The following is a 288,358-nucleotide window of genomic DNA, read 5'->3' as shown; positions in this document are numbered from 1 at the left end:
CCTCTTGAGCAACACGCTTTGTGTATTCAGAATCAGGGTGTGTGGCCTTACAGTGAAGAAAGAGGATCAGAGAGGTGGAGTGATTCACAGAAAGTCTCACAGCAACTTAGTGACTGACCACCCTGAGACTGGAATGCCAATCTAGGGCTCGCTTTCTGCTCCCTAGGGTGGAAAAGCCCCTCTACATGACTATCTCCGTGTTCACGGGGGCTGTGCTAGACCTCGGACAAGGGAAAGGGCAGACGTCCTCAGGCCTGAGGGCAGACCTTCCTTGCCTGACTGCAACTCCAGAACTCCTCGTGAGCTCCACCATGACTCAGAGGCATGCCAAGTCACCTGCAGGATGAGCAGGGGCCACACCGAACCTTCTCGGGGCCTTCAGCAAACACAGGGGAAACAAATCTCAAATTACGGGAAAATTTGCCTGAGCATAGCTGTTTAGAAGGTGTATGTGTGTGTGGTCATCTCTGAAAAACTCCAGAAGAAGGAAGACCCCATTTAAATTAGAAAGAGATGCTCAGAGATAAATCACAGGGTAATTTTATCAGTCCTGTCCTTGGCAATGCACCTTAGAGAGACTCTCGAAATGACAGTTCAAGTAGGGTGATTTTCATTTCAAATTAGCTATTGGATCACTCACAACCCGAAGCTCAGTCTTCTAGCAGAACATCTGTTGCCAGAAGCAATGCATCATATTGTTAAATAAGAGCCAAGTAGGTTTCATTAGAAAAGAGAATGATCCAGGGGTCATAGTGGGCCACTACTGACGATGAGTCAGGATTGGGAGGCAGAGTGGAAAGAAAATCACCCCTAGAGTCCAAGTCCCTACTCTGCAACCAACCTTGAACAATCCCGTCTCACGTCTCCATTTTCTTTTCAGGCATAAAATGGCAGTTGAACAATACCCCTTCCGTCTTCCTCACAAGGTTGGTTTGGGTGCTCAAAAGAGAGAACACGGGTGACAGCATCTGGAAAACCTGAAGCAGCACACAGGCATCAGGGGTTCCTGCTGACACAGTGGTCTTGGGGACCAGCAGGGTTATACAGTTGACCCCTCTCAACATGACCTTTGACACTTGTTTTGAGAAGAAGCTTAAGAATATTCACAATGTTGAGGCGCCTGGGTGGCTCAGTTGGTTGAGCACCCGACTTCGGCTCAGGTCATGATCTCGCAGTTCGTGAGATCGAGCCCCGTGTCGGGCTCTGTGCCGACAGCTCAGAGCCTGGAGCCCGCTTTGGATTCTGTGTCTCCCTCTCTCTCTGCCCCTCCCCCACTCATGTTCTGTCTCTCTCTCTCTCTCTCTCTCTCTCTGTCAAAAATAAATAAACATTTAAAAAAAAAATATTCGCAATGTAGAAGGGCACCTGGATGGCTTAGTCGGTTAAGCACCTGGCTCTTGATTTCAGTTCAGGTCATGATCTCACAGGTCCTAGGACCGAGTCCCGGGTCAGGGTCCGTGCTGACAGCATGGAGGCTGCTTGGGACTCTCTGTCTCCCTCTCTCTCTGCCCCTCCCCCATTCAAGCTTGTGCGCTCTCTCTCTCTCAAAATAAATAAATAAACATTCTAAAAAAAGAATATCTGCAATGTGGAAGTTTTCCCTGTGTTCTGTCTTTTATCCTTTAAAACAGGAACTACACAAGTAACTGTGGTTTTCATCATAATAACAGCTATTACTGTTACCAGAGAGCTCACTCCCAGCCCACACACGGAGAGAGATGGCTTCTGCAGGTCAGCAGAAATTACAGGGTTGGATTAGAGGCCCAGCCACGGCAGAAGTGGAGAAGAGAGAGGGTCGGTGCGCACTGGTCTCTCGTCCTCTCAGACGCTGCAAGATGACGGCTCCCACAGAGGACAAGCGAGGTGCCCCTTGCTGACCACCGGACACACAAGCGAGGCCAACCCAGGCCATCAGCCGCCCGGAACCCTCCAGCTCGCTGCACACATGTGAGCAAGCCCAGCGGAAACCGCCAGGCCGGCCCAGGCAGTAGACTGCCCAGCACCCCGCAGAGCGGTGGTTTCTTTAGGGAACACGTTTGAGGTTGTTTGTTACGCAGGAGTAGCTGAGACACCGAACAACTGCATTGTGCAGATGAAGAGGCGGGAACAAAAAACCCTCCTGCTCTCCCCTGTGCAGCCTCAGCCCCTCTGACCCTCAGCCTCCAGGGCGACCGTTCCAAATGCAAACCTTGCCATGTCTTTGCCTCCCAGGGATGCTGCATGACTCTTCTGCATCCCAGAACTGGCCAAACTACTCCTCACCTGGGGGCCCGAAATTTCTGCCCCTGCCTCGCCAGATGAATTCTGCAGCAGGGGCGTTCCTCGGCCACTGTCAGTGGATCTCCAAAGACAAAGGCCCCCAAGCCTGGGGCTGTCCGAGGGGAGCAAATCTCCCAGAGAGACCAAAGCAGCTGTCCCCACTCTAGGCTGGCCACGGCCCTGTCCATTCCCCCCTGTCCCCTCCCACTGCTGCCTGTACTGTCGCTCACCATCTGCTCTGCCCTTGGAGTTCATTCCCCAGAGATCACGGCCTTATCCTCACCTTAGAACACCCCACACAGCCTGGCCCTGAGGTTCCAGGGGCACTGGTGAGAGTTTGTTGTGGCTGCTGGTGGTGTTCCTTACTAGCCCTACAGGTGTGAAGCAGCCAGGGCTGGGAACGTGTGACGAAGCGGAAAGAGCACTGGGTTCAAATCATGCCCCTTTTGCTCGCTACCCTGTGATCAAGGGGCAGGTTCCCTACGAGCTCAGACTCCCGTTTCTTCACTTGCAAAAGGGAGCTGATGAGTCTTGCAGGATCCACAGGGACACTGGGAGAGCTGAACGTAACAGCAGGTTCGTCTATACCACAGCCAGCCCGACCAGCTGAGCGTAGCATGCTCACTACAGCCATCGCTGAGTAACAGCACCGCCCGCCCTCCCCGCCCAGAGCCACCTCGGCCCCCGCCACGGTGCAACTTGCACTGCGCATGCCCGTGCGCCATCTTCCTCCCGCCCCTTCCCACAGGGAAAGGCCACCCCAGCGTCTTTGGTAGGGGGTAGGCACTATCTCTCTCTCTCTCTGCTTCTTTGATTTGATTTCAGGAATCTGCAGGACGCTGCCCCCCGAATGGAGGCGGCTTCTCTTACCCACCACATTTTGTGACGGCACCCTCTCCCCGACCCCCACCCCAAGCAGGGACTCTGGGGCAATCCAAGCTTCCACCAGCTCGACCCATTTCACAGATCTAAGTAGTCCTTAAAGCCACATCTCTGGTCCTTGGGAAGATGCATCTTAATCCCTAGAAAAAGGGAGGCCTACCATAGACCCGGCCCATCTGGGCAGCACAGATGACGACACTGCCTAGGACGCAGAGGTTCGAGGCAGACGCCCCCAGCCCCGCCTGCATCGCGCCCCTGTACCCAAGCTTCATTTCCTAGACCTTCGGCCACGTGCTCGGTGGTGTCACGGCGGCTGTGAGGCGCTGCCTTGGAAAATAGGAAATTCAATTGTCTGACCAATAAAAAGCATTCCTGTATGTAATCTCTGTAATAGATTCTTAAATTCTCGGCGCTGACACACTGTTATGTGTTCGCGGTTATTATCTGTCCACTTCCAAACCTTAAGAGGTTAGATTGTTTAAAGATTTGTTAGCTATGAACTGCTTAAAGAAGGCAAAGTATAAACTCCTGGCTAATTGAAAAATAGCATTTTATCAGATTCTCCTCTGATATGATATTGTTAATGGTCGTACTTAGAATCCTCTCGATACTTCAGTAAGTGGGGAAATTAAAAAAATAACATCTTCGGGGCTTTGTGGAAAATGTGGCTGTTACCGATTTATACTGCTTTTTTAACCGTTATTTTCGTATATTTCCCACAATGCCTCGGATCCGAAGCAAACAGAAACTGAGTGATTACCCCAAAGTGTGCTAGATGAACTGGAAAAAGTCTATTCAAACAAAGCTCATTAGTTCTGATACCTCCAGGGCTATGACAAATTAAGCGCTGGTGAGTGTGCTAGCAGACAAAAGGGTGGTGGGAAAAACTAGGGCTGAGCTAGGCACTGTGTCAATAAATTCCCCCGAAAAAGGTAAAAGTTACAATTGGAGCTAAAATGGAATCCCTTTAAGGAGCATGTACAAAATAGATCATCCCTTCTTTCTTAAGTACATCTGTGAGCCCGCCTGTGATGAATGATTGCAGCCGGGAAGTGGCCACACCAGAGGAACTGCCTGGCCAGGTGCATATCCCAGGCGCTGGCTGCTGCTTCCCCCGGCATCGCCCTCAGCCGCCAGCGCCGCTGAGACTTGGCCCTGCCCCCAGGAAAGTGGGCCCGGGCTCCAGGAGCAAGAACACGCACTCTCAGAGCCACGGGGCGGGGATCGGCTGGCTTGCCAGGCTCCAGGCCGGCAGACGCTGGGCCCCGAAGGGTTCCGCAACCTAAGGTAACCCTGTGTGCTCAGCCAAAAGAGGAGTGTGCAGTGTAACCACGGGCTTTCGCTTTCCCGGCTTGTGAATCCACTGATACGGAGAACCTTAGACAATTCCGAAAAGGAGTTGTGCTCACAAGGAATCTGGCACAAAGAGGCTTCGGTCATAGTTTGTTGAATAAATGAACAATTGGGGGTACCTGATAAGGGAGCAGGAGTGACCCCAGGTTCTCAAGACTGTCCTTGGGTTTTCTGGAGGATGCGGTGGCCACATATGCCCTTGACCTCACTGGCAACGTTTCTGTGCCACAGAGTATCCCGGCCTGACCGTAATTCCCAGGCCAACAGAGTGGGGAAAAGCCTCAGAGGGCGCCTAGTCCCCAGGCCACAAACGAGAAGAACCGGGAACAAATCTGACCCACAGACTTTTTGCCCCATTTTGTGTTGTTCCTCCTTTTCATTTGAAGTACTTGTCACTTAAAAATTCAGAGGGGCACCTGGGTGGCTCAGTCACTTAAACATCTGACTTCGGCTCAGGTTTACGGGCTCTTGCAATTTATGGGTTCAAGCCCCGCATCAGGCTCTGTGCTGACAGCTCAGAGCCTGGAACCTGCTTCAGATTCTGTGTCTCCCTCTCTCTCTCTGCCCCTCCCCAACTCATGCTTTCTCTCTCTCTCTCTCTCTCTCTCTCTCTCTCTCTCTCTGTCAAAAATAAATAAAAATAAGTAAAACTTCTGAGTTTTCTCACAAACGTTCAAATTCCTGGCTTCTCTAGAAAGTGGGAAGATAGGGCCAAACACAGTCCATATTACCACATGGCACAGATAGTCAGGACAGGATTGCAGGTGCCCCATTCATCAAGGAGGCACACTTCAGTTTGCTGGCCCCTCCCAGCACACTAAACCCAGGTATTTTACCAATCTGGCCCCTGAAGGCATCTGAGTCCACAGCCTCTGGTTTGGTCACTAGTCGACTTGCCAAAAATATGACCCAGAAACTGGGGGGTGGCTTTCCAGGCTCACAGAGTGTGTCCATGGCAGTGCCAGGGTTAGACCCCAAGCCTCCGTGTTCTCAGTGTCACATTTACGGGAACCACCTCCTGCCCCATCCCCAGAAGAGTGAATTCTTCCCTCCTTTGTTGTGACTTCTATGCCTCGTTCATATTCTCTCACTGCCCTAGCCAGCCCCCCACCTGCACAAGCTAGGAGCCAGCCTTTGGGCCAGATGCTCTCACGCAATCATCTGCGCACGGTCCTGTCTCCACCGCTGGGTGCTGAGCCACTCAAGGGCAGGAGGAGTGTGGACGTCCCTCTATCTGCAGGGCCTGGTGCACCGTACATCCCGTGTCCCTTTCATCACACGGTGTCATGGCATCCTTCAGGCTCTGGGTCCCAAATCTTGATGAATGCATGCAGTAACGAAGCCCAAGACCACCAGTCTCTTCTTCAACACCTGACTAATCATTTGTTTCAAGTCCCTCTTCTGACGCAGACCCCCACTCGGGGTTCCTTTAGGTCCACTGAGGCTACCAAGGGAAACACCTTGTGGTTCCCATCCAGGGAGGCAGGGAAGTTACTTCCTTCAGTGCTCCTCTTTATACTCCTTCTGCTTTGTGTGCACGTTACTTACATTTCCAGACCCAAAGACATGGAGGGGCAATTCTTCCCGAGCTGATGCATGCTGTCACCTGCACATGAACTTGCTATTGCCCTCTGCCTTAGCATGACGGGGCCGTGGCTTGGAGGCACGTGCTCGTGGGGCCTGAGGACCACGGGGAAAGCAAGGAGCGGGAGCTGTGGGCACCCGTGATGGCGAAACACCAGCACCAGGAAGGATAGACCTCTGTGTCCCCCCCACCCCCCGTACGACCTTCTGCTGCACAGGCAGCTCGGAGCAATGCAGCTGTTGTTAAAAACAAAAGCATGACGGAGTCAAATTTTTTACTCTTGTCTTTCAAACGTTGAGAAATAGGTGGGAAGAAATTAGGGGTAATGGGCAATCCAGGTGTTCCCATCACCGAGTCAAAACTGGTCTAGGGAAGAAGAAAGAGTCAGAGGGGACCAGAGTGCAGAGCACACGGCCCGTGTGAGCATCCAAGCAGGACCCCGGGTTCTACCGAGCCCAGCCCTTGTGCAGTCCACTATCCTGCATCGTTCCCTGCACCAACCAGGAAGGACGGGGCAGAGATGGGCACTTGGGGCTGAGGCAGGCAGGTGCCAGTCAGCCCCTCGCAGTTCCCAGAGGCTCCGGGCAGCACAGAAAGACCACCAACGTTTCCCACCCCCTGGAAAGGAGTGCGGTTAGCCGGAAGAAAAAGCATGTGGATCTGGAGCTCCCGGCTGCAGGACAAGGTGCTGGCAGGTGTGGACACATCAGGGGCCAATGGGCAGCTGCTGGGCAGCAGCACTGAGGGATGTGTGGCCGGCCCCACGCCTGCACGCCAGCCACCCCTCCATCCCGGGGATGTGGTGATGGCCAATCCCGGACTCAGCTGAGGAGCTCCCAGTCAGCTGTTTCCCCAGAATTTAGCAGACTCGGTTTCTACTGCTGGCACGATGTTTACAGAAACTGGAGTTACAGTATCACCCCCCCCTTTGTTATGTCTGACCCGGTGGGCGAGAACGCATCCACACCACCCACTGGTTCATCCACGTTCACTCTCCCGCCACCACAGAGTATACTGGAAAGCATGCCCGCCCCCCTGGGGGAAGACCCCCTGCTGCCTGGTGACACACGGCAAGCAGGGTGCGGGGACAAGAAGGCGTCGTGAGGGTGGGTCAGCGTGGGGCGCTGGGGGGAAGCGGGGAGCAGGTGCTCTCCAGCCCTTCTACAGGGGGGGCCAGGCTGGGAGCGCGGGTGCTGGGCCTGTGGCAGGGCTCTCTGCAGCCCGTCATGGAATCCCAGTATCCCTTCTTCCTGTGGCCGCAAACTCCACCTCTGTCCCTGGCCACAGACACCCAGGAGGAGGCCAGGCATGCCGGCCCAGCCTCCCGCTGTTGGCCAACATTCCCAAGGTGTCCCCCGATGCCATAGCAGGGAGGAGGACAAAGCTGTCACACACATGCTCTGTGGAGGGCAGCTCCACGCCACAGGAAGGAGCAGGCCCACTAGCACTCACTAGGGCCCTCCTGTCCTTTTGTCCACTCTTCTAAGGCTCCCCTCACCCCCTTTGTGGGGACCCCGTCTTCACCCTGCTCCTTCCCACCTCCCTGACAATCCCGGAGATTCTGACCGAGACCTTCCAGGCTTTCACGTGTCTATCTGTTCTCTTTCTTCAAAATGTTTATCATCATCCTGATCAATAAATGATCTGTGCAATAATTAATCTAACGTGTCCCTTCTCCCTGCTAGATGGCCAGCTTCACAGCAGCAGTGATGGCTGATCTCTTGTTTGCATGGCGCCTGTATATAATAGGCACTCAATAAGTGCTCCAAGGAGAGAGAGCCAGGTACATTTATTCATTCAAACATTTACTCAAGATAAGTGCTTGGTGAAAACCGGCCATGAGCAAATTGGGATTTTTGTCACATAGCCGTGTTTGTGATAAATTTGTACCAAGACCACCTACTTAGGAATCGCGCAGGCTAGACACAGGGCCCACGTTTTCTAGAAAGACAGCCCTGCCCTTCTTCAAGAAACGCAGTTAAGCCCTCCCCCTGCCAATCTCCACCCCCAAAATAGCCCACCAGGGGCCAAACTTCCCAATGCAATTTAAACTCTGGTCCTCCAAGCCCAGCACCAGCACCCCAGAGCTTGAGAATACCTGTGGGGTCCACACATACAGCAACCCCCTGGTGCCCGGCGTCCGCCCCAGCGTGGCCAGCACGGAGCACCTCTTCCGAAGCTGGTTCCGTTCTCTGACGGGCTCCTTCTCCGCACCAGCCATCCACACGACAGTATCTTGCAAATGTGGAGAGTTTTTTCATTGCACAAGTAATAGCTGCTCATCCTCGAGCATTGTGCACGAGTGGATGAGCAAGAGAAACCACCCATGATTCCACCATCCATCTGGACCACCAGCACTGTTGGCATTCCGGTGTGATCCTTCCAGGCTTCCATTGTCTGCTGCTCCTCAGTTGTCTCCTTCTCGGTAAGCTCTGTGTTTGGGGGTGCCTAGGGCTCAGACACTGGCTCTCATCTCCTCCCCGGTTACACTCACATGCTTGGTACTCCCTCCAGCCCCACGGCTTCCAGGACCAGCTTTCAACTGTCTGCTGCGAGGGGCACATCTCAGGTCCCACTGCCCAGTCATCACCCCCTGGATGTCCAGCTCGTGCCTCACATTTAACACGTCCACAGACGTCCCTCCACACCTCCAAAAGGCAGGACGCAACGCTGCACAAGTACCTTGCTCACTTCGCTTGAATCCCAACCCTTCCCGCTCTCGTCTTTATTTAAAATTTTGATATTTGGGGGGATGCCTGGGGGGCTCAGTCGGTTGAGCGTCCGACTCTTGATTTCGGCTCAGGTCATGATCTCACGGTTCATGAGGTCTGACAGCGCAGAGCCGGCTTGGGATTCTCTCGCTCCCTCTCTCTCTGCCTCTCCCCTACTCTCTCTCTCTCTCTCTCTCTCTCTCAAAATAAATCAATCGATATTAATAAAATAAAAAAATAAAATTTTGATATCTTGTTCATCATTTGTGCGTTAATGTTGGCTTTTTAAACATTGCGTTAAAATATGATTTAATTTGATCACAGAGTTTGTCGGCACTCCCTTGAGTTTTGCACCAGAGGTGAGTACCTCATTCTCTTGACCCTAGTCCCTGACCCCTCCCACTTGGATCAGCACTATGCATCCAGCAGCCGAGCCGCTGACCTCCTGTTTCTAGCATCTCTGGGCCCTTGCGGGTTTGCAGGAGGCACCTCACCTCTGGGCAGGAAGCTAGTGCTGTAAGAAGCTGTCAAAGGTTCAGGCTAGAAGCTGCAGGGCAGAAGTGTGGAGGAGATAACCACCCACGGGGTGAGCTCTGCCCGGTGGGAAGCAGGAGAAGGGGGGGAGCCAGGCGCACCAATCCCCTCTTCCCTCTCACCCACCAACTACTCGGAGACAGAGTTTCTGCGCACGGCCCATCTGGAGAAGACCACCAGCCAAGCTGAGCCACCTGCTGAGCCACCTGCTGTGTCTCCCTGTCCAGCTCTGCACCGTGCGTGGCTTCCCTTCCCTCCTTGCCTCGCTCCCCTCTCCCCCACTCTCTCTGCCCACAGTTTGCCCCTCCCAAATAAAGAGCCATTCCTTGCATCCCCGCCTCAAACTCTATTTTATTTTATTTTTTAGTGTTTATTTTAGTTCTGAGAGAGAGAGCGCACAGGCAGGGGAGGGGCAGAGAGAGAAGGGTACAGAGGATCCAAAGCAGACTCCATGCTGACAGCAGAAGAGCCCGACGTGGGGCTGGAACTCACAAACTACAGGATCATGACCTGAGCCGAAGTCAGTGCTTACCCGACTGAGCCGCCCAGGGGTCCCTCAAACTCTGTTTTCCAAAGAGCCAGAGCAGGTCTGCTTCTGGATTTGTATTTTGCTATCTTGATTTATTTTGTGGCTTTAAAAAGCATTTTAACATCTAATACAAATTCTCCATCTCACCTTCCCCCCCACAGGTCCTCCCAAAATTTCCGTGCCATTATTATTCATTTAATCATCCAAATGAACTTTCCCAGAAGTTAAATTCAGGGGACAGGGGGGGATTTTTCAAATCATCTTCACATTTATTGTCTTTTTCCAAGTCCTACCCAAATATTTATTAACAGCTTGGATGTAGGCACAGTCCTGGGCTCCATGTGACTCCAAGGGAAGTATAATCTTGCTGGGGAATGGAAAGAGTAATTAGCAACCTTTAAATAAGCCCCAGGGTGGGTGACAGCATCCACGGTTTGCACAGAGCTGGACCCAGAAGCTCCTTAACAACCTGAGAGAAGCAGGTGTGGGGACCCCCGATGGAGGTTGGAGCCCTGGTGTCCCTAGCCCCCGAGCCCCTCCTGTGTGCACTCAGCAGCCAGGAACAGTGATGACTGCAAAGGCAGGGAGCACCAGAGGGAGCAGGGGGTGTCAGGGAGGCTTCTCAAAGGACAGATAAGCTTTAAGGCAATGAGAAAGTGAAACATCATTCCAAGAAGGAAAGACAACATCTGTGGACATTTCCAAAAACAATTGGAACTAGATTCCAGAAAGGACCTTGGAGCATCCACACCCCAGTGGACAGGGAGAGCATACAGCAGGCACTCATAAGGGCAGCCATCAGCCATGGCTTCCTTGTCCTATAAATGCTCACTTGTGTCCCCTGCGAATTTCACTCCTGACTTCCCTACATGGCCCAGAGTTGACAGAGTCCTCCGCTTGTCCTACACGCTTTGTTCAGGGGCCTGTGTGTTCCTGCCGAAGGGTTCCAGGGAAATGGCCTCAGGCCGGGACAGGGATGTCCCACCCTTGTTTTGCAGGATTTTTAAATTATATTCAAATGCTCAATTTTCTTACACTTCTCAAAACAAAATTTGCCTTGGAAATAATACTTCTTAGGATGCTAGTGGTCTGCATGCTTTTTAAAAACTCCGCAATCAAAATCAATTCGGGTGACCATAATGGGTCATCTACTGAGTGGTACACACGAGAGACTCCTCGTGGCACCACCTTTGAGACCCAGGACCCATCCCCCGCTGGTGAGCAGGGCTGTTCTCCCTACATCCTGACCAGTTATCACAGTACCTGGAACATCCTGGACACTTGAATGAATGAATGAATGAATGAGTAAATTAACATGAACAACTAAGGAGACTCCGAGAAGTGGTGGCTGTGTGAACAGAGTGTCACGGAAATGCAGGAAGGGGAGCAGCCGCACAAGCATGTCACGTGGCTGAGGGGGAGAAGGGAAGAGCGATGTTGAAGCACCCGCCTCTCCACCCAGTTCCTCAGCTGCCAGGAGCCTGGGACCACCGCTCTGTCCAAGTAGCAGGGTAAAGGGACGAAACAGTGATTCCTCAGAAGACGAATGCCACCTTGTTGGGCAGGGAGAGGCCTTGGGGTGGGGGGAGAGGACAGGTTCTTGAAACAGGACTTTCAGAACCATCTAGAAGACCCCGATTTGGATATTTCCGGGAGTTGGGAAGGTCTCTGCAAAGCATGGGGCTAACGCCCTGGGTGTGCTTTTAGCCTGCAGAGTGGTCTGAGGTCAGTGGAGCCACTGACCACATAGGGTGGTCCCGGGAGGGGTAAGGGGAGCCAAGGAGGAAAGCCTGGGGGAAGAATGGACATCTTTGATAGCTGGCAGGGGGTGGGAGGGAGGCCTCTGAAGATCCTCTGAGTGCCCCCATGCTTTGCCCAAGGAAAAAGGCACAGCCACCAAATACTGACGGTGGGCTTTCTCCGGGCCGGGCGTTTCTCTCCAACAATGGGCCAGAGAGGAGGCACCTGCCTCGTGGGACTGACTCCGAACGGGACGAGCGAGCCTCCCGGCTGCAAGAGCTACAAAGAAATACGACTTGTGATGTGACAGAGCAACAGCAAGACCCATGGAAGCTGTGCCATCAGGAGACCAGGACCCGAATGACAAAACGCACTTTGCACACAAAGGCAACAAACAGCAAAGGCTGAGGCCCAAATGTCAGAGACCGAAAGGTCAGTGTTTCCCGAGCATCGGGAGACAGTGACCTGGGGTAGAGGTCAGGCTGGCCCCGCATCATGGAGGCCTTGGAGGCTGTGATGAGGGGTTAGGGGTTTGATCTAATACCGTGGGGAGCCACTGGACGGTTTCAGGCAGGGTCCAGCAAGAAGGTGGCTGTCGACAAGCCAAGAAGAGAGCTCCCATGGGAACCTGACCATGCGAACACCCTCACCTCGGCCTCCGGCCTCCAGAGCTGCAAGAAGACGAATTCCTGCTGTGGAAGCCGCTCATCCCGTGCTACTTTGTTATGGTAGCTCAAGCGGACTAGGACAGGGGTCCCACCTCTATATCACACCTGGCCCTGCCCGACCCTCTTCTTTAGCACGCCACACAGCATTGTGGGCCAGGGAAAGTTGAATGCTAAGAGAGTGTCAAACTCTGCAGAAGCCCACAGCCCCGGTCCACACTCTGCACCCCGTGCAGGGGACCTCCTCACCCTTCCCAGCTCCACGCCAGCTCGTTCATGGGTTTCATCACAATCCCCATCATTACCGTCACAAGGCACCAAAAGCTCCCACAAGCATCTTCTCTAAACAGAGAAGAAAGAAAGAAAGAAAACCACCTCCACCAAAGATCTCAGAGGAAGGTCGAAGTGGTGTCAGGCAGGGAGATATCAAGACCGCTAACTCTTGGGGCGCCCGGGTGGCTCAGTCGGTTGAGCGTCCGACTTCGGCTCAGGCCATGATCTCGCGGTCTGTGAGTTCGAGCCCCGCGTCGGGCTCCGTGCCGACAGCTCAGAGCTTGGAGCCTGCTTCAGAGTCTGTGTCTCCTCCTCTCTCTGTCTCTCCCTCCCATGCTCATACTCTGTCTGTCTCTCAATAATAAATAAATGTTAAAAAAATTAAAAAAAAAAAAGACCGCTAACTCTTAGGACTGTGCGTCATCACATGACCTGGCATTTACGGCACGCAGATTGCTGGGCTGTGTTTTGTGTCCTTCGATATGGCAACCCACCAACAATCATACTGTGTGTACAAAGCACATGGATAAAAGGTGAAAGCCATGCGGGAAAGCAAAGCCGCCTCAACGGAAGACTCTAAAAGGTGGTCCTACATCACCTGCTGTGACTCAGGCCAGCGTCACTATGTACTTGGGCCCTTGGGTCTCTGATAACTTCGTCCCAGCTGGGCACGTAGGGATGCCCCAGGATGTCTAATGAGGGACGGCTGACCGGCCGTCCCCAGGAAGCGACACCACTCCCCCTCTGTGTCTTTCCCAGCTCCTGAGAGCGACAGTCACCACGGACTCAGACACTGCCTTGCCTTTGCAGGCTTCTCCCAGTTATGCGAGAAGGACACATGACAAGGTGAAAACATGAGCACAACGTCTGGGGACACAAATGAAGAAATGATCAGAACACAAGAAGACCCCACGGAGGGGACAGAGTGCGCACTGGCTCTTGAAGATGACGCTGGGTTTCTGCAGGTGGAGGACTATCCTCTGTCCCTTTTCTCTGCCCCGTGTCTTCCCTCACTGCCTGCACGGCTCCTGGTCTGCCTGATGGAGAGTGGCTGTGGTCACTTGAACCCGTCACCTTCTCCACATTCGTCTCCACACACCTGCTCAGAGGTGTCCATGCCAGGCTCTCCCCACCAGGTCCACACAGAGCCCGGGGCGCCCTCTCTACACGTGAGACTGTGGTAAGTCCCTCTGTTCTTCCAGAACTAGGCCTCTCTCCTGCCCAGCTGACTCTTCAGCAGCTTTGAACACCAGCTTCATCCCCATCGTGGCCCTGGACTCTGGGTCCCCGTGTCCAGGCCAGCCACTTGTGAGGAGACACAGCAGAGAGAGAGAGAGAGAGAGAGAGGAAGAGGAGAATTCCCCCACACTGCCCAGTGGAGAGGACATCACTGGGCAGGGCAGGTGGATAGAGGTAAGTAGACGTAGCTGACATTTAAGTGGAACGCTCAGAATCCCAGAGCTTCGCAGACTTGGAGCCTCTGTGAAGCAGGTGCATTTTTATTTTCCCCATTTTACCGGGAGAAAACCATGGCTCAGAAGGACAACATAAATCCCCAGAGAGGTCACATGGCTGTTACATGTCTGTATTTAAGCTCCATGTGCTCTCAGGCATCTGGTGAGGAAGAAAGGTTGGATGGGCTCCGTGTGCAGATGCTGACGTTCACTCAGCACGTGTGCACTGGGCGCCCACCTCCTCCCGGGGCAGGTGGGGCGGGGGGGGGGGGGGGTGTGTGGGGACATGCCCTATCCTAGTCACATCCCCAGGAGTCGGGGTGAGCAGGGTGCTCGCTGCAGAGAACCAGGTTCCAACACAAGAAGACGAGCTGCTTCACAGACCATGGTCTCCAAAAGTGGCACCTGTCACCAACTTCCCACCAGGTGGAACAGTTATTGTGTGGGCTATAGAGCCTGACGGCCCAGCTCCAAATCCCAGCTCCACACATACTGACTCCGGGCTGGTAGCAGCCCAGGCTGTACCTTTGTGAGGTGAGGGAAGCAAGGGCCCCCCCCACCCCCTGGGAGACGACTTAGCTAACAGCGTCACCTGGCAACATGGTGGCTGGCCCGCTCTGCACATTCAGCGTGAGCACTACCGTGATTGGAGGGGCCGCAGTGATCACATCGTGTGCACGTCACGAGTTACATGCCGTGTTCTATGCAATGACGTCACGGTGTTGCATATGCAGGGGAGGCTGGGAAACGCATGAAGCATTTCATGCCCCTTTGGTCCAAGGGTGGCTGCCTCTTCCATGGGCTTGCTCCTCACTCTCAGACCACCCCTAGCCCTGTTCCGCATTTTACACGTTGACCGCCCCTCTGGCTCGGGGACCATGCCCAGGTTAGGGTGACCGGCCATCTGGTTTGCCAGGACTGAGGGGGTTCCCAGGATGTGGACTTTCAAAATGCCAGAACCAAGAAAGTCCTGGGCAAAGCGGGACGAGTTTGTCAATGTCTAAGGGCGCGGTAGAGGAGTAGCACGTCGTCTGAACCCGGGACCTCCAGGGCCGAGTGGAGCCTGCCTCACCCCGCCAGCCTCCGCTCCTGCCCACCACCTGGCGGGGGCGGCCAGCCCACCATTACAGCCAAGTGTGCCCTACAGACCTGATTTCTGGCCTCACGGGATTTCTCGGGCTCCTCAGGATTCCTCTGTGGCTGGAAAGTTGTTCAAATGGTCCAAAGGCTCACTTTTCAAATGGCCCCTGCTTGGAGCCACTGAGGTGGGTGGTGAGGACTCACAGAGAGGAACGGGCCACACCAGAAGAGAGGCAGGCGTGTATTGCCAGGCAGCCAGATTTCCTGCTCTCCTCCGAATCTTCAAAGGACAGATGCTGCAGCTCTGAGGGCTGAGGAAAAGGCATGACAGACCCCTGGGTCTGTTTGCTCTTGGAAACTCGAGCCCTGCCCGTGGGCAAGTGTCACTGACCACATAGTCTGGGTGGGCAGGTTCCGGGCCCTGCGTGGTATCATTTCAAAGCCAATGTTTGTCCTTCGCCAGCAAGTGACCGATCTAGCATGTCCCCAAGCCACTCGGCCTCCAGACGGAATGGCTTTTAGCATCAGCCTGGTCTTGCATGTGGCAACCTTTCTGAGAATCAGAAAAGGTTCTCTGAAGGAAATGACATTAACGGACCGGGAGAATGTCTCCTCAGGGAGACGGGAGACCCTTCCAGAGTTTGACTCCATTTTCCAGCTAAGGACCCCCAAAGTTTGCGTGATATACCCATGGTAATACACCAACGTGGCAGCTGAAGCCTCTTTGGGGGTAATGGTTACACTCCTCAGGCCGCCCCATCCCCACTGAGAGCCATGAGAGGGTCCCAGAAACCAGAGCACTGTCATTCATCCCCAAGATTGGCAGTCACACTGCATAACCCAACTCCAGAAACCCTCAGCAAAGGAACCCTCTAACACTTGTGCAGCAAAAATCCAATCTACCACATGGCCAGGGGACTTTCTGGAAAGCAATGATGTCCATCAGCTATATGCAAAGCAACATTTAACCTGACACTGCAAGATGCCACATCCCCACCACTACATATGCTACCCTCGGTTTAATTCAATTGGGCCCCAGGGGTGCCTGAGTGGCTCCATCGGCTGAGCAGCCAACTTCGGCTCAGGTCACGATCTCATGTGCATGGGTTTGAGCCCCGCATCAGGCTCTGTGCTAACAGCTCAGAGCCTGGAGCCTGCTTTGGATTCTGTGTGTGTGTGTGTGTGTCTCTCTCTCTGTCTGCCCCTCCCCTGCTCGTGCTCTGTCTCCCAAAAAATAAAATTAAACATTAAAAAATTTTTAATTCAAACTTCTTCTGGATAATAAGGTAATATTCGAAAAGCATACTGTTCCCTTAGTCAGACATTGGGGTAGCTGCCCACACCCCTGTCCTTGCATTTGCCATTTTTCTATTGATAAGAAAATTCTGTCCCTGCCTCCTTAAAACGTCAAGGCACCTGCTGGGGAGCAGAGACCGGGCCCTATAGAATGCCATGAGAGACAAAGTGAACTTGTGGGCGGCATGGTCTTCTCCAAAGGCCCAAGGATAAGCAGCAGCCCCAAGCCAGAGCTTCCTGGGCCACGTGGCGTCCTTGACCTTGTCTCCCCACTCCTGGATCTACAGATGTCCAAGAGAAGGAAAAGAGGCAGATCTTATGAGGCATGTCCTGCTGGGGCAACCACAGCAGCCAGCCCAGCTGACCCTCCTCAGTGGATGCAGCTCACTAGAAAATACTCCTGCCCTACTAGCCTCCTTCCAGAAAAGCCACAGCCATCTCTGCCCTTCCAGCCTCCCCACAGGCAGGGAGGCAGGTTGTAGGCAGAGTGTGAGACTATGCCCCCACTTTGCTCTCAATCAGCGGTCAGAAATCTGCAGCCCAATAACTTGGTCATCAGGATAAACCAAGTACACTCAGCATGTGAGCACAGAAGCGGGGATAGACAGCATAGACACTTCCTTTACGTGCGTCTACACCCTCAACACTGGGCCCTCCACAATCAGCAAGACACCAGAGGAAAGTTCTAAATGAGGAGGAGGGGGGCAAAATGCCGAAGGGGAGCGGGAGACACCCTAAATGAGCAACTCCAGCCAGGTGTAAGAACCACAACTGTGCAAATCAAAGTCTCTGGGGACAGCCCTTCATTGCAGGACTGGGCCAAAGTTCCGAGCGGCAGGGCCCACAGTGAACTACAGAGCACAGCCCCGTTTAAAAGGAGCAGCCCTCCTCGACACCCCAGTCATGGTCATGCAGGATTCTCCAGGTTTTTCCAAGAGAAGCTAGGACTTTGGATTTTTGCGTACAGTCTTTTGATATTTACGGGCTGGCATCCAATTTAAGTTTTATTAAAACAATGCATAGCATCCCCGCGCCAAAAAATTTCCCTGGGCCTGAAGATCTGGGCCTATGGAACATCTGTTTGCAACCTGCATAGCACCCAGGGAAAGCTGGCCTAGCTAAGGAGGCCCCACAGGCTGAGGACCCAGTGCAGACCCCGCCCAGCCCCCCACTCTGGTCTGTAGGTGATGCCAGGACCTACTCGAGGAGAACAATGGAGAGACCAGGGAGAGAGGGCCTTGTCCCGCAGGCCTGCCCGGGGCCCTTCCGCAGCAGCATCCGGCAGCCCCCTGCTGACACACTCCATGCAGTGGCCCCCCTGTCACCCCAATTGTAAAAGGCGTTTGAACAAATTAAACTCCATGAAAAAGTTCTGTTTCCCTGTCAAGTCAGCACCAATTTCCAAGTGTCTATGATTGACGTGACTTTTAATGTGCATTTTTAAACATGAGACCATTTTGTGTGCAAATATTGCAGAAACAAGAATTCCCTGGTCCAGTGATCCCAAGGCTTCCTGTCCTGGTTAGATGCCCAAGGATGAAATTGCCCTTGAATGTGATCCTGTTCCTCTATTATTTTTATCTCGGGTTCCAGAGCACAAAGGAAGCACTGGGGAAACACAATTCTGGGGCTGCTTCCGGGCACCTGCCAATGTGCTTGCCTCCCAGCTGATCCAGTGTCCTTCCCCATGGCCCTGCCAGCCTGCCGGGCCACAGCTGAGGTAAGATGACCCCACGCTGTCCCCAGGGGTACCCTAGGCTCCAACCTTGGATCTCTTGTCTCTGATGCTGGATAGGACCGGCTTCACGCACCTGGCATCTGTTCACCGCCCTGGTCCCTCACTCAGAAGGGCCCTGCCCTGGGTTTAAGGCTCTGCTACTGTATCCTGAAATCCTCTGCTAATTTTGTAACAAGTGGCCCTGCATTTCCACGTGACCCCAGGCTCCGCAAATCACCCAGCCAGCCTTGCCCTGGAGGGCTCCTACTTCGACAGCTACACCACACCGTTGTGGGTCTCAGCTCGTGAGGGAAAGCTCCTCCCCAGGAGACACCAGGTGAAGGCGCACTGCGTTGAACTTGGGGCCACCTTCCTTCCTCGCTGAAGACGGCTCATCCAAAGCTGCCTGCATGTGGTTGCAGAGTGCCCAGTCAGGGCCAGGAGGCTGATGGAAAGCCTGAGAGCCTGAAGAGGAAAGGAGGCACTCACGCAGAACCGGAAGAACAGCATAGGATGGGTGATGTTGGCTTCCTGGAGGAGGGGGCCCAGAACTGGAACTGAACAGGATGGAGAACCGGATAGGAAGCAGGGGCTGGAGAAGCCACAAGAATGGAAGGGGATGAAGTGGAACACAGGAAGCTGAAGTGGGGATCAGCAGGCTGGGGGTCCTTGACTGGAAGGATGGGGTCCCGGGGGCCCCCTTCCCTGGCCACCCCAGCCACTGAACAGGGACTTTACACAGCCTCCCAGGGTTACGGCACCTGCCGGCCTCCAGGCTCCCCCAGCCTCTCATCTCCCTGCACAAAGGCTGCTCTAATTCTCCCTGCAGCCTGGGTGAGAGGCAGTCAGGGAACAATGCTATCTGCGCGTGGTGGCGCCCAAAATACGACTGTCATTTATTTCGTTATATGAAATTAGAGCACGCCTTGTAGCCATAATGAATCATTCCCTTCTTGCCTCGGCCACGGTGTCAGGCAGGAGCTCGGCATCCCCCACTCAGGGCCTTTCACTTCATTGCAGGCTAATAATAACCCACGCGGGTGAGCCACATCTTCCCGACACAATGCAGGGCCTGGACGGGCATCATGGGCAGAAGAGCAGTGCCCGTGGGGGAGGGGGGAGTGCGCAGGGTGGGGGCCCAGATGGGCATCATGCTAGGAGAAAGACAATGCCTGTGGAGGGCAGGGGGACAGCACCAGGATGGGGCCTGGGTGGGAACCTGGGTCCCCCAGTGCCACCTGACGGGAGCCGAGAATAGGGCTCACTACTCCTCCGTCTACCAGGATTTTTTTTTTTCCAATCACTACCCTGGTCTAGCTCAGAAGTGTCCTTTGAAAGGAAACCGTATCCTGATTTGCTAGCCCTACTGGTGTCCTCACCCTCCATTCAAGGGTGAGCTTTCCAGGCACCGACTGTTTCTATAGCCTCATCCCAGAGCTGCCAACAGCTGGCTCCACCTCTCTTGCACCACATCTCTTTGCAGCACAGGCTCTGTAGCAGCAGGTGCTCAGTAGATGAGGAAATGCATCCTGAAGGAGCCACGCCCCCAGGTGCCTCCTACCAAGGCTTTGACCCGGAGCCCTGTCTCATCCTGAGCAGGAGCAGCCACACCTGCCCTCTAGAGTCTCCTTCACGAGGACAGTGCAAGGCCAGCTCAGGGGAGACTGTCTTCCCGGACCCCAAGATGACTGTTTGTCTCTTCCACTGACCGTAACTCAAGGGCTTTGACCGTCACATCCACAGGAGTAGGCACACAAACAATTTTGTTGACCGAAAGAAGAAATGAATGAGATCCAAAAGGCCATGTGCTCCATAGCATAGAACAAACCCCAAGGAAAGTGATCAGGGAAGGGGGCTGGCCCCAGAGGCGGTAAGAAAGAAAAAAAAAAGAAGGCAGTCTGGCTAGGACTTAAAATCCAAGAAATGACATAGTAGTCAGTTCCCTTGGTTTTCTTTTCGTTTCATATATGCTAGACTTGGAATTAAAGCAACCAGAAATCTGGAAACTACAATAGTCACAGAAAACAAACCCCAACAAAAGCCTGATCTCTCTAACCAAAGGACCAGGAGAGGGGCAGGCAAGTAAGACAGAAAACTTTTAGATAATGACCACTCTATTCTACTCCAGCCAAACAGTGCAATTAATTAATTAATTGCATTACATTAAAAAGTGGTCCCATTCACATCTACACCAGTAAAGGTCAAATGGGAAGTCTGGATCCATCTTCAGGAGGCTGTAACAAGGAACCCCAATATCCCCACTGGGGTAAGGGCCCTCTCTCCAAATTGTCCATAGAGACCATGGGGAGCCCGGACTTTACCTCTCACTTGGCAGTAACAAAATGTGCCTTCTATCTCTGATGGAGTCAGAGCAGGCCTAGCAGAAAAGCAAGACTTTCACCATCATCCAGCACTAACAAGATCACCCCCATCACCATGTCGGTGGTGCCTACATGGGAAGCTAGCACTCTTACCCACACCCAAAGTAGTAAGGATCCTACTCCCTCCAGTGTCAACAAAGGCAAGTGGGAAAGCTGGAGGTAGGTTATACTTATATCTGATAAAATAGACTAAAATAGAGCAAAGAAAATTACCAGAGACAGAGAGGGACATTATATAATAATAAGAGGGTTAATCCACCAAGAAGACACAGTCCTAAATGTGTGCACACCAAATAACAGCTGCAAAATATTCAAAGCCAAAACTGATAAGCAGCCCCACTCTCCTACTAGACTGGTGACAAAACCATCTAAAACTAAGGTTTAAGTAAGATGCAGAGTCTTAATGTAACACAAATTCTCAGGTGTCAACTTAAAAAATCATCATCCTACCACAAGAAACAAAGGTCTCAAATGGAATGAGAAAGACAATCAGATACCAACACCAATATGACAGAGATGTTATAATCATCTGACAAAGATTTTAAAGCATTCATCATTTTAAAAATGCTTCAGGGGCACCTGGGTGGCTCAGTCAGTTAAGCATCTGACTTCAGCCCAGGTCATGATCTCACAGTTCATGAGTTCGAGCCCTACGTCAGGCTCTGTGCTGACAGCTCAGAGTCTGGAGCCTGCTTCGGATTCTGTGTCTCCCTCTCTCCCTCTGCCCCTCCCCAGCTCATGCTCGCACTCTGTCTCTGTCAAAAATAAATAAACTTAAAAAAAAATGCGTCAGTGAGCAATTGCAAACACACTTAAAACAAATGAGAAAAAAGAGTCTCAAAAAAGAAATAAAAGATATAAAGAAGAACCAAATGGAAATTTTAGAACTGTAAAAGATAATAACCAAAGTAAAAGGCTAAGTCAATGAGCTTAAGAGGAGAATGGAGGGGAAGGAGGAAAGAGTCAGTGAACTGGAAGACAGAACAATTGACATCACCCAATCTGAACAACAGGGAGAAAAAAAAACAGGCTGAAAAAAATAATAGAGGCACAGAGACCTGTGGGATTATAACAAAAGAGCTAACATTCATTTCATCAGAGTCCTGGAAGGAAAGGAGAAAGAGGATGGAACTAGAAAGTACTGAAAGAAAAAAAATGGTTGAAAACTTGCCAGATTTGGGGCACCTGGGTGATTCAGTTGGTTAAGCATCCAACTTCGGCTCAGGTCATGATCTCACAGCCTGTGAGTTCGAGCCCTGCATCAGGCTCTGTGCTGACAGCTCAGAACCTGGAGCCTGCTTTGGATTCTGTGTCTCCTTCTCTCTCTCTCTCTCTCTCTCTCTCTCTCTCTCTCTCTCTCTCTCAAAAGTAAATAAACATTAAAAAAAAAAAGGAAAGAAAACTTGCCAGATTTGACAAAAGACATAAACCTACAGATTCAAGGAGCTAAGTTTGTATAAACACAAAATAATAGTAATAATAATAAAGATACATAATAATTAAACTTCTTATAACTAAAGATAAAAACAAAATATCAAAAACAACCAGAAAACAAATCATGTCAATATAGGAAGGGAAGCAATAGAATAACAGTAATTTCTCATCAGAAATTATGGAGGCCAGTAGAAGTGGCACAATGTTGTTCAAATGCTGAAAAGAAAAGAACTGCCTATCCAGAAATCTATACTCAGCAAAAATACCCGCCAGTATGTAAGGAGAAATCAAGACATTCTCCAATAGGGAAAAACTTAGAATTTGTTCGGGGCAAACCAACCCTAAAAAGAATGGCTAAGGGAAGTTCTTTAAGCAGAAATGTTGCTCTAAAAGAAAAAAACGTGGAACATCAAGAAGGAAGAGAGAATTCAACAAGCAAAAATGTGGGTAAATATATAGGCTTCCCTTCTTTTGAGTTTTCCAAATCACGTTTGATGGTTGAAGCAAAAATTATAACACTGTTTGATGTGATTCTAAACGTATGTAGAGAAAATATTTGAAAAAAATGGTATTGTAACTGGGGGAGATAAAGGTACTTAAAGGGCAGTAATATGTCTATGCTTCATTCATGCTGGTGAAATAATGATACCAGTAGACTATCTGTTGTGTTTTGCAGTGAATTCTCGTTGTATAACTTTTTTAGTGGTTGCTCTAGGTATTACATTCTTTACACATAACTATAACTCATCCAATATGAAAAAGATCATGTGAATAGCCCCATAATGATTAAGAAATTTGAATTTGTAATTTAAAAACTCCCAAAAAGGAAATCTCTAGCCCCAGATGGTGTCACTGGTGAATTTTATCAAATGTTTAAAGAGGAATTAACACCATTCTATGTAATCTCTTCTGGAAAATAAATAGAGGAACACTTCCCAATTCATATTATGACACTTGTATTGCCCTGATATGAAAACCAGACAAAGACTGTGAAAGCCAGGAAGGAAGGGAGGGAGAGAAGGAGGGAAAGAGAGGAGTGAGGAAGGGAAGGAGGAGAGAGGGAATATATGAATATAGATGCAAAATCCTTCACAAATATTAGCAAATAGAATTCAGCAATATAAAAAATACATTACACACAATAACAAATGGCTGTATTCCATTGATGCAAGTCTGTTTCAATATTAGAAAATCAACCAATGTAATCCACCATATTAACAGAATAAAAAATAAAAATTATATGATTATGTTAATTGATGCAGAAAGGGCATTTGACAAAATTCAACACATATTCATGATATTAAAAAAAGAAGAAGAAACTCTCAGAAAACTGGGAATAGTGGGGAAATTCCACAATTTGACAAAGTGCACCTACAAACAACTTACAGCTAACATTGCACCTAATGGTGAAAGACTGAATTATTTTCACCAGAGTTTAGGCAAGATGTCACCCTCACCACATTTATTCAACATGTTACTGGAAGTGTTAGCTGGTGCAATAACTTTTAAAAGGAAATGAAAGGCATACAAATGAGAAGAGAAGAAATGAAAATGTTTGTATTTGCAGATGACATGATTACCTATGTAGAAATCTAGTTTTAAAAAATCTCCTAGAACTATCAAGTGAATCCAGTAAGCTTGCAGGATACCAGATAAACATGCAAAAAATCCATTGTATTTCGATATACTAGCGGTAACCACATCAACATCAAAATTTTAAACAGAATACACTTACAGTTGTTTAGAAAAATAAAATACGAAGGTGTAAACCTAACAAAACATATGCAAGACATATACAGACAGCTACACTTGCTGATTAAAGAAATCAAAAAAGATCTAGGTAGCTCAGTCAGCTAAGCAAACAACTCTTGGTTTCAGCTCAAGTCAACATCTCACAGTTCATGAGATCAAGCTCCACACCAGGTTTCATGCTGACAGAACAGAGCCTACTTGGGATTCTTTCTCTCCCTCTTTCTCTGCCCCTACCCTGCTCACACACACACTTTCTCTCTCTCTCTCAAAATAAATAAATAAACTTAAAAAAAAAAGAAAGAAATCAAAGAAGATCTAAATAAATAAGGAGACATACCATGTTCATGGATAAGATGACTCAACATGCTAAAGAGATTACTTTTTCTCAAACTGATATACAGGTTTAATACAATTTCTTTCAAAATCACACACACACACACATATACATGTGTGTGTGTGTATATGTGTGTATATATATCTATATATCTATATCTATATCTATCTATCTATCTATATATATATATATATATATATATATATATATAAAACATTGAGTGAAAAAACCAATCCCCAAATGTTGTATACTGCATGATTCATTTATGTAACATTCTTTAAGTGATAAAAGTATAGAAAATGAAGAACAGATAAGTGGTTGCTAGGTTGAGAAGAAGGAAATGGATGTAGCTAAAACAAGTGCAACATGAAGTATTCTTATGAGACCTAGAACTGCTTTGTATGTTGCCTACATCAATGTCAATATCCTGATTGTGATAGTGCACTATAGTTTTACAGATTGTTACGATAGGGTTAACTGTGTAAAGGAGTTCATGGGATTTCTCTGAACTATTTCTTACAACTGCACATGAATTTATAATTATCTTATAATAAAAAGTTTCATTTTTTAAAGCCCCTAAAAATCAAGATAACCAAACAGTTGATGATAGGTACTTCTCCCTATTAAAAAGTTTTCCAGCTAATGAATTAAGATGCGAGGGTTACCTGGTTCAGTCAGTTGAGCAGCAGCTCTTGGTTTTAGCTCAGGTCATGATCCCAGGGTCATGGGATCGAGCCTTGTGTCAGGCTCCATGCTCAGCATGGAGCCTGCTTAAGATTCTCTCTCTCTCAGGGTGCCTGGGTGGCTCAGTCAGTTAAATGTCCAAATTCAGCTCAGGTCATGGTTGCACAGTTCATGAGTTTGAGCCCCATGTCAGGCTCTGTGCTGACAGCTCAGAGCCTGGAGCCTGCCTTCAGATTCTGTGTCTCCCTCTCCCCTGCCATTCCCCTGCTCTTACTCTGTCGCTGTCACTCTCTCAAGAATAAATAAACATTAAAAATTTAAATTGAAAAAAATAGATTCTCTCTCTCTCTCCCTCTGTGTCCTCCCCTGAGATCGATTCTCTCTCTCTCTCTCTCTCTCTCTCTCTCTCTCCTCTCTCTTTCACTAACAAAAAAAGAGAAGATGTCACAGAAATAGAATGTAACCATTTTGCAGCCTTAAAATAATGGAAGATTGGGGCATCTGAGTGGCTCAGTCAGTTAAGTGTCTGACTTGATTTCAGCTCAGGTCATGATTTCATGGTTCGTGAGATCAGTCTCCAGGTCAGGCTCTGCGCTGACAGTACAGAGCCTGCTTGAGATTCTCTCTCTCCTCTCTCTTCCCCTTCCCTGTTTTCAGTCTCTCTCTCTCTCTCTCTCTCTCTCTCTCTCTCAAAATAAATAAATAAACTTTACAAAATAATGGAAGATTTTACCTTTTGGGGTCATGGACCCCTCTGGTTTTTGGTAAAGAGGATACACCTCTTCTCAGAAAAATGAAATTTAATAAACTATATAGGTTAAAAACTATTGATTTATGGTTATCAAAATATTTTATAAAAAACCAAACCTGTGACATAATAATATATGTGGAATACTTGTTTACTTATCAAATAATAAGGTCTAGTGGAATATCCAATCATTTCAAAGTGGAGATGTGCATAAGTTGTATTTTGAGACACGGATATCTGCAATAGCTATAATGCTATAATTTCTATTGGGGACAAAGTCACAGAATATACAAGAGACAAAGGAACACGTCAAGTGACATGAAAACAAAGCAATCAGCAAAATCAAGTCTGTGGAAAACAGTACAATTCATCCAGTTCCTTCAATACATTCCAAAGGGAAGAGAGAGAGGAAATGTGAAAAAAGATGAGGCATGTGAACCAAATTGCAATGGATGGACCTTATCTGATTCAATGAAATTGTTTCAAAGAAAAAGGTTCTGAGACAAGCAGAGGAAGCTGACCATTGGCTGGATATTTGACAATATGAAGGAATTCGGGGTTATTTATTTATTTATTTATGAGAGAGAGAGAGAGAGAGAGAGAGAGAGAGAGCAGGGGAGTCAGGTGTGGGGGTGGGGGGCGGGAAGAGAGAGAATCTTAAACATCCTCCAAGCCCAGTCCAGAGCCTGATGTGGGGCTTGATCCCACAACCCTGGGATCACGACCTGAGCCGAAACCAAGAGTCAGATGCTCAACCGACTGAGCCACCCAGACGTCCCAATTTTGGTACTCTTAATGTAAGATAAAAACATTGTGCTTACGCTTTTTTGAGAAAGCCTTCCCTTTTAGAGATGCACTCTAAATGATCGGTGGGGGAAATAACATGGTATCTGGGATTTGCTTCAATAAACCAGGGGACAGGAAGGGGCCCAGGGGTGGCATCTGAAGAACAGGCACATGGGGTTCTGTTTTTCTGGAGATGCCACTTCTGTACATTTGTTACGTTGTCTGTAATAACAAGTCACAAATTACGCTGCAATAAATGCCACCCCACATGATTCTTTGTCTTCATCCCGGATTCTTCCCTGCAGACAATTCCTAGAAGTGGAATTTAGGACCTGAAGGGTGTGCACACTGTATGGGTTTTGAAATGTTTTGCTGGAGGAAAGTGGTGGGTCAGGAGAAAACCCGAGGAGCCCAGGACTGCCTGGCGGGGAATGGGAACATTTTTAGAGGTAGAGATTGCCCTCTCTGATTGCCACCCCTCCTCCTTCTGGCCCAGATAAGCTCTTCCTCCATGAAAGAAACCAAATTTTAGTAAGCACTCAAACCCTCGTTCTCATAGTTCAAAATTGCCTAGTTCTTGCTTGCACCCATCTGTGAGGGTAAAATCGTTTCTTCCCCTAATCTCAGCAGCTGGACATAGGTGCTCTGTCTCTTTTATTCAAGATGCTGAAACAACACACTTGTGGTAAATCACACCTTTGTTTTGTAATAATGTCCTCAGGACAAATTTCTAGAGGAGCCTCCACCGGTCAAAAGGAAAGGGACTTTGCTCTCCTGGAAACTGTCCGCTTTACTCCCACCAGCAGCCAGCAGTAAATTGGCTCCTTGCCTCTGGCCAGATACCATCACATTTGCAAACAAACACTGACCAATTTGATGGGTTAAAATAAGGTCACCTCCTATTAACATTAGCATCTTTTATTACTGGGAGGTTGAAAACTCCAGTGTGGTAAACTCAAGAGGCACAGGAGAAATTTAATTCCTTGGGCTCCCTAGGAAAATAAGGTCTAGCGTTTAACCTTACTCAGGAGAGTGAGTTTTCAGCTGCCGAGCCCTCCAGGGCCCAAGCCCACACCCTGAGCTGTGATTCCCAGTGTGGAGCCCCAGCCTCATGCCTGCCAATCGCCTAGAGTGGAGGTCCCAAGGAAAACCTCTAGAAGCAGTCTCTACGAGTGAAGACTGGGCATCACTGTGAAACTCTTATGAAGACCCAGATCTAGAGAGAAGTGTCCCAGTTCCTCATCCTTAAAAACTGGGCTGGGATACAGTTGGAGGTCCTGCCCAGGAGGCAACCATAAACATTAGCAATATGCAATAAAACGCTTCTTTGGAAGACGTACATCTGTATGTCTATTCAGGTCCTCTGCCCATTTTTAAATAAGATTATTTGTTTGGTTTGGTTTGGTTTGGTTTGGTTTGGTTTGGTTTGGTGTTGAGTTGCACAAACTATACATTATGTTGTTTTGTTTTAATGTTCATTTATTTATCTTGAGAGAGGGAGAGAGCGTGTGGGGAGGGGTGGGGCGGTGGACAGAGACAGAGGGAGAGAGGGAATCCCAAGCAGGCTGTGCAATGTCAGCACAGAGCCCGACGCAGGGCTCGATCTCAAGAACCACGAGATCATGAAGGGAGCCGAAATCAAGAGTTGGATGCTTCACGGACGGAGCCACCTAGACGTCCCAATTCTTTATATATAAGTGAAATAAGACAGAGAAAGACAAATACCATAGGATTTCATTCACACGTGGAATTTAAGAAACAAAACAAAGAAAGAAAGAGACCAAAAAAAAACAAAAACAAAAAAACCACAGACTCTCAAATACCAAGAACACACTGGTGGTGGGCAGAGGGGAGGTGGGTGGGGGTGAAACAGATAAAGGGATTAACAGCACACTTATCAAGATGAGCACTGAGTATTGTATAGAACTGTTGACTCACTATACCGTATACCTGAAGCTAATATAACACTGCATGTTAATTACACTTCAATATAAAAAATAATTTTAAAAACCACAAGAATAGATAAATAAGTGCCTAAGAGAAGTAAGGAAGTGTTCATCCCAAGCAGGGAGTCTGAGGATGTGACAAACACAGAAACCTACCCATCTGCTCCCTGCCTCCCCACCCAGCTCGCAGGCAGCCTTCTGGAGGGAGAGAAAGATCCCGTGGTCACCTTCCCGCGGCCGGCCAGAGACCGGCATGTGCACCCTGGGACAGGAGCCCCAAACAGCACCCATGCTGCTTCCAGACTCAAAAGAACAGAGTTTTTAATGCTTTCTACACATTTTTCAAAGAATTTTTTATGTGCCCTATACTACAAATCAAATAATTGTGGGGGGCGGTGCTCGCAACACCTGATATAAAATAATGCAAACTACCCAGTAAATGAGCACTTGTATTCTGAGTAAGCAGAGTTTATGTTCCAAATCTCCATCAGTGAACAGAGATCTGCATAGCTTAGGACCAAAAACCTCCTTTCTCCCTTCTCACTTCCCCTCACCTCCTCCTTCCACCTTTTCCTGTGTGTCTTCCTAAGAAGGGTTAGCATCCCAAGCAGCACTGGAGGGGGAGAAAGCCACTCAGCAACCCCCACAGCACCGTGACCCACTCCGCACAGTGTGGCCAACCCTCGCCCAGAAGAACAACCCCATGTCCAGGGTCTCCGACCAGCTGCACCAACAGCATGTTTTGGAGGTCTGCGCTGTCCAGCTTGCAAGCTGTGTCGTAACCCTGTCTTCAGCTTCTTCGGTGTCACACAGGCAACTGGGGTGGCACCAGACCCCAGACTCAGGAGACAGTGCCCAGTCGTGGGAGCTAATGTATGTCCCCAAGTCCAGTATTAGCCACTGGCCACAGGCAGGCAAGGGACACACGGGGGCAGTGCTCCATTTTCTCAGCAGCCCCTGGTTACAGGGTTTTCTCTCCACAGAAAGCCGAGGAATTACTCATTTGCATTACTCATTCCTAAAAACGTTCAGAAAAATTAGGGACCCAAAACTGATGCCGGTTTTCTCAAGGGGCTTCTTTAGCTCCTCTGCTAGGATTCCCCTCCTGTCCTACCAAAGCAGCTGGGGCCTCTGACCCCTGGCAAAGCAAGAAATGCCCAGCCGGTGCCTCGTTTCTATTTCAATAGTCTGAATACAACCTCCTTTCGGGTGCATCTTTTTCTAATTCTGTGGCAAAGAAATGGCTCTGGTTACACCTGCCCTTGTTTCCATCCCTGGAAGGGAGCCCGGGTGGTTAGGCTGAGGATCTCGCCCTCCGCCCCCAGGCTGCTCAGTGCCATCCAGGGGAGTTACACCTGTTCCAGGGCTCTTTCCTGCCAGCCGGTTCTGCTCCCTCACCTTCAGGGGACCCATCCGGGCACATTGCTCTTCAACAATGTGACTTCAACCTCTCGTCATAAAATGAAATGATTCTGCTGTTTACGCTGTTAGCTACATTTATCTTTAAGAGCAAGATGTTGAGTTTAGTTTTAATGATGAAAAAAGCCTTTCGAAGGATAACTCATTGGAACTCATTATGTACTATAAAGGCCACTATTTAAAGATTCAGTAATTCCAGTGATGATCTTTTTAAAGCAGATTTATAGCAGAAAATAGTTGGATTCTTTGACTTCGGTTATAATTTTCCATTTTGTAATTTAATACTCCTTTAGTTTATATTTGCACATTAAAAATATAGCATCTAAAAGTCCATCATTAAATACTTTTAATAAGTGCAATAAATAAGTTTTACAGTGTGCATAAATCTAAAAACAAAACCCAACATAAATTGTTAATCTTACACTTTTTCTCATTAATTGCAATACATAAACATATGTTTTATACAAAGATATTTGCTACAAAATAAGTATAATAAATACAGTTTACCACATGTATTAATCTTAATAGTTACAAGCTGTTAATCTTATATATTAGGTAATAATTTGCAATAAATAATTGTTTATTATCTTGATGTTTGCTTGTCTTGGGTTTTAGCAATATGCAATAAAGAAATGCAATTTTGAATAATTTCATTGTAAGACTGCTGGGGAAATACTGTGTGTTATAATTAGCTGAGAGAGGTTTCTGTTCACAAGAAGGACCATGAAGATGGGGAGAAATCACCAAACCATACGTTAGTGAGTCCATAAATAATTTTAGAAGTTAAGTTCAATTTCAAATAATACGTTTTCAAACTTAAATGCAAATGAAATTAGTGTAACATGTCCCATTCTTTTGTGCTTTTATCGTTACACATTCAAAGGAGACAAAGAGAGCTGGGAACCCTGCAGAAACCGCCCAGTTCCTGAGATGGCGAGCTGGCCACCTCGGGCAGAAAGAGTAGACTGTTTGCCCCATCGGCTGCGGGCTCCCCTCGGCCCGCAAGGGCAACCTCTAGAACAGCCAGCAGGAGCGTGCACGCACGCAGCACCCTCCACACCTGACCTCCCGCAGGCACCTACGAAATTCCGTGTGAAAACTGCAGGCTATTTTTCAGGGAGGGGTAGTCACCTTTACCGAACTTAATAAAAACTGTTAATCTTATATGTAAAGGTAATAATTTGTCATAAATAATTGTTCATTATCTGGGTATTTGCTTGTCTTGGAGTTTAGCAATATGCAATAAAGCAGTGCAATTTTGAGTAATTTGATTGTAAGACTGCTGGGGAAATGTGGTGGATCGTAATGAGCTGAGGGAGGGTCCTGTGGGCACGAGACACTGAGACAGAACCAGACCACCGTCTACCAGCGAGTGCGAACCCGGTGCCCTCGCTGGTGAAAACATGGGGTCTTTAAATATTCACTCAAAGGCGCAGAGCGAACCAGTTCTCCTACTGCTCCTGAGGGTGCAAACCTCACCTAGAGAAAACCAGCTCTGGCTGAATTAGAACTTGATCCCTGAGTGATGTTCAGGTACCCCGAGAGAAGCTCAGGTCCTACGTGTGGGCACTGGAAATGCCGCTGCAGGAGAGGGTCCTGGACAAGGCTCCATGGGGCCCTTGTACTGGCATCAAAGGCTCACCCGTGTGCCTCACACTTCTCACTGCAGCAGCCACACCCTGTCACATCCCTGCAGGCACAGAGCTAAGGCAGTCCTGGCCAAGATGAGACTGTGTCACCAAAGAGTGAGCACCCTGTGGGCTTTGTCTTCACGGGATCACAAGGGCACAGTCACTTTAGGAAAACCTCCCCCAGACAAGAAAAGAAAGGAGGGAGAGAGGGGGAAAGACAGGAGGGTGGAGGGAAGGAAGGAGGGAGGGAGGGAGGGAGGAAGGGAAGGAGGGAAGGAAGGAAGGAGGGAAGGAAGGAAGGAAGGAAGGAAGGAAGGAGGGAGGGAAGGAAGGAAGGAAGGAGGAAGGGAAGGAGGGAAGGAAGGAAGGAAGGAAGGAAGGAAGGAAGGAAGAAGGGAGGAAGGGGAGGAAGGAAGGAGGGAGTGAGGGAAGGAGGGAAGGAGGGAGGAAGGAAGGAAGGAAGGAAGGAAGGAAGGAAGGAAGGAAGAAAGGAAGGAAGGAGGAAGGGAAGGAGGGAAAGAGGGAAGGAAGGAAGGAAGGAAGGAAGGAAGGAAGGAAGGAAGGAAGAAGGGAGGAAGGGGAGGAAGGAAGGAGGGAGTGAGGGAAGGAGGGAAGGAGGGAGGAAGGAAGGGAAGGAGGGAAGGAAGGAAGGAAGGAAGGAAGGAAGGAGGGAAGGAAGGAAGGAAGGAAGGAAGGAAGAAGGGAAGGAGAGAAGGAAGGAAGGAAGGAAGGAAGGAAGGAAGGGAAGGAGGGAGGAAGGAAGGAAGGAAGGAAGGAAGGAAGGAAGGAAGGAAGGGAAGGAAGGAGGGAGGGAGGGAAGGAAGGAAGGAAGGAAGGAAGGATGGAGGGAGAGGGAGGAGGGAGGAAAATAGGAAGGAAGAAAAGGGAGGGAAGGAGGAAAGGAGAGAGGGAGGGAGAAAGAGGGAGGAAAATATGAAGGAAGGAAGGAAGGAAGGGAGGAAGGAAGGAAGGAAGGAAGGAAGGAAGGAAGAAGGAGAAAGAAACCAGGACAGAATCCCAGATCCATTATAACCCCAAACAACTTTTTCCACTGGAGACAATATTAGCACCCCCATAAAACACACACATACTGACATGCATCAAGTGATACAAAAGTCCCACATCGAAGCACACTAGCAATGCGTTCCTGTGGTTTTCACATCTCCTTCTATGCTTCTGGTACTCCAAGCCCCTGGTACAGCCAGCCTGGCTTCCTCTTTTTATACACAGCCCTCCAGCATCACCTAGAGCGTGAGCCGCTGGCACCTCTCCGCCCAGACTGAGCATGTCCCAGTCCACAACCTGGGAGGGGGCCGTTCATCAGGGCAACAGAACGGTTTGGTGCATGGGCAGTCCCACCTTGGGCTGGGCTTCAGGCAGAGCTGGTTCCAGGCTCCCAGGAGCAAGTTCCATGAGCCTGAGGTCTACAGGGTCTGAAGACTACACGGGTCCACTGGTTTGTCCTCTCCTGAATCACACAGTGAGCAGCTCCTGTCTTATCACACTGCCCTCTGCCAGGCTGAGAAAGCCAGGCTGGACAGGGATGTAAGCCACCACACACACACACACACACACACACACACACACACAAGCGTGCATATCGAACAAAGCCCTCAGCTCTCAGGTGTCCCTCTTTGCAGGCCCACCAACCCCCCAATCCTGGATGTGAGACAATCGGTCTCAGGATGCTGCTAGACCCCCCAGGAGGAGGGACTTGCCCACAAACCCCCACCACCCCCTAGATCATGATACTGAAGCTTCCTCCTGAGGTTCACGAGGGGTCAGCAGAACCCCACCTCAGCTCATTAAGGGAAAGAAATTTTTGGACACCCCTGGATAGTCAGGAAACCGTGGCTAATCCAGACTCCTGGTGGAGGGCCCAGCATGAAAGGGGGACCACTGTAATGTGAGAGCCCCAAAGGGGAGAACGTGCGCTTTTCTCAAGCTCAAGGGGAAGGGAAAGATGGCTGGAAAAGTCTGCTGTTCACAGGCAATTGCCACAAAAAGCCAGGAATGACGAACACTCAAGAGCCATTTGGGCAGATGGAAACGCGCCTTTCCCCTCGCCTGAAGACGCAAAAAGCAATCCGAGTCCCTGGGCGGCGTGGGGCAACTGCGGAAATCTCGCAGCCAGATGAAGCTCATAAATTTCCCCTATGAACAATTGTTTTCATTTCCCTCCCATGCCACTAGATATTATAAGTGGAAAGCAAAACACAAGTAAATATGTTCATTCCACTCTTGTGATCAGTGATAAACGAGAGACTGCGGAGGCTGACAAAGGTCAGCGGGCCGCCTGTGGCGGGTCTGCGAGCGGACACTGCCACCCTCCGGTCGCGCGCGGGACTGCACCGGCCGGGACGGCCTGACTCGCCCGCCAGCCCGGGCTCCAAGCACAGGGGGCGGGCTCACTTCCTACACGCTTCACTTCGCTCCAGTGAGGACATCAATGCATACAAATTGCAGAAAAGTGAGAAAGTACAGAGAACCCCACATTAAAAATAACCGTCATTCACTACCCCTCTCCCAAATATAACCACTCCTATTTACATTTTAGCACATTTTTCTGGTCTCATCCTATGATGCGTACAGAAACTAGACATACAAAATATAAAAAAGTGTTCACGCAATGCTCAATCATGATTTTCCATGTAACGTTTAAACTAAACTAATTTCCATGAATATATTTTTAAGGGCTGCATAATATTTCATCTTGTGACTATATCAAAAGTTACTTAACCATCCCCCAATCATTGTCCAAAGTGTTTCTAACGTTTGAATCATTGTAGATCATGTTGTAACTAAAATCTTCCTGCATGAAGTTCATGCATGTTGTAACTAAAATCTTCATGCATGTTCACATTGTTTAGATCACCAGAGATGGAATTACTAAGAAAATAAACATGTGTGAACCTCTTAACGGCATTCCTATTTTCTAGATGTGAAATGCTGTATGAAGACTATTATAAGAAATGATGGGTGGGCATAATAAATAATTAAAGAACATGCACTATTTCTTGGGCAGGAAGGCTCTGTACTCTCAACATGTCAGTCTTCCCCCATCTAATCTTTCAACCAAATGCAAGTCCAAAAACAATTCCATCAAAGCCTCTTTGATATTTTGTTACATTGATTTCAAATTTTATTTGAAAGCATAAATAAGTAAAAAATATCCAAGAGACATTTTTGTAAAAAAAAAAAAAGAGAGAGAGAAATGGGGTTTTGCTCAACCAGATATTAAAATGTATTGCAGAAAGCAACAATAATTAAAACCGTGAAGTTTTAAAAAGTTTAAAGGAAAATAACTGCAGAAACAAACACATACATTTACATTTTAACACAAAGGCATTTCATATCAATGGGGAAAGGATGGCTCATCGATAAAAATAGAAGTACAATCTGCCACTCATTGGGAAAACAAAATTAGTGCCCTGCTTCATACCACATATTAAAGCAAGCCCTGTAGGCATTCAAGATTTAAATTTTTAAGTGAAACTAAGAAGTACCATCCACATAAATTGCAATGGGGAAGGTTTTTCTAAATCCAATTCCAAAGGCAAAAACCAGAAAGAAAAAAAAAAGATAACTAATGTTGAATTATACAAATTTAAAATATCCACTTGTGTGGGCTCCTGGGTGGCTCAGTCGGTTAAGCGTCCAACTTGGGCTCAGGTCATGATCTCACAGTTCATGGGTTTGAGCCCCACATCAGGCTCTGTGCTGACACCTCAGAGCCTGGAGCCTGCTTGGGATTGTGTGTCTCCCTCTCTCTCTCTGCCCCTCCCCCACTCATGCTCTGTCTGTCTCTCTTTCTCAAAAATAAACTTTGAAAAATTAAAATAATAATAAAATAAAATAAAATAAAATAGCCACATGTGAAAAAAACAATTTTGCAATTGAAGGTAAACCAAAGCCAGGGGGAAAAGTTTTATACATATAACAGAAGGTTAATTCCCCTAATGCATAAAGCTTTCTTACAAATGTATAACAAAGAAATATTTTAACAGGAAAAACTGTATTGAGGACAGAAGTAGCAATTCACAAAAGAATAAACATAAATGATAAATAAGCATATAAAAGATGCTTGACCTTATTAGTAATCAAAGACACATGCATTTAAACAAAAATGAGTTCATTTGGGCCCTTATATTGGTAAAGATAGAAACAATGCTAATATAGGGGTGCCTGGCTGCAGAGTGAGCAACTCTTGATCTTAGGGTTGTGAGTTCGAACCCCACGTTGGGCATAGAGCCTACTTAAAAAAAGAAAAGAAAAGAAAAGAAACAATGATAATATATCATATAGGACTGTCAAGGACAAAGAAATGAACCCTTTCTACACTACTAGTAATAGGGTAAGCTGGGCAACCTTTATGAAGGATAATTTGATAATATTATCAAAAGCATTTAAAATGCATGACCCAAAGATTCTATTCCCAAAGGAATCAATCATGGATGTGTATAAAGATTTCACTTAAGTTGTTCATTGCTTTCGGGAACAAATCATAATGTCAACAACAGAAAAGTAAATATACATGAAGAGTAGATATGTATGTATATATGTATAAATTCTCCATACAATAGAGTCCCCAAAAGTAATGTTATAGAAATTTACTTATTAACATTTAAGGATTTATCATAATATTCTGTCAAGTAATAAAAAGCAAATTACAAACAGTGTAACTATGCTTTCTGCACGCATAGAAAAACTATAAGGGTTTACCTCCAAATAATAATAGTGTTCAAAGTTATAAGTAATATTTAATATTCTTTTTGCTGGTTGGTACTTTCTAGCTTTCTACCCTTAATGATTTCTAATCAGTTGTTAATGAGAAAAATAGTTTTTAGTGGTTTCCTAGAAATGTACTGATATACATTCCCACGAGCAGTGCATTTAGGTGTCTGTTCACAGATTCACAGAATATGCTCAGAACACAGACTAAGGCACATTCTAGAAGCAGAGCCACAGGCATAAACCCTCAAGGAGTTCCAAGTTAGAGAGACCAAGAACAAAGCAAGAAAGCAGCGCTGGGATGATACAGAGGAAGCGAGCGGATATTGAGAGGCTGGGGAAGGGAGCTATCCCAGGGACGAGCTTGGGGAGGGCCACTCTGCGAAGGTGAGGAAAGAGGAGAAACAGGAGTCTGGTGAGGAGCAGGTCCTTGCACATCTGGGCAAGTATTTCCTGCAGAGGCAACAGCAAGGTTTAGGGCAGAGTGTGTGGTGTATGTAGAAGGAGGCTCGTATAGCTGGAAGAGAAAAAGCAAAGGTGAGCTGGCAGAAGGTGGGGTCAGGGACATCGAGGGAGGGGATGAGTAGCAGCATCCTGGAGAACCTTCTGGGCCATCATAGGAAGTTCAGATTTTCTTCTGGGTGTAATTGTAATGGGACCCGGGGAGGATTTTGTGCAGAATGATGTGACCCAATTTCGTGTCCCCAGGATACCACTACTCTGGGTTGAGTCAGGAGGTCACTGCAGACACTGAGCCTGAACTGGAGTGGCCTCAAGAACCGGGCAGCACTGGCCGTCACACGTGCTAATTTTGTAAGCAGCCAGGACAGCATCTGGCGGTGGGGGGTATCTTAAATTTCTCAGGGCCCCTAGCTAACAAGGATGCTCAGGCAGTTCATCCCTCAGTAGATCTGGACATTTCTGAAAAACAGAAAACTAGGCTGAGAGGGTCAACCAAAGATACAACATCTGCCATCCCTCTCCAGTCCAGAAATCATCCTACAAATTGGCCTTGCACCCAACCTAAACGGTGACCAGTTAGTGGCTAAGCAAGGAAAGGAGAACATGAATCATTGGATCATTCAATCATCTACCTTTACTTTGTGTCCATCACCACATGGGCCAGCACAGAAGCCACACTTTCCACAAAACATGGATCAAAAGTTTTCCTGCATCCAATGCCCCATGTGATGGAAGGAAGGATATACATGATCTCACATCTTTTCTCAGGCCTGGGAGATCACTGATGGATTTCCATGACTTATTTCCTCCTGAGTTCCAATGTGAGCCCACTGTATTCATATGGGGGAAAGTTTCTATGTTTTTCCTACCAAATCTTTTAAAAGACATTATCATCACTTGTATGATACAAATTAATGAAAATTTTTTCTTAAAATTATTCTTCTGAACTGAGGGGTCTGTTCTAGACCTACACATCTAGTACCCCCCAATTACAGGAGGTCTCTGCCTCTCCTGGTGCCATATTCTCATTTCTCTGCACACTGCTTCCCCAGTTTCTGAAGAGGTCTGTTACCTTGCTTGGGAAAGTCATTCTTTTATACTCAGAAAGCCCTCTTGGGGTGTTGGGGGATAGGCAAAGTGGGAGAAGGGCCCTGGGGACAGTCTGGGGTTAGTCCCCTGCCTTCCTGGGAGTCAGACACCAGGGTCCATCGGCTCTGTGCAAATAGATCAGCCATGAATTTGTGACTTCCATCATCCTCACCCAAAGCTAGAGCTGGCTGCTCTGTGTGCACCTGGGGGACCATGTGCATGGGGGGATGGGGGATAGGGAGGTTCTTTTGTGCGAGACGACTCAGGAGCTCAGCCAGTGTCTGAATGCCTGGGGATAACCTGGTTGAGTAGATGTGAAGGCATCGGAGAGGGAGGTATCTGTGTGGCTATAGGTAGTAGCATTCCAGGTCGGGACCCTCTCAGCCAACTGAAAATCCATCTGTCCCAAGCCCTCCGGGCACAGTGCCACCGTAAAGGCTAACCCAGGACCCACGGCACTGGCTAGAAAAGTCACAGCACGTGATACACAAAGCTGTCTATGGATATCTTAGTGCCAGCTGACTCTGACGTGCCCCAGGCCCCCAAGGTATCACAGAAGCCACAGCCCAGCCTGAGACAACATCACGACACCGAGACAGCCCGGGCATGCAGTTGGCAGGCCTTACCTTTCCACTCTGACTGCTTCAACAAAGGGAAGAGTGGTAACACGCGTGGTGGCATGTGTGTGTGTGGTTCTGTGAGCATCTCACCTCTGGACTCATACTCCACTGCTCTGCCCTGGTCCTTAAGGTGATGCTGGGCACACGGTAGGCACCTAACAGTGTTTGCTAAATACAGAATACCACAGGGGAAAGTGGAAAGGACGTGTAGACACAATCCAAGGGCTCATTTCTCTACCTGTTTTCTATCCAAAGGCAGCACAGCAGAGCGCGTGCACGGTCATCAATTTCACACGAGTATCGCCGTAGGGGAGAAGGCCAGGCCCACAGCCCGGGTGGCTTGTACCGTCATAACGAATCACCTGCCGAAAGACACCGAGGTGTCCAAGTGCTGCTGAGGCAGGACACGGCAGAGTCAGAACTGCCCTCGGAGGCGGGCTGCAGAGCAGAGGCCGGCAGGCTGGAAGTTGAACACCACCACCGACTTGGCTACAGGGAAACTTGGACAACGCTGGATCTCTGTGTCCCTACGTGCGAGGCGATGCTAATTACCCAGACTTGTCCCAAGATTCTAATGACTTAATGAGCACAAAAGCTCCTTGTTAGCCAGGGGGCTAAAGGCATCACTGTGCCATGTTGAAGGGAAGCCGTGTTTGCTACTGGCCAGAGCAGGGAGGGGGTGGAAGGGGATGAACACACCTATCAGCGTCTGAGGCCAGAATTTTAGCCCTGGGGTGCCTGCCCCTCCCCGTGGGGGCCAGAACTGGAAGGATGAGTCCCTGTGGAGTGCAGAGCAAGGAGCAGCTGTAGACCTCCAGCAACGCACTGCCCTGGAGGAAGGGGAGGGTTCATGGTTGGGGAGACGGGGAAGGCAGCCCCACACTTAAGTGTCTGTGCTCCAAGTGACCTCCTTTCCCCCAGGGGGCACCTCCACACCTATCTCAAAATGGTTAAGGGATTCGGTGCCTGGGTGGCTCAGTTGGTTAAGCATCCAATCCATCTTGACTTTGGCTCAGGTCACGATCTCACGGTTCGCGGGTTTGAGCACCACGTCTGGCTCTATGCTGACAGCGTGGAGCCTGCTTGGGATTCTCTCGCTCCCTCTCTCTGCTCCTGCCCCGCTCACTCATGCTGTCTCTCAAAATAATTATTTTTTAATGGTTAAGAGATGAGAGGTGATATAAATTAGGAAATAGATAAGCACATATACTAAACATGGAGTTCTGTTGTGTTTTTTTTACCCCATTAGATTACTAAGCAGGCATTCAGCCATGCTTCCTCCACAAGAGTAGTGTAGAACGTACTAGAAACAAAGGGATCAGTTGCACTGACCCTGCTCTTTTCCCACCAGGCCACATGCCCTGGCAACAGTCTGTGTCAGGCTGTTTCCACGACCAGGAAAGGGTCCCCAAGCCGGAAAGGGAAGGATGAGAGCCCTTACCAACAGCAAACCCCACTTATCATAAAGGCAGAACTCCAGGAAGTTGGAGCCGTTTTTTGCACCCACTGGCATATTGGGGGGCTGACCCATCCCCTTCAGTGACCTTCACCACCCTCAGGCTCACCAAAGATACACAACATATTTTAATCCAGAATGCTCTCCCTCAAGCCGTTCCATGAAGGGACCCAGGGACAAAACAGCCAAGTTGGAGACTGGGAGGTGTCTCCTGACAGCCTGTCTCAGTCCCGCCACCCTTAGGCCTGAGGAGATCACCGGAAAAGGCAAAGACGCAGTTCCAGCCCAGGGAGCTCACGAGTGTGGAGGAAGAAGACCCAAGCTACAAGGGGATCCTGGGGGAGGAGGCGAGGCTGTCACTGCCCTGTGCCATGTGGCCCCACAGAGCCCGGCAGAGATCCATACAGGCTGGGCAGGCAGAGGCATGTCCTGGGGGAGTGGGCCGTGAGTTTCCAGCCTGTAGAGTGTGCTCTTTACCAAGCGGTGTTCCAGGTTCAAGAGAAATGTTCATCAAAGGCTCCCTGGTCTGCACTGTGCCCAGTGGCCGGGAGGAGCCAGCTTGGCCCCTCCAGGTCGCTCCTCAGAAAAGAGCATGAGAACCACAGAGCTGGCCTCATTCAGGGCAGGAGACATCAAGGGAGTGTAGGCCCTCAGACCAGCCAGCGTCCCTGCCGTGAGGCCACCCCTGCTGCCTGCCACATTCTACCCACCAGCCTCTGAAATCCACACATGGAAGTGACAGGGCACCCTGCTGGGAGGTCATTAGATCTGAAAGTTAACTACCCTGAAATACTGGGGTCTCACCCCCGTCCCCATCCCACATTGAATACACCAAGCCCTCCTCCTCATCTACAACTGTGTGCAACCCCTTCTTTCTGGACTTTTCTCCCTCATTAACCGACAGTCATGTATTCAGATGCAGATCAACCACCCCTCCCTTCCTCAGGGGCATTTTTTCCACCCACCCCACCTGGCCTCATCTCCTGATTCTTCAGGGTGGAAAAAGGAAATGCTCACCTCAAAATTTAAGGAGGTACCAAAACACTCAACAATCAAGGTTAAGTGCAATATTTTTAAAAATCACAACTGATGTGGAAAAAAAAATTCAGATGAGAAAAAATCTCAAAATTATATAAATAAAGACAGGGTCTGTCCTGGCACAGCACAGCCCTGCGTCAGCTGCCTGACCCCAAGGCCAGGCCCTGCCACTTCACACGGTCAGGGGCTAGTCCATATTCGTTGGGGTGATGTCTGGATTAGTCTCTGTCCCCACAAGGGCAAGGGCAAGGGCAGCGTGCTTCACCAGCCCTGGTGTGCCTGGCCTCCGGCTGAGAGCGTGGTGCACGGTAAAGAGATGCCCAGGGACCCCGGAATGATCACAGGTGGCAAACAGCCCTGAAAGCTGTGCTGTGAGCGGTTCTTGTCCGCTCAGATGCATGACAGCCTCGAGGCTCCAGCTCCTGCCCCGGGGGACCCCCTGCAGGACCAGCCACTGCTACGCAACCAGCCCCCTCTTCTCAAAGGTAGGAGCCTGAGCTGGGCTCTGATGAGCCCTTTGCCGTCATTTGTGAGACAATATATTAAGTACAGAACTGACAGGATGGATGCAGTGAAGATGAGAAAAACAATCAGGCAGACCCAGAGAAAAAGTGGGACCAATTTCCTGGGGCTCCTGCGACTTTTCTCCCCCTTTCCCGAGGACTACAGCCAAGCGGCCGTGGGAAGGCATGTCCTGCCCCAGCAGGCGCCTGGGTGCCTGGGCTCCTGCTGCTGGGGAACCAGGCTGGATCCATATTCCAAGGCGGTCACTCTCTGTCCACCTCTTCACAGAGAACATTTCTATTTTGAGGAAGTGTCATCTGAGGCTGGTCTGGAATCACAGTGTACAGGTTTGCCTGAAACATGCCCAAATTCTGACAACTGCTCAATAAAAATCCCCAAATAACCATGCTCTATTTTTGCGTTTTTACAAGTTCTTTGAAAGAAAAAAGAAAAAAAAGAGAGAGAGAGAGATGAAGAAATACAGAATTTTTCCACTCTCTTACCTGATGTCCCAGTTGCAAGAGAAACAGGAAGGAGGGGAGGACACGAGCACGGGGGGGATCGCCACACGGGCAGTCTGCGCATGCCGGCTGCCCCTGCCCTCTGACACACTCCCGCACTGCAGGTGGGCATTGCCCCAGCCTCTGCGTGCACCTGCCTTTTCCCTCCGGTCTGGAGAAGCAGCTGTGCTTCTCTGCTGATGAAAAGGGGGAGAAGTGCCCCAATCTCCACCATTCACTCCCCTGGCTCCTGGAAAGATGCCAGCCAGAGAGGGTGCCCATGCACAGCCCCTGATGCCACAGCCCAGCGCTGCTGGCTCCTGAGGACCCAGGCCACGCCAGAAACCAGCCTGGCTCATTGTTGAGCGGGGACGGCTGCAGAGGGGGAAAGCAACACGCTGTTGTGATTCTTTGTTGAAGACTCACAAGCCCTGCCGAAGGGTCAGTCTCCCTTTCAGAAAGGACATTAGGTGCCATTTTCCTCCTGGAAGCCCCATAAATCCCCACATCTCCTCGATATACAATTCAAAAAAGGCCTCAAAATTGCCATTGCTGTCATGCTAAGCACTGGAAAGTTCTGCTTGACCTTTATTAACATTTTTCTAAACCAATATGTTTTTTTTTTTGCTACAAGCACCCTGAGGAATTATGAAAAATACTTTTTTCTGTAGTTTATCCCATATGCACTTAATAGGCTCACAAATATAATACCATTATAAAAAAGAAAAACTGCCAACTCTGCTAAAAAAATTGTCATAACACTAAATTATTATATAAATATAAAAGGAGTGTGTCTGTAAAATATTCACTCAATGAACATCCCAAGGTGATGGTTTTGCTATGTTGTTTTTATTCCTGAGAGATCCATAATGCATTTGGATATGCCACATGTCACCACATGAATCAGGCAGTTAATGCATGTGCTTTTTAGAAGCAGGGATGTCTTCCCAATAGAATGTGCTATAAAAAAATGTAGAGATCCGGCTGCTTTGTCTGATAGGCATAATTTAATGTCTTGCTTATAATACTGCATCTTAAGGAAAAATACACACTGTCCTATGTAGTTATTTACAATATATTGCTAAGTCTATGCAAATATGTTTCCCCGAGCCTGGGATTATATAACAAAGGTCAACAATGTTTGAAATATTTTGAAGCATATTCCCAATATGCTTAGTGTATGGTGCTAATGTCCAATATATGCACATATATCTTAATATATTTCCAGATATTTCTGTTCATTGTTCCCTCCATAGCTTCCCACAGAATACTATTAGAGGAATGTTTTCTTCGGAAGAAAGCCAAACATTGCCTATCCATCTTGGAAAAATTTATTAAGGTGGCTAATTATGTAGTCCTTAATATTGCTTTCGTATGGAGGTTGCTCAGTGGAAACTGTGGAAGAGAGAAGGATAGAAGCCAGTTCAATAACACCGAAATAGGGATACAACCTACACAAAAAGCCAACACACACCTATGTGATCTTATTTCTCTGTCACGGATTTCCAAAGCAGGCAATTAAACTTAGGCATTACATGTGTGCGTGCACACACACACACACACACACACACACACACACACGGGTTTGTGATTTGGCCTACGTAAAAACAAAGATTACAAGCCACACATTTTATTCTCACCTCTAAATATTGCAAATTCTGTCCTTATTTTTCTGAGGCGACTTCTGTGGTCACATGCACATTTCATTCAGGTCACTTTTCTTAAGAAAAGAAGATTGAGCTAGCTACACAAGATGAGGGAAAGGGTCTAAAAACCAGACCCCCAGCATCCAAGCTGTGCCCAGAAGAGAATGTAAGAGAGATTGTTTGCATCAAGGGTATCTGAGATCTGAGTGCCCAGTGTCATCTTTTATCCCAAATCGTTCCATTCCCTTATCGTTCTCCACTCATTGGGTTGGACCAAATTGAAGAAGCCTACACAGTCACCCAGATGCCAATACAAAGCAGCCGATGCTGTTAAGAAGAGGTTCCTTTCCAGAAAAAGATGGTCATCCCCAGCATGTGGACCAAACTGAACAGGTCAGCCAGCTTTTCATTTCTGGGCTGTTGTAACTCTGTGTAGCCATCACGAACTCTAGGCCACATTACTCCAGAGGTCACTCTGCTGGCTTCAGGCCCCCCGGCCTTCAGGGTCCTCAAAAACCCCTAGGCAATACTCTTCCAACCAATCCACTTTTAAAACACTACAAATATCACCCACTTTTAAGGACTATGAAGTATGTCTACATGTCTAGATCAGGACCTTTTATTACAATCCTTTTCGATATTGTCAATCCAGCCAACCACATGGCCCACCCGATGAGGCCTCTGAAAAAAGGGCCAAAGCTCTGAAATAAGCTTTTTTTCCCCTCCTAATGCTTTGCATCCCCATCACTGGCAGAAATGACTGACCCAGAGCTACCCTGAACAGAGACTTCTCACAGGAGGGCAGACACAGAATGCAGGTCTTCTCAGGGAAAGGCATACTCTCTTTTTTTCTGCAGAAGGGAACTTCACTAACACGCTTTGTTCCAGAGGACTTTTTTATTTGTCCTTGGGGGTCCTCTGAACCCCAGTAATGATCCCACATGTGTGGGGGTGTTGGGAAGACGTGGGCACTGAAGGCAGGCCCTACTTCCTGCTAAACTGTACACCAGCTTTCATGGAACATTCCAGAAGGTTTTAAGGAAGGGTTTTCACGAAGGAAGGCCCAGAGAGCCATGAGCATCTTTGTTCTCCCACTGGAAATTCAACCGTATATAAGGAAGAGCAAATGTTAAATCATTTAAAGAGAGTTATTTTTCATAGTTTCCAGTACATAAATGTGTTTCAGTACATGTTATTGTAAAATAGTGTTTCTACTTACGTTCTTATACATCTGTTGTTATGTTTACTCATCCTCTAGTTCTGACTTTTAGAAATAGCAATAAATCTATTTTTTAATTCCCTCTCCTGATGACTGATTATTCATCACTAAAAGGGATGGAGGGAGGTCCACGTGAGGAGTGACCCACTCTGTGGAGCAAGCTCCAGTTTCACAAGATAAACAGGGTCCAGGGAGATTCCTCTTCTGTCCTGGGTAGTTTATGCAAACGAAATAAGAGTTGGTGGCAGCTCAAATAAATATAAATTACCCTCCAGTGGAAACTCCAACCACTTGTTACAGTCAATTTCAGCGAGGAGGAGCCATTGGTGACATCTACACAAACAATACAATTCATTTTCATACCACATCCCTAACACCAAGATCATAAATGGCTTCGTGGAGTCAGTCATCACTGAGCTAAACCCAAGAGGATGGGACGTCAACCAGGTAGAAGGAGGAGGACAAGGAGCCTCTACTTCTGGGCCCTGGAAAGAGGGGAGGGGTTGCCAAAGCAACTGCTTTTAGACGGATATGTAGGCCAGGACAGGACGGGCTTGGGCAACTGTAACAAACAACCCCAGAACCTCCATAGCTTAGCACAGCGAGGTTACTTTCCCAGCTTCACAAAACCCCCTGAGGGTCTGGGAGGTTCATAGGACAGCTGTGCTACATACCATGTGACTCAGTGACCCAGGCTGCTTTGATCTTAAGGCTCCTACATCTCAACATAGGCCCTTATGCGCAGAGGAAGCCAGAAAAAGCCATGATAAGCCACACACAGGCTAGTCTGTGCTTTTACCCAGAAGCAGCCCTTTGGCCAGCAGAAGGCACACTCTCTGTGTTTGCAAGGAAGCTGGGAAATTTGGGAGAACAGAAGGGAATGTTTGATGGACATCGCCATCTCCACCACTGGTAACAAACCATTTCACAGAGAGTCAATCATGATAGAAGGAAGGCAGGTCCTAAGCAGAACACCTAATGAAGCACATTCCAAGCGCTTTTTCTAAAACACTATTTCTCCTTTCGTGTCAACTAAACTGGGCTTTGTTTAACTGGACTCCTTAGGCTACGAGATCAAGGCAATGTCATTTCCTCGTCTATAAAACGGGGGTCACAATACCAGTCTAACAGGCTACCATAAAGATCTAAGACTTCATGAATTTCAAACCATATAGGTTTGCACACATATAGGCTAGTAGAAATAACATCCATAGCCATATGGCCAGTGCATTTCAGCATGTTGGGACGTGCCCTGCTTCAATGGCCTGAACCATGGCATCCAGAGTGGTCAACAAATGGTGACACGCATTCAGTTCTATCTGATGTTTAGCTGGTTGCTTTGGAAACCACATTGCTTTTAATGCCCTTCATAGTCCCATTGTTTTAACATCTCTTCCCCACCACCACCACCCCCTATCTTTTGTATACAAGTTCTTACTGAGTTTCAGAAATTCTGGGTTCCATCTACTTGATCCCACAGTGGAATGCCTAGATTATTGGCCCAAATTTTGTTTTTTAAATGAATTCCAACACTATCCTGGGGTATCTTGCAGCTCAGACTCCCTATCTGGTTCTTAGATTTGCACTTAGCACATGGTTAATTTTGTTGGTTTGCCCACACTGGAAAGTTCGTTCTAAAGGGTATGTGTGGGCATGAGGTCCAGCCATTTTTCCAATGATCTAATGCTGATTTTCTCACTGGGTTTTTGGGGGGTTTCTGTGTGTTTGGTGTTTTTGGTTATCCATGTATTGCGAACTGTTATTCCTAAAAGCTTCTAGACGCCTCATCTCTAGGCCCCATCAGAAATGACCAATTACAAACTAAACTACCTTTGAGACACGACAAAAGGAAAAAGATGAGCTGGAACCTTTCTCACTAGTTCAGTGGGAGAGCGGAAGAATCTTGACTTTGACCTTGAGTTCCAATCTTAACTCTGCCATTTGCTAACTTGGCCTTGAGCAGATGGCATCCTCTCTTTGGCCTCTCCCGGCAGGAGAGGAGGACAATATAGGGAAGATTCCATGGACAACATGCCAAAGACCGCGGCTTGGTGAGTATGGAGTGCTCCGTGAAGGGTAGTTCTCTTACTCAAACCTCTGGTGACACGCTCACCTCTGGACGTCCAAAGTGCCATAAGACCGTGGCCCCATGTAAGTGTCACGGGCACACTGATTCAGAGCATGCATGTGAATCATCTCCTTTTTATACCTCCTATTGGTAAAATGGAGCCCCTTTCAGAAAGCTGCCCTCGTGGCTTGAACTCTGACTCCTGGAAGCACCCAACACCAGGGCCATCCCATCCAACCGTGGGCTTTCCTGCCTGACACCCACAGTCGGAGTCTGGCCCTTGCTGTTACTGCCTCCTCCAACATCACAGATGTGAACTGTTATCGATTTCATGGGTCCATTCTCAGATTATACCAACCTGTGCCTAATTCAGCTTCCTTAACCAGTCTATCGGGTCCTTCAACCAAATTACCAAAAACGCAAAGACAGAATAATCAGAAATGCTAATTCGTCACCGGAAATCTGGCAAGCAGGGCCTATATTTTGCAAGCGGTTTAAATATTACACTTTTGTGCTTTCCTAAACTAATTTAGCCTACTAATTTTCTATAATTACCTGAATGCTCTTAGCTTCCGCTGGTCAGATGAGTTCTCAGACACTCATATAACCAGCATTAAAAAGATGCATTTAGCAGCTTGGGTTGTTAAAGTAACAAAGCCTATAGAATCCAGAGGTTATTGTATTCTCCCAAAAGTACTTAAATAATAGCCTAAAATCTGAAGAATTACTTTAATACTTCAATAAAAATAACCCAATTCAAAACATTTTCAAGGAAACAGAGTTCTTTGCTCTAGGCTACCAAGTAATGGCTGAGAGAAAGTATATAGCCTGTCACTTCTGATTAGAGAACTGTGCCTCTGTGCTTTGAACGAGGGGCATGTCTGGTAATAGGAAGTGCAGATATTAAAGTTAATAAAATAATGTGGAATACGATATATATGAAACTTGACCAAGTATAGCACAGAATATAACATACATTACCCTGTTCAGTCAACTCCTGTGGCCCGGCATCTAATGACAAGCTTAATTTCTGTTTCCAATGAGGGTACAGCTAAAAATACAATTTCCAGATTAGACAAATATTTTATCCGACTCCCTAACAAATGTAACCAGGAATGGCTGACATGTCTCCACAGACGCCCAGCGACCATGAGAGGGAATTACTAGGATTGCAAACTGCTCAGCCTGAAAAGTCCATGAAACCTCATCATCTTTGAGGTCATTATAAATAATTAGTTGCAAACACGGCGACGTGGCGGCTTCACCACTGGAAAAGGACAGGGGCGCCTCCATTTCTCTCCCGCCCTGAGAGGCTCTCGGCTCCCTCTCGACACAATTAGGTCTCCCCAAACAACTGGGCATCCAGGGCTCTGCACACCCATTATTGCATCTTTAATCTGAAACCCCAGCGCCAACTGTAATGGTTTTGTTTTGCGATACATTAACCTTCAACTTGTGTTGTCACTGTTAAACAACCAGCCTGAGAACCTCCTGGAATTTTTTTCTTCCCAGTCACCTACAGGAAGCCATTCGGTACCCATGATGTGACCCTCTTAAGGGATTTGAAAGCAATTCAATGAGCTAATCTCAGTAAACCCAGAATTAAAGTTCTTGTTTCCATATTTCACTTTCAAAATATTTAGAACTTTGACAGATACGACATTACGTTTTCATTAAAACAGCTGATTTCAAAGTGCTGCACTGTGCAGAAACGCCATAAACAGTTTATGATGAACTGCCACGCTCTTAATTAAAACAATAAATCCAGCAAACAATATTTGCGCAGCCTTCGGTCTGACCTTTGCCTCTTGCTATCCACCACCAAGCCGCGGCTGCGTTCCCAACGCCAGACGCGGAAGGTTTTAAAACATGATCTGAAAGGCACTAAAGATAAAATAAGAGAAAACGTACCATTAGTCTTTGCAGTTATGATTAATTCAGTTCATATTTTACAATCTGGTTATGGAGTAAAACTGCAGACTTTACGTCAAGTATTTGCCATGCACTATACCTAATGTATAAAAATGCTTGATATTTTAGAAAATGGCACCGAGCTAATTCACCACAACCCCGTTGAAGGACAGGAATTGAAATCATAAACACGGAGAGCGATGAGCTATCCGTCTGAAGTGACGGACGGAACTCACTCGTTGGACGGTCAGCCTCGGACGATAAATATGCCGGTTGCAGCCCAGTCTACCATGCCACTCTTATCTCCGTGCTGCTAGATTTCAGATTAAAATATTCCCTTAAATCTCTCACATCTGCTGCTGGAGCAGGCAGCAAGGGCGTTAATTACCGAGCAGGAATAAACGGGAAATTTGCTGCACTGGCCCCGGGGGGGGGGGGGCCGCAAGTTAACTTCGGGCCCCACCCGCTCCCAGGGTGGAAACCGTTCTGAACTGGGTCTCAGAGCACCCCATACTGAGAGGGCAGCAGGATGACTGGGGGAGCCTATTCTGCAGCTCGGATTCCGCGGGACAGACACCCGGTCGGCAACTTGGCTGCAGAAGAAAATAGCGCCACCCACAGGAGGAGCGGGGACTTCCGGCAGGAAGGGGAGGGCGTGTCCAGCTCCTGGGGGAGGCGGGGGGGGGGGGGGGGGGGGGGTTGCGGGGACAAAACCACACTGATGCCTGCAGCGGGCTGGTGCCCAAACACTTCCTAGCCACACCTGACCTGAGCGTACGCGTGCAGCCCTTCCCCCCAGGCCTTCGTCCCCGGACCCCCACCCCACCCTGTGCATATTGATGAGACAAGCACAAGCCCCTGGCACTGGACACATTCAGAGCTGAACCCTGCAAAGCCTCGGAGGCTGGGGAACCAGAGGGTGACAAAGAACTGGACCCCCACCCCCCTGCAGGTCCTTGTTGGAGCTGCAGGTAGAACCCACCAGAGTTCTAAAAAGACGGAGAAGGAAGCCACGCTGGCCAGAGGAGACCACGCAAGGTCTCAGTCCAGGACCTACATCTATTCCGTCCACGTTGAGATGAGTGGAGTACCAGGTGAGCCACCTCCTGTTGTGAGGGCAAGACCCCACCTTAGCCTAGCGGGCTCTGGCTTGCACCCACCTCCACAGCCTCATCTTGCCTGCCCCCTCCCTTCTCCAGACGCCTGACTTCCCACCAAAGGCCCCTCCCGGCCCATGCTGGAGTGTGGACTCACAGCTCTGGCCTGTGCCCCAGCGCCGGAGGGGACCTAAGCTATTAGCCCTGCTCATGGAGTCTCCAAAGGTCACCGCCAGGGAGACATGCCTAGCTACTCCCTGGGCCTTCTTCAGCCCTTGTTTGGTTGGGGAATTCTGTCCCAGGTGTCCTAGCAGGTGAAAGGCCCTACAGAAAGGCTGGGCTCTGTTGGGGGAAGGTGGGCGGGGGGGGGGGGGGGGGGGAGTGTCTCTGAGTACCAGGCAGGATTCCTGTGCCCTGTCCCCCAGCCCTGACTCAGGACTAGCCTGGCCCTCTATAGGAGCCATCACTCAGTGCCCTTGTCCTTTGAGTCAAACATCATAGTAGGGGTGGTTCCCATTTACCCCTCCCTTTTTACCAAAGAGGGTTCCCCAACAGGAGTCAACCCCCTGCACGCCCCAACCACCCCCCACACCTAGACCTTGGGACTAGGAAGATCTGCCCCAGACACTGGGCACCTATAGGCCCCTCCACCATCCAGGTATGCAGCCCACCCTGGCTGACGAAGGTCACACTACAGGTGTCCTTATGGTCAACTTTGACCCCCCCCCCCACCATCTTATAAATACCACCATTTTTCAGAAGACTGAGGTCCAGAGGAATGAAGTCTCTATCTTAAAGTCACCCAGCTAGTGAATAGCACCACAGAATTAAAATCCACCTTCTCTGACTTTGGGGCTAGTACTCCTTCAGGGAGCACCTCCGTCCTCCTTTGGACAGACTCTGACTCTCAAAACTGAGGCCCATGTATATATCCTCAGGGGGTCCACTGCTTTTGGCAGTTTTTTTTTTTTGTTTTTTTTTTTTTTAGTATTTTTACATTGGTGAAAATCCATCTAAAAGACACAATGAGTATAAACATTCTGGACCGCATAGGTAACCATTCCCATGCTAGGTTTTGTGTTTTCCGTCCTGTAGATGTCAAAGCACACTTTTGTCATCATCAAAGACTAAAGGGGTGGGGACTGAGTGTGCACTGGGGCTGATGGAAGGAGCAATAAAATTCTAGGTGCCTGGAGGCACCTGGGTGGCTCAGTCGGTTGAGCGTCCAACTTTGGCTGAGGTCATGATCTCACAGTTCATGAGTTCGGGCCCTATGTCGGGCTCTGTGCTGACAGCTTGGAGCCTGGAGCCTGCTTCCATTTCTGTGTCTCCCTCTCTCTCTGCCCCTACCCTGCTTGTATGCTCTCTCACTCTCTCTCTCTCAAAAATAAATACATTTTTTTCTTAATTCCAGAATTCTGTTCATGGCAGTGTGAGCCCTGAGTTACTCCAACCTCGGTGTGGAAAAAGGGGGCATGTACTGTGACAGACTGACCCAGGATCCATCAGGATAATGCAGAGGATAGCATATAACATGCCCCTGCTTTTCTCCTCTGAGTCATCTCTCAGTCCACACAGAGTCCCCCAGGTGGACACCTGGTATCTTCACTCTCTGGTCGCTCTTGTCTCCTCCAGCTCTCTTGGTTTCTTTGCATCCTACGCCTTCCCTCTGGATCCACATCCCACACTGGAGGGGCAGGGTCAGATTTTCCAGATGCCGTATTACTTTGAGATTTTAGATAGCTCGGATTCTTCAGACTGTCTCAATGAACGTTTCTTCCTAATCTTGACAGGTCTTAGAGTGTAACTTTCATGTGTTGTTATGCCATTCACGTACCTTCTCTCCATTGGTTCTTTGGCAAGGAATGAGGAAGGTAAGAGAAGAAGGGGTCAAGAAAAGAAGGAATGCCTGTCCTGTCACCAGTGATAGTTCAAACAGAAGAAAAATGGTAGAAAAGTTGAGTCCGCCCTCCTCCCACCCCACCCCACCCCCAACACATGCAATCTTACCAATCTGGAAAGAACCTGGCTTGTCTTTGCCAGTTCCAGATTCATCCTGTGAGTTGTGATTTAGGGTCAGCAAAACAACATCATCCTTTCCGTTAAATGAAAGTTGCTATTTTAAATTTCATTGGTTTTATCATTTTGTCTGTATTTAATTTGTACATGAGGCCTGGTTTTACAGTTGTCTACAAGTTATAAGCATAAGGAGTTTAACCTACTTTTGTAATATTGCAGTCAAGAACATTATTATATTCATTCATTGAGTGGTTATAAGAATTAAAGGAAATCATGGGGCACTTGGATAGCTCAGTCAGTTAAGAATCTGACTCTTGATTTCAGCTCAGGTCATGATCTCGCAGTTCATGGGTTCGAGCCCCCATCAGGCTCCATGCTGGCAGTGTGGAGCCTGCTTGGGATTCTCTCTCCCTCTCTCTGTGCTCCTCCCCCACTCATGCTGCCTCTGTCTCTCTCAAGATAAATAAATAAACTTAACAAAAAAGAATTAAGTGAAATCATTCAGGGATAGTGGTTAGCACCATGTCTGGCACATGGGAAGTACTCAATAAATGTTACTGAATCTTATTTATTTTATAGTAATAAATATTGTAGCAAAAAATATTCCAAGTTACTAGTGAGGATCTGCAGTGGTTTATTTTTTTCTCAATAAGCTACACCAATCAAACTTGAGGAATTCTGGGCTGAATTAAATGCCCCCAAAATTCAGATGTTGGTGTCCTAGCCCCCAGGACCTCACAGTGTGACCATATTTGGAGATGGGGTCTTTAAAGAGGTAATTAAGTTATAATGAGCTCTTTATGGTGGGTCCTAATCCAATATGACTGTTGTCCTTATAAGAAAAGATTAGGGGCGCCTGGGTGGCGCAGTTGGTTAAGCGTCCGACTTCAGCCAGGTCACGATCTCGCGGTCTGTGAGTTCGAGCCCCGCGTCAGGCTCTGGGCTGATGGCTCGGAGCCTGGAGCCTGTTTCCGATTCTGTGTCTCCCTCTCTCTCTGCCCCTCCCCCGTTCATGCTCTGTCTCTCTCTGTCCCAAAAATAAATAAAAAACGTTGAAAAAAAAAATTAAAAAAAAAAAAAAAAAAAAAGAAAAGATTAGGGTGCACCTGGGTGGCTCAGTCGGTTAAGCATCCGCCCCTTGATTTTGACGGTTCGTGAGTTCAAGCCCCGCACTGGGCTCTGAGCTAACAGCTCAGAGCCTACTTGGGATTCTCTCTCTCTCCTTCTCTCTCTGCCCCTCCCATGCATGCACACTCACTCATTCTCATAAATACATAAATAAATGTTTTAAAAGAGAAAAGACTAGGACACAAAGGGAAGACCATGTGAGGACACAGTGAGAAGGTGTCCATGTACACACCAGAGAGGGAGAGAGGCGTCAGAAGAAGCCATCCTGCCGACCCCTCGGTCCCGGACTTATGCCTCCAGGACTGCAAAAAAACAGACTTCTGATGGTGAACCCCCCCAGTCTGTGATATTTTGTTATGGCAGCCTGGGTGAACCGGCACACCTCTGAACCCCAAGAGGGGGGAAGCGACTTGCAGTTTCCTGTGTTCTGCCACTCCATCCCTCCCACAAGGTGCACCCTGCCCACACGGTCATCATGGAAGAGAAGGTAGAAGAGAAGACCGACACGAGGGCTTCAGCCCACATCCCAGCCACCGTCCCATCCACTGGGCTTGCTCACTGGACCACGACCCCTGAGCTGAGCCTTGTCTTTTCCACCTGGTCTGTCCCCTGGTGCCCAGTGAACAGCCCCCACACATCTGCACCTCTTGGCAGTTGTGCCTCCTGGGTGAGAGGTGGAGGACACAGAGCGATGCGAGGGGCTGGCCCCTAGGTGGGTGCTCAGCCCGGGCTCTGGAGCCCCAGAGCAGCCTGCGTGCTCCCGACGGCTACACATCCATCCTGGGGACACCGGTGCCCGGGCCAGGTGCCCACTACGGTGCCTGGCCCTCTTCCGGGCGCTAGGGCCAGAGGCAGAAGCAGGCTGACAGGGGATCCCAGGGCTCGGCTCGGCTTTACAAGGGGACAAATGGACCGTTTCATTTCCCAAAACAGCCTTCCAGGAACACTCCCATACGGGGCCATAAAAGAAGGTTAGAACCAAGAACTTTTACAGGGGTTTTTATCTCTGTGAGTGTCTATTGAATTTTATACCCCTTCAGGGTATCCGTCGGCTGTGGGCAGAGGAAGAAAAGGCCTTTCATTAAATGCAGGAGACAGGAACAGCCAGAAATGAGTCGGACTCTTCACCCTCTGGTTTAAGGTAATGCTTTTAGAACCCCTGAGTTCCCACCTGCGAGCGGCCAGCAGACGGAAGGGTGAGGCTGTCTGGCAGCTGATAGCCGTCTAAGCTCTAGCCTGAGACGCAGCAGAAGTGTTAAGCCCCCTAGCTGGGTGTGCAGGCCTCGAGGGCCAGAGAGGCAGGGACGGTGAGGGACAGCTGATGGCCCATGTCCCATGGGACCTATGTCTCGTGTCCAACGGGCTCCGGAGCAGAGGGACCACAAGCTGCACGCTGTGCTGGGGAGGCCCCAGGGCTCCCTGCTTCTCACCGTGTGCCTCAGGACACCTCGCCCTGCCCTTGGACTCTCACACCCTATGGGCTCTGGGTTAGGAAGCGAGACAAGGCTTACAGGGGCAAGGGCAGGCCAAGGAGTCACCGGGTCTTCAGGCCATGCACGGGCCCCTGTCAGAGCAAGGCGCGGTGAGTAGTATGTTACCAGCAACACGGGCCTGGGACGTCTTACTCCCGCTCTGGCACTGCTGGCTTACTGGATCGAAGCCTGCACAATTGAGATAATCGCAGAACTTGCTGGAAGAGCGAATGACACCCTGCATAAAAGTGCAGAGCACCATGCCTGTCCCTGGCGTGAAATGTAAACCATCTTTCCCACCATCGCGGCCATTCCTTTCTTCCTGACGCTGCATCTATCCTACCCAATATAAACAACGGCCCAGAGACCCACAAAGGGCCCAAACTTTCCCCAGAGCCATATTTTGCACCAACAGGCAAAAACACTGGCCCAGGATTGCCTACATCTTCCCCACCCCCAGGACTCAAGCAGCATCAGACGCTGGCCCCGGCTGGCCCCCATCTGCCCGTGAGTCATACCCGGTTCTTTTCCTCACCCTGAAGCCCCTGCTATGCAGCTTCACCGTCAGAGGATTGTGGAGGCCAACAGCCAGAGCTGAGCTCGAGGAATCATTCAGTGGTGACTAGGAAGGACATTGGCATCCCCAAGTCTATTTCCATCTCGAGACTCAAACATTCTGCAGACACCCTTCCCTCTGCTGTGAAGGCGGGTCCCTGCCAGTACTGCACCCACACCTACTGCTCCCCAAACCCTGCATCCAGAGCGCTCAGCAAACACGGGTTGTATCTTGAAAGCAAGAAAAGCAGGAAGCGGAACATTGCTAATTCTCACGGCAGCATTAACTCATTCGCTTGCACATATGGGGTATTTGGACCCCAGTGGGTCTTCTATATATATAACTTATCGTACAGCAGGTGCAACTTGGGAGAATTAATGTTGCTATAGGAACATTCAGATCAAGGCTGGCTTCCAGAGTGAAGAGAGAAAAAATAAGTTTTCCTCCTCAGTGTACTTCTCTGTTTTGAGTCTCAAAGAAGAAGCAATGTAATCGAGTCAAATGAGGCAAGGAGGGGCTTCCCCTAGTGGTTTGGGAAAGGTGAGAATTCCTGGAAGCAGCTTCCTGGGGAGAGAGGAGGGAAGCTCAGAGTCTGATCCTCATGTCCATGTGGACAAGAGGGCTGGAGAAAGGGGCCAGGGGTGGCAAACCCCTGTCCGGGCCAGGAGTAGGTCTTGGGTGCCAACGCTGGAGGGTTGCCTTGGGTGTTTCCAGAATGTTCCCTGAGGTCAGCTTGAAGATCCCATGAACTCCAGAATATGCGCTCACCTCCCGCAGCCCCGGAGTGCTGGCCCCCAGCCCCGCATTGCTGTGTCTTATTCTTACAACTTTTCATCCTTCCCAGGAATGGCATCAAGGAAAAGGGGAGATCAAGAGTGAGTTTAGAGGGCTGCCTTGGTCCCTGATAGACCCATGGATCCCTGGGGACCCATCTCTGGCTGAGGGACTAGAGCAGGAGGCATGTTGGAAGTTTGCTTCAACCTCTGGTATTATAACTAACTCAGCTCTCATTGGGAGCAATCGCTGTGCCCATCTGTGAATACCCTATCTAGACTAAACTCTTCTGTCAAAGATCTGAGCATTTGGCTCACCCATCAGAGGTTTTCCTGACTAGTAAACCAGGATACACATTGGATCCCCCATGTGTTTGGAAATGCAGAAGGCTACTGCCTCCTTTCAGGAGAGGCAGGAACCCTAAGTCTCCCTTCCCACCAACCTTCCTACCATATCTGGGGTGCTCAACAGGCCACATCTGCTGAGTGGTCACAGACAGCCAGACATCCTACCCATGGTGAGGATACCCCAAGACACACACCGGGTCCACCACATGACTTAGCCCTAGCATCTGACGATGTGCTCAGAATGGGTTGGCCAAAGAAGCAGATGTTGAGTCCAAGATGACAGCAGAGCAAAGAGGGAAAGAAGAAAGGTCAGCATTCCTAACACCATTTCCAACTCAGGGTTCTCCAGGCACTCACGTGGTGCTAGGTGCTCTATTTTGCCCAAGGGATACATAGGTAAATAAGACATTTCCTCTGCCCTCAACATGCTCACAGCCCACCTCGGGGAGGGGAAAGGAGAGGCACGGAAATAAATAAAGGAGAACCGTGTCTTACTTCTGGTCTCCCCAGGAACCCATGCTAGGCAGGTGCAGAAGAGGTGCCTACAAATGCCCGTGGAATGAACGTGGATGATAGAGGGGCGGGGACCTGCCCAAGGAGAAACATCAAGCATCCGAAGCAGCACAGAATAGGAAGAAATTTACTACGGACAAGGAGTCATGGCCCCATGTTCCAGCTCAGCTAATGAAAGGAAACTCTCCAAGTCCACCTGGGGACTCATACCTCCCGTCCCATCGGGTATTTTAGACATGTCCCAGATACCATGACAGGGAAAGGGGCTGCCGCTAGCTACCCAGAGCTGCTGTTTTGCATTTCACTTGAGGCTGTGTCTACTTGCAAAAGATATACATAATAGTAAAGTGGCCTAGCTAAATGCTTCCCAGTTCACTCTGCTTGGAGCTGCGTGCTGAACATCTAACCACAGGCAGGGGACCAAGTCCTAGAGACACTGAGGGAAGAGAAGCACGTCCCTCCTAGGGGAGGGCAGGCAGACAGGGTATCAGCATGCTTCGCTTTCCCACCCTCTCAGATCTTACCGTTGAAATAAAGGTGGATCTGTAGCATCCTTGGGACAACAATTCACCACATTTCACATGACAGACGAGCAAGGGGAAAGCTGAGTCAGAGAACCCACGGTCACCGGTCATTCTGAGATGGCGGTGGGCAGGTGGCGAAGGGTTACCTGTTTTGTCTGATAGGCTTCCTGAGCATCGCCGAGATAGACCCTCTTCTAGGGCTCCCGGGTCCCTCCTACACATGGCCACTCCGCTCTGTGTCAAAAATTCCTCTCTTTCTTCCTTTGGCTTTACTTTAACTCAAGTGCGGTGTTTTCAATTCTGTCTGTGACGTGGCTTTGAAATTAAGCAGTGTGTGTGCTGACAGCTGGTGTTACAACCGGCCTACTCCCTTCCGCCCCCACAGAGAAGCCAACTTAGTGGGTGGATGGCGTCAGCGGGGCTCGCACATGTTCCAGTAGCCACCTTCTCCTCGGGGAGGGGGCGGGGGCTGCAGAAGCGGGTGAGGATGCTGTGGGGGCCTCGCCCAGCCCTGGAGATGTCCTGGGGCAGCACAGGAACCATCCCTAAAATATTTATCCCCTACTTTCCAGCACACGCCTTTGGGGACACTGTCAGGGTCCAAAACACACTCTATGCCATGAGAATGCCTTCGTCACCTCATAGGTCAGGCCACAGGCCCCGAGGGAAGGGCCAGTGCCACTAAGGAGTAGTCACACAGGACATGTGTGTCCCACTGGCATGACAAATGAGAATTCTGGACACACCGTATGCCTTGAGAGCACTTTTTGTTTTTTAAGATTTTATTTTTAAGTAATCTCTACACCCAACACGGGGCTCAAACGTACAACCCCAAGATCAAGAGTCATTCACTCCACCAACTGAGCCAGCCAGGTGCCCCTTGAGAGCCCTGTATATTCTTCAATCTTGTCCTTTGTCTCAACACAGCCTTAAGACTGTGGGTTAGCCTGGCAACCCTACATGCGTGAGGGCGATCCATTTCCCAGGGAGTGAGCGTCCCCAGAATTTTGCTGAGTCCACGGTGCTAAGAAATGGTCCCTAAACACAGAAGCAAATGTGAGAAGGTGACCCCACAAAGACCCAACAACATGTGCACTTCCAAGCCTCATCCGTGCCAATCAGTCGGCCACAGCCAGGCCCCACCCCACCTGGTGAGTAGCCAACAGAAGTGGCCCAATCCCCAGGTCGTACGCCCACCAAACCTCAGGTCTCTGGCAATCCTTAATGTCTTCTAACTTACCTGAGCATGCCAGAGCTGTTTTCATTCTGCTTTGGGCATGTGTATCTCCCTCATAATTTATAGGCTATTTTCATATCCTAGACGTAACGTGGAAGTTCCTAAGATGATTTTTTTTTAACTGCATTGGATTCTAGACCTCAGGATCTGTAAATAGGTTAACAACTAATCTCAGCATCTAACTGCTTATTCACACGAATGCAGCTTTGAGATTTCTGTAGAACAAAGAATATGACTTTGCTCTCCCAAAGTTCAGTAAATGGCTCACAAGGGCCTGCAACCCATGCAACCTCTCCCTGCTCTCATTAGTCTCGGGATCAAGTCCCAACTCCCGCCAGGGCCTATGGGGTGCACCTGCTTGGTCTGCCTCCCAATGGGCATGTCTGCCAGGTCCCCCGCCCCAGGTCTTCCCATGCTCAAACATGCCAATCTCCCTCTGGTTCAAGGCCAGGCCCTGGGTCTGCTCCTCTGTCTCCATTTGGCCAACTTTTCCTCATTCTCTTCATTCCACACACATGATGCTTCTTCAGGCAAGGGTCTCTGCCATCTATTTCACCCTCTTGGAACACCTCCCCCTTCCCCTGGAGACATTTTTCGCCAGTAAAGTTACATAGTTACTGTATATTAAATAATATATGCTAAAAATATATATTGTATATAATAGTATTGTATTAATACTATAAATAATATACTATATATTAAGTTAGATATACTACTATATATTAAAATTTATATTTTTACTACCTGTCTAGCTCTATATGGGCAAGAATAGTACATTTTTCTCAGCATGGTATCTCCCACCCCAGACAAGTACTTGGGGCTTAGTAGGTCCTTGGGAAATACATAGTTTTAATGGAGCATTGATTCTTATTAGCAAGTCATGCATACAGTTAGGCTTAAAAGAAAAGTACGTGAACTTACAAATTGGCCTCATCAAAATTAAAATTTTGGCCCTGCAAAAGCCATGTGAAGAGCAGAAAATAGTTGCAAACCACACATCCAACAAAGAGCTAGTACCTAGAATATATAAAGGACCTTCAAACTCAACAGCTAACAGAACACAAACAGTCCAATTACAAAGTGGGCAAAAAACATTAAAAGACACTTGACTGACAAGGATGTACAGATGGCAAATAATCACACGAAAAGGAAAAATGGACGTGTCAACACTCTGAAAGGCCCATATTTTTATGTCCAGAGATTCTACTTGTAGGGATTTCTCTGAAGGAAACAGAAATGTGCAAAAAATATGTCAGGATCCAGCATGTTGATTGAAGCATTATTTACATACAACAACAACAACAACAACAACAACAACAACAAAAGGAAGCTTCTATGTCTCCAACCACAAGGGATTGGTTAAGCGATTGCATTCCATCCAAATGTACCTAGATTGTCACTTCCAGGCTGGGGTCTTTGTCTGGGCATCAGTGTATCCCCAAGGCCTAGAAAGAGCTTCAATTAATAGTATCAGATTAATTTGAACTCAGCGATAAAACACTAAGCACCACAGAAAAATTGTGATGCAGGAAAACATTCACAATACCGTAAGTGAAAAGAGAGAAACAGATTGCAAGACTATGTGCATCGTAACCACAGTTCTGTTTAAAGAAGGAAAAATGTATGTATGTTTGCATATTAAGAGACCGAAGGAAAACAAGGCAAGACATTAGCAATGGCTGTCTCTGGTGAATGGGATCTTAGGGGATTATTCCTTTCCTTCTTTTCCCTTCTTTTGTGTCCTCTGTATGTGTGTGGGTTTTCTAGATATTCCAAATTCTCTACAAAGAACATCTATTCCTTTTTAAACAGACAGTAAGACCGTGGTATTTTTAAAGTACTTTGGAATCTGTGCTGAGTTACTGTGATTTCTGGAACAATGATGGAGTCCAGGAGGAGCAGCCTTGCCCTCTTGCTTCCAGGGCCTCACAGCAAAGGGGAGGTCACCTAGACTGCAGCCCTCTCTTCTCAGGGCACCCTCAGAATTTCCCCCACAAACTGGAACCACTTATACTCTTGTTTACTTAATGTTATCCTTTTTTTTAATGTTTTTAATTTTTTTAATGTGTATTTACTTTTGAAGGAGTGAGAGAGAGAGACAAAGCATGAGCGGGGGAGGGGCAGAGAGAGAGAGAGACACAGAATCCAAAGCGGGGCTCCAGGCTCTGAGCCGTCAGTACAGAGCCTGATGCAGGGGTCTAACCCATGAGCCATGAGATCATGACCTGAACTGAAGTCAGATGCTCAACCGACTGAACCACTCAGGTGCCCCTTCTTTTTAAATTTTTTTTAAAGTTTATTTATTTATTTTGAAATAGAGAGAAAGCATGAGGGGCAGAGAGAGAGGGAGAGAGAGAGAATCCCAAGCAGGCTCCACACTGGCAGCACAGAGCCTGATGCGGGGCTTGAACTCACAACCTAGAGATGAAGACCTAAGCTGAGATCAGGAGTCGGATGCTTGACCAACTTAGCCACCCATACTTCCCTACTTAATATTATTCTTAAATTGACTCTTTTTATTTAAAAAAAAAAATGTGTTTAGAGGGAATTGTTATCACTACCATAAAGGAAATCAGTATCATTTGTCACTAATAAAATGTAACTATAAAATAAACACCATGTTTTTAAAGTGGCATTTTTTTTGGTTCTACCTAGACACTGTCTCCAAAGAAGGTTGTGAGTCCAAGGCCATCTCTCCTGTTTTTAATAAAGGGAGATTTACCAGATGTTAGAGAGGCAAGTGTTAAAGATATATTTGCACCAAATAAGCCCTTCTCTTAGATGTAATGAGAAGGCTTAAAAGTGGATTCAAGGAAGACTGACGTTTGATTCAATGGCGTTCATTGCCATGTCCCTGCAGCACCCACAAGCATTTACAGGCCACGAGCACTACACATCCCATGCTCCTGAGGTCACCGGGCTTTGGGGACGAGCCCAAGGGAAACCCCGGATTAGACCGACGCCTGCTGCTCCTTTGAGCTCCAAGCCAGCCCTCCCCGGTGGGGGACAGCACAGAGGGGGGCAGTAGGAGGCCCAGTGAGTGAGGAGGGACCCTGACCTTTGTTAGGCCATGGGGGACTCAGCAGGTCACCCTTAGACCTTTGGGGGTTGTCTTCTCCCAGGTACAGAGTCGTGGGGCAGGGAAGGGGAACAGCTGGCCCCTCTCTCTAGCTCAGTAAAGGTGTGGGATGCACTCTTTGGGATGCTGGACAGGAAGAACCGGAGTGAGTGATTTGCAGTCATGTTTGCTAGTTACAGAACGGGGAAAAATGATCCTCTCCTGCCTAGAGCATCATCAAGTGAGCTGCACCAGCTACATTAACGTTGGAAGCACCTATACGAGATTATGGGATGTATGATGGCTTTGTCTGGGAAACTGTTCGTTTCTGATCGGAAGTTCTATTACACATGAATTTAATTCTAAACAGTGTTACCAACAGATCCAAATGATTTACATTTTAAGCAATCTTCTTTCATTATCTCGTACCTTGTCGGGTAGCAAAAGATGGATTTTTATGGCTTCTGTGATGAGAAATGATTAATGCCCCTCAATGGGAGGCTCTCCCTACTCCAGCTGTTCGGGCGTGGGGGTCCCATCCCTCAGTCTTGCTTCAGTGGGCACATCTGAGAGCTGAGATCAGAGAAAGGGCACATGGAAAGAGCATTTCAAACTTTTTTTAAGTTGGATCTAAACAGAGGAAATGTTTCCAGGTAGGACACTGAACACCATTTGGTACCAAACATTCTCATCCATCCAGAGAGACAGAGAAAGAGGGAAAGAGGGTTCCCCACTTATGAAGCCAAAAGCTGTACAAAAGCTTCAAAAACATATAAGAGAAATGACTTGGTTTTCCCCTGCCAAGACACAGCTATGCAAGTGGGGAAACTGGACATTGGTCCCCAAACAGAAATAAATCTGGAATCTTGAACCCCCTTGGTGCTTTAAAGGGTCATCTCAAAGCTAGGAGCAGGGACACCTGGGTGGCTCAGTGGGTTGAGCATCCGACTTTGGCTCAGGTCATGATCTCACAGTTTGGGAGTTCGAGCCCCTCATCGGGCTTGCTGATGTCCGCTTTGGATCCTCTGGCCCCCTCTCTGTGCCCCTCCCCCACTTGCACTCTCTCAAAAATAAATAAAAATAGTTTTTAAAAGCTAGGGGTAAATGAGGCAGGCTGGGTCTCTCACTTGCTTTGCATTTGCCTTCGGTTCATTCTTTCCAAGGGAGGCCAGACAACCAATCCACAGACACCATGAAGACAAGGTGGTTGGTTCCACCGGTAAGAGGATACTTTTCTGGAAATCTCTGCCCACACTCCAGGTTCAGGTGAGACATTCCTTGAAGGGCAGATTCTCCTGCCCAACTTCCTGCAGTTAAGACCTTCCCCACCTTTGGTCAAAGGAAGGGCGGTGGGGGGGGGGGGGGGTTGCGGGGAGGGTTTTCTGGTTCAGAATGGCTTGAGCCAGCCCTTTGGGTTGAACGGATGAGTGAGAGGCCAAGGCACCAGAGGTGTGTCCAGGGGCTGTCCCCACAGACACGTGGCAAACTTCAGATCTTCCCTAAATCGTAGCACACGTTCCCAACTCAGAAGCTAAGAGAGTAAACAAAATGAAAGGCGAGCAACTCAAGTGTTCTGATATCCAACTTTTCCGAAATATGCAGGTACAGCCTCAGAGAAACCATGTTCACAGCACCGGGACTGCCATGATCTGGACAGCCCTGGAGGCACCCCCCCCCCCCCCGCCGAAGAATCAGCCGCAAGCAGAGGAACAGGAAAGTAAATTGTGCCAGAGTATACCAACCGCCCTCCACTCGGGGAAGGGAGGTCATGTCCTTGAAGCAGGGCCCACGGTTACCCTGAGCCCCCTAGAAAGCCTCTCCCTCCCCCTACCGTTCATGGTATCTTTAGAATCAAGGCTACAAACTGCATGAATAGCGAGTAATTCAATTAACTCTATAGTCTGAGATGAAAAAAGGGCCATTTTGCTAGCTCGAGTGGAGCACTAGTTTAACCCTGGTGCTCAGGAAATTCCCAGGCCAGACAGCATATTAAACCAGCTCTTCAACTTAAGAACAATTACTGTCATTTATCAGCCTGAATAGCAATAATGCACAAATCGACAGCTTTCAGGAGGCAAAAAGCTAGCTAGGTGTAATGATATGCAAAGCCCCAGCACTCTACATTCGGAACTGTCTCAATCCCATCAATACATCTCCTACCACCTACAATTTATCAATACAAATGTGGTGCCCAATGAAGGCAAGACCGAGAAGATAAATATGAACGGGGTGAGGGGAAAAAAGGCTCAGGAATGTTTGAATTTTAAAATGATGAAGTGCAGATCACATTCTTAAAGCATTTTACATGCAATGACCCGATCACATCAAGTCCTATTCTGAAAGAGGAAACAGAATAAGGGATTTTTCTACTCCAAGGTTGCAGGTAGACGCAGCTTTCATTTCTTTTTCTGTTCCCAGATCATGTCTTTCACAGAAGTATGTGATCATTCTGAGCCTGAATAAAAGTAATAACCATAATGCTAATCACAGTGATGGATTTGCATAGACCCTTTCTCCTGATTACTTTCACATCCATGATCTCATTTCAACTTCATAAGGCCTGCAAGAGATAAAAAGGTAAAATATTATTGTGCCCATTTTGAAAGAAGGGGAAACTGAGGCATAGTGTGAGTTTGAGATTACTCTCCTTATCAGTCAGGGCTGGAACCCAGGTCTGGATTCTCTCACCACCCTATCAAAGTCACAGCACACCCAGGACAAGACTGAGCCGCCCAGAAGTGCTGGGGAGGGTTCGAGAACTCCAGTATACAAAAGGAAGAAGTACCAGTGGAAGTAGGAGTTGGGGCAGGATGGAGACAAACAGAACTCCAAATTTCAAAATCAGACAAATGGAATTCTGGGGCTGCAGCGCAGGGTGACTGAGCCCCTCCTGAGCGCCAGGCGCTGGAAGAGGTGAGACAATGCCCCTTGCTGACCCGAGCCCTGCTTGTGGTCCCCGATGCCCACACACCCACCACGCTAAGCAGCATCGCTTAACCGATCAAATGCATTTACTTGCTGTCGAGAGAAGCCTGGGAGGGTGGTATCCAAGGTGGAAAATATTCCTGCAAGGGCAATGGGGACCGTATCCTGGGGAGCTCCTGGTGCAAGTCAGGCACACAAAAACCACCCAGCCCAGTGCCCGGGATTTCGGGGAGCTGTTGCCCCAGTAGCCATGTTGGTTCTTCACCCCCCAACTCCTTCTACAGACCCATCCCAGCCACTGAGAACTGCCATCTCAGGTGCTTGCCCCCTTAGCCCACATTTAGCAATAGCCTCAAGCTCTGGCATGCAAACTCTTGGCCTTCAGGTACCAGTTTTAACCAATTTAAAAGGGAAAATAATGGTTGGCGAGAAGATTTAGGGGATTTGTTTGCTTGGCTGCTTGTTTGTAAGGCTGGGTTGTGTTTTTTTTTTTTTTTTTATTCTGCTTATCTTTATTTCGTAATACAATGTCTACCTAATTTAAAATCACATATGCACAATAAAAGGATCAGATCTTATAAAACACTGAGATAACCATTTGGTGAAACGACACCCAATGTCTTAATTTTTAAATGGGTAGGGAAAAGGCTTGCACAGTGTCTTATTTTCTGACATCACATAAGAAGGCGGTGTATTTCCCTCCCTTCATAAGAAATTACACCTTGCTCTTACTATTAAGTTAGAATATCCTCTCTTCTCTCTGAAATTTGGCTGCTTTACAGTAAATACATAAATCGAAGAGGCATGGGATCCAGACGCCAATTGGCAGACGACACTATGAAATAAGCACCAGGACACTGGCGTGCGGAAGTGTTACAACCTGTTCCCATCTGCTCCCTGTTCTCCCTCATAACAAAAGAGGAAGAGAGTCCAAACCCTCCTACACACACACACACACACACACACACACACACGCGCGCGCGCGTGCGCGCACGCCCACACACGCACACGCCCACACATGCACGCGCCCACACACGCATACACACGCCCACACATGCACGTGCCCACGCATGCATGCACCTACACACACACGTGCGTGCGCACACACACACACACACACACACACACAGAGCAAAGTTTGAGAGGCTTCAGCACAGCTAAAGCTGCTAAGAAAAGCCACCCAACTGCTCAGGACCTGGGTGTCTCACTGTTACCGCTGAGCTGCAATTATTTGCCACATCTTGCCAACAGAAGATGGTGTGAACTCGCCACACAATGGCTGAGAAGTTTGGAAAAGCCTGGGGTTTTGCCAGTATTGTTATCCTCGTCATCACTGTCGTCAGGCCAAAGAAATTTTCCAGGCACGTGTCCTTATGATTTTTCTCAAGAGCCATGAGAGAGTGGTCATTAGAATTACTTCCATCAGAAGAAAGAAAAAAAGAAAGAGAGAGAAAGAGAAAGGATAGAAGGAAGGAAGGAAGGAAGGAAGGAAGGAAGGAAGGAAGGAAGGAAAGGAAGGAAGGGAGGGAGGGGAAAAAAGAACTATCTCCATCACTCATGTGGAAAAACAGATCCAGAGACACAAGTGAGGCAGAGAATAAGTAAGTGTAACAATTAGGACACTTTTGGTTGCCAGTGACAGAAAACCCAAGCAAAAAAGCTCAAGGTGAAAGAGTATACGTATTGGCTCACATAAATGAAGGTTCCAAAGGGTGAGCTGGCTTAGGGAAGAAATGAATCAGAGACCTACCGCTGTCAACCACAGCCTCTGCTTCCTGGGGTAATCCTCTTCCACAGCTTGGTGGGGAGACCTGGTAGCCTGGGGTTCGTGTCTATAAATAAACACTTAGGCCAGAGGAAGAGGAGTCCAAACTAGAGCTCAGAACTGAAACCGATTGGCCCAAACTGCATTTGACTTGGGTCATGTGCACATGCCTGTGCCAATCACTGCAGCCAGAGAGATAGAGTGCACTGCTTGGCTGAGACTAGATCTCGTGCATCTCCCTGGGCAAAAGCTTGGCCAAAACATGCAGGCTCAGAGAAGTGAAGTGTAAGCCCCACCCAGTAAAATTAGGAGGAATGGATGGTGGAAGTAAAAATGCAACAAATGCCCACTTCAATGCATCGCAAGACCCAATCTTCGGTTGGACCAAAAATCTCCAATTTCCATTGGCCAAGGTAGCTTGCCCAGAGTTTACTCACAGTCTGAGTAGTGAATATAGCCACTTACTTGTGTGGAATGTCCCGTAGCTGTCAGCATCCAGATTGCATGGGGCCCCTGCCATCTCCAGAATCTGATGGGTTCACAGAAATGATTCCTGGAAGTGAACTTTGCAATCACTAGTGTTCAGAATTTGAATAGCTGCCACTCTCAAGTTATAAAGCTTACACCAAATGATTAAAAAGTCCCTGTTCAATAAGTAGAGCAATAAGGTGAACTGTAGGACCAAGTCACTTGTGCTTTATATAGTTTCTAAAATTTTAATTAAGATTACAAGTCAGATTAAGTAATTGCTTTCTAGAAGATAGATAAACCTGGAAAGACAGCTACACCAAGATTTTTTTTTTAAAGAAACCACTTAGTTTCAACTTTGATAGCTTCTTTTTTTGCACTCATTGAACTTTGCTTGTTGAAATACAACACACGGATGAACAAATGCACAAGTCATATCCCGATTCATTATATTTCGTATAATATTCATAATATCTCAATTCATTATCCCAAAGTAAACACATTCGAGTAACTACTATTGAGGTAGCCAGAAAGCCCCAGGAGTCTTTTTGGATCCCCTACCAATCATTGCCCTAATTCTTCCACACAAAGTTAACAACTATCTGACTTCTAACAACATAGATGAAGCTTGCTTATCTTTTGAACTTCATAAAATGGAATCATACAGTATATACTCTTTTGTGTGGGGATTCTTTTTTCAAAAGAGATTCACTCAGCTGTCCCATGTAGTGGTAGTTCATTTGTTTTCGTTGCTGCTTAACATTCATATCCTGTAATCTGATGGTGCCTGGGTGGGTGACTCAGTCAGTTAAGTGTCCAACTCTTGGTTTTGGCTCAGGTCATAATCTCGCAGTTTCATGAGATCAGCCCCTGTGCTGGCAGCGTGGAGCCTGCTTGGGATTCTCTCTCTCTCCTTCTCTCTGCTCCTCCCCCACTTGTGCTGTCTCTGTCTCTCTCAAAATAAACTTTTTAAAAATAATTTTAATGTTTTACTTTTATTTTTGAGAGAGAGAAAGACAGAGAGTGAGTTGGGGAGGGGCAGAGAGAGAGGGAGACACAGAATCTGAAGCAGGCTCCAGGCTCTGAGCTGTCAGCACAGAGCCTGTCACAGGGCTCAAACCCACAAACCATGAGATCATGACCTGAGCCAAAATCAGACACTTAACCAACTGAGCCACCCAGGTGCCCCAAATAAACTTTAAAAAAAAAAGATAGATAGATAGATAGATAGATCCTGTAATCTGTATGCAATGGACTGAATGTTTATGTACCCTCAAAATTCACATGTTGAAATCTTAAACCCCAGTGAGATGGCATTAGGAGGTGAGGCCTCTGGGAGATAATTAGGTCATGGGGATGAAGCCCTCATGCATGAAATTAGTGACCTTATATAAGGACCACAGAGCACTCTCTCATCCTCCTGCATCACTTAAGGATACAGGAAGTCGGCAGTCTGCAACCCAGAAGAGGGCCCACCAGAACCTGCCCATGCTGGCACCCTAATCTCAGACTTCCAGCCTCCACAACCATGAGAGAGAAATTTCTGTTGTTTATAAGCTACCCAATCTATAGTTTGTTATAGTAGCCTCAAAGGACTAAGACACAATGTAAGCAATCTATTGGTGATCATTATTTTTGGTTACCATCATGAATATTTTTATACATATGCAGATATGAGAAACCATTGGGTTTGGGGCTTATCTTTAGTAGATCAAGGCAAACAGTCTTCTCAAGGGGATGTACCAATTTATGCTCCCAGCAGCAGTAATACTACCCTGAACCCCTTCAACCACTAGCGGTCACCTCCTTGAACAGCTCAGCTCTGCTCCTAACCATGACCCAACTAAAGTGACCACGTGTAGAGCCTGCAAGGCAGCCAGAGCTCAGTAGAAAACCTGGCTTCACCACCTGCCTAAGCCGTGAGTGTTTCTTTGGAGAATTTCATGTAACCTCAGACTCTTGATCTGTGAAGAGACCATAATCATAATGTTCTTGTAAGAATCAAATTGGATTTTATACACAAAAGTGCTTTGCAAACTGTAAAACTATATACGTATATTAGGGATTAGAAAGAAACTGTGGGTCTTATTGGCTAATATTACAGTCGCCTGGTATTAAGATAGAAATCTCCCCATATATTAGGAATGCAGCGAATAGCACGTTAGAAAAGCCTGGGTTAAAGTCCTGTCCACAGCACTTACTACGTGGCCTTTGAGGAGTTGCCAAATCTCCTTGATCCTCAAGTTTTTTCATCTTTGAAATAAGAATAGTAAGACTCCTCTGATAGTTGTTGTAAGAAAAAAATGGCATAATGTATGAAAAAAGAGTAAGAGTGACAGCAGAGTTGGGAGAAAGAGAGAATCTCAGTACCTGGAACACACCAGGTACTCAAAAAATGACTACCTTCGTTAGTAAAGGTCTAGAAAAGATGGGACACACCTGGTTCCATGAATCCTTTTCACTGATACTCTTATCTTTCATAATTAAGGCTATGCAAAATTGCCAATTGATAAAATTTAGTTTTTGTGCCTCAAGATGCCCCTTTTTTGTTTTCTGCCTCTTTCAACCATTCAGGGGCCCAACCTACCCAGCATCTCTGCCAACCACCTGTCTAAGAAAAGTTTGCTGCCAGCAAAGAGTGAAATGTCAAATTCAATATGACAATTCCAGAATGTCAAAGCTAGAAGGGACCTGAGGGCATACAACTCATTCAATTCATTTTACATATAGTGAAGCTGAGGCCAGAAATCTAAGGTAACACCACTGGTTAGTGGCAGACCCAGGGCTAAGGCTCAGTTGTCCTAACAACCAGCCCAAGGTTCATTTTTTAGCAGCTTAGTGTAAATGTTAATCTGTATCTCCAACTGTAAATAAAAGAGTTGGTTCTTTCAAATAGCAGAGAAAAAATTAAATCACATCTAATCCATCCATACATTAAATGGGTCCTGCTAAAATTTAAAGCACTGACATAGACAAAAACCAGCAGCATGTATATTTTAATAACATACTCTCTTTTAAAAAATTGGAGAACTCTGCTTCTAGCCATGACAAAATAACTGATAAGAGGCATGCCCTCCTGCCAGAAACAACTATAAAACTGGATGACTATATGAGGCAACTGTTTCCAGACAGTGAAAAACACGATGCAGGACTGTAATTTTGAAAGAAGGCATACATGTGGTGTGGACCCCATTATTTCTATCCAAATCCAGTAGTTGTACTAAGCTAAAGAGGTAGAGATCAGAGTTTTAGGCTGTTGAAGCGGCTGAATTTGGTGGAGCAGATTAACGACAACAAAAAAAGAACTTCACAAAGAGAGGCCCTGTACATCTAGTTAGGGATTCACCATGGTACCTTGACCAAGGGCTGGGATGTGCATGCACAGAGTCAGATTCCAGGAAGCCCAGTAGACACCTCCCATGGAGCTGAGAGTGGTATGGTGATACCAGAGGTTATGGCACGGTTAGAAGACCTCAAAGTTTCAGCCAAGTCAAAGTAGAGAAGCTTCACTGAAAGCTCAGTGTCCAGTTGAGATCTCAGAAGGCCATGTCTTCAGATTAAGAACCATAGTCCAAAGTGAAGACAAACTCAAAATTAAAATAGATCTTAACAAATTAAACCAACCCTAACAGGACAGAAAGTCTCCACTAGTAATATCACTGTCTGACAGAACAAAAGTTAAACTCTTTGGAGAAAAATAACATAATCTGGAATCCCCACAGAGCATCATCATTGACAATGTCTATTAGCCACTCAAAAATTACTAGACATGAAAAGAAACATGAAAATCTGATCCATAATGATAATAATAATAATTCAATAAAAACTGACCCTAACATGACCCACATGTTGAAATTATCAAGGAAAGGTCTTTCAAACAGCTTTATAAATATGTATGCAATCAAGGACTTAAAAGAAAAGGCAATCATGAGTGACAGCAGGGATATCCAAAAAAATGATACACACACACACACACACACACACACATATGCAAAAAGAACCAAATGGAAATTCTGGATATTAAAAATGCAATGCCTGAAATGAAAGCTCTGTATACATAGCTTTAACAGAAAATTGGGGGCTGAACACAAAAGTTAATGAATTTGAAGACACATCAACAGAAATTATTCAATCTGAAAAACAGAGAGAAAAATATTAGACAAAAAATGAACAGGGCTTCAGAGACTTGTGAGGCAAAAAAATAAGTTGAACATACATGTGATTAGAGTCCAGGATGGAAAGGAAAGAGAGAAAATAGAGAGAAAATTATGTGACAGAATAACAAGCAGCTTTTTTAGAAATTTTGTGGAACACATGAACTTATAGATCCAAGAAGCTCAGTGAATCCCAAAGAACATAAATCTCCTTGTGGAGAACCACACCTAGATCACATCATAGCCAAACTGATGACAGCTAAATATAAAGAAACAATATTAAAAGGAGCCACTCAATAAAGGCTCACAACATACAGGGGCACCTAGGTGGTTCAGTCAGTTAATGTCCAACTTCAACTCAGGTCAAGATCTCACGGTTCATGAGTTCAAGCCCCACATCAGGGTCTGTGCTGACAGCTCAGGGCCAGAAGCCTGCTTTGGATTCTGGGTCTCCCTCTTCTTCTGATCCTCCCCCACTCGCTCGCTCTCTCTCTCTCTAAAAAAATAAACATTTTAAAAAAATTTTTTAAGACTCACAACATACAGAGGAGCAATAATATGAATGACAGCTGATTTCTCATCAGATTGGAATTCAGATCTACAAAAAAAAAATGAAAAACATCAGAACAGAAAATGTGGGTAAAAATGAAAAAATTTTGTTCCTCCCTTAATTTATTTTTAAGACAATTGTGTAAGCAAAAAATAGCAACACAGTGTTGTAGGGCTTATTAAGTACTATTAAAAATATGACACCAATAGCTCAAAGGATGGTAAAGTAAAAGGACGTTACTATTGTAATGCTCTTACTCTTTATGTGAAGTACAATATTAACTAAAATAGATGGTGATGAGTTTAAAATGAACATTGGAATGCCTAGCATGATCAACTTTAAAAAAATACTGATCAGTAGAATTCTTTGTATTAAAAAGAATTAAAATGGAATGCTAAAAAATAGTACAATAATGCAAAAGTCTTCAGGAAAGGAAGGACAAATAAAAATCAAATGGAAAACTAGAAAACTGCAGCTGGTAGACTTGTAGACACCAATTATTAAATATATGGGACATTACAAATATAATGCACGAAACTCTCCAATCGAAAAGCATAGATAGTCAGATGGGATTCAACTATATGCTGCCTACAAGAAACATTTTAAATGAAAATAAATAGCTAGTTTAAATTTAAAAGAGTGGAAAAAATACAATAAGTAAATAGGAAAGCTAGCTTGAGTTTATTAATATCAGCCAAACAGACTTTACAACCAAGAGTATGAATGTATATAAAGAAGGACATTTCATAGTGATAAATAGGCAATTAATCAGGAAGACATAAAAATCCAAACTATGTGCACAGAGCTTCAAAATACATGAAGCAAAACTCAACCAAACCCAAAAGAGAGTAGGTAAATCAACAACTGTTGAAGATTTTAACATCCATGCCTTGTTAATTGATAAAACAACTAGACAAGAAAATCAATAAATATATAGAATATTTTAAGAACACTTTTCAGTGAACTTAACCTAATTGATATTTTTAGAACACTGCACCCAACAGTAAAAGGCACATTGTTTCCAAGTGCACCTAGAATGTTCACCAAGTTAAATCTTATACTGGGCCAAATTCAAGTGTCAATAAATTTCAAAATATTGGACGTTTAAACAATGTGTTTTCTGACCACAATGGAAAAACTGCAAATATTTGGAAATTCACAACACACATCTAAATAACCCATGGGTCAAAGAAGAAAGCCCTGAGGTGCCTTGGTGGCTCGGTCAGTTGAGCATGTGACTCTTGATTTTGGCTCAGGTCATGATCCCAGGGTCATGGGATCGAGCCCCATGTTGGGCTTTGTGCTGAGTGTGGAGCCTGCTTAAGATTCTGTCTCACATTCTCTCTCTCTAAAATAAAAAATATAAATGAATGAATGAATGAATGAATGAATAAATAACCCATGGGTCCAAGAAGAAATCACAAAGTAAATTGCAAAATATTTTAAACTGAATGATAATTAAAACACAACATATCAAAATTAGGAGGATGCAACTAGAGCAGTAATTAGAGTGAATGTATAGCTTTTAATGGGTATAGCTTTTCTAGCTTTTTATGCTAGAAAAGGAGAGATTTAAAGTCAATGATTCAATGGGGCGCCTGGGTTGCTCAGTCGGTTAAGCGGCCGACTTCGGCTCAGGTCACGATCTCGTGGTCCGTGAGTTCGAGCCTGGCGTTGGGCTCTGTGCCGACGGCTCAGAGCCTGGAGCCTGCTTCTGATTCTGTGTCTCCCTCTCTCTCTGCCCCTCCCCCGTTCATGCTCTGTCTCTCTCTGTCTCAAAAATAAATAAAAACGTTAAAAAAAAAAATTTTTTTTTTTTAAAAAGTCAATGATTCAAGTGTCCATCTTAGCAAACTGGAAAAAAAATCAGATTTAACCTAATGTAAGTATAAGGAAGGCAGTAATAAAGAAGAGAAATTGATAAAATAAAAAGCAAACACATAATCAAGAAAATCAACAAAACCAAAATTTGAATTTACAATATTAACAAAATTGATGTAGAAAGGCTAAGAAAAAAAAAAGGAGTAAACCCAAACTATTCATATCAGAAATGAAAAAAGAAACATCATTACAGATTCTATAGACACGAAAAGGGAAAAAAGGCAATATTATGAACAACTTTATTGCCAGTAAATTTAACAGCTTATGTGAAATGGACAAATTCCTTGAAGATTTCAACTTACCAAAACTGGTATTAGAGGAAATAGAAAATCTGAAAAGTCTTAATTCCATTAAAGGAATTGAATTCATAAACAAAAACAAACTTGAGGCCTAAATGGTTCTACTGGTGGATTCTATCAAATATTTAAGAACAATACCAGCATTACATAAACTCTCAAAGAAAACAGAGGATGAGGAAACACTCCTCAGCCAGTTGTATAAAGCCAAGAGAACACTGTTTCCAAACCTGACAAAGAAATTACAACGAAGGATAATTACCAATAAATATACTTCTGTATTAACATAGGCACAAAATGGCTCATAAAATATTAGCAAATAAATCTAATATATAAAAAGAATAATACATCATGATCAAGTAGAGCTTATCACAGAATGCAATTGGTTTAACAATCATAAATTAGTGTAATGAACTATATTAACAGAAAAAGGGAATGAAAATATCATCTGACTACATACCAAAAAAACTTTATTGAGATGTCACACCCATTCATAGAAGAAAAAATGCAAACTAAGAGTAAAAAGAAACTGCATCAATCTGATAAAAGCCTTCTATGATAAATCTACAGATAGCATCACACTTACTGATAAAATGTTAACTTCTTTCCCCTGAGATTGGAAATAAGGCAAAAGAAAGTTCTCTCTCACCATCTCTATTCAACATTGTCCTGAGATCTTAGCCAATGCAATAAGAAAAAATAAAAAGACCAGGATTAAAAAAGAAGAAATAAAATTGAATTCATTTACAGAGAATATGATGATTTATCCAGAAAATCCTAAGGTATCTACAGAGAACTTGCAAAAACATAAGTAAATTTAGCATGGTTGCAAATAAGTCAGTATGCAAAAAATGAACGGTACTCCTATACAATGGCAGCAGAAAGAAAGAAAGAAAGAAAGAAAGAAAGAAAGAAAGAGGAAAGGAAAGGAAAGGAAAGGAAAGGAAAGGAAAGGAAAGGAAATTTTAAAACAGTGCCATTTATAATAGCCTCAAAAATATAAAATATTTAGAGGGGTGTCTGGGTGGCTCAATCAGTTGAGTGTCCGACTCTTGACTTGATCAGGTCACGATCTCGCAGTTCGTGAGTTTGAGCCCCAAATTGGGCTCATGCTGGCAGTGCAGAGCCTTCTTGGGATTCTGTCTCTCTCTCCCTCCCTCCTTCTCTCTCTCTCCCTCTCTCTCTTTCTCTGTCCTTCCCTGTTTGCTTTCTCTCTCTCTCAAATAAACTTTAAACAAAAAAATTAATATATATGTATAAAATATTTAGAAATACATTAACAAAGAAAGATCATTCTCTGAAAATATCAGTAGGAGAAATTAAAGAAGACCTAAGTATATGGAAAAAATATATCGTGTTCGTGGTTTGGAAGACATAACATTGGGGCATTTGGTTCAGTAGGTTAAGCATTTGGAAGACACAACATTGATTGATATTCTAATTAGCCTTCTGATACTAGAAGACTTGATATGGAAGAGTCAATAATGATCAAAGCAATCCCAATGGAGTTTGTAAGAATTTATAAATAAGCTCTAAAATTTTTATGGGAATGAAAAGAACTTATAAAAAGACAAAACCATAATGAAAAAGAATAGTAATTTGGGGCTCCTGAGTGGCTCAGTCAGTTAAGCATCCAACTCTTGTTCTCAGCTCAGGTCTTGATCTCAGGTCGTGAGTTCAGGCCCCACGAGGGGCTCCACACTAGGCATGAAGAAAGAAAGAAAGAAAGAAAGAAAGAAAGAAAGAAAGAAAGAAAGAAAAAGAAAGAAAGAAAAAGAAAGAAGAAAGAGAGAAAAGAGAGGGAGGGAGGGACAGAGGGAGGAAGAAAGGAAGGAAGGAAGGAAAGAAAGAAAGAGAGGGAGGAAGAACAATTTGATAGACTTATGTTACCTAATTAATCACTAATAGTCATTGAGACAATATGGTATTAGGATTAGAACAGATGAATACATCAATAAAACCAAACAGAGAATCCAGAAACAGACCCACATGTCCTGACTTTCAGCAAAGGTACCAAGGTACCTCCCAATGGGGGAAATAAAAGCCTTTTCAGCAAATGGCATTGGAAGAACTGAATAAACATATGGGGGAAAATGAACCTCAACTCCTACCTCAGGAATACACAAAAAATTAACTTGATAGTTAGATCATAGACTAACTAGAAAATTCAATACTATAAAGTTTCTAGAAGAAAACACAAGAAAATATCTTAATGACCCTTGGTAGGAAAAGTTCTCTTAGAGAAGATACAAAAAGCACCCACTTTAAAAGAAAAATGATTGATAAATTGGACTTCATCAAGGCTAACATTTTCCACTCATCAAAAGCCACTTTAAGAAGACAAAAAAGCAAGCCACAAACGGGCAGAAAATACTCACAATTCAAATACCTGGCAATATAAAGAACGTACACTGATCAATACGAAAAGCTAAACAATTCAATTTTTGTAATGAACTAAAGACTTGAACAAACTTTTCACAAAAGATACACAAATGGCTGGGGCACCTGGGTGGCATCTGACTCTTGATCATGGTCTTGATCTCTGGTCATGATCTCACAGTTCGTGGGATGGAGCCCTCATCAGGTTCTGCGCTAAGAGCACATAGCCTGCTTGGGATTCTCTCTCTCCTCTCTCTCTGCCCGCATGCTCTCTCTCTCTCTCAAAATAAATAAATAAACATTAAAATATCTATCTATTGTTAGGAAAGAAAGAAAGGTATAGATATATATATATGAATGGCCAATGAGCACATGAGAGGTGTTCAACATCATTAATCCTCTAGGAACTACAATTTTTTTTAATGTTTATTTACTTTTGAGAGAGAGAGAGAGAGAGAGCACAAGCAGGGGAGGGGCAGAGAGAGAGAGGGAGTCACAGAATCCAAAGCAGGTTCCAGGCTCTGAGCTGTCAGCACAGAGCCCAACATGGGGCTCGAACCCAGGAACCGTGAAATCGTGACCTAAGACGAAGTCGGACACTTAACCAACTGAGCCACCCAGACACCCCTAGGAACTATAAATTAAAATCACAATGAAACACCACTTTGCAACAACTAGAATGGCTAAGATTGAAAAGACTAACACCACCAAATGTGGACAAGGTTAAAAAAACAACTGGAACTCTTATACATTGCTAGTGAGGGTTAAAAAGGTACAATCACTTCTGAAAAGCAGCAGTTTCTTAGAAATTTAAACCTACATGTATTATATGACCCAGCAAGTGTACGTTTAGGTATGCACCGGAGAGAAATGAAAATGTATGCACACATAGGACTTGTCCACAGATGTTTATAAGACCTTTTTTTAAACATTTTTGATGTTTATTTTTGAGAGACAGAGACAGAGCATGAGCGGGAGAGGTGCAGACACACACACACACACACACACACACACACACACACAGAATCTGAAGCAGGCTCCAAGCACTAAGCTGTCAGCACAGAGCCCGACGCGGGGCCCGAACTTGTGAACCACAAGATCATGACCCGAGCCGAAGTCAGACGTCCAACCGACTGAGCCACCCAGGTGCCCCTTAAGAGCTTGCCCCTTAGGCAAAAACTAAGAACCATCCCAAATGTCCACGAAGAGAAGAAGGGACCAACAAACGGGTATGTGTTCATACAGTGGAACACAGCTCAGCTGATCCATGCAATAACATGGACAAATCTCTAAAACATGTTGAATGAAAGTGGCCAGACACAGAACGTACATGCTATGTAATCTTATTTTATTGAAGTTCAGCACAGATCAAACTATCTATAGGGATAGAAATCAGAGCAGCAGTTGGCTATGGGTGGTACGCATTCACTGGAATGGGAATTTTCTGGGATGATGGACGTTTTCTATATCTGGATCGTGGTGTTGGTTTTAGTTGTATACTGTTGTCAAAACTTATGGAATTGTGGGGCGCCTGGGTGGCTCAGTCGGTTGGGCGACCGACTTCGGCTCAGGTCATGATCTCACAGCTTGTGAGTTTGAGCCCCACGTCAGGCTCCATGCTGACAGCTCGGAGCCTGGAGCTTGCTTCGGGTTCTGTGTCTCCCTCTCTCTGTCCCTCCCCTGCTCACATACTGTCTCTCTCTGTCTCTCTCAAAAATAAACATTAAAAAAAAATTTTTTTTTAATGGAATGGTATGAGGCACCTGGGTGGCTCAGTTGGTTAAGTGTCTGACTGTTGATTTCAGCTCAGGTCACAATCTCACAGTTGGTGAGACTGAGCCCCGTGTCAGGTTCTGTGCCGACAGTGTGGAACCTGCTTAGGATTCTCTCTCTCCTCTCTCTGCCCCTCCCCTGAGCTCTCACGCTCTCTCTCTCTCTCAAAATAAATAAATAAACTTAAAATAAAAACTAATGGAATCGTACTTTTAAGATGAGAATTTTGTTGTACACAAATGTTACCCGATTTTCAAAAATATAAAGGCATATACTATTTTCACCGAGTCTTGCTAATGTGGGACGTCTGCCCACCAATATCCGGAGTTCCCACGAAACACTGCTTCATCGCAGCTGCTGACCGTCATTGGGATTCCCGCAGGCTCCAGGGCACCCCCTCCCCCACCGCAAGCATCCCTGCCTTTCCTAGCTTGGCTCTCCTCCCCACCTCTGCAGTCTCCCTCTGTGCTGGGTGCCCACACACTGCCCTGGCCCCTCGAGCTGGGAAGCTGCGTAGTTATCCTATGCAGTAAGGCCTCACTAGAAGGCTCCTAAGCCAGCCCTGCCAGGGACAGCTGCCACAATGTCCTATCAGCTTTCTTTGTTGTTGGGTCCAGACATTTTGCTGTTATTAGTGTTGTTTTTCCGAAAAATCATTCTTTCAGGTTTGGCTTAGGTCCACCTTCTTCCCTAGGAAATGTGGGAGCTAGACCAGAATCAGATCTGTGCTGGAGACAAGCTGCTGTCCCTAGGGGATCGCATTCCCCTCTGGGACAGAGACTACACAGCTTTGTTCTCCCCCTTCCAAGGCCTTTCCTGCACGACGCTCTCCGAGCCCTGTCTCCTCTCAGGAGAAGATGGGCAATCCCAGATCTCCCCCTTCTCCCACATAGGTGTGTGGATACGCGGGGAGAGCCGGTGTGTTCTTCCCTGGTGCTTGCTGCCTTTCCCACGGACCACTGCCATCAGCTTCTCTGTTCTTGCCTTAAAAAATCTTATATTCCCTCCCATTAGCCCCAGTTTTGAGTAAAAGTTTCTTAAGTTCAGGTTCATAGGGCTTTGGGAAATGAGGGAGGGCTGGAGCCCTCCCCTTCCAGTCCACCTTGCCCTGTGTGTGAACTTTTAAAAGGAAAAGGAACATTTTACCACTGGATGCCACCAGACCTCTTGATTCCACCACCATGCCTTCCTCCAGGGGTTCCTGGCTCCCAGGCTGATGATGCACTGGACTGCCAGGACTCTCTGGAATCCTCTCTCTCCCTGGACCCATGTAGATCTGCCCAGAGGCATCAGAAAGTGTCAGAACAAAACAGAAACCAGTTAATGCCGCAATGTCAATCCACTTAACATGACTGCAGCCCCAGAGCCAAAGCAGATTATTGGAGCTAGACTCTCAGTTAGAAACGTGGGGTTTGGTTTCCAGAACTGGGATGGATCCTTGGGTTTCTGCTTACCAGCTGGGTGACCTGGAACAGGTGACCTCTCTATGCCTTGTTTTCCTCATCTGAAAAATAGAGACAATAACAGGACATACCTCTTGGGGTGATGTGTGAGGATTAAATGAGTTACTACGTGGAAAGGGCTTAAGAGAGTGCCTGGAACAGAGTAAGTGCCGTTTAAACGTTTGTTACGTCAATTATAAACATTACATAAAATTGTCCTCATCGACTTCAAAAGGAGGACCTTATCTAGAGGGTGAAAATTAGCTGAAGAAGCCCAAACCTGGCCACTTCCTTGTAATACACCAGTGTGTGAACATTTTTAATACAGTGGAGGGAGAGACTATATACATACATACACAAGGCTGCTTTTAGCTTAGTCAACATGAGCAGGAACTCCAACATGCCAACATAAAATAACATCAGAGGCAATGATGGAGGAAAGGTGAATGGGGAAATTGGGGTCAAGCAGTCTTAAATTGAGGGCAATATCTTGGCTCTACTTTCCCATAGAGTAACAAATACAGTGGAAGGAACACATGGAAGGACATGGGCCCGAGAGCTGCCTGAGTGGTCCGAGCAAAGAGTCACCAAGGCTGGCTTGGGGGCAGCTGCTCTATGCTCTGAACTGGGAAGGGCAGGGGAAGGACCTTCCTGAGCGGCATCCTATGAGGCAGAGGAGACCAGACTATCCATCAGAGCATCATAATGCTTAAGCAGCATGAAGTCGTAAAGCCAGCTGCTGCTGCCAGCATCCTTCTCTCCACTTCCCCCAACCCCTCCCCAGCCTGAGGGCAGAGGCAGGAGGCCCTGACTCTCCCCAGCCTGATGGCCGGGGCAGGAGGCCCTGACTCATCAGCTGTGTCACTGGCAGGAGAAAGCTTCTGAGGATGAACCCTCTGTCCTGCCTGCCTGCCAGGCAAGGTTACAAGGGCCTAGGGAAAGCAGTATTCTCTCCTCTTCTATTCATTCATTTGGTAAATATTTATTGAGTGCCTACCATGTGCCAGGCCCTACCCTAGGCACTGCAGACATAGAGAATCAAACCAGGAAATTTCTCTGCCTCAGGGATGCTTCTTTTCCAGTGAAGGGAGTCAGACAACAGCAATAGCATAATAAATAATTACATGCGATGGTAGGCTAGCAGAGGCCGAGTGCTTTGGAAAACATAGAGGAGAGGAAGGCGAAGGGGCTCATTGGGTAGGGGAGAGAGTGGGCTGCAGAAATAAAAAGGGTGATGGGAAAGCAGGGCAGGGACCAGGGTGAGGAAAGTGAGCAGGTGTTCAGGGTGCCACGGGTAAGGAGGCCCTCCCTCTCAGGGTCGTGCAAGCACAGGGCCCGCCCTGAATGAGCCCCTCCTGATGTTTCATGCCCCAGGCACCTCTAGAACCTCCCCCTAGCTCAGGCCCTGAGTGCAGGCCTATTCGAGAGAGTGAGATTTGGGCCAAACTGGAAAAAGAAGAACAAAGCTGGAGGTCTCATATTTCCTGATTTCAAAACTTAGTACAAAATCTATAGTAAACAAAAGAGAGTGATAAAGACATCATGACAGTACCATATAGACTGATGGACCTACACACCAATGGAATAGAGAGCCCAGAAATAACATCCCACATAGAGAGTCAAATGATTTTCAACAAAGATGCCAAGACCACTCCACGGGGAAAGGACAGTCTTTTCCACAAATGGTGCTGGGAAAATTGGAAGACCACATGCAAAAGAATGAAGTTGGACCCTTACCTCACAGCATATACAAAAATTAACTCAAATAGATCAAATGCTTAAACATAAGACCTAAAACTATATAAAAAAAAAAATCTTAGAAGAAAATAAAGTTTCATGACATTAGATTTGGCAATGACTTATTGGATATTGAGAAAAAATAGATCAATTAGTGTCAGAATTTGAAACTTCAATTAATCAAGGGACACAATAGAATGAAAAGGCAACCAACAGAATGGGAGAAAAGATTCACAAATCATATACCTGATACAGGGTCAATATCTAGAATAAACCAAAAACTCCTGCAACTCAACAACAAAAAAACAAACAATCCAATTTTAAGAGGGGCAAAGGCGCCTGGGTGCCTCAGTCGGTTAAGTTTCTGACTGACTCAGGTCATGATCTCACAGTTCGTGAGTTCGAGCCCAGCATCAGACTTCGCGCTGACAGCTCAGAGCCTGGAGTCTGTATCAGATTCTATGTCTCTCTCTCTCTCTCTCTCCCAAAAATAAATAAGCATTAAAACAAATTTAAAGGGACAGAGGACTTGAACAGGGCATTTTTCCAAAGAAGATATACAAGGAAAACGTACAAATGGCCAATAAGCACGTGAAAAGATGTTCAACAACACTGACCATTAGGGAAATACAAGTCAAAACCACAGTGAGATGCCACCTCATACCCCTTAGGATGACTACGATAAAAAACAAAATAAAATAAATACAGAAAACAACAAGTGTCGGCAAGCATATGGAGAAATGGAACCCGTGTGTGCTGTCCGTGAGAACGTACAATGGTACAACCATTATAGAAAACAATATGGAGGTTCCTCCAAACGTTAAAAATAAACTTATCGTAGGATCCAGCAATTCCACATGTGTGATTCCCACTTGTGTGAAATACCTAGAGTAGTCAAATGCTCGGTGTGGCTGGATCACAGCCTCTGCCCAGACCTCAAGCCCACGGGCAATGGTGCACGTGGGCGGAGGTCTTAGACCCTCAGTTCCTCACACACAAGCCTCAATCTGCTACCTACTTGCTTAAGCCCCCACCGGTCGGGTTTTGAGGAATAAGCATCTTGTAAAGCACATTCTTCTGGGCAGCACACGTGTCTGCAGATGACATCGTAGATTAACAGGCCCCACTCGAGGTGCCCCAGGAGTGCCGTGCAGGCCCCGGATGGAGGCACCCACAGCTGCTCACTGGTAGCACTGTGCTAGAGACAAGAGCACAAGGAGAGGGAGAGAGAACACACTTCATGCTCCACAAAGGAATAAGGTCCTTGAGATATAAGGCCCTGGAGGCTTAATGGGCTATGTTGACTCACCAGCTTTGGTGATAAATAAATTTCATCATTCCCCAGTCTGCTGATAATGAGCTCTCAGACAAATCAGTGATCAAACTTAAAAAGATGGTCTGTGAACCACTAATCTCACAGAACAATTGCACAAAAGTTTACTGTAGCCATATGAAGGGAATTTTTATGAACCTTTTAAATCTGCTGATATACTTGGGGAGCGAGCGCATCAGTGGTGCATTTAAAAGTCTATGTGGAAGTAAACATTTTACTGCATGTTTGGGAAGCAGGGAAAAGTTAGCCAAGATTCATATTTTTCTAGGGCAAACGAGGTCATGCACTGGTTTGCGGCTGGTTTTCCCTTCCACGGGGTCCTGTAAAGATTCGGGAGGGCCCCCCAAACACTGCTGTTTTGTTATTCCTGGAGATTTATGGGGTTTCAGTGAAAGGCAACAGTAAGCGTTCTCCCCAAGACAGACCAGGAGGCAACAGCTGCAAGATGGCAGCATTGCTCTGCAAGTGGGAACAGCAGCGCCTGCCCACAGCCTCCCACAGCCTGCGGCCCGGGGACCTAGGAAACGCTACAGGCATGTCCAGGCCTCGCAGGAGGGCACTCTTCCTGCTCCCCAGACCTATCTGGAGCTCAGAGCAGGGGCACAGCAGGGTACCAGGGGGACTGTGCTCCCATGACGTCTCAGCGGGGATGGGGCCCTCGTCTGAGGGCATGTTGGCCACTTGTGGCCACTCGACATCTAGTGCCTCTTTTTCCCAGGTCCCAGTGCTCTTTGAAGGACTTCTCCCCACCACCACCACCCCCGCCCCAAGCCAAGAGGCGGCCTGCTGTCCTGTTGGCCAATCAGGCTGCTTAACTCGGGCCCTGAATTTTAAGGAAGGAAGCCCTTCACTCTAGCCTTGGTGCCTGGTCTTGCAGAAGCCATCACACCACCTGAGGGTCTTGGGCCACCTCGCTTCCGCCCCTTTTTCTGAGCCCAGTTCTGGAGCCATCTGGGGCCTTCCAGTAAATTCCCAATGTACTGATATTTGCAAGAGTTCATTTCAGCCGCTGATGAGTACAGATGGGCATCGTCCCTGGATGTGCTACCAGAACAACCAAGGAAGTGCTCACATGTCATATCTTGAAGCAAACATTGTGTCACCAGAGACTGTATCTTAGCAGGACAAATGCACCTCTCTGGGGCTCAAATAAAGGCCCAAGGCACTGCTTGCAATTGATAGGCAGTCTTCGTGGAGGCAGGCAGAGACTCACCCTCTCAAGGACCCCTTCCTAAACAGGATTCTCAGGTTGGAAGAGTCAGGAGTCATCACAAACCAAGATGCCACAGTGAAGAATCCTGAGTTTACTTGGTTTTATCGCGGTAAAATATACGTAACATGAAATACACCACTTTTGCCATTTTTAAGAGCTCAGTTCTGTGGCATTAAGTACATTCACACCTTTGTGCATCTGCCTCCAGAACCTCTGGGTCCTCTCCAACTCACACTCTGTACCCATTAAATCAGAACTTCCCATTCCCTCCTCCCCCCACACCCCCACCCCCAGCCCTTGGAAACCACCCTGCTACGCTAGGCACCTTATGTAAGTGGAATCATACAGCACTTATCTTTTTGTGACGGGCTCATTTCACTTAGCATAAGCATAATGTCCTCGAGGTTTACCCATGTTGTAGCACCTGTCAGAATTTCTGTCCTTCTTAAGGCTGAATAATATTCCACGGTGAGTATATACCACGTTTTGTTTATCCGTGCCTCCATTGACGGACACTTGGGCTGCCTCCACTTTTTGGCTGTTGTGAACAATGCTGCTATGAACACAGGTGTACAAATATCTGTTCAAGTCCCTGCTTTCCACTTTTTTGGCTGAATTTACTTTTGAAGGCTGCCAAATACGGGTTGGTTGCATGGCCTTGTCTTTTTATACAGGTGATTTACATGAATAATGTCTTTCTGAGCACTTGCTACGTGCAAGATGTTATACCAGATTCGAGGGATACAAAGATGGATAAGTTAGGGCCCTCCTCCGGCGCCCACCAGGAGGGGAAGAGGCTCCGGCACAGACATAGCAGGAATAATGGCTGCATCACTCCCACGAGGCCCAGACAGGAGTGCCATCGACTCCTCTAGCGTGCGCTGGTGGGGCGCCGGGGGATGGGCGGGTGCCAGCAGGGATCACTGTTGCCGGGACCACCCATCTTCGGGCCCCATTAGACAAGGTCCAAGACAGGCCTTTCAGGACCCTCCTCACCTAGGGTGGCAAGACGCCCACCCCACCCCCACACGGCAGGGACTTCCCATGCATTCCCAGAGGACGGCAGTGAGCCTCCCAGTGCATGCGATCTCGTGTAAGTTTTCTATCGCAGCCTAAGTTACCCGAGCCTGTATTACCTCATCTGGAAACGCATCAAGCTCTTGTGAGAGCTAAATGCAATCAGCCAAGTCAACACGCAGCCCAGTCCCTGGCCATGGAAACGCACTCACGGTCTCAGCGACTTCTCCCTGACCCGTCAGCTCCCTCTGAGCGGGAAGTGGGCTTCACTCATCACTGCGGCTCCAGGGCCCAGCAGAGTGCCTGACACTGACCAGGCGCACAGTGCATATTTGTTGAATTTTCTAATCTTCACATTTTCGGCCACAAAGACAAAACGAGTCAGGCCTAGGTGAACACAGAGCCTAGTAGGTACCGCCTCTCGGCGAAAGTCACCCCCCTAGCACCGGGGCTGGACCCCAGCAAGCCATCGTGTGCACGTTCCTGTGCTAGCTGGCTGGCTCGGGTGAGGTTCCAGAAAGCACTGGAAGAAAAGTGGGAGGCAAGAGGAAGCGAGAAGCCATTTTCCCAGCTTCTGCGTCTCTTCCAACAGAGGTACCAGCAATAGTGGAAGAAGGCCAGCAGGGACGGGGACGGTGGCCTGGCCGGCAGCAGTGGTGGCAGCAGAGGGCCAGAAGGCGCAGGCCTGGCTTCCTGCTCAATCGCTTGTTCCCAGCTCCAGCAGTGGCACCAAACTCTGGGTGCTGGCTGACACCGTTTTCCCGATCGTTCCTCAAGTCCGGAGGTGGTAGCAACTTCCTGCAGCTGTCGATCATGCGCCAACTTTACCTCAGCTCTTTCTCTGCCTCCACTCTTCCTATACCTCTGTGAGCAATTCCCTGTGCTCAATTCCCTGTCTTGAAATCCCCAGGAGTGTTTGAGTGATTGGATACCAACTAACACAGTTAACGTCCTGGAAGCAATGTCTAGGAGGCTTAAGGTGGCCCTTCCACAAGGGCCACTCAAGATGTGGGGCCACCTCTTCATCTCTGCCTAGCAAAAGCTGTTAGGAGGAAGCTCCACGGTCTTCCCAGTACCACCTGGGGCACAGGCCACTTTGTACAGTTGTGCTGGTTGTTCACTGCACAAAAGTGCCCTACTTTTTCTAAATTAAATGTGGGCTGGCAATAGTCCCGCTGAAATACTTCCAGGCCCAAACCCGGGTGGGGGCAAACTCCTTCCCAAAAAGCTCAAAGCCCCCACCTTCCTCCCAAGAAGCCCCCGACACTGTTTTCTAGGCTGACTGGGGCATTTCAGAGGAAAAGCATTTTGGTCAGAATTGATTGTCATTTCTAGTCAGGTAGAGGCGAGGCAAGGCCAGAACAGAACAGATTCAGGACTCAGCAGAAGTTCCCCTGAAGCGGGTCTTCCATTGCTCAACACATCCCCAGGCCTCCATCCCATTTTATGTGGCCCTGAGCGAGGCGCAGAGAGAAAACACGAAGCTGACCCCTCCCCGCCTCCATGGAGCTCCTGGATGTGGAGAGCCTCACAAGCCACAAACCTTTCTCCGTGCCTCCTCTCCCTGCAGGAAGAACCCAGAAGGCTGCTGGGAGTCCTCCCCGAATCCCATGTTCCTCGGGCCAGGCCTTGGTGCCACCAATGCTTTCCGGGCATCTGTAACAACACTGCATTTGTGAAGGGTTTCAGGTACTCGGATGAATGCAATTAAATGAAGCGAGCCAGCCTCACTGGGCTCCCTAATGCGTGCAGAGTTCACCATTCCCTTCTCTGTTGTTCAGGAGAAGCAGGGGAGTCCGAGAGACCACACCGCCCACCGAGTTCACAGCAACCGAGGCATCCCTATTCCTGCGTGAGTGTGCGCGTCTACGCTTGAAACCCTTAAACAACCCCTCGCCATATGTGTCGTTTTTAAATGGAAACCAAACGGGACAGGATTCTGACGACAGTCTGTCACTGAAAGCAGTACTTCCCCCGGTTAATTTATGTCTTCCGTAATCAAGCTGATGCTTTTTAAAAGGCTCCACCTGGGATGGCACTTTTTTGCCCATACGCTCACATTCAAAGGTTCCCCAGCCTGTGAGCTAATAGTCATTTTAAGACACTGCACCCTGGTAGCACTTTATCTTCCTCGCTCTTTACCTGTATTAATTAATTAGTGCTATAAATACAACCAGCACATGACTATTCTAGAGCTAATCAGTCACTGACTCAGCTCTGTACCTGGAGGGAAATTAGGAAAATTGAATCTTTCAAGAGTTGGGCCCATACGAGGTAACTTAGTCGATTTTATCCTGAGGGTCAGTGAGGACTAGTTGATTTGGGCTCCAACTGGGTAGAAAAGTAATTTCCTTAACAGCAAGCCAGCAACCCTGGGTAAGGGGATACTGACCTCTTCCAAGCAAACCACAGACGATGTTTTCTTGCAGATTGAGTGTACTGGCATTTACTGAAGGCACGGACTGGATGCCTCATCCTGGGCTATGTGATAAATGTCAGGCCCTTTCTACTAAATCGTTTTGGTGGGGATAAACAAACCCAGCATACAGTCCAGGGTCAGAAACATCAACCCCCAACATCAAGCAAAAGAAATCAGGGGTCTGGGAGTTGATATAAAATATTATGAACTCAGAGTCATTCAAAAAAAAAAAAAATACTAATGGAGCTTCTACTGTGTTGCATGCCAGAAAAAGACCTGGTCTCCGCCAGGAATACCAGGAGTAAGATTTGGTCTCCACTCTTGAAGGGCTTACTGCCACCGAGGAAGACAGACATGAAAACTACAATTTCATACAGAGGATTCCATGGTGCCCACAATCCAAGTGGGGAAATTACCACAGGGCATTCTAAATCCACTGGGTCCCAGACATGTCCAGAAAGAAGGCTGAGAAAGGAGAGTTCTGCTCATTCGGGCATGGGCCTCAAGGATTGTCCTCACTGCTGATGCAAAGCTACTTCTGTTTCGTTTGGACCTTATCTCTGAGTTTCTAGGTCCAAATTTGCTTCCGATTCCAGGTTTGGCAGCACTGGTCCTGGACCCTGCGCCTCAGCCCCGTCCTGGCCTGCAGGCCTCTGCCCTGGGATTGGCCTCCGTCTGGGTCACAGGTAAATAAGGGCCCCACGGGGTGAGGTGAGGGAGAGGCACGCTGAATCCCGATGGCCGGCCCAGACCATCACTTCTCCGGCAGCTCAGTTTTCTTCCATTAACTGCAGACTGAAGACCTTGTCCCCTCCAGGTCTTTCCCTGAGTCAGGAGCTGCCGGCTGGTATCTTTATTTGTGGGCGGAAGCGTTTGCTTCTGTCTCTTGTCCCCATTGCCGATTAATCCTGGTAGTGCCCTTACACAGGGGTTCTGGGCGGGGCGCTGAGGGATTCAGGATGCAAGAAGCCTGACGTAGGGGACTTCGCTGGGAGCTCAGGCCCCAGGCGGGGTGGGGAGGATGTGTGGACAAGCAGCAGTGCTGAGCTCACAAGAAGCCCTGAAGGCGCAGGGTGGAAGCGCTGGACTCTGCCGGTTCCGGCTGGGTGGGGAGTGGAGGAGGTGGGTTGGAGGCCTGCTGGAACAGGGCTCCTCCCTACAGGGAGGGTTAAGCAGCGAGGGGCGTGGCTGGGATGGGGGCGGAGCATTACAGGGCAGAGAAGATGGTGGGCAAGGCAGGGCATGCGGGAGAGTGAAGCTTGGGAGCCCTCCTTGAACATTCATGCTGAAAATGCTCTGGGACCGCCACACCTTGTAGATTTCATTTCCTCTTTCAGTGACCCAATCCCTCACTCCCCCACAGCAGGCATCTTCTGACAGCAGCGAAAGCAGGCCTGTGGGGAAATGATCTCCTGTATCTCCCGTGCCCCCCCACCCCCTTCCACAACACCATAGTCCAGCTCTTTGTTGAGGCAGCCCCTCTACAGGGAAAGAGGTGGTTTTTCTTCTTGCTTCCTTGAAGCAACAAACCATCCCCAGATGTTTTGTTTCTGCTCCTCTTTGCAGAGCCCAAAAGGTCCAAACACAGATGCTTCGCCTGCCCACATAGAATGGGAAAGTCCTGTGACTGGACAGGCATTCTGGGCAGCTACAGGTTGAAGACTGTGAAACTGATGGAGAAAAGCACCGATCCCCACTTTCTTAAGGTTTTCACTCAATGGCCACAATGAACTCCAGGGCTGAAGGGGGCTCTGGACACCATCTGGAGCCCATGAGAGACTCATACCGATGCTGTCCAGGAATAGACGCCACTACCTGCCAATGGACACTTCCCCAAATTTTTACCTGCATGCTGGGAGCCATAGTTTTGTGGGCGCTTGGCCAGGGCCACCTCTGCTTTCAGGAAGGTGACTCTCTGTGTCAGGGATCTTCAGGAGCACTAAGCCACTGCCCTACACCAGGCAAGGAACTCCACATCTTCCAACAGATGGAAGTCCTACCACCTCGTAGCCACTTTCCTTTCCTCTCCAGTGGCCTCCAGGGGTGCATCTCAAGGCCACCCACTCATGCCATCAGTGCCCTTCTCTGAACTCCCCACAATGGAGGGGCTTCCCCAAGATTACCCATGCAGTAGTGTTGGAACCCATCTCTTGAAATGAACAAATGGGTGAATGAATGAATGTATGAGTGAATGAATGAATGAATGAATCATTACACTATACTTCACCCTGTGCTCTCAGAATAGAAAACCTAGAAGAATAATAGAAACACAAGATTTAAGCTCAGGATCCTGTACCACTTCGGTAGCATTCAGATCTTCCAACTTAGGAAAGCTAATTATCTGCACCCACTCTTGCATGAAACAGCAACATTCAAAAAGAACAGAGCAGCTCATCTCCAAAGATGTGTAAGCAGAGGTGCAAGGATTATCTGTTCTGAACCAGAGATATTCTGGCTTTGTGCTACTACAGTGTGGCCCAGGAACCAGCTGCATCAGTCCTGAGACCTGTTAGAAATGCAGTACCTCTTTAGAAACACCCACCCCAGATCTACTAGCTCTGATCCTGTCATTTATTGAGATTTGCAAGTGATTCATGCCCACATTAAAGTTTGGGAAGTGTTGGTCCCCAGCCCCAGCTGCATATTAGAAGCAACAGGGCAAGTTTAGTTTTTAAATACCAATGCCCAGACCCCTCTGTAGACAACTGAATCAGAACCTCTGGGGGTGGGGCCCAGACATTTGTTATGTTTTAAAGTTCTGCAAGGGAGTCTCATGTGGCGTGAGTGGGAACTGCGGCCCCCAGAGATTCCTGCACTTCATATCCGGCTGAACTTGAGATATTTGCTTTCTCTTCCCTGTTGTTATTTTTGAAATACATCGCTTTTTAAAAGTCCAAGAATACAAGCTAGTATACAGTGAAAAGCAAGTATCTCTCCATCCCTAACCTTCCAGGTTCCAATTTTCCTCTCCAAATGCAATCACTACTACCAGAATTTTAGGTCTTTCCGGAGTTATTCTCTGCATGGCCAAACACATCTGCATCCATACAGCCTTCTTTACATGCAGTGGTTTAAACTACACATGCTGTCCTCTAGCTTGCTCTTTCCACATAACAGTATATCTTAGAGAGTGTTCCATAGCAGTAAACATGATCCTGTCTCTTTCCTTTTGTCAACTACATAATATTCTATTGCACGAATGTAACATAATTTCTTAACCGGTCTCCAGTTGATGGACACTCAGGTTGTTTCCAATTTTCTGCAACTACAAACTATCTGTAATGAATAACACATACAACCACACCCACTTCTGCTACTCTTGCCTCTTTTTCTCCTTTTTTTTTTTTTTTTTTTCCGGTAGCACTTACCAGCACCACATCAGAATGACCATATAATTTGTTGTGCAGACTGGGACAGTTCTGAGAACAGAAGGGGGCGCTATTAACAGTTCTAACTAGGACATAAATGTGACTGTCCCAGGCAACCGGGCTGCATGGCCACCCTACCTGAACTTGCTATGTATGTATTCATTGTCTGTATTTGTTTCTCGCCTACTTGCCCTCTAGAATACAAGCTCCTGGAAGGGTAAGAACCAGTCTGGTTTGTTCACTACTCTTCCTCCAGTACCTAGAACAGTGCTGGAGTGCATCAGCAGCTCATTAAATATTTGATAAATGAATTAATAACGAATGTCTTTGAATATCCATCATTGGCACATGTATGAGTATAGCTGTAGGATATAAATTCCTAAAAGTTGAATGGCTGCATCAAAGAGTATGTGTATCTTATAACTTCATAGATGTGACTGTGTTATACTCCATGGAGTATGTATTCCCACTGACAATAAGAGTGGAATTTCTGCCCTCTCTTAGTCCTCTGAATCCTCATGGTTGCACGTGTGTGTGTGCACATAAATATGTCCATGTGCACACATCCAAACTCAATGTGCCCCCCACACAAAGACCCACTGGCACAGCCCTGCCGTGACCAAGTATCGAACCTTCTGACCTCCCAGGGGCACATGTTTCAGTGCAGGCATAGGTGAGGAAAAGACCTTCCTCACATGGCTGACTGGGGAGTTTAGTGTATCCCCTCTTCTCCCCAGTCCCCTTCCCGGGCAGGATCAACACTTGCCTTCCAGGCCCCTGACTGTCAGACACAGCATGCCAGCACCTAGTGTGGGCCTGGCTCAATAAGTGCTTAATTAATTAATCAATCAAGCCAAATCAAAGATTAGGTTGATTATCCAGATCGTTTCATCTATACAACACTAGGCAACTGGTTAATTGCTTTTTCTTTTTTTAAGTTTTGTACCGAAATGACAATATGTTTTAGAATTACATAGATACACCCTCAGAGGTCAAAAACCTGATAAGTAGGAAATATTCCCAGGGTGTCCTTAAGAGCAGATTGCTGCAGAAGCAATAGTCATTATCCTAGAAGTCAATGCCTTAATGTTACCATAATGCTGAGGTATATAATACCCTGGCTTATGATAGGATAACTAAAATCCCCAAATATGAGCTACAAAAATAAAAAACCAAACTCAGAGAACCTACATCAGCACTATTTTCCCCACTGTGGATGTCCATACATATGCTGATCATAAGGACAAAGGAATGTGTTATTGTATAAGAGTCTTAATTGTGCCTCTCCCTGTGGGATTCTGTCAGAATCTCAGCATGGCGTAGCTCTGTAAGAAAATATTATGTTAGGTAAAATGTAGAAAAGTGAAAACCTGGTAATCAAATAACCACAGTGAAGAGAAATGCTGTGTGGTTCCTGTGTTTAATAAACTTCCTATGGATAGTGGAGATTTCCAGGAAACCCCATCCAATAGGCTCATGGAGCCCCGTGTTGGGTTCATACATTCACTTAACATTCATCAACTACCTGCCTTAGTCTCACTCAAGGATCACAAGATGCTGAGATTTTTGCACTATTTATTTTTAGCCATAAATATTAGACTAGGCCTTTCTGGATATCAGTCTGATAGGAACTGTGGTATGTTTGGGGCAGAATAAGGTCATGGCATCCCAAGGCCCTTCTCTGTGCATGCTACAATCGTGCACCCAGGGCAGACACATCCAGAACCTGCCACTTGTTTGTCACTGGCAGCAGCTTGGCCCAAACAGGCCTAGGACCTCAGCAAGGTGCAGTACACAGACCAAGCCATCTTAGCAGGTTGAATCCCAGTGGAAATTTCGGGTAACTTCCAGGAGCTGAAAACAATGATTCACAAAAGCATCTTCTCCTTCCTTTCTAAAGATTTGCCTTTGATTTTTAAAAAGCTCTTTTGGGTTGAGTTAGAGCACTCACTCACACATCCGTCTGGGAGCCGTGATCTGGCAGCAGCCCATGCCTCAGAGACTGCCAGGAGGACTCCGGGGGCTCGTTGGGGCCTCTGATTCCCAGCAGCCCGAGCCCGAGCTCAGAGACGCGTGATCCCGACCAGAAGCGCTGCCTTCACAGGCTGTCGGAGAGTGTGAACCTGGGACAGCAGAGCTGGCTGTCGGCCCCACAGTAGCCACTTCCTTCTCCACCCGCAGTGATGCAAACACTCAGAAAGATCAATGGCTGTCGCTTCAGAACTTTCCCCTTTGCAACGTTTTTAACACATGTTCAGCCACACACTGCAATTATGTAATTCCATAAACACACACACACACACCAACACACACATTTGTCACATGTCGATCTTCATGGTCAACGCAGCACCTTTAAATGGCACAAGACACTCCCCAGGAGTGGCAAACTCGGGTCTGGCTGAAGACTGATGCCAACTGGCCCCCAAGGGATCCAAGGTCCAATCGAAGTCTGCCAAGGATTTGGGCACTATGGTCTGGGGACCTTGCAACCACGCACGGACATTTGTGCCTTCCTCAAGCCTGGGTTTCCCGTGAGGGGACCTATGTCCAGGGTCTGAGTAATGGATCAGGTATCAGAAAGCACAAGGGTGCCTGGGTGGCTCAGTCAGTTAACCGTCTGACTCTTGATTCAGTTCAGGCCATGACCTCACCATCGTAGATCGAGCCCCACACAGGGCATTGCGCTGGGCTTGGAGCCTGCTTGAGATTCTCTCTCTTCCTCTCCCTCTGCCCCTCCCCCACTCACGTGTGTGTGTGTGTGTGTGTGTGTGTGTGTGTGTGCACGCGCGCGCTTGCTCTCTCTCTCTGTCTAAAAAAAGAAAGAAAGAGGAGGAGCCAAGATGGCGGAACAGCATGGAAGTTTTTTGTGTGTCTCACGTCCATGAAATACAGCCAGACCAACACTAAACCATCCTCCACACCTAGAAAACTGATTGGAGGATTAGCACAATGATCTGCACAACCTGAACCACAGAACTCAGCAGGTACGCGGCGCAGAGAGGTGAACTTGGGGAGAGAGAAGCCGGCGGCAGGCAGGGAGCCACCTTTGTTAGCGGAGAAAGGATGGAGACTGGGGTGGGGGAGAATACGGGAAAAGCACCCCTCCCCAAAAGCAGCAGGAGAGAAAGTGGAAAATTGGAAACAGCCACTAAAAAAGGGAGAAAGGAGAAAGGAGAGGGTTTAAATTCCATTAAGACTGTAAACAGAGGGAGTGCAGAGTCTGAAACTCCGCAGCTCCATACCTGGCGGTGCTCTGGTGAGAAGGCTCTCCCAGGAGCAGAGTGGAGTCCGGGGGTCTTCAGGCCACACGGGGAGAGGCGGTTCCCCTGCTGGGAGGACACCTGGTAGAGGCTGTGTGGGTCCCCCAAAGGCAAGGCCCCAGTGGACCCCAGAGAACGGCCACATTCGCTGGTACTGGAACAAGGTCGTTAAAGGGGAAGCCTGGTGCCAGAGGTGTGTTGTGATTTTCCATAATCCCTGAAACACTGCTGCCCCACTATCTCGCGAACTTTTTCTGGGGCGGGCTGGCACCCGGCTGCAGCCTCTGGGCGTCAGCAGCAGCATGACTCACGAACGTCCCTGGGTGCGGCCGGCACCTGGCCATTGCTCCGCGAGACCCTCTGCAGAGGGGAGGAGCGGGTCAGAGCCGCAGTCCCTCAGAAGTAAGGGGTCGGGGAAAAAAGCCGCATCTGAGACAAAACTCAGGAGGGAGGTGCTGCCTGGGGCTCGGTCACAAACTGTGTAAAAGCAGTGAGCAGATGGAAGCCGAAGATGACGGGTGCACAATTGCTGATCCGGGAGAACAGAGTTCGGATATTAGAGACTGGATAGCTGGGTGACGCCATTTTCACCGCTCCCGCGCATGCGCATACGCACCTATAAGCGCCACAACAATCCACCACGATAAGCTAAGCAGCGCCATCTAGTGGAAACCAGAGCCATTACACTAAGCCCCGCCCAACTGGGCCAACCTCGCTCTTCAGAAACACAAGCAGTCTCTCCGCCTGCTTAGTTTATGGGCTATAAACTTCATAGTTTGACTTTTAGGGGAAAATGAAGTAATTTCAGACATATTTCAGTCAGTTCACTGGTCCATCTATTCAATTTTCTTTCCCTTTTTTTTCTTTTTTTGTTTTTCTCTTTTTTGTTTCTTTTCTTTTTCTTGAATACAGAAAGAGAAAAAAATCATTTTTATTTTCAATTTTTATTAAAAATATTTTCTTTAATTTTTTTCTACTATATTGTTTTACTTTTGTGTAAATTTTTTCAAATTCTATTTTACTTCCATCATTTCATTTTAGTCTAGTGTATTCATTTTTTCAAATTTTCAAATGATTTCCTTTTTTTTTCTTTTCCTTCCCCTTTTTTCTCTAATCTATCAAGGCCCTTTCAACACCCAGACCAAAACACACCTAACATCTAGCATCATTTATTCAATTTTGTGTGTGTGTCTGTGTGTGTGTTTGTTTTTTTTTTTTTTAATTTTAATTTTTAATTTTTTTACCGCATTAATTCCTTTTCTCCCTTCAAAATGACGAAATGAAGGAATTCACCCCAAAAGAAAGAGCACGAAGAAATGACAGCCAGAGACTTAACCAACACAGATACAAGCAATATGTCTGAACCAGAATTTAAAATCACGATAATAAGAATACTAGCTACAGTCAAAAATAGATTAGAATCCCTTTCTGCATAGATAAAAGAAGTAAAAGCTAGTCAGGATGAAATAAAAAATGCTATAACTGAGCTGCAATCTAGAATGGATGCCATGGCAGCAAGAATGCATGAGGCAGAACAGAGAATCAGCGATATAGAGGACAAACTTGTGGAGAATAATGAAACAGAAAAAAAGAGGGAGATTAAAGCCAAAGAGCGCGATTTGAGAATTAGAGAAGTCAATGACTCATTAAAACGAATAACATCAGAATCATAGGGGTCCCAGAAAAGGCAGTGAGAGAAATAGGGGTAGAAGGGTTATATGAGCAAATCATAACAGAAAACTTTCCTAACCTGGGGAAAGACACAGACATCAAAATTCAGGAAGCACAGAGGACTCCCATTAGATTCAACAAAAAACAACCATCAACAAGGCAGATCATAGTCAAATTCACAAAATACTCGGGCAAGGAGAGAATCATGAAAGCAGCAAGGGAAAAACAGTCCTTAGCCTACAAGGGAAGACAGATCAGAAGACCTTGCAGAAGACCTATCCACAGAAACTTGGCAGGCCAGAAAGGAGAGGCAGGATATATTCAATGTGCTGAATCAGATAAATATGCAGCCAAGAATTCTTTATCCAGCAAGGCTGTCATTCAAAATAGAAGGAGAGGTAAAAAGTTTCCCAGACAAACAAAAATTAAAGGAGTTTGTGACCACTAAACCATCCCTGCAAGAAATTTTAAGGGGGACTCTCTGAGGGGAGAAAAGATGAAAATAAGTAAATAAATAAATAAATAAATACCAAAAGCAACAAAGACTAGAAAGGACCAGAGAACACCACCAGAAACTCCAACTCTACAAGCAACATAATGGCAATAAATTCATATCTTTCAGTGCTCACTCTCAATGTCAATGGACTAAATGCTCCAATCAAAATAGGGTAACAGAATGGATGAGAAAACAAGATCCATCTATATGCTGTTTACAAGATATCCACTTTAGACCTAAGGACACCTTCAGATTGAAAGTAAGGAGATGGAGAACTATCTATCGTGCTAATGGTCAACAAAAGAAAGCTGGAGTAGCCATACTTATATTAGACAATCTAGACTTTCAAATAAAGACTGTATCAAATGATGAAGAAGGGCATTATACCATAATTAAGGGGTCTATCCACCAAGAAGACCTAACAATTGTAAACATTGATGTGCCAAATGTGGTAGCACCCAAAAATATAAACCAATTAATCACAAAGATAAAGAAACTGATTGATAGTAATACCATAATAGTAGGGGACTTCAACACTCCACTCACAGCAATGAACAGAGCATCTAATCAAAAAATCAATAAAGAAACAATGGCTTTGAGTGACACACTGGACCAGATGGACTTAACAGATATATTCAGAACATTTCATCCTAAAGCAGCAGAATATACATTCTTCTACAGTGCGCATGGAACATTCTCCAGAATAGACCACATACTGGGACACAAATCAGCACTCAAAAAGTACAAAAAGATCGAGATCATACCGTGCATATTTTCAGACCACAACACTATGAAACTCAAAATCAACCACAAGAAAAAATTTGGAAAGATAACAAATACTTGGAGAATAAAGAACATCCTACTAAAGAATGAATGGGCTAACAAAGAAGTTAAAGAAGAAATAAAAAGTTCATGGAAGCCAGTGAAAATGATAACACCACAACCCAAAACCTCTGGGATGCAGGAAAGGCGGTCATACTAGGAAAGTATATAGCAATCCAGGCCTTCCTAAAGAAGGAAGAAAGATCTCAGATACACAACCTAACCTTACACCTTAAAGAACTTGAAAAGGAACAGCAAATAAAACCCAAAACCAGCAGAAGACAGAAAATAATAAAGATTAGAGCAGAAATTAATGCTATCAAAACCAAACAAACAGTAGAACAGATCAATGAAACCAGAAGCTGGTTCTCTGAAAGAATTAACAAAATTGATAAACCACTAGCCAGTTCGATCAAAAAGGAAAAGAAAAGAACCCAAACAAATAAAATCAAGAATGAAAGAAGAGAGATCACAACCAACACAGCAGAAATAAAAACAATAATAAGAGAATATTATGAGCAATTATATGCCAATAAAATGGGCAATCTGGAAGAAATGGACAAATTCCTAGAGACATATACACTACTAAAACTGAAACAGGAAGAAATAGAAAATTTGAACAGACCCATAACGAGTAAAGAAATTGAATTAGTAATCAAAAATCTCCCAAAATACAAGAGTCCAGGGCCAGATGGCTTACCAGGGGAATTCTACCAAACATTTAAGGAAGGGTTAACACCTATTCTCTTGAAGCTGTTCCAAAAAATAGAAATGGAAGGAAAACTTCCAAACTCTTTCTATGAGGCCAGCATTACCTTGATTCCAAAACCAGACTGAGACCCCACTAAAAGGGAGAACTACAGACCAATTGCCCTGATGAACATGGATGCAAAAATCCTCAACAAGATATTAGCCAACCGGATCCAACAATACATTAAAAAAATTATTCACCACGACCAACTGGGATTTATACGTGGGATGCAGGGCTGGTTCAGTATCTGCAAAAACAATTAATGTGATTCATCACATCAATAAAAGAAAGGACAAGAACCATATGATCCTCTCAATAGACGCAGAGAAAGCATTTGACAAAATACAACATCCTTTCTTGATAAAAACCCTCAAGAAAGCAGGGATAGAAGGATCATACCTTGAGATCATAAAAGCCACATATGAATGACCCAAAGCTAATATCATCCTCAATGGGGAAAAACTGAGAACTTTCCCCCTAAGGTCAGGAACAAGACAGGGATGTCCACTCTTGCCACTGTTATTCAACATAGTATGGGAAGTCTTAGCCTCCACAATCAGACAACACAAAGAAATAAAAAGCATCCAAATCAGCCAGGACGAGGTCAAACTTTCACTCTTTGCAGATGACATGATACTCTATATGGAAAACCCAAAAGATTCCACCAAAAAACTTCTAGAACTAATTCATGAATTCAGCAAAGTTTCAGGATATATAAAATCAATGCACAGAAATTGGTTGCATTCCTATTCACCAACAATGAAGCAACAGAAAGAGAAATCAAGGAATCTATCCCATTTACAATTGCACCAAAAGCATAAAATACCTAGGAATAAATGTAACCAAAGAGGTGAAAAATCTATATACTGAAAACTATAGAAAGCTTATGAAAGAAACTGAAAAAGACACACAAAAAAGGAAAAATATTCCATGCTCCTGGATAGGAAGAACAAATATTGTTAAAATGTTGGTACTACCCAAAGCAATCTACATATTCAATGCAATCCCTATCAAAATAACACCAGCATTCTTCACAGAGCTAGAACAAATAATCCTAAAATTTGTGTGGAAGCAGAAAAGACCCTGAATGGCCAAAGCAATCTTGAAAAAGAAAACCAAAGCAGGAGGCATCACAATCCTGGACTTCAAGCTACACTACAAAGCTGTAATCATCAAGACAGTATGGTACTGGCACAAGAACAGACACTCGGATCAATGGAACAGAATAGAGAACCCTGCAATTGACCCACAAACCTATGGCTAACTAATCTTTGACAAAAGAGGAAAGAACATCCAATGGAATAAAAAGACACCCTCTTCAGCAAGTGGTGTTGGGAAAACTGGACAGCGACATGCAGAAGAATGAACCTGGACCACTTTCTTACACCATACACAAAAATAAACTCAAAATGGATGAAAGACCTCAATGTAAGACAGGAAGCCATCAATATCCTCAAGGAGAAAGCAGGCAAAAACCTCTTTGACCTTGGCCGCAGCAACTTCTTACTCAACATGTCTCCAGAGGTAAGGAAAACAAAAGCAAAAATGAACTACTGGGACCTCATCAAAATAAAAAGCTTCTGCACAGTGAAGGAAACCATCAGCAAAACTAAAAGGCAACTGACAGAATGGGAGAAGATATTTGCAAATGACATATCAGATAAAGGGTTAGTATCCAAAATCTATAAAGAACTTATCAAACTCAACACCCAAAAAACAAATAATCCAGTGAAGAAATGGGCAAAAGACATGAACAGACACTTCTCCAAAGAAGACATCCAGATGGCCAACCGACACATGAAAAAATACTCAACATCGCTCATCATCAGGGAAATACAAATCAAAACCACAATGAGATACCAACTCAACCTGTCAGAATGGCTAACATTAACAACTCAGGCATTGGTAAGGATGTGGAGAAAGAGCATCTCTTTTGCATTGCTGGTGGGAATGCAAACTGGTGCAGCCACTCTGGAAAACAGTATGGAGGTTCCTCAAAAATTTAAAAATAGAAGTACCCTACGACCCAGCAATTGCACTACTAGGTATTTATCCAAGGGATACAGGTATGCTGTTTCAAAGGGACACATGCACCCCCATGTTTATAGCAGCACTATCAACAATAGCCAAAGTATGGAAAGAGCCCAAATGTCCATTGGTGGATGAATGGATAAAGAAGATGTGGTATAGATATACAATGGAGTATTACTCGGCAATCAAAAACAATGAAATCTTGCCATTTGCAACTACGTGGATGGAACTATAGAGTATTATGCTAAGCAAAATTAGTCAGTCAGAGAAAGACAAATATCATATGACTTCACTCGTATGAAGACTTCAAGATACAAAACAGATGAACGTAAGGGAAGGGAAGCAAAAATAATATAAAAACAGGGAGGGGGACAAAACATAAGAGATTCTTAAATATGGAGAACAAACTGAGGGTTGCTGGAGGGGTTGTGGGAGGGGGGGTGGGCTAAATGTGTAAGAGGCGTTAAGGAATTTACTCCTGAAATCATTGTTGCACTGTATGCTAATTCGGATGTAAATTAAAAAAAAATAAAATTAAAAAATATATATAAAAAAGAAAGGAAGGAAGGAAGGAAAAAGAGAAAAACAAAAAGAAAAAAGAAAAGAAAACACAGACCTGGTCTCTAGAGGGGCAGCGCCTTGAGGCGTGAATCCCAGAGCTGACACTGCTTCTCCAGGGGGACCCACATTTTCACCCATTTCATCTTCCATCAAGTGCCACGGCAGGACCTCTACCAGATGGCAGCTCTGGAACTGTTTCAGGTCACCTGTGTCTGTCTGTTTTTAAAAGGAGAGGAAGAGGAGCAGCTGAGTGGCTCAGTCAGTTAACGACTGACTTTGGCTCCAGTCATGATCTCTCAGTTAGTGAGTTCAAGCCCCGCATCAGGCTCTGTGCTGACAGCTCAGAGCCTGGAGCGTGCTTCAGATTCCGTGACTCCCTCTCTCTCTGCCCCCTGCCCCGCTCATGCGCTCGCTCTCTCTCTCTCGCTCTCTCTCTCTCATAAATAAACATTAAAAAAAATTTAATTAAAAAAAAGGAGAAGAAGAGCTGTCTTTCCTGGGGACTCTTACTGAGACCAGGGCAAGGTGTTGTAGAAAAAATGTAACTTTGGCAACGCACAGGGGTTGGGTTCAACCTCTTCCTCCACCACCTCACTGGGTGACCTCAAGTAGGTTTCAGAACCTCTCAGATTTTGATTTCTTTTTTTTTTAAGTTTATTTATTTATTTTTGAAAGAAAGAGCAAAAGTGGGAGAGGGGCAGAGAGAGAGAGAGACAGGGAGAGAGAGGGAGACAGAATCCGAAGCAGACTCCAAGCTCTGAGCTGTCAGCACAGAACCCAACGTGCGGCTCAAACTCACGAACCATGAGGTCATGACCTGAGCCAATGTTGGGTGTCTAACCAACTGAGCTACCCAGATGCCCCGTGATTTCCTAATCTTTAAATTGGGGATGATAGCATCTGCTTCGTCCAGTGTGTTGTGAGGATTAAAGACAATGTATATAAAACACTTAGTATCCAATAGGAGTGTAGCACATGGAAGGGGAGGAAAAAACTAATGGTCACCCATTGAGTAAGAAAACAATCTACTTGTGGTCTTTCCTCTGCTGCAGGGTAACCTTCACCAGGACCCTCCAGGAAGCAGAGATCAGACCAGTGTGCTTCTCTAAAGGATCATAGCCTTGGGATTGACCATGGAAAGGAAGAGTCAGGGTCATATGAAGTGGGACCAGGTGATAAAGTTGTGTGGGGCAAGAATCAGAGGCTTGGGTTGAGGGAAAAAGGAGGAAAGCCCTATGCTAAGCATGCCCATCACAAACCCCCAGCTAGAAAAGAGAGGAATTGATGGCGACCACCACGACAGATGGTATTGAGGCACCCAGGAGACTCAGAGGACAGAGTCCTCACCGGCAGGTCTCCACCCCTCAATCTTCACATGGTGGGCCTTCAGCAGCAGAAGTCACCAAGAGGGTGGGGACCAGCCCACACATACGCCCAGTCACCAAGAGGGTGGGAACCAGCCCTTTGCAAGTCTCCAGCAAGCTCCCCCTAAAGAACAAGTTCTTTAGACTTCTATAAGTATCTGTAGTATCTTCTATAAGTATCTTCTAAGACTACTATAAAACCAAAGGGGACCCCTGGACACCTAAGAATGGTCATAGGGAGGAGTCCCAACCCTGAGTGGGGACAAGCTTAGAGGACATTGGTGTCCCAAGGTGGAACATTCACATAGGCAGTTGGAAATGTTGACTATCATTATCAATCGTTCTGGTTCAGGAGGTCGGATTGAACACACAATGGGGAAGTTGCCAGTAAGATTTCAGAGCAGAAAAGAGAATTGAAAGTGACCTCTGGAAGCCACTTCAAGAATCTACATGATGTGATGGGAATATAGGACAAGAGGGAAATTTTTCACTTCAGATTTCCTCCTGGAGAAAAATTGTATCTATGTAAAGGAAATACTTGATAAGCTGCCTGTGGTTTGAGGGTAAAACTCCAGGAGCATTCTCAAGTAATAAAAATGGCAAGCAAACTGCCTACTAAAGAGTATCTTGTTAACTGGAGGATGCTTTGTGTCATTGGATTTGGGTTAGGGAGTTTGAGGGTAGGACTGAGAAAAGACCTGAGCAGTTTGGCATAGAGAGGAGGGAGATTTTGCATCCTGGCACTATGAAGAGCCAGGTGGCTGCGCACTGCATAAAGGGAAGTTGCAAATGACCAGTAGTTGTCATTGGTAAGCAGAAATTCCTACTGAGGATGCTAGAAGGTCTTTGTGTTACGATCCTCTCTGCCATCCCAATGCTTATGAGTGCCTTCATGGGTGAAGATTTTGGAGTGTAAAGGCAATGCCTAAGTTGACTTGTAAGCAAAACACATACAGCATGCCTAGACACAGGAGCCAGCGGATGAAGGCAGAGCTGATATCTGGGCTGGAGAAAGAGCACAGAGCAGGAGACAGAAGTTTGGGTGCAGGACAAGCTCTGCAACCAATGATTTTTGAGACCATGGAAAAACTCCCCACAGTGGGCTTTATTTGCTCAACCTTAAAATGGGCTCATAGCCTTCCAACCCTAACATTCTACGACTCTGATTTTAGTTCCACACTTTCCACAACACAACGTGGGATAGTGGTGGTTATTAGCAGAGCATTTGTGCATTCATATGGAATGTGTTTGCTGCCACAACAGGATAATGAATTTTCTCACAAATTACATGTGCAAAGAACTGCTTAGATTGAACTGTAAGATCACTGCAGACGCACTATTGATTTTCATTATTTTCGTTTTCTCCATCCCTGAGTTCCTTGCAACCATCCCCCAACTTGATTTTACCCAGCAGAACAATGTGCCTCTTCTTCCTAGCACTCAGTTCATAAAATCTCAGAACTTTGGAGTCAGAAGTAGACTGGTTTGGATAGAATTTTTTTTTTCCTTCCAGAGAGATGATGGTTTCTGACCTCCAGGAGCCAACAGAAATTTCTCCAGCTAGAGCATTAGGTGTCCAATGGCAATGTAAAGAACCAATCATGCATGAATACTCACTGCTCTTACATACTAAGGAAAGTAACTTCTTTATGAAAAATTATCTTGCTAAAGCACGAATGCTTTTTGCCTCTACCATGGCTGCCCACTGGGGAGTGCTGAGCAGCCCTTCTCCATGGAGACTCTTCCAGTACCCACTATCTCACCAATTTTGCCCTTTTGACCATGTTTCTTTGCAGTAACTGGAATGTGCAGTTTCTAGGTGGTACCAGTTCTCCAGAAGGGCAGACAAGGTGGTTTTCCAACAAAGGAGGCTTCTCTTGACTTTGCCAGGGCTGTCCAGGTGACCGAGATCCCTTTTCAGCATTTTGCTTCTGATTCATTATCATCCCTGGGCACATTAGCTCGAAATACAAACACTAGGAAATTAACATTGGACACCACTCTGACTCTGACATTAGGGAACTGTTGCTGTGGCTTTGCATGGAATGACTTCCATGACAGAGCAAACAGGTATACAACTCCAAGGCTATTTTTTTATAGGAACGAAAAGTAAAACTGGAAGGACAGGCTCATCTAAAAACTTTCAAGAGAGCAAGAAATAAGTCCAGGAACCATAGTGGGGGTTCCTTGTTGGGGGGGACACAAAGAAGATTCAACAGCTTGATATATTGGCATAGTGGTTTGGGATGACTCAGTCATTGGTGGCACAAAGGACTGGGAGCTGTCCTAGGTGCTGAATCCCCACATAACGGAGAAAGACCAACAAGGTCCCTGCTCCTCTGGCACTTTCTGGTAAGGGGAGACCAACAATTAAGGTGTCAACATATCACAGACATGACGACTCAGAAAACTGTAAATACTATGAAGAAAATAAAACAGGATTGAGAGACATCAGTAGGGTTGGAGAGGCCTCTAGAATAGTCTGGGTGGTCAGAGAAGGCCTCAGGAGACTTATAAATGGAGATGTGCAGGCTTAGACAAAGCCAGCCATGCAAAGATCAAGGAAAGAGCATTCCAAGTATCCATCACAGCTCGTGCAAAGGCCCATCGGTGACTTCAAGTGCAGAAAAAATGTCCGTGTGGATAAAGCACAGGGGAGAAGGATACCAGATGAGATTAGTAAGAGGTAGGAGACTTGGCAAAAAGTTTGGATTTTATTCTAAGGGCATCAGGAAGCCCTGAGGTGTTTCAAGCACAACAGTGACATGATCTGACTTTATGCTTTTTAAAGATGGTTCTGGCCACTGTCTGAAGAGTGTTTGCAGGGGGCAGGTGTGGCAGTAGAGACACCAGGGAGGAGGTTCTCATGGGTGCTAGGTAACTGATGATGCTGGCCTGGGATGATGGCAGTGAAGGTGGAAAGAAGTAACTGGACGTGGGTTTGTTTGCTTTTTGTTTTTGTTTTTTGTTTTTTGTTTTTTTTTTTTAGATGGGAGCCAACATGTCCTGTTAATGGGTGAAGTGGGATGTCAAGAAAGAAACTCAGGGTGACTCCTGGAGTTTTTTTCCTTGACCAATTCTTTGATGGAATTTGAGTTATTAGTATGTCAGGATTAATGATAAACCCTTTCCCATATCCTTGGGAGGGAGACTGGGGGTTTGTTTGTTTGTTTTTGTTGTTTTAGGAAGTTAGGCACTAACTCATAAGAAATATAAGTGTGGTTACATTCAACTCTGCAACATGAGAAATGTTTTAGCTTTTGTTTGCATATGATGATTTTTCCCCTACTTCTTCAGAAAAACAAATGCTGAGCAGAGGTTAGGAACAAATCTTGGCATAAATGTAAACATCCACTCTGTGAAGACTCCACCAAAGGCAGGTCCTTTCTCTGCCAGAAAAGTGTTTGTTTCTAATCTGTAAAGTGCAGGAGAGGCCTCAAGTCAAGTCTTTGGGGGAGGGGAGAATTCAGACTTTACCCTTATCCTAGTGGGTCTGGAAGCCAACTTAATGGAGGATTTTAGTGTGTTCGGGGGAGGTAAGTGGGCAAAATCAAACTGAGGATGCAGGGGAGGGATGAGATTTTAGAAGAGGCAGAATATCAAAGAAGAGAAACTGCAAACAGATTCAAGAGGATCGATTGGCTGCCCAGCAGCAAATATCACTTCTGTGGTTCCTGTGACAGAATCACATGACTATTTCCAAGTGCATTTGCTTGCTGCGTGGATGGCCTCTAATGAGACACAGTTTCTAGCTAGTTGGATTTCACATTGCTCAGTGCCAGCATGGCGATTTGTTTTGCATTAAGCACTGCAGCCTGTTAACCTGGTGAGTTATGGTTCTGGGTGGACAGCCAGAATCCCTTACAGCACTTCAAACACTTTTTGCCTAAAATTAAAAGAAGGTGAAGGTGATGGTGATGGTGATGATGATGGTAGCGAAGATGATAAAGAAAGTGAGTTTGATCAGGTTACCGTCTTGAAATCTTGAACTCATCGAACTAAAATGACCCAGATAATAGGCCTTTTTTTAATCTTTTCTGGATCATTCCAGGCAAGAGCTCAATCTATTTTTCAACCTTTCTCTGCTCTCTGTTCTTGTTGAGAGAAGTAGACCTCTTCATTTCTTTCTTTTCGGGCTCAAGATCATTTAGAGCCCGAGAGTGAGGAGGACATGTGGGAGCCTGGCTTGGGGCACACTGAGCCAGAGACGGTGGCGTAGAGAGTAACGAGTAAAAATTCAGGAACAAAGACATCAGACTGCATTAATCCTGATTATAGAAGAAAAGTCATCCTGTGACTAGTGAAAGCACTAGGAAAGTAGGAATTTTCTTGTGTAGGAGACAGAGAAAGCACCATCCCCAGCAGTAGTCTGCTCACAGACTCTCTCACGTTGGTCCGAACGAACTTAAAACCAAGCCAAGAGTGAGCCTGAGCGTGTTCCCTGAAGCTCCATCAGAGCATGCCACTTACCTTAAAAGGTCTGTGGTTTTCCTCCCCACATTCCTCCCACCCCTTTCCAAAAAAGGGAAAAGCACACATTAGCTTTGATATCAACAAGCGCTCAGTAATGGGCGTCCCCGCTCCTTTTGCAATGGGAAACTTACTGCATAAAATAGCTCACCTTCGAACCTCCTCGCCACAAGGTCAGGGCAAGGAAATGGGTGATCACAGTCTCTCTGAAAGATGAATCTTGGTGTTCTGAGTGTCAGCTGCAATGCTACTTCAGTGAGAACTGCATAGAGCTAATCAGAACCACTGGACTGCTCAGAGGAGATGATAAAAGCAACACTCCATCCATGGGTGAAATTCAGTGCCCATAATAAAAGGTTTGGGTGGCAATAACAAGTGTTTCTGGCTTATGATGCAAACTAAAGGCCTTCTTAGCTTGGAGAAGACAGGAAAAACGTGTGTGCACCCATACACACGTGTTTGAGAGGGTTATATGCGTAAGTGTACATGGGTGTGTGTGTGTGTGTGTGTGTGTGTGTGTGTGTGTGTGACACCCGCAAAGTATCAGAGTTCAAACCATCCGTTGATTTTCTGACAAGATACATGGTCCCTTTCAACTACCAAAAACAGAAAGATGACCACGAGCTAGATGTTGGGAGGAAGCTCAGGAAGTGCACACCGGGCCTCCCCAAGTGCCTGATTAAACTCACATTGGCAATTGATCACAGTGAAATTTCTGATCCCGGGACAGCAAGACAATCCTCCCAATCACTGTGGCCCCTTAGGCCGAGCCCAGAAGTTGCAGAGCTCATTGGTTTTACACCAACATGTGCATATGGAAAAGTTGTGCCCTGGAGAGCCATGAATTGTTTTTACGTGTTTTGTGATCTAATATCTCTGGTCTAATATTTCAGGCAAACAAAGTCACTTTCCAAAAGACGATATTTCCCTTTTTCCCCTCTCAAAGAACCCAGTATTAGCAAGCCATTTGGGACTTATCTTTTGTTTGGTGATGTGTTTGTGAGATGGTTCCATAACATATAAAATAAACTTTATCAGGTCAATATGTGGCTTTGTGAAAATTGACAGACAAGGGCTGCCCTGGAGTCCAATACAAATAGGACTGGGTTATGGCCAGACTCCCAGCTCCCAGAGCATCCAGGGGGCAGGTCAATCCTGAAATTTATAAATACATACCATTGTCACTGCAATTCAAAGAACTTGTCTTGTTAGACCATTTCACACAAATATTTTCCAACATCTTCAATCAGCCCCCTCAAATTGATGCTGTCACCAAAATCAAATCAATACTTCTTGTGAAAGATGAATAAGTATCTTATCTAATAATCAACTTATTTGAGATTCACGATGCTGGTTGCCATTACCAAAAGGCATTTCTCAATTATTTACATTAACTATACATTACTTTGATCTTTGTCTCAGCTGCATTTGGATAAAATTTGAGCTTCTAATTTAATTTTGGTTTGGATTTCCTCTGACATATCTATTTATGCCAACTGCCCAAGAGGAAAAGACCATCAGTAATAACAATAGTTATGGAAAACACTTATTGAGCACTTCTAACATGCCAGACTCTGGGCTTGAGCCATCGCTAGGATTGTCCACTTTAATTTTCAGACAAGTCTACACGGAAGCCCTGATTGGTATCCCCATTGTAGGGATGATGAACTGGGTCCGAGACATTAAGTGACTTATCCCCAGGATCTGACCCAGCCAGTCTGACTTGCGAGCCCTGTTTCTAACCACTACTTGGCTCCACTTGTAAGCGACACGAGTAATTCCGAGAAGAGAGGTCTCTAAGCTTCCATTCCGCTCTGAGTTAGCCAATAACCAGAGGGTCATGCTAGAATGGACCTAACAGATGACCCAGTCCCCAGATAAGGCCAAAGTGACTCCTGTTTACTGTTCTCAGTGCTTCAGTTTCCCTCTGTCTAGGATGTTTGCCCCTTCTCTAGGAGTGCTGTATAATACATGAGGCAGCCGTCCATCATATTCTTTAGACAAAGGGCATTTTCTGAGCGAGAATATAAGGGAAGGAACATGCGCATGTGTATGGCACGTGGATGAGGAGTGCCTGTGTATAACCCCCAGCTCATCATTTATGCACTTTGTGTCCCTGATAAGGTTGAATCCTCTGTACCTCAGTTTTTTTCACCTGTAATATGAGGATGGTCATAATTCCTCTGCAACACGGGTAAGGGAGGGGGTTCTAAGAAATAACACATGTAAAGCACTCACCAAGCACCTGATATAGAGTACGTGCTCAGTTCTGTTATATGAGCCATGATCACCCACTGAGACCCCCATCACCACACCCTGCATGACACCTGCTATGAGGCTTTGTTTATACACTTTGCTCCTCTACCGTCACAGCCTGGGTTGTGTCTCATTCATCTCACGATCCACATCCCCCAACAATTCCCAACCCACCACTGGCACTCATGAATGTCTGTTGAGCGAATGAATAGTTGCATATATGCACTTATTCCAATGCCTGCTCACGATACAAACGAAGTAACTGAAGTTCAGAGAGGCCAAGCTACTAACTAAGGCTATGAAACAGGATGGTGCAGAGCTGGAAGGGGGAATCCAAGCCTCTGGACTTCCAGCCCAGGGTCTGCCCACTGCAGCAGAGGACCTCAACTTTGCCTTTGCTTAAAAAAGGTTTAATCAAAGACCAAGACCAGCATCATTAATGTTATCAACTAGGAACACATTCAGATGTTTCCAACTTCCTATAACTTATATGTCAGTAACCCATGGCATAAAATGCAAAACAAAAGGGGGGGGGAGAGAGAGAAAAAAAGAAAGAAAAAGAAGAAGTTGCAAAAACATAGGCCTAAACATTCTTAGTGCCTTGCATCTTCAGTAATTACACCGTAATACTATGATAATCTAATAGCAATTGACAAGACAAAAATGCATAGCAATCATGTATTGTACCTGATATAAGCAATAGTACATCACCTAATATCCTGCCTTTTACACAACTATTTCATTACTGGGAAGCTCCCTGGTAATGAATATGCTATTAAGCAGCTTTTTTTAATTTGCATGTTTCTCTTATAGTGATTCTTCAATAAATTTTTCTGACTTCCTTCATAAATAAGTTTCATTATTCCTCATTATTTAAAAAAACAACCACATTCTCCTCTCCTGAAAGGATACCATATATTAGATGACCTTCCTATATAAAATCATAAATGAAAAAGGGCCAGACAACCTGCAGGAAAATAAGTAATCAGACAATAGGGCACTAAATACAGCTGGGCAGACATAAGGCATCACGGTATAGTAAAAGCCTGAAAAAGAATATTTTACAATTCAAGGAATCAAGAGAGAATTTAGTTTTACCAGAACAGGAGACAAATTCCAGCTTTTGCAGAATTTATCACCGATTTCTTCATTTTGTTGTTTTAAACATGCTTTTAAGACATACTGGATGACTAGTAAAAATTGTATACAATGCAAATGACATTTCAGATAAGTTTTATTGACTTAATGCTCCGATAATAAAATTATAACAATCAGTATTATTCTGATTTATTGCCATTTTTACTTTCACTTTGTAATGGACTTGGTGCATCACAGAATGGAATGGAATGTTGCTGCCACCTCAAGGTCACTCACTGAAAACGAGGTGGCTCACTTCGTCTAATGCACTAATGCAAGTAAGTAACTGAGGGCTTTATGGAGGAAAATATCACATTGTGGTCACGTCACAGTAAATCTAAACTTTTATTTGCAATGAAACAATGGGTTTTATATGCAATTTGCAACGGAAACATCCTCCAGCCATGGGAGGATGGCATTGTGAGTACCAGGTCTGCGAGAGGGAAGGCTCTTCTATCACAGTCCAGGGGAAGAAATGTCAATTCATCAAATTGAAGAGCCATCTGTGCATAACTGGCATATTGACAGGGCATAATCTAGACACAGTGGTTTCTTTAGAAAAAAGAAACAGTCCTTGAGTTTATTTCTCTTCCAAAAGCTCACGTGGCTCTTTTCCGCTCCTTCTTAAATCTTTCCCAGTTGGTGACCTCTGTGAACCTGAGTCTCTTCCAAGTGGATTTATCAAAACTACCCTTAACATGAACAAACAGTTTACAGAGAAGGAAATGCCAATGAGCCGACTCACTCAGAGAGATACATGTTTTGCCTAACAGATTGTCAAAGATCAACTTTTGATCACACTGGTTTGGCAAGGTGGTATGTAAATTAGAAGAGAGGGAAATGTGGTGACATTTCCCAAATTTTAAAATGCATATACCCTCTGACCAGCAATCCCCTTTCTACAAATTTATTTTTCGTATATATACATACACGGACACAAAGATGTCTGTACGAGGGAATTTATTACAGCAGAAGATTGGAAACAAACTAAATGTCCATCAACAGAAGACTTGTAAAGTAAATTATAGTAAATCCATAAAATAGAATGCTGTGCAGTCTTTGAGATCAACAAGGCGCTCTATACATACCAATATGGCATGATTTCCAACATCATATGGTTGAGTAGGGGAAAAAAACCATGTGCAAAATTGTATGTACCGTATGCTTTGTGTGTGTGTGTGTGTATTTGCCTAGAATCTCTTTGTAAAAAAATACAATAAACCATTAACAATGGCTCCCTCGTGGGAGAATTTGGGGGGGGGGGCTAATAACAGGAGCAGGGGAGACAATTCTCACTTTGTACCCATTTTTGTCTTGAATTTTATACTGTATCTATGTATTAACTACTTGAAATGTGTAAATAGAAATAAAATGTTTTAAAAACTGCTTTAGACTGCACTTCAAAAGGAAAGCCAAAACTAGGAGGAAAAGACAAAGGAGGCCCCCAGGGTGAGGAGAGAGGGAGAAAGGGAACCAGAAGGAAAGGGTGGTTAAGGGAAGGTGTACTGGGGCCAGGGGCTTGCTGGAGGCACTGCTTCCCCCTTATTGATCCCTGCTCTGATCCAGCCCAAACCTGCCATCTTCCCTGGTCTCCTCATTCCTTTCATTCTCCTCTGACTCTTCTAGACAATTCTCATTTCAATTGCTCTGTGATTCCTGTCTCTTTCTAGGGATCCTCTCCCCCCCTTAGTCCCCCATGGTCCCCGACATGAGGAGGATGAGAGCCAGCCCTCTCCTTCCCGGTGCCAGTACATGACTGGGCTTGCCAGGTCCATGCTGTGTGCACTCAAGGTACACAGGGTGAAGAAGCAGCATTGCGGTGAATGGCCCCAGAGGCCATCTGCCCTCTACTGGAACTCAAAGTTTGGCAGAGAATTGTGGGCATTTAGCTCCTTCCCTACGCCCAGGTACCGCAACAATGAACACTCTATCAGCCCATTAAACAGCCCTGGCCAGGATGCAGAGGAAACACATTTGGGACAGAGTCTGGAAACCTGGAGCTATTTCACAGCTTGGGAGAAGGCAATGGGGTGGGGCGTCCACCTGCTATCTCGCGGATACGGACTGGGGTTGCCCTGTGCTAACTGGCTGGCCGTGTCGATACCTCGGTTGATTGAGTGTGGAGCCCTCAGCTTAGAGAAAAGAGAGGCAAAGAAAGGAAGTGGGTGCCTCCAACGTTGAGCTTCATGGGTTTATTGGATTTAATTTGCCTTCCCTTTTCCTTCTTTTATGAAAACAAACCTCTTGCTATTTTTACAACTCCTTTCAATGACACATCATTAACAGGGAAGCCAGAATTCTATTTGACATTGTTTAATCACTCAAATTTCATCAAACATCCATCAAAACACTAAGCCACGGAGTGGCAGCATTTTAAAAGCATGCACATTTCCCATCCAGAGCCACTTGTGGGCGGGTTAGCTTTCTTTTGGTAATAATTCGAAATGTTCAGGAGATTAGGGGTGTTCCTGCACGAACGCAGCAAGTCTTGCAAACATCACCCATTTTTAAAAGACACCATCATTTTTATTATATTCGGAGGTTATGGAAAAGCTATAGGCCAAATGATAAGCAGGGGGTATATAAAAAGGGATGCCATATGGAAATCCCTCTCCCTTGTCCTCACAGAGACACACGGAGAGAGGGTGAACACGCTGAGCCTGCCGTGTGAGAGGGAGCCCCCCAGGAAGGAAGGCGGGGCAGGACCTGTGCAGAGCCTCACATCTGCTCTGTGAGCCCCCACGGTGGCCCCACCTCCCTGCCCTTCAGGTCTCTGAGGCCCTTCAGCTCTAAAAGTCTCTAGCATTCACTCTGAGATAAATAGTGAAGGCAGGGGAGGAAGCAAACGTGGAAAGAAATGGAAACAAGAGTTTGGAAAGCTTAAGCCAAGCCTTGGGCCCAGCCAGAGTCAGGAAAGAAGGTTCCGTTGTTTTCTCCCCCCTTCCCCCAGGGATTTTACACAGATATAAATGAAGCGAGACCCTTTTACGGAGTGTTTCTGTTTCCAGATCCCTTCTTGCATCTTCTATGTAATTACCTGCAATCAACTCAGATATAAAAATAGGCACATTTAAAAATACCCCCACCGCATCAGGTGCTCCCAACTTGGTTTCGAGATGGCATTCTAGAAAGTCGAGATCTCCTGAGGACATGAGGTGTGTCATGAGTTGAGGAGGAAAAGGAGCAGATCTGGTTTCTGAAGTAACAGCTGGAGTCTCAGGAATCCGAGCCCTTAACCAATGAGCCAGCCTGGTGGCTGCAGAATAACGGCCCATGGGAGAAGTCAAAGGCTCCTGAAGACAGAACTTGGGGTTGGGGGAAGGAATTCTCTAGAAGGGAAGAAGTGAAGTCAAGGACTCCATGGTGAAGCACTGACCTCGTCAGCCAGGGAATCTGAGGTGAGGCCTGCCACAAATAACACTAGTGATCACAGATCTGACGTGTGGTCCCCCTGCTGACTACATCCCGTCATTGTACAAAAGTGGATTGGACAGGATTAATTACTACAACTGTTGACGGTATGGGGCTTCGAAGACTTTTATTCAGCATTTAAGACATTTACAGGAAATCTCCAGGCAGTTAAGGCGAGGGGCTGAGCTTGTCTTTCAGCTGGCTCAAAGCCAATCATTTGGAGGGTAACTTTAATTCCTGGGATATGGAGTCATACAGTCAGGAAGCAGGCCTGACCCCAGTAAGGTCAGTGTCGTGGCCAACTACCCTGGGCTCAATTTAGAGACATAACTATGGCAACGACTGTGCCCAATCGGTTATTAGAGAAGATTTATTGACGGATATGCTTGAATAGCAGAACCATTAATTGCAATTACCAGACAAGACACTTTGTTCATCTCGGGGAACTGGATGCCAAAACCCCCTAACAACTTTAAAATCCCATTTGCTCCTGGGCTCTCGGCTGGCGTCACCGCACCTGCTTCAGCCTCCCGCTACTGAGAGGGAGAAGAGCAGGGGTTTAGCTTGACATGGCACTGGCTGCAGAAAATGGCAAGTGCCAGGGCATGAGCAGTAGACACCTTATGCGGTCCCCACCACGCCCTTCACGAAAGGGAGGGTGCACTCAATAAGCAGACCTGCTCCACCTGAAGGCCCCTCCTCTGGGTCCTACCCAGAGGGGGGTGAACGCCTTCCTCCTTCGCTCTGCCAATCCATGCCCTTCATTTTCTTCCAGACTCTCTGGGTTGCCTCTCGGCCTTCCTGAGCTGGATGTAGCTCGGCCTGGGCTCTTTCACCTTGTGGTCCCCCAATTCCTGGATTTTATCCTTCTCGCCTTCCGCCAGGCAGCCTCTCCTAAATACCCCATTTCTCTAAAGCAGTGACTGACTCCCACCCTCCATACCTTCTGCCCACCGCCCCCCCTCACCGCTCTGGTTCCTTCCTAGCACAGCCATGCTACCTACCGGTCTGCCTGATTACCTGTCTGCTTCCGTCTCCCTCACTCAGTTCTAAGGTCCACAGGGCCAGAGACCTGGTCTACCCTTCCCACCGCCATATTCCTGGTGCCTAGCAGAGTAGGTGCCCAAGAAGTATTCGCTGAATGAATGAATCAAGTCGGTACATTCTGCAGTTGTGGTTAGAGGGCCCTCTTCTCCTCAACTAGATCATAACATCCCCAAATGCAGGGATGCTTCCCATGGCATCTTATTCAGCACTGAGTACACCTTAGGTGCTTTAGAACTTGCACAAGTGGATGAGAGAGGTTGCAAGCCACAAATCCAATCCCTGCCTTGGAAAAGGCAAAAGCATATCTCCTACCACTTTTCAAGGAATAATCATAGCTAGCATTGAAATAGTGCTTTCTGCAGGGGCACTATTCAAACGACCCTCCAGGGTATTCATCCATAAAACCCACACGATAGGCCTGTGGGTCTGGAACGTTATTCTTTGCCTGTTAGCGACCAAGAATTAGGACACAGAGAGGTAAAGTGATAAGCCCAAGGTCACACAGCTAAGTAAGTGAGGGAGCCAGGAAAGAGACACAGAGTCCAGCCCAGAATCTGTGCTCCATGTTCTGCTATTTCTCTTGACTTTGGAATCTAGGATAAGTACAAAAAATAATTAGAAAAATACCTCGAGAGAGGTCTCTGGACACTAACACTAGGTCTCCTTGAGTTGATTCCTATTTTTCATTCAAACTAGATTACAAATTACAAACCTCTGCTCCAAATCAAGATGTCACTTGATAATCTTTCCCTTATAGATTAAACATCAAGACTATACTTTACCTGAGGATAGTGAGGCAAATGATTCAGAAAATTCCTTCTGTGGGAGAGTGGAATACAGTTCCTGCCTAGAGCTGAGAAGGGCAACCCCATTCTGGGGCTCTGCCTGGGTTTGGATTATAAGAGCCTACAGCTAACACAGACGAACTCCTCCATCAGTGCAAAATGGGCCACACCAGGGGCCCTTTCATTCTACATCATTTCAGTGTTAATGTGCAGGAGGACCTTTGACTAATGAGACTACTCAAAGAACTGGAACTTTCTATACTCAACACTAGGGCCCAGTAATGTAACTGGAAGTATTCGTCTAAATCAAAATCTCCTCAGTAGGTCCTAGAACCCACAGAAATGTAACCCATGTTGTCTGTCATCTACACAGATGACACAATCAGACACAATGCTACAAACCGAACGTCATGTTACCCCCCAAATTCATATGCTGACACTTAGCCTCGAGATGATGGTATTAAGAGGTAGGATTTGGGGGAGGTCATGAGGTCATCAGGGTGGAGCCCTCATGAACGAGATTAGTGCCCTTACAGAAGAGACGCCAGGGAGCTCCCTCGCCCCTTCTACCATGCGAAGACACAGCAAGAAGACAACTGTCTACGAACCAGGAAGCAGGCCCTCACCAGACACTGAACCCGCCAGCGCCTTATCTGGAACGTCCCAGACTCCAGACACGTGAGAAATAAACGTCTGATGCTTATAAGCCTCCTAGTCTATGGTTTCTGTTACAGCAGCCTGAACCACTAAGTCACAGAGTGATTTGATCTCAGTCACCTAAGACAAACCCCACTATATTTATCACTCACTCACTCACTCATTCATCCATCCACTGTCTGTTTCCTCATCGGCATCTACCAGCACCAGGCACCTCGCTGACCCCACGCATCAGCTGACCTCACAGAATGTGCCATTCATGGAAGGGGGTTGGCGTTGATGCAATGACCACGCAGATACCCTGTAGCCATGGTAGGAGCTGTAGCCAGAGGGCACAAGTCAGCAAAGGGAGGGCAAAGGCATTTCACTTGGTCACGGAGGTCAGGGAAGGCTTGCCTGAGAAAATGGCTCTCTGCGGAGACCAAGAGAGGCCTGGGAAGAGGGAGGAGGACACCAGGCTTGGTGCAACTGGGAAACCGAAAAGCACCCCCAGGAATGGGGGGGGGGGGGGGGGGGGAGGGGCTGAGGCTGGGGCTGCGACCAGGAATGCAGGAATGTCAGGCTGGACCACAGAGGCTGGTGGTCTTTGCTAGAAGACTTTGGACACCACCAGAAAGGGAAAGATCCAAGAACTGTTCAGAAGGTGACACTGACAGCCTGGCGACGCATTACTTCTGTTCAGTCTGCTGGCTAAGGCAGGAAACTGGGCAGACATGCTAAGGAGAGAAAAGGAAAGGACAACAGCAGGGGTGGAAACTAAAAGGATTTCCTGGCTCATCTTAAGATGATCAGAAAGTTAAATGGTGGGGCGTTTGTCCCCAGAGGGGTACCGTTAGGTCTCACTACCCTCAGGCCACTCTGTACAATCCTGCAAACCAGAAATGACCCTTACAGCTTGGTAACATTGAGGGTCAACTGGTACCCATGCAAATAATAGGTTCTATTTGCATTACTTTCAGTCGAACATAAAAAAAAGAAAAAAAAAAACTATAATTCTTGTGCTGACACCAACATTATTATGCATCAGTATAACAGGGTACTAATTTTGATCTGCACAAAAATCACAGAAATTTCATGCTGAAAGGAACTTTAAATATCATCTGAATATTTGTGAATTTTTCCAGTATGTTCATAGATGTTTTCATGTATAATTTATCTCCTATTAACATGTATGTTTGGTGTCCTCTAAATAAATTGCTTTTCATGGGCTTAAACCTATGTATATTGCCTTACATTTCCCTCTCATTCCCACCTGAACCCCAGTGGGGTGCACACACACACACACACACACACACACACACACACACACAAGACCGTACCCAGAAGGTGCTCAATCAACAGCATTAGTTTACTGACTGACTGACTGACTGGCTGACAACAGACAAAAGGCTGCCTCTGAATCTGACAGTCAAAGCCATAGTCAAGAGAATGATGTAGCCCTCATTTAAAAGAATCTGGTAAAAACATAAGGTAGAGATGAGGTGAACTGTCAAAAATTCCTTCCACTGGCTCATCAACGAAAGGAAATGGAAAAAACTGGAAGGAGCTAGAACCTGAGACCCCAGCCCCTCTCCATGCAAGGAAGGCAATTCTGTCATCCACAGAAAGAGTGGAATATGGCATATTTCTGGTGAAAAGGTCGGGGGGGGGGGGGCGGGGAGGGAAATGAATATATAGATGAGTATATTAAGCAAAATGAGAGGTTTTGCAATTTTAGAAGGAAAGTAGCTTTCTTAGATGACAGCAGAAACCACTTCCAGATTTTTCTTTTCTCTGATCCATCAATGTTGCCCTAGCCCTCAACCAAGTTCACACAGTCCAGACATTTTGGATTGAATCAACATGTTAGCACCCTTATTTTTTCAAAATGCAGAGGATAGATATCTAAGATTAAACCTGTAGAAACCAACCCCTAGATGTCATTGTTGCTGCTAAAATATCAAATCTTTGAGTCTTTGAAATTTTAAATCTGAAGAGATAGCAGTGTTAATCTGAATAAGCCATTTAAATAATGCAAATTCAATTCACTTTCAATTTTTCAAAGCCAAGTCCAAAGTCTTCTGGACTTCTTAACCAAAATGTAACTAAAACTTAGGGTGTTAGCACGCATTCAGTTGCCAAGAAAATCCGCGTTTAGGAAAAATAGGCTTAAAACCCACGTAGTCATATGTGACATGACTAACTGGGCTCACATCAACTTCCACAACTGATGAGCTGATTTTAGAGTAGCTGGATGATTCTGGCCTCATCTTTTCCGTGTGTCCCCTGACTTCTGTGCTTGCCTCTGTCATTGGTATTGGAGCCAAGAGCTGTCTGTGCCTCCCATCGAGGGCACACTGAATGAACAGAGATGCTCGCGGGCCCTCCCCTTCGCACCCTGTTTCCAATTAGCCTCACAAGCTACATGTTCTTAGCTCAGTGTCCCTGTCTCCCTCTCTCCCTTCCATTTTGTACCATTCCAATCTGAACCTTTGCGATAATAATATTTCTCGCTGGGCGCGTGGATGGCTCAGTCGGTTGAGCATCCAACGTCGGCTCAGGTGATGATCTCACAGTTCATGAGTTCGAGCCCCACATCAGGCTCTGTGCTGACAGCTCAGAGCCTGCAGCCTGCTTCAGATTCTGTGTGTGTTCTGATTGTGTGTGTATGTGTGTGTGTGTCTCAAAAGTAAATAAACATAAATAAATAAAAATAAACTTAAAAAATAATAAATAAGCAAATAAATAAACAATATGTATCGTCTGTTAATCATTTACTATGGGTCAAGTGTATCAGTGCTTCATATACATCATGCGCCTTAAACTTTTCAACAGCCCTAGGAGATCGGTGTCTTTACCCCCATTTTACAGATGAAGTCACAGAGGCACAGAGAGGCTAAGTAACTTGCCTTAACACACACAGCTAGTGAACACTAACGGGTTTTGAAGCTTGGGGTGAAACCCAGGCTACAGCCTGGATTCCTAGGGCTTCTCTGAGGCCAGCTCTCAGGTCCTTAACTGGATGCCATCTTTCTTCTATCTCCTAGCCTTCAGTTCTCAATCTGATGTTGCATCTTCCCAAAAGACTGCTTTCAAGCTCCTTAAATAAAGTCCACGCCTAGAAGTGTGTCTGCTGAGTGAAATCGCTTTTTCATCCCATCAATGAATACTTATTCAGTGTACCTATATTCCCAGCCCTATTCTAGGCCGGGGGGAATATCAGTGAACAAGACTAACAAGATCCCTGGGCTCTTGGAACTCATTCTCCACCAACCTAGACAGATGGTAAGGCAGGGATTACATATGTAATTAATGACCAGAGAGCTAAGTCCACAAAGATGTGCGAAATAAGACAAGCAGAGCCCATAACACAGGGCCCTGCACCAGGAGGGCCCTCCATAGATGCCTGATGCCTGTCTCTGCCTGGGCAAGCCCTAGTCCCGCTCACACCACAGTCCCAGTCCCACCCCCACCACAGTCCCAGTCCCAGCCCCACCCCCAGTCCCACCCCCACCCCACCCCAGCCCCACCCTCACCCCTACCCCAGCCCCACCTCCACCCTAGCCCCAGCCCCACCCCTACTCCAGCCCCAGTCCCAGCCCCACCCCCACTCCAGTCCCACCCTAGCCCCACCCCCACCCCAGCCCCAGCCCAGCCCCACCCCTACTCCAGCCCCAGTCCCAGCCCCACCCCCACCCCAGTCCCACCCTAGCCCCACCCCCACCCCAGCCCCAGCCCAGTCCCACCCCAGCCCTAGCCCTAGCCCCAGCCCCAGCCCCAGCCCCAGCCCCGGCCCCAGCCTGCCTTTCTGGCCAAAGCTCTCCCTGCCCCTCAATGGCCAGGCCTCCATGCCAGGCAGGGTTGTCTCCATGACCCAGACAGATGCCTAGTGCCCACTCTCACTCCACACGTCCATCCATGTCGGTCCATCTCCTTCCACATACCAAGCTGATCCATTCATAGACTTAGCTCAAGCTTCCACAACCCCCCCCCCCCACCCCATTCAGGCAGTCGTTGGGATCTCCTTCCTTGTGTGGCCCAGACCTGTGAGCTGAGGGAGAGGTGCCTGTGAGAGAGGGATGGAGCTGGCACGTGCACTGAAGCCCCACTCGTGCCTGATTCTGGATGTGTCGCTTCGAACTCACAACAGATTTCCACCGGGCCCTCCCAACCTTATGACTTGCTGGAGGGTTGTGGCCAGAAAGGGCACGAGAACTGCAGCGTAGACCATCCCCGGGTGCCACGTGCATCTTCGGTTTCCCGCTCATGTTGCTTCATCGATGAAAGAAACATCCCAGGAGATCAAAAACTAAACAATGTTTTTTATGCTTGGTTTTCCCCAGCACGCGAGGAGCTCAGAGCTGGAAGGGCCTAGAAGGTAGACTACTCGCTATCTATGGGCGTCCATGTACTGATGACTTAAGGAAGCAAGACGCGGAGCTCCCAGCCAGCTAATGATGATGCCAGTGGCCTCCCCCAGTCTATCATCTCAAGAGGAGCTGTCAAAGTAACAAACGACACATTTTTAGGTCACAGGATTACCCCTTAGCCAGGCCCTCTCGGTTTGATTAGCAGTTGCTTTTCCTCTTAGTGTCTTTCTTCATCTTCTTCCCCTTCTTTTCATTTTCTTCCTCTGCCCCTCTCATCAATAAAGGTCACCGCGTCAAGGAAACCGCTTCTCTGGGAAGAATTTAACAGTATCCTATTATAATCACATCGTCTTGTTCCGAAGCAGGTGGTATTACCTGTCAACAGGGTTTTGGACTTAGCAAATAACTGCCACCCACCTCAGCTGAGGCTCCCGGGCAGATAAAGTGACCAAAGGAGACAGCCCTCTGGAGGCCTCAAAATCTCATTTTCATTCCCCTTGTGGAAAAGAGACTGACTTTATTGACAAAGACGACTGAAAATTGCTTGAGCGTTCCAATACCCAGTCTGCGCTGAAGCAGAAGAGACAGTGTGGCGGAGGCGAGCTCCCTGCTCCGCGGCAGCTCCATCGAGCCCCGCCGGGCCGCCTCACCAGCCTGTGCATATGCAGACCAGACTGGAAGGAGCCTCCCGAAGTCCTCAAACGCAGCCCATCTCCACCTCCACTCCCAGCCGGCTGGGGCCTTTCCTGGATCCCAACCATAATCCCAACCATGGATTCATTCATTTATGAATCCAATTTATTGGATTCAGGCAATCTCTGCCAGAAACCAAACTCACAGACCGATTCAGGGGCCTGGAGGTGGGACCTGGGCTAGCTCGACATTCCCACTGGAGTGCTCTGTGGCTTGACTGCACATCCCAGGTAAGCCACTAGATGTCACCACCGTTGATTCTTGTCCTTCTTCCCAGGTCCTGCATATAAGGCAGTCCCAGGGGCTAAGGGAAGTCTATACAGAATTCCACCACCACCACTGGGACCTCAGGGCTGCCTTAGATGCCGGGGCAGTCTGAAGCTCCTTCAGCGGGCCTCTCCGAAACCAGTTTGCGGCTCAGACCCCAAACAGCCGAGCCGAAAGCGAGGTGTGGACAACGTTAGCCAGAGCCACTCCTCACTCTCATGACAGATGCCCCCCCGCTCTACCTCCAATCCTTCCTAGCCACCATCGGTCACTGGGTACCCATCTGGCTTATTCAGGTCCTCAGGAAGAAATAAATTAATATGTGTGCCTCGTAGCACCAGAGATTTTAGATGTCAATGTGCTGCGGAAATAATGTAGGTCTGTTGGCTTTTAGCAGAGAATGAATGACAGATAGATAATTTATGATGATTCTTGAGATCTGAACTATAATTATGAAGTATTTCTAGGTGTATATTCGGGATGCAAAGTGTAAGGAACCTAGAGCTAATGTTAATTTATTACTGACAGCTGTATATATAATAATCTATCATGTCTTTTAATCTTACATTCCTTCTGACTTACATCAAGCAATCCTTTCATTCATTAATAAAATCAAGCCTTGCCATTATTCTTAATGATGAAGTCCCATTTTGAATCCAGAGGACTCCTATAATTAAACTCCATACTTCCATATACCAGACATCTGAAGCTCAAAAAAAAAAAAAAAAAAAAAGATAAATTGAACTTGTTTTACGGGCAGGATGAACACATCAGAAACATGGAGCCCACCTGCCCACGGTCCCAGTGGAGCTAAACAGAAAGTCAGGGGAAATGTTTGTGTTTATCTCAGTTCACGCCACCACTCTGATTTTTCCTCCTCTCAGCGCCCCCCCCCCTCCACAATCTTTCCTTTTTTGAGGCAGTATATTCCAAGAATTTTTTTTAAGGTCATGATAAAAATTACAACTAGAAGAAATACAGGCTAACACGTCTCCTCCAATTTTCTATGCTGTGCCAAAGACTTACACGATTAATCCTGTCAAAAGGAATCTAATCTAATCTTATTACACCAAAGACAAGGTGTCCTTTGTAAGTATCCTGGCTTGGGAACAAGTTGGTCTTCTCAAGATTCTTTTTTTTTTTTTTAAGTTTATTTGTTTATTGTTGACAGAGACAGAGACAATGCGAGCAGGGGAGGAACGGAAAGAGAAGGGGAGAGAGAGAATCCCAAGCAGGCTCCGCACTGTCAGCACAGAGCCCAACGCGGGGCTCAAACTCACAAAACCGTGAGATCCTGACCTGAGCTGAAACCAAGAGTCAGATGCTTAACCGACTGAGCCACCTAGATGCCCCTGTCTCCTCAAGTTTCAACGGGTTCCGTGTCTCATTCAGTTTACAACCAGTCATCACCTCGGCAACTCACTACTGCGCTGCCCTTAGCTCTCCCAAAGTTTAAATGGTGCTCCAGTGTAAGTTGTCAAGCAGACTCCCTGGTCACTTCCCAAGGCTACTTGTTAGAAGCAAAACCTTTAACCTCATCCATTAATTAACAATCGCAAATAATGAGATATGTAGAGGTAAGACCCAGTTATCCGGGTCATCTCTCATCTGGAGACAGAATCCGATTCCAGTGAGTAGGCGCTGGAGAACTGAGTGAGCAAATTTCCTATCTGCAACACCAAATCTTACTAGGACTGGTTAATTAAATCATGATAAATAACATTCCGTGGCAAGTGGAAGGTGCTCCAAAGAGTTGGGTGGGATGACCACAAGTTCAATGGAACCACCTCTGAATGTCTTTGCAGTCCTCTGACTTAAAAACGTCCCCTGTAATTTTCTGGAGAGCTCTCATACAGGAAAGAAAACTACTGAGGTTTTGCTCCACTGGCTTTTTGAAGTTGCCCACGTTTTCCTATTGGATTCTGCGTCCCGTACCTTCTCTGTCTTCAGGAATGAAGGTTCTAATTCTTTCATCAGCATCGCCGTCTGACTGTAATGGTGTCTTTCTATCGGTTCTGCCTCTTCCTGCTACTTCGGTGTAGGGAGGAAGAATGCCAGTCAGCAATGTGGCTACATTATGCTGCGGTAACAAACAGCTCCAAACCTCAGTGACCTCCTCACCCTACATATCCATTGCGGGGCGGCTGGGGGCTCAGCTTGTCATCGCTACTCTAGAATGTACGCTGATAGGGTGGCCACCATTGTGAACATTGCCAGTCATCAAGGCAGCAGGAAAATGGTGCCCTGGATGCGAGTGCACTGGCAACTAAATGCTCCAGGATGGGGGTGACACATCCACACACACAATTCATTAGACGGCACCAGTCACTGGCCACACCTCTGAGCCAGGAAGTTCTATTGAACCTTGCCCTGCACGAGGGACATCGGGAAACAGCTGGCGTATACTGGAAAAAAATACCACAGAAACTTCAGACAAACCAATTTATCTTCTTCCCCTTCTTTAGAAGTTCCTTATTTTCCCTAGATTACAATTCCTCTGCTTTGTGTTTAAACTCTTCCCCAATCAAATAATTCCCTGACTTGTGTCCACTTTCAGATTCATGGACATTACAGTTATTGCTGAAGAAAACGTCTTCTTCAGATGGTTATAAACTAAGATTATATGTATAGCTCAAGGAAAGGAAAGAAATTTGCACATTAATTGCTTGTTCTTGCTTTCCCCTTTTCATGTATTTCTGGTTTTCCTTGTTTTTTTTTTTTCCTTTCACCCTTCCATGGTAGTCTCCTATTCAATCTCTTTTATTGAAAACAAAAATTGCTCAACACTTTATTTTTTCTTCTCCTTAGCTCTTTGGCCCAATCAGCAAAGGAGTCTGTAGAATAGCAGAATGCTAACTTTGCTGGTTTCCCAACCCCCCAATTCAGGTGAATTTGAATCCTGAGACACAGTAAGGAGAATTACTGACCTGTCTCAACAGTGACTAAGTTTTGCTAGATATTTCTCCCACTTGATAAGTGAAAGCCCAGCCTGCTGCAAAAGCCTCTAAATGTACCTGGAAGTCCCCAAGGGCTATATCAATGAACAATGAAGGGCTATCTCCATTGGGCTTGCTCCCTTCCTACTGCTCCTGGCCCACCTAGTGAGTCCAGACCCAAACTCCCTGCTGTGTAGTTCTTAATGTTCCAAACAGTCCAGTGTTCTCTGTGAAGCTGGACGAAATGCTTCCCTCCCTTTGTATTTTACTCTGTTCACAGTGGAACTCAAACAAGGCTGCTTATAACCCTGGTGTGTATGCCACCCATAAACACAAGAGCCAAATGACCAACACGATGGTGTCCTCAGAATGACTGAGCTTGTGTCAGGCCACAACCCCTAGGATGCGTTCTTTCCCTGAAAATCTTCTCGCTTTCAAGTAAACAGATGACCCAAGGCTAGCCCTGCCCCTCACCAGTCACACCTGAAGTCCAGTCACAAACCTAGCTGGGACCTCTACATTTTAGCCAAGAACACCACAAAAAACATGCCCAACAAGCACAGTAACATATTCCTGAGCATAAGGCTGAAAGAATGCCAGTGGTCTAGGTGAAAAGCCAGTTAGGGAGGGGATGGGGTGAAGAAGCTAGCCCACAGAAGATTTGGGCGACGTGGGGAGAGACACTGACTTCTAGGCCCAGGTGACCATTGAGAGGGCAACGCAGAGGCCTTGGGAGGTCGTCTACCCAGACCCGTACCCGCCCAAGACTGGGATAGCCCGGGCCGCTGGGGTACCTTCGCGCCCGCCCAGCCCGAGAGCCCCGGGATGCCCATGGGCGGGGCCTGAGCATCGCCCCGCCCCGCCGCCCGCCACTCGGGTCACCTGACCTGCCCGCGGCTCACGTGATCCGTTCCCAGCGCCGCCATTTTGGAGCTCCGGATGAAGAGGGGAAAAGCGGGGGAAAAGAGGGAAAAGAGCCGGGAGAGAGGTGGGAGAGGACGAGGGCGAGGGCACGGCCGGGCTCCTAGCCGGCCAAAGGAGGCTCGCGGAAGCAGCAGCCGCCGCCCGACCGCAGGTACAGCGCCCCGGGGCCGCCCCTCCGCCCGCAGGTAGCGCCGCCGCCGGCCATGTGCGTCCTCCCCTCAGGCCTCTACCGGCGCCTGCTTCCTCTTCAGCGGGCCGACACCGCCCGGGGCTCGCCACTTGCCCCAAGTTCCGCGTCCCTTTCCAGTGCTCTGCGCAGCCCACGCAGCCCACGGCGAGGCCTGCGGAGACCCCTGGCTTGCCCTGCCGCGGGGGGTGGGGGGAACCTGCCGCTCTCCGCATACTGTCACCAGCCTGGTCTGCAAGCGGGCCTGCCGAGGCGTTGCTTCCTTCTCTGCGGTTGTGAAACCGCTTAGGCCAGCCGCGGTGAAGCTCACGACGGTGTCCTCACCGCATCTGTTGGTTACTTTTCTCAACCCCCGATCGCCCCAGCCCTTTAACCAATTCTTGATGTAGGAAAAGCTAGTACAGAAAATCCTAGCCTTCTGACCCTATTACGAACCTTTTCGATGAACTGGTCTCTCGATCACTGAGATCAGTGGGAAAATCTCCCACTCTTCAGACCTACGGGCATCCGGAGGGAATGGTTTGTGTGGAAGGCTTGGATGATTAATTAGGCGGAGGCCGTCATCCCAACCCGTAGGCGATCTTTTTAGTTACTGTGGTGGGCTGTAATTTACTATCAGTCTGCATCTCTTTTATCAGGCAATTACTGGATTTATCACCTGCTTGAGCTTGTACTTTCTTCAGTACTCCGCTTTGACTCAGTGTTTGGATTGCGTTATTGATTAAAAGAGAGAGAGCCTGGCCCTTCATTCCTTTACCTTACCAACTCGTTTGAAATTAACTCGAAGGGAGGACCGAAGACGTGCTTTCTGCCCTGGCAACGAACTGTTTACTTAACCGTAATCGATAAGATAGCTGCGTTCTAGGTGAAAGGAATAGGCTTTAGTTGATCTTTTAGATTCATCCTAGCTAGTATAGGAAACTGCAAAGAAATGTAAGACCAGAGCAGGAAACTGCGTTGGAAGATATATAGGTCAAGCTACTGTGTCCTATCTTTTCATGCCCACTGTGCTTGCAAAATCATCCTTTAGATGGCATTTTGGGTTAAGATTAAAATGGCGATATGCAATTTATTGTTCCTTATTCATTAGAAAGTGTTATCAGTAAACAGTAATATTTTTAGTCAATTAAATTCTGAGCTAAAACAAAACACAATTATTGAGAGAAGTTTCCAGAGCAATTTTTTTTTTCTAACTTGTACAAAGTGGTAACGTCTGCTTGCTAGATAAATTATGTAAAATTGCAACACATGATTGGGTTGCATGAACATTCCTCTGAATGTCTTTTTGACATAGAATATTGGGGAATTTTTCACTGCCAAAAGAAATCATTACTTTGTTTCACCAAGAAAGAGAAATGTTTGATACTATGTACTTTCATTCTTGGCCACAGCTGAATTCTGAAGATTGGTCCAAGGGACTGTGTTAATTTCAGGAATTGATTTGAAAGACATTGGCTCTGCCTCTTAACAGCCATGTAACCTTGGGTAAGTCACTGAAACCACACTGAGTGTTTCCTTATTTGTAAAATTGTGTAACACCCACCTGGCCTGTTCCAGAGTTATGAAGATCAAACAGGCTAATACGTTTGATATAGCCGGGCTGTAAGGGGTCAATTCTTTTCAGTATTGATTTTATGTATTTGCCTCATTGAGATATAAGAAAGAAATTGGTGTATTAAGAAAGGGGATTTAGAATCAGATAGTCCTGGATTCCAGTTCTTAAACCAGTTATTGCTTTACATCTGTGATCCTCAGGTTCCTTACCTGCAAAAAAGAGGCTAGTATTACCAGAAATTCATGAATAATACACAAAGTCTACATAGGCACTGCCCTCTGGATGGTGAGCACTCCAAGGACAAGGATTCCTTCTTACTTACCTGTGTAGTCTCCAGCACTGTGCTTGGCACATTATAGGTGCTCAATAAATGTTAAATCTTAATATTGGTTAATGTTAGTTAGACCTTATGTCTTCGTGGTCTAACAAATTAGCTGCCAAATTAGAATATTCTCCCAGGCTAGATGCCAGCTAAGAAATTTTAGATTATAAAATTCATGTTCTTGCGATATTTACACTATATTTTTCTTAGTGGCAGTTAATCACATTAAGCTAAGGAGATTTTAATTCAAATGAATCATAGCTGATATTAATAAGATAAATCTATAAATAATGTGTAAGCAATCTCAAGGTGATTTTTTGTAGGCAGTTTACAGTTCAGGGACATAACAGTTCATATCTTTGCCTAGTTGGGAAAGAACAAATTTTTAGTCTGAAAGAAAAGGTTTTTTATAACACTGAACTGCCTTTGCACATGCACAGAAAATTACAGCCTTTCTCCAGCCCTACTCAGGCTCACATGAATTGTTCAACTTGATTTTACTTATGATAACCATACTCTATAACTGAAAGGAACTAATTAGATATACAAAGAAACCTAGTAGTAATTATCAGGAAATAAAGACAACTGAAATAATTTGGTTCTTTTCTTGGGAAAGACATTAATTATAAGCTTTTGCCTTTGGAATACAGGTCTCCCCCACTTTTTACAGTTTGCCTTCTGCCACTTTGTGCTTTTTTGGGGCGGTGGGGGAGAGAGAGCACGAGAGGGGAAGTGGGGAAGAGAGAGAGAATCCATGCTGAACATGGAGCCTGACACAGGACCCAATCTCACAACCCTGGGATCATGACCTGAACCAAAATCAAGAGTCAGACGCTCAACCAACTGAGCCACCCAGGTAGCCCCTGCCACTTTGCTTTTATGAAAGACATGCATTAGAACCTGATTTCTCTAACTGAAAGAAATCTAAAGATTTCAGTCTTACACCAAAGGCAAAAATAGTTTCCAATGTTTGTTTTGCAGCGAGCCATTAATAGAGGCAGCACGTAACCCAAGCAGCAAGCGTGGCCCCACCAAGCTCCTTTCCTGCCCAGGAACTGTACTCGGAATCTCTGCACCAAGGCGCCAGAGCTTTGAACTGTGTCTGTGAGCATCTGTGCTTTATCTCATTTTATCGTGTGCGCTCATTAGCAAGATGTGTTCTAAAATATCAGAAAAGCCTAAGAGAGGTCATTTTGGGGTTTTTTTTCTATATAAATGGTAATTGCTTTTTCACTTTACATCATTTCAGCTTCTGAAAGATTCCATAGGAAGGATCTACTTTCAGGTGGCCAGAGAAACCTGTCCTGTTGTCTAGGAAAGATTTAAGACTCAGTGGGAAAGATGCTAGAACTTTTCTGGTTTGGGATACAACTTATATTTATTTATTTGTAATAGTTTGATATATTTTGTGTAATGTGGTTATGTCTAAAGATTCCAAATAAGAAGCTTCCTACTTTGGTAATGCCTCTAGGCTTTACTCTTTCTGTAAACCTTCTTGTTCAGCCATGTTGATCTTTTCACTAACTGCTAGATGGAAGGTTTATTCTCACTTTTGGAAACGTGATAATGTTGTGGCTCTTTTCCTTGTCAGTCTTACCCTTGTGTTGACAGAACTCCAAAAGAGAAAACGATGCATTCTAATTAAGATAATTCAAGGAGGACGTATTTACAAAAATACTCGTAATAAAGGCGTTGGACTTGTATAGACACATCACAAGGATAATGCAGTTATCTGGAGGTAGCAGCATCAGAAGGAAGAGAGGTATCAGAACCAGGAGAGTTTTGTAGAGCCCCCTGCCTGAAGAGAATGGTCTTCCATTGAGAAACATGGCCAGTCCAAGCTGACCTAGAGGGAGGGAATTAGGGGAATGAATATCCTGATTTCACTATGCTGCCTCCTTCTGATCTCCTCTCATGGCTCCCCATTGGCATAACGCAATCAGAAACCAGAGGGCATAGGAGCCTACTAATGTAATATACCTCCTGGGGCAGAGAGCAGAGTGGAGGAAAGTAGGCAGTGAGCCCAGAGGGACAAATGGTTGACATCTGGCGCGGCCGTCTTTTAGAATACAGTATACGTCTTACCTCTTCAAAAACCTTTTGCTTACTTTCCTAGACCAAAACTAGCTTTTCGGTTTGTTAGGATTTGGTCATTGACTGTTGCCTTCTGACTGTTTTACTTTGTGTACTGTTGTTACAGTATATAAAAGCTGTTACTTCTTTTTAACTTCTAAACATGTTTGTCCTATCCATTCAACTCTGTTTTAAACCATTAGTACTGTGATTTTAAATTTTTTTCCATACTGTTTTTTTTAAAAAATGTTTATCTATTTTTGAGAGAGAGACAGAGCACAAGCAGGGGAAGGGCAGAGAGAGAGCGAGACACAGAATCCGAAGCAGACTCCAGGCTCTGAGCTGTCAGCACAGAGCCCGACTCAGGACTTGAACTCATGAGCTGTGAGATCACATCCTGAACCAAAGTCAGACAGTTAACCGGCTGAGCCGCCCAGGCACCCTGACACATAACCATTTTTTCTGTAACTTTTTAGTATGAAAAGTTGTAAATATTTACACAAGTAGAAAGAATAGTGTAAGGAACTCCTAGATACTTATTACTAAACTTTAATTACAAAATTTGCTATTCTTGCTTTATTCCTACCCTCTCCACCCACCCTGACCATGTACTTGTATTGATCACGTGAAGGCCCTCGATAGTATGCCAATGATCATAATCTGTGTTGTCATTATTGAGCCACTGGGATTGTGTTTGTACCCTTATTTTCATCTCTCTGTCTTTTTTTTTTCCAAATAAATTTTACTTCACTTGACATAGGATCCCATATATATGCACATTGGTGGCCTAAGAGAAATTTTTGTGAAAATTTAAAGAGTTGGCCTTAAGGTCACAGGCCTTCCTCCCTGTGTATACTTTATTATGAACTGTTCATCTAACCCTTTCTAAGAGAGACTTTTGTTTTAATGAGATTTAACTCATATATCGATTCTGCCATGTGGACCCAAACTGGTTTTTCAGGTGTTTCTTGATGTATTTTATGTTGTCATATCTGTTTTATAGCTGCCATTTCTGTACTTATCCCCAAATGTATGCAGCCTCTAAAATGAGATACTTACATAAATGTTCAGGGAAAATTGGAGCATCTGCTGCAAATTTCCATTAGCTCTTAATGCCTGAGCAGACACAGCTTTTCAAATCTGAATGTTTTGTCAGTTTCTTTTGTATTAGTTTTTTTCTTGAGATAACTTGAACTCCTCCTCCTCTTCATTCCACACTCTTTTTAAGGTGCGCACTGAAATATCCACAGGGAGCAGTTGCACTGCTCTCTTTCCTATTCTGTCATTAGGTAAAAGAGGGACCACGTGAGTCACCTTTGTAACCCTGTGGGTACACAAAGTCTGTTGAGCAAATATTCACTCATTAACCTGCGGACTGTCAATCAGCCTATATGGATGTCATATTTCATGGAGGAGGAGACCTTAGATCTACAGTAGACCACCAAATCTTGGGCAAGAAATTGAATGTTCAAGGATTTCTGATATTAACAATGATTTAACTAATTCCCATTTAACAATTGAACTGAAAGAAATAAAGCCTTAAGTGAATGGTCCTAAAGTGAAATCATTAGTCACAGAAACAGCCACAGCTCCCCTTGGCCGAAAAATTGTGGAATTCTCAGGCAATAAGGTGACTTAAGACGTCACAAAGGATTTTCCTAAAGAAACAAGTTGTTCCCACACTGGTCCCTCTTTAGTGATTTAAGATTGAGTGTAGAGATTTAAAAATACTGTTTTTTCTGCTTGAGAAAGATGGAGAGGAACTACATAGTCTTTTGAGAGGTAATGATCTCAGGTTGTTTAGAGAAGAGAGCGGCTAAAGGGCCGCAGTCACCCAGATTTCTAGGTCTGTGGGAGCTGGGGTAGTGGTCATCGTTGTAATGGCTGTTGGGTGCATTCCCTGCCACGAGCGCAGTTGGACATGGAAAAGAAACGAAAGCTGATCCCATTGGACAGAGTATCAAGAAGGAGGGAAGAAGCAGTACTAAAGCCGAGAGTAAAATGTTTGCATTTTTGCCTGATGTGGCCCTAGATATAGAAAGTTTGTGTGCCAGAAAGAGCAGAAAATAAGAGGAAAAGCTCTAACTGCTGCCAAGAGTAGATACGGGAGGGCTGGCACTGCAGCTGGTCAGAGTGCTGGTAGGTCCAGCAGGAGTTCGGTGTGATCTTGGCAGGGGCTCAAGGGCCCTTCCATGTTGATTCAGCCACCTGGGGGGAGGGAAGCCATGATTCACCTCCTAAAATAAGAATTCAGAGCCTGTGATTGAGGTTTAAGAATAGTATGGTCTTTGGTCTATAGCTGGTGCCACTAAAAATTTTGCTGGCATTTATTGAATGTTGTGAGTAAGACTCCAGAATGCACCTAAAATGTGGAAAAACAAAACTTGTTGCTGGAAAAAAGCCTAAACTGAAAAATGTGATCCAAGTCAACAAATTAATCTCACTTTGAGCCAAAGGAAATGTTTGAAATGAAAGTACTGCCAGGAAATAGAGGATTCAAGATTTAGGGAGAAAGATATTGTGAGTATTTTTTGTTTTGTGACTTCCTTGGCTGTAATGCATTGCTGGAACTTACAGAGAACCCCTTTTAAGGACTCTGAATATTTAGACCTGAAACACAACTAGAATGTCAGGTCTTTTTCCTTCTCTGATGCCCCTTTCCCTTTCAGGAAAATGAAATTACATATATTCGTGCATGAGTAATAGTTGACCACTAATATGACCTCTAGGAAAAAACCACAGCGTTGTTTGTGGTTTATCTTCAGGGAAATCAATCGAAGGAAGTAAAAGAAGGAACTGGATCATTGCTTTTATGTAGTTTCGTTTGCATCATACTTCTCAAAATTCACTCTGCCATTTACAAGAGGTTACCAGACTATCTTTTCATAACTCCAAAGATATGGAGTGAAAAAAACAAATTTATGATTTTAATAATAAGACTATAATTATTTTTGATATAAGTAGTTGTCTCCCAAGAATTGTGTCAGTCATGCGTTAGTTTTGTTTGTTGGTTTTGTGGTAACTTGAGGTGGTTCCACATACCCTGGGAATGCTTGTGTCCCTTCAATCAAGGAACAGCAGTCCTGTTTTTTTGTTTTTTGTGTTTTTTTGGCATTGCGCAAAAGAGAGGGCATGCTAATTGGGTCCAGCTAGATGTCTGGGGGAAAGAAAGTGAAGAAAAAAGGATATGCATATCGTTAAAGTCATTTCCAAAGAAAGAAATAGATGGAAAGATCATCCTCAGTCTTGATAGGGGATGACATTCTCTAGAGAAGTTCCAAGCAGTTTAAGTCTCTGCTGGGGATACGGGTATGCTGATAATGGAGCTCCCAGGTTAGAAAATAACTGAGATTAGCTTAAACTCTAAGAGTAGCTCAGGTTTCCTATAATTGCATTCTTATAATACCTCTAACCCGATATTTCTTTCTGTTGTATATTATCCTTTCTAGATATGGAAGAAAGCAGCAGTGTTGCCATGTTGGTGCCAGATATTGGGGAACAGGAAGCTATATTGACTGCTGAAACTGTCATCAGTTCATCACTGGAAATTGATGAACAAAGAAAAGTTAAAACAGATCCATTGATCCATGTTATCCAGAAGTTAAGCAAGATAGTAGAACATGAAAAGTCACAAAAATGTCTTTTGATCGGGAAAAAACGCTCACGTTCAAGTGCTGCAACGCACTCTCTTGAAACCCAAGAACTTTGTGAGATTCCAGCTAAAGTAACCCAGTCCCCTGCTGGGATCAGAAGGGCAGAGATGTCTCAGATACATTTTACCCCTGGCTCTCTTGCCCAGAACGATGGGAAGACTATGTCTTACCAGTGTAGCCTTTGCAAGTTTCTGTCATCATCGTTTTCTGTGTTAAAAGATCATATCAAGCAGCATGGTCAACAAAATGAAGTGATATTAATGTGCTCAGAGTGCCACATTACATCTAAAAGCCAAGAGGAACTTGAAGCTCACGTGGTAAATGACCACGAAAATGATGCCAACAGTCACACTCAATCCAAAGCCCAGCAGTGTGTAAGCCCCTCCAACTCTTTGTGTCAGAGGCCCACAGAAAGAAACAGTGAAAGCATTTCTGATGTCCAAGTGAGTGTGGACAGTGCGCAAACACACGCTGCCCAAAACGCACCCACGGCAGAAATGGGTAAGAGGAAATGGTATGCGTATGAACAGTATGGCATGTACCGATGCTTGTTTTGTAGTTACACCTGTGGCCAGCAGAGAATGTTGAAAACACATGCTTGGAAACATGCTGGGGAGGTTGACTGCTCCTATCCGATCTTTGAAAATGAAAATGAGCCCCTAGGCCTGCTGGATTCTTCAGTGGCTGCTGAACCCGGTGGGGTGGATGCAGTCGTCATTGCTATTGGAGACAACGAACTGAGTATCCACAATGGGCCTTCAGTACAAGTACAGATTTGCAGCTCAGAACCGTTATCCTCTTCGTCTCCTTTAGGACAGAGTGCAGAAGGTGGAGTTCATCTGACTCAGTCAGTTACCCTTGACCCCAGTGAGGAAGAGATGCTAGAGGTGATATCCGATGTGGAGGAGAACCTGATCGCTGATAGTCTGCTTTCATCCGCACAGAAAATCATTAGTAGTAGTCCAAATAAAAAAGGTCACGTTAACGTGATAGTAGAACGTTTGCCGAGTGCTGAAGAAACTCTTTCACAGAAACATTTCCTCATGAATGCTGAAATCGAAGAGGGAAAAAACCTGAGCCCGACAGAATCCCACATTGGGGGTGAAGGAAGAGATGAAGTTTATCATGCTGATAAATGTACTGTTGATATTGGGGGGCTGATCATAGGCTGGAGCAATCCAGAGAAGAAAGACAGTGAGTTAATAGCCAAAGGACTGGCTACTGATGAGAATGCCCCACCAGGCCGAAGAAGGACAAATTCTGAGTCTCTCCGACTACACTCGTTAGCTGCAGAAGCCCTCGTCACAATGCCCATAAGAGCTGCAGAACTGACAAGGGCCAACCTTGGGCACTACGGGAATATAAACCTTCTAGATCCAGATACCGGACAAAGGCAAGTGGACAGTACGTTGGCGGCTTATTCTAAAATGATGTCGCCACTTAAAAACTCTTCAGATGGATTAACTGGTTTTGACCAAAGCAACTCTACGTTGGTAGCACTCCCAGAGGGTAGGCAGGAGTTGTCAGATGGGCAAGTGAAGACGGGTATCAGCATGTCCTTACTGACTGTAATCGAAAAGTTGAGGGAAAGGACAGACCAAAATGCTTCCGACGATGACATTTTGAAGGAGCTGCAGGACAACGCCCAGTGCCAACCCAACAGTGACGCAGGTCTATCGGGAAGCAACGTGGTGGAATACATCCCTAATGCCGATCGACCCTACCGCTGCCGCCTGTGTCACTACGCAAGTGGTAACAAGGGCTACATCAAGCAGCACTTGCGGGTCCATCGACAGAGACAGCCCTATCAGTGTCCTATCTGTGAGCACATAGCTGGCGACAGCAAAGATTTGGAGAACCACATGATCAACCACTGCAAAACAAGAATATACCAGTGCAAGCAGTGTGAAGAATCGTTTCATTATAAGGTAAGCATCGGTTCATGAAATCATTCGGAGAACCTTAGGCTTTTTAGAGCAAGGAGGGAACTTGGCAGAGAGTCCAGCCGTCTCATTTTATAGATAAGGAATCTGAGGTGAGGCCTAGGAAAGTTTGGCAATTTGCCCAGGGGATCCCAACTAGTTAGTATTAAAATTGGGACTGAGATCTAGGTCATCAGGATTGGTGTAGGATTGTTTTCCCGTCTGCTTCCTCCTTAACAGTGTCTGTGTTTATTGCTTTTAGTGTTTTAGCGTGTATATCTTTTTTTAAACGTGTTGATTTTAAATTGCAGGGTAATTTCAAGAGAATGTACAGGGGAAGGACTTAACAGTTGATTTACCCAGATGTAATCCTACATCGATGCAAACAAACTCCATCTTCCATGTCCCCAAAATGCAGGTTGCTCGCTTCAGCCACACAACCAGCCAACAGTAATCTGTGTCCTCGCAAGAGGGAAAGTAGACTATGTTGGACTTCATGACAGACAGTAAAGTGGAAATAGAGCCACGTGTGTTTAATGGGCAGTTTAAGGGACTGTAAGGATTTTGACCGTGATTTTCATCCTATGTACTACCTTAAAACCAACAACCAGCATGAAATGGCTGTCTTCCTAAAGGAAACAGGATTCATTTAATCATTAGTTTAGAACTTTTCTTCTCCAATGTTGCCAGTTGACTGTCTGGAGGGCAAAAAAAAAAAAAAAAAGTATCCTAAAAGGCTAACTGGGATGTAGACTTCTCTCAGCCTTTGAGTCTGAGATATACTGCCTCCTTGGATTGCCCTCATAGTGTTCTGAAGTGGCCTCAGGCTGCTAGACAAGCAGCACATCCAAATGGGCTGTAAAAGCAAGTTCCAGAAGTTTCTTTTGTTCCTGCACTCTTGATTTGTGGGGGTGGTGGTGAAGGAAGAAGATATTCATCAACACGTTAGCTGGTGTTGAAAGGCAAGAATTAGCAGGAGTCCAGCAGTTACTGGTTGGATTTATTTTTGTGAAAGCATCGGGTTATTCCAAACACTCTGCTCTTCCCTCCTCCGGGCCTGCCAGTGGTTCAGTAAGCACGCACGTGCCGTGCAGAAACCCCTCTGAAGATAGCGGGGGCTTGCTTTTGGAGAATGCAAAAAGAACTGCCTTTTTGATGAGATTGTGATTTCTCCAGTGTATTTCTTTCCGTAAACTGTCAAATAAATCAGATAATCTTTTAGCACATTTGGTTTTAAAATATTGGTAATGTGTTCTAGGTACCAGGCCACGAAAGCAATTAACTGCTTCAGCAGTCTCTTAGTAACAGTGCAAGTATATTTATTGAAAGTTACGTGGGACTATTTCTCAATTTTTTAGAGTCAACTGAGGAACCATGAGAGAGAGCAACACAGCCTTCCAGATACCTTGTCAGTAGCAGCTTCTAATGAGTCAAGAATTTCCAGTGATACAGCTGATGGAAAAGGTGTTCAAGAAGGTATCTGCATTTTTTTGACTAGCGTATTAGGTTTTTTAAAAAGCCCTTAGTTGTCACGTGGGTTATTTTCAGGACTAAAGCCGCATATGTTCTCTATTTTCATACTGTGGATGTGAATGAATCTTACCTGTGTTCCTGAGGTAATTCTGAGCACTAAATGAAATGCTATATTAGTAAGTAGTCGACTGTGTAGGTCGATAACACGTTGAAATTTATGCTGCCCTGTAAGAGCCAAGTACATCACAAACCCTTGGGTGACACCCCAGCAAGCCAGGGAAGCTGCAGTGTGGAAAGCAAGCCCTCCCCTCTCTCAGCACCGTTGACCCACTGAGAATATAGCAGCTTTTGCAGATGGCAGGGCCCCCACCTCAAACTGTAAGTGAGGCTTCCTGCTGTGATCTTATTCTTATCCAAGTATGACTGCCAGATTTCATCTGCATTATTTAAGAAAAAAAAAAAAAAAAGCCAAAAAAACAGAAGATCTTTTTGTGTACTAGTTAGGTACCAGTCGGCTGAGTTTCTGCTAATAGGAATATTAGAATCAAAAGATTTAATTAGAGTTCCATGAAAAAGCGGATGCCACATCCGGAGAATGAGGGATAAAGTGTAATAAGCTGTGCTTCCTTGCATCAGCTCTCTCAAATTGATATACTTTAAATGTCTCAAGTGCGGTACATAGTGTTTATGGGAAATAAAACATATTGGGGTGACTTTCCTTTTTAGATTTCCTAAGAATTAAAGTTAGAAACGACTGCAGAGTAAAATGTTTTACCATAATGGTTCATTAAATTATACCCCAGAAAGCATAACTGATTCAAGAATGTTTCTGAAAGAACTGATTTTGACACCACTGTAGCACCAAAATTCCCTTGTCAGACAGATGTCATCCCTGTAAAACTATCCAAAACAAAAGGAGTTTATGACATAGCATCTGTTTCTGCAAGAGATGGCTGAGCTAAAACCGTTTTGTTTCCTTTTTACAAAACAGCCCTAAATGCCTCCTTTTATTTTAATTCATTATGTTTCCATATCCCCTTAAAGGAGACATTAAAACATTTGATGTCATTGGACCATAAATCCCTAATGAAGGAATAAAGTAAATACTACTCAGTGGCACCACCTGCGTGCGGTTAACAGTAGCGGCGGAATATGTCTTTTCTGGCACCGTCTTCAAAAGCAGTAATTTATAAAACTGTCCAAATGGGTTAACAAATTAGAACTCACAACTTTAATAAAAAAGATTAAAATGTCAGCTCAAAAGTAAAGTAACCAGTTTGAGCTTTACTGCGACAGCACCTGTCCACCATATTCCATTTTACGGCATCTTTTCTTGGTGCGTCCTGCTGTTTCTCGTGGTTGAATGTATGGATTTTAAATTGCTGCCATGTCTGTTTTTCTCTCACTTCACTTCATTTGCTTTTCTCTGTCCTAGTGGTCCAACAATTCAGGTGACTGATAACCGCCTGCACACTTACACCGATACTTGATGAATTCCGTATTAGCACTTTTGAAATCTGGTTGTTGAGCCAAAAAACAAGTGTTTAGCTCACAAAGAAGGTCAGAATAATTCGTGTTTTACTCTAGATTTTTTAGCCTTGTAGTAAACTTGCTGGACAAGTTGGGGGAAGTGTGCCTCAGTGGTCCCCAGCCACTGCCCATTATGATGGCACAGATAACTTGGGACAGTTTTTGACTCAGAGACCCAGTGTAACATACTTCAGACATTGTTCTGCCAGAAGGCATGGTGCACCCATTCCGAGCTGGATACCAAGCTAGGTGCAGGGAGTACGGTGAAGGCCTCACTGCCTGTAAGAAACCCAGCCCTGGAGGAAGACAGAACCGTATGACGGTTGTGTCCGCGGAGAGCACACGTGCTGTGTTAGAGCCACGGGCAAAGCATTCTCATATGATGTTCCTTCGCAAACATCATTAATGAAATCATTCCTTATTGCAAACATACGATTCATGAACCCCGGGGGATGCAATGTAAACAAAACGCACAGATCCCTGTCTTCAGGGAGTCTACAGCAAGGGACAGGTCAGAGGCCTGACACAGACCTGCATGTGACGTACAGACTGCAGTGAAGGAAGAATAGAGTCCTCCTAAAGCTTACTCAATAAACCATGCTGGGAGATTCTAGAATTTCCATCCTGTAGATGAGAAAACCGAGTCTTCAGGAGGTGAAATGCTTTGCCCACGATCATCCTGGTACTAGGTAGAAGAGCAAGGACGAAGCCCAAATCGTTGAACTTTAAATCGTGTATTCTTTCCATTGGAAACAGTTGCTGGAAGTAGCACAGGCTCTCGTTCTGTGCTATATTAAGTTTTTCCATCTGTCATTTTTATTAGTTGTCATTGATCTGTAATATTTCTCACACAAAACCATTATCCAATATTTCACACCTCATTTTTTTCAGGGTTTAAAAAAAAAACTGTATTTGGAACAATGCCACTTATAATCAAGTCCAAGTTTTTAACCTAGCAATTAAGAGCGATACTTACATTATAATTATGATTAGAGTGTATATTAATGTTGTAGACGTATACCAGGAAATTAGGACATTTTGTTCTGCCTGACAAAAGTAGTTACAGGTGAAAGAGAATTTCAATTTTAGAAAGCTTAAATTTAACTTAAGAATTTTCTTTGTTAAAATTTCAGCGTGGGATTCTCTTCTGCCACCAATTTTACGTTTATGCACTGTGCACTAATATTCTACCTAAGCTTCCTTGCTGCTCTGCCTTATTCTTTAGGTTTCCATGCTTGCTTTGTTTCTGAATGTAAAGCCATCGGCCTGTGAATGGCCCACAGACTTTGTGCTTACAGAAGAGTAAAGAAGGTGTTGAATATCTTCAGGAACAGTTTTACATGATCAAATAAATCATTCAGCTTGTGTTGTCTCAGGCTTACCCTGATTTAAATTACCCAGCCTTGTTGGTGCAGAGTAAGTGTGGTGACATGGCCTATTTCCAATCGGATCCATATATTCTGAATTTCAGAGGGCTGCACATTCATGTTAGTGATAACATTTGTCCTTGTAATGTGTCAGTTTGCTAGACATATGCTACATTATATAGCACTTAATAATTTGCAGTTGTTTTTCCTTCCATTGTTGCACTGGTACCTGACATTTTTATAAACAAAGGAAACCCATAGGGTGAAAAAGCTTTAGGCTTTTATTTATTTATTTTGAGAGAGAGAGTGTAAGCAGGGCAGGGGCAGAGAGAGAGAGAGAGAGAGAGAGAGAGAGAGAGGGAGAGAGAGAGAGAATCCCAAGCAGGCTCCAAACTCCATGCTGAGCCCAACACCGTTCTCGATCCCACAAACCATGAGATCATGACCTGAGCTGAAATCAAGAGTTGGTGGCTTAACCAATTGAGCTACCCAGGTGCCCCAAGCTTTAGGCTTTTTATATTGAGTTTGTTATATATGCTATGTAGCCATACTGTGTAATATTGTATTATAGTGTTAGATCACAGCTTGTTGGCAAATCAGTGTTTCCTTAAGACAGTTTATCCAATATCAATTAGACTAACACTTTTCAAATTAACAGTATATCTCTGGTTAATTCAGCTGCTGCAGTCAGCAGGGCAGCTGGCATCAGCTTATTTTATTGTAGCATTTTGTACAAGGTCATGCAGAAACCAAGCCAATGTATCTATATTTGCAGGTGAGATGATGTTCGCTTTGTATCTGCTGATAGTCCAGTTGCAGGAGAAACTGGAAAACCATGTTCAAACTTGTTAACTTTATTAAAAGAGAAGGCCTTGTTGGAAATGTTGGTACAATGTGCTGTAAATATTCGTTTACAGTGGTCTATCTAATCAAAGTATGTCACTAAAGCTCTCCAATCCCTTGTCTAGGGAGTAAGTCTTCAGTACAGAAACAGTATCGATGTGACGTGTGCGATTATACAAGTACAACCTACGTTGGTGTCAGAAACCACCGGCGAATCCATAACTCTGACAAGCCATACAGGTGAGTGTGACGGTCATAGAGCTTTAATGCTTGTGTTAGAATATCTTATAGTAAAGGAAACAAGTAGAAATAGTTAAAGATTCATAACACTTATTTGAACACAGATTGTGTGCAAAGAAACTCACTACTGGTTTCATGAGTGTTTGTTAAGGAACATGAACTTTAAGCTTGGGTCTTAGGACAATAGGCATTTTGTCTAGTTAAAATGGAAGAAAATGTCTACTTCTGTCAGATATGTTTTCAGTTTCAGTTGGGTATAAATTATCATAGCAGACTTTCAGTGCTTAGACTTCAGTTCAGTAATTTGGTGGGTTAAGTAGTCAATATTTCAGAAAAGATGCTTAAAACTAAAATTCCCTATGAACAACTCTGTGTTTGAAAATTAAGCTGTCATTTAATAGAATTTTGTTACATGATTTTTCACAAAAGCCAATTCTAACACATATTTTCAGGAAATACAGGCCTTGTCAGGTGATCGAATAGAAAAGTAGAAATCATTTCTTAAGTAAACTTTGCCTCTTGAGAATGCACTGCGTGTTGTTTATGTACGGTAAAGGTACAAACGTTTCTGTGGAAGCGTGTCCAGCTGCCACAGAGCAATCTGTTGCGCTTGCAGCCATGATGGAATGTCAGGTTCCTACTCAAAACTGACATAGTCACCATGACTAACCGTGCTAGGCCACGGGCATGAGCTGTTTCAACTGCTTATCAAAATCTGCTTCACATTTTAACTTGTGTCCCCAGCCATGGTATGAGTATGACACAAGTAGGTGTGGGGGGTCACAGTATTAGTAGCTAAATGAAGACTTGACGGACTATGCCTGAAAATGCCATTGTTTGACGCTCTAAGTGTGTATCTCTCTCTATATATATGGCTTTTAATAATATAGCATGTGCTTAATTTCCTAAGCAGCAGACTTGTTTATAATCACTCTTCTTCAGACAGTATGTCCATTTGCAAAGACTCGTAATTCTGTGGAAGGTGTTTGGCCTTGCCTCAGTGTGTCTGTGTTTATTTCAAACACTTTTAAAACTAGGATCCCTAGTTTTCCCAGAGTACAATGAAGGCCATTAACCATTATTAACAGTAACTCAGTGCCAGAAAATACATATGAGAGTGATAGGTGGTATTTGCATGTATCATTTATGATTTGCACTAGAAAGTATTTAGGAGAACATTATGAAAACAGGGGATGCTAGTTCATCTGATAGGAGAAAGCTTTGCCTTGTATTTTGGGTATCTTTATTTTTAAATTCAATGACATACCATGCCAATTCATGTGATCCAGGCAAGAATAAAATTAGATATAGACTCTTCATTCAAATTCATTGAGAAAAATTTATTGAGCAGATAATTGTGTTCCAGGAGCTGTGCTAGGCTCTTAGACTGTAGTCATGATAAAAGGGATATCGTCCCTCTATCATGAACCCTGTAGACAAACAATAAACAAGTAAACTCTCAAGAATACAATTAGGATAAAAGAGGTTAATGATTGATTCCAAGTCTGTAGAGGAAAGTCTCACATCTACTTGAGTTAGGTTAGTCTTATAGCTTAAAGATTTATCTTGACGGTTTTTGGTGTCCTGGGGTTTGTGTTTTCTTATGTTCTTAAAGTATTCACAGACTCCTAGGATTGGTTGTAATTGTCCTAAAGTCTTCCTGCCAGTGGGCAGTGCACTCTGAGAACCCTTTTCCTCTTAAAGCAGAGAAGTCTCAGCGTGTTATTTTCCAAGTTTATACACACTACACTTTGTCACTGGGTTTGGCTGAGTGTTTATGTCTCAGAAGAAATGTCATACATCCCCCTTCCCTGTAAATACAACCAGCTTTTTCTCATAAGTCTTATTTTCCAACTGTCAAATCTTGTGACTCCTTTTTTAAATACTTTAAATCCACATAGGATTTGCAGTCTACAGAGCACTGTGAATTAACACACTGTATTCCAGTATGCTTCTAGGATTTTCTGTTCCTGGTCATAAACTTCGTTTTAAGCTAAGCTAGTAAGCATAGCCTTCTTGAGATCTAATTTGATCTAAGTTATCACAGTAGTTTTTCTGGCTTATTGCACGTAGGCTTCATTCAGTTTTGATGCCTGGTACACTTACTGGTCAGAGTTTGGGCTTATTTTCTCAGAATCCATACCCTACACATTTCTGATTACCTACTTTTTGTTAAGGAACATACTCACCGGGAGCAATGGTGAACTCCTCAGAGTTAGAGTGCCTTCTTGCACAACTTGCAGTCTTTGCGCAAAGGCAGAACAGGTGTGGTGTGTGTTTGAATGTGCCTGCTTTGTAATAGATTTTCTGCAATATTTATAACTGTTCTTTGCTCATGCCTTTACTTTTTATGTTGCCATTCCGATCCTTCACGGAACATATTGTGTGATCTGGGCAGTACATTTTCATGTGTAAGAACCCTGGTTCTGGGGACAGATAGTCTCGGGATTGAATCTGAGCTCTCTGACTTATGGCATTTGTTACCTTGAGCAAACAATTTCACCCTGCTATGCTTGGTCTTGTCTTTTCTAAAATGAGGATAATTAAGACACCTGCTTTACAGGGTAGATATGAGGACTAAACTAAACAGCATACGTGATGTACTGGCACAAACTAAGCACCCAGTAAGTGGTGGCCATCTAATACTCATTGGCCTGGCTTCTGTCCTCGTCCCCTCCCACTGATTCATTGTCTGACACCACCCCCCACCAACCCCCTAAAAATGCTATTTACCTCTCATTTTGGAAAACAAAGCATAATCCTGTTCCTGGACAGACAGACATAGCTTATTTATTTTACAAAAGGGATGCTATCCCCAGGTAGAAGTATTGTCACAGCTGAGGTCCCCGTGCCGTGTTGCCTGCCTTGAAGGCAACCTAGTGTCCTGTGTAGCACTTCTGCTTTATAGTCTCAGGCCTGGGCCACGGACCTCCTTTGCCCAACTGGGTGACCTTGTGGAGGTTATTCCAAGCTAAGCCTCCTTTCCCATACAAAACGGGAGAATACTGCCTAGCTCATGAAGCTCTGTGAGGATTGGATGAGGTTATGTGTATTAAGCACCCAGCATATTTCCTGGTGCATCAAAGGGGCTGGTTTTCCCCTGCTGCTCATGCAGGTGTACAGGCATCTCAGAAACTCTGTCCTCATTACAGAAGGAGAGCTATTTTCCGTTCTTGTGTGAGGACAGGGAAAGATGAAAAAGGCATCATCCCGCCTCAGTCTTACCAAATCAGCAAACTTTGTTTTTCAGTGCTTTAGTAAGGAACATTCTAAAGCACATACCCATTATAGTTATACCTGATGTTTAGGACATTGGCCCCACAGTTACTAGAAGGTTCCTTTCAGGATTTTCAAACATTAGATCATCCTCAGTTTAGTGTTAATATTGCAGTTCTAGAATTCCCTCTGGTTTACATCCCCCAGTATCACTTTTGTGACTGGCTGGAGATGGAAGATGGGATGACAAAATATTTTCCTCAAGTTACCGAGTTTCCTTCTAACTATATGACATTGAACCATTTTCCCTTAGAAACACAGTTGTGTTGGTACTTCTGTTCTGAAACTCCACCATGGCACAGTGAGGGGTAGGTGCCGCAACACGACAAAGAAGGAAATGGGCTTTGGCATAAAGCACTTGGTATATGACCTGGCATGTATTAGGTGCTCAGGAAATGGTCACTGATAGTTATCTGTATACCTCAGTTTGCCTCATCTAGGAAATAGCTCTGGTTCTGTAAGTTTTTTGTACTTTGAAAAAAAAAATGTATAATGGTGTTACTATACTTTTTCTTCTTTAAGTAGAAAAGCTACCCACATAAGTATGTTGAATTTTTTAAGAGTCCTGTTTTAATACCTAGGCCAGAAATACCCAGTGTTTCCCTAAATGTTTCAAAAATGTACTTTTAGGGGCACCTGGGTGGCTCAGTGCGTTAGGTGTCCAACTTTGCTTCAGATCATGTCTCGTGTTCATGGTTTCAAGCCCCACATTGGGCTCTGCACTGACAGCTCAGAGCCTGGAGCCTGCTTTGGATTCTGTGTTTCCCTCTTTCTGCCCCTCCCTTGCTCGTGCTCTGTCTCTCTTTCTCTTTCAAAAATAAATAAAAACATTAAAAAACATTTTTTTTTAATTTTTTTTAACTTTTTTTTTTTTTTTTTTTTAATTTTTGAGACAGAGAGAGAGAGAGAGCATGAACGGGGGAGGGTCAGAGAGAGGGAGACACAGAATCCGAAACAGGCTCCAGGCTCTGAGCCGTCAGCACAGAGCCCGACGCGGGGCTCGAACTCACGGACCGCAGGATCATGACCTGAGCCGAAGTCGGCCGCTTAACCGACTGAGCCACCCAGGCGCCCCTAAAAAACATTTTTAATATACTTTTAGAGTTAGTTTGTTCATATCAGAAGCTAAACAAGGTCCAAATGTTGCATTTGATTGAAAACTCTCTTAAGCCTTTCTCTCTCTTTAAAATTTTTAATACTTTATAATTTAAGGTGGTATATGTCCTGAAAATTGCATAAATTGTAAGTGTGCAGCTTGGCCAATGAGTCACATTCACTCCTCCTCTTAACTACTCAGACCATGAAATAAGCCATTGCCAGCCCCTCTGCAGCACTCTTCTCGGGGCCCCCAGGCACCAGCTCCCTTTCTCCTCTGCCCCTCCAACCATCTTGACTTCTAACATCATGATTTTGCCTTTTTTTTGACTTAACAGAAATGATATCATGCAGTACATAGTCTTTTTTTTTTTTTTTTTTTTTTTAAGTTTATTCATTTAAGTAAGCTGTATACCCAGCACAGGGCTGGAACTCACAACCCTGAGACTGAGTCACATGTTCACATGTTCTTCCAACTGAGCCAGCCTGGCGCCCTGGTGCATATTCTTTTATATCAGGCTCATCATCATTGTGTGTAATGTAATGTAGAACTAACACCGTCCTTTTCATTGCCATATAGTATTCCATTGTGAGACTGGCAATTTATTCATTCACTCTACTAGTGATAGGTATTGGGGTTACTGCCCGATCTTCCCGCTATTGTGAATAATGCCTTTTGAACATTCTTTTACGTGTTTTTGGTGCGTATATGAAATTGAGTCCATTTTCACTGGGTTTATACCTAGGAGTGAAATATCTGGGTAATAGGGCCCGCGTATATATTCAGCTTTGGTAGATCTCAACAATTATCCAAAATGGTTATACCAGTTTACAGTGACTATACCAGCTCATAGTCTGACCAACACTTCATATTGTCAGTCTTTAATTTTGATCGTTCTGGTAGGTGTGTAGAGGTATGTTGTTGTGGTTCTGATTTGCATTTTCCTGATGATTTATGAGGTTGAGTATCTTTTTTGCCTGTTTGTGTACTATTACCCATTCCCTTATTGGTTGTCTGCCTTTTTCTTACTGATTTGCAACAGTCTGTTCTGAATACAAGTTCCTTGTCTATTATGTATATTGCACGTATCTGCTAAACTATGGTTTGTCTTTCTACTCTCTCAGTTATGTTTCTGACAAACAGAAATTCTAATATTTAATGTAGTCAGATTTATGAATCTTTTTCTTGTGATTACAGCTTTTGTGTCTTTATACTCTGAAACTGATGTTGATGTCTTTGAAATACCCTTGTAAGATACATGATTCGAAGTAAAAATGTGTGCTTATAAAGTAAGGACTCTGATTTTAGGGATGTACATCAGCTGGGTCAAAAATATTGTGTGCTTATATGTTAATGAGCCTATATTTTGTTCTAACATAGCACAAAAACTAAGAGAAAAATTTTAAAAATCCAGAAAAGTTTTAAGCAGCGTGAATCACATTTTGGAATGACAGGGGTTGCCACTCAGTGTGGTCAGTCATTAAATAAAGTCTAGTCTTTGATATAAAAAATATTACGAGTAATAATAACCGTTAACATTTTTTAGACATTCTGCATGGACCAGACAGTGTGCTAAGCACTTGATTTGTATCAGCTTACTTAACCGTTACTTAGGAATGTTGCTATCCCAATTTCATAGATGTGGAAAGAGAGACTGGGTAGATGAAACTACTTTCCCCAGGTCTCCCAAATGGCAGAGCCAGGGTTTGAACCTTTGCTTCTACCGGCTGTGTGTCTCTGTTATGCCAGAAAGAACTCTTTGTGAGGCCTACTGCCACTGCATGCCATACTATCCCCAATTTAGTGGTATATTATAATGCAGCAGAAGTTTTATTAAGCTCAGGGTTTCTGTGGATGGGGAATTGAGGAAGGCTACTGTAGGGATGGCTTGTCTCTATTCCATAAGGTCTGGGCCTTTGCAGGGAAGACTTGAAGGCTGAAGGCTCCCTCACCAGCCTAACTGGTGGTTGATGCTGGCTGTTGGCCGGACCCTCAGCTGGGGATCTCAGCTGGAGCACATACACCATTTCTCCACGAGGTCCTTCCAGCTGCGCTCGTGCCCCAAAGTGAATGTTTGGATTAGAAGTAGGCAAGCACTGGGGTGCCTGGGTGGCTCAGTCGGTTAGGCGTACAACTTTGTCTCAGGTCATGATCTCATGGTTCGTGAGTTCAAGCCCCACAGCGGGCTCTGTGCTGACAGTGTAGAGCTTGCTTGGATCTTCTGTCTCCCTCTCTTTCTGCCCCTCCCCCGAGCGGGCGTGTGTGTGCACTCACTGTCTCAGAAAAATAAATAAACATTAAAAAATTAAAAAAAAAAAAAAAAAGTAGTCAAGAATGTTAAAAAAAAAAAAAAAAAAAATTAAGTAGGCAAGCACTGTATCACCTCTTATGACCTGTTCTGGGAAGCCACATACCATCACTTCCACCATAGTTATAGATTTCTTAAGTCTCTCTCAATCTGGAGGCATGTTGAATTTCAGTTATTTTTCTTGGCTTGGGGGAAAACTCAAGTCTTTGAAAAACTTGAATTTATTTTAAGGAAACAGTTTAGCAGATAGTTTAATTTGGAGGAAAACAATATGTGTTGTTTCTAAGGGATGAACCAAAGGAGTTTGTTTTTCACAGTGGCACAAAGATTTCTTGGGTTCTTCACAAAATCTGAAGTGGCCATTTCTCTGGACCTTAGTTATTTACTCCTTTGAAAGCACAGAAAACAAATGAAATGTGGTAAGACAAACCCTACTGCAGAATTTTTATTGAAATCTTTTTATGCACGTTCAAATCCTTCTCAGGTCACTTCAGATCTTACAGAACATCCAGGTTCTGCTTTCTTTTACCTCATCCCCCAAGGCAGTCATTCCCAGTTGAAGAGACCTGGAGTAAGGTCCAAGTAAGGTCCCAGGTCAGGGGAGTAGGGTGTTTGAGCCACATTCCTATTTTTCTGGGGTTCTGGGACTATAAAGTAACTGACCCATGAGCAGTAGGAGAAAGCCTATAGAAAAATTCAGTCTTACGGGTTTTTTTTAGCCAAGAAAAGCATTGGGTTTTCTTGTTGTTTGTTGGTTTGTTTGTTTCTTTGTTTGAGAAGCACTGGGTTTTCTGATGTTTTTTCTCCACCATCAAGCAGTTGACTCAGTCATCAGCAGACACCAACTGGGGGTCCTGCAAATTTAATCCTATTCTAACACTACCAGGAGATAGCATTGGATCCCACTGGTTAAGGGCTCAGTTCCACAAGACTGTCCCCACTTCTAGGTTGTCACCTGTGCTCCTAACCAACTGACCTAAAGCAGAGGTTTGCTAGACCAGCTCACAAAACTCAGGAAACCAGTGTACTAATATTTACCCGTTTGTCATGAAGGATGTTGTAAAGGATACGGATGAGCAGCCCGATGAGAGGTTCAAAGGGCAAGGCCCTGGAGGAGCAGAACGTCCATGCCCTCTCTGGGTCACCACCCTCTCAGCACCTTCACCTGGTCACCAACCCAGAAGCTCTCTGAACATCCTTTGGGTTTTTATGGAGGCTTCATTATGTAGCCGTGATTAATTACATCTCCAGCCCCTCACCTCCCCTAGAGGGTGAGACAGAAAGTTCCAACCCTCTGATCCTGTGATTGGTTCCTCTAGCAACCAGCCCCCATCCTTAGGTTACCCAGAGGGGTTCAAAAGGTCGCCTCATTAACATGACAAAAACACATTGTTTGCTCTCCTCGCGTACGGAAATTCCAAGGGATTTTGGAGTTTAGTGCCAGGAATGGGGGCAAAAACCAAATATATATTTCTTGTTAGAAATCATAATATCACAGGTTTCTCCATCGGCTTTCTTTTGGTTGCCAAAATAGTTTTCTTGCATTGGGAAGAAATCTCATTTTTCATACAGATATGGATAGGACTTTATTGGTTGACAGAGGCAGTGTTCATTCTGGCATTCCAAAGCTTCCGTCCAACCTTCTGTAGAGATTACACCAGGAAACCAGCACTTGGTCTGTTAGGATGCTCATGTGTTTCCTCACGTCACGTATACTTTGCCTTGACAGATTTGAATAATTGAAGTACCAAATGGGATTGTCATGGGAAGATGCCAGATGGGGCAGTTCCATTAAAAAAGCAAAACGGGCGCCTGGGTGGCTCAGTCGTGGGGTGTCTGACTTCAGCTCAGGTCATGATCTCACAGTTCATGGGTTCAAGCCCCGCATCAGGCTCTATGCTGACGGCTCAGAGCCTGGAGCCTGCTTCAGATTCTGTGTCTCCCTCTCTCTCTCTGCCCCTTCCCTGCTTGCGCGCTCGTTCTCTCTCTCTCTCTCTCTCTCTCTCTCTCTCTCAGAAAATGAAAAACAAAACAAAATTGTGACAGGTGATGTCCTGTAAATGTGCTGCTGTTATTCTTATGTCACTAGGGTTTGTTTTTGTTTGCTTTTGGGTTTTTATTATCTTTTTTTTGCCCACTGTGCAGGGTATTTGGAAATAGGGATGTTGACGGTCTGCTGGTAACATGGTTAGAAATGATCTGTTAGACATAATCCTCTGTTTTGAAACATTTTTTATGCTTTTTCTAGGTACTACATTACATGTATTTTGGTCAGGTCGGTGTTACCTGTTCATTTTCTGACTCATGGCATATACGCTATGAAGATTAATAAAGGGAATCCTCATTAGAATGCAGTTGGAGGTTCAGCAAGGGGAGCTCTCCTGCCCTGCCACTCGTTGTCAGTTGCACACCCCAGCAGGAAGAGGAGGACCTTGCAGGTGGATACTTGCAGGAGAAAGAAAGGCTTACAGGCCTCCAACAGCTCAGCCAGTCAGAGACTGTTTATAACAGCCCTCCTAACCTCCTGCTTTCCTGTGTAAAAGAACATTCCTATCTTTGTTTGGAACTCTTGCCAGTGGTTTTCCCAAACTTCTTGTCCCAGATTGCAATAAACCCATTTTTTTTTTTTGATGATAAAATAACTGGCAGCTTTATTTTTTTTATTTAGGTAAAAAGGAAGTAGAAATACATATAAGCCGCCTTTACATAACTCTGAAGTTGAGGTTCTTTTATAGTATCTCTTGTCCTCTACTCAGTTGAAAATCATTTTAATAAGTGCTTAATCTTGTCAATTTTTTTCCACACTCTTCACACTTAGATCTTTTAATGAATAATTTGCATTGCAAGTGTCTCTTCAGAATAACCTTTCTACCAAGCTAAGTTTGATGCTCCTAGAATTAGGGCTCAGTTGTTCCATATACTGCTCTTGCTTTCTTTATCTTCCTTTGTCAGGAAAGATTTTAAGGAGTTCTTCATATTAAAAGATATTGAGTAACCAAGTCAGCAGAATTTATAGAAGTAAGTTCTTGTCCAATAGGATGGGAGAGAGCAATTTTAAAAGGCTAGATAGAGCAGGAAAGCAAAAAGGCTTCATCTGTGTGTGTTGTTTGCATAGGAGAACTAATGAAAGTGATAGACTCTAGGTGAGCTTCTAGATCACTCTATTAGGAAAGAGCATTTCTGGGGCACCTGAGTGGCTCAGTTGGTTAAGCTCCGACTTCAGCTCGGGTCATGATCTCTTGGCTTGTGAGTTCGAGCCCTCTGTCAGGCTCTGCGCTGACAGCTTGGAGCCTGGAGCCTGCTTTGAAATCTGTGTCTCCCTCTCTGTCTGCCCCAACTCTGCTCACGCTCTCTCTCTGTCTCCCCAAAATAAATAAACATTAAAAAAAAAAAAAAGGAAAGAGCATTTCTGATAGTAAATAATATTTCAGTGTAAATTTTAGCTATTCTCAAACTCTTCAAAGTGGCCTTGTCCAACTCTGTAAACTATTCTAAAAATAATTTTAGCATTTACTTCTGGAATATGTGATTTACTGCTTACATAAATATACATTATTAATTTAAATGTACTTTATCATTCCTCATTTCTACCTCGAGTAGTAAATGATGACAGTTCAAAAGCCTTAAAAATAGCTGTATCCCACAGTTCAGGAATGTTCTTACCTCTGGGAAAGGAAGAAGAGGCAATCGAGAGGCACACAGGGAGTTTCAAAGATGTATTGGTTATATTCTATGTCTTAACTGTGAGTGTTTATTTTTTCTTCTCTCTTAAAAGATTCTGGTGGAGGAAAATAGACTGTATCCTACAGAATAATCAGTGATGCATGTAGATTGTTTAAAATGTTAAAAAGATACAAAAACGTTCTACTTTATTTTTGAATATTCTAACTCTTAATAATAATAGTACAGTGATTAACTTATGATACTTGCATAGGATGGAACATCATGCCCCATTGAAAATACATAACTTTTAACTTGAGAAAATACTTACAGAGCACTGTCAAAAATACGATGAAAAATCTTTAATAAGATTCCACTTTTGCTTCAGATCTACATACGTACATTAAAAAGAGTGGGAATTTTCTAGATAATTTTTTGGAATTTGTATTTGTACTTACCTGTAAATTCCATCTTTGTATAAGGAATATAGGTTATTATAGGGGTGCTTGGGTGGTTCAGTCGGTTAAGCGTCCAACCCTTGATCTCGGCTCAGGTCATGATCTCATGGTTTTTGAGACTGAACCCCAAATTGGGCTCCATGCCCAGCCTGGAGCTTGCTTGGGATTCTCTTTCTCTCCCTTTCTCTCTGCCCCTCCCCCACTCATTCCTTCCCTCCTTTTCTCTCTCTCAAAGTAAACAAACATTTTAAAAAAGAGAGAAATAAAGATTATAGGGGCACCTAGGTGGCTCAGTCAGTTGAGCATCCAATTCTTGATTTCAGCTTAGGTCATGATCCCAGAGTCGTGGGATCGAGCCCTGTGTTGGGTTCTGCACTAAGCATGGGGCCTGCTTGAAATTCTCTCTCCCCCTCCTCTGCTCATGCTCTTTTTCTTTAAAATAAAATAAAATTAAAAAAAAAAAAATATATATATATAGTTTATATAATCAGGAAAAATTTTAAAATAAAAACAGCATTTGCTCACCAGTTGAGTAAGACAGAAATTGGCGTAGCAGTTTAAACATCTTTAAGCAGGGGGCCCCCATTTCAGACAGCACAGCGAACTAGATAGCCTGAACAAGTCTCCCAGTGAAGTTAACTAACATGCTGGGTCAGTGTTTAAATGTATAGCTCATCTAGCAGGGAAATCAAGAAACTTTACAGGTAACAATAAATCAGGTACTCTGTGAGGTAATTGAGCTGTACCTGTCAGCATGGATGAATCTCAGAAACACTGAACTAAGGTACAGTAAGTCACACAAGAATACATAAAGTATGATTCTATTTATATGCCCCAAATCATGCAGATAAACAATTATTTAGGAATACACTACAAAATTCGGAAACATGAGACTTCTTTTGGGGAGGTAGATGAGATCTTGGAGGAACACACAAAGAGCTCTTAAGATAGAGGGAACGTTCTCAAGCAAGTATGATGTATACATTATTTTTTTAATTCCATGTATACACCTTATTCTCCTTTTATGTGATGAGTTTCATACACACACAGAAACATTTTTTCAATTGAATGTACAAATTAAACCACATTCTATGAGAGAAGTGATAGTAAGGAAATGAAGTTAAGTGTGTGGATTTTGTAGGTACTTCATTTTTTTATTTGTTGTTTTAATTGGGTAACACATATGAACTTCAGAATCAGCTTATCTAGTTTCCTCTAAAAATAATTCTCTTGGGGCACGTGGGTGGCTCAGTCGGTTAAGTGTCTGACTCTTAATTTCAGCTCAGCTCGTGATCTCACAGTTTGTGAGATGAAGCCCTACATCAGGCTCTGCCCTGACCGTGTGGAGCCTGCTTGGGATTCTCTCTCCCTCTCCCTCTGTCTTTCTCTCTGTCTCTCTCTTTCTCTCCCCCCCCCCCCCATTTCTCTCTACCCCTCTCTCACTTACACATGCACACTCTCAAATAAACTTTAAAAGTAATAATAATTCTCTTATTTGTGTTGGGATCGTGTTAAGCTTCTAGATTAATTTAGAAAGAATTCACAACTTTCTACAAACAAGGTATGGACTTTATTCATTTGTTCAAATCATCTCTTGTGTTCCTCAGTAGCATTTAAGTTTTGTCCCTGTATATTGTGTACATTTCCTGTTTCGTATGTGTGTAAATCCACGCACACATTTGTGTATATAGAAGTACACAGGTAGTCAATCACAGTTATTCTGTGATCCTTAATTTTTTTTCTTAAAGCATTTAAAAACTCTCTTACTGTTATAAATGTATAGGGAAATGAAAAATACTATAAGATATATAGCACACTGTAACTTAATGCTTAAAAACATTAAGAATTAAAGTGTTTTATTTCTTTTGTGGGAAACTTACCCAGAATAGTCTGCTCAGTGCTCGCTTCTCCTTACAGTATTATAGGTGAGCATGTTTTCGGTGCCTTGACCATTTGTCATACTCCTTTCTGGGTATGGATCAGCTTTCACCATTTTATCCTTTGCTCTTTCAATTCAGTTTGATTACAGAGAGTTTCTGTACTGATATTTTTCACAGGAATAACTTCTTCCAGGAACCCACTTTCTTCATGCATGTCATCAAGTTCACCTTCATGTAGATCCTCTGGCTGCATATCCAGAGTTTCTTCAGTGGTGGCCGTGTCAACATTCCTGTGGTCCGCTATTTGTTCTATAAATGCATTTACATTTGAGCCTGATTTCACTTACAGGGTTACAGGTTTCTCCTGTATTTCCATTTTGTTGGCCAATTCCTTCTTTTGGAGACTACATTTTTGTAAAAAGGCACACGGGACATTTTATCAGTGGGAGATTAGGAGGCACCACAACTTAATGCTTTGCTGTCTGTGAGTGACCAATTACTGACTGAATGAAAGAAATGACATGATTGGTCACTGATCCCGAAGCATGTCTTTGCCTAGTGGACTCAAAAGCTACCAGTGAAGTCTGTACTCTACAATTACACAGTTAATATTTTTTGATAACTGAAATTTGAACAGTTGTTAGGGGGGAGTGGTGACATTTAACTAAACCATAGTAACCAGGATCCGTGCATGGCAGAACCATACAAAGCAAGGACTGCCTGCTCACCCCACACACACACACACACACTGGTTGTGAGGCATATGCTTATGTATTTCATTTTTTCTGTTGCTGCTATAACATGGGTCTTTTCCTTCTTTTCCTAGTTTTCAATTCAATATTGTTTTTATATAGGAAAGCTGTTGATCTATACAGAACGTTCACTTTATGCCCTTACTGAATTTCTTTTTTTTTCTCTTACTGAACTTCTTATTACTTTTAACAGTTTTTAATTGGTGTTTGTATAGATATATAATTATATTATCTGCAAATAATTTTCTCAACCTTTCCTATATGATATTTACAACTCTTATTTCTGTCTCTTACCTAACTGTACTGGCTAGTGTTTCTGCCGCATACTAAATAATAGTGGGGATAGTGAAAATCCTTATTTTGTTCTTGGGCTGAATGGATATGCTTCTAATGTTTTCTCATAAAGCTTTAGACTAGTTTTGGGGTTAAGATAGATATGTTTTTTCATGAAGAATTATTCACCTACCCTATTCTGTGGAGAAATTTTATTAAGAATGTATATCGGGTATAGGTATTGTCAGCCTGATGTAAGTGCCTCCTAAAATATGGTGGTAGGGAATACACAGCTGTCCCTAGGAAGTATATTTGCAAAAAAGAAAAAGTGGGGAAAAAAATTTGATCCTGAATCTAATGAAACCTTTATGTCAGTAGTTCTTAACCAGGGAGAAGGCTTTTCTCCCTCATCCCCCCACAAAGGACATCTCACGGTGTCTAGAGACATTATTGGTTGTCACAAGGGGGAGAGGAGGTGCTACTAAGACTTAGTGGGTAGGGGCGCCCCGGTGGCTCAGTCAGTTGGGCGTCCGACTTCGGCTCACGTCGTGATCTCGCAGTCCGTGAGTTCGAGCCCCGCGTCGGGCTCTGTGCTGACAGCTCAGAGCCTGGAACCTGTTTCGGATTCTGTGTCTCCCTTTCTCTGACCCTCCCCCGTTCATGCTGTGTCTCTCTCTGTCTCAAAAATAAACGTTAAAAAAAAATTAAAAAAAAAAAAAAAAAAAAAGACTTAGTGGGTAGAGGCTAGTGATGCAGATAAACATCCTACAGTGCCCAGAACAGCTCCCACAATGAAGAATTATCTAGCCCAAAATGTCAGGAGTGCTGAGGTTGAGAAAGCCTTTTCTAGGTCTCACTGTCAGATTATAAGAAATGTGAAAGATACAGGAACATATACTGTAACATCAGAAAGTAATCAGTGCAGCACATGATATGAAAAATTCTACAAGGCAGATGACCTGGTTTCTTTAGTACATAAACACATGAAGCGGATTGGGAAAGAAAGAACTGTTACAGATTAAGAGACTTAAGATATATACCAACCAAATGCAATATATAGATCTTGTTTTGATCCTCATTTGAACAAAACATTCCTGCAGAAATTAGGGAAATTTTAAGTGGGGGTTACGTGAAACAAGACTGGTAAAGTGTCAGTCATAATTGAAGCTGGGTGATGGAATTTCATTATAATTTCCTACTTTGGTCTTTGTTTAAAGATTTCCATAGTAGGGGTGCCCGGGTGCTCAGTCGTTTAAGCATCCAACTCTTGATCTTAGCTCAGGTCATGATCTCACAATTTGTGAGTTCAAGCCCCGGGTCAGGCTCTGTGCTGATGGCACGGAGACTGCTTTGGATTCTGTCTCTCTTTCTCCCTGCCCCTCCCCAACTTCTGCACATGCACACTCTCTCTCTTAAAAAAAAAAAAAAAAAAAAAAAAAAAAAAAAAAGATTGCCATAGTAAAAAGTTTTGTTTAAATGGATATTGAATTTTAGATTAAGTTTCAGCAATAACAGTGAAAATATGACTTCTCTGATCCTTTCAAATGGTGAATCATCATGATAAATTTCCTAACACTGAATTCTCTGTATTCCTAGAATAAGCCTCCTTTCGTCATGGTATATTATTCTTTAATATACTTGGGAATCTCTTTGCCAGCATTTTATTCAGGATAATCTACATTGATATCCGTAACTGAGATTTGGTGTTTAGTTTTCTTTTTTCTGTTGCCTTTGCCAAGTTTCAGTATCAGTGTAATTCTAACTTCATAAAAAGACTTAGAATGACTTTTTTTCTTTTAAACTCCCTGGAACTGGAAGATACAGCTAATTTGAATACAGAGAAACTGGCTATTTTCTATTCACTTTAAATATTCCACTGATAGTCCTTTGAAAACGTTCATAACTCGTTTCTTTTCCTAATTTCTACTCTAAGTGTCTTCCAAAAGAATGAACATATACTGTTGCAAACATTAGAGCTTATGGGCAGTATTCTCAATGACTTTTTTGTATCAAAAGCTTTAAGTGCCTAAAATTCTTATTATATAAGATGACTGTCAACTTTTAATAGTCTTTATTTTTTTAGAGCAGTTTGGGTTCACTGCAGTGTTGGGCAGAAGTACAAAGACTTCCCATATACTCCCTACCCCACTCACTTATGGCCTCTTCCGTTATCAGCATTCTCCACCAGAGTGGCATACTCATTACAGTTGATGAACCTGCACTGACAAATCATTATCACCCAAAGTCCATAGTTTACATGAGGGTTCACCCTGGGTACTGTACATTCTGTGGGTTTGGACAAATTTATAATGGCATGTATCCACCATTGTAGTAATATGGTATCATGCAGAGTAGTTTCACAGCCCTCAACATCCCCTGTGCTCTACCTGTTCATCCCTCCCATACACACATCCAGACTCCCGGTGACCACTCATCTTTTTACTGATTCCATAGCTGTGTATTGTCACTTCTTCAGCTTTGTTCTTCTCCTTCAGTATTGTATTGGCTATTCTAGATCTTTTGCCTATCCATATAAACTTGAGAGGCAAAAACAACAAAATAACTTGCTGGGATTTTTAATGGGATCACACTGAATATATAGATCAAGTTAGAAAGAACTGACATCTTAACAATATTGAGTCTTCTTAATATAGAATATCTCCATTTATTTGGTTCTTCTTTGACTTCTTTTGTCACAGTTTTGTAGTTTTTCTCATACAGATTTTATATATATATTGTTAAAATTAGGTATTATATATTTGGAGAGTGGTAATGTAAATGGGATTGTGTTTTTAATTTCAAATACCATCTGTTAATTTCAGGAATATGGAAAAGTGATTGACTTTTATTTATATTAACCGTGTGTCCTGCAATCTTGCTTTAATTGTTCATTAGTTCCAGGAGTTTTTTTGTCAGTTCTTTTGGATTTTCTATATAGACAATAATGTCGTCCGCCAAGACAGTTTGTTTTTTTCTTTCCCAATCTGTGTATCTTTTATTTCTTTTTTTTACTACATTAGCTAGGACTTCAAGTACAATGTTGGAAAGGAGTGGTGAGAGGGGATATTCATCTCTTATTCCTAAACTTAGTAGGAAAGCTTCCAGTTTCTCATCAAGTATGATGTTAGCTGTATATTTACTGTGGATATTCTTTATTCATTTGAAGAAGTTCCTAGTTTGCTGAAAATTTTTAACATGAATGAGTATTGGATTTTGTCAAATGCTTTTTCAGCATCTATTGATACGATCATAAGATTTTTCTTTACTTGTTAATATGGTAGATTACATTGATTTTCAGATGCTGAATCAGGCTGGCATGGCTGGGATAAATCTCACTTGGTTGTGGTCTAGAATATTTTTTTTACACATTGTTGAATTCAGTTTGCTAATACTTTGTTGAGGATTGTTGCATCTGTGTTCATGAGAGATACCAGGCTATCGCTTTGTTTGCTTTTTCTTATAATATCTTTGTGTGGTTTGGGTATTAAGAGTAATGCCAACCTCATAGAATGAGGTAGGAAGTATTTGCTCTGCTTCCATCTTCTGAAAGAAATTGTAAAGAATTGGTATAATTTCAGGGCGCCTGGGTGACTCCATCAGTTGGGCATCCAACTTCGGCTCAGTCATCTCGCAATTCGTGAGTTTGAGCCTCGCGTCGGGCTCTGTGCTGACAGCTCAGAGCCTGGAGCCTGCTTTGGATTCTGTGTCTCCCTCTCTCTCTGCCCTTCTCCCACTCATGCTGTCTTTCTCAAAAATAAATAAACATTAAAAACCTGTTTTAGGGGTGCCTGGGTGGCTCAGTCGGTTGAGCATCCGACTTCAGCTCCGGTCATGATCTCACAGTTCGTGAGTTCAAGCCCCGCGTCGGGCTCTGTGCTGACAGCTCGGAGCCTGAAGCCTGCTTCAGATTCTGTGTCTCCCTCTCTCTGCCCCTTCCGTGCTCATGCTCTGTCTCTCTCTGTCTCTCAAAAATGAATAAACGTTAAAAAAATTTTTTAAATAAATAAATAAATAATAAAAACCTGTTTTAAAAGAAAAAAAGTTGGTATAATTTCTTCCTAAATGTTTGATAGAATTCACCAGTGATCCCATCTGTACATGGTGCTTTCTGTTTTGGAAGAGTTATTATTAATTATTAATTTAATTTCTTTTTTTTTTTTTTTTTTTTAATTTATTTTTAAGTAGGCTCCATGCCCAGTGCAGGGCTTGAACTCATGACCCTGAGATTAAGAGTCATGTGCTCTACTAACTGAGCCAGCCAGGTGCTCCAAATTATTGATTTAATTTTTTAATAGATATAGAACCTCTTCAGATTGTTCTTGTGTGAGTTTTAACAGATTGTGTCTTTCAAGGAATTGGTCTGTTTTACCTGGGTTATCAAATTTATGGGCATAGCACGGTTCACTTATTCCTTGATTACCCTTCTAATGTCTGTGAGATCTGTAGTGGTGTCCTCTCTTCCTTGTGAAGTAGCCTAGTTACTTACTGGCTTATTGATATCATCCATCTTTTCAAAGAATCAGCTTTTGGTTTTCTTGATATTCTCAATTGATTTCTTGACTTCCTGATTTCAGTTTCATTGATTTCTGCTCTTTTTATTATTTCTTTTTTTCCTACTTATTTGGATTTAATATGCTCTTTTTTTCCCCTAGTTTTTTTCCTAAGGTGAAAACTTAGTGACTGATTTTAGATATTCCTTCTTTTCTAATATATGCATTCAGTTCTATAAACTTCCCTTCAAGTACTGCTTTTGCTGCATTCCATACATTTTGATGGGTTGTTTTTTCATTAGTTCAAAATACAGTAAAATTTTTCTTCGTATTTCTCCTTTGACCCATGTGTTATTTGTAAGTATTTGTTTAATCGCCAAGTATTTTGAGATTTTCTATTATCTGTGTTGTTCTACCTTAACTCCATTGTGATTTGAGAACAGACATAGCATGGTTTTTCTTCTGTTAAATTTGTTCAGCTGTGTTACAGCCCAAAATATGGTATTTCTTCATGAACATTCCATGTGTATTCTGTTGTTGGGTGAAGTAGTCTACAGTTGTCAGTTATATCCAGCTAATTGATGGTGGTCTTGAGTTCAGTTTTGTCTGCTGGATCTATTCATGATAGAGAGGTGTTTAAGTCTCCAACTACAATAATGGATTCATCTGTTTCTCCTTGCAGTTCTGTCAGTTTATTTATGCCTCATATAGTTTTATCCTTTGTTGTTTGACACATTCATGTTAAGTATCATCTGTCTTGGAGAGTTGACCCATTTATCATTATGTAATGGCCCTCTTTTTCCTTGATCACTTTCCATACTCTGAAGTCTGCCTAGTCTAAAATTAATATAGCTACTCTTGCTTTCTTTTGATTAATATTAGTGTGGTATATGTATCTCCATCCATCTACTTTTCATCTCTATGTGTATTTATATTTAAAATGAGTTTCTTATAGATAGCATGTAGTTCTTGTTTTTAATCCACTTCAACTTGTCTTTTAATTGGCGTTGTAAGACTACTGACATTCAGAATTATTGATACAGTTGAATTTGTATCTACCATATTTGATACTATTTTCCATTTCTTTCCCTCATTCTTTGCTCCTGTTTTTCTCTTCTGCTCTTTTTCTGCCTTTTGTGGTTTTAATTGAGCGTGTTATATGATTTCATTTTCTTTTCCTTTCTCAGCGGATCAGTTACATTTCTTTTCTTGGTGGTTTCCCTAGAGTTTGGAATGTACATTTACAACTAGTTCAGATCCACATTCAAATAACATTATACCAGCTTCATGGGTAGTACAAGTACCTTATATTAAAATAATCCTAATTTTTCTCTACCATCCCTTGTATCATTTCTGCCGTTAATTTCATTTAAACATAAGTGTGTGTGTGTACACATACATGAGCATACGTAATCAGTAATCAGATACATTGTTGCTGTTATTTTAAACAAACTTGTATTCCTTAGATCAGTTAAGCGTAAGAAGCAAGTTTTTCTTTTTTAATCTTCTCATGCCTTCTCTGATGCTCTTTCTTTATGTATATCCAGGTTTCTGACCTATATCATTTTTCTTTCTAAGGTACTTCTAACATTTCTACTGGCAATAAATTGTTTCAGGTTGTTTGTGTGTCTGAAAAAGTCTTTATTTCTGCTTTACTTTAGAAGAATAGTTTTACTGGCTGCAGATTCTAGGTTGGTTGTTTTTTTCCCTTCATACTTGAAATATTTTACTCTTCCTTGCTTGCCTGGTTTCTGAGAAGTCAGATGTAATTCTTCTCTCTGCTCCATTATCTAAAGTATTTTCCCCCTCTGGCTTCTTTCAGGATTTTTTTCTTTTTCTTCTATTTTTTGTAGTTCAAAAATGATATGTCTGGGTGTAGTTTTTCTGCCATTTATTCTGCTTGGTGTTTTCTGGGCTTCACAGGACCTGTAGTTTGGTATCTGACATTAATTTGGGGAAATTTCCAGTAATTGTTCTTTCAAATATTTCTTCTGTTCCTTCTCTTTTCTTCTTCCTGTTACACATATGTTATGCCCCTTTGGGTTGTAAATTTTGTATTCCAGTCTTTTTTCTGTTTGCTTTCCAGTTTTGGAGATTTCTATGGAGATACCGTCAAGCTCAGAAATTCTTTCTTCAGTCAAGTCCAGTCTACTAATAGGACCATTAAAGGCACTCGACCATTAAAGGCACTCTTCATTTCTGTTACATATTTTTTATCTCTCGCATTTTTTTTGGTTCTTTGTTAGACTTTCTATCTCTGTTTTCATTACCCATCTGTTATTGCACACTGTGTGTTTTATTCATTAGCACTCTTTGCATATTAATCTTAGTTTTATATCACCAATCTGATCATTCCAATATCCTACCATATGTGAGTCTGTTCTGATGCTTGCTGTCTCTCTTTAAAGTTTGGTTTTTACCTTTTAATGTATCTTGTAATTTTTTCTAGATAGCCAGGCATGATGTATTAGGTAAAAGGCACTGCTGTGAATAGCACTTTAGTAGTGAGTAACCTGTGAGGGGAGAGCAAATAGTCTACTGTCCTGTGATTAGTAGGTCTCAGCGTTTTAGTGAGTCTGTGCCTCTAGACTGAACTTTACGTGTGCTACTGAGTCCCCCATCCCTTTGGTGAGACAAGACAGCTGGAATGGGCTGGAATCGGGCATTTCCTTTTCTTCAGGTCGGTGAGGCTCCAATAAACTCCAGCAGGTTAGGCTCTGGTTAAATGTTTGTCCTAGGGGTAGACCTTGTTAAAGACAGAATCCTGTAGCATATTTCAAAGTGGTTGTTTTATCCCTCTACCTGGATTTTTCTCCAACATTCAGTAAGAATTTGGTAGAACTATAGGAGATAAACTCAGAAAAGTGTGGAGGATCCTGTATGATTGCATCCCTTCACATTTTTTTTATTTTTATTTTTTTAATTTAGAGCAGGGGAGAGTGGCAGAGGGGGAGGGAGAGGGAGGGAGAAAGAGAGAGAATGAGAGGGAGAATGAAACTCTAAGGCAGGTTCCATGCTCAGCGTGGAGCCCAACACAGGGCTCGATCTCACAATCCTGGGATCGTGACCTGAGCCAAAATCAAGAGTTGGATGCTCAACCAGCTGAGCCAGCACCCAGGTGCCCCTCCCTTCACATGTTTACTTCCCCTAATTGTCTACACTTAGCTGCCAGCAAATCATCAATTACTGTTCAGGTCGCCCTGTTCCGGCCCTACTTCCTTTAGGAGTAAAAGGTCTTTCCAGTTTGGGGTGCAGGGGTGTGTCCTGTAACCTCAGTTTTCTTACAGATCTAAGATGGGTTGTTGACTTTTCAGTGTGTTCAGTATTTTACTTGTTAGGATTGAGTGGCAATTTCCAGTCTTATATACTAAACCGGAAACCAGAAGTTCCTGATTGTCATTTTTAGAATTATATTTTTTTTGCATAAAATGATAGGGAATTGTGGATTGAATGTCACCAATTGCTTCCAGGAATAGAATTGTGGGCAGCTGTAAAATATTTTATCATAGAAAATTTAAGTTACATCGGGGAATATTAACAAAACAGTCAACTTGCATGATCACAGTTTTATAAATATATGCATTTTAAGACTGGGAAAGGGGCACCTGGTTGGCTCGGTCAGTTAAATGTCCAACTTCTGATTTCGGCTCAGGCCATGATCTTACAGTTCGTGAGATCGAGAACCGTGTCAGGCTCTATGTTGGTAGATAGCATGGAACCTGCTTGGGATTCTCTCCCTTTTCTCTCTGCCCCTCCCCTACGTGTGTGTCCTTCCTCTCTCTCTCCCTCTCTCGCTCTCCCTCTCTCTCAAAATAAATAAGTAAACATTAAAAAAAAAAAGACTGGGAAATAAACATCAAAATGATAATATTGGTTACATCTAGTGGTTAGGTTATAGGTGATTTTTGTTTTCTTTGTAGATTTCTAATTTCCTACAGTGAATTTTTGAAATCCGGAAACTATTTATAGAAATAAAGCAATTCATTCAGCACCTAAATCTTGGTTTCTAATACTAATAAAAGTAACAAGAGAAATGGCTTAGAGAAATGATTGATCTCTAGGTAAATAAGTGAACCTGGAACATCTTACGGTGCCAGAAAGTAAGGAAAGTGCTCGACAAACAAAAGATGGGAGTATGTCAGCAGGACATGGGACCTGGAGGAGCCCTCAGTAACCTCAGCAATAAGATAAATAATGTAGTATTAAATTATATCCGAAAGTGCAAAATACATAACCAGGAGTCCATACTGACATTAATGATTGAATAATAAATGGGTGAGAATAGAGGAAATCCCTGTGCAGAATTCCCAGTGATTTATATAGATAACTCTACTGTCGGTAGGTGGTAACTTTCTTCCAAAGTATATACAGTATGGGAAGAGGGGATAAGAAAGTGTAACTTTCCTGTGGAGAAACTCGATCTCAAAGTCAGCATCAATAGTGCTAAGTCATGTTGCGACGGTATTCTGTGCCGAGGCTCGAGGGTGGCACTATACCTCTGGGGTCTTCCTCCCAGGAGCCCATTACCCTAGTCTAAACATGAGAAAAACCTCAGACATACCCAAATTGAGGGACATTCTACAAAATACCTGGCCAGTATTCTTCAAATCTGTCAAGTCATTAAAAACAAAGAAAGTCAGAGAAACGTTAAAGTCTAGAAGATCCTAAGGATATGTGATGACTAGAATTGAAGGACAAAACTAAGGAAACCTGAATAAAGTATGGACTTTAGTTAATAATAACGTATCAACTTTGGCTCCTTGTTTATGATAGATATACCTTAGCAATAAAAGATTTTAATAATAGGAGAAACTCAACTTTTTTATAAAGCTAAAGCTATTCTGAAGTTAGTTTGCTTTAAAAAAAAAAAAGATAATTATTTAATTGAACAATTTATTCTTACTTTGAAAAGTTTTGAGTAATAATGGAGATGTTCCGTGGGATAAATTTGCAATTTCTGACATTTGTGTTTTGACCCATTTTTCTCAGAAGTATGAAATTCTCATTGCATAAGCCTGACTTTCCATTCAGAGGACGCTTGATGTGCAGCATTGTGTGGTTCATTCTGGGTACAGAATTTTCCAGTGAGGTTTCAGGGCAGATCCTGAATGCAAAGTAATCTGAAGAGTCAAGAGTTTATATTTCTCCTTTCTTTAATATAAATATAAAGGTGTTCATATTATCAGTTACCACGTAGGTGTTTGACATGTGTGAAGGCATTGTACTTGGTGAAAGTACTGAGGGGGAAGGAACGAATGGGCATCTGTTGGCCTTGACTGTTCACTCCTACTTGCTCAGTGTAGACCTGAGTGCCAGGCCACTGTGGTGCAGGGCAGTCTCTACTTTCTTTAAAAAAAAAAAAAATTTTTTTTTAACGTTTATTTATTTTTGACAGAGAGAGACAGAGCATGAGCGGGGGGAGGGGCAAGAGAGAGAGAGGGAGACATGGAATCTGAAGCAGGCTCCAGGCTCTGAGCTGTCCGCACAGAGCCCGACGTGGGGCTCGAACTCACCGCGAGATCGTGACCTGAGCCAAAGTCAGACACTCAACCGACTGAGCCACCCAGGCGCCCCAAAGGGCAGTCTCTACTTTCAAGGGACCAGTGCAGAAACGCTTGAGGCAGGGACTCAGCACATTCATCGCATGGTGTAACTAGCGCAGTCGCATAGGGACACTGAGCTGAATGGCACGGAGGGGGGCGTGATCACCAACTGCTGGCCCTTTTCTAGATGTTAGTGAAACAGATTTATTGAGATGGATGGGTCCAAAGATAGATATAAATGGGCAAAATAAAATGAATTAAAATTAGTTTTCTGTGTGTGGCCAGTAATAAAATTATGCAAGCTATAAAGTCTTTCTTTTTAATGATTTTTTCATGTTTATTTATTTGTTATTTCTGGGAGCGAGAGAGAGAGTATGTGCACGAATGGGGGAGGGGCAGAGAGAGAGAGAGGGAGACAACAGAATCCGAAGCAGGCTCCAGGCTCTGAGCTGTCAGCACAGAGCCCGACGCGGGGCTTGGACTCAAAAACCACGATATCATGACCTGAGCCGAATTCAGACACTCAACCGACTGTGCCACCCAGGCGCCCCCAGGCTACAAAGTCTTGAAGAGAATGGGATAACGGTCTTAAAAATATTTCCAGTAATAAAACATTTCAAACATTTTACCACATTTTGAAGAAATAAAACAGGGACAGCTAAAACTTGTTCTGCCCTTCCTTCCTGTTGTGCTGATGCTAATATATATCATTTACTACCATTTTTTAAAACTTTATTGTGTGTGTGTGTTTACACATGTATGTATGTATTAATAATATATACTGGTTTGATGTTTTAACAGTTTATTTAAATGATACACCAAAGAAATCTTTTTTTTAACTTTTTCTTCTCACTGACCATTATTGACATCAATTCATGGTAATAAGTATACATCCAGTTCTTTTAAGCACAGCATAATGTTCCATTATATGAAAATAAACCATTTTATGTCCACTGTGCTGTGGAAAAACAGTGGTTGTGAGTTGCATCCTTTTTTGTCTTTTTTTTTTTTTTTTAATGTTCATGGCTACAGTGATGCTTCTTGCATATTTGTCCTTGTGAACACATAGCCGCCTAGATCCAGGGTCACAGGTGTGTGCCTCTTCAGCCTTAACAGATGCTACCAGGTTGCTCTCCAGACTTTGTACTCTGCACGCCGTCTGTGCGTTTCCCCTTCTTCACACCGGTACAGAAATGGCATGATCAGACTTACTCATCTTCCAGGCTTATGGGTGTGATGCATTTGCCTGCGTATTAATGAAAATCGTATATCTTCTTTATGTTTGAGTTTATGGAAATTTTTCTAAGAAATGCACATTTATTGCCCTTAAGTAGCTTGGTGTTTGCTGAGGTAAAAGGCCCTTCCCTGGCCTTGGATCTGATGTCTCAGGACCTGTATTAAAAGATAACACTGCTGAACCCACCGTAAAGCGGAAGGTGGGTTAGAGGAAGAATTTAGTCCTTGCCGTATTTAGTTGTCTTATTTATTCCCTATTGTGCTTTTTATTTTCTTTGTGCTTCATTATCAGTGACCGTGTCTCTTACTGTGAAGGGTTCAAGTAAGTTACCTGATTTGTTAGGCTTCTACTTAGGTATTTACAGGGCACCCGGCTTGCTCATTCATTAGAGCTTGAGACTCTTGATCTCAGAGTCGTGAGTTCAAGCCCCGAGTTGGGTGTAGAGATTACTTAAAAATAAAATCTTTAAAAACATTTGCAGTTGTCCAAAAAGATAAATATAATTTTATCATACAATTCAGCAGTTCTGCTCCTAGGTATTTACCCAAAAGATGAAAACTCCTATCCATACAAAAACCTGCATGTATATATTTATAGCAACTTTATTCGTAATTGCCAAAATGGGGAAGCAGCCAAGATATCCTTCAGTAGGTGAATGGATAAACAAATTGTGGTACATCTTGACAGTGGGGTATTATTTGGCGATAAGAAAAGAGCTATTGGGCCATGAAAAGAGATGAGGAACTTTAAATGTGTATGGTTAAATGAGAGAAACCGGTCTAGAAAAACTACATACTGTATGATTCCATCTGTGGGACATTCTGGAAGAGGCAAAGAATCAGTAGTTGCCAGGGATTCAGGGATTGGGAGGGGTGAACACACAGAGCACCGAGGCTATTTCAAGCAGAGAAATTACTCTTCATGATTTATCATGGTGGATACGTGACATTATGCACTTGTCAGAACACAGAGAACCGTGTAACACAAACAGTGAACCCTAGTGTAAACTGTAGACTTGTTAATGATGGATGATGTTCCCATATTGGTTCACCATTTGTATCAAATACTCCACACTGATGCAAGACGTTACTAAGATGGGGAACTGGGTGCGAGAGAAAGGGGGCATAAACCTACAAGCGTTCTGGAAGAGTCTATTCAAAAAGAGAGTCTGTTCCTTTTTTTACTTGTTTTTAAATGTTTCATTCAGTTCAGATTTTACCAAGTGTAGCCAATTATGTGCGAACAAAATGTTATTTTGAATAGAAAACGTTTTTAAGATGATTAATTATCCATTTTATTTATGAAACTTAAATTGTTGATGCTTTTCAGGACTACTACTTCCATTTTGTGTGGATCTGTAAACAAGCAGAGTTCTTGTTAAAATTATCTAATTCCTTTTTGCTTTCTTGAGAAATAGAGTGGTATAGAGAGTATCAATTTTGTGTATTTTTCTTTCTGTGTGTGGTTAAATAATTTAGAGCAAAGATTTTGTATGTTAGTATATTAGAAATCTTTCCAAATACTGTAATAGCCAAAGTAATCTAGGATGTTTGTCATGATTCTAATAATTTTTTTTACAATATAAAATCCCTAATTTTATCAATTCTAGGATATCTGTTCTAGGACACGTTAGCCTCTGAAATCAATATGTCACTTACAATCAGTAACATCTTAGGTTTAGTGAAATACCATGTCTCATAAGGCTTCAGGGAAGGAATTCCTTAATTGTCTTTAACTGATGCTGGGGATGGTTCTGACTCACTCGTGTCTTTCAGATGTTCTCTGTGTGGGTACGTGTGCAGCCATCCTCCTTCTTTGAAGTCTCACATGTGGAAGCATGCAAGTGACCAGAATTACAACTACGAACAAGTAAACAAGGCTATCAATGATGCCATTTCACAGAGTGGCAGGTATTTATCCTGTCCCTTTCCTTGTTGCTGTATGTAAACCAAAGTGAGGGTTGAATCTGCCAGGCTTACGTGATAACCAACTCAAGGTGTGGTGTGTTCTGTTTTTGTTTTTAAGAGTTCTGGGGAGATCCCCTGGAAAGATGCTCTTAAACAGCAGTGAGGACAGAGCCGATCGAGCCGATCCTGTCACTGGAAGTTCTGAAAACTTGGTGTCAGCCTCAGAGCTGATTTCCCAGGCCCCCGGCGAAGTTGTAGGTTCCAACGACAACGAGAAACTGAGCCTTACGAGTAATACCTCATACAGTTTAGAAAAAAACTCCAGTTTGGCCCCTCCTGGCATGGAGTATTGTGTTTTACTCTTCTGTTGTTGTATTTGCGGTTTTGAATCTACCAGCAAAGAAAATCTCTTGGATCATATGAAAGAGCATGAGGGTGAGATCGTAAACATCATCCTAAGTAAGGACCACAACACAACTCTAAACACAAATTAGATTGAATAACTCCTTGAAGAGGGACACGGTAGAAGAGAAACCCTTTAAACCACAGGTTCACCTTTGCGCTATCAAATAACTTACTAGACACAGAAGAAATAGTTGGTGTGGGGTTTTTGTTTGTTTGTTTGTTTGTTTTGAAGAAAAGACAGATATGACTTTGGAATCAAATTTGCAGTGTAATAAAAAGAATTCCAAATGGATAAGTGGGAATGCTGTTCAAGTATCGTGAGTGAGGGGAGGTAGGTTGAGGAGGAAGCAAAAATGTAACCCTGTGTTTGCCCTGTCACCTCTTCTTAGTGGTGGGTGTATTTATTATTCAAAGCTTAATGTAGTGTAGAAATGCAAACAAAAGAGTTAAGAAACAGCTTTTCCGGAACTTCTAAAACTTCTTGTTCCAAAGGTGTCACATCTTAAGCAGAGCTTAGTTCTCTTTGTTGTGAACTCGGACATGCCAGCTGTGGAGGGCCGGGCCTCTCGTGAGGGGCGGGAGGCAGCTCTCTGAGGGCTTTTCACTGTGACCAGCAGAGTCAACAAGGAAAAGATCACCAGAGGGCTGTGAAATGATCTACCCAAATCGATAGGAATGAATCATATACTCAATCTAGGATCTATTTCTCCCTAAAACAGAAAGAGACCTCTGAATCCAAATCTAGATTGTAAATAGGCATTTAAGAAGTAAATTGTTGTCTTAAATTTACAGTGAATGTCTTGTGGGCAAAGGAGAAAATAGGTGAATTCCCACCAGCCTCAAACCAAATCGCAAGGTGTGTGAAAACGGGGACTCATTTAGCACAGCACCCTTCCCAGAGGCCCTTTCCAGGTTTGACGGAACACCGCACTTTTCTCCGTAGTTGCACAGGCTGACCCTCTCTTCTGAACTAGACCAAGTGTCTCATCTCAAAGGTCTATTCAAGCAGCCAAGTGTGAAGATTGGCATTTGATCATCAGACCTCGGAAATCTTTGGAACTCTTAAATAAAAATCATTTGAGGGACAAGAGGTGAAATTCAGAGGCCCCTTAAAATGAGTACTGCTATTGAGATTTTACTACCTGGAGTTTATTAATCTAGTTATACTTAGCATAAGAGGTATAATCAAATGTGGCTAAACTATAGTAAACATTCAGGTTGTTTATAAAACTTTTAATAACAGGCGATTTGGTGCAAGTCTACAGGGTTTCTCCTGTCTAGGATGTTCCGTTTTGTTAGTGTGCAATAGGACATATGGACAACCAACTCCAAGTGCTTTTGCATTAAAACTCGCCATCGAATACATGTAATCTTCTCATTAATTACACATTTTGTATTATAATGTATTTCAAAGTGAAGAGAACAGGGGTGGTTTTGGTTTTGCTTCTGTAGTACTGATCATTTATCTTTGTGTTGTTTTGTTGAAGTGAATTCTGCGTACAAGTCAAAGGCTGGTGCACCGAGCAGTGCACTGTCTTCATGGTGCTCTTTCTGAACTTGATCTCTAACATGTTCTAGAGCTGAGGCTGTGAGTCTGATAAGTTTAGAAGACATTGATTACTCTGTAGACACATTTTAGGAAAGAATTCCCTTCCCCAAGTCCAGGTGTGGACTGAATGAATTAATATTTTTAAGATAGCATCAGGAACTATTACGTGGGGCCAGGCCATCTTGAAACATTGTTCAGTTTTTTCTACATCTTATTTTGATGATGATATTTAAACAAACAGAATCGGTTGTAATTGCCAGCTGTTTGATTTAGGTAGCTTTATTTATGAGAGTTAATCCGTTTCTGATAGGTGGTTTTTAAAAACATAAAATGAATTTATATATACCAATTATATATATTACCCAAATTCACTGCATGTGGATTTATGTTCATTTTCTCCTGTTTTCAGAATTAAAAGACAATTCTATTTCATTTCATGTTTAAGTAAATAAATGGTTCCATTCTTACCGCTCATTCTGAAAATTAACCCTTATTAGCAGAATTTTGTTTTATAAAGGTTCCTTGGTTTTAATTTCATGTAATCATTTGGAAAATACTAATGACCAAAAAAAAAAAAAAATCCCAAAAGCATTCATAGTGAGTTTTTAAATAACCTTCAGTTCCCTAACCCATTTCCGTTGATTGTTACTTAAATTTTCCATTTGGAATCATGAATTTAAAATTTCCCTAGCTCGTGGGAAAAAATTCACCCAAAAGTTCCAAACCTTTCAACGTTCATCTGACTCTGGCCTAAAATGCCCTCAAAAGCTTTCTGTGGGGCTTTGGGAAGAACCATATGCCATGGGTGTTCTGTACCTTCCTGTGACCATTTTGTGGCGAGCTTGAAGTTAACAGTGTCTCCACCAAGAACAATTGAGTGTTTCTAAAAGTAATAATGAAGGCTGAGTATGCAATGTTAATTGTAAAAGAGATAGGTATTAGAATAATCATCAGGGACTCCCTTCATAGGAATAACTATCTAGTGGTACTAGATCTTTTGCCATATAAAGATCATAGTATTTGTTTCCCACTCTGAACACCTAACAGTTGTAAGATTTGATAGTAAAACTAGTTTTTAAAAGAAACTGGATAAGGCAAAGGCGGGGAGGGCGGAAGACGGTGCGTTGCGTTCTGATCATCACAAGTAATACTTTCCAAGGGTCAACATTTTCTCCCACTCACTACTAGTCCAGAATGTGGTTGGTGTCCCCAGTGTTCTAACAGTCCCAGGCCTGTATTCCAGTGGATCCCTAGACGTTAGTTCTGTGTGCAGCCAGTGCGTTGCAACGACGCTGGCAGAAGCTTTTGTTCTAGATCCTCTCATCCTATTCGAGGTAGCTGTTGGTGGCTTCATTATTATTTTCTCTGTCTTTTCTCACAAAGCAGATGGTGGGCACCCATGTTTACATTGTATCTTCCCACAATGTACTTGGCTTGACAAAGACAAGCAGGCTTCTCTATCGAGACTTATTATATTTTTAGTTTTCATAGACACTTATTTAATCTTTTTTTATTGTACAGCAAGGTGCTCTAAGTAATATTCTATAAAATATATTTAATAGAAATTTGAGTTTGATATTCATGGACATGAATACATGTATTTTTTTAAGAAATAAGTATTGTGTAACACTATGGCATTGCTTCTATAGCCAAAGTCTAAAAATTTCTGGAACACTGACATGTAAAGACTACAGTTAATTCTGACACTGTATCTTATTAAAATAGGATGATTTGCATTTTGTAAAATTATCCTGCACATCGAGCTGCATGCCTTAAAGCCTAAAACTCTAGGATCGTGTTCATGGTAGAACAGTTCATCTGTTCAACAAACAGTGAAGCAAGGTCTATAGTGCTTCTTTAACTACCTTTGGAAATACTGTACAATGTTAGAATAATTTATTTTGCTTTACAGGAGTTTGTCATGTATTGACTTTAATATTGTATTTTGGTAATAAATTTTTTGTTAAAAACACTCGCCTCTGAAGTTTTATCACCAAAGGTTTTTATCATTTTTATCTTGGAAATGTTGATTTGGTCACTTGGAAAGTGGGGTTTAAATACTGAAGAGCCTCCCAAGGGTTGAATTTAGGATTATGGCTTCTGATTACCCTTGGGTGACTTCTTCAGCTATTTCTGGCTAGCATGCAGCTCTGTTACACAGAGATGACTGAAAAAGTACTTAGATTGTTTTAATCACTGTAAACATTCACTCTGGTTTTGAAGCTTTTTGCCCTTACTACTCGGTTCTTCATTTTCTCTCCCGAATCGCATTTTTCTGTGCTTTCAGTTCTACTACAGTGCCAGTGCTGGAGACTAGCTGTATTCATGACAGTTAGCATTCTTTATGGAAGGCCCGAAACAACAATAGTGTGTTCACACCTGATCGTTTTGTGGTCTACATCAGATACGTTCTCCAGTTAGCTTTGTTGGCAGCATTGAGAGGTGAAGCTGACATCGTCTCACTGTGTCATTGGTCTGGTTATCCTGGGCCACCTCAGCTTAGAGTCGAGAGGCCAAGTGTTTCTTCCCAACAGCTATAATCCGCTGTCCTGTCTCCCTAGAGGCAACGTAATTATACCCCCTATCTTTTAAGACCCAAATGCCAACACTTTGTCACTAAACTCCAGGTTAGTTGTAGAAATCCCATCATGGAACTTCTAGAACATCGGCTGCAGTTGGTTAGCCGCTGTTTCCAGTGAGCACTTGAAATACGACTGGCATGCGGTGAGTATACGATGCACGACCGTTTTGAAGGCTTAGAACAAAAAGTGAAGTATCTTATTAATAGTTTTATATTAATTACATGTTGAAATGATATTTGGGGTTAAATAAAATGTGCTATTAAAATTCACTTTTTTCCCAATGTAGCTACTAGAAGAATTTTAATTACGCAGGTGGCTAATGTAATGTTTCTGCTGGACGGTGCTAGTCTAGAAGAGGGATTAGTAAACTACATCCCTTGCTTGAGTTCAAGCCTGCCACTGGTAAAAACCAGTAAATAAAGTTTTATTGGGGGGCACCTGGGTGGCTCTGTCGGTTAAGCATCTGACTTCGGCTCAGGTCATGATCTCACGGTTCATGGGTTCGAGCCCCGCGTCAGGCTCTGCGCTGACAGCTCAGAGCCTGGAGCCTGCTTCGGATTCTGTCTCCCTGTCTCTCCGCCCCTCCCCTGCTCACACACTCTCTCTCGCTCTCTCGCTCTCAAAAGTAAACATTAAATTAATGATAATAATAAAGTTTTCTTGGAATATAGCTGTATTTATTGGTTTACATGTTGCATGTGGTTATCTTCAAGGTACAACAGCAGCATTGAGTAGTGGTGACAGAGACCGGATGGCCCACAAAGCCCAGATTACTTACTATTTGTTTGATAGTTCCATAGAAAATTTCTGTCTGCTGACCTCTGACCTGGAGGAATAATGGTGTGATCCGTGCTTTAAAGCTACCAGAAAGAAAAAAGCTTTTTATAAAGAAAGCTTTTTATAGCACTGTTTTCTAGCTAAGTTGTATTATTTCTCCCCCCGTAATTTTTATAAAGTCTTCCTGTTTTTCCACAGCCCTTATCCATAATTTATGACTTTAACCTGTTTCATCGTCTCTGCTCTTTAAAGCCAAACACAATTTGTTTAAAATAACAGTGCACGATTAAATAATGCTGCTATAAAAAGTACTGTCTTGTTTTCCTCCTGCCAACCTTGCGGTGTTGCTGGTGCCCTCCCTGCCTCGCCCTTTTGGAGCCGTGGGCACCACCGCCGATTGTGGCAGTTCCAGGGACATGTCTCGCTGCGGCGCACGGCAACCATGGCAGCTAATCCACTCAACTGGGGTGACAACTGACTTCAGTAATCCCGGACACACAGAAAAGAGTCTTTGATGTACCGCTTTGTAACGGATAAAAGCCAGATTCATGGAGGCGGTAGTTGGCTTTCGTGTAGATCTATTGACTAAACCGGCCAAGTGAGGAAACAGTCAGCAGTACTTTTTGACCTACATGTCCTCCAGATCTGTCAGCAAAGACATAAAATGACCATTTTCAGCCCCATAAATTCTTTGAAAAGTTTTTAACTGGGGCCATATGACAGGCTTACTCAGGTCATGTGTTTTGGTTTATATCTCAGGATCCAAATGACTGTAAGGTGCTTGAGCCATTGCCAGAGTCCTACCTGTGCAGCAGAATCCACTTCTTTGTATATTGTGTTGGGGGACTCGACCCCACTGTTGTGATGGCACATTAATATGCTGTGTCTCGTTTTCTCATCGAACCATGAAGTGTTCGTGAGATGATGACCTACTTGATTTTCTCATTTACGGAGTTATTTCTTCCAGTAATGGGTAATCATGTTCACTTGTTTGCCTTACAAAAGTAGATCATAGTAGATCTTCTCTGGAATTAAAGAGTTTAATTTTAGGCATCTCCTATAAATTCTTAGATGTATATGACAAAATTAGCAAATGCTGGTGTCTTTTTGCTTCCTAACCCAGCCACGTTTACGCCAAGTGTCACTGAATGCAGATAGTAAAGGCACCATCCTGTAAAAGTTGGCAAAACTGGATGTATGACAGAAGCTTCTAGGGTAATACTGAGGTACGTGGGGCCTTTGGGAAGGACATTACATAGGTAGCTGGAGTTTGAGATACACAAATCCAAAAATAATGAATCCTTGACCATAAGCTCAGACTCAACCATTCCATCTTTCCGATTCCTCGGCTTTATCCTTTGTTCAGAAAATAAAAAGGAGGCGTGCCTGGGTGGCTCAGTCGGTTGAGCGTCTGACTTTGGTTCACGTCATGATCTCACGGTACATGGGTTTGAGCCCCGTGTCGGTCTCTGTGCTGTCAGCTCAGAACCTGGAGCCTGCTTCAGAGTCTGTGTCTATCTGCCTCTCCCGCTTGTTCTCTTTCTCTCTCTCTCTCTCTCTCTGAAGTAAATAAACATAAAAAAATTTTTTTTAAAGACAAAGGATACTTGCCCATGTCATTACCATTGGTATCGAATAATAATGAAATGGCTTTTTAAATTATTAATCTTAAAAAAACTGTGACCTGAAGAGACCCTCAGCAAAATAAAGTTGTTCATTTTTCAGGTCTTTTATTAGTACCGAATCACGTTATTTAAAGGCTCATTGTCACTACAGTGCACATCTCCGGATTTCTGTATTTTCTACTTGTCATTTTATCAATTCTGGTATCTGTACTTCAGAAACAACGTGGCTGCCTTTTACTGAAATAGGCACATCGATCCACATCTTGCTTTCTGTTTATATCTCCAGCCCTATTTAAATTCAGTATTTCCAACCACAAAAGGTGTTAGAAAATTCTATTTCAGGCTTATGAGAAAAAGTACAGCAGGACGTGGTTCAAACCTTAAGCTGTATTTATTTCTGATCTTCTGCAGCTAATGTGCAAAAAAAGTTATGCTGCAATAATTAAATAAACCAGTGGTTTCAAGGTTACCTTCATGTTTTTAAGCCCTTCTCCACTGGGAAGCATGAGAACACGGTGAGGTAGTGTCTGTCTACAATGGTGATACTGGGGTCCGTGTGGAGAATCACCGTAGAGGTCAAGAAATCTAGGGCTTTTCGGAATCTGTGCCCACCTTGTGCTCAGTGTGCAACTGCTGATTCAGAGGCTCCAGCGTACTGCCTGGCAATTTTTAAAACGGAACTTTGTAGCAGCGGGAAGAAAACATAAGTAGGAATCTTCCTAATGGGAAAGCAGTCACCACATCCCATCTGCGACAAGCAGAGGAATGTCTAGGAGACAGCGCCCCAGGGCTGCCCACGAAGTGGGTACTGCTACCTCGGGTGGTTTGGAATACAGTCTGGCTTTACCCTTTTGAATGTCTTTTAAGTTCAGTTATTCCTTTTTTTTTTTTCTGACCTGTAAAGCTGACAGTAATACCTACCTCATAGAGTTGCGGGGATTAAATGAGATGGTCTACAAAACACTTCGTCAAGTCCTGGCAGTTCTGGACCATGCTTGGTTCCAAGCCATGTGATCCTGAGTAAGGCATTCAAGCATTTTTGAGACTCCGTTTCTTCTTCAGTAGAACAGATGGGAATACGTAAGCCCTGTAGGGTTGCTGTGAAAGTTCATAACCATGTGTATATAGGGCCTGGCCGTCTAGGGGCTCAGCAGCGGTTGCTTCAGTTGATGCGTTCTGTGACAACCTTGGTCTTGTTACAACCTTGGAAGGAACCGAAGAACCATCCTGGCTTGTGTCTTGAGGAAGAGCACTCAAAACAAAACATCCTATCCCTCCAAAGATGCCAAAAAAGTCAAAACCTATTTCCCAGTCCCTAGAATATTGTAGACAGGTCACGTCACATCTAAAAGATAGTCCAGCGTTCAAGATATCAAAACGCGGACGTGGTGGGTGGTCTGGTGGGAAATTCCGAGCTTCCCTGGGTCTTCCAGTAGGAGGCGATATCAACTGTGCTGACAGCACAGGAGCCAAAAATCTGTGCGTCATCTCTGTGATGGGGGATCAAGGGGCGACTGAACAGGCTTCCTGCTGCTGCTGTGGGGGACACGGTGATGGCCACAGTGAAGAAAGGCAAGCCAGAGCTCAGGAAGAAGGTACATCCGGTGGTGTAATTCGACGAGAGTCATACCGGAGAAAAGATGGCATGTTTCTCTAAGGATATCACAGAGATCATAGTAAACAACAAAGGCAAAATGAAGGGATCTGCTATCACAGGACCAGCTGCAAAGGACTGTGAAGACTTGTGCGCCAGGATTGCATCCAATGCTGGCAGCATTGCACGATTTTTTGGTGTATCAAAACAAATTTTTTTTTTAATGGGGTGCATGGGTGGCTCAGTCGGTGAAGCGTCCAACTTCATGTTAGGTCATGATCTCACGGGCCCGCTTCAGGTTCTGTGTCTCCCTCTCCCTCTGCCCCTTTCCTGCTTGTGCTGTTTCTGTCTCTCAAAAAAAAAAAAAAAAAAAAAATTTTAATTTGATAAAAATTTTAAATTATTTGCTCCCTCCCCGCCCCCGCGCAAAAAAAAAAAAAAAAAAATCCATTAAAGGGAAAAGCACAGCAGGGCTCCTGGGTGGCTCAATCGGTTGAGCATCTAACTTTGGTTTCAGCTCGGGTCCTGATCCCAGTGTCATGGGATCTGTCCCCTGCCTCAGACTCTGAGCGGACAAGGAGCCTGCTTGGGATTCTCTCTACCCCCTCTCTCCCCCTTCCTCGCTCTCTCTCAAAACAAATAAAGAGGGGGAAAGTGTATCTCCAGGGTGTGAGTAGAGCTCCATCCAGCCACCAAAACTTAATCCATACCAGTGTTTCAACCTTTTTTCTTTTCATTATCACCACCCTAAGGAGCCCTTTTTATGGTTTTCCTAATCAGCTCCCCAACCCCTGAAATTTGAATACCTTAGATATACTATATATCTGTGCTTGATACATAAAAAGGGTAGGATTTTTTTTTCAACCCCTCCCCAGACCAATTGCCTCCCCATGGCGGGGGGGGGGGGTGGGGGGGGTATTACCACGGAGAATGCATGCTCTTATGTAAACGACCTGGTTGATGATAGTTGTGGGGAGAGTAAGATACTACGCCCAACTCAGCTTTCTGGTTTCTGGTCCAGACTAAAACTGCAAAAGGTGGTCAAGAGATTTTGATTAAAAACCCTCTCCAAGATGGCTTTATCTGCTCTTCCATCATGTGGGGATCACAAAAGCACTGAATCCACCCAGTATAGTCTACACAGCTGCTGGGGGTCCAGTGAGTCCTGGCTGACAGGCACACCTGTGAATTCTTATGCATAAGGAGTCCTTCGAGCTGACTTACCAATGTTCATGGGGGGACCCAGGAGGGTCGCAGAAGAACACTTCATGAAAATCCAACCCAGTGCTAGATTAGCCACAATTTAAGGCAGGATAAAATATCTTAGTTTGAGAGTGTTAGAAACATATACATTTCTGGCTCAAACTCCTACTTCTTCCTACAGAAAAAAACAGAACTCCCAAGCCAGACAATACGCTTTGGCATCTGTTGGTAGGAAATCTGTACTTCTAGGAGTTTTAGACACCTGTTGTGTTATGCCTGTTGCAGGGGATGACATTAGAGCAGTCCAAAGGAACAAACTGGGAAGACCAGCCAAGGCCACTGGACTAGAACAGCCAACATCTAGGAATCATCACATTTGGCAAGAAGCTTATGTGATAAAGCATCACCATCTGCTTTAATTGAATAACTTGACTATTCATGTCCTCATTTGAAATATACAAGTACGACATTATTCTAACCATGGAAATTAGAAAAGAAGGTGTAAGGGGATGGGGACCCTGGGCGGCTCAGTCGGTTAAGCGTCCAACTCTTGATTTCGGCTCAGATCATGATCTCACGGTTCGTGGGATTGAGCCCCAGGTCGGGCTATGCACTGACAGCTAGAAGCCTGCCTGGAATTCTCTCTCCCTCTCTCCGCCTTTCCCCTGCTTATAAATGCTCTTTCTCTCTCTCTTTCAAAATAAATAAACTTAAAAAAAAAAAGGGGTATAGGCAGGAATAACAGACAAGTAGAGCTAAGAGTATCGGGTATTAAGGCAAATGAAACCAAATTGGTAATGTTTAAACACTGTTAAGTTTAGGGACGCCTGGGTGGCTCAGTCGGTTAAACGTCCAACTTCGGTTCAGCTCATGATCTTACAGCTAGTGCATTTGACCCCTGCGTTGGCCTCTGTTGCTGACAGCTCAGAGCCTGAAGCCTGCTTCAGATTCTGTGTCTCCCTCCCTCTCTCTGCTCCCTCCCCTGCTCATGCTCTCTCTCTCAAAAATCAACATAAAAAAAAAATAACGTTAACTTTAAAAGTCAGATAATTGTGCACCTAGCTAATCTGCCTATGAATTTCACCATTTTTAATTTGATCTAATTTAATTTTAAGTAGGCTCCACACCCAATGCAGGGCTTGAACTCATGACCCTGAGATCAAGTGACATATTTTACCAACTGAGCCAGCCAAGCACCCCTGAATTCCACTATGTAAACCACTACAAATCTAATACAAAGTTGATCAAAGGAAGAAAAAAATCAACACTAACAATATTTCATAACGCCTTTTTTAAAGAATCTCACAGGGAAGGACTCCAGTGTAACGTCAATGCCTGTGCAACTCTGTAATGATCTGTGTGCACTGAGGAAGTGGACCCTTGACTCGGCACAGGTTCCCTAAGACGAAGCACACTGAGCCAGGCTCCAAAGGATGATGCAGGCACAGCCTGTCTGCAGCCTCTGGTGTGGGTTGTACATAAGAGGTGTATAGAACAATCCAGTGGAATGCAGGCAGAACATATTAGGACTTCCCTTTGTATTTACCTCAGTTAAATATATGTATGTGTATACACTGACACAGAGAGGACAAACTTTTTTATCTGATAAAGGTATGTCAGCAAAAAGTCTGCTCCTTTATCAAGACACGTGAAAAGCCAACCGTTGTGGACAAGAGGGAAAAACACGAAGTGCATGAGAGCACTGTTAGAAAAACATATGTGGTTGGCCAAACTGTCTCCAAATGCATAGGTGTTCCTATAATAGCATACCCAGTCTTAAAAAGATCTCACTTTGCCCAAACGTTCCTATAAATTTTATACAATTCTAGTAAAAACCTCCATAGATTCTTTGTTGGAAACTGATAAATGGCTGGAGTTCATCTGAGCCAACAGATATGTAAAACTTGCCAAAACATGTGACTTTTTAAGAAGTGTTTATTTTTGAGAGAGAAAGAAAGAGCAGAGGAGAGGCAGAGAAAGAGAGGGAGAGATTGAATCCCCAGCAGGCTCTGGGCTGACAAGCACAGAACCCGATGCAGGGCTCGAACCCACGAACCGTGAGATCATGACCTGCGTCAAAATCAAGAGTCGGATGCTTACCTAACTGAGCCACGCAGATGCCCTGACATGTGTTTAAAAGAAATATACTGGGGGCGCCTGGGTGACTCAGTCAGTTGAGCGTCCGGCTTTGGCTCAGGTCATGATCTCACAGCTCGTGAGTTCAAGCCCCGCATCAGGCTCTGTGCTGACAGCTCAGAGCCTGGAGCCTGCTTCAGATACTGGGTCTCCCTCTCTCTCTGCTCCTCCCCTGCTCACACTCTGTCTCTCTCTCAAAAATAAATAAAGATTTTTTAAAAAAAAATTTTTTTAAAAGAAAAGAAATATAATAAAGGGGGCACTTGTTCTCGCAAGTATGAAAGGCTTTCTATAAAGAAACAGTAGTTACAAATATGTGGAACTGTTGCACAGCGTTCCTTTTTAAAGTCACTTAAACATAATAGTTAACAAACAGGCCATATACATACAGGAATTAGTATGTGATACAGGTAATTCGAAGAATAATGGGGAAACAGCTGACCAACCAGCCAGAAAGAATTATATCAGACCGCCATCTCACCCCATATTAAAAAGATGCCATATTTTTAAAAACTGGAAGAAAGTATTTTTAAATTTTTACAATCTTGCAGTGAGAAAGGTTTTCCTAAGCGTGATGGAAAAACCCAGAAGCTATAAAGGGAAAGGTGATAGATTTGACAATATAAAAATGGAAAAATTGCTGCGTAACAAAAGACACCTGACGAGGCATACAATAAGGAGGAAAACCTCTGCAGGGTACTCTGCAGGGTATGTGACAAAAAGTTCATTTCTATAATCTGTAAATACTCCCTTCACATCAAGATTAAATCCATGACTGGTCAAAGAACACAAAAAGACAAATCATAGGAAAAGAAACACAAACAGCCAATAAGCCCGTGATACAACTGTCTCCACCTCACAAATAGCATTTAAATGATACCTCGGGGCACCTGATAGGATACGGGGTGGCTCAGTCGATTAAGTGTTCAACTCGACCTCAGCTCAGGTCTTGATCTCAGAGTCGTGAGTTTGAGCCCCATATGTTGAGCTCTGAGATGGGGGTGAAGCCTACTTAGTAATAATAATAACACAAGTGAGACCTCACTTGTCACAGAAGACCGGCAATGACTAAAAACATCCGTTGTTGGATTGTTGGCAAAGGCACAAAGAGATAAGCAGTGGAACACGCATTGGTGGACGTGTAGAATCGTTAACCTTTTTGGAAAGTAGTTTGCCAATGTTTATCATAGTATTTTCAAATGTTTATTTTTGAGAGAGAGTGAACACAAGCAGGGGAGGGGAAGAGAGAGGGGGAACAGAGGATCTGAAGTGGGCTCTGCACTGACAGCAACGAGCCCGGCTTGGGGCTCGAACTCACAAACCACGAGATCATGACCTGAGCCAAAGTCAGATGCTCAACCGACTAAGCTACCCAGGTGCCCTATCATAATTTAAAATAGGAATTCTAGCAATTCTACTTCCAGAAATATGTCCTAAAGAATTACATAAATATAAGGATATTCTTGACAGCATTGCTTGTAATAGGATAAAACTAAAAAATAACCTAAATGTCCAATCCGAGGGGAATAGTTAAATAAAATTATGATATATCCATGCAGAGCAATTGTTTTTAGGTTTGTTTATTTATTTATTTACTTAAAGAGAGAGAGAGAGCGTGCACAAACGGGAGGGACAGAGAGAAAGAGAGAGAGAGAGAGAGAGAGAGAGAATCCCAAGCAGGTTCCACACTGTCAGCACAGAGCCTAACTCAGGGCTTGATCCTACGCCCGTGAGATCGTGACCTGAGCCAAAATCGAGTTGGACACTTTAGCGACTGAGCGACCCAGGCGCCTCCCCCCCGCCCCGCCACAGAAGAATATTACAGGATTGATCACCTATCATTGTGTAACAAAATTACCCCAAAACGGAATGGCTTAAAACAGTAAACATTTCTTTTCCTGTTATTTCCATGTCAGATATTTGGGAGTGGCAGGTGGGCATTTCTGGCTCAGGACATCTCATGAGGCTGCGGTGTCTGAAGGTTGCCCTGGAGCTGGCAGACCCTTCCTCTAAGGTGGCTCACTCACATGGCTGGCAAGGGGGCGCTGGTTGTTGGCCAGAGGCCAGTTGTTGCCCAAGTGGCCTTCTCCACTGGCTGAATGTCCTCACAACGTGGTGGCTGGGGGCCCCTAAGTGACCGATCCAAGGCTGAAACTGGGAAATTTGAAGACTGACTGGCATGTTAGTCAGGTCAGAGAGAGTGCAAGGAGACACTTGCAAAACCTCCAACAGAAATTTAAGAATGGGAAGTAGAGATGAGGCTGGAGAGATAAATGGAGGCCGATTCATGGCAGTAATTCCAAGCTGTGTTAAGGAGCTTGATTTTTATATGAAGCTGGTAAGATCGCTCTGGTTATTACACGGAGGGTGGAATGAATAGACAAGGACAGGGGGCAGGGATGGAGGTCAGGCCATCAGTTAGGAGGCCATTAAAGTGATCCTGACAAGGAATGGTACCTTGGATTAGGGGGGATGGCAATAGAGGGGGAGAAAAATCAGGGAGCTTCTGAGATATTTAGGAAAAAGTCCAATAGGACTCCATGTTTAGATACGTGGATTACACAACAGGAAGGAACCACGTTTGGCTCCTGGGGTTGTGACTTGACCAATCAGGTGAATGGGGCACACGGGATGAAGAGCAGGTTGGGGATTAGAAAAAGTTTTTAATGAGTTTGAGATGCTTACACATGGAAACGTTGAATCATCAGTGGCCACATGGGACCTGGAGGTCAGGGAATATATGCCTGGACATAAAAACGTATGAGCCATCAGGACATTAGTGGACAATGGAGCCATGAACCAGCGAACCGTTGCTTTGAAAAGGAAGAGTTTACAAGAGACTGAGAAGGAATGCCAGAAAGGTTAATAGGAACACCAGGAGTCTATTGTCACAGAAGATACCGCCGTGATCAACAGTGGTCACACCACTAAGCCAAGCAATTTAAAACAGAACACTGTGTATCAGATAGGAAAAAGAGCGCTCTCCCTCGGTCCCAAGGCGGAGTACTTTTATAGGAAGGATGTCAATAGCATCGATGACTTCTGGTGTGGTGCTTCTCCAAGTGTGATGTACAAATAACCTGGGGACTCTAGTAAAATGCAGATTCTGGCTCAGTAGGTCTCAGTAGGGGAGGGCCTGAGAGCCTGAGTTTCTAAGAAAGTCCCCGGCGATACTGATACCCCTGGCCCACATTTTGAATAGCGAGGTTCTGCTGTGGCTTTCAAACTTTACTGAGCACAGACTCACACGGAGAACATTTTAAAACAGATTATTGGACCCCATCCCTACAGATTATGACTCAGTGGGTCTGGGGCAGGATCTGATAATATGCATTTCCAACAACCTCCTTGGAGATGGTGACAGTGATGCCACAGGTCCCCAAGACCACAGTTTGAATTGCACACTTCTACAAGACCACAGCTTAACCACTGCGGGCCACAACAGGGAGAAATCCATATGGATTTCAAGACATAATGCAAACAAGAAGTATTCCTGAACACCACTGGAGTCAGTCCATGACCAGAGCTCATTGAGGGCAGGGCCTGCTAGTTACCCATCACCCCCGTGGTTACTGTATCAAAGCTAAGTACTCATCCTTTTTTTTTTTTTAATATTTTTTAATGTTTATTTTTGACAGCGCAGACGCGTGCACAAGCAGGGGAGGGGCAGAGAGAGGAAGACAGAGGATCCAAAGCAGGCTCTATGCTGTCAATAGAGAGCCCAATGCGGGACTCCAACTCATAAACTTCGAGATCATGACCTGAGCTGAAGTTGGACGCTTACCTGACTAAGCTGCTCAGGCGCCCCAGGACTCATTCTTAACTGATTTATTAATTCTGAAGACTTAACCTTCAGCAGTAGATACTTTTTAAAAGTAAGTCTCAAAGCTTTATCTTGCTGGAAAAACCATTTCATTAATACTAAAACAAAGAGCTGATATTGAGGACTGTTTCCTTTACTGAAGGGACATACATTGCACCACAGACACATTCTTCCCCAGAGCACACAATTTTAGAAATACACAATCTTGGAAAAAACCCTATATACAATAAGAAGGGGGAAAATTCGGGGCGCCTGGGTGGCTCAGTCGGTGGAGCGTCCGACTTCGGCTCAGGTCATGATCTCACGGTCCACAAGTTCGAGCCCCGCGTCGGGCTCTGTGCTGACAGCTCAGAGCCTGGAGCCCGTTTCAGACTCTGTGTCTCCCTCTCTCTCTGCCCCTCCCCCGTTCATGCTCTGTCTCTCTCTGTCTCAAAAATAAATAAACGTTAAAAAAAATTTTTTTTAAAAAAAAAAGAAGGGGGAAAATTCTATTTAAGGAGGAATCAGGTCACATATGTATTTATTAAGCACCCAAAAGTATTTTATGGAAGGCATCTAAACGCGAAAAAGATGGATTACAAATACAAGCTCTGCTGTCAAGTCTGGATCATCAAAGACACCAGCAACCAAGTTAAAACATGACAAATGCCATCTGAAAAAACAGCTGACACTTATTTTTCTTAAAGCCACCCAGCAGATACCTCAATCCATTCGCACAGAATGTGTGTTTGTTATTAATAGCAACAGACGCACAGAGGAGGAGAAAATACCCAACAGGGGTGACTGACTTCCTGGATAAAATAATTTCGTGTTGGAATTAGCCAGATGGACAGTCTTTTCACAGGTGGAGGACCCAGACGACCATTCCTTAACTTAAACATGTGGCCTGGGCATCTGCTGACAGAAGGCTTCATCTACCCTTCTATGCAGTGTGATTAAGAAACGTAGCCAGGTAGGGGCGCGTGGGTGGCTCAGTCTGTGAAAGGTCCCAATTCCGCTCAGGTCAAGGTCTCATGCTTCGTGACTTCCGAGCCCAGAGTCAGGCTCTAAGCCGACAATACGGGGCCTGCTTGGGATTCTCTCTCTCTTTCTCTGCCCCTCCCCTGCTCATGCTCTCTCTCAAAATAAATAAATAACCAAAATTAAAAAAATAAATAAATAATAAAAAAATAAAAAGAAAAGATACCCAGATAAAAGCACAGTACCTGCCCTCAAAAAAGGCTTCACTCTAGTCCTGGAGACCAAGAGAAGCATATCCTTGAAGGCAAGATTAAGGAAGGGGCGTGCCGCCCCCACCCCAACGGTAGGGGTAGCGGGGAGTCGCCGGAGAGGCCAAAGTGTCTCTGCGGGTGCTCTCTACCGCAGTGGAAGCGCCTTCCAAGCACACACCGGCGGCCACTGGGTCCTGGGGGGCTGCCAAGACCTGCAAACAAGGCGCCACAGGCCTGAGACGCTGGAGGCGGGAGAGGCCCGAGCGGTCAACTGCTTCAGTCCGCCAGACCCTTCACCGAGCCCCCCGCATCCACCAGCACCCGGGAGCAGGAAGCTACGGGAACAAGCAAAAGGTTTCGCGGTCTCTTGCAAGCACACCTGAGGCGACCCTTCCTCAGAGGCGGGCCCCTCCTCCCCCGGGTGGCCACCTCTCGCTCTGCCCTGGGGCTGGCGGGCGTCCCCGCGGCTGAGGAGGGCAGCCGCGTACGCTCGCGGGAGCGCCGCGCGGGTCAGGGGTCTGTGTGCTCGGGGCACGCAGGGGCTGGACGCGGGGCGGGCGGGGCGGACGGGGCTAGCGGAAGTGTGCCGCTTCCTTCCGGCCGGCGCCGCACGAGACTGGGCGGGGCGCCCCTGGAGAGGGCGGGGACTTGAGCTGACGGACGGCTCCCGGGACCTATGGGCGCGCCCGCGGCGGCCCGGCCTCCCTGGCGCGCCCCTTCCTCGGGGCCGCGGACGCCCCCCAGTCCCCCATTTCTCTGGTGTCGCGCAAAGCTCTTTCGCTGCACGGTGGCCGCTGCCTGGTCCTCCCTGTCCTCACGGTGCATCGCGGGCAGTTGCGCGGCCCTCGGCACCCCCGGCCGGCCGGCCTCCTTCCCCGCCCGGAGCTGCGCGCCAGGACGGCTGAGGCCGCAGGTCTGTGACTGCGTGTCGGGCCGCGGGCGGAGCGAGGGGACGCGCGGGTGCGAGGCTTCGGCGGCTGGTCGGGCTGCGCCCTGCGTTGCGATGTTCCGCCGAATCAGCCGCAACGACCGGGTGCCTGCGGGTTGTCCCGCCGCGTCGTGCAATCGGGGGGCGCGGCCCGGGCCCCGCGGCGCCCTGGGGCGCCAGGGTGGGGGACGCGGCGCTCGCGGGTCCGCTCGAACTGCGGGGCGGGGGGCGGCAGGTCGGGAGTGAGGAAGTTTGCCGAGGGCGGGGCGGGGCGGCGCTCGCGGGCTACTTCGGGCTCCTGCCGCGCGGGCGGAGGGAGGGCCTGGTTGGTGCTGGCCTCCGCGGCCGCACGACTCTGCCGAGCTGGAGCAAGTGTCTGAACTTGGGCGGCCGCTGCCGGCCCCTCGGTGTCCGGTGGGGACACTCGGCGCTGTGAGGCTGGGGTGCGGCGGGAAGCTGAGTGTCGTGCCCTGCAGTGCCCGGTCGCTCTGTGCGTGCTGGTCCTTCCGAGTAGAGGACGAGCGTCGCTCTCACTTCCCTTTTCCAACGTCGAAGATGGCATTCCCTTTCATTATGGGGAAACTTTTGTTTCCCCAGTTGGTGCGATTATCACATTGCCCGACACAGAGTTGGCGCGGAAATGTTTGTTGCCCTTCTGTCCTGACTTGTTAGAGTGTATCCGATGTGGGATATTTATAACTCCTTCCCGAGCCCTTAGGAGGACGTGATTCTTGGCTAAGAATCCAAGTTATCCAGTTGGGGGATAAGTCCATCTAATGAATGCAGTACGGCTTTGCCTAACACTCCCTTTTTCCTGCCTCGCTGGTCCAGATTCATTTTCGGTGCTTGTACTTAACTGTTTTTGCGTCTCACATTTTTTTTTTTTTTTTTTTTATGAATGAATGAATAAATTGTATAATGTTGGTTGGTTGGATTGTTCTTTCTCTAGAGCAAGGTGGTTATTAATAAACTGCCCAAACAATCGTGTCCGGTAACTGGTCATATTTAATAGTAATTAGTAAAACGCTGTTCATTATTCAGAGAAGTGAAGCAAGATGTTCCTGGGGACCGTCGCCAGCTTACTCACTGCCACCACTCCCTCGCCTCCCACTCACTGCTTCCAAACCAGGCTCCTGCACCCTGCCTTTACTCCCACTGTTGCTCCCTGGGATAGCAGCTGCCCTGATTGGCACACCCCCGCTGCCATCACCACTCAGGCATATTCCTAAAGTTTCCAGTGTGAATTGTTTTAAAGAACGTCGGTATTAAAATTCAGATACCTAAGACGAAACAATATTTCCCTTCTTCAGAATCAGGCTATCAACAGATTTACTACCGAATAGTATGGAACTGTGGAACGTAATATAAAACTGCATAATTATGTGACCAATTGCGTAGTAACTGCAGTGGCTCAGGATGGAGAAAGATCAGCAGTGGCTGGCACAACCGAGAGAGGAAGGTTTCTTGGTGGAAGGGCAGGGGCTTGTCTGGGATGCTTACCTGTATTCTTAACTCTTAATAATAGGTATTAAGTAAATATTTGTGTTGTGCCTTGGCAGTAGCTTTGAAGGCTGGTAAAGATTTGATGGGAAAGTGGGAGGGCATGCTAAGCCAGGGACAAGGCTCCAAGTCACAGAGGAGCAAAGCGTGTGTTGGGGAGACGGTACTGGCGTATGGATGGGCAGTTTACTTGTATGTTGTTTGTAGGAGTGGTTGGAAGAACAATGCACGTAAGTCTTTGACACCATGATATCCATCAGGCAAAGAAAAGGAGTAAAAACCACGGAAGTTCCTGAGGATTATGCAGCGCAAGAAGCAAATGTGAAGTTGGAAAATAAATTGCCATCTGGTAGGTGACTTAAATTAAAGCAGCATTTTGGATTGCTATTATTTCTTCAATATTAAAATATCACTCTCCAATAGGGTACAGATTTGGTGAGCCCTAACATTTGAGGAAACTTGTTCTAATACCCTGATGTTTTAGTTTGACAGATGATTTGACTGCAGTTTGATGATCCTGGTTTCACAGTTGTGACCAGATAAAAGGTCACAGAGCTCTGATGGAACCCCTTGTTTGTCAGCTGTCTGTGCAGTGGGTTCTGGTTTTGCCAATCTTTGACTTTCTAAAGTAATGCTTTCCCCCATGCTTCAGATTTTAGTCTGTTTCTAATTTTTCTGGTTTGTGTATGCTGTTCACTCTAGACAACATTAGCTTGGGTGACTTTCTCATTTCGTTAAGGTATTGAAAGATGAATCAAACATTTTTTTATTCCTTATTTGAATTCCTGACATTTTCTCCTTTGGTTTGTGAGGGAGTGGTGGTCAGAACTTGGGTAAGTTGTTTACGTAATGCTGAAGATTCTTGCTAAGTGTACATCAAATGACCTTAATTATGAACTTTCCCAGTGTGGAGTTGCTTTCTTAACTAAGCATGGTCAAAGATTTTTAAAAATAAGCATGAGGGGCGCCTGGGTGGCTCAGTCGGTTGAGCGTCCGACTTCGGCTCGGGTCATGATCTCGCGGTCCTTGAGTTCGAGCCCCGCGTCGGGCTGTGGGCTGATGGCTCAGAGCCTGGAGCCTGCTTCTGATTCTGTGTCTCCCTCGCTCTCTGCTCCTCCCCCGTTCATGCTCTGTCTCTCTCTGTCTCAAAAATAAATAAACGTTAAAAAAATTAAAAAAAAAAATAAGCATGAAAAATTCCTTGTCTCTTCACCATTTTGGATATCTGACAGAATTCATATTAACTCAGCCATGTTAATTCTTATCAGCCAGAGCTAGTAATTTGGGGGGAGCAGTTTTATAAAATAAATCTGTACTGAGAAGTCAAACCATTCAACCATCCAATAAATAAGCAGTTTTGGACAAGATAGAGTACTTTCTGAAGACTTACACAATGTAACTTCACGTTTGCCTTTTTATTTTTATACGCTTATTTATTTTGAAAGAGAGAATCTCAAGCATTCTCTGCACTGTCAGCGTAGAGCCTGACATGGGGCTCGGTCCCATGAACCGTGAGATCATGAACTGAGCCGAAATCAAGAGTCAGACACTTAACCAACTGTGCCACCCAGGTGCCCCCAAGTTTGCTTTTTTTAAAATTAAAACATAACTTGAGGATTCTTCATTTTACTGAGGCAGTATTTATTCATGTCAGGAAAAAAAAACCCTGAAAACTAAAGAAAAGCAAAAAAAAAAAAAAAAAAAAAGGAAAGGAAAGGAAAGAAAGAAAGAAAGTATTCCCACAAACAAACCCATCCTGAGACTGTCATCCATGAAACTTGATGTTGCTGTGGAAACGGTGTTCTTGCCTAGGCACACCTTCAAGCAGTCACGTGGTTTTACAACGTTGGGATCCTGGCTGTTTTGTAATTTGCTACATTTCTTTTATTATGTTCCAATCATGTCACAAGTCAGTCAATGTGTTTTAAAAATGTTACTGGTGTAGTCACTGTGTGGCTATAGCATAACTGATTTAAGAATTCCTGGTTGAATAAGTGGTTTTAAACCTTTCACCTATACGAACAGAACTAGAGTAAATGTTCTTGTGGCCAAATGTTTGTTTAAAACTTTATTTGGGGTTATAGGCCAAGATTTGGAATTGCTGGTCAAATGGTATGCTCGTTTTGGTAGCTTTTCCAACTTCCTGCCCTCTCATGTTCCAGCGAGCTGCCACGTTATTCTCCTACTGGCAGTGTTTGAAAACTACTCATTTTGTACCCTTGTTAAAACAGCGTTAACGTTTTTAAGCTGTCAAATTGACCAGCATCTAAAAAATTGTAGCCCATTGTTTTGATTTGCATTTCTTTAATACTAATGACTGAATATTTTTGTCTGTCTGTGGCCCTTTTTTTTTTTTTCTGTGCATTGCCTGTTTGTCTCTGTAATTTCTTTCCAACTGAAATATTTAGTTTTTTAATCCTGAAGGTGTTCATCCCATATTGAGGATACTTAAGCTTTCTTATACGTGCCATGAATATTTTTTTCCTAGTTTATGTCCTTTAACTTGGATGTTTTTCTCCCGATGGGTTGTTGAATTTTAGGTAGTCAAGCTTTTTGGTAGCTTTTAATGAATAAATCACAAATTATACATAGATCATCTGAAAGATTTTCTATATCCTAGACCTGCGCCCCACTTAACTCCTGCATTTCACAAACTTCACAGTTGAACTACAGTTATTAAACTATGCCAAACACAGACCGTAGGTACTAAGATAACTAAGGTAATGAATAAGCTCACGATTTCTGCCAAAGTGGACAAGTGAGCAATTAGATATCATCGGGTAAAAACCATAATGAGGTATGAAAACAGGTCTCCGGAGTCACAGCAAGGAGTTCCTAACTGTCTCCTGGGAATAGAAGCTTCGCCAGTGACAGGCAGTTGGAACTTAGCATACTTGATAGTCTGAAGTGGCACTATTAAATTCTATGTTGTTTACTGACTTAGGTATTTATTTTTTCTAAAAGGTGGTACCAGTAGAAGATTATGGAAGCTTCTGTCACTTATGGTTGGTGGAACCATTGCCCTTTGCATTGGACTTCTTACATCTGTCTACCTGGCCACTTTACATGAAAACGACTTATGGTTTTCTAATATTAAGGTATGGCATCCTATTACTGTTGTATGATTTCCTCATCAGTATCTCCAGTAGTTAAGTGTGTAGATGAAGGACCAAGATAATGCTGCTTTGCTGTAAAGAATCTAACCTCTTAAAAGGTTTGCCTATAGCGTAGAAAGACTGTTATTTAAAATAATATCAGGATGTTTGTCATCAGTGAGTTTTCTCATTTCATGAACTTGCTCTAGTTATGGGACAGTAACTCTAAACCCAGTATTTTCCCACTGTACGTTGTGAAATTGGTGCAGTAAATCATGAGTAACGTTCGTGATTAAAATAAGATGCAAGAGGATATTATCATATACACTAGGGTTGAGAATTGTTTGTGTTAATTATACGTTGTGTTAATTGTATAACTGTTGTGTTAATTATATGTATGTATGTACAAGCTGGGTCACAGTATATATATTTTTTTTTCTGTTGGGCACAATAAAAAAATCAAAAGCCGGTCCTCTAAACCATGGAGTGTTAATCTGGCTCCATAGACGACCTCAGTGTGTTCCTACCTTTCTAATTGTACATGCAGTGGTTAGAGGGTCGGGGAACCATTATTTTCATCACATTCTCAGGAGGGTCTGTGACTTCTTAAACACCAATTTCCTTGTTCTCTTTTTTTCTCTTTTTAAACGTTTCTAGATGTCTTTTAATTTGCCATTGTTTTCAAAACAAGCATATCACTTAAGCAAGGAGACTTTTATATCACCAGGGGTTTTCAATCCAAATATACTTTGTTTTTTTATCCCAAGCGTCATCATCTTTGACCCTGTTTACTATTGTGGCTTCTAATGACTAGTTGTTATAAAGGTAAAATTCACATCAAAGGTCAAATATTTATAGGTGAATATTCAAAAGAATCAATGCAGAATCTAAAACAGTTCTCGGGGTACCTGGGTGGCTCAGTCAGTTAAGCATCTGACTCTTGATTTCGGCTCAGGTCATGATCTCATAGTTCATGAAATCGTTTTCTGTCTCAGGCTTTGCACTGACAGCATAGAGTCTACTTGGGATTCTCTCTCTCTACCCCTCCCCTGCTCATACACGTGAGCGCACGCGCTCTCTCTCTCTCAAAATAAATAAACATTACAAAAAATTTTAATAAAAAAAGTAAAACGGTTCTCAAAGAGAGTTTTCCAAAATATTTTGAACTTTGGTTCCATTACTGAAATGAGTCTCCAAAGGGGACTACTTTAGGGGCGCCTGGGTGGCTCAGTCATTTGAGCATCTGACTTCGGCTCAGGTCATGATCTCACTCATGGGTTCGGGCCCCATGTCAGGCTCTGTGCTGATGGCTCGGATCCTGGAACCTGCTTCGGATTCTGTGTCTCCCTCTCTCTCTGCCCCTCCCCTGCTCATGCTCTGTCTCTCTCTCGCTCAAAATAAATACTAAAAAATTAAAAAAAAAAGAACAAAAACAAAGAGAACTACTTTGAATGACAAATTTAATTTATACAGATAACTTATAGTATGTTTATTTTAAAAACCTGTTCTTCTTACTCTATAAGTGTAGCGTGTATCTATGTATATATTTTTATACAAAAATATCATGGTACAAAGAATAATCCTTATCTTTCAGGAACAGTGGGTAGTTTTTCTTGTCAAGAAAAATTTCACTCACTTATATCTCTTTATTTTTTTTATTTGTTTTTTTTTACTGTTTATTTTAAGAGAGAGAGCATGCGCTAGCCAGGGAGAGGCAGAGGGAGGGAGAGAGAGAGAGAGAGAGAGAGAGAGAATCCCAAGCACATTCAATGCTCAAAGCCTAAGCTGAAATCAAGAGTTAGACTCTTAACCAACTGAGCCACCCAGGCGTCCCTCGCCTATATCTCTTTAATAGAGTGCTTATAAACAGATTCCCTATAACTAAACAATCTTATACTTATTTATCAACACCAACATTTTGAATAAAGACTGAAATATCCCTGTGTGGGCATATAACTAAAATTAAATGTTAGTAACTGTGTAGTAAGTAAGGAGAAGATGCTAAAAGAGGTCACATGGCTTAATTTCAAATTGTAATTTTAGCTCTTTAAAGTTTTTAGGTGGCCTTCCTAGTAACCTTAAATAAATACACCCCATCATCAAGAAACCTGAGCTCCCTTGATTTTCCTTTTTATTCTCACCAGGTTAAAGAAGTCATTATACTTTTACCTAGTGTTTATGGAGCACCCCTTCTGTGGGTAGCATTTATTGAAACACCATGGGGAACATGGAAAGAATAACAGAGACTAATGAATTTGCCAGCAGGTTTTCCAGTGTAATAAATTGATCCAGTAAATACATATTAAGCACCTATAGTATACCTGCAGGGACTGCGTTCAGTTGTAGCGATACCTCCAACTGCAACAAGGCCCCTGCCTGCAGGGAGTTCACACCCTTGAGGGTACAGGCAAGTTGGCAGACATTACAGCCCATCCAAAATCAATACCTTGCTGGGGAAAGACATTGTGGGAGCACAGAGGAGGGGTAGCCTAACCCAATTTTGGACGCTCAGGGAAGGTTTTCTGGAAGAAGTGATGGTTAAGGAGACCTGAAGGATGAGAAAGGTTAACCAGTCAAATTGGGGAGGAGAAGTGAATGTCATAGGGAAGGGACATGTGCAGGAACTTTGAGAGGCAAGAACGTTGAGAGCGTTGAAGGTGTTGGCAGTAGTCAGCCTGACTGGAGAACAGATGGGAAGAGAGAATGTACAGGGATGGTAAACAGAGGTCATGAAGGTACAGCAGTGTCATTGTCTTGGCGTGCTGGAAAGATGGCTCAGGCTGCAGCGTGGAGAGTGGACCTGAGGAGGACAGCACTGCGGGAAGAGGCAACCACCAAGAAAATCCAATTCAGTGGATTCGGTAATACCTGGATGTCAGTAAATGCACGTCATCTGTGCACCAGACACAGGTCTAGGCCCCGAGAAAACAGCCTTTGAATTCTGTTCAAAGAGGAGGGAAGAAACAGGAACCAACAAGAAATAAGTCCTATGGTAGAAACCAAACAGGGTGGTGACATAGTTATGGGGAGGGAAAGCAGACCATTTTGAAGACCAGATATACATCAACACTGAAATCCTAAGAAGAACAGCCAAGCTAAGATCTGTGAAAACGTCCTAAGCAGAGGGAACAACAACTGGAAAAGCCACAAGGTAGGACAGAACTCGTCCAGCCCGAGTATCAGAGAGAAGGCACGTGTGGCCAGAACTCTAGGAGCACAGGGAGAACAGGACCGGAGAGGAAAAGACCAGATCATGCTGGAGAGAAGTGGATGAACTCAGAGTTTATTAGAAGGTGGATTTAGAAGGATCTATCGATTCATCATTTGTGTGGATGGTGATTGGGAGGAAGGAATCATCAGTGGTGATCTACTTTCTCCCATTAGCAGCTGAATAGTTGGATGGACATACCATTCACCGTGATGATGAACCCTGTTGGGAGGAACAGGTCTGGGCAGTGGAGTAACTTCTGACACCAGCTACCCAGAGTTAAGCCAGACTTGACAGGCTAAGGGCACAGCCCACTACAACACCGCCCTCACTTCAGATACCAGTCACAAGTTTAGGGATCCTCAGGCCACCTGACTTATGACCATAAGTAGGCTATAAATTTTGGGATACCCACTATCCCCTCAGGTTCAGTAATTCACTAGAATGACTCACAGAACTCAGGAAAGCGTTACACTTATGATGATAGCTTTAATACAACAATGGGATACAAATCAGAATCAGTGAAAGGCAGAGACTCATTGAAAGTCGGCGGTGGGGGGAGGTCCCCAAATTCAGACTTTCCATTGTCCTTTCCTTGTGGAGTCAGGACATGTTGTTCCGGCACGTCAGTGTATGACAGTGTGTTGACTATTGTCAACCAAGAAAGCTCACCTGGGCTCTGGTGTCCAGAGTTTTTACTGGAGTTTTATTATGTAGGTGTGATTGATTGAACCATTTGGCCACAATGTTGAATTCAATCTCCAGCTCCCTCTCCTCCCCAGAGGTTGGGTCGGTGTCAGCTGGCTCCAAGCCCCAACCCTCTGATCACACATTTCTGGTCTTTCTGGCTTGGCCAGCCCCCATCCTGAGTCATCTCCTTAGAACACACTATCAGAGGTGGTCCCGAGGAACCAACTGTGAATGACAAAGATGCTGTTATCACTTGGGAAATTCGAGGATTTATTGGCTACCTCCCAGGAACCAGGGACAAAGGGCAGCCAAATTCTTTAGAGGGGACGGTGAGACAGCAAATGATAATCCATGTTTGGATACGTTATGAGTCACTTTCGAAACAGTCCAAGGCGGGAGATATGGAGTAAAGGGAGCTGGATCCACGGATGTGGAGGCAGGAGTTCCATCTGTGTTGGAAATGGACATTTTCATATTACCAGCTTATAGACGTGTGGGCAAGATTGTTGGAGGAGTGTGCAGAGTGAGAAAGAGACCCTAGGCTAGTTTCTTGTCTCTGCCTCAGATACCATCTGGAAGAAGCTATAAAACAGGAACGTACTCGAATCTAACAGGTTTCTTCCCACCGACACCTCCATCCCCTGAAATGTACAGTTGAGCTCAGTCTTATTGCATCTTCTTCTCTTTATTCAAGCAATGGCTTATAGTACAGACTTGTTTTCTCTGCATCACAAGAGGAATCCTCAGATGTTTCGACTGTTTCGCAAACCTGATGGTACCTCTGCGTGGGCATTTGGCTTGTTTTTCATCTTAGATCACGTAGACCCAGTGCTGTCCAGTGGAACTCTGTGCAGTGAAGGAAATGATCTTTTTCCACACTGTTCAGTACAGTGGCCACGAGCCAAATGGAGCTGCTAAACACTTGATCCGTGGCTGTTGCAACTGAGGAGCTGAATTTTACATTTTACTGAATTTTAAAATGTGTAAACATTTTCTGTGAATAAACCATGAAGCTGGTAGCCATTAATGATCAAAGACATTGCTCAGTCAGAGGAAAGCTCATTTTCCGAGTTTATATATGCCTTCGTAAATTTTACTCCTGTAATTTACACCATTTTCATATTGGGGGATTATGGGAATACTTGAGAAGTGTAAATCTGTTTTCCTTTTGTACTTGTGGGTTATAACTTAAAATTGCTAGGCTACTTTTTTTTTTTTTTTTTAAGTTTATTTATTTGTTTTGAGAGATAATTCCAAGCAGGCTCTGCACTGACAGTGGGACTCGAACCCAATGAACCAACCGCGAGATCATGACCTGAGCTGAAATCAAAAGTCAAATGCCTAACTGACTGGGCCACCCAAGTGCCCTGGCTAGGCTAATTTTCATGAAAATACTTTGATCTCTGAATACTTTGAATTCATTGTAATTATTCAGAGAGTAAAAACATTGCTTATAATATAGACAGGGGCACCTGGGTGGTTTAGTTAAGCATCCGGCTCTTGATTTAGGCTGAGGTCATGATCTCACAGTTGTGAGATCGAACCCCTACGTCAGGCTTTGCACTGAGCAAGCATGAACCAGCTCTGTCCCCAAAATAAATAAATAAATATTTAAAAACATATTGAAACAGGCAAATCATAGAGTTTTATTTATGTGTTCAGAATGATTTTTTTTAAGTTTATTTATTTTGAGAGAGAAAGTGTGATGGGAGAGGGGCAGAGAGAGAGGTAGAGAATGAGAATCCCAAGCAGGCTTTCCATTGTCGGCACCAAGCCTGACGCAGGGCTCGAACCCAAGAATCACGAGATCGTGACCTGAGCCAAAGTCAGATGCTTAACTGGCTCAGCCACCCAGGCACCCCCAGAATGATATTTTAAATGTTAGTTGCTGATCATAACAGCATTAGTATTTGAATGAAGAAGATGTTGGTTTTAAGTGGTCATAGGAAATGTGTATATACTATCCTTTCGTGGCATATTTTTAAATTTTATTTTTAGTTTTTATTTAAATTCCAGTTAGTTAACATACAGTGTAATATTAGTTTCAGGTGTATGGTATAGTGATTCATCACTTTCATACCAACACCCGGTGCTCATCACAACAAATGTGCTCCTTAATCCCCATCACCTATTTCATTCATCCCCTCCCCTCCCCTCTGGTAACCATCAGTTTCTTCTCCATAGTTAAGAGTCTGTTTCTTGGTTTGCTTCTCTCTTTTTTAACCCCTATGATCATTTGTTTTGTTTCTTAAATTCCACATAGGACTGAAATTATAGGGTATTTATCTTTCTCTGACTTACTTCACTTAGCATAATACCCTCCACCTCCATGTCACTGGAAATGGCAAGACTTGGGTCTCGTTTATGGTTGAGTGATATTCTGTTGTGTGTACGCACCACCTCTTCTTATCCATTCCTCAGTCAGTGGACATTTGGGCTCTTTCCATAATCTGGCTATTGTCAATAATGCTGCTGTAAACAATGGAGTGCATGTGTCCCTTTGAGTTCGTAGTTTTGTATTATTTGTATTATTTGGGGGAAACCCTAATAGTGCAATTGCTAGATCATAGGGTAGTTCTGTTCTTAATTTTTTGAGGAACGTCCATACTGTTTTCCAGAGTGGCAGTTTGCACTCCCACCAGCAGTGCACCGGGGTTCTCCTTTCTCCACATCCTCGCCAGAGCATGTTGTTTCTTGTGTTACTGATTTTAGCCATTCTGACAGGTGTGAGGTGACAGCTCATTGTAGTTTTGGTTTTCTTTGCATATTTTTTAAATTAAAAGTTCTTCTCCTACTGTGTTCACAACTGTGTTCTATTTTCCTTGCTGGGAAATTGAAAGTATAGTTTTTAAAAATAGCTTTTATTGAATGTCTGCTATGTGCTTAGCCCTGTTTTAGGTGCATTTTGAGCATATTTAATCTGGCTGTCTCCAAGGACCAAACATTCTAACTCTAAATTGTCCTTCATTTAAAAAAAATTTTTTTTTGTTAATGTCTATTTATTTTTGAGAGAGAGAGAGAGAGAGACAGAGCATGAGTGGGGGAAGGGCAGACAGAGAGGGAGACACAGAATCTGAAGCAGGCTCCAGGCCCCGAGCTGTCAGCACAGAGCCTGATGCGTGACTCGAACTCATGAACCATGAGATCATGACCTGAGCCGAAGCCGGACACTTAACTGACTGAGCCACCCAGGTGCCCTTCTAAATTGTCCCTTAAATGCAACCTGCTTTTTTGTTGCCCTTTATTATAAACAAAACAAACTAAAAGGGTTCAACGCCCATGCCTTACTTGCTGTGCTACCCTATGGTGCCCAGCACATCATCAGTGCTGAGTGATAGTGGTCTGTTTGGAGTAGTTCACCTCTACAGGTGAGGGAAGCGGTCTAGGCAGGGGGAGGGGGGGATGGGGACAACGGCTGTTGTAAAAGATCTGGGCCAGCACTAGAGCGAGCAGGGGGTGCAGCTTTGGGAGCTGCCTTCAGGCAGAGGACACAGAAGTGCTGGCAAGTGGGGAGCCCATCAGTGTGTTTGTCATGATTTGTGTTTAGTAGACGCTGGAGTGAAAATACACATAACACTGATTCCTTTTAGTTTTTGAACATGTATTGTGTTACTTATTGCAAAAACTATATTGTGACAACAACAAAAAACTTTTAAGTAAAAGACATTACTCAGTTTTCATTACCTCATCAAAAACCAGTTTTCAGTTTTCCCTTCCATTCTGCATCCTACATGTGTATATATTTTACTTATTTATGACTCCAACATAGTTTTCAAAATCAGACTTCTCTGATGTTACATCATATGCTTTTTCCATATGTACATAGGTATACCAACTTCCACAATTATCATGGACATGATTGTTTATGTAACTCAAAATTAAAAAAAAATTATACTGTTAGTTATTTCACTGTTTCTAAGCTCCCCAATTTTGGGGTAGATTGTTCCTGTGTGGGTAAAATCCCTAAAATTGTTTGTTAATCAACTTCTTGTTTTAAAGTGGCCGTGTAAAGATGTCAGTTCCTTCTTTCTTTAGAATTACCTCAAAGCAATAAGGAAAATGAAAAAGAGATGGTTATTTTCCAGCTTTGACAGAACTAAGAGTGGTCTCTGATCTGGAACCATAGTGTATGAGGAAGGGCCGCCTAACCACGTGAAACTCAGAGAAGCATGGAAAGGTAGGGAGAGAGGATTTTGGAGGAAGCCTCCAAAGCCGAGTTCTCCAAGGTTACTGGCATATCCTGAGGGGTGAGACCGAGGTCCTCTGTGGAGAACCACGGGGCCAGATGTGAGCAGTAATGATGGAAGCTTTCCTGGAGACGCCCTGGTATGAAAGAGAAGTAAGCTAGGCAGGCTGAAAGGAGTAATCACAGAGACAAGCCATTTTTGTACGAGTGGAATTTCAGAAGACCCGGATAAAGAGAGAGAACTTGCGTGTTGCACAGTTCTGAGGCTGCCAATCTTGGTTGGCTAAAATGAGGAAAAGACTAAAGAGCTCACTGTTGTAAACCACGCTGAATCACAAGGAAGATTCTCACTGGCCTGACTTGTGGCCCTGGCCTGTCCCCCACATGAAATTCCTGCAAGAAGTTGGTTTGGTAAGAACTTGCCACATACAGAAGGGAACTAGCACAGGATCTGTACAATGAACCTGGAAGAAAAAAAGAAAGAGAAGAACCAAGAACAAGTGTTGGTGAAGAGCAGTCACCAGAAAAAATTTATAGCAGGGACATGAAAATTGTGACCAAACAGGTCCCCTTAAAAACCAGACACAATAGGGGCGCCTGGGTGGCTCAGTCGGTTGAGCATCCGACTTTGGCTCAGGTCATGATCTCACAGCTCGTGAGTTCGAGCCCCACGTCGGGCTCTGTGCTGACAGCTTGGAGCCTGGAGCCTGCTTCAGATTCTGTGTCTCCCTCTCTCTCTGTCCCAACCCACTCGCATTCTGTCTCTGTCTCTCTCAAAAATAAGTAAACATTGAAAAAAAAAAAAAACCAGACACAATAAAAAACAAACAAATAAAAAGAAAAAAACAGACACACCTGGGTAGTTCTGTCAGTCAAGCTCCTGATTCTTGATTTTAGTTCAGGACATGATCTCACCTTCGTGAGATGGAGCCCGTCTGTCAGTGCAGAGCCTGCTTGGGATTCAGTCTCTCTTCCTCTCTCCCTGCCTCTCCCCTGCTGATGCTGTCTCTCTGTCTCTGTCTCTCTCTCTCAAAAATAAACAAATAAAAAATAATAATAAGCATTTGCCACCATAGAAGATGGATTCAAAGGAGGGATGTAAGAAAGTCTATACCGTCTAGGAAGACAACAGAAAGAACTGAAACGTGAACTGGCAGAACTTAGGCAGAAGTAGAATCAAAAGATAAAACCGTAACAATGACAACGGTGTTGGAAGCAACACACAGAAGACTAGACTCTGCAGAAGGCACAGAAAGAGAAATGTTGGACTGATAAAAGTAAACAAAATGAAATGGAATTCGTACAGTTACAGTAGTAGGGAGAAGCTGACAGCTGAGGAAGACAGCAGCAAACACACATAATTTGTGTCCCAAAAGAAAAGAACCAAAACAATGAAACAAGGGAGAATCATGTTTAAAGATATAATTCAAGAAAACTTGAAAAATGAAAGATGAATTGAATCTACAAGTTGAGGGGCGTCAGGAAAACTTGTCCTTGACAGATCATCAGCACGGTATAGTTCTGTGAAATTGGTGGCCTTCAACAGTAAGAAATCCCCAGACATCCAAACAAAAGGGAGACAAGTCAGTCTGGCTTCCAACTTTTCCATGGTGACATTTAATGCTTAAAAGATCTTGAATGATGTGTGCAGAAGACAAGAGAATGTGATTTATATGTTTTAATGCAGTCATTCCATCCTGCATAAAGCACCCAACAAACTGTTTTGATTCTGAGAAATCTATTTTCTTTAACACCTGAAGAAATTGTTAGAGGGAAAACTTTATCTGGCCAAAAGATAAAAGGCAAAACAATGGCAGAAGGCCTATCAGTGAAGTACAAACGTATTTAACTGTAGGACTAGCACCAAATATTTATAGACAAAATACATATGATGTAACAATGTAGTAATACTCAGCGATGTTATAACTATGAAATAGTAGCAATAACAATGTAGTAAAAAGAAGAGGAAGGAAAAGAGAAGGTAGAAGGTGGTGGAGGTATCCATTTCTTTATTTTTGATAGCTAGAAGTCAAGTTTCATTTAAAAATGATAAGAAACAGATGTATATAAAAGAAAATGCCAAGAAAATATCAAGTAAAATTGGGCAGGGGAGAAATACAAATTTCATGAGATTGTAATCACTCGTTATAGGAACTCAGTAGATACTATCCATAGAAATAAAGAATTAAGTCATCCTTGAAAGTTACAGTTCTAGAGGTAATTCCTACAATAAAAACATAAACCTTCGAAATTAAAAGACACACACAAGCAGACACATGCAATATAGTAGAGGATTTGTTCTAAAAACTGCGACAGAAAACGTGTTAACACAAAAATGTCAAAATATTTTTGTATAAATAAATATACGTCTGCTTTACTCACCTGATGAAAACTCTGTGTCACAGAGCAAAATCAGATCACTTACTATATGGATAAGATTCTCCCAGAACAGTTTCTTGGATTAGATCTAAGGTGTAGATAAGAACTTATTGAAATACTGCAAAAAAAGGGAAAGAAAGTCTCAGAAAAATGAGGCAAAGAAAGGCAATTTTTCAGTGATAAAGATGCCGACCACAGATAGGACTATCTGTGTGTCAAATAACTTAACAAAATTTATAAAGCAAAAACTACAGGAAATACAAGAAGTAATAGAGAAACCCATTACTATTGAGTTTTAATTCTTAGTCCATAAAAAAAGCAGGTGGTCAAAAATGAGAATATAGAAGACCTAGAGAAAATAGTAAGATCTAATTTATAAATATCTAATGACAGAATGTATGTTGTTTTTAAATATCCACAGAACATTAACTAAAATATTCATATGTTCAGCCCTAGAGAAAAATCTCAGACCCAGAAATAGTATTTCCTTATCACGTTGTGGTAGTGCATAGAGTTGTCTTGTTCTCGGCTTTGGGGATAATGGTCATAGACTCACAGGATGCTCTTTTAATTTATTCATTCATTTAAATGAAAACTGGAGATAACTAATTAAGAAGAAAAAGCTCACTTTCTGGAAATGTAAAAATAACTTTATAAATAATTTTTTGTTCACATTAAAACTGAACTTATAGTGGGGCGCCTGGGTGGCTCAGTCGGTTGAGCGCCGACTTCGGCTCAGGTCACGATCTCGCGGTCCGTGAGTTCGAGCCCCGCATCGGGCCCCTGTGCTGACAGCTCAGAGCCCGGAGCCTGTTTCAATTCTGTGTCTCCCTCTCTCTGACCCTCCCCCATTCATGCTCTGTCTCTCTCTGTCTCAAAAATAAATAAACGTTAAAAAAAAAAAAAACTGAACTTATAGAAATTATAAACAAAATCTAGAAAATGATGAAAACCATGTTTCTGGATTATGGAATACAGCTAAAGCAGTATTCAGAAGAATTTGTAGCTTTAAATATTGTATTATGAAATAAGAATGAGTAAACAAATGAATTCATTATTGCACTTACGTAGTTGGAAAGTAAACAAAATCTAGCAACAGAAGGAAGGATAAAAATAAAGTAAGAAATTGATGAGTTAGAAAGTAGGAAAATAATTAATAAATGAGTGATTATTTGGGGAGTAAAAAATAAGAAGGATGAAGATAGGGTAGGGAGTACAAATACCCAAAATAAATACCAGAAATAATTGCAGAGATGATGAAATGTGGGAGCAGAGAAATAACTATGGAGACCAAGAAATAGAAAGGAGCCACGTGGTCTGTTCTGTTTGATTCCGTGCAAATTAGATGAATGGGTGAAATGGATGCTTTTCTAGGATATAAATTGGCAAAACTAGCCCCAGAAAATATAATTATTTCTGCAGATGTGATAGAGAAGACTTAATAAAGAACTACCCATCCTGCACTCCCCAAAACAGCAGACCCTGTTGATTTTATGGAGGAATTTTACCAAACTCTTGTTGAAGAACCAAAATATTCCAGTACTATTTCAGCCATTCTAGAACACCAAAGAGAAAGAAAACGTCTAGATTATTTTTATGAGTCAGGCATAACACACCAAAACTGAGGATCAGAATATAACTACAGTCAATTTTTCTTACTCCCAGCAGTTATATTCTAAAAGTCACCGAGAACACCGAATTAGAGAATACTAGTCATTGCTCCTGGGGAAATCGTGTGTGTGTGTGTGTGTGTGTGTGTGTGTGTGTGCATGCGTGTACGCGTGCATGTGTGTCACACATAGGTCTTAAATTCTAAGAACTCCCGGTAGATTCTGTTTTCTTCATTTTATAAAAGAGAAAATGAGGTTCAGAATTGTTAAGTGACTTGCCTAAGGCCGTCCCACTAACAGGTACCAGAGTTGGATAGAAACCCCGTCCACCTGGGCACAGAGCTTCTGGCACTGTGCTGCACTGCCCCTTAGCGCAGTCACCTTCAGATCACTTCTGTATGACAGCTGGAGCAAGAGGCAGAGCACAGTTGGGAACCGTGCGCATGAGGCAACTCAAAGTGTCACCGCTCTGCACATGACTGCAAAAGCACAGCAAGTACTTTTTGTCAATCTTGTTGTTACAGATTTTAGTTAGTAGGCAGGTTTGCAAATCAGAAATGTGTGAATGATGAGAATCAACTGTATGTAATGTAAGTAATATAAAAAAACAAAGCTCAGGGACTAATCCCACTTATATATATATGTTGAACCAAATATTCTAATTAATACTAATAAAGAGAATGAATCTGGTTGCATGTTCAAAGTAAAACGCTCCTGGGGCGCCTGGGTGGCTCAGTCGGTTGAGCGTCCAACTTCAGCTCAGGTCACGATCTCATGGTTTATGAGTTCGAGCCCCGCGTCGGGCTCTGGGCTGATGGCTCAGAGCCTGGAGTCTGCTTCCGATCCTGTGTCTCCCTCTCTCTCTGCCCCTCCCCCATTCATGCTCTGTCTCTCTCTGTCTCAAAAATAAATAAACATTAAAAAAAAAAAAAAAAAAACCCAAAGTAAAACGCTCCATGAAAAAGTCATTTTTCTACCAGGAAACTAAAGGCAATTGCTGAGAAATCTAGTAATACACTTGTTTGTTCTGTTAGTACTTCAAAAGATGCAAGAAATGGTATTTGGAAAAAATATAGTATCATTTTCTTGTAACACACGTAACAAAATAAGAATTGGCCAGATGAGCCCATGACATCAATGGAATAAAACACAAAAACCATGTGATTATCTTAAAAGACATTAAAAAAGTATTTAACAGAATTCAACAACTCTTCATTTTTTTTTTTTAATGTTTATTTTTGAAAGAGAGAGAGAGTGAGATGGGGAGGGACAGACAGAGAGGGTGATAGAGAATCCGAAGCAGGCTCCACACTGTCAGCTCAAAGCCCAGTGCAGGGCTTGAACCCACGAACCGCAAGATCATGACCTGAGCCAAAGTCAGATGCTCAACCAACTAAGCCACCCAGGAACCCCTCACCAACTCTTCATAATAAAAAACACTCAACAGACTAGAAATAGAAGGGATCTTTAGCTTCAGAAAGGGCGTCTGCCAAAAATCCAACAGCTAACATCATATTTAATGGTGATAAATCAAAAGTTTTCCCCCTAAGATAGGAACAAGACAAGAATGTCTGCTCTAGCCATTTCTTTTCAGCACTATACTAGAGGCCCTAATCAGGGAAATTGGGCAAGAAAATGAAACAAAAGACCTCCAAATTGGAAAGGAAGAAGTAAAACTGGCTCTGTAGAAAACATGATCTTCTATATAGAACCCACTAAAAAAAAACTATTAGAACTAATAAATGAGTTTATCCAGGTTGCAGGATACAAGATCAATACACAAAAGCTAATTGTATTTTTATACAGTAGCAATGAGCAAACCAAAATTAAATTAACAAGAGTTTCTTTTACAATAGCAACAAGATAATAAGATACTTAGGAATAAATTGAACAAAAGAAGTATAAAATTTAAACCATGTTCATGAATTGGAAGACAAGATTGTTAAGATAGCAATACGCCCCAAGTTGATGTACAGATTTGACGGATCCCTCTCAAAATGGGATCTTTTTGCAGAAATTGACAAGCTGACCCTAACATTTATATGGAAACTGAAATGACCCAGAATAGCCAAAGCAGTTTTGAAAAAAAATAAAATAAAGTTAGAAGACTCACAACAATAAGCAAGAAAGTGTGGGACTGGCATTAGGGTAGATGAAATAGCATTGAGAGTCCAGAAATAAACCATTACATTTATGACCAATTGATTTTCAACAAAGATGCCAAGACAATTAAATGAAGAAAGAATAGTCTTTGCAACAAGTGATCTGAGGACAAACGGATATTCATGTGTAAAATAAGGAAATTGGGCCCCTTCCTCGTACACACACACACAGATGAACTCAAAGTGGGTCAGAGACCTAAATGTAACTCTGAAGCTTCTAAGAGCACACTGTACACCCTGTATGTTGGCCAATTTGACAGTAAATTATATTTAAAAAAGTAAAATGCAAAGAAAACATGAATAAGTCATCATGGCTTTGGGTTGGGCTCAGCCATCCTAGATACACCAAAAGCACAAGTGACTAAAGGAAAGGAAAAATAGTTACATTGGACTTCTTCAGCATTAGAAAGTTTTGTGCCCCAAAGCATACAATCAAAACGAAAAGACACCACTCAGGGAGAAAATATTTACAGATCATATGCCTGATAAGGGATTTGAATCTGGAATATAGAGAGAACTATAACAATTCACTAATAAAAACACAGCCCAATTTTTTTTTTATGAAAAAAGGACTTGAATAGACATTTTTCAAAAGACGATATACAAATGGCTAAAAAAGCACATGCAAAAAAGATGCTCAACATCATTAGCCTGTCAGGAAGTTCTACTCAAACCCACAATGGGATAACACTTCACATCCACTGGCAGGGCTGTAATAAGAAGACATGTAATAACAAATGTTGACAAGGATGTGGAGAAATTGGAATGTTTTACAGTGCTGATTGGAATGTAAAATAATGCAACCACTTTGGTAAGCAGTCTAGCAACCCTCAAACAGGGAAACATAGTTCTCAAATGATCTTAGCTGTCCCATTCCTAAGGAAATACCCAAGAAAAAGGAAAACATACCCACACAAAAACTTGTACATGAATACTCATAGCAGCGTTTTTCATAATGGCCCAGAGGAAACAACCTCAGTGTCCACTAAGGGAGGAATGGGTAAGTAAAATGTGGTACATCCATACAGTGGAATATTATTTGGCGATTTTGCAATGAGTGATACATGCCGCAGCATTAGAGGAGCCTCGAAAACATGCCGAACGAATGAAATCAGGCCCAAAGGACCACATATTGTATCATTTCATTTTACGGACTGTCCCGGAGAAGCCAACCTAAAGAGGTAGAAAGTAGATTAGTGTTGCCCAGTGCTACAAAGCATGGGGGATTTGTAGGGTGATGACTCCGAGTGGTGATTCTTTTTAGGGGTAATGAAATGGTCTAACATTGATTGTAGTGATGCACGTATAACTTTGTGAGTACAGTAAAAGCCATTGAATTGTACACTTTAAATGGGTGAATGGTATGGTATGTGAATTCTGTCTCGGTAAAACTTAAAAAATAGATGCATCCTTTTTTTTTAATATAGCATGAATACATTTCAGACCAGATGCTAAGACCTTCCCCATTAGGGAAACACTAGAACAGTGCTAGCTATCTAACAGAACTTTCTGTGATGATGAAAAGTTCTTCATGCTGTATTACTAATACTCTAGCCGTTAGCCATTTGTGTTCAAAAACTGAGAAACTGAATTTTTAGTTTTAATTAAATTTAAGTAGGCACATGTGGCTAGAGGTGTATCCCAAGCCAAAGCTGTCTGTTAGTACTATTGTTTAACATTGCTTTGGAGGTACCAGCAATATAAACAGGAGAAGTAAAAAGTATAAAAATTGGGAAGGAGGAGGTAAAATTACTTGTAGGTCATGTCATTATATACCTGGAAACCACAAGAGAATCTGAAAAATTATTACAAGCAATAAGAAAACTCAGTAGCAGGGACTAAATACACATTTAAATATATAGACACCAAAATATTTTATTTTAAAACTTGTCAGATTTTTTTTAAAAAAAATTTTAATGCTTTTATTTATTCTTGAGACAGAGACAGAGCATGAGCAGGGAAGGGGCAGAGAGAGAGGGAGACAGAATCCAAAGCAGGCTGTGGGCTCTGAGCTGTCCACATAGAGCCTGACGTGGGGCTCGAACTCATGGACCGTGAGATCATGACCTGAGCTGAAGTCAGATGCTCAACCGACTGAGCCACCCAGGCGCCCCCAAATTTGTCAGTTTTTAAAAGTGCTGCCTGGCAGTCCTGTTACACTTCCTTTGTCCATTAACCCCCCAGCTCTCCTAGACGACCGTTCTAACCTGTTGTTCCCTGCTTTTCCCCCCAGAACTTCCCCAGGGTTACATTGCTTCCTGTTTCACTGTGGAGGGGAACCCACTGCCCTCCTGCGTCCTCTGGCTGGGGTTCTGTCAGGTGAACTGACAAAAGACAGATTAACAAGAGAAAAGCGTACAAATTTACTTAAGACAAGTTTTATGTGACACTAGAACCTTCATAAGGAAATGAAGACGTGAAGAAATGGTTAAACCTGAGCGTTTTAATACTAGATTTGACAAAGAGTAGAACGGGGAAAATATCATAGGAAGAAAAGGGGCTGAACTTAGTTAGCAAAGCCTGTTTGTTCAGATTCCTCTCCATGCCCCTCCACCTTCGGAGATAAGGATTTCTTTTCCTCCGGGTAGAGGGAGTGCACCTTTCACAAGACAGTCTTAGGACCTGCTTCAGGGGACCAGGGAGAGGCAGAGAGCCTTCCTGCACCTGCCATTTGTCACATTCCTTCAGCTTAAGATACTCAGTGAGTCAAGGTGCCGTGTTTGGAGGTAGCATTTCAGGAACCCTGTTGACTGAGGAAGGAGAAGCAAGCTGAAGAGACCTCCCACGTGCTTCAGCCCCACGTCTGCCTGGATCTGTGCCCGTGTGCACCGACTTGTCACCCTGTGGGTGGCATCTGCTCCCCTGCCTTCGGCCAAGTTACATCCCTCTGGCAGTTGAGTCTCCCCTGCCTTCTCCCGTCCTGGGGTCGGGAAGGCTCTTCTGTCCCCATCTTCTCTTTCAGCTACTGTCCGTTGCTCTGCTCACCTTAACACCCAAACACACCCAGAAAGTGTGCAGTCCCACAGTCTCTATTCCCCTCTTCTTAATCTCTATCTTGAGCCCACCCCAGGCAGGCTGCAGCCATGGCACTGCTCTCTAAAAGTTCCTGCTGTTCCGTTTAGTGGTCATGTCTCAGTCCTCATTTTTCCTGGACTCCAGGACGCATGTTCTCCTGGATTTACTCCTCCCTCTCCGGGTGGTTCTTTGGCTCCTTCACAGGCTACCCTTCAGCCTTCTGACCTCTTGTTGGCAGAGAATCCAGGACTCAGCTCTGTACTTTTCTGTCCATTTGTCATTTCTAAGAACAATCTTACCTATAGCTTTAAATACCATCTCTACGCTCATGGCCCCCGAATGTCTGTCCCCTGCTCATACCTTCCCCTGAACTCCAGACTTGTATATACAGCCGCCTGCTTGACCACCTGAGCTGGGATGTCCAACAGGCATTTCGAGCTTAACAAGTCCGCATCAAACGCCTGACTGTACCTGCCCTCAGGGATTTCTCCTGATACCTCCTCTCTGTACATTGCAGCTTCGTCCTCCGGTGGCTCGGGGCTCCTGCCCTTGAACAGTCCTGGTTCTCTCAAGTGCCCTGTCCGTTTGCCTTTAACAATGTGTAGAATGTGATCACCTCTCACAACCCATATCCCCACCGGGATTATTACAGCAGCTCAGAGCCCTTCACAGTCCAGCTCAGCAGGTCTGAAACCACACTCCTGACCTCCTTCACCTCCCCACTCACACACCTAGCTCAGAGTACAAGCCTGGAGTCCTAGTTAGCTAGCAGGACTGGGTGTCCAACCCCATGTTATTTCACACCACTCTACCATACCGCCCCCGACCTTCCTTGCTCCCTCCACCTCAAACCACGCTGCCTTCCTCATTGTTCTTCAAGGTGTACATGAGCTGTCCTGTGCGACCCACAGGCTCTCCTCCACATGGCTCACTGCCCCCCGCCTCTTCAGATCTCTGTTCAGTAGTCACTTCATCGGTGCGGCCTTCTCCACCCAACTGCAAGATCACAACACCCGACCCCTCGCCATCCCCCTACTCTGCTTTTTATATTTTACACATTTATTTGTTCTCCCTCTGTTCTAGATTATAAATTCCATGAAGACAAAGATTTGCATCTCCTTTGTTCCCTGCTGAATCTCAGCAAGATAACGCTTGTCACTTTTTGGTCAGTGGCTGTTTGTTGAATGAATGAATGAATGAATGAGGAAGATAGAGGAAAAAGAGACCATTTAGAAACCCAGAATCCAGTGGGAGCTGGTTTAATAGTTCAGGCAGGGGCACCTGGGTGGCCCTGTCAGTTGGGCGTTCGACTCTTGATTTCAGCTCAGGTCATGATCTCATTGTTTGTGGGAAGGAACCCCACATCAGGCTCTGTGCTGACAGCACAGAGCCTGCTTGGGATTCTCTCCCTTCCTCTTTCTCTGACTCTCTCCCTCGTGTGCGTGCTCGCTCTTTCTCTCTTAAAATAAACATTTTAAAAAAATAGTGCAGGCCAAAGGCTCTTCATCCCTTCTAATTGATACCTTTCCTTCAATAGTCATTTTCTTTACAAAAATGCATTATTCTTTCTCATTGAAACCTAAACCCCTTGGGGTCGAGGACTAAAGTTTTATACCTTTGTTTCCCCAGCAAAGAAATGTTCAGTGATAAGGAAAAATAATTCTCATTTAGCTAAAAAAACACTCATGTCACTCAATTTTTACCAGTTTTTTTCAGTCTTTTCTTATGCTAATGTTGTCCACTGTTATTCTCATATTCGTTTGATGTTACGGAATTTGCATATCTTCCCACTGAATACTCTCACTCAGCAAGGACTCTCTAGAATACGTAGAGTTAACTAGCCAAGTTGTAAGTCCAGGGGTACCAAGAGTGGTGGATGCTTCTGTGTGAGCCCGGTGGGTGCCGGGGGTGCGGGGGGTGTGCTGTCAGCAGTAGCCCAGCCTGTCCCCAGCCTGCCCCCACACGAAGCTCTCAGCCCTAGGGCAAGATCATTCCATTCTGACAGACGGACAGGGGGCTCACCAGACAATGAACAGAGTACATTCCTTAAGAATGTCTGCTAAGGGCATGGTTCCCAGTACGAAACTTCAAGAACAGCTGTCTTATCATGAGCTACTGTTTCTTGGTGAGATGATTTGTTACCTGCTCCTGAAACAGACTGCATTTGTAAAGTTAGTCTTTCCGTGGCTTCCCCACCACCAGCAGCCTACTCAGTTTGGACACGGTTTTTGTAAACAAAAGTTATTTACATGAAGAGTCTTAAAAACTAACGCGAGGTTTCCTTTGGCAGATGTGGTGTCATTTGCCTAAAAGGCGCTGTTACATTTTGTGTGTTTCTAGGGGACCCAAATCACTCCCTGTGAGCAGTCATTGTTTTAATGCTTTTTCCTTTTAGTATTTTTGTCAAATTACTATATAAACTACTATTAAATGGTTTTCGTTGTACAGCTCCTTAAAAATAACACCGCTTTTGTCTGTTTCTTTCTGTCATTATCTCCAGAAGAAATGTTTTCATTCTCCCGACATCACGTTCCCTGTGCAACTGATGGAAATGAACATATGAAGTATTTGTTCATGTTGCATTCTTTAGAGGGTAACTTGTATTGGTGTACATTTTCATTGGCACAATCCACCAGGCAAAGTGTAAATTGCTGTAAAACTGGAAAAGTGTTTGAATGAGTAAAGCAGATGTTCTCTTAGCATGAAGCAGATGTAAAGCTTGCAAGTGTCTGTCTCATGAAGTATAGCATTTGGTTCCATACAGCTGGTGCCAAGATTACCAATTAATCATGTGTGAATGCTTTTTTACTAATAAGGCCCCCCTGTGTTCCTTACGCTTTCTGGGTATATTAAAGAGAGGGGTGGGGCACAAAAGCTTTCTACCTTTGTACCTGGAGTGGTGGGTTTTTTCTGTTTTTCCATCTTTATGAAGTCACTCTTCCTGTATTCTTGAGCCATGTTGGATATGAAGCCCCCTTCATGTGAGTGATTGATCTGGCTCTCCAGTTTGATTTGGGGATGTAGGTTTGACGTTAAGAGTATTCCATTGAAGACAGCCGTGCTTTGAACACTGAAAGGCAGCTGGAGAGAAGAAACCGAATGTAATTAAACTTTGTGGGTTTTTTCCCTGATATGCATGAACAAAAGCTAACATTTGCTCAGTTAACATCAGTTCACAGCCTCTATGGCTACTTGACCTTGTAGGAGTGTGAACATTGTAGAAACAGGCGATACCAGTTTAGTTTTATGTTATGAAAAGCAATAGAGCAGTTTTTCTCAAAAATTAAAGATGAACAGATTAACATGACTGCTAAGAATCGCCTTTACTGCTATGAAAGATAACAACACAAATCAGTGGCAAATGCAGAAGCTAAAAGAGCTCCATCACATATTGTCCTTTTTATAAAGCGAGGGTGCCAATGAAAGTGAATTTCAGAACCCGCCTGGTCCTTGTTTTCCATGTTTGATTTCCCCAAGATAAATTTGTTTTCTACAGAAGGAAGCCCAGTAAATAAGGTTTGCTACTCCACCCTCCTCTTGTTTTTTATTTTTTTATTTTTTTTAATGTTTATTTATTTTTGAGAGAGAGACAGCATGAGTGGGGGGAGGGGTGGGAAGAGAGGGAGACACAGAATTCGAAGCAGGCTCCAGGCTCTGAGCTGTCAGCACACAGCCTGACGTGGGGCTCGAACTACCGCCAGATCATGACCTGAGCCGAAGTCGGACGCTCAACCGACTGAGCCACCCAGGAGCCCCTCCTCTTGTTTTTTTAAAGAAGGGTTAACAATGATAAAACATAAGTTTGTTTCTGAAGGTCAATAATTGGACATTTATACTCGGATAACATTTATACTCGGATAATTGATTCATTTATTCATGAATCAGTTTGTATATTTTTTAAGGATAGGAGAAATATTTAAAGGGTAGAAGGAGTACATTAAATAATTTCAGGTCTGAAGATAAATAGCTTGGGTGGCTCTTTTCATGAGATGTTTATTATGATTTGAAAAATAGTTAGAGATAGGGGAAAACAAAGATGTATTAGAAGCAGCTTATCCTCTAGAACACACCATGTTTCGTGTTTATCATCCTCCCCCAATAAAATTGGGTTTGTGGAATAGGGAGCTGTTGCGGTAGGAAGCATATAGATGGAAATACATTTCAGACAGTGTGTGCCAGATTCCAGGACCTGGCTCTTTGAACATTGGTGTAAGAGAATCTATAATGACATAAGTTATAATTTTCATTCACGTACACTGTTTTTTACATATATGAACTACAGTATCTAAGAATAGTAATATGACTAGTCCAATGTCTTCCCCATCCTCCTTACCAGTTGCCTCCGTATTTTGTTAATTTAAATTTTAAATTTCTTGATGGCACCTTACAACCAAATTGACTAATAGGTATCACTTTAAATTTTCAGTTTTACAAAACTGAATATTTCTTGTATCTGTTTCCCTACAAGAGTGTCTTTCCACCAAGGTTATATTTGTCAAACTGAAATTCACATGTAAAAGGTCTGCCTCATTTCACTAAGAGTACCTTATGTTCTTAGAATAAAAAGAAAATTATTAATCTTATGTAATACTGTTAGCTTTTAGGTAGGTGTGTAACGCAATTATAGTTCTTTTCACTTGGGAGATTTTTTTATACTGTCCCTATTTTGATTCTAATATTACATAAGAATTGGTGGTATGGTTTTGTTCTGTTTTTTTTAAGTTTTAATTTGTGTGAAATAAAAGAAAAACCTTAACTCTGAAACATCAATGCAGATGGAATCTGTTGTCTCCATGTTTTAAAATGGTTTGCTATGGGGGTGCCTGGGTGGCTCCGTCGGTTAAGCATCTGACTTCAGCTCAGGTGGTGGTCTCACGGTTTGTGAGTTCAAGCCCCGCGTGGGGCTCTGTGCTAACAGCTCAGAGCCTGGAGCCTGCTTCAGATTCTGAGTCTCCCTCTCTCTCTGCCCCTCCGCCACTTGTGCTCTGTCTCTGAAAAATAAATAAATGTTAAAAAAAAATTTTTAATGGTTTGTTGTGGAAAATTTAAACATCCACAAAGGCAGAGAGAATTGTATAATAAACTCCTGTAATACATACCCAGCTTCAACAATCATCAGCCTTCTATTGTTCTTGTTTGCCAAAATTTCTTAAGATTATATTTTGAGAGGTTTTGTGTGTTTGTTTTCCTTTTAAGTTGTAGTTCTGGATCCCGTTTCTACAGTGACAATAGATTTAAAAAAACAAACTAGGTCATGTAAACCCAGTAGACCTCACTTTATTTCAGGAAGTGGAGCGAGAGATCTCATTCAGAACAGAATGTGGACTGTATTACTCCTACTACAAGCAAATGCTGCAGGCTCCGACCCTCATGCAAGGTAATTATAGCTGATGACTTTAGTGGGATCTGCTTCACCCCTTCCGCTATTTCCGCCAAACATACTTTTGCACTAAAGCATTTAGAATGCTTTCTAGAACTTGGGTAGCTTTTCTGTGAACTTGTGTAGTTTTTCCCTGCCAACATCATCAGTGTTTGGCTCTGGAAGCAGTTATATGATACTTAATGTAACTCTCCTCTCCTCAGCTCTACTCCATCTCAGAATTCATCTGTTTCTGATTTCCTGGTTTTGCTGCTGGTTTTTCTCCTGATCATTTTGGAAAAAGTCTTCGCAGGTGAAGGAGTAGTGTCTAAAAACAGGAAGCGTTTTGGTAATACAAACAAAAATTACAGTTGTCCTTGTCCCCAATGTTCCCATTCAGTCCCTTACCTTGCAGTTGCCATTTTCCCACATTTTCACTGTTTGTAAGTGGTTCAGAGCCTGTACCCGTTACCTTTACTCCATCTAATAGGACCCCAAAAAGGATCTCTCCTGCTTAATCTATGTTTGATATGCTCCAAATGACAGAGACATTTGCTAGGTTTTACTTGGATTCAGATACATTTTTGGCAAGAATTCTTCACAGGTGATATTTTGTACTTCTCCTAATTTTATTACAGTGGGAGACATGAAATGTTATCTTTCTTTTTGTGCCATAAATATAACCAGTTGGTTCCTATGCAATAAGGCTAATTACCCATCAGCCTTTCACTGAGTGGTTTTAGCAGCCACTGATGCTCACTGCCTATACCCACATTTCAGTAGTTAACAAAAGTGACATTCTGCATTCCTCTTGTATTTGTTAGCTGGAACTCTGTCACTTAAGAAACCTCTTCCTCATCAACTATTTGGTGACCCTGAGGTACGGTTTATACAAAAAGGCAGGCTAAGTGCTGATTTTCTTTCCCCATACAGTTGATCTTCGTTATTCATAGAGTCCATATTTCCATACTCACTCACTAACACGTATTTGTGACCCCAGAATCAGTATTTGTGGTGCTTTTGCAGTCATTCGCAGGCTTGTGCAGAGCAGCCAAAAATTTTCATCACCTGACGGGCACGTTCCCAGCTGAGGTCCAACAAGGCGGAGCCCTGCTGTTGTGTTCAGCTCTCCTACTACAGCGTCCTGTTCACAGTCCACCTGGGGCCTTGTTTTTTGCATTTTTGTGCTTTTTGTTGGTGATTTTGTGGTTTAAAACGGCCCCCAGCGTAGTGCTAAATCACTGTCTGGAGTTCCTGAGTGCAAGCAGGCTGTGAAGAAGGCACACCGAGAAAACACGTTTGTCAGATAAGCTTTGTTCAGTTATGAGTTAGATACTGTTGGCCATGTGTTCAATGTTAATGAATTGCTAGTATACGTTAAAAGAAGACGTCTTTAAACAGAAACACGTAAATCAAGGTGATATGTCGATCACTTGATGACCAGAGGCTCATAAGAACATAACCCTGTATTTCCTACAGGGCTCAGTATTGCTAATTCAGTTTTCACTGCAACTTAATAGAATGTGACTACTGACAAAAATGAGTCAGTGAGTTCTCAAAGTTGTGATTTGCTTCTCTAGCATCCTCTAAAGTGGTGGTTCTTATGGAGGGTCAGTTGTGTCCCTAGGAGACATCTGAAACATGCAGATACATTTTTGGTTGTGACAGCTGGGGTAGATTGAGATCGTGCTACTGGAATGGACGGAACTGCGACAGATATTGCTAAACATCCTACAATGTCCCTAGAACAAAGAATTATCAGGCCCCAACTGTCAAAATACCAATAGTGTTAAAGTTCAGAGTTGCTCTTAAAGGTAAATATGAGTATTTTCTATCACCACAAACTCATTGGTTCCTCCGTTTCATTTCGTCTAAGTCATTTGTTAAGATCTTCCTTCTAGAAAATTTCAAACATATAAAAGGGTAGAGAGACTCCTCTGATGGATTCCCACCTGTCTGTTATCAGCTACCACAGTTACCAACTCATGACCAATCTTGTCTCCTCTCTACCCGCCATCTTCAGGCTGGATTATTTTGGAAAAACCCCAAGACGTCATATTCCGCATTTGTAAATATATCAGTATATTTCTTTAAAGGGTGGCAACCCCTTTCATAAGTATTACCATGTTACCATTATCACACTTAAACAATTGGGAAATTTCTTACTATCAAATACCCAGTCAGTGTTCTCATTTTCCTGATTGTCTTGCAGATTTTTAATACAGTTTTTGAGATCCAAATAAAGTCCACACATTGCAGTCATTTGCTCTGTCTCCTTGTTTCCTTTAATCTGTAGGTTTCTTTCCATCTTTTTTTCTTGTAATTTTTTGTTGAAACCCCAGATTCATTTGTCTGATAGTTTTTCACTTTCTGGATATTGCAGGAGCCCCGTGGTGTCATTTCATGATTCTCTGTTGCCTGTATCTCCTATGAATTGGTAGTTGGGTCTGCAGGCGTGCTCAGGTCCAGGTTCTGTCAAACACGTGGTGCCCACTTCCGCATCGGGGACATAATGTGCACCATCTCTTTTAGGGTTTAGACTGATCCAATACTAAGTTCTCATTTAGCCTTTCCTCTGATGGGTTAGCACCATTCGTGACCATTACCTAAAGTCGTTAACTTCATAAGGACAGTAATATTTGAATTCTATAATTCCTTCCATCATTATCAGATGGAATTCATCTCTAGAGAACAATGAATTCTCATCAACTGTTTGGTAACTCAGAATTTCAGTTCCTAAAGAAAAGGTTGGATTGCTCCTTTCCCTGTGTTTTAGCATGAGTTGCCCTCTTGCATCCGCTAAAGGTTTTGCTTTTTATATATCATCAGAAAGCATGGGTTTTTAACATCTTTGATGTGTTTCGATCTTTTGCATTATTCTTCTTATTGAAATTGTCCAATCTTTGGTCAGCGGGATGCCCTTCAGATTGGCTGCTGTCTTTTTGACAACATTCCAGGAGTCGTTGAAAACTCCCTCGCTTTTTGGCATGACAAGATATTTCTTATCCACTCGTGTATCTCCACCCTGACCTAGGATCCACCATTTCTCCAAGGAACTCAGTTCTCTTCAGTGGCTATTTAGAGCCCACAGTTTGGATCGATGGTAGGGATACTTTTTACTACTAGATTGGTCCTTGTTTCCAGTCCTTTTTAGTGAGAAGAGGCAGGAGATGTGAATTTTTTTTCCTAGAAGAAAATAGGAATATAGTTATTTTCAGTTCAGAGTTAGTATAACAGGGTTTTTACTTTTTTTGATTTTATATTTGTATCTCTTTCTCCTTAAGTTGAAAATTTTGGTTTCTTACAATATTAACATTATCATTTAGCTGTTGTGTACAACTATGCATATACACGCAGTGTGTATACACACACACACACACACACAATACTTTCAGTGCAGCAGTAATTATGTTGCTTCTAATATGATTACCTGAAAACAATTCAGGCTGTCTTTGTAGTTCTTTTTGTTCTTAAGATAAAACCAACTACGTGTGTATGTCTATGTGTGTATATATATATATAATTTTTTTTTCACGTTCCTCTGTCATTGGAAAGAGTTCTTTCTGTGTGGCCAAGCCACAAACTTAATACGTTTGTTTTATATTTCTTTTGTTTTTTCCAGGATTGTTTTGTAAAAAAATTTTATTTTGGTTTTTTATACTTCTAGAAAAAGTTTATTTTACATGGTTCCAAAGTCAAACAGTAAAACAGGGAGCATTCAAGGAGGTGTCCTTCCCCCCCTGCCCCTTCCATCTTATTTCCTTCTACACTCTTTAAGTAACCATTTTTTTTTAGATTTTGTTTTATTCTTCTACTATCAGTATTTTTCCCCTAGTCTCAGTATTTTTAATATAAACAAATACTTTATATATTCATATATCTCCTTTATTGCTGTATACACTGTTTTCCTTTTTTTGCTTTTTCATTTGTCAAAAATCTTGATCACGCTATAATATAACATGAAGATACTCCTAATTCTTTTTGTAATTGCATAGTACTCTGTGTGGATAACCATAGTTTATTCAGGTAGCTTTCTTGTCTTCATCTGCTCAGGCTGCCATAACAAAATACCATGGACTGGGTGGCTTAAAAAAACTAATTTAGCTTCCTAGAGTTCTGGAAGCAGGAAGTCTGAGGTTAGAGTTCCAATCCTGGTTCTGGTGAAGAGTCTCTTCTTGGCTTGCAGCTAGCCACCTGTCGCTGCACCCTCACGTGGAAGACAGAGAGCCAGCTCTGGTGTCTCTTCCCACAAGGTCACTAGTCCCGTCACGAGGGCCCCACTGTCATGACCTTGTCTAACCCTAATTACCTCCCAAAGGCCACACCTCCAAATACCGTCACGTTAGGGGTTAGGGCTTCAGCTTATGAGTTCTGGTGGGACACAGACACTCAGTCTGTAGCACGCCTCTGTTAGTCTGGCAAGACTGCCATAACAGACCAGGTGGCTTAAACAACACAAATTGATTTTCTCTCAGGTCTGAAGGCTGAAGTCCAAGATCAAGGTACTGCCAGGGTTGGTTTCTGGTAAAGCCTCTCTTCCTGGCTTGTAGATGGCCACCTTCTTGCCGTGTCCTCACTTGGCCTTTCCCCTGTATGTGTGCACAGAGAAAGCAAAAGAGCTCTCTCTTGTCTGTTCCTCTTCTGAGGACACCAGTCCTATCATATTATGGCCCTATCTTTATGATGTCTCTTAACCCTCATTACCTCCTTATAGACCCTATCCAAATACGCATTGGGTTTGGGCCTTAATACAGAAATTTGGAGGGATACAGTTCAGTCCAGAACACCTCCTGCTGATGGACATCTGGTTGCTTCTGATCTTTTGCTTTTAAAGAGGGCACTGCAGGAATGATCTGAGGCCTGTATTCTTTTGTGTTTTTGCCAGTCTGTCTTTAGGACTGATTGCTAGGCCAGATCAAAAGGTAAATGTACATGTAATTTTGCTTGGTGGTGCTAAAATTGTTTTCCCGACTGTAGTGTATGAGAGACCTTACTTCCTTAGAACCACACTGAGTATGTCGTCAGACTTCTTTTTTTAAGTTTTTTTTTTGAGAAAGAGCATGCCGGGGAGGGGGAGAGAGAGCCGGAGAGAGAGAATCCCAAACAGGACCCAGTGCAGGGCTCTATCTCACGAATCATGAGATCAGGACCTGAGCCGAGATCAAGAGTCAGACGCTTAAAACGACTGAGCCACCCAGGTGCCCCTGTTGTCAGACTGAATTTTTTTTCCAAGCTGATAGGTGAGAAATGGTATCTCAGTGTAGTGTTAATTTGCACTTACAGTAGGAGCAAGGTTGAGCGTCTTTTCATATGTGTAAGGACTATATGCATATTTTCTTCTATGAACTATCTCTTCATGCCTTCTATTAATTACTCAGCTTGGTTGCAGTGGTATATGACCTCGATATAGCCATAGAATTCTGCAACAACAGGTTTATCTCTTGCTTTTATTATCCAGCCCCCGTTTGGAACCCGCTGTTGTCATGACAGAGGGAAATAGCCACACTGCTGGTGGAAACATGCATCATCTTTTATTAAAAGATGTCACATCCTCTCACATGCCATTGGTCAGAGCAAGTCAAATGGCCAAACCTATCCCAGGGAAGCGGGGGAGGCTACTTACACCCCCAAAAGAGGTATTGTAGGCCTCATGGCAGGAGGACAGAGCAGGGATATAAAATCCTCTTGCCTACATTATTATAAAAGAACATAGGAGCTTTTCTTTTTCATTGTATGCACGAGAATTATAATTTATCTATGTTTGTGTAAACACGTAAACATCCATCTAATATACAGTAAGCTCTTTGAGGGTGGGACTGTGTTTTTTGCTTACTATTATATCCCCAATGCCTAGCACGTTCTCTGGCACACACTAAAGAATCTATGGATGGTTTTAAATGAATGAATAATTTATAATTATTTTTTCCTGATCTTTCAAATATCAACCTTAGGTTTTCATGGCTTAATATATGATAACAAAACTGAGTCTATGAGGACAATTAACCTTCTTCAACGAATGAATATTTACCAAGAAGTTTTTCTCAGTATTTTATATAGAGTTCTACCCATACAGGTATGTTATGTTCTGTGACACTGAATTGTTAATATCACATGAAAGTCAAAATCTGCTATCTTAAGTTGAAACATTCACATATGTTATTCTGATCTTCAGCTGGCTTGGTAAAAAAGCAGCAGTATCCCAATGTTCTCCAGATATGTTGTGAACTTTGCTTTTTACTTGTTTTTATAAGGTATTTTTTACATAGATACTTCCTGGCTTATCATATATGTGTGCAGTCTAGAGACTGGTACATATTTTCATTTAGAAACATGTAATCAGTCACTCCTCAGTTATCCTTGAAATTTAAAAACTGGAAATTAGCAAATCACAATGACCGCTTCGTGTGAATAAGGCAATCCTGGGCAAAGGTAGACGTACAGTTTGTCTAAAGAAAGAAGCCAGAGGGGCGCCTGGGTGGCTCAGTCGGTTAAGTGGCCGACTTCGGCTCAGGTCATGATCTCACGGTCCATGAGTTCAAGCCCCGTGTCGGGCTCTGTGCTGAAAGCTCAGAGCCTAGAGCCCGTTTCGGATTGTGTGTCTCCCTCTCTCTCTGACCCTCCCCTGCTCATGCTCTATCTCTCTCTGTCTCAAAAATAAATAAACGTTAAAAAAAAAAAAAAAAAAAGAATGAAGCCAGAGCCCTCAAGGGCTCCTTTCCCTCTTCTACTCTGCTGGGGGGAAGAAAGTCTGCCTGCCAACACACTTTTGCACAAAAAGGACTGATGATGTATGTTTATTGCTTGTAATTAACAGCAAGATTCCAAATATTACATTTCCAGTGTCATATATTTTTCCAATTTTTTTTTTAAGTAGGCTCCACGTCCAATTTAGGGCTTAAATTTGTGACCCTGAGATTAAGAGTCAACATGCTCTGGGGCATCTGGGCGGCTCAGTCGGTTAAGTGGCCAGCTCTTGCTTTTGGCTCAGGTCATGATCTCACGGTTCATGAGATTGAGCCCCACGTCAGGCTCCAATGCTGACATCACAGAGCCTGCTTGGGATATTTTCTCTCTCTCTCTCTCTCTCTCTCTCTCTCTCTCTCTCTTTCTCTCTTCTCTCAAATAAATAAATAAATAAACATCAAAAAAATAAATTAAAAAAAAAAGAGTCGCATTGCTCTGTTGACTGAGCCAGCCAGGCACCCCTCTAGTATCATATTTTTTAAGTGACAGTGAAAAGGATTAGGGCTTCCGTAACAAATATTTTTTCTTGTTCCTTTCTTCAGAAATATTTAGAGCCAGTTTATTTTTATATTTACACCTTGTTTGGACTGCAGGCGATCTATGTCACAGCCCTTTACATAACCAGCTGGCTCCTTAGTGGCACGTGGCTGTCAGGACTGCTGGCAGCTTTCTGGTATGTCACGAATAGGTGAGTTGGAATCCGTTTTCCCATCTCCCTTTTGAAGACGTAAGTTAAAACACAGTTACCTCATTTCCAGTTCAAAGGAAGTTGTTCTGGCACATTTGTTTACGTAGGAGTATTTTCTCTTTGGTTTACGTAGTGCTGTGTACTTGTCTTCTTTAGCAAGGTAGAAAGTTCTTCTTATGTATATTTCCAGCTGAGAAACAGAACGTTGAATTATAGGTCAGGAGAATCACCATGATAATTCCAGTCCTATTACAGTTTGATGTGTGATCAATATTTCTCCGGCCACATATCTCATCTCTTAAAGACGTTTAATGATATCTTTACTGTTAACCTTAATAGGGCTGTGTGTCGCTCATAATTAACAAAGCATAAAGGACTGTTCAGATGCAGGAAGTTCTTATGTTACGTAGTTAATATCTATCATTCTAAATACAAGAACACTAAATAGCACTTTTTAAAAAACATAGTCAAGATGTATTGATTAATTTCCTGATCTACAGTAGCAACACCAATGCTCAGTACGAGCGTTAAAAGCACAAGTTCTAATATTGATTTACTTTATAATCCTAAGCAAATTACTTTTTAATATAACCTTATTGAGTGCTTACTGTATGCCAACCACTTTACAAAATGCTTTATTTATATTCTTTTAACAACCCTATAGGGTAGATACTATTAACATTTTAGAGATGAGAAAATTAAAGCTTAAAAGGTTAAGCTTACACACACACACACACACACACACACACACACACACACAAACACACATATTACTTACAAAGTTAAGATGTGCATATTTATATACTGATAAAGTCATACACACATACACCCAGCTAAGTCTCGGTCAGAATTCAAATGCAGGGTATGAAACACCCAAGAGTATACCGCCTCTTAACATTTTAACATATTATTCCTGCTACGAGTAAATGAAAGGCAAGTTTGTTGTTCTCTTAAAGTAAATAAAAGACATGTATTGAGTGCCCAGTATGTGTGGAGATGCTTTTGGTACTGGGTAACCAAAAGTGAAAGCTCAACTGTACTTGCCCTCTGGCGGTTTCCGTTCCAGAGGGACAAGAGGCTCTTTCAAAAATTATTACCAGTGACAAATTTAAGATTCAGATTTAAGCACTAGAGAAACACGGAGAGGGAGAATGCAAAACAATGCCAGTTTGCACTAATGAAGTTGGAAGGAAATAAACGTGCGAGGCAGTTAGGCATGGGGTTTGGAATCACCACCGTGGATTGGACCCCAGTTCCACCACTTAGCTAGCTGCATACCTGGGGACAGGTTCCTTGCATTTTCCCAGTGCAACTTGGTATTACAGGGATGATAATGATGAGGACATATCATTACTGTCGAGAACTGACAACCAGAATCTAAGTATAGTTAATGTCCTATATCTTTCCCTTTAGGAAACCTTTCAGCTAATTATAGTAAAAATGATTCCTTTGGCCATTTGTGTTTTCTCTGTGCAGGATAGATACTACGAGAGTTGAGTTTACCATCCCCTTGAGAGAGAATTGGGCTCTGCCATTCTTTGCAATTCAGATAGCGGCAATTACATATTTCCTGAGACCAAACTTACGGCCTCTTTCTGAGGTAAGTTTTTATAATACTTTATATATATTTTTAATTCTCCAGTTTTGTCTCAGAAACTTCGAAAGATGTGACATGCATAGTGTCACACTGCACGGGAATAGTTCTTATTGCGTGACCAGTTTTTAACTTGAGTTAAACGAAGTTTCCTCTTCCTGAGCCCTCTCCTACTTTGCAAAGAAAATGTTTTCCTTTTTGATGTTAAAAATGTACTCTACATAATCTGCCCTTAAATAGCTGCAGCAAACCCACACACAATGTCTGCGAAACTGTCAGAGTCCTGAAGCCGGTGCTCTTGAGATGTGAGTTGGAGCATTAGCGCCTCCATAAGACTGTGGGGTACACGTTCCCTATGTGGATGTTTCTATGCACAGTGTACACATTCCTTACGTGGATGTTTCTATGCACAGTGTACACATTCCTTATGTGGATATTTCCATGCACAATGTACACGTTCTTTATGTAACTATTTCCGTGCACAGTGTACACGTTCCTTACGTGGATGTTTCTATGCACAGTGTACACGTTCCTTATATGAATGTTTCTGTGCACAGTGTACATATTCCTTATGTGGATATTTCCGTGCACAGTGTACACGTTCCTTACGTGGATGTTTCTGTGCACAGTGTACACATTCCTTACGTGGATGTTTCCGTGCACAGTGTACACGTTCCTTATGTAACTATTTCTGTGCACAGTGTACACGTTCCTTGCGTGGATGTTTCCATGCACAGTGTACACGTTCCTTATGTGAATGTTTCTATGCACAGTGTACATATTCCTTATGTGGATATTTCCATGCACAGTGTACACGTTCCTTATGTAACTCTTTCCGTGCACAGTGTACACGTTCCTTATGTAACTCTTTCCGTGCACAGTGTACACGTTCCTTACGTGGATGTTTCCGTGCACAGTGTACACATTCCTTATGTAACTATTTCCGTGCACAGTATACACGTTCCTTGCGTGGATGTTTCCGTGCACAGTGTACACGTTCCTTATATGAATGTTTCTATGCACAGTGTACATATTCCTTATGTGGATGTTTCCGTGCACAGTGTACACGTTCCTTATGTAACTATTTCCGTGCACAGTGGACACGTTCCTTACGTGGATGTTTCTATGCACAGTGTATACGTTCCTTGCGTGGATGTTTCCGTGCACAGTGTACACGTTCCTTATGTGAATGTTTCCGTGCACAGTGTCACTTTAGGACAGTTAGAGCTCAAATAACAAGTGCAAGGGTTTTCAGAGCAACAGTTTATGGTTTTTCTATTTGGTTTACATAGACATTGGCTGCTTTTGAGAAAAGTTATCTGCAAGGCTTTTTCTTCCTAGAGACATGTAAATTATACTCAGGTTTTCTTTTTACAGAGGCTGACACTTCTTGCCATTTTCGTATCAACTTTTCTCTTTAGTCTGACATGGCAATTTAATCAGTTTATGATGCTGATGCAAGCATTAGTGCTGTTCACACTGGACTCCCTGGACATGCTGCCGGCAGCGAAGGTGAGCCGCGCTTTCTCCTCTCGGTGGGGACAGTCGTCATTTAGCGCCGTAGGTCATAGTGCGAGCTCCAGAGGTGCACATGCTTAGCAGTGAACTTGAAGCTGCTTCTTCACTACAGTATAAATCTGCTGTGCCAACTGAAGTTGAGTAATCTGTGCAGCCTTGTTTGACCAGCTTAACTTTTATTCTGTCTCGATCAATTGTCCTTTGTAGAGATGACTTAAATTTTAAAATAGAAGCTAGCTCTTATAAAATGTCTTATGATATACTGCCTTTTCCCCCCAAGGAAATCAGTGGGTAGGCAACACCTTTCTGTGGTACTTCGTAAAATTTTCATAGTCACGTTTAACAAGCGTGGGAATCCCTGCTGCCTGGCCAGAGGTCACATAGGAAACAGCAATTTTAAGGAAGCCGTTGTTTGTCTCACCATGTGTGACGGCGGGTATGCGCCGCTATTATTTCATTGCAAGGTGTTTTTCACGTGCAGAAATGTGCTTTAATGTATTGTGTATGTTTTAAAATTTGTTCATCATTAGTAAAGTAACAGTAACTAAGTATTCTCCCAGTGTAATAAAATATTCTCTCCAAGTCTAAGGCAGCAGTAGAGTTGAATACAGAAGAGTCGTGTTCATTTATTCCATGTCCAGAGAGACGCAGCGGTCTTTAGAGACTGACTGAATCTGAATTAGGAAACATTAAAGCCAGTCAGCAAGTGGACATTGTCCTTGGCAGCTAGGACAGGATAGGCACGACTGGGCGTCACCACCCACGTAAGACATTGTCCCATCCGCAAGGGTGTTGCTACAGCCTGGGAGATACAGAGACAGCTAGACCAACTAGCTGTCTGTATGTCTGCAATGTTAATTTGTAGTAATAGGGAGTGCTGAAGTCTAGAAGAAGGTTCTTTTCAGGCCAGAAAGTTTCCACAGAAATGGGAGGCTAGGGCCAGGCCACAAATGAGAAGAGTAGAATTTGGATGGAGTGTGAGGGGGCAGGTTATGAAGGTAAAATACAGGAGGGAAAGCAAGTCGGTGGAGCAAAGGTAAAGCAGTGTTTGTGTGTGGAAAGTACGTGTACGTGATACTAAGTCATGGTTGTAGAGCTCCACGTGCCTCAAAAAGCCTCGTGTACAAGTGAAGTGAGTCTGTTTATATTTGCTTTTCCTGTTTTGTAACCTGTGTACTTTGGTCATGGTGACCTGTAGGCTCCGGGGAAGGGGTGCCTGGTGCCTCTGTTCCTCCTGGGCCGCATTCCTAGGCCAGCTGGTCTGCCTTTCTCTCTTTGTACGTAATACCACGTTTCCTCCCTTTCCAGCAAGTACTTTTCAAAAGAACTCTGTACATTTTCATATAAAAAATAAATACGTTGAGCTATTTTGAAAACAAATACATAAAATTTTCTGTAGTGTAATTTCACAGAAAAGCCTAAAAATGTGCTTTCCCTTTCACTGACACTTTCACTTCTAGAGATTTATCCTTAGGAAATAATCAACCATGTCCATTTAAGTTGTGCCATAATAAGAAAACCCTAGCTGGAAACAGTCTAAGTCAATGGCAATAGAATATTGTTAAATAAATATGGTATATTAGTGCAACAGAGTATTACATAACCTTTATTTTCCCTGTCTTGTTTTTAAAAGTAAAACACATATAGGGAAAGTGAGAAAAGTTCCTGGAAAGATATACATCCAAGTATTAGCAATCAGCTGTGTGATTGATGTTCTTAAATTCCTTTTGTCCTTTAAATCTTTTTAATTTTTCTGTAAAGAACACGTGTTTCTTTTTCTGTTTTCTTTTAAACTAGAAAACAGAATAAAAGATACAGTTTTGACACAGTTTTGACGTGTGCACGTGCGCACACACACACAAAACCAAAGAATAACAGTTAATTTATGTCTTATTTGGTTCTAAACTTTTGTCATTGAAACTGTGTCAATGTTAGTGGTGGTCATTGTAAGTATGAAAATTTAAGGAGGGGCAGCTTAGTAAGGAAAGAATCCTGAGTTGCAAAACCAAGCTGCTTTTATCAAGTATGAAAATAACTAGCTCTTTAAATTTCGGCAAGTGGTTTAACTTCTTGCAGCCTCAGTGTCTTTATAAATTGGAATCACTGATCTCTAATCATGCCAAATGGGAGAGTCAGAATAGTTGGGAGAGAAAAAGGTAATGCAGATTCAGAGCCTGATGTGGTGACAAGAAAGAGTAGCCTCTTCAGTGTGTGTCATCTTTTCATGGTCGATGGAAAGAAAGAAACTCTCTAACCATCAAAAGCTCAAGTTTCACTTAGGTATGTGTATAGGCTTTGAAACTATAGAGCAGAACAGTAGATGGTATTATAAAGCATATACTTTTTTATATTAAAGCCGAAGAATATGGAGGCTGATAAAGTTTTATTAACCCATTGTGAAAACAACAAGACGCATTAATGATCACTACCTAAGAAGAAATTTTAAAGGACTCCATGTGGTTCCAGACAAGATGGAGTAAATGCACTCCCCTCTATTCCTCCCACTAAGTACAACTAAAAGCCCTGGACAATATATATAAAAGAAACATGAGAAGATTTTAAGGGGCGAAGAAAAGAAAGCAGGCTGCTTAGAGCCCCGGCGACTGGAAGAAGAACGTGGCAGTGGGGTCCTTGGATTTTCCTTTTGCCTCATGTATCCCAGAGTAGGTGCTGGAAAAGTCAGCAACCAGGAAACCCCAATGGACTCAATCAGAAGTCCCAAGATAAGCCAAAGGACCAGAAAAGGGGAGGCGGGATATCTCTAGCAAGATAGAAAACCTTTAGACATTGATTGTGTACTTAGCCAAACACCACGGAAAAAGCTTCACTCCCACCTCCATCGGCAGAAGTTCAGTGGGGAAGCTGGACTTCCGCCCTCGCCCAGCTGTAACAAGATAGTCCTCACTTCCTGCTGGGGCTATGTCAGAAGAAATCTATTGGGGAGGCAGCGCTTTCACTGTCTCCCAGAAGCGTCAGTGAGGGCCACATCCAGTGGTTAGTGAGATATCCCTTCCCCTCATCCAGTAGTAGTGACATATCCCTTCCTCTCCCTGACAGGATGGTGTCGGAAACGACCAACAGGGAAGCCAGAGTTTTAACCACCATAAGCCTTGGGGCACCTGGGTGGCTCGGTCGGTTGGACGTCTATGACTCTTGATTTCTGTTCAGGTCATGATCTCACCGTTTGTGAGTTTAAGCTCCACATCAAGCTCTGTGCTGACAGTGCAGAGACTGCTTGGGATTCTCTCTCTCTCCTTCTATCTCTGTTCCTCCCAACTTGTGCTCCCACTCTCTCTCTCTCTCTCAAATATATAAACGTGAAAAAAACATTTTTTTTAAAAGTAACAAACCTCCTTCGCTCCCTTCACCCTCCCCCCGACCCCCAACAGTGTCAGCGAAGGGCCATGTGAGGAGCAGTGTGGAGGCGTCCCTTCCCTTCCCAACCAGGATGGTATCAGCAGAAGCCTTGTAGGGAGCCTAAAGTTTCATCATCTCCCAGCCATGAGACACCCCTCTCCCCTGTCTCCCAAAAGTCAACAGAGGCCAAATGGAAAACCTAGATCTAACCCCATCTGGAAATAATGAGACTGCATCCTTCTTCCCCGACTGGCATGGCACAGAGGACGCCTCCTGATACAGAAACTTAAGTAAGATCCAGAGTCCAGTAACATAATACAGTGCAATTGAAGATCGCTTCTTATACTAAGAACTGGGAAAATCTCTCTTGAGTGAAAAGAAACAATCACCAGATCTCAACACCAACACACAGAAGTTGGATTATCTCACAAGGAATTTAAAGCAGCCATTATAAAAAATTTTCATTGAGCACATACAAACACTTGAAACAAATTAAAAATATAAACTCGCAACATACAGAAGATACAAATAAGGAGCATATAAGAAATTTTTTTGCAGAAAAACTCCAGTAATGAAAATTTAAAAACTCAGTAGATGGGCCCAACAGCAAAATGGAGTGGTCAGAAGAAAGAACCAATGAGGGGCACTTGGGTGGCTCAGTTGGTTAAGCGCCCGACTTCGGCTCAGTTCATGATCTCCTAGCTCGTGGATTCGAGCCCCACATCAGGTTCTGTGCTGACAGCTCAGAGCCTAAAGCCTACTTCAGATTCTGTGTGTGTCTCTCTCTCTGCCCCTCCCCTGCTCATGCTCTGTCTATCTCTGTCTCTTAAAAATAAATAAACATTAAAAAAAATTTTTTTTAAGAAGAAAGAACCAGTGAACTTGAAGATAGAACAGGTTAGAAATTACCTAATTTGAACAAGAGAAAATAGAGTGGGGAAAAAAAAAAAAAAAGAGCAGCCTCAGGTTCCTGTGGGACTATAACAAAAACTCTAATATTCTTCTAATCAAAATCCCCAAAGGAGAGATTGAGTGTAAGACTGAAAAAAAGTATTTGAAAAAGTACCTTTTGAAGGTGTTTGAGAATTTCCCAAATTTCACAAAAGATGGAAACTTACAGAATCAAGAAGCTGAGCTAATGTCAAATAGGATAAACCCAAACAAATACATGCCAAGACACATAACAATCAAACTTCTGAAGACTAAAGATAAAGAGGGGTGCCTGAGTGGCAGAGTCAGTTAAGCATCCAACTCTTGGTCTCAGCTCAGGTCTTGATCTCAGAGTCATTAGTTCAAGCCCGGCATTGGGTTCCACACTGGGCATGAAGCTTACTTTAAAAAAATAAAAATAAACAAATAAATAAATAAATAAGATAAAATAACATTAAATAAAAAATAAATAAATAAATAAATAAATAAATAAGAAATCTTAAAAGCAGAGAAAAACAATACTTATCCAAAGGGGAAAACTAAGTCGAGTGACAGCAGGTTTCTCATCAGAAACAATGGTGCTGAAAGAAAAGAATGGTTAACCCAGAATCCTATGCCCAGCAAAAATATCCTTCACAGAAGGAGGAGAAATGAAAACATTCTCAGATGAAGGAAAAGAGTTTGTTGCTCATGGAACTACCCTAAAAAATGGCTAAAAGAAGTTCTTGAAACAGGAAACGATAAAGAAGAAATGTTGGGACGTCAGGAACAAAGAAAAGGCAAAAGAGTAAAACTATTAATAAATGAAACAGACTTGCCATCTCCTCTTGAGTTTTCTAATGTATGTTTGATGGCTGAAGCAAAAATTACAATGTTGAATGTGGTTCTCATTGTATGTAGAGGAAATATCTAAGATAATTGTGTTATAAATGGGAAGAAAAAAGGGATTTAAGTAAAGTTTCTAAACTTGATTCAAACTGGTAAAATAGCCACACCAGTAGACTGTGGTAAGTTATGAATGTATAATGTAATAACCCAGAACGACCATTAAAAAATCTGTACAAAAAGATAAATTCAAAAATACTATAAATAAATAAAAATGGAATTCTAAGAATGTTCAAGTAACCAACAGGAAGGTAAGAAAAAGAAAACAGATGAAAAACAGTGAGCAAACAGAAAACAAAATGACAGGTACGACCTAACAAATCAATAATTACATTAAAGATAAATGATCTAACTACAACTACTTAAAGACAGAGATCGGTAGAGTGGGTTAAAGAAGCACAAGAACTTATTTCAAACACAGCATTAAGAAGATTGAAAGTAAAAGAAATTCGGAAAGATAACACTATGCAAACATTAATCAAAAGAAAGTAGTAGTAGCTATGTTAATATGAGATAAAGTAGGTGTCAGAGCAGAGAAAATTACCAGGACAAAAGGGTTATTATAACAAAAGGGTTAATCTACCAAGAAGACATAGCAACCCTAAATATGTGTGCACCGAACAGTAGAGCTACAAAATATGTGAAGCAAAAACTGGCAGCCGAAAGGAGAACTAGACAAATCCACAAATAAGTTGAGGACCTCAACACCCCTCTTTCAACAACTGATAAAACAGAAAATCATTAAGGATATAGTACTTAACACCATCAAGGAACAGGATGTAATCAACATTTATAGAACACCACACCCAATAACAGCAGAAGAGCCAATGGATTGAATCAATAGAGTCAAACTAGAAATCAGTACAGAAAGGTTAAAAAAAAAATTCTAATACTTAGAAACTAAACAACACACTTCTAAATAACCTATGGGTCAAAGAACGTCAATACCTATGGTCTCAAAGCCTTGAGATGACACTGAACTCAGTGACAAAAGGCAACCTTGTTGTATCAAACCTTGTAGGATACAGCTAAAGCAGCAATAAAGAGAAATGTATCACATTAGAAAAGAGAAAACATCTGAAATCAGTAATCTAAGCTCCCACCTTAAGAAATTAGAAAAAGAAGAGCAAAATAAACCCGAGACAAGCAAAAGGAAGAAAATAATAAAAGCAGAAATCAGTGAAATTGAAACATAAAAGCAATAGAGAAAATCAGTGAAATAAAAAGCTAGTTCTTGGGGTGCCTGGCTGGCTCAGTTGGTGTAGTATGTAACTCTGAATCTTGGGGTTGTGGGTTCAGGCCCCACGCTAGGTGTAGAGATTATTTTAAAAAAATAAAATCTTAAAAGCTAGTTCTTTCAAAAGCAAAATTACAAACCTCTAGCCAGACCTCATAATGGCCTGGAGCATTAGAAACTCAATCTCAACTCATTTTGATACCAAAGTTTGAGTCTCTGTTCTAGCCTGTATTATAGCATAGTTAGTTAAGAGCACAGATTCTGGAACCGGACCACCTAGGTTTGAGCGAGTTGATATATTTGAGTCATTTAGAACAAAACTGCCTGGTATTTTATGAATGTTACACAAATGTTAACCATGGCTAATTCAAAATGATTATGGAGAGGGGCACCTGGGTGGCTCAGTCAGTTAAGTGTCTGACTTCAACTCAGGTCACGATCTCGCAGTTCGTGAGTTCTAGTCCTGCGTCAGGCTCTGTGCTTACAGCTCAGAGCCTGGAGCCTGCTTCGGATTCTGTGTGTGTGTCTCTCTCTGCCTCTCCCCCACTCATGCTCTGTCTGTCTCAAAAATAAACATTAAAAAAAATTTTTTTTAAATGATTATAGAGAGCAGGAGCAAGACCCACTGAAGAAAATTCCAGTTACTCTACATAGAAAGAATATATTACTGCTACCTCGTTTCTAAACTCTACTGGACTAATAAAATCTGAGAACAAACATCAGATCTACCACTGATAATTTAGGACTTTCTAATATGCAATACTACTCAACGTTACATTCCGGCGGCTCACTAGCAATGTTTCTTACGAACCTTGAATATCATTACATTTATAAAACCATACAACCTTGTTGTAACACAAACTGTTCTTTTTTCTAGAAGTATGCCTATTTGACCCAAAAACTGGCAACACCAGAAAACACCATAACTCAAAAAGGCAAACAAAAAATTGTTTTATTTTTTTTAAATGTATTCGTGAGTGATTTGTTATCCTTAAAGAGGATAATGAGAAAAATATTTGCACTCCAGTAGGAAAGAGAGCAAAAAATACAAATACTTCCTAGAAGGAAAAGCAGCAAAAAGAATAAAATACTTTGATATAACTTGAACAAAAGAATTGCAAACTTTCTTCTACACTGCAAACTACAAAACATTGAAAGTTTTAAAGACCAACATAAGTTAGAAGGATACCCATGTTTATGGATTGGAAGGCTTACTATTTTTAAAATGACAGTACTCCTAAATTGATGTACACATTCAACACAATTTCTCTCAGAATCCCAGGTGATTTTTTTTTTTGGCAGAAATTGACAAGCCAATCTTAAAATTCATGGGAAAACCCAAGGGACCCAGAATAGTTGAAGCAGCCATGAAAAAGAGGAATAGAGTTGGGAGACTCACACTTTCCAATTTCAGAACTTATTTTCAAGCTACAGCAATTGAGACAGTGTGATACTGGTAGGAGGACAGACATAAATCAGTGGAATAAAATTGAAAGACCAGAAATAAGTCTTCACCAAAAATAAACAGTCAATTGATTTTCAACAAGGGAGCCAAGATAATTATGGAGAAAGAATAATCTTTTCAGCAAATGGTGCTGGAATAACTGGATATCCACATGTGAAAGAATTAAGTCAGACCCCTCCCCCCAACCCCCCCCCCATACAATAATTAACTCAAAGTACAGCAAAGACCTACTTTAAGAGCTAAAGCTATAAAACATAGAGAAGACAGGAAAAATTCTTCATGACCTTGGAGTAGGCCAAGCCTTCTTACAAGGATCAGCACCAAAAGCATGAGTGACTAAAGAAAAACATGGGTGAATTGGACTTCATCAAACTTAAAAACTTTTGTGTTTCAAAACAAATCATCAAAGTGAAAAGACAGCTCACAAAATGGGAGAGAATATTTGCAAATCCTCTATCTGATAATGCACTTCCAGGATATATAAAGAACTCTTTCAGCTCTTTCAATAATAAATACGGGCAAAAGATTGGATAGACAATCCGAGAAGATATGTAAATGCCCAGTAAGCACATGAAAAGATGCTCAGCATCATTACTCACTAGGGAAATAAGTCAAAACCAAAATAAGATACACTTTCACCCCCACTCAGATGGCTAAAATCTAAAAACAACAACAAAGACAGATGATAAGCGTTGGCAAGGATGTGAAGATGTTAGAACTCTCGTTGCTGGAGGGATATATAGAAGGGTGCAGCCTCTTTGGAAAACAATTTAGCACTGGCTCACGTGTTAAACGTAGAGTTGCCACGCGATCAGCAATTCCACTGCTAGGTAACATACCCAAGAGCAATGAAAACCTATATCCGCATAAAAATTTGTACATGAATGTTCATAGCAGCGTGATTCAGAATGGCCAGAAAGTGGAAACTACCAAAATGCCCATCACTTGATGAATGGGGTAAACAAAATGTGGTACAACGGAATATTATTCAACCGTCAAAATTTAGAATGAAGCACTGATACATGCTACAACATGAAGGAACCTTGAAAAAACACTGTGCTACGAAGCCAGTCACACAAAAACAAATACTGTGTGGTTCCACTTACATGGAATGTCAAAATATGCCAATCCTTAGAGGCAAAAAGTAGATTGGTGTTGGATAGGAATGATGGGAAGGAAATAAGGAGTGAGGACCTACAAAAAAAAAAAAAAAAAAGGAGTTACAGCTAATGGCTATGGAATTTGGGGGGACTGGGGAGATGATGAGGATATCTTAAAATTAGATTTTGGTGATGTTTGCACAACTGTTAATACTAAAAGTCAGGAATTGTACACTTTAAAAAGGTGAATTTTATGGCATGTGAATTATATCTCAATAAAGCTATTAAAAAAGAATAACTATTCCTTCGCTATCTAGTAATTGTACTTTTAGGAATCTGTCCTAAGGAAATGCATTCATTCATTTGTCCCTCCAATATTTATTGAGTGTCACTGTCCTAGTGGGTGTTGTTTTAGGTGCTAGCTATACAACAATGAACAAATTAAGGAGCTACGGAAGCCTCCCCACCCCCACACCTTATCCATGTTTTCAGCTATGTGAGGTCAGCCACGGTGAGAAGCAGATAATCCGCCTCTGACCTATAGCCAGAATGACAGTAGTAGCCTGATTCAATGTCACATGCCTGCATCACTCACCTTACTTCATTCATCTCATCACGTAGGCATTTTATCATATCACAAGAAAAAGGGTGAGTGCAGTATAAGAAGGTATTTTGAGAGAGACTACATTCCCATAAATCTTGTACGGTATATTGTTACAATGGTTCTATTTATTTCATTATTAGTTACTGTTGTTAATCTCTTACTGTGCCTAATTCATAAGTTAAACTTTATCATCGTGTACAGGAGAAAACATACTATGTATCCATCCATTCGGCGCCTTCATGGTTTCAGGCGCGACTAGGCAGGAGCCCACTGGGATCTTGGAACAGATCCCTCGCAGATAAGGGTGGAGGAGTGTAATCAGATACAATGATTTGAGGACTTTTTCAAAAGGATGTTCGTAATAACATTAACTTCAACAATAATAAAAAGCTGGGAACAAATGATCCACTGGCAGACAAATTACGGCATATGGTAGAATGTTATGTAACCATTTAAAATTAAGTTTTCACAGAACAGTCATTGATGTGAGAAAATGATACAATATAACGTGAAATAAGGAAAATGCCACATGAAATATCCTACCACCACTATGAAATCAATATTATTTCTGTAGGTAATGATGTTGGATTTTGATTTTAGAGCCCACTTTTCTATCCATTATTGTTTCTTTTTTTATGTTTTCCTAAATCTCCTATAATGAAATACTGTGCCTTTATAATCCTAAAATCCACATTTCTGTGAACAACCGAGCAAAAGCGCTGAACCGTTGCAGGTGTTGCCTTCTAAATGCTTGTTATAGGTTTGTTTCCTTTGAAGTTAAGAAAACAAAGCTATGAGGGAAATCTGGTTTGCTGCTGAGTGAAAGTGGGATTTTTCATATGCCGATATGAATATGGAATTGTCCAATCTCAAAGAGGAGAGAAAGTATCAACTCGTTATTAGAGGCTGTCAGTTTTTCTTTGTGGCATATTTTCTGTGTTCAAGTTGGTGGAGTTTTGCTTCTTTCAGTATCCACCTGTCAACAATTCTTATACACCGAGAGCTGTCGTTAGCGAGTGCTCATCATGTGCTAGGCATTTTAAAACAGTACCACATCCGGTCCTTCCGCCAGGCCTCACGGCAACTCTGAGGAAGGTGTAAACATCCCTCTTTTGCACATGAACCAGTTCCAGCACATGAAGGTCACACAGCTGGTTTATGTCAGAATCCGCAAGCTAGCACAGGTGCTATTGACCCCAGTTGTGGGTTTTGTTTTTTTTTTTTTTAATGTTTATTTATTTTTGAGAGGGAGACAGAGCATGAGCGAGAGGGACAGACCCAGAATCCAAAGCAGGCTCCAGGCTCTGAGCTGTCAGGACAGAGCCCGACGTGGGGCTCGAACCTGCCGACTGCGAAATCACAACCTGAGTGCAAGTGAGACGCTTAACTCACTGAGCCACCCAGGCGCCCCGACCCCAGTCGTGTTCTTGACTGCTGCGCTGTGCCACCTGCTAGAGACCCCCCGAAGTGGAAAGTCGAAGGCCTTGCTCCAGGAGGGCTTTTCAGCCTGATGGAATCAGGTGCACACACAGAGAAAAGGAAGCAATAGGATAGTCTGGAGTGTGGAAAATTCGGAAATAAGAGAACACCAGAAGATTCTGTACATAGTAACTGTAAGAGAATTTAGAAGGAAATTGCGGACTGCATTTGCCCATTTCCAGAATATGTTTATGCCATTGCTTCCTCCACTTCATATTATCTGTTTGTTTCCTCTTTAACTAATGTTACAAGGTTTAAAATGCAGTATATTAAAAGGTAAATAAGCAGTATGTGTATGATTTTGGTTTTTAGATGGAATTGCTTGAAGCTAGGTGTGCTTTCTGCTTCATTTGTAACTTGAAATGTATCCAGCCGGCTAGTTGCCCACGTGCCAGCATGCGGTAGGCTTCTGATCAAGTCTTTAACCACCTAATCTTTGCTTGTTGCAGGCGACATGGCTGTATGGCATACAAATGACAGGCTTGCTCTTGGTGTGCATTCTTCAGTTTTTTAATTCTATGATTCTTGGATCATTGCTGATCAGTTTTAATCTTTCAGTATTAATTGCAAGAAAACTTCAGGTAGGACATTATTTTTGTCCTTTAAGCAAACTCTTTTTTAAATTGTGTGGTTGCTTGGGCCTTATTTTTATACAGCACACAAAGGAAAATTTATGACCAGATTCCCACTGAAAAGCACCGGACCCATTATTTTTTGTTTTGGTTTTTGGTTTTGTTTGTTTGTTTGTTTGTTTTTATGTGCACGGTGTAGCATCTCTGTTGTCAAGCTTTCTGATGTGCCACCCCTTGTTTTGACATTTACTTTTGTCTTAGAGAATGGGAATCTCAGTTCAGGGATTAGCCAGAGATGCTTATTTGAATGCATGCCATTGATTTAAACCTGAAACAAAGAAGAAAAACTTTTTTACTTCTGGTGTGTGTGAATTCAAGAGTAAGAAGAACCTGTTACTTGGGGACATATGTTCATCCCAGTGTCTTTCGAGTTGCTGGATACCTTATTATTGGTGACACAGTAGCACTACTCCCTACCGCATCGTTCCGTATCGTGGTATTGATTTTTAAGTGAATTTAGATTAACTCTGAGAATTTTGAGAATCTAGATACATACATTCAGAAATAAGGGGACATTCCTGGAGTGTCACATTTGAAAACATTGACCTGATATTTTGGTTTTATTAAAGAATTCAAATCTCTTAAAGTTACATGAGATTTAATTTGTTTTTCTTCACATAATGTCACAAGGCCTGTTTTTTTTCATAAGCATATGAGAAACATTTCTCATAAGTACTTTTATATCAAGAAGCTGTTTTACTTTCTGCTTTAGGAAGAAAATATCCTGTCATGGACAAGCTGTCACAAAGATTTTTTTAAAAAAGGCTTCAGTTGATGATCTAAAACAATAGTTCTCATTCATCCTTCTAACTTTAGTTATAAATAAACATCATGCCTATTTAATTCTTCAAAATTATTAGTTATTATTATATTTGATGATCTGTAAAGTTAATCTGACAGTTATAAGAAAACTATTATAAAGAGCACAATTTATCTTTTATTATACTGGTAGGTCTTTAATTTGCTGTGTCGTCTGTGATACATGAATTAATGGTTAAATGACCACAAGATTTGTTCAGTCAGTGTATCCTGAGTACCTTCTGGCACACTCCATACTCTAGTTGCAAAGGTCTAAAAAAAAAAAAAAAAAAAAAAAAGACTAGGACAGTTTTCTGATATTACGAAGCTTTATATAAAGGGATTCATTTACATTTATATTAGACATTTACAAGCATTAAGACAGTATATAACCTCGTGAAAAGTAGGTGATATTTTCCACATATTTTCCCAGTATGTTGCATGATCTCATGTTTTAAATCCTTAAGTAATCTCATCTTAAATGTCTCTGAAGTAATTTAAGAATTAAGACTCAGCTGTTTTCATTTCTAGAAAAATCTGAAAACTGGAAGCTTCCTTAATAGGCTGGGGAAACTATTATTACATTTATTTGCAGTTTTATGCTTGACACTTTTTCTCAACAACATTATTAAGGTAGGTTAATAAAATGACATTTAATTTATGAATTAAAGTTATCTAAAGAATGACCAGTTCTCCTTTTAACAAGCTCAGTTTTCACTTTGTTTCTGAAACAGTTATTCTCTATCTCAGTCATTGATTTCTGCTCATTTTTTAAATATGTTCTAACTTGAACTCACTTTTTGAGTCACTACACTTTTTCAACGTTTTTTTTTTTTTTTTTTTTTTTATTTATTTTTTATTTATTTTTGGGACAGAGAGAGACAGAGCATGAACGGGGGAGGGGCAGAGAGAGAGGGAGACACAGAATCGGAAACAGGCTCCAGGCTCTGAGCCATCGGCCCAGAGCCTGACGCGGGGCTCGAACTCACGGACCGCGAGATCGTGACCTGGCTGAAGTCGGAGGCTTAACCGACTGCGCCACCCAGGCGCCCCGAGTCACTACACTTTTTAAAAGCTCAACTTTAAAGGCATTAAACGAGTGTCTCTCTAATTTTAAAAAATTCTACTTTTTAGAGAGCGTTTTCTTGCACTATGGTACAAAGAAAAAGATGACATGATTTTCACTGGGTTAAGTTGATAGATGAACAGGCAGGGCGCCTGGCTGTCTCAGTTGGTGAAGCGTGCAACTCTTGGTCTCGGGGTCGTCAGTTCGAGCCCCACGGTAGGTATAGAAGATTACTTAAAACAAAAGAAAAGAAGAGAGAGAAACTAGCTTTACTGTTGGAACCACAGTGATTTATTGAAACGATTTTGCCCCTCCTGGCAGGCTGGTTTCAGGGCAGGAGACATCCGCATGTACGTTGGCAGTCCCTCTTCCTGTCTGTTGACTCTCAGAGACTCTCACTCATCCGGCCACATTAAACACTTCCACTCCAGGTCCTTGTCGCTAGTTCTTAAACCCCACACAGTTCAGTACTTATCAAAAGCTTACTTGAGCTGAGCAATCAGCGTTTCCGAAAGATTGGCTGAAAGATATGCGGTTCACCCATTCCCCCACTCGAGACATTTAGTCATCCGTGCCTGAGTGAAGCCAGTAGAGCGCTGCATGCCTGGACCATTGATTCTTGACTTCCCAAAGAATACCATCTATTGAGTCATACTTGATGTCTTGCCAGCTACATACAATGAGAGGAATTAGAAAAAATTTGTCTTTGAGACTCCTGCTGTTTTTACCGTACCCATGGGGAAAATTTCTCTTGAGTCTCAGTTTTAGGAGTGTTAGGATCTGTTTTGAGCAACTAGTTTGTTTTAATCTTATGACCTGTGCTTTTATCTCCCTCTGCATTTGCTAGTAGAATGTGTAAGCCCAGATTTGCAGCTCATCTCTAGCAAATGTATTTTATGTACTAACCTCACTTCTGGATTCATCTTACTTTCTTTTCTGTCTTCATTTTCCTTTTGATAGAATTTCTTGACTGATTTATGTTATATGGATTTTTGTAAAGCGTATGTTAAAAATAAAATGATGTGAATTAAAATCCTAATCACTAATGATATGCGCTGGTATTTGTTCACTCTGGGGGCCACCACTGAGCCTTCAGTTGTCATTGTGTGAATGAGTCTTCTATCAATTGTGTCTCCAGACAGAGACCCCAAAGCCAGAGAGGCCCTGTGGGCTCTATACCTGTTTGAGGTCTCAGATCATCAAATTATTGGTTTTCTGATAAAAAAAAAAAAAATTGTACTCACCTGGCTTCAGCCATCTCCTCCCTGAGACCAAAGAAGCTCATCTTTTATCTATTTTACGTGTTGAACTTCTTTATAAGGTTGAAAAAAGTGATTCTGCTTATAAAAAGGGGGGGGGGGGGATGAAGGAGTGTAAAAGTCACTGTGTTAGAATTCCTCATTTCTGACAACTATTGAGAACATTTGCTATAAACACACACACACACACACACACGCACACACACGCAGTCCTGTGAAACTGGACACCAGATGTATGTATTCATTGGGAAATTATCAGGAAATCATGCATGAGGCACTAATAGTAATTTTCATTTTCTCCCTCCCTGATAGAAAATTCTTAACCTGAAGTCAGACGAACACATATTTAAATTTCTGAAGGCAAAATTTGGGTTTGGAGCAACAAGGTATGGCTGAATTTAAAATTTATGTTTGCTTTTTTATATTAAATCAGCAGGGACTTTCAAACTTCATAGTGCCTTGAACTATTAATTCCAGGCTCATTTTGAGGAAAAATGTGTGGTTTACTTCTCTTGTTTTGAATTTAATATTTTGCCTTTTCATTTGTTCCCTAGAGATTTCGATGCAAATCTGTATCTCTGTGAAGAAGCATTTGGCCTCTTACCTTTTAATACATTTGGAAGGCTCTCAGATACTCTCCTTTTTTACGCTTACATATTTGTTCTGTCCATCACAGTGATGGCAGCGTTAGCAGTCGCCTTCCATAATCTCAGGTATGGCGTGTTTCGGAAGCCTATGCTGTGCTTTAACGAACTTGCTCTCTGTTGCCGAAAAAGTGCTCCGTTGAAAATCAATCTATCAGACACAGATGCGGTATTGTGCAGCTGAAAGGGGGGACGTAGCCAGTTTAGATTGGACTCCACTCAGTCATTAACGATGGACCAGCTAAGACATAGCAAAAAGGCAGTACCGAGCAGACTGTCCCCTTTGAGCCCTTCCCGTATGCCCCTTTCTATAGACACAGGATACTCAGAGGACTTACTCTACAGGGTTTGTGGGAAGTAAATAAGTTAAAATGACATACAGTGCTTAGAATGGTGCCTCACGCCTGGAACATTCTGTGCATTTTATATGTCATTAGCTCGTATTACTATTAATGACTCATAGTCTCTCTTTGGTTCTCGTTGTTAGTTTTCCTGTTGTTTTTCTGCCTTTCTTGGTCTAGCTGCCTTTTTTATTTCTCATGAAGTATCAAGAGTTAACTGTTGTTTTGTTGCATGTTGTTAAAGGGCTTGTAAAGTTGGAGTCCACCAAAGTCTTCAGCAATAATTGGCTGTTTCTAAAAACTTAACATGTCTACTAATCTGCTAAAAGAAAGAGCCAGGGAGTATAAAGACGTTTTAAAAACGTGTGGAATACCTACCTACAAGGCTGATGGAGGGCTTTTGCATTTACTGTCCGTGTTAAATTGAAAGAAAATTAAGTGTAAGAAATTGAAGCTGCTGTCATTTGTGAAAACTTAATGAAGCTCAGAAGGAAGCCCTTTTTCTCCATAGTTATCTTGCCAATTAAGGTGCTGGTGGGCTGTGATTCGCAGCCACCGGAGAGCTGTGCTGGAGAAGGGCATTAAAATGAGTCCAGATCAGTTGAGATGTTTTATGATTATTAAGAGAGTGAAGCAACATTGAACCATGAAAATACTTCATTGACTATAAACTATTTTAGTATCTTTCAGAAGTGTTCTTAGCCTGATCTCTAGCCCAAGATAAAATCCAGCCCTGTGAAAATAGATGGAAATTATTCTAGACAGCGTAATTTAATATTATTCCAGACACGCCAAATGTCGGCAGGACTCTAGACTGCATGCAAAGCAGGAAGTTGAGTTGGCCTGCAGTATTTTGTGAAAATGTCTGCCATGCTCAGTGTGAATCTAGGAGCCGTCTCTGCAGGCTGACTTGGTGTATGATTGTGGGTAAGGTTTTAGAACATCCTCATCTACCACGTAGGGGTATTAGAACCTTATTAGAGGAAAAGTACTACATTAATTAAAGTAATTTAAGAATAATGGTATCTTAAGATGAACTTCTAAGTAATTTGAAGGATATTTTATTGATGCCAAGTATTTAAAATATTTCCACCATCTTGGGGCGCCTGGGTGGCGCAGTCGGTTAAGCGTCCGACTTCAGCCAGGTCACGATCTCGCGGTCCGTGAGTTCGAGCCCCGCGTCAGGCTCTGGGCTGATGGCTCGGAGCCTGGAGCCTGTTTCCAATTCTGTGTCTCCCTCTCTCTCTGCCCCTCCCCCGTTCATGCTCTGTCTCTCTCTGTCCCAAAAATAAATAAAAAACGTTGAAAAAAAATTAAAAAAAAAAAAAAATATTTCCACCATCTCAATACTAGGAAGGATGATACTGTTCTGTTCACGCAACACATCTGTGTTGGTGTAAAGGCTACGACTGAAAAGGAATTAACTCATGGGCTCTATATTCATGGGATTAATATGAGCTTTCCAGCTTGGCCAGGGAGATGGGGAGAGGTGTTGCAGAATTCTCTCAGGTATCAGGGGAAAATGAGAACATATGTTCTTGTCTGGAGCAACATTTTAGTAGCAACATAAAAGCCAGGGTTTGGGTTGTAATATATGACACCTAAGTAAAGATTACTACCAGTGGTGAAAATTACCTTAGAATACCAGTTTAATTTTCATACGTATCTAGGGTGGTTGAAAGGATTTCTAGGGAAGAATAGTTTTCTAGTTACATGGAAGCCTCCTACGTATCCAGGTGTGTTGGATTTTATGAAGGCTAAGTGGGGCCTTTACAAGGTATTGCTTTTATCTGAAACTGATGGCACTTCCTGTTGTTTCCTTATGCCCTTGACAACACACTGGACGACATCCGAACCCACTCGTCCATCTCAGCATCTCTAAAGTGGGGACCACCAGAGACGACAGTATGTGCCTCCCCGGTGTGACCCAGTTTAGAGTACAGCAGGTCCCCCATGGAGTATTCTTGCCAAAATAAAACTGACTCTAATAATTAACCTCTAGATCTAATTATAAGTTTATAAGCAGGGTGGGCATAGAGAAACGTATTAAACACCACCACAAGGAGAAAATCAGCCAAATCCAGAAGGTGGAAGTAGTTACAGGACAAATGACATTTCTTTCAGCCAATAAACAGCCTCAAAGCAGAGGATCCTTGTTTTGACTGAGAGATAACTTAAAGAGACGTTGATGAAATGCAGTGTGAAAGCTTAGGGTCCTGATTCAAAGAAACCACCTGAAAAAAGCAATGGCAGTACGTGGGAAATAGAATACAAAGTGGGTGTTACGTGATAAGGAATTATTGTTAATATTATGGGTGTAATTATTTTAACATAGCCATGTTTGATTTAAAAAAAATCACGTCAGACATCTGTAATGAGGTATTGATAGGTTAAAATGTGATCATTTGTTCATAAAGGAACTGAATTCCAAGTTTATGGACACATTTTTATTTTTTCTTATTTATGAAAACTTACACAATACTAGCAACTCATGAAATATCTTTAAAGATATCTTTATCTTTTTGACTCCAGAAGACTATTTTTTCTATTTTCTTATAAAGGGTTGAAGTACTCTAAATTTTTCCTTACAATGTAATTTGTTAAATTTTAGCTAGTGATGCATTTTAACACTTTTAGCTTCATAAATTCAAAATTGATTAATGCTGACTCATTTTGTCTTAGAGCAATAATACATTTCTAAATATATGAAGAGATAAGTTTCTAAATACATTTGTATATATATGAAGGCATAAATCTTTTAAAAAGATTTACCTAACTTACAGTTATGTATCCAGTTTCAATTTTGTACGTGTTCTGTTTTATTCAGTGATTCTGCAAATCAACAATCCATGGGTCAAATGGGAAAGTGCACGATCATCCTGAAACCAGAAACTGCCTACAACTTAATACATACCATTCTGTTTGGATTCTTGGCATTGAGTACGATGAGGTATTTTGTCTTATCTGTTTGCTTGATTAATGTTTTTATTTGACCATTCTTTACCTGACATATTTTAGCAATGTAACTTGGAAACTGACGGGCATCTTCATTGATAATTATGGTTGCCATAAAATTTTTCTTGCTTGCTACCTTTTCCAGTACAAAATATTATTAATAACCACTTTTTTCCTAATTACCCAGATTCATCTATTTTTACCTATATGATGGTTCTCAAAAGGCAGTGAAACTCGTAACTGATCCTTTGGCAGACGGTTCCTGCACAGTCTTAGTTAGATTTTCCTGTCCCAGACGGTACAACTGTCTCACACCGCGGGTCTCTCCACGGCTGGCTGGCACTTGTTGACCTTTGCCTGTTTCTTTTCCTACAGAATGAAGTACCTCTGGACGTCACACATGTGTGTGTTTGCATCGTTTGGCTTATGCAGCCCTGAAATATGGGAGTTACTCCTGAAGTTGATCCATCTTTATAACCCAAAGAGGGTCAGTGCTATTATCCCTTTTAGTTTTATGACTTTCAGGATTTCTTTCCTACCAATTATTGTTGTTTTCAGTAGTTGCCCCTACATCAGTCCAGTGAAACAGATACTAAAATTTGAGGCAGAAAATAGATAACTGGCACCTTATGGTTTTCTCCCGTCTAAGTACTAACCAGGCCCAACCCTGCTTAGCTTCCAAGATTAGACGAGATCGGGCGCATTCAGGCTGGTGTGGCCGTAGACCTTAGGATTTTCTAAGGAGTTATTTCTAAAATAGTTTTATTCTTAATTTTATTTTTTAAATTATTTATTTTTTCCCAAACCATTGGTTAGATTTGCTTATTATACTGAATTTGGAAATACTGTAAAGCACACAAGGAAAAATTACAAATCATCAAGAACTCCATTATCCAGTTATCACTATTATTATAATAAATTATCCTTAAAACAAATATTAATAACAGGGGATAGGAAAACACAAATATGAATAAGCATATGGTTATGGTTAATAGCCTATAACTGCAGTTTGAATTGTTCTCCCGTGTGAACTCACAAGGTGGCAATAGAGTAGAAGCTACAAGTATCTCATGAGTGATTGGGACCCTTACGTTGACCCCGTTGTCTGGCATAGTGGAGACTCATGCTCCGTGAAATCACATTTTTGTTGCTTTAAAAAGAATGGGTCCTATGTTTACAGAACAAAACTGTAAGGCCAAAGTGTTCAAAATACCTGTGATCTAAATAATGTCTTTCTTATATAGATATGTATAATGCGATATTCAGTACCGATATTAATACTGCTGTATCTGGGCTATAAGGTAAGACTGATTTTCCTCATTGTTGCCATTAATCAGTTTAGCAGAATAATTGCTTTGACTCTGTACTCTGTATGTTACTGGCAAATAGAATGGTTTGTGGAGGTTACAGACCTCTCCTTGGCTTCTTATGAAGCCACCTGGCATTGATAGGAAAACCCATCTATTTCTCAAATAGTATTTAACAAGTAAAAACACTGTAGCAAAAACGACTACAGGTTAATTTTTCTGATTAACTTTAGTTTTGACTTACTATTCCGCTGATGCAAATTCCGAAAGATGTTTTCAGACCTATGTTGAGGTAAATTAAGTAGAAAAATAATTCCCTGTTACCTGCTTTAGAGAGAGTAAGAGATCCTAAAATGCATCTTACTTTAACCTACATATTTTATTAGATGCTTAAAATCACTTTGTAAGAGGCTGGGCATATGTAAGTAAGTACAGTCCCAGACTAGCCTCGTTATCTGTCCTTCAGTTTCAATAGGAAATAAGGAAATTCCTCATATTCTCAGTTGAGTAACTCCTGAAATAGCTTTAACTGTGCTTCAGTTCTGAGAATCCTTCGTAAGAGACAGGGAGTCGCCAGTCAGATGGACGATTTGGTGACTCTTGACGCATCTTTAAGATTTAGAGGCTTGAATCAGTACCTGGGCAGGGAGCCCAGACTACGCCATCCAACTGAGCTTTTACCCTCTCTTTTTAAACAATCTTACACATATTCTTAAGTTTAGATTTTTTCCTTCAAATTTGGTTTTATGTCAGAACGAACAGTAGATCTCATCCTCTACTGTGTATCGCCCCTCATTTGGGAGGGAGTCTCAAGGGAGGAGGGGGCTCAGCCACGGGGAGGATTAGCGATTGCAGCTCAGCTTCGGGTTTGGCTTATACTTTCATGTAAGATTTTACTCAAAGCCAGAGGTTTTAGGCTAAAAATAGTATGTGATAATCACACTCTTGGATGATTCTACTGTAAATATTTCAAAAAATCATGCTCTATCATGTTCCTATCCATCAAGACATTTATTGTCATAGGCAGAGCACTGTGCTAACTCAGATACTGGAAAACCTAGAAATAGGTTATTTCTACCACCCTGCCCCTGGGAATTTTCTTGCTCTGATGTAAATAAATGAAACTTCTTTAAAACATCTGGAAAGCAAAAACGGAAGATTAAGTAGAATTTATGTTTAATAAGGAATGAGGTAACTTCCCCTCTGCACGTTGGTTCTGGGTGATAAACCCCCTCCTCCCAGAGAAGACAGAGCTCACCACGTTTCTGGTCTCACGCTAAAGACGTATGCACACAGTAGCAGTCTTTTTTCCACAGCCTCTCTGTGTAGGCTGAGTTCTTCCATGTCTCAGCTATGTATTTGGAATTGTGTTCATTTTTTACAGCTATTTGAGGACTTCAGTCTCTTGTTCTTGGTAAAACAGGAAGGGCATTCTAGAAGAAACAAACTACGCTATATGGCATTGGGTCTCAAAGTGTGGTCCCCAGACAAGCAACATCAGCATCACCTGGGAACTTGTTAGAAATACAGATGTTTGGGTCCCACTCCAGACCAGACCTACCGAATCAGAACCTCTAGAGTGGAGTCCAGAAATGTGTTTCCCTGGCCCTCCAGGTGGCACTTACACACAGGACAGGGCTTCCCTGGACTAATGACATTTTGGCTAGGTAATTCCTTGTCATAGGGGGCTGTCCTGCGTGTTGTAGGATGTTTAGCAACATCCCTAATTTCGACCCCCTAGATGCCAATGGCATTTCTCTCCTGTTGGGACAATCAAAAACCTCCAGACATTGCAAAACATCCCTCTGGGGGTGGGGCAAAATCCCTCTCCCCACCTCTCTTGAAAACCATTACTATAGAAAAACCAGTGAGAGCACCAAAAAAGCCATCATTTCCAGGAAGTCTATGTTGATATTCTTTGAGTGAGAGAGTTAGTAACTCGGAAGAATCCTTCCGAAGACTTGCCTAGAACCAGCGTAGCCCTTCTCAGTATCGGACTTCAGGAGAAATCTTCATGCGTCCAGCTTCCACGGTACAAAACCGTTGAGATATTCCAACCTCTCCACATTTAAAATCACAAAGAAAATAAAGGTGTTATGTATATTAAGAATTACCCCGAAACTGAATCTGTTTTCCAACTATTGAACAGATTTACTGATAAGTAAAATGAACTCCTCTACTTCAAAGCCTCATTTGAGTTTCACAGAACAATTGTAATGAGGATTTCAGATTTCCTTGTCCATAGTAGCAATCTTGCTATATGTCTCTTTAGGACAATCCTATTTAAAAGGGAAAAGCATGCACTTCACTCTAAAATCAGGAGTTATTATTACGCTCACGTTGATTAATTTATTTGCATCGCTGCATTCTCACAGTATTGCTAGTCATTTAGAAACAGCATTTAGTTAATTTGACACTTTCACACTGTTTAAGAAGTCTGCCACAAGACAGTGTTACTAGGTTTTAACATTTTCAGAATTAACAACAGCAACTTTAAGCTAGAAAAATATCTACTATCCATTGAATTGATAGATTTTAAAATACGTTTTATACCCACATAATTTGGACCTATCATTAAAAAGTTGGTATTCTATTGATTATCCAAATTAATAGGGATAATTGAAATATTACAAAGGTATCATTGAATCACTATGATTACATCTCTTCTAAAACTTTGAGACAGTAGTGCTGTCTTGGTTTTCCATCACCAACAGTTTTCCGGGTTCACCCACCTACAACACTAGATGAGAATGAGCAGTAAAAATGGCCAAAGATGAGATGATAAGAAAGTGACAGGGCTGACAACACAGCCTCCAAGCAGTCAGGTTTCACTTGGGTTCTAGTTAGTGGTTCCTAAATAAAATTCCTGTATTTTCAAAATTAATGAAGCACGGGCACTTTGTCATTGGCCTTCTTCCAACATGGGAGTTCTGCTGTTCACCTTAGGACGTATGTAGATTATCGAGGCTTCTTAGCTGATTATCATTCGATACAGCAGTGAACATTTAATTAATTGTTGGATTAAATAGGGAATTATGGTAGAAAAGCAGTAAGCTCAGAGTGTGATGTTCGCATTCTGCTTCCCCTTCACTACCTTGAGTTGAGTAGGAGGCACCAGTGGCATAAAATGTTCCTGATTTCCTGGAGAGTCCTACTTTCAAATATTCTTCTCTCCCATTGTACCTGTAATTATATTAAAATATGCCAGGCTATCCTGGATTTGGATTTGGAGTCAGGTTTCAGGCCATAGCTCTACCAGTCCGTGAGCTGGTCAAGTCGGGCTACCTCTCCAGCCAGCGTCTCCACACCAACAAAATGAACCGTGAACAGCAGTAGGGATGGTGCCCGCTTGCGTCCACTTCCTCCCTGGGTAACTGTGGGGATGAGAGGAGATTCTGTCCCAGAGCGTTTCTGCAGCTCTAACGTGGCGCTGTCTTGTAAGGGCACCTTCCGCATCGAAGGGTAGATTGCATGATGGAAGATCTATTTTTCTAACATACCGGGAACCTTCTCGCGGTTGCCATTTCCTGTCCTATCCAAATGAATGTTTCACTAGATACTAACACCACATACAACAGGTTTTTTATTAGAGTAAAATAAAAGCTCATTGTAAAAAGTTGACAACCCCTCTAGCCCTGATTAGCTTTGGCTCAGAATAACTCGGGGAACCTTTTTCGGACTTTGGCTGGCTTCTGCTAGGAGGGTCCACTGCCGCGGAGAAGTCGTTCAGATGCTGCGGTTGCGTGTTTATTTAGTTCACAGGCTATATGCCGTTTGTCCCCTTTCGTTTTAATCTTAGTGACAGTTGTGGGTGTGGGGGTGGATTTTGTTTTTGTTTTGTTTTGTTTTTAATTTCAGTTCTGGCCAGGAATGATGGATGAACTCTCCGAGTTGAGAGAATTCTATGATCCAGATACAGTGGAGCTGATGAACTGGATTAAGTAAGAGGATTTTTTTTTAACCTTTAAAATTTAAAGTGCCTTTTAAGAGTCACCATAGACCTCATTTGGTGTTTTCTTTTTTTCTGAAATCTAACTGTGAAGATACATTCATTTCCGAGTTTTTCTTTAAAGCTCTATATTTGGAAATAATTTCTCCCCATTCAAGAAATATTCCCTGTAACCACAAATTCCGGAAGAAGAGACAATACCTGTAAGGAGAGGAAGTCAGAGCTGGAGGATGCTCCCCAGGCCACTGGCAGCAGTGGAAAGGAAGCTTCGTAGTCTAGGCCAATTTTACCTTTAGCGTGTCTTCCATTTTGGTACCATTCAGATTTTCTGTTACTGCTGACACATGAAAGTATTCTTTCCTTGTTAATCATTGAAAAGTTATACCGTAAACGACGGAGTCCTACTAGCTGCGTGCACATTTGATTTCAACAAAGCACACTGCCCGAGCCCAGGCCTAAAGAAAACTAAAAATCCAGACTCTTTCTCTCTTGAACATCGTCCCGTTTAGCATTCTCTTGGTGCCTACTGTTGCCTGCGTTCTGTTGCTTTGCCCCAGCACTCAGTGTCAGCGTGAAAGTCATGTGTTCGAAAGCTTTGTTAATGGAACCTGCCTCCCACCGGAAATAAACTTTGTTACCCAGAGCAGCATTCCTGTGCCCTGTAGTACTGCATTTCCCTGCTTTGTAACCAAAAAGCAGCAGTGTGATTATTCACATGTAAATAGACGTCGCAAATCTTGTGTGACATATTCTGAAGGCATCGGCGGTATCGTCTCCATCACTTAGGGTTTTAGTAGCCATATTGGCACTTGCTCATGACTAATGTTTACTAACCAGTACAGTTTAGCACCGCTTGTGTATTAAGAGATGGTAAACGTTTGATAGCTTCGGTCTCTTGAGTGCAATACGTGGATTTTATAGAGATTTATGTCTAAAATATATATGTGGCTTTGGTCCCAGTGTCGGACTGGCTTTGACTAGATGCAGTGAGTATAATTTTTCATGTACTTCCAGTGCTGAGATTACTAAGCAGTGCTTTGTCTTTATTTATTTAACTTTAAATCACGGCAGACAATTATAGAGTAAATAATTCCTTCCGTATTTATTGTGTATGGGAAAAGAGGGTTATTCGTGTAAAGAAAAGCTAATTACTTTTGCATTAACTATAGTCACCCGGAAATTTATGGCACGTACCTGTGAAGGTGAGGCTGGTGGTGTTCTGGTTTCAAAGTCACACTATTGATCGGAAGAGTGCAGGGCGCCCCCTCCTGGTAGAGCCCTGAAGCTGGCGGGCCTGCCTCGGTCATTCCTGTGAGCAGCCCGCCTCCGCTCCCTGGTCCCTGGGGAATGAATGGAGCCTCGGTAAGAACGTGTCCTGGCGGAGGCCAGGCGGTCCGTGGCAGTGTCAGGCTGCTGCGCTTACTACAGTGCCTGTGTCTCCGTGCTTGTCCTCAGGCAAGATTACTTACAGTGACATTTCTGGTTCTGAGAGATGGCAGACGAGAGGTTATATTCCGAGTGCAAAGAAGACAGTCTGTTAGTCTGTTACTTCTCTCCTTTGCGAAAGCGATCTTTGTTCCTTACTTTATCATCCTCCTACTAACATGGTCCTCTCCCCGTATGGAAACACGTTCTTTCTACTTTTTAAAAAATCCTCAGCAACTGGAAAGCTTTGTATTGTTCCAAAATATTGGCCCCATTGTGATCTAATCTTGCTCGTTTTCCCTTAAAATTCTTCAAATCTTAATTATCGTTTTTGTAAAAATAGCTGCTGGGCATGTTTGTGAAATAAGCTTAAGTGATGATGAATATATGCCAAAATTGGGTCTAGTTAGACGCAAAATGTATTTGTTGAAATCAACATTGAAATCAGCTCTGGTCTGTAGCCTTCGGTTCCAAACACAAGGGAAAACACACTTCATATTCTTTGAACTCGCCTTGATTTCTTCTGTTTCTGAAACGTAACATGTGACCTTCCGCTTCCATTTTACTACTCTGATGAGTCACCTGTGCCCGGGACACTAGCAGGTCTGAGCTGTGCTGGAAGCAGGCTGTGGCCGAAGGATGGCATGGACTGTACCTGGGAGTCGGTCTGAAGTTGTCTGAGGGCAGCCGGCAGAGCTCCGGCAGGGACTCGGCCCCCTTCTTCCCACGTCGTCTGCTGCTGTTCTCGGGACAGCCGGCACAGGGGCGCCACGTCCGTCTTTCGTCAGGGAGGTCATGGCAGCGCGTACGGGGCGGGATGTAGCTTCCGTCACAGGACGGCTGCGGGACGAGTCGGGATGAGAAGCCGTGACCTACAGGAACCCTCGGGGACACCTCAAGTGACCCTCCGTGATGGCACAGGGCCCCTCCTCTGTGAAGTGTTGAGAAGAAGCCTACCCAGCACGTCCCGGTCTCTGTTCTGTATACTTGATGCTGGGGCAAACCACACGCCTGCCTTACGCATCACCGTTGTGCTCCGGGACACTGGGCCTCCGTTTGGAGATCAGGGCTGGCCGACTATTCACTTGGGCTTCTCGGGCTTGGAGGATGAATCGAAAGATTCCATCTCAGCAGGAGTTAGTTATTTCCTCCTCTTCTGGAGGGGCTCGGTTATGACCCTTTATTGGCTGACCAGACAGCCTCCGGGGAAGATAAAGGGCATGGCTTTAGGACACCGCATATTAATAGGAGAGGGGCCGTTCTGAAGGGATTCGGTTTCTGAGAGACTGTCTAACACCTTAATGTGTAAAGTTATATCTGAACTTGAACTTACTGATACGATTTAACAGATACTTACTGAGCACCAACGACACATAGGACATCACGTGGCCGCCCACTCTCACCACCTCTCCGCTAGAGTTGAGTCTCATCTCAGCACTGCTGTCTTCATGCCTGTTTTCCACATTCTTACTGTTGACTCCAGTTTAAGGTTTTTAGAGCCTTATCAGGTTTCAACTGAAAACTTTTTTATATTAGTAATAGAAATGTCCTCTCTTTAGTTCCTTCGAGATTTCACTGTAAGTAGAAAACTAATAGAACTTTGAGAGTCGATCCCTCGTTAATCAGTGAGGACATTGTGTTGAAGTCAGCCCCAGAATCTTCCCTGGGAGAACCAGGAGGCCGCTTATACCCCGATCCTTCCTCGGGGCCGGCCTGTGTGCTCCCCTGGCCGCCTGCCCTCCGCACGGCACTCACTGCCGCATGCTCGCTTCCCAGCAGATTGAGGGTCTCCCAAACGCAGAGATTAAAAACACGATTGATTGATTGATTGATTGATTGATTGATTGATTTTAGTTTCTAGCAGCTCTTTCGGCAAGACCCAGGTGGTACTTGCTGTGCCGTGTGTGTGACTAGGAAGCACTTTTACTTCCACGAGGCCAAACGCCACGGCCGTGGTGCTTCAGACCTCGTTCCTTTGTGACCCGTAAGTGTTTCATTCTTGTTCCTGAAATTCTTCTTTGACGTTGTGCAATGAAGACACTCCCGCAGATTTGAATATTCTGAGATGTGACATTTTAACCATGGGGCTTTAGAAGATTTTTCACTAACGGTAGTCCCTTTTCAGTGATGAAGCCTGCATGTGCAATATATTCTCAATGGGACTGAGAAAATGGACCACACTTCCTTAGCATTTTATCAAAGCAGAAAGAATTACTGTGTATCTTAAGTATGATGAAGGTTAAGTTGAGACCTTAAATGCCTATAAGCCTCTTTTATATTTAATGAATCATTTTGTGGTATTTGCATAATTCTATAAATTTTTGAGGGGTAGATAAAGCAAATGTTCGCACATTATATTCTAATGCTCAGTTTACCCATTAGTTCAACAGTAATTAACTTGTTGAAGCTTAGAGCTTCAAAAGTAAATGAGATTATTTGTTCAAAATGCCATCAGGTCTTCCCGGAATGACATTTAAATTATGTAATGTAAATCCGTTTGACCTGTGAGTCCTTGTCATTATTTAGTGACATTTCTTGCAGAATAAATTGTTTGCAGGTTGGGCAGCCCGCTATAGAGCTTGGCAGAGGGCTATAAAAACAAATTATCCTTTCATTTTATACATCATTTGTTCAAACATTGGTAAAAATTGCTTTGTTTTTCTATAATAGAGAAGTGTCATTCAGTGGTTAAAAGCACATTAGCTGTTTTAGACACAGACCACAGACTGTGTCAGCAGAAGTATCTGTGAAGGCAGAATACCCAGCATTACACCTGTCATACTGCATATTTTAAGTTAAGGACAAAAAAATGCCTTTTCCCTTTGCCTGCTGAGTTCACCACAGAAAATATAAACCATGGTGAAGCTAGCTAGGTTTTTAAAGTTCAGAAAACGTGTGATTGTTTTTCCTTTTGTTCCACTTTGCTTGTTTGTTTTGCTTTGCATTGGCTTCATGGGTAAACTTGAATCTTTAAAATGTGAAATGTCCCAGGTTTGCAATGGGGCTAGCTTATGAAACCAAGTCACTAGAAGAGAGCAAATAAACATCGTTTCTGCTATGCTCGGAAGTCCCTGGTTTTCAAGGAAGTATTACTTCTAGTTCATTTTATAGGCATTGGGGTACTTGTATTTGCTGCTTTAAAGTAAAACCAAGGGGGTGCCTGAGTGGCTCAGTCGGTTGAGCGCCCGACTTTGGTTCAGGTCGTGATCTTGCAGTTTGTGAGTTCGAGCCCCGCGTCGGGGTCTGTGCTGACGGCTCAGAGCCTAGAGCTTGCTTCAGATTCTGTCTCCCCCCTTCTCTTTGCCCCTCCCATGTTCATGCTCTGTCTCTCTCTGTTTCTCAATAATAAACAAATTTTTAAAGTTTAAAAAAAATAAATAAAACCAAGGAAAGACTGCTAACAGGCCACAGGATTGTTGTGCCAGCGGCTGAGACAGATTACTTTACTTTTAAACTTTCTGACTCTTTGCTAATGAGGCCAAACTTAAAACACATCACAGAAGGGGCGCCTGGGTGGCTCGGTCAGTTAAGCGTCCGACTTCGGCTCAGGTCATGATCTCGTGGTTCGTGAGTTCAAGCCCCTCATCGGGCTCTGTGCTGACAGCTCAGAGCCTGAAGCCTGTTTCCGATTCTGTGTCTCCCTCTCTCTCTCCGACCCTCCCCCGTTCATGCTCTGTCTCTCTCTGTCTCAAAAATAAATAAACGTTTAAAAAAAAACACACACATCACAGAAGAATGTGGTTTAGTTCATTTTTCTCTCCGTGCCTCTGAGCAGTCCTGCGGCACGTGGCTGCACCGCTGTGGGGGCGGGGCGCTCCAGTGCTCCCTGAGCACCCAGTGGGGAGAGGCGGGATTTGCCAGGGTGAGCCAAGTCTGTTGTGTTTCGTTCCCAGGATCGCCCAAGGCCCACAGAGAGCACTAGTAAATATGTGTTAGACTAATGACTGGTTTATATGGAAGTGTCTGCCTATAGTGGGAGCTGAGTCTGGCTCTATTAGCTTATTAGCTAGAAGGCTTCTTGAAGCCAGGTTACCATCATACCACGTTTGCCAGCCCAGCACACAGTAGGCCCGCAGCAATAGATTTTGACTGAATAAAGAATAGCTTTGTAGCTTCCCAGCAAGCAGTTCAGGACTTTGGACATTTTAAACCTTTGAGAACTATGTAATTCATCCAAGTAGTACGATTATAGTCTAGGAAGGGAGATGAAACCTGGGTCATTAGCCATGAATAGATAAGAGATCAGTCCTAGATCACTCATCTGTGTCTGCCACAGTTATAAAATATATACTAGAAACAGCTCTGTGCATCTCCCTGACGCTGGCTCCTGTTCTAATTCGAAACGGGGATGTTAAGACAGTCTCGAGATCTGGATGGATGTTATCAGCTCAGCGGCCAGATTTGTCATCTGTGTACAAAGACCAGTTGGGCACTCTTTAGGCAGTAAGACTGTAAGCCAGGACAGCTCACCCACAGCTCGCCCTCGCCTCTACCCTGTGCTCTGCCAGACGTGGAGACCAGACTTCGTATCTTCAGTTCAGAGGCCCCAGAGACAGCCACTTTTGGGCATTATTTAATATGGGATATGATTATATTATTTATTGTGGTGGAATGGTTTAAGCCAGTTAAGAGTATACAAAAGAAAAGAAGACTGGCTTGGGAAAATGATGACACTTTTCTTTAATTAATATTTGTCCATACTTATTCTTTAGCAATTCTTTTTTTTTTTTTTTAAGTTTTCCATTATTTTTTCTTTTTTTTTTCTTGTTTTTTTTTTAGTTTATTTATTTATTTTGAGGGAGAAAAAGAGAGAGAGAGAATCCCAAGCAGGCTTTGTGCTGTTAGCACAGAGCCTGATGTGGGGCTTGAACTCACAAACTGAGAGCATGGCCTGAGCCGAAACCAAGAGTTGGACATTTAACCCACTGAGCCATCCAGATGCCCTTTTTCTTTTTAAATTTTCATTTAAATCCGTATCGGTATTGGTTTCAGTATTGCTATTGGTTTCAGGAGTAGAATTCAGTGATTCATCACTCACAACACCCAGTGCTCATCACAAGTGCCCTCCTTGATGTCCATCACCCATCTAGCCCGTCCCCCAGCCACCTCCCTCGGTTTGTTCTCGAGCACCCCTCGGTTTGTTCCCCATTGTTAGGAGTGTCTTATGGTTTGTTTCCATTAGGGACTCTTTTGCAAGTCTGGCGCGCGGTGATGAGGGTGGCTCAGGGTAGGCGGCCCAGACTAAGTGCTTAGTAAGTGTCAGTTGAATTAAACTAAATATTTGTAGAATCTCCCACTAAGGAATGCTACACCTTCACATGTTGTCATTGAAACCCGCCTGTCCCACCCACCACATGGGACAGAAGTCCAGAGTTCCCTGTAAATCGCCAGCTCAAGGGGACAGGGCAAACATTCGTTTGTTCTTGCACTCTTGGGTCTGCTTGTTGGAACGATGACCACCCACCCAGCAGTCAGGCTCACTGAAAACCTGGTTCTGTGCTAGTCCACACTCTAGCCTCTGGCGTCCATAAGGGAGGACGCAGGTCACACGTCGTTCCTGTTGCCCATCGTCCTTCTGTCCACGTCTTGTCACTTGAGAAAGCCCACTGAAATCCAAGTGAGAGGGTCATTGGTAGAAAATCTGAGTTCTTCAAGTAAGTTGTGAGCGTTACAACTTGAACTGTAGGATGTACCGTAAGGCCTTTGTCAGATGGCGTTCACACTCTGGTCTTAGCATTGCACTGAAGGAAATAGAACATCCGCACGTGATGCGGGAATATGATGGCGGCTTCTCTTAGAAACTTAGCACCAGGGTAAGTTTCTGCCCTGATCTCCCAAAACGCAAGGAGAACAGCCTGCTCTGTCTTTCTCTAGAGTATTTCGAGTTTTAATAATTTCAGTGAGACTTCTTCTCGAAATTATCTGCGTCCTTTACCTCCCCCTGGCAAGCTCAGGCTGCTCTTTTCTTAGCACGGGCAGGGCTCGCGGGGCCCCCAGTGGCCCCCGCAGGAAGCAGTGTGCTGAGCAGTCTGCACAAAGGCGCTCGGGGTCGTCCCGGGGAACTGACACCTCGTTGATTTGCAAGACACTCCAAAAAATGGAAGGGAATTAAAATCAACCACTAAGATTCTTTTCTTTCAGGGGGAAAAGGAAAAAGGAGTTCACTGGAATCAGGGACTCTTTCCTTGATCCTCTGTCAGTGTCCATCACACCCCACAGGGAGGCAGGGAATCGCAGCTTGGTGGCACTTAGCAGGGTCATGATTTAATGATACGAGAGTGCCCGTATTCCTCCAGATTCCTCAGACTTTCATAATCAGGGCCAAGGAGAGGAGTATGGGAAATGCTTGTGTTTCCACATCAGAAACAGTGTACGTCCCCATACTGAGTAATAAATTATTTGCCTTTTCAAAATCTTCTGTGTTCTTTTGTTTCTACTGATTCTGGTTTTTTTTTTTTTTTTTTTTTTTTCTGGAAAGCTATTTATCATAATATCTGTGATCTTTTTTCTTGTTTCAAATGAAAACGGTTGGAATTGACTCGTGATTAGCTGCAGTTTCTGGCTTTATAATTTGTTTTACTCTAGGCAGCCCTTTAGTTAAGTTTAATACAGAACAGGATGACAGTCTTGTAAGTTCTTTTTTGTCAGAATCTGACCCTCTGGAGCAAGAGAGGGAGAGGATTATGGGATTTAGCCCAGAAGGCTTAGAGCCAGGAGATGCCCACATCCTAAGCCCATTCATTATAAGGGTAAACCCATCAAAACAGTAAATTAGAAGTTTCCCAACCATTGTCAAAAACAGACAGGAGAAGCTTCATGAAACAGTTTGAAGGCAAATGTCAAGCAGCCTCCTGTGTTTTTCCCAAAGTCTCAGCCCTTCCTGACGCAGCTGGGTGATTCTGGGAACATGATGTTATTTTCTTGTTGTCTTTGAGGAAATCTTAGCGGTGGAGTTAATTCAGACTCTGAATCTTCTAGCTCCAACACCCCAAGAAAGGCCGTGTTTGCCGGGAGCATGCAGTTGCTGGCCGGAGTTAAGCTGTGCACAGGAAGGACCTTAACCAACCACCCGCACTACGAAGACAACAGCCTGAGAGAGCGGACCAAAGCGGTGAGGGCTCATGGCTTCTGGGGGGCCAGCAGTGGCTTGCTGTCGTGTGTATGTTGTCAGGGGCAGTCGGACCCGAAGGCCACAGGCCCTTATCTCCTGAGTCTGCCCTGCCCCCCACATCCATTAAAGGCAACATATATATTCCTCTGGATTAAAATAACAAGAGAAACGGCTTGAGATGTACAGAAAAGACCATTTAAGAACAGAACCCTCAGAGCTTTTGAATTAGGGAAAGAAAAGGAGTAGAGACACGCTAGTAACTTGTTTTACGGACCATTGTGTGTGTGTGTGTGTGTGTGTGTGTGTGTGTGTGTATTAGTTGGTAATATAGCTACATAGTTCAAATTTCAAAATAAAAGGGAACTTAGTGAAAAGTCTACATCCCACCCTCTCCCAGCTACTGTCTCCCCTCACAGGAGACAAATGCTTTGTTGTGTATCTTTCCACAGGCATTTTGTGCATATACAAATGTACACACACTGTATTCACATTCTTTCCCCCTCTTTTACAAAAGAACATACTAAATCTTGGTTTCTTTGGCATTTCATATACTTCGCAGCTCATTCCATAGCAGTTATTTTTTTTAACTAGTCACTTCCTTTTTTTTAAATTTTATATTTTAGAGAGTGAGCGTGAGTGGGAGAGAGGGGCAGAGGGAGAGACAGAATCTTAAGTGCAGAACCCAGCACAGAGCTTGATCTCACGACCACGAGATCATAACCTGAGTCGAAATTGAGAGTTGGATGCTCAACTGACTGAGCCACCAGGCGCCACCCCCCCCATATCTGTTATTGACAGCATTGTATTTTTGAATCTACAAAAATTTTGTTATGCAGACATAGCATATTTTATTTAACCATTTAGGTTGTTTCCCTGTCTTTTGTAATGATGTAAACAATGTTCCAAATGGTAAACTTGTATGCGTATCACTGTGCACAAATACAGGTGTTTGTCTGTACATCAGATTCTTAGAGATGAACTTGTGGGACAGAAAGTACAGGCATTTGTAATTGAGCTACACAGATAGTCCTAAGTTGCCCTCTGTACAGATTATACCACATACATTCCAGTCAGCAGTGCAGAGAGGTACCCCTTTCCCCCAGTCCTCTCCAGCAGTGGGCTCAAACTTTTTAATGTTTTATGTCAGTCATTTCTTAATCTTAGCGGCTGAAAAGTTGCTGAAAAGTCTTGTTTTGGCAGGAGATTTAACTAGCCTAAAAGCAAATGATTTTTTACTAAGTCCCCTGTTTTTTATGAGAATCATCTGAACCTAGATTCCTACTAAAATGGGGATTTTTCAGTTGGTGCAAGTACCTGAGATCGCCCCAGTTTAGCTGAAGGAAGCAGGGAGGGCACCGGCTCCACAGAACCGGAGTCCAGGCGGGAGGTGGCTGGTGCGGCTCAGACTTGGCAGAAGGTGCAGAAGGGACACGTCAGGCACACGGGGGCTCCTCCTCGCCCCCCCCCCTCCGATATCCAGCCCTTGTCTAGGGACGGAGTTTTGTGCTCTAACCAAACACATCCTTAAGGTCCTGGTGCCCTTCTTCAGTCATGACCTTCAAATCCTGGGAATGGCTTTGGTGTGAGGCCGCTGCTAAACTACAGCGAGGATGGCCTCTGGCTTCAAGTCACAGAAGGAGACCACTTCCTGGCATTTCACCTATCAGTACAGGCACGCTGGCCCTCAGGGCCCAGTCTCTTTGGTCAGAAACGCGTCATTAGACATCAGTGTGCAGGGAAGGAGTCAGCACCCCTGTCCATCCCCCCGCCCACATGCACACGCGTGCACACACACACACACACACACACACTCTGCAGTCACTTAAGGTATGTGACGCTGGTGATGAACAGGGAGGAGGCGCCTCCCACTGAACTGCCACTGGTGCTGCAGGTTGTTCGTGCCCCAGGAAGCGTGAGAGCGAAGCACGGGGTCTCCTGGTCAAGCCGGGGGCAGCCTAGCACCGAGGACCCTATGGCGGTGCTCTTCTCCAACCGCCATTGTCAGAAGCTGAGGATCCTTACAAGTAGAGGTGCCCCCAAGCTGTACCGTCATGCCTGATGGACCTTTTCGTGCAAAGAACCCCTTTTTAAACGTAGAGATTGTGTCTTCTTTACTCCACTGTTTATTTACCTCAGGGAAGCATCCTTAGAACAGGCATCTACGGATACATAGCTCCCAACAATACATTCTAAATCCAGATCTGTTTGGTGTCTAAAGCCCAATGTATTTAGCATGACTCACTCTCTTCTTCCCAAAGCTGAGTGATTGTGACTTGCATTCTTTTGGGAATTTCCCCCACACAACCCAGGACTGCGGATGAGGGAGTGGCCTGCACGGGAAGAGGTCGGGGAGCTGGGTGTCGGGTCTTAGCCATAACCCCTGTGGGACGTCACCTTAGTAGATAGTCGTCCACTGACTTCCTGGCAGTTGGGTGCTATTTTTCGCTATTCCACTCTCATCTCGTTTCGCAGGTTTATCAGATCTACGCAAAGAGGTCTCCGGAGGACGTGCACGCCCTCCTGAGGTCCTTCGGCGCTGACTATGTCATCCTGGAAGACAGCATCTGCTACGAGCGAAGACACCAGCGGGGCTGCCGGCTGCGGGACCTGCTGGACATCGCCAACGGGCACGTAAGCGTGTCCCCTCACCCCGTGCGGGGCTCCCGGAGTGTTGGGGGGGGGTGGGGTCCAGTCTCACTCTCTGTACGTTAGAGAATGATGTCGGGAATCAGCTCACCATCTTCACAGCATCCCACACAATTCCCGGCTCTGGCGCATCAGTGACAGCCGTGCGGGCCGGGCCAGGGGACAGATAGGGGGGTTCAGACCCCAACTTCTCGTTAAATAGAACAACTCTGTCTTTAGCTGATTCGTATCATGAGGCTATGTATAAAACTCATTTTTAAAGGTTTTGCCGTTAAAAGCAGAACCCTCTTAACACCACTGCCCCAGAGCATTGTTTTGGCTGGCACGTGAATATGACCGTGACAGCAGGGCCCCCATCTCCCCTTCCAGGCACCGCTCCCGCCAGTGTCCCCTTTGCCCACTGGCACCATGCCACCAAGATGGCTTTCTGCGGCCAAGTCTTCCAGAGCAGAAGAACAAGCTATTGCTCCCTCCAGCCTTCTGAGAAAAATGTTCTCGGACCTATGCCAGGCCTCAGATTAGCACAAGCAGAAGCTTTTCACCCTGTAGAGGTGCTGTAATTATTTGGTATAAAAGCTGATAGATATTTAAGAAACAAGTGAGGGAAGAAAAACTTGACTGTGCAGATTTTGAGATTCAGGACACTTAAGATCTCCTCTCTCAGCAAATCTCAAGTCTGTGGTATTATTGACTGTTCTCCCCATGCTGTACAGTCGGGCCTCAGAACTCATTCACCTTGTAACTGCAGGTTTGTTCCTTTAAGGAACATGAATTTTTTTTTTAATTTTTTTTTTTTTAAACGCTTATTTATTTTTGAGACAGAGAGAGACAGAGCATGAACAGGGGAGGGGCAGAGAGAGAGGGAGACACAGAATCTGAAACAGGCTCCAGGCTCCGAGCTGTCAGCACAGAGCCCAACGCGGGGCTCGAACTCACGGCCCATGAGATCATGACCTGAGCCGAAGTCGGACGCTTAACCGACCAAGCCACCCAGGCGCCCCGGAACATGGATGTTTTAATTAACTTGATGGTGGTGATCATTTGACCATGTCCATGTGTATCAGATCATCATGAATATATACAGTTTTGTCTGTCAGCTATGCCTCGGTAAAGCTTGGCGGGGGGTGGCGGGGACAAACAGGAGATTCAGATTTTTGCCGGAGGAAAGTAACTGTCCCTAACCATCTTGAATTCACAGGAGGTAAAGACTAAAGACGCACATTTAAATCTTGATTTGTGTGTAACTTTTTCTAACGAGGCCACCTACTGAGTTGGAGGATTTCCTCTGGTCATAGTCATTCTTCTCAGTTTTGTATTCTTGTGAGAGCCACAGCGTGTTACATTCCTAAGAACAAGGGGACCCAAGTTCTGCTTCTGGCTTTGCCATTAGAGGGGATGCTCCTGTGGCAGAACTCCCCTCTCCAGCTGTGGTTTACACTTCCGCAGGGGAAAGAGGTGGGCCAGATCGTCTCGAAGCAGCCACTGACATTGAAATTGGACGATTTACGCTCACCTAACGTACCACTCTCAGAGGAGCCCCGTCACCTGTTCCTTCTTCTCTTGTCAATATAATTATTTTTTTCCCAAATTGTATTCGGTTTTGTTTTGGCTTTAGATGATGGATGGCCCAGGAGAGAACGATCCTGATTTGAAACTCGCGGGCCACCCTCGCTTCTGCGAAGAGATAAAGAGAAACCTGCCGCCCTACACGGCATACTTCACCAGAGTGTTCCAGAACAAAACGTTCCATGTTTACAAGCTCTCTAGAAACAAGTAGCCGAGCTCTTCGGTCAATCTCTATTTTTGATACGTGAAACTCCATCCTAATGAAACTCAACAGGTAACATTTCATCTGTCGTTAGGTAGCCTGTACCACAAAGCTGTGATATAAGTAAGTTGTAGGGATGTTTACACAAGCGTTACCGTCCTGGGAAGTATCTCACACAAGCTTCAGTCTTTTTTATCTTGTTTCATTAATGTTCTGTAGCCTAAACATTCTCCACTTTCTAAGAGTGGTCTGGAAGTTTTGCTGGTGGGGAGAACAGGAAGTGTTCCACGGGAGCCTGGACAGACACCCCTCTTGTTGGAAATCAAGAGGCTCTTCAGGATTTGACTGAGCTGATTGACTTCAGACAGCTACGATTGAATTGAATCAAGGGGATGCATAACGCAATTCTTTAATGTCGTTTCCCTAGCAAAGAACACCTGGTGGGTTTTTAAAAGCCCTCGATCGCCCTGTTTCACCTAAAAACTTTTATAATGTTTTCCGACTGTCATGCTTTTAATATTTTTTTTTAATCACGTTGGGTCTTTGTATATATACCTAAAACCTTGTGTTGTGCCATGTCTGAAATGTAATGTTTCGCACTTCAGCGTATGCATCCTGTCTGTGTGTGTCTGTCTGTGTCTGTATGCGCATGTGGGTGCATGTTTTAATGCCGGATACAGAAAAGTGTGGCAAATTCCTTATTGTAAGTCCTTAAAGGAGCAAAAATGTTACGTAGCCAAGCAGAATTTGTTACTGTTTAGTGTTATTTTAAAACCTCTTGATACTACTTAACCTATCCTGCAAGTAAGAAAATTTTTCTTCATTTCTTACTCATTTAAATTTACTGGGTTTGCAAAATTTTGTAAACTTTTTGTTTTTAGCCTTTGTATTTTTTACAGCATAGAACCTTGCAAAGTCTGAATATTTTTAAAAGGTTATATCTTAACTAATTCACTAATACAATATTTTTGGCAGAGAGCATTTTCATACCAAATTTGATTTGTGGTCTCCAATCTTGCTGTGAGGGCCCAGGTAGTGTGATTCTTTTTCTTACTCAAAGGTAACCAAGTGCCTCTAAGTCATGCTTATTTGTAAACAACAAAGAGATTATGTATACCTGTTCAAAAATTTTTTGATAATTGCTTTTATAATTAATTTCTAATGATGGGGACATGTAAAAGTTGCTGATAAAAGCATATTGCATGTTTAATTAAATCAAGATGGCTAATGAAATTAACTTTCTCCCCTGTACTTGCCAGTTGGAAATGATTTAAAGGTTTCTCCTTGCAGTTGTATTGAAGTAAATTACCCTCGGCATCAAGATAGATCTATCGCATGTTTAAATGATGTTCTATTGAGTTACTATTATTAAACAGTATTCAAAAAGAAATTTTACACTGTCATGTTGGACTCAAGGATACTCAGCTTTTTTAATCAAAACTTATTTAAATAAAAAAAATGACACTGGCTGGGTTACTAAATTATGCAGCTGAAACTCCTGAATTATGTCTTTCCTGTATCCCTTAATAAGGTTGGAGACCACTGCAGTTTAGGATAATACAATAAAAAAACACTTTAATCAGTACTAAAACTTTAATTAAGCCAGTAATGATGCATGCCCGGTGTGGCTGACAGCATGGGTCAGTACATCCTTCAGCGAGTGCCTTACTCTTAATTGAAAGGAAGCACATGTAAGGTACATGTTAGACTATGTAGTTTTGTTTTTAAAGTCCTCTGTTACCTTCCAGATATGTTTCAGTTTTATTTTAAATGTTTCTATATGCGTTCATCTAAGCATTTGGGTATGTGCAGTTTCAGTATAAGAAACACGTACTTCAATTTTTATGCTTCTCCTCACCGCCGTGATGGCACACAGTAATCTTTTTCTCACAGTCTACGTGCCATTGTTGCCAAAACATAGTGTTCAGTCTTCTGTGAAAAAAAATAAAGTGCCAAAAAAAAAAAAAAAAAAGGTCTTGCAAGACAGAATCCATACATATGCTCTTTCCAAGACACTGTGACCTTGTAGAGTTGACATTTTTATGTCCTGATGACCAAATCTGCCAACAAATCATGTTAAATCTTCTTAGTGCTCATCAGTTGTCTCTTTTATGACCTTCTCGTTGGAGTCCACGGGAGGAAAGAGGAAAAGTGACTGACTCCTGGCTCTCTACCAGGCCAAAGCACGTCACCTGGGGCCGTCCTCGCTCCCCGCCGTGCAGATCTCAGTGGCTCTGTTAATATTTGGTAATAGCCTCATACTGTGGCTGGTTTTCATGGGTAGAATAACCACTTGATCTTGCTTCGGAGTTAGCATTCGGAAGAACGTCTACGTACAATAAGTGCTCTTAATCATCCTCTACTTAACGTGACTCACCGGACTCCCCGACGGACTCCATCCCTCCTGTAAGCTGACTGCCCAGGCTGCTGCCCAGTGTCCGCCCACGGCATGTGCTCCATCCCGTGAGCTCTGTGCCCGTACGCAGCTTCTCTGCAAGTTCTACTTCCTGCTGTGAGTACACAGTTCAACACAAACCTAGGAGATACGGGTGTGGAAAAGAAAGGGTTATTTCTGTGAAATTTAACTTGAATGCTTTGGTAAGATTTGATAAAAGTTGAGTTGCTAGTCAAAATTGCTTTTAAATACATTAGGCATGGTTGGAAAAATTATAAAATATTGGGAAAACGTAAAATTCAAGGACATTTCTAAGCTTAGGTTGCTTTATCGATTTAAGTACTTATTCCACCTTTAAAAATATCTAGACTGATCAGAAGGTGTTAAATGTACCCAAATCGTATTGGTGTGATTTATTCAAGAATAGAGCTGCAGTCGTTGAACCCCTATTGCAAAGGAAAGGCCTTGGCTTCCCAGCAGAAGGTTAGTAAATGAGTGGACAATTACACATTTAAAATGATGATTCCCTGCATAAATCTACTTACTTCATTAAATGACTGATCCTGATCACAGTGGCTAACAGAGATTCTACTATAGTTGAAAGGTTACAGTCACTTTTATTACAGACTTAAAAAATAGGGATTAATTTCAGATATATTAGCCAGAAGCATAATTAGGTGTTTATCTAGGCCATTTGTTGTCCACTTAAAGATGATTTTCTTGAACTTTGTGAGGTCAACCAGATGTGCGTGTGTGCGTGTGTGTGTGTGTGTGTTTGGGGCAGGTGCCGCCAGATGGCAAAGACATGCGTAATATTTCATCCAGTCTGCATCTTTACTTCATGATTAACTAAAAATGTTTATTCTGATTCCATATGAACTTAGTTTAAGATGTACCAGTTTTAGCTCATCTTTGGCCAAAACCTCCCTGAGTTAACGTAGAAATATTCCATTTTTTTTTAAATTTCATTCAAACCTTGGGATTGTTAGGAAGATATTAAAATGTTCTCAGATCACGTATGTTGGTTAGTATTCTCCCAAAGGCTTTATATATGACAACCTTTTGGCCTAGAAGAGAGTGCTTATCTGCTGATGGAAAAAAGCTTTTAAGATGAGAGTGTCTTGCTGTGTTGTGGCAATTGATTTTCTGTATTTAACATCCTAAGGGTAAAATCTTACAAAGAGCCTTTATAATTTGTTGTACTGAGTTGTACGGAGATTATATACTAAATAAAGCTCTTTTAAAATACACAAGATGAGTGTTTTTCCTTTCTTTGAAGGTCAGAAACCAAGGAACCAGCTTATTGAAGTGTATTAAATATATGCTAAATGGAGTCTAGTCACTGGACGATGTGGCAAGGTCTCGACTGGACTTGCTAATGTGGAAGGAGTTTATTTTTTCATGGAATTTGGTTTCATAGCTGCTTACTTGTTTTACTTGAACCTCAGGGTTATAGTTTAGATTTCTAAAGAGAAGGCTGCTGTCAGCAGAATTTATCCTCAAAGAGATAAATGCTGTTTGTTTTCATTTTTGAATCACGTGTACTTCTTGATTAAATTGTCAATCTTTAGTAATTCGGGAAGATTGGTGGTAGTCCATTTTGGTCAGAGTTTATAGACAACAAATGTGCTTGACTGTTACATTGTCCAGAGCAGATACTGAAATTCCAAACAAATTAGAGAGGCCAGTACACTTCCAAATAGAAGAAACTGTCAGTGGGGCCTCAAATACTCTGTGCTGACTCTTAGAAAGCTCTTAAGCTATTGAGTACACCCCGTGGGAATGGCCTCTAGCACCGGAAGTGCTACCAACGGTATAGATAAGTGAGAGACTCAGGATCCGAGTCAACGGAGCAAGTGTAATGTTGGCACGTGACACCAGGCACGCAGCAGTCGAAATGCTGTTTCTCTCGCCTCTTCTTTCAAAAGCGGTATCTGAAACTCATCTCAAACCTTTTCATCTAATTTAATACTTAGCCATTTGCTTTATAGGATTGTTTTTCAAAGTGCAGATAGAACTATAGTGTAATGTGAAATCAGCTTAGTGGGTTGCAACCAGCATCAGAAGCTTGAGAGAAAGAAAAGAAAGGGAGAGGAGAAGGGGAAGGCACAGTCCATGTGGAAAGTGTAAGGATTGCTTTGTGAAGTAGTTTGTTTTTTTAATTTTCTTAATGTTTATATATTTTTGAGAGAGAGACAAAGTGCGAGCGGGGGAGGAACAGAGAGAGGGAGACACAGACTACAAAGCAGGCTCCAGGCTCTGAGCTGTCAGCACAGAGCCCAATCTGGGGCTTGAACCCATGAACCGCGAGGTCATGACCCGAGCTGAAGTCGGACGCTTAACCGACTGAGCCACCCAGGAGCCCCAGTAGTTGTTTGTTACATGTGAAAGCATTATTGTACTGAGGTGCCAAATAAAATGTATTTCTTACTGATTGAAAGCCACACCCTTACAGCACAGAGTAATCTGAGAGGATTGCATCTTGAATTTGGCTCTGTCCTTGAATTTGGCTCTGTCCTTGTCCCCCCAACTCTAGTAAACCCTTCGAACAGTGATGATATTGAAGAAGTATTATATATTTTTAGGTGTGAAATGGACATTGTTATTTTCTGAAAGTCCTTATCTTTTAGAATATATGCAGCCATACCTTGGAGATACTCTGGGTTGGGGTCCAGACCACCACAATAAAGTGAACATTGCAATAAAGCAAGTCAAATAAATTTTTTGGTTTCCTACTGCATATAAATGTTAAGTTTACATCGTACTGTAGTCTACTAAATGTGCAACAGTATTATGTCTAAGAAGGCAGTGCAATCTGAACTTTCATCAAGTCCTACTCATTGATCACAGATCATTATAAAAAATACGATGAAAAGTTTTTAATATTGCAAGAATTATCAACGTGACACAGAGACACAAAGTGAGCAAATGATGTTGGAAAAATGGTGCCAATAGAATTGCCCAAAGCAGGGTTGCCACAAACCTTCAATTTGTTAAAAAAAAAAAAAAAAGAAAAAAAGAAAGTATCTGCAAAGTGCAATAAAGCAAGCTCAATAAAATGAGGTGGGCCTATACTCAAATATTCACAGATTGAAAAGACTAATAAACACCTGGTAAATCTGATTAAGAAAGATAAAAAATATATGATTTAAGAATGTGAAAGGAGGGGCACCTGGGTGGCTCAGTTAAGTGACTCTTGGGTTCCAGCTCAGGTCATGATCTCAAGGTTCATACGGTCCATGAGATCGAACCCCACATCAGGCCCTGTGCTGACAGCGCAGAGCCTGCTTGAGATTCTCTCCCTCCCTCTCTCCCTGCCCCTCCCCGGCTCTTGCTCTCTCAAAAGTAAATACACATTAAAAAAAAAAAAAAAATGTGTAAGAAGATACAATCCCAGAATCAGAACTGTAAAAGAATTATATGAAATAATGTCTGCAATTCTGTGGCAAAAAATGAATCGGTAGCAGAATTACTTGAATTACTGTAGTGGCAGGAGGCCAGGAGCTCCTGGAGGCCACATCTCTTCATTCAGTTTACACATGGCTCGTTTCCTCTGAGGCCTTTCACTTGAGTAAATCACACCCCCCCAGGATAATCCCCACTTCTATTAAAATCAACGGACTTGGGACCTGAATTACATCATCAGCAAACTCCCTTCATTTTTGCCATACAGTGTAACACAATCATGAGAATGACATCCATCATAGTCACAGGACCCACTCCTCTTCAAGGGGAGGAGATTATATAGAGCATGTTACCGGGGGGAGCGGGGGAAATGTTGGGGGCCATCTTAGGATGCTGCCTACCAGAAAGTTAAAAAGAAAACTAGGGTCTAGCCAAAACTGAGCATTTGATAGCACCTAACCCAGGACTACAAACTGATGAGAAGGGAGGCACACAGGAGAGTGCCAATCTCACCCTGGCTTTCTTCCTTGGAGTCTTTCAAGCCATGGCACGAGGAAACGGAGCTCAAGCAGAGAGTGGCAAATGGATTGGAGTTCACAGCTAAGATGGCTGGGATCTGGTGGGATTTGGTAGGAGCTGGAGGAGCAGGGCACCAGGGAGGAGGGAGTTGCAGGAAAAAAAAAAAAAATCCGAGAAGTTCCCTTCAGGTCCTCCGGTAATTCCTAACCTTCACATGTGTGGCTTAGCAGAGAAGCTGAACAGAGGTTTCAGAGGTTCCACGGTGCTGAGGAAACATTAGAATTGTGGTCCAACCAGTGTGGAGAGATTATGGTGAACCTCTCTAGCCAGTGAACTGACACACCAGAAAGGCTATACCTTACCCTAGGAATAGAAGCTGTTATCCTGCCTGTCAAAAGCAAATGTAAGACAGCCTTGAAGGGTGATAAGCTAATCACCTCAAGTTATCTCTATGTTTCCAAATATATAATATATAGCACTCAATCAAAAACAACAAGGAATATGTGCTTTGCAGATACTGTCTGATTTCGGCTCAGGTCATGATCTCATGGTTTATGAATTCGAGCCCCACATCAGGCTCCCTGTTGTCAGCACAGAGACTGCTCTGGTCATCTGTCCCCCTTTCTCTCTGCCCCTCCCCCACTAGCACTCTCTCTCCCAAAAATAAACATTAAAAAACATTATAAAAAAACAGGAATAATAAAAAAACAAGACAAACAATTGAAATAGAAACAGCCACAGTCTAATCAGATATTGGAGATTAAAGCACAGACTGTAAAATAACTACACTTACTATATTTAAGAAATTAAATGACAGAATTGAGGTGAACTGAAAACCATGAAAAAATAACAAAATGGAAATACTAAAACTGAAAAGCGTAATAAATTGGAGCATCTGGGTGGCTCAGTCAGTGAAGCATCTGACTTTGGCTCAGGTCATGAGCTGGTTCATGAGTTCAAGTCCCGCATGGGACCCTGCACTGACAGAGCTGAGCCTGCTTGGGATTCTCTCTCTCTCCCTCTCTCTCTCTCTGCCCCTCCCACACTTTTGCATGTGCACTCTCTCTCAAATAAACTTTGAAAAAAGTAATAAGTTAATCAGTAATAGCAAATTAGATGCAGCCGAAGAGAGAATTGATCAACTGGACAATAGGTTAGAAGAAAATATGCAGACCAAAGCCTGGGAGGAAAAGATGAAAATGGAAAGAGCATGAGTTGTATTAGAGCATGTCACTTTATCCTGGAAGTGTAACCGAAGTCCCACAAGGGAAGGAAAGAGAATGGATCTATATGACTTTGGGCAAGCTACTTATACTCAGCTCCAGTTTCTTTTTTTTTGCAAATGCAAGTGCAGTAATAATCTACAGATGGGGTTCAATGAGTGGATTGAATGAGCTAACACTTAAAACACTAGGCCCAATACTTTGCCCGTGGTAAGTACAGTAGTGGGAGCCATAGGATATCATCATTGTCCTCCTTATCATCAAAATTAGAACGTCAAGGAAAACTGAAGAGCAAACTTATATGAGTCATACAGATACTAAAGGGCCCTTAGTAATTTTATGTGAACTGTTCTTGCTGTAGAAAAGATATTAAAAAATAAATAAAACCCTTTACAGGCTTAGAAGATTAACAAGAACAGTTTGTCAGGAAACCAACTTCTCAGTAATCTTTCAGGTATGTATTTACATCACAAAGAGAGATGTGTCTGTGTCTGCGTGTGTATATGGGGGGGGGGGGGGCGGGGAAGCCATGGACAAAGACTAAAGCTGTTGACTGAATGGTTTTGGAAGAGACGTTATCATTGTTGAAGATAAATGTCAAAGCCCTGCCAAGATACACATATAAAGAACGTAGAAGCATCTGATCTGCTTTAGGGAAGAGAAAGAATAAAATAACGTGATTTCAGGGCTGGCACAGTAATTAGAGCAGCAGTGTGCTAATTAGGGCTCATACATTTAATGAAACTATTAGCATTTCCTCCTGTGAGAAAAGGCGGATTTTCTTCCCCAGGAAATGACACCTGTAAACAATTATCTCTCTTATCATTGCTATTAAGATTATTTACATAAGTTGTGCTCATTTAGCATTCACTGCTGTTAATTATTTTTTTTACAACACCTGATCTCACAGTAGATTCCCTCTGGCTAGAGAAGTACTTTGGGATTATTGATAATTAATGGTGTAGGACAAATAGTTAAGACCATTATAGGGGACCTACCGTCCAATTATTTTGCTCTTTGTGGGCAGCATTTTTGTTTCTTTAATACAATATGTTTCAGAATCTGAGTATCTGTAAGAGCCTGGTGAATGACAAACATCACAAACACAACCCTTCCTGTGTCATTCAGCTCAGCGATTCCTTCCAGGAGAACTTACAGAGCACCTACTCTACAGAAGGGTGAGACCGGAGAATAGGAAAGGCCCTGGCTATAAACACAAATTTTAAAATTTCTGTCATTATATTGAATACAAATGTTGTGGTGACGTGTTTTGACAGAGTTCTAAAAACTCCTCTAAGAGAAAAAGAAAGGATGTGCCAATTAGGAATTTTCACGTTGGGAGTTCCAGAATACCTAACTCAAATTGGTTAAAATCATAAAAGGATTTATTAGCATGTTTCACTATTTTTTTAGGCCTTCAGGTGAGACTTAATCTAATGTCCGACTGACTGAATTCATTCACGCGATATTTATTGAGACCTCTAGGCCCCCGGGAACATATCAGTGTACAAGACAGACAAGGTCCATAGGCTCATTGAACTCACGTTTTAGTGGAGGATACAGACAACAAACACATAAGAAAACGCCAAATGTTTGAAGGGAATTAAAATAAGGCACTGTGACAGAGTGTAACTCAGTGGTTACTTGGTTCTAAGTGCTCAGAAAGCCTTCCCAACCTTTGGACTCTAAGCTGACTGGCAAGAAGGATGTCGCCATGCTAAAACCCGAGGGGAGAAGGGTTGCAAGTAAGTGGGAGGAGCTTGGTGCAATTAAGGGTCAGAAATAAGAATATGGGGAAGGGAGAGAGGAGTCGAAGTATGCAGAAGTCAGACCACGTGTGCCTCAGTAAATAGGTTGAATTTTACTCCAAATGTGATAGAACAACACATTTTGGAGGATTTTGAGCAGAGTAGTGGCATTATTTATGTTTCATAAAACATGGCGGTGGATGCTGTATTCATTCATTTTCTATTGCTGCCATATCAAATACCAAAAGCTCCTGTGCTAAGACATTACAGATATATTGTCTCTCCGTCTCGTAGCCAGAAGTCAGCATGGCTCAGCTGTGTCTCTGCCCGGAGTCTCATGAGGAGGAAAACTAGCCCCGCTCTGAGGACTGGGGGGATGAGTCTACTTCCAGCCTCATTCAGGTCACTGGCAGAACTCAGTTCTAGGTGTTTGTGGAGCCAAGGTTCTAGTTTCTTTGCTGTCTCTCAGCTGGGGACCATCCTTAGTTCCTAGAAGCCTTCCCGGGGTCCTGGCACACAGCCCTCGACCTCTCAGACCAGCAACAGGGATCGGGTACCCACCTGCTGCACCTTTTCTCACCCCCCCCCCCCACCCCGCTGTATCTTTTTAAGTACAGCTGGGAGAAGTTCTCCACTTTTAAGGGCATGTAGCATTACATTGGACCCACCAACAAAGACGGGGTGATCTCCTCATCTCAAGGTTTGTAACCTTTGTCACATCTGCAAAGACCCTTCTCCCAAGTAACATGACAGAGTCACAGGTTCTGGAGATTCGGAAGTGGAGATTGGCGACGGGGACAGATTCAGCCTCCCACAGATGCTGTGTGGAAATTAGACTTGGGTGGGCAGAGGTAAGATTGCATTAAGGGTCTCTCAGTCATCCAAGTAAAAGGTTATGGTTTGGGGAGCAGAATGGTAGGAGTGGAGAAGGAAGAGAACCAGGGTTGATAGAACTTGCTAGAGGGTTATACACTGGGAATAAGGGAAAGTGAGATCAAGGGTAACACCTCGATTTGTTTTAACTTGGGTAACTGGGTATATGATGGTAGTGCCTTTTCTTGAGATGGAGAGGATTGGCCTGGGAGTCATTGGTGTTCAACAAGTATTTCTGGTTCTCTCTTCCTTCCTCTTTCTGGTTGAATGTGAACTTATGACTAGTTCTGGCCAATGAGATGTGTCACTTCTGGTCAGAATGGCTCAAAATCCTCAAGATTCTTTCTCTCCCAGATGGTGGCTGCTTCTCCATCAGCCTGGGTCCTGGAGGAAGGGTGACGTGGAACAGAGAACTTCCTGCTAACTTGCATTCAACATGCAATTTAAACATTAACCTCTGTTTTAAGTAACTGAGATTCAAGACTGTTTGTTATTGTACCTCAACCTTGCTTATCCTGACCTAACATACGGAGGAGGAGCCGGCCTTTTTACAGGAACAGGAATCAGGTGTTAGGAATTTGCATATTAAACTTGAGATGTCGGGGCGCTGGGTGGCTCAGTCACTTGGTTCCATCAAGTACCCCCATTACCTTTCCGATAAATTGCTTCTTTGACTCTTGATTTTGACTCACGTCGTGATCCCAGGTTCATGGGATCGAGCCCCACATCGGGCCCTGCACTGAGCGTGGCGTCAGCTTAGGATTCTCTCTCCCCCTCTCTCTCTCTCCCCCCCTGCCCTTTTTCCCTTCTCTCTCACTCTCTCAAAATTAAAAGAAGAAGAAAGGTGAGATGCTTAATCAATACTGTGTCCAGGACGTGTGTGTGTCTCTGCCCAGTTCACTGCTCTGCTTCAGTGAGTATTAACATACTGCCTCCATTCTCACAGACTTGTTCCTGTTTCTAGAATAGCTGCCAGCTGCTCTCAAGGTCTATATGCTCCATGGTCCGGGTTCAGAGGGGAGAGAGCGTACTTCCCAGATAACTCAAAGGTCTCAGAGAATCTTTCTGACGTGACCTCCTTCATGTGTCCACCTTACGGCCAATCACTAAGACCACGGGGATGAGTTATGTTGACAATTTAGGCCAATTTCTCCCTCTGGAGTTGAATGTGAGGCCAACCCCACATAAATCACATGGCTAGGAAAACCAGAGTATTATTGGGAAGAGAGAAGGTGGGAATTGATGCTGGAAATGCACGTCCCATTTTCAAGTTCCTGTTACAGGTCTGGCACCATCCTTGGTACTTTGCATGTATCATTTTGTTGGTAATCCCATCCTTCATGGAATCCATGTGAACACTGGTAATCTCAGCCAAAATTGACAGAGATGCCATGCACGTAGCCTTTATTCGCCCACAGATTTATCTTGACAAGCTCAAGGTAGAAGCTGTGAAAATAAGTAATTTTTCTCCCACTGTCATGACTGTAACAGCCCTATGGAGACCCTGCAAACCCAGGGCCTGCCCGTCTGTAGCAAGTGTGTGTTGCCTGCATGGCCCATATCTCCTTCCCAAAGAGTTTGTCCCCTCAGCCTCTGCCTAATAGGCAAGAGACCACATTCGTGATCCCTGCCCACAGCTGTCTTCCCCAAAGAATCTTAGCCAGATTCTTCTTTTGGCCTTTGGCATAAGACTTAAGGACCCTGATCACTCTCTGGTGGCGACGTGCATTACCAAATCACAAGACCGGAGCAGCTGTGTGCATGCCAAAGCAAACAAAGCCAGCCTGCTGAATGCGAGAAGCAGACACAAAGAAGTAGTGAGAAGAAGCCATGTGTCGTTCCCTACACCCCCCCCCCCCTCCCCCCGGAGAGGAAAGAGAACTCCAAAGTTGCACACTCCCAGCACCTACTCACATCGCCTTCTGAGGCTGGCCTCCCTCACTGTTCTTGGGTTCCGTGAAGCACCCGTTAACCTTTCCAATACACTATTTCTTTGACTTGACCTAGTGTGAGTGTCCATTCTTTATAACCAAATGATCCCTGATGAAGACACTAATGAAGGCCAAGAGGTCTCACAAGTCTGGTTTTCTTGAGGCAGGCATCTTTTTTTCATGTTCTTTATTCTCATAACACCCTTTCCACCTGTTTCTCATGGCACTTACCACCCTGAATGCTGGTCAATTACACACGTTTCTACCCTTCTCCCTGTGCTGTCAGCTTCCTGAGGACAGGGCTATTTCTTTTTCATCTTCAAGTTCCCAATGGACGCTTAGAACGAGTGTGTCATAAAGGTTTGTTGCATTGGATTCTGCGGTGGAGGTAAGGGTCATCTGATTAAATAATATTCAGTGAGCTATAGTCAGCCGACTCCTCCCAGGGAGAGAAACGGAATGAGAGCATGAGCCATGATGCCTGGCAAGCTAACTTTCCTTTTTCGCTACCACCTGAAGAAACTGAACCACCATACGTTCCAAGAGGATTGTACAACGTGGAAGTTCCACTCAAAAATTATCCAGGCATTCAAGCCAACAGTCGGCAAAAATAACCAACCCTGCTGGTGACAGCCTATCTATCCACTTAAATAGGAGATCTATTATGTCATGATTGGGTGCACGGCTCTAATATTTATTAATTAGGCCAAATTTAATTTTTATATTTTATATACTTATATATACTTATATAATTACTTATTTCTTTATTATTTCTTATTTGTGGTCAGTTGTTGAGAAAGGTGTTAGAAGCTCCCATTGTGATTATGGATTTGCATATTTCTTGGCTTAGTCCCATTAATTTGCTTTATATGTCTTGAAGCAAAGCTATTGGATACATTAAGATTTAGAATTGCTATTACTTAATGGTGGACAAACCTCTTTAACACTGTGAAATGCTCCACTTAATGTCTGAGGAGTGCTTACTGCCTTAGCTCACTTGGTCTGACATTAGCAGAGCCATACCAGTAGTCTGCATGTAGAAATATATATATTTCTACCCTTCTTCCTGGAACTCTTCTGTATTCCTATATTTGTGGTATGTCTCATAAACATGTAGCTGGAGGGGATCTCCATTCTGATTATTTTTTCCCTTTAATAGGAGTGGTAGGTCTGTTTAGATTTTAATGTAATCATGGATTGATACATTGGGGGTACCAACTTTGATCACTTAATTAAGGTTGCCCAATTACTTACTATATAGTTATTAATTACAAGAGGATCAGTAGTTAAGTGGTGTGTGGAGACAGATTTTGAGATCAAAACCCCTGTGCTTCGCCAAGCCCAGCTCCTCCTACTAGATTTACCACCCATCACTGATCTTATTACTGCCATGTTCACATTCTCCCAGATTTGAACAGTGGGAGTCCTTCAAGCTGGCTCTCGTGTCTTTTTTACATCATTTATCTTAGCCTTTCCTCTCTTTCCGGTACAAGACCTCCCATGCTTATTTCGTATATTCCTTTCTCTAGCCCTGTAATCAACCATTTCTCCAAGAAGCCCTCACCATTTTAGTGGGAAATAATATTTAGAAATCGAAATCTGAATGCTAGATGGCTCACTGCTATGAAGTGTCCTGGGGTTCTAGGCATCTTGGTGGACGATGTGAGGAAATTGACAGAGACATACATCCAAGCACAAGAACATTTGTATACGTGTATGCATCCACATGGATACATACATGCATATACACACACATATGCACACACCTAAGTTTGCGTTGATGCAACTCCACAAGATTCTTCCTTGACTTCTCTAAATAAAAAATCTCTATTTCTATCTCCCTATTTCCACATCAGGAACCCTGGCTCCCAATACTATCAATTCAAAATCACACAAAATAGGGGCACCTGGCTGGCTCAGCACAGCAGATGACTCTTGATCTCAGGGTCATGAGTTCGAGCCCCATGTTGGGTGTAGAGACTACTTTAAAAAATTTTTGGTGGTGGGGGGCTCAGTTGGGTGTCTGACTCTTCATTTTGGCTGAGGTCATAATCCCAGGATCGTGGGATCAAGCCCCGCATCAGGCTCTGTGCTCAGCAGCGTGGAGCCCACTTGAGATTCTCTCTCTTTCCCTCTGCCCCTCTCTCCCACTCGTGCTCTCTCTCTCTCTCTAAAATAGAAAAAAATATTTTTAATGTCTTTTTTAAAAAGTCACAAAATAGTTTCATAATTGCTATCCTTATAAATCATTATGAAAATCACACCTACTAGGGGCACCTGGGTGGCTCAGTCAGTTGAGCGTCCGACTTCGGCTCAGGTCGTGATCTCACACTTTGTGGGTTCGAGCCCTACATCGGGCTCTGTGCTGACCGCTTGCTAGGCGCCTGGAGCCTGCTTCAGATTCTGTGTCTCCTTCTCTCTCCGCCCCTCCCCCGCTCACGCTTTGTCTCACTCTGTTTCTCAAAAATAAATAAATGTAAAAAAAAAAAAAAAAGATCACACCTACTCAAAAGAGTTCAATATTTTGCATTTCTTTTTTTTTTAAAGTTTACTTATTTATTTTTCAGAGAGAGAGAGAGAGAGAGAGAACACAGCAGGGGAGGGGCAGAGAGAGAGGGAGACACAGAATCGGAAGTAGGCTCCAGGCTCCGAGCTGTCAGCACACAGCCCGACGCGGGGCTCAAACTCATGAACCGTGAGATCATGACCTGAGCTGAAGTCGGACACTTAACCAACTGAGCCACCAGGGCACCCCTGCATTTCTTTTATTATTTCTTCTTCTCCTTTTTTTTTTTTTTTTTTGAAGTGAGGGTGTATAGTCAAAGTACTATGTTTAAATGTTAACTTGAATTAATTCTACTCCCCCCACTTCATCTAATTATTTAATATTGAGAACATTAAAAGTCAAAAACAATCAAAACAGTATACTCAGAAAAGCGTCAGTCCCTCCATTACCCCTTCCGTTCCACTCTGCCCTCCTTGTACACAATCCATTTTACGAATTTCTGGTTTATCCTTTGTTTCTTTTTGCAAAAACAAGTAGATGCATGTATATTTTCTTATTTTCCATTTTTCTTTCCACAAAGTAAGTATGTATTCTTTTGCACTTTTCTTTTTGTGTACCCAGTATATCCTAGAAATCATCCCGTATCTTCTCAGATTTTACTCATTCTTTTTAATAGCTGTTTAGTCAAATTAAACTCATTAACATTTACTGATATGTTTTGTCTAATGCTCTCATGTTGTTTTGTTATTACTGTGTGGATCGTATTTACTGTGTTTCATTATGTGGTGTGTCAGCTTCTCTCTAAGATTATTTTCTATATTTAGGAAAACTTGCGTGTGGGTCCCCTGGTTACCTTGGTGTTTGTACCTTTGGTGCTGTTTATTAGGCATAAGTGAGAAAAACTCATTGAACTTTTGCTATCCAGTACCTCAGTTTTAAAGATTTGTGTCGGGGCGCCTGGGTGGCTCAGTCAGTTGAGCGTCTGACTCTGGATCTCAGCTCAGGTCATGATTCCAGGGGTCATGGGATCGAGCCCCATGTCAGGCTCCACACTGGGCATGGAACCTGCCTAGATTCTCTCTCTGCCCCTCTACCCTGCTGACGCGCGCTCTCTCTCTCCCTAAAAAATAAAAAAATAAAGATACATGTTGATTCTCACCCATTATCTACTCGCCAATCAGTGATCACATCCTACTTTTCCCTTTCTTCTTTCTCTTCCAATATTTAGCTGTTGGTCTTTCTACTTTGCCATAACATATTCCATTTACTGCTCTTTCTCCGCCCATGTCTCCACCTGTTGTAAGGTTCTTATAATCCACCTGAAGTGATACAGTATTATTTGAAGGTGTAAAGATGCATAGTGTAAACCTTAGAGCAATTTCTCTCTCCCTCTCGATAGACAGATGATATAGATAGATGATAGACGGATGGATGCAGACGTAGCTATGCACCGTACTTTGGGAATTAGTGTCTTCATAAAATTGCATTTGTTATTAACAACCTCTCCAGAGGGTTCTAATCCCACAGAGGCAGCAGGAGGAATCTGCGAACCTGCTGCTCAGTGACACGAGCATAACTGGGAACATTATTTTTAAAAACCAACCATTTAAAGTCTTACCTGTATCTTAAGGAGATTATCTTAAGGGCCTACAGAAAACAAAGATTCATTCGAGAAAATCTATTGAAACTTGGCGTTTGAGCCACAGCCGGTTCCCCCTCCTCCCTCCCAGTTCAGAGTGACAGAAGCCGCTCCAGGCAGGTGCCGCCAAGACCGCGGGGCCCCTTGTCCTCCGGCTCCCTTCCTGCCGCGTGTCTTTCCAGGAGGGGCAGCTCACCAGGATTTCTCACCTGCAGCCCCAGTGACAGGTTGCAGAGTTGAAGTTCCAGGCAAGCGTGGCCAAGAGGGTGGAGGCTCAGGACGGCACACAAAACGCCAGGCCCTGTTTATAGGCAGAGGTTCCATACCAGGAAGGGCAGGCTGGGAAGACCAGAAGCTACTCCCCTTACCCGGTGTCCTGCTCCTAACGCAGGGGTGTCACTCAGAAGTGGGCCGCTCTCTCTCTGCCTCCCAGTCCCACCACCCAGCGCACACGCGCCTCGGTGTTTACCCAGATGTGTCGGCAACTTATGTCCACGCACAAACCTGTGCGTGGAAGTTTCCAGCAGCTGTATTCATAGTTGCCAAAACCCGGAAGCAACCGACACCAAATGTGGCACATCCAGCCAATGGAAGACTATTCAGCGCTAAGAAGTGAACTGTTGGGGTGCCTGGCTGGCTGCATCAGTAGAGCACGTGACTTGTAATCTCAGGGTGGCGATTTCAAGTCCCACGTTGCTCGTGGAGGGAGGCTTCTTAAAAAAGAGGGGCACCTGGGTGGCTCAGTCAGTTCAGCATTTGACTCTTGGTTTTGGCTCAGGTCATGATCTCACAGTTCATGAGTTGGAGCCCCACATCAGGCTCCATGCTGACAGTGGATTGAGATCTCTCTCTTTCTCTCCCTCTCTCTTTGCCCTTCTCCTGCTCGTGCTCTCTCTCTCTCTCTCTCTCTCTCTCTCTCTCTGTCTAAAAATAAAATAAAATTGGGACACCTGGATGGCTCAGTCAGTTAAGCATTCGACTTCGGCTCAGGGCATGATCTCGTGGTTCATGGGTTCGAGCCCCACGTTGGGCTCTGTGCTGACAGCTCAGAGCCTGGAGCCTGCTTCGGATTCAGTGTCTCCCTCTCTTTCTGCCCCTCCCCAGCTCGTGCTCTGTCTCTCTCTCAAAAATAAATAAACATCAAAAAATTAAAGAAAATGAAAAAAAAAAAAAGAAATGAGTTATCAAGCCATAAAAAACATGGAGGAACTTTAATGCACGTTACTAAGAAAAAGAAGCCAGTCTTAAAAGGTTACATACTGTATGATTCCAACTATATGACATTCTGGAAAAGGCAAAACTACGGAAACAGCAAAAGGGATCCGTGTTTGCCAGAAAGCAGGTGGGGAGGAAGGATGAATAGGAAGAACACAGGGAATGTTTAGGGCAGTGAGACTCCTGCATGATGCCGTAATGGTGGATACTTGTCATTACACATTTGTCCAAACCCACAAATGCACAACACCAAGACTGAACCCCAACGTAAACTATGGACTCAGGGTGATCCCTGGGTGGTGGTGATGTGTCGGTATAGGTTCACCTTGTGTAACAAGCGCACCTCTCTGGTGGGGGATGTTGACGGCTGACGAAGCCGGGGGGGCGGGGGGGGACGGTGTTAGGGGGAGGGGGTGCTGGCCAGGGGAGGCGCATATGGGAAATCTGTACTTTCTGTTCACTTTCACCATGAACCTCAAACGGCTCGAAAAAAGTGAAGTCTATTTTTTTTTTTTAAGTTAAATGAAAATCAGTCATTAACAGACTGAGCTCAAAACTAACAAAGAAAATAAAATGCACGGTACTGGAACCTGATAGGTAACAGCAAAAACTATAAAACATTAAGAATTACTGCCATCCATGCTCAGTTTGAGTTCTTCCAGATTGGCAGTATTTTATTTATTTTTTTTTTAATTTTTTTTTTAACGTTTTATTTATTTTTGAGACAGAGAGAGACAGAGCATGAAGGGGGGAGGGGCAGAGAGAGAGGGAGACACAGAATCGGAAGCAGGCTCCAGGCCCTGAGCCATCAGCCCAGAGCCCGACGCGGGGCTCGAACTCACAGACCGCGAGATCGTGACCTGAGCTGAAGTCGGACGCTTAGCCGACTGCGCCACCCAGGCGCCCCTGGATTGGCAGTATTTTAAAGGATTCAGCATATTAGCTGAGATTTCGACATAAATCATTAGCCCATTAATAACCTAATCTTTTAGGGTAATATGGAAACTCAGCGTGTGATATTTTAAGAATTCTAACACAAAACAAGTAGTGAGTCGTCTGGAAAATCTAAGCTGCCTTCTGACTACCAAGAATCTAACAGTACTTGTTACATTAAGATATTTGAAATTAGGTTTCCCTTCACATATATAATGCACTCCCTCAAAGTTATAATGCACATTATTTGCTAATATTTTCTAATATTATCCCAAGAGATTTGGAGGAAGGCAACACAATGGTGAAGGATTCTGCCCTGCGTGATCTCTTGCCAGCAAGGTCCCGGTGACCTTGGGCACACTATCTGTGTCTCAGTTTCCTGAATTGTAAATAGATTAGATCAATAGTCTCATCCCATAAGGTTTTTGAAAGGATTAAATTAGTTAATAATTTAAAGCTCCTAGAACAGTGCCAGGCACGGACTAAGCACCTAATAAATATTTATTGCTGTTATTAATGCAATTTTGACACTTCTTAAAAGGCAGCCTGGCTCGTGTGATTATTCTTTTCACACTATGGTATAAAATGTTTACCCCTCATGTGGCTGAACCGTCCATTCATAGACACTTCTGCCCCCCCCCCCCCCCTTCCTACTCCACGACCACTCTGAAGCGCCTCGTGCCATTAGCGCAGAGCAAATCTGACTTCCCAGAGCACTGGCCACCACGGGAACCCTCCGAGCCTGGCCCCATCCGAGAGCACTTCCACAGGCCAACCCCTCCACCTGTGATTACCTTCCCTCTCACTTGCCGGCTCCTTCCCCCGCTGCACTCACCTCTGCTCAGACACCGCCTTCTGGGAGAGGCCCGCCCTGCCATGGCTCAGCGCCTACGAGTCCGCTTGGCTTGTTCTATTTTCTGTTTCCTCTTCTAGAATGTAAGTTTCAGCAGGCCAAGGACTTTGTCTTGTTCACTGCTCTTTTGTCTGTTTCCGGATCCCACTGTGGGCTGTCCTGGCCCCCAAGGACACAAGACCGCCCCCCCTCACTTTATCCCTTATTCTCCTTTTCTTTTTAGCATGCATTACCATCTTGCTTCCTGAGCTATTTTCCATGCCCCATGCTAGAATGGTGTCCAGAATGCCTGGCACCGGTTAGACATTCCATAGTACTTCTTGATGCATAAAGAGGGTCTGGTACATAATAGGTCCTCAGCGAATGTGCTGAATGAATAGATGTCCCTAAAGAGGTCACGGAAGGACTAAGGGGGCTGTATTTCCCGTGGCCCACCAAGGCATAGCAGAAGTTCCCGTTAGAAAAAACTTAATAGCAACCCACCATATCTGACACGGCAAGCTGGTTCGACCCGAAAGCCGCGATGGCTAAGCACATATGGAATCTCCTTACAGCCGAGAAATCCGATTGTGTTACACTTTGTCTCACTTTGCACAACCACTTCAAGTCTCCCCTCTTTTTTTTTAAACTTAATTTTATTTTAAGTAAACTCTACCCCCAACATGGGGCTCAAACTCACGACCCTGAGATCAAGAGCCACAAGGCCTATCGACTGAGCCAGCCAGGCACACTTCAAGTCTCCCCTCTTTAAACTTCTAGCCACCACCGCCGCCCCCCTGCCCCCACTCCATCCTACACTCCCAGGAGATAAAACTGTGTAGCAGTTATCTACTGCTGTGTAACAAATGACCCTAAAACTTAGTGGCTTAATGCATAAAAATCACCTTGTTGTCTCATAGTTTCTGTCCTTCACGAGCCCAGGCCTGGATTAGCTGGACTCCCCTGGCCAAGGGCTCATGAGGTTTCAGCCAAGCTGTTGGGGTCCGTGGTCTCCGCCGAAGGTCTCTTCTGGGGCAGGATCCTCTTCTGCGCTCGATCCCATGGTGTTTGGCAGTCTTGCGCTCCTTGCAGGCTGCTGGCGAGAAGTCGCCCTCAGTTCCTCGCCGTGTGAGCCTTTCCACAGGGCAGCTTACGACACGGCGGCTGGCTTTCCTCAAGCGCACACGCACGTGACAGAGTCGGAGACAGAAGCCCCCGCCTTGTAGATTACCTGCCGTCGGAAGTGGCAGCCATTACCCTCCCACACTGTATTTGGTGAGAGCAAGTCACTAGGTGCAGCCCATACTCCAGGGAGGGATCAGACGGGCCCACAGCGCCCGGAGGCCTCACTGGGGGCCTCCCACGCCTCACTTCCTATTTCACAGAAAAGACAGGAGCCTCAGCCCGAGAACGTTCTCCTCTCCTCCTTGCTCCTCTGCACCACCAACCTACTGTGCTTTCCTCCTGCGGCAAGAGCTGCCCTTCCTTCCACCTGTGGCGCGGTTCCCGTTTGGATCCTTCCTCTCAGGACGCCGGCATAATCGATTATCCCTCTTTTGTTACACGGTCAGCCCCTCACGTCAGCTGGGATCTTCTCCGTCAGCTTTTCCACGTGCTCATGACTCTTCCCGCGGAAACAAACAAACAGAAACCGCAAACCAATCTAAACCCTCACTTATCCTCTGTCTCCAACATCTATCTCTTTCGAACCTTTATTTAATGGTCCGAATGTCCTCTCTCTCCCCCCAGAGGGCCTGCTTGTTGTCACTTTCAAACCGCTGCAAGATGGCAGCATTACTTGACCAGCAGAGATCTTGCTGGTGTCACCGACTTTATGAGATCTAGTGACCATTTTAAATCTTTGTGTTCTCTTGTGTTTTGTTTTTTGTTTTGTTTGAGAGAGAGAGAGAGAGAGAGAGAGAGAGAGAGAGAGAGAGAGAGAGGAGGAGAGGCAGAAAGAGGGAGACACAGAATCCTAAGCAGGCTCCAGGCTCTGAGCTGTCAGCACAGAGCCCAGGCTCGAACCCACCAACGGTGAGATCGTGACCTGAGCCGAAGTCGCACGTGTAACCAACTGGGCCACCCAGGTGCCCTGTGTTCTCTTCATTTAAAACGCTGGCACCACTCCATCCTTTCTGAAACACCCCTTCCCTTCTATTTCTAAGACCATGCTATTCTGCGTCTTCTTACCTCTCTGGCCTCCCCTTCTCCAGCTCTTGTGCAGGTGCATTTTCTACTACTCACTCCTTCACATGTTGGAGTCCTTCAGGCCGTGGTCCTAGGACCTCCCTTCTCACTCTGCGTTTCCTCTCCCTTGGTGCCCTTCCACATCCTGGCTCACAGACTGGCTGCTCCAGCCCAGACTTGCATCCGTACTGGCCCATTTGACGTCTCTTCCCTGATGTCTCAACATTTCAAGTTCGACATTTCCAAAACCAAGCTCATTATTTCTTCCACCAACCTGTTTCTTTTTCAGTGTTCTCTAGTGTATAGTGTATTGTTTCCTGGGGCCGTTGTAACAAAGCTACGAATTTGGTGGCTTAAAACAATAGGAGTTTATTCCCTGATGGCTTCAGAGGACAGAAGTCTGAAATCAAGCCTCCTTCCACAGGCTAGATCGGGGCGGGGGGCGGGGGGGACAATCCTTCCTTGCCTCCTCCCACTGCAGGTGGCTCCAGCGTGCTCTAGGCCTACAGCTGCTCCTTCCATCGTCACATGACTTTCTCCTCTCCTCCTTACATGTCTCAAATCTCCTTCTGCCTTCCTCATAGAAGGACCTGGGAAAACCCAGGAGGATCTCATCTTAAGATCCTAACTTGGGGCACCTGGGTGGCTCAGTCGGTTGAGTGTGCGACTTCGGCTCAGGTCATGATCTCACGGCTGGTGGGTTCGAGCCCCATGTCAGGCTCTGTGCTGACAGCTCAGAGCCTGGAGCCTGCTTCAGATTCTGGGTCTCCCTCTCTCTCTGCCCCCCTCCCGCTCATGCTCTGTCTCTGTCTCTCTCTCAAAAATAAACATTCAAAAAAAAAAAATTAAGATCCTAACTTAATTACACCTGCAAAGACCTTTTGTCCAAATGAGATCCCATTCACGGGTCACATGCAACCCACCGCGTCCAGCTCTGTGAATGGTGCCTTCTTCATCCATCCTTTTGTCCAAGCCAGAAACCATATGACCATCCTTGTTCCCAGGATCCAATGTACCCATAAGTCATTTTCCTTCCTCTGCATCTCTGGTATCCATCCACTTCTCCCTCTTCCCCACAACTTACAATCCTCTTTACCAGACTAGTATCCCCTCTTGCCTGGAGTTCCTACAGCAGCCTTCTGTCTGTCTGCACCTACTCCTGAGTCTACCATCCAGCCTCCACACTGCAGAGCTGTTTCTAAATGCAAATCTGATCACGCTCCCTCTCCAGCTTCTTCTCCAACCTTTCACTGCTCTTAGGAACATGGTCTTTATTAAAAACCACATGCAGGGGCACCTGGGTGGCTCAGTCAGTTGGGTGTCCAACTTGGGCTCAGGTCATGATCTCCAGGCTCGTGAGTTCCAGGCCTGCGTCAGCCTCTGCTGACAGCTCAGAGCCTGGAGCCCACTTCGTATTCTGTGTCTCCTTCTCTCTCTGCCTCTCCCTCGATTGTGCTCTGTCTCTCTCGCTTTCAAAAATAAATAAACACTAAAAAAATTTTTTAAACCACATGCAGTAAGAGCATCGACCTTACAGAGTGAAGCCTTTAAGAAGACGGTGCGTAGCAGGCAAAGAAACATTTTGTAGGGCAGCTGAGAGGAGTCACTACAAAAATTGATGACTTTGAACTTGGCCGGCTCCACACCCAACAATGGACTACACCATGACCTTACTCAGCCCCTTCTGTAGTCTACAAGAAAACCATCCCTGGACACTGATGTGCTAAAAAGCATTTGCCTTCCTTCAACACTCATCATGTAGTAAATGATGGCTGGGGTCCCCTCAGGGTGACGCCAGCAGAATTTAAACTCGTCACGTGTGCTTTCCGCCCCCTCCTCCCCATCACTTCTTATAACTCTTCTGCTGTAACACCTGAATGGGAGCTGTCCGAATGGCTTCAAAATGAAGTGCCTCTAAGTTACCAACTTTTATATTCCTTGTCACCGCAAAGCAGCCTATTCCAATTTATGTTCTAATAATAGCTAAGTGGAGACCTTACAGGTCCAACGGAAGCAAATCTCAAGCATAAAATATATGACGTCCACCAATCATACACCAGCTTCTGGGTATCCACAGTGTGTTCACCACTGTGCGAATTCCACTCTGGCGAGGGTCTGGGCCCCAAAACGGGGAAATGGAGAGCAAGGTAATCTTATACAAGTGGAATGTTCCCTTCACAATTTCTATGTCTTCAGGATAGAGTTGATTCTGCTGCAGAAGCAAACAACCCTCAACTCTCAGTGACTTAAAGCGACGAATGGTTATTTCCCATTCTTGCTACATATCCAGCAGGTTGACTACTTTCCGTCATGCTGTCCCTCCTCCGAGACCAGTCGATGAAAAGGTCCTGTGGGGATGTGGCTGGTCACTTTGGTAGAGGGAGAGGGGCTTCGGGGGGGGGGGGGCTTACACTAGGAATAAATGCTCTGCCCATGTTTCTTCTGCTCACAACTCACTGGCCAGAATAGTGCCACGGCCCCATTCAACCACCAGGGGGCCCCAAAGTGCACCTTACAGTGTGCCTGGAAAGGGGGAGATGTGGAATCCAAAAGTTCCATCCAATCAAGTCCAGAACCTACGCGTGGTGCGCAGGAATTTCTAAGTTGGGTCAAAAGAGGCACTGTCTCCATCCAGAGAATTAGGAACTAAACACCAGGTTCTCCATCTCATCTCCAAAGTTATTCCTTCACTCTCGGTATATAAAGATAGAACAGCCACAGGCTGACGGAAATCAACACACCCTCCGGGAGGAGAAAAATGGAGGGCACTCAGGCACTAATTCTATTTCCTCTTCTCTGTTGTATTTACTGCATTTAACATTCACATGGCATCATTTATCTGCCAGGGATCCCTCTAAGCACCGTACATATATTAACTGATTTAATCCTCACCACAACTCTATGACAAAGGTGCTATTATAAATCCCATTTTCAGATGAGAAAACTCAACCACTTCCTTTGTTCAAGTCCCGCAGCTAGTCCGGGCTGGAGCTGGGGTTCCCACTCAAGCGGCCTGACTCCAGAGTCCGCCGTTAACCATTACGCTGCAGTGCCTTTGCAGGACATCTGCATCTTTCGAGATTCCTTTACGAGTACAAATTCTGAATTAAACTTGCAACCTCTGAGCGGAGAGATGTTTGTTATAAGAAGAACGTCTTAGCCTTGAAGGGAACAGATTTGTCATTGGAATCACCATTCCCTACTACTCCTTCCTGCCGTTGTCTCCACCCAGGACGAGCTGGTCGGACGCTCGGACCTCTCACAGAGGGGTCTCGCTGTCGGCTGGAACACAGATGGAACATTCCTGCTCTTTGCGGAACATTCCAGCTCCTGCTCCCACGTAGGGAGCACAGGCTGCACTGGTGTGTTGCCAGCAGAGTAAAATGACCGCAAAGGCGCGCGCACTGGCATGAGTAGAAACGGAAATGGAAATTCTGGATCCAAACCAGGAAGTCGGTTTTGAAGACGGACCTCATACGTAGCCCTTGGTTGCTGGCTTCGAAGGCACGAGCCCAGTGCTGCCTGAGCCCACGCTGTCGTCCAAGGGAAGGAAGCCGGGGAGAAGTCAGAGCCAGCATGCAGAGAGGAGGTGGAGTGAGAGAATCCTAGCTGCATTTGTGACCCAGGTTCCAGTCCCACCTGGGGACCCCCACAGGGTGGTGAACCCTTTCCTTCTAAAGTTCCTTCAAGCTGGAATTCTTCCCCTTGCCATCAAAATGGTAGCTATACCACAATTCAGTTAACCGATCTTTCAATTTTTCTAATGTTTTTTGCTCATGCAAATAATGCTTGAAAAACTTTCTTGTTCTTTGAGCATGATTGACTACGTCAAGAGCATGATCCCAAAAGTAGAATTGCTCTCTAATTTTTTTTAATGTTTGTTTGTTTGTTTGTTTGTTTTGAGAGTGAGCAAGCAGGGAAGGGGCAGAGAGAGAAAGAGAATCCCAAGCAGGCTCCGTACCGTCAGCGGAGAGCCTGATACAGAGCTAGATCTTACAGACCACGAGATCATGATCTGAGCCCATATTAAGTGCTGGACACCTAACTGACTGAGCCACCCAGTGGCCCCCACCATCATGTACTTTCGGGCACCAAATAACAGCATTGGAATGTATGAAGAAAATCCACAAGGAGACAGTGGAGAGCGATGAGGATAGCAGCAGACAGGGACAATTTATCTCTCTCAAAACCAGTCAGGCCGAGTACATAAATGCATATGAAGATGGAGAAGTGATTTTCTTCTATTATTTCTACATATGTGGAAGGAACTTCTTAAAGTTTATGATTGTCTAAAATTAGGGTTTGAGGGGAGCCTGGCTGGCTCAGTCGGTAGAGCCTGTGACTCTTGATCTCGGGGTTGTGAGTTCGAGCCCCACGTTGGGTGCAGAGATTATTTAAAAATAAAATCTTTAAAAAATTTTTGTTTTAATAAAATAAAATTAGGGGTAGGTATGAAAAAGTCAACGCATATTTATTAGCTTTCAAAACCAACTACTAGCTTTGGATTCCCTGCTCTGGCATGAATGTTTGTGTCCTCCCAGATTCCTGTGCTGCAATCCTAGCCCCCCGAGATCAAGGTATTAGTAGATGAGAACTTTGGGAGGTGATTAAGTCATCAGGGTGGAGCCCCCATGAGTGGGATTCGGGTTCTTATCAAAGGGACATCCGAGAGCTCCCCAGCCCCTCCAACCATGTGGGGACACAGGGAGAAGAGAGCCTTCACCCAGCCATGCTGGTGCGCTCACCTCAGATTTCCAGCCTCCAGAACTGTGACCAAAAACATGTCTGTTGTTTATAAACTACCCAGTATGTGGTACTTTGCTATGACAGCCTAAACAGACAAGACATTCCCCTCCTAGAAAAAGCAAAGAGGCTAAGCTCTTCCCATTCTCCTCTCCTTCCACTACTCCTGACGGCACCAGCAGGGAATTTTGTGATCTCTTCTGCTTCTTGAATTAAGTGACAGAATGTCAAACTGGTAACATTTTCATAGGAGACGCCGGTTTATGGCCATGACCGCCAGTCATGTTAACCTAATCATTTTGTTTATTTCTACTCAAGCCTCACCACAAACTTCATTCTCCAAATTCATAAGTTCTTTATTTTGATTCCTCTTCTAATATGTATTCCATCAACGCAAGCATGTCGTTCAAGGAGCATTTGCGAGTTGCCAGCTCGAAGGCCTTCCCCCGCCGCAGTCTGCAGACGACGGTTCCATCCTCTTCTGGCATCTTGAGTTTCGGAGGGAAGTCTGAAGCCCGCCGGAAATTCCCCACGACGAGCTGACCTTATCCTGCCCTGATGCTTACAGAATTTGCGCTGGGCCCGATGGCTTTATGCTGATTTGTCTCATTACAGGAAGAGAATCCTTTCTAGTGTGCAAACTACGTTCCTTCCTTCCGTCTTATCTGTACGTTTGGTTTTGCTACACGTGTCCTGCTCTGTCCAGGAAAACCTAGGGCTGTTGTCTCATCACATCAGCTTCTAGGCCGGCCACCCATACGCCGGCCCCGCCTTGGCCCCTTGCCCTTCCTGGGTTTCCCCCCCATCCCCGTGGCAGCCGCACAGATGTGATTCCGAGGCGCTCCCGAGGCAGTTTTCACCTCATAAAGCTACCCCCCTCCCAACTCATTCTCCAAGATCGCTTTCCTTCTCTCTCTGCTGTTTGATGCTCTTGTATTGTTCCCTCTCTTGTTTGAACTCCTGCTACACAAACGCGTGTGCCTTGCTTAATTTCTTGGAGGGTTTGGGGAGGTTTCATCTCAGTGTCTCTTCAGTCGTGTGATCTAATTCCTGTTCAAGGGTGCGTCCTCGATCTGCACTCCCCGCCCCCATTTTCGTAACATGCATGCCTACGTCCCACGCGGGGTCCTTTCTGGTCCTCGCCGAACAGGTGGCTATATCTGCGCCTGCCCCAGAACCGCATGACGTCGTCACCCTTCCTTCCCCGATAACCACAGCACTGTTTTCCCTCTTCTGTAAGAAAGAGAGGTGAAGAACTAGCTACGGGCCACTGACAATGAAATAGCTGTTCATTCCTTCCGCTGCCGGAGCACGGGCGCGGGGGACGAGGAGTGGCCTGGAGCGACGGTCGGCGGTGACCTGCGAGTGCCGCCTGCAGATGTTTCCACTGTTCTCTGATATTTCAGGCATTTCTCTCTTTGGGGGAAGCAGAGCAACTCTGCAGGTGTCCCCAGAACGCGGTAAAGGCTGAGAGCCCTGGCCTGGTTATCTGATGCGGCCTTACAGATCCCCCCAGTACTGAAGTGCAGTGAACAACTATTTATTTCTATGTCTCGCAGTCTGTGGGCTGACTGAGCTCAGCTGCCTGGTCCTCCAGCCCCACGCTGCTGCATGAGGTGATGTCTCGGGCCGGCATCTTGTGAGGACTTCTCCACTCGCGTGTCTGGCAAACCTGGGCCAGGATGGCTACGACAGCGAGGCGCTGGTGGGGCACTTCTCTCTCCAAGTGGCCGAGAGGCTCCACGTGGCTCATGGGCTTTCTGGCCGTTCGGTGGTCTCCGAGTAGTTGGACTAACATGCAAACCGGCTTCCCGCCTGAGCAAGATCTCTAAAAAGCACAGGTTGGCTTTTGGACTGATCACCTGAAGGGTTCCTGTCCTTGATGTGCCAGTGACCCAAACTGGGGTGACAGGGATTGGAGGGATGTGACAGTTGATGGTTGGACAGGACCCTTCTCCCTCTGTCCTGGGGCTGCCAAAGAGGGGCAGGGCGCTCTGGGGATGTGGGTCATGGTGAACCTGCACTTGTCAAACTTAAAAGTGGACAGAAACCACCTGGTGGTTTTTGACAAATGCAGAGTGTCATATATCGACCCACTACCATTACAGTGTCACACGGAAGAGTGTCACGCCCTAAAAATCCCCTGCGCTTCACCCGCCCCACCCCCGACTCGAACCCCTGGCGACCACCGATCTGCTCACCATTTCCATAGCTTTGCTTCTTTCAGAACGTCACGCAATTGGGCTCATTCGGTATGTAGCCTTTGCAGACTGTCTTCTCTCAGCGATAAGCCTTTAAGATTCAGCCACAGCTTTGTCCGCTGGATAGTACGTTCCCTTTTACTGGTGAACAGAAAGGATCCCAAGTGGGTTGCTTCCAGTTTTGAGTGATTATGATTACAGTGTGCTATAAACATCAGTGGGCCAGCCTCTGTGTGGGCATCCATTCTCGAGTCATTGGGGAAACACCTAGCAGCACGATTACTGGATCGTATGGTCCATGTTGCTTTGTTTTTGTTTTTTGTAAATTCTGTAGGATTTTCTTTTCTTTTTTTTAATGTTTATTTATTTTTGAGACAGAGAGAGACAGAGCATGAACAGGGGAAGGTCAGGAGACAGGGAGACACAGAATCTGAAGCAGGCTCCAGGCTCTGAGCTGTCAGCACAGAGCCCGACGCGGGGCTCGAACTCACGGACTCAGAGATCATGACCTGAGCTGAAGTCAGACGCTTAACCGACTGAGCCATCCAGGCGCCCCTGTAGGGTTTTCTACATAGACAACCATATCATGTGTGAATAAAGATCATCTCATATCTTCCTTTCCAATCTGTATCCTTTTTTCCATTTGGGTCTTACTGCACTAGCTAGGACTTCCAATATGCTGTAGAACAGGAGTGATGAATGAGGTACCCTTGCCCTGTTCCCCATTTTAAGGGGGCAGGTGTCCAGTTTCTCCAGCGTCATAAGTATCATGTCATCTGTAGGTTTTTTGGTAGATGTCTTTCATCAGGGGGAGGGAGTTATCCTCTACTAATTTGCTGAGAATTTTCATCATGAAAGGGTGTTAAGATTTTGTGAAATGCTTTTTCTGCATCTGTGGATATGATCACATGATTTTGTTTTCTTTAGACTTTCAATATGGCAAATACCGTTGATTTACTGTCAAATGTGGAACCAGCCTTGCATACCTGGAGTAAGCCCCCCTTCGTTGTGCCGTATAACTTTTTTTATTTATCGCTGAATTTGACTTGCTAATATCTGGTTAAGGATTTTTAAGTCCATAAGCATGAGAAATATTGGCCTACAGTTTTCCTGTTTTGTAATGTTTCACCTGGTTTATTTTGTTTTGTTTTCGAATGAGCTCAAGCGGGGGAGGGGCAGAAGGAGAGGGAGAGAGAAAATCTTACGCAGACTCCATGCCTAGTGCAAAGCCCAACTTGGGGCTCAGTTTCACAACTGTAAGATCATGATCTGAGCCAAAATCAAGAGTCAGACACTTAAGCAACTAAGCCACCCAGGCTCCGCAGACCTGGTTTTGATATTAAGTTAATGCTGGCCTCGTAGAATGAATTACAGTGTTTCCACTACTTCTGTATTCTGGAAGAGATTGTTGAAAACTGGTATCATTTCTTCCTTAAATGTTTGGTAGAATTCACTAGTGAAATTTTAGACCAGCTGAAATTAGTGAACACATCAGTGAAGAAAGATACTAACACACAATACTAATACGCTAACACACGTAAAGTCTCAATTAAATTAATGTTCCCTATGACCTTAACAGGACAGGAAGGAGGAAGTAAAAGCTTCCAAGAGTCGTAGCTTGAAAGAGGGAACAATATGGATACTGGTGAATTTA

The 288,358-nt window shown here is 43.8% G+C and overlaps 2 protein-coding genes, 1 long non-coding RNA gene and 1 pseudogene across 9 annotated transcripts; all 4 read left to right on the top strand.

Annotated features, from left to right (window-relative positions):
• The first annotated feature begins 45,854 nt into the window (after positions 1–45,854).
• Positions 45,855–48,787, top strand: LOC132690452 (uncharacterized). Its single transcript, XR_009615409.2, has 2 exons — positions 45,855–46,509; positions 48,567–48,787. It is a non-coding gene; the product is annotated as an uncharacterized LOC132690452 (long non-coding RNA).
• Positions 48,788–123,754: 74,967 nt separating this feature from the next.
• Positions 123,755–169,739, top strand: ZNF507 (zinc finger protein 507). Of its 3 annotated transcripts, XM_060650878.3 has the most exons (9): positions 123,806–123,921; positions 125,349–125,442; positions 126,485–126,690; positions 126,816–126,938; positions 131,357–133,488; positions 134,841–134,958; positions 138,821–138,935; positions 165,684–165,818; positions 165,934–169,739. In XM_060650878.3, exons 5-9 carry the CDS (start codon positions 131,359–131,361, stop codon positions 166,307–166,309), a joined length of 2,874 nt encoding a protein of 957 aa, XP_060506861.1. In that variant the 5' UTR covers positions 123,806–123,921; positions 125,349–125,442; positions 126,485–126,690; positions 126,816–126,938; positions 131,357–131,358; the 3' UTR covers positions 166,310–169,739. The 3 variants fall into 3 exon arrangements, with proteins under 3 accessions (XP_060506859.1, XP_060506861.1, XP_060506860.1); XM_060650877.3 differs by lacking the exon at positions 126,485–126,690; XM_060650876.3 differs by lacking the exons at positions 125,349–125,442; positions 126,485–126,690; positions 126,816–126,938 and having other exon boundaries at positions 123,755–123,921.
• Positions 169,740–174,035: 4,296 nt separating this feature from the next.
• LOC132689889 (large ribosomal subunit protein uL14 pseudogene) lies at positions 174,036–183,191 on the top strand (annotated as a pseudogene).
• On the top strand, positions 182,953–260,326 carry DPY19L3 (dpy-19 like C-mannosyltransferase 3). 5 transcript variants are annotated; one of them, XM_060650883.3, is made up of 19 exons: positions 182,953–183,633; positions 185,409–185,497; positions 188,113–188,246; positions 210,780–210,870; positions 216,804–216,925; positions 218,139–218,284; positions 219,761–219,884; positions 221,256–221,390; positions 232,903–233,034; positions 234,415–234,516; positions 236,521–236,594; positions 236,763–236,921; positions 240,021–240,143; positions 240,524–240,635; positions 241,393–241,449; positions 245,314–245,396; positions 253,808–253,940; positions 256,413–256,571; positions 258,202–260,326. In XM_060650883.3, exons 3-19 carry the CDS (start codon positions 188,151–188,153, stop codon positions 258,361–258,363), a joined length of 2,010 nt encoding a protein of 669 aa, XP_060506866.1. In that variant the 5' UTR covers positions 182,953–183,633; positions 185,409–185,497; positions 188,113–188,150; the 3' UTR covers positions 258,364–260,326. The 5 variants fall into 5 exon arrangements, with proteins under 5 accessions (XP_060506866.1, XP_060506865.1, XP_060506864.1 ...); XM_060650881.3 differs by having other exon boundaries at positions 182,957–183,633; positions 185,356–185,497; XM_060650882.3 differs by lacking the exon at positions 232,903–233,034 and having other exon boundaries at positions 182,956–183,633; positions 185,356–185,497.
• The last annotated feature ends 28,032 nt before the right edge of the window (positions 260,327–288,358 follow it).

This window comes from Panthera onca, chromosome E2 (genome assembly GCF_046562875.1).
Source record: "Panthera onca isolate mPanOnc1 chromosome E2, mPanOnc1 haplotype 2, whole genome shotgun sequence".
NCBI classification, from domain to species: Eukaryota; Metazoa; Chordata; class Mammalia; order Carnivora; family Felidae; genus Panthera; species Panthera onca.
Note: the sequence above shows the minus strand (reverse complement) of the source record. Positions and strands in the feature narration are given on the sequence as shown.

What these genes read in the sequence shown, in the direction of transcription:
- ZNF507 (XM_060650876.3), top strand. Translation starts at nt 123,786, where the DNA reads ATGAAGAGGGGAAAAGCGGGGGAAAAGAGGGAAAAGAGCCGGGAGAGA. An exon ending in CAGCCGCCGCCCGACCGCAG is followed by an intron (nt 123,922 to 131,356) that starts GTACAGCGCCCC and finishes TATCCTTTCTAG; the next exon opens with ATATGGAAGAAAGCAGCAGT. An exon ending in TGGAAAAGGTGTTCAAGAAG is followed by an intron (nt 134,959 to 138,820) that starts GTATCTGCATTT and finishes TCCCTTGTCTAG; the next exon opens with GGAGTAAGTCTTCAGTACAG.
- DPY19L3 (XM_060650881.3), top strand. Translation starts at nt 185,395, where the DNA reads ATGATATCCATCAGGCAAAGAAAAGGAGTAAAAACCACGGAAGTTCCT. An exon ending in GGCTCCGACCCTCATGCAAG is followed by an intron (nt 210,871 to 216,803) that starts GTAATTATAGCT and finishes TATCAACCTTAG; the next exon opens with GTTTTCATGGCTTAATATAT. An exon ending in TGCTGTATCTGGGCTATAAG is followed by an intron (nt 241,450 to 245,313) that starts GTAAGACTGATT and finishes TTTTAATTTCAG; the next exon opens with TTCTGGCCAGGAATGATGGA.